This window comes from Aythya ferina (genome assembly GCF_964211825.1).
Source record: "Aythya ferina genome assembly, chromosome: 27".
NCBI lineage: Eukaryota > Metazoa > Chordata > Aves > Anseriformes > Anatidae > Aythya > Aythya ferina.
The window spans coordinates 1,284,931-1,567,749 of record NC_140310.1 but is presented as its reverse complement, the minus strand read 5'-3'; the positions used below and the strand labels follow the sequence as shown (position 1 = coordinate 1,567,749).

General features: G+C 43.8%; 13 protein-coding genes and 1 long non-coding RNA gene across 37 annotated transcripts in view; 8 read left to right on the top strand and 6 right to left on the bottom strand.

Annotated features, from left to right (window-relative positions):
• NCAPH (non-SMC condensin I complex subunit H) overlaps positions 1 to 7,346 on the top strand; it is a 9,471-nt gene extending 2,125 nt beyond the window's left edge. The window contains exons 5-17 of one of the 2 annotated variants that reach the window (XM_084499715.1): positions 479 to 597; positions 887 to 1,076; positions 1,665 to 1,756; positions 1,917 to 2,119; positions 2,578 to 2,726; positions 3,278 to 3,384; positions 3,806 to 3,928; positions 4,249 to 4,356; positions 5,055 to 5,219; positions 5,525 to 5,641; positions 5,887 to 5,966; positions 6,289 to 6,364; positions 6,828 to 7,346. In XM_084499715.1, the coding sequence (XP_084355841.1) occupies positions 479 to 597; positions 887 to 1,076; positions 1,665 to 1,756; positions 1,917 to 2,119; positions 2,578 to 2,726; positions 3,278 to 3,384; positions 3,806 to 3,928; positions 4,249 to 4,356; positions 5,055 to 5,219; positions 5,525 to 5,641; positions 5,887 to 5,966; positions 6,289 to 6,364; positions 6,828 to 6,887 (1,589 nt within the window). In that variant the 3' untranslated portion in view covers positions 6,888 to 7,346. Of the gene's footprint in view, positions 1 to 475; positions 598 to 886; positions 1,077 to 1,664; positions 1,757 to 1,916; positions 2,120 to 2,577; positions 2,727 to 3,277; positions 3,385 to 3,805; positions 3,929 to 4,248; positions 4,357 to 5,054; positions 5,220 to 5,524; positions 5,642 to 5,886; positions 5,967 to 6,288; positions 6,365 to 6,827 lie in introns of both variants that reach the window. The other variant, XM_084499714.1, reaches the window with a different exon arrangement.
• Positions 7,347 to 32,887: 25,541 nt separating this feature from the next.
• On the top strand, positions 32,888 to 39,466 carry PROM2 (prominin 2). The gene is made up of 23 exons (XM_084499711.1): positions 32,888 to 33,422; positions 33,644 to 33,693; positions 33,827 to 34,029; positions 34,150 to 34,270; positions 34,414 to 34,477; positions 34,555 to 34,644; positions 34,749 to 34,948; positions 35,029 to 35,103; positions 35,191 to 35,254; positions 35,365 to 35,524; positions 35,621 to 35,773; positions 36,060 to 36,183; positions 36,708 to 36,799; positions 36,882 to 36,966; positions 37,085 to 37,231; positions 37,354 to 37,425; positions 37,499 to 37,591; positions 37,677 to 37,730; positions 38,107 to 38,187; positions 38,342 to 38,410; positions 38,507 to 38,596; positions 38,787 to 38,893; positions 38,998 to 39,466. Exons 1-23 carry the CDS (start codon positions 32,975 to 32,977, stop codon positions 39,059 to 39,061), a joined length of 2,706 nt encoding a protein of 901 aa, XP_084355837.1. The 5' UTR covers positions 32,888 to 32,974; the 3' UTR covers positions 39,062 to 39,466.
• Positions 39,467 to 52,770: 13,304 nt separating this feature from the next.
• On the top strand, positions 52,771 to 57,877 carry PRNP (prion protein (Kanno blood group)). Of its 2 annotated transcripts, XM_084499413.1 has the most exons (3): positions 52,771 to 52,904; positions 53,816 to 53,895; positions 55,587 to 57,877. In XM_084499413.1, exon 3 carries the CDS (start codon positions 55,589 to 55,591, stop codon positions 56,354 to 56,356), a length of 768 nt encoding a protein of 255 aa, XP_084355539.1. In that variant the 5' UTR covers positions 52,771 to 52,904; positions 53,816 to 53,895; positions 55,587 to 55,588; the 3' UTR covers positions 56,357 to 57,877. The 2 variants fall into 2 exon arrangements, with proteins under 2 accessions (XP_084355539.1, XP_084355540.1); XM_084499414.1 differs by lacking the exon at positions 53,816 to 53,895 and having other exon boundaries at positions 52,780 to 52,904.
• Positions 57,878 to 64,921: 7,044 nt separating this feature from the next.
• Positions 64,922 to 77,946, bottom strand: RASSF2 (Ras association domain family member 2). Of its 4 annotated transcripts, none has more exons than XM_084499191.1 (12): positions 77,887 to 77,946; positions 77,223 to 77,407; positions 74,120 to 74,202; positions 72,976 to 73,051; positions 71,569 to 71,720; positions 70,435 to 70,523; positions 68,704 to 68,858; positions 68,479 to 68,580; positions 68,275 to 68,326; positions 68,067 to 68,188; positions 66,953 to 67,050; positions 64,922 to 66,418 (listed from the first exon to the last, which is right to left on the bottom strand). In XM_084499191.1, exons 3-12 carry the CDS (start codon positions 74,176 to 74,178, stop codon positions 66,349 to 66,351), a joined length of 975 nt encoding a protein of 324 aa, XP_084355317.1. In that variant the 5' UTR covers positions 74,179 to 74,202; positions 77,223 to 77,407; positions 77,887 to 77,946; the 3' UTR covers positions 64,922 to 66,348. The 4 variants fall into 4 exon arrangements, with proteins under 4 accessions (XP_084355317.1, XP_084355315.1, XP_084355318.1 ...); XM_084499189.1 differs by lacking the exon at positions 77,887 to 77,946 and adding an exon at positions 77,504 to 77,854; XM_084499192.1 differs by lacking the exon at positions 77,887 to 77,946 and adding an exon at positions 77,641 to 77,854.
• A 3,353-nt stretch (positions 77,947 to 81,299) lies between these two features.
• On the bottom strand, positions 81,300 to 139,462 carry SLC23A2 (solute carrier family 23 member 2). 3 transcript variants are annotated; one of them, XM_084499312.1, is made up of 17 exons: positions 139,347 to 139,459; positions 130,212 to 130,337; positions 115,374 to 115,648; positions 114,723 to 114,821; positions 108,714 to 108,830; positions 107,226 to 107,383; positions 101,133 to 101,221; positions 99,364 to 99,434; positions 98,029 to 98,210; positions 94,768 to 94,888; positions 93,916 to 94,072; positions 92,209 to 92,356; positions 91,523 to 91,628; positions 88,356 to 88,485; positions 88,073 to 88,210; positions 87,178 to 87,273; positions 81,300 to 86,630 (listed from the first exon to the last, which is right to left on the bottom strand). In XM_084499312.1, exons 3-17 carry the CDS (start codon positions 115,503 to 115,505, stop codon positions 86,398 to 86,400), a joined length of 1,977 nt encoding a protein of 658 aa, XP_084355438.1. In that variant the 5' UTR covers positions 115,506 to 115,648; positions 130,212 to 130,337; positions 139,347 to 139,459; the 3' UTR covers positions 81,300 to 86,397. The 3 variants fall into 3 exon arrangements, with proteins under 3 accessions (XP_084355438.1, XP_084355437.1, XP_084355439.1); XM_084499311.1 differs by lacking the exon at positions 130,212 to 130,337 and having other exon boundaries at positions 139,347 to 139,462; XM_084499313.1 differs by lacking the exons at positions 130,212 to 130,337; positions 139,347 to 139,459 and adding an exon at positions 124,629 to 124,910.
• LOC311424313 lies at positions 139,463 to 144,990 on the top strand. Of its 5 annotated transcripts, none has more exons than XR_014686049.1 (3): positions 139,463 to 139,607; positions 139,914 to 140,099; positions 142,190 to 144,990. It is a non-coding gene; the product is annotated as an uncharacterized lncRNA (long non-coding RNA). The 5 variants fall into 5 exon arrangements; XR_014686050.1 differs by having other exon boundaries at positions 139,470 to 139,607; positions 139,818 to 140,099; XR_014686051.1 differs by having other exon boundaries at positions 139,496 to 139,607; positions 139,830 to 140,099.
• Positions 144,991 to 155,943: 10,953 nt separating this feature from the next.
• TMEM230 (transmembrane protein 230) lies at positions 155,944 to 161,327 on the bottom strand. 4 transcript variants are annotated; one of them, XM_084499315.1, is made up of 4 exons: positions 161,151 to 161,327; positions 158,699 to 158,826; positions 158,148 to 158,270; positions 155,944 to 157,230 (listed from the first exon to the last, which is right to left on the bottom strand). In XM_084499315.1, the coding sequence occupies exons 2-4, from the start codon at positions 158,795 to 158,797 to the stop codon at positions 157,090 to 157,092; spliced, it is 363 nt and encodes a 120-aa protein (XP_084355441.1). In that variant the 5' UTR covers positions 158,798 to 158,826; positions 161,151 to 161,327; the 3' UTR covers positions 155,944 to 157,089. The 4 variants fall into 4 exon arrangements, with proteins under 4 accessions (XP_084355441.1, XP_084355442.1, XP_084355444.1 ...); XM_084499316.1 differs by having other exon boundaries at positions 161,140 to 161,288; XM_084499318.1 differs by having other exon boundaries at positions 161,144 to 161,239.
• Positions 161,328 to 163,868: 2,541 nt separating this feature from the next.
• Positions 163,869 to 166,844, bottom strand: PCNA (proliferating cell nuclear antigen). Its single transcript, XM_084499314.1, has 6 exons — positions 166,435 to 166,844; positions 165,787 to 165,884; positions 165,327 to 165,394; positions 164,966 to 165,160; positions 164,544 to 164,667; positions 163,869 to 164,429 (listed from the first exon to the last, which is right to left on the bottom strand). Exons 1-6 carry the CDS (start codon positions 166,653 to 166,655, stop codon positions 164,347 to 164,349), a joined length of 789 nt encoding a protein of 262 aa, XP_084355440.1. The 5' UTR covers positions 166,656 to 166,844; the 3' UTR covers positions 163,869 to 164,346.
• Positions 166,845 to 167,044: 200 nt separating this feature from the next.
• Positions 167,045 to 187,760, top strand: CDS2 (CDP-diacylglycerol synthase 2). 2 transcript variants are annotated; one of them, XM_084499310.1, is made up of 13 exons: positions 167,045 to 167,190; positions 179,234 to 179,376; positions 180,387 to 180,483; positions 180,666 to 180,763; positions 181,534 to 181,673; positions 182,097 to 182,155; positions 182,915 to 182,997; positions 184,270 to 184,357; positions 184,686 to 184,754; positions 185,488 to 185,640; positions 185,955 to 186,074; positions 186,692 to 186,795; positions 187,448 to 187,760. In XM_084499310.1, the coding sequence occupies exons 1-13, from the start codon at positions 167,128 to 167,130 to the stop codon at positions 187,575 to 187,577; spliced, it is 1,347 nt and encodes a 448-aa protein (XP_084355436.1). In that variant the 5' UTR covers positions 167,045 to 167,127; the 3' UTR covers positions 187,578 to 187,760. The 2 variants fall into 2 exon arrangements, with proteins under 2 accessions (XP_084355436.1, XP_084355435.1); XM_084499309.1 differs by having other exon boundaries at positions 179,228 to 179,376.
• A 7,385-nt stretch (positions 187,761 to 195,145) lies between these two features.
• ARHGAP25 (Rho GTPase activating protein 25) lies at positions 195,146 to 229,464 on the top strand. Of its 2 annotated transcripts, none has more exons than XM_084499174.1 (11): positions 195,146 to 195,636; positions 200,781 to 200,974; positions 202,951 to 203,038; positions 203,429 to 203,548; positions 207,633 to 207,840; positions 210,052 to 210,184; positions 211,144 to 211,217; positions 211,808 to 211,929; positions 212,690 to 212,889; positions 213,944 to 214,536; positions 215,110 to 229,464. In XM_084499174.1, the coding sequence occupies exons 1-11, from the start codon at positions 195,576 to 195,578 to the stop codon at positions 215,318 to 215,320; spliced, it is 2,004 nt and encodes a 667-aa protein (XP_084355300.1). In that variant the 5' UTR covers positions 195,146 to 195,575; the 3' UTR covers positions 215,321 to 229,464. The 2 variants fall into 2 exon arrangements, with proteins under 2 accessions (XP_084355300.1, XP_084355299.1); XM_084499173.1 differs by having other exon boundaries at positions 195,149 to 195,636; positions 212,690 to 212,895.
• A 510-nt stretch (positions 229,465 to 229,974) lies between these two features.
• BMP10 (bone morphogenetic protein 10) lies at positions 229,975 to 235,458 on the bottom strand. Its single transcript, XM_084499175.1, has 2 exons — positions 235,045 to 235,458; positions 229,975 to 230,972 (listed from the first exon to the last, which is right to left on the bottom strand). The coding sequence occupies exons 1-2, from the start codon at positions 235,376 to 235,378 to the stop codon at positions 230,029 to 230,031; spliced, it is 1,278 nt and encodes a 425-aa protein (XP_084355301.1). The 5' UTR covers positions 235,379 to 235,458; the 3' UTR covers positions 229,975 to 230,028.
• Positions 231,031 to 270,688, top strand: LOC311424215 (gastrokine-1-like). Of its 7 annotated transcripts, XM_084499178.1 has the most exons (9): positions 245,413 to 245,699; positions 262,301 to 262,444; positions 264,871 to 265,374; positions 266,169 to 266,323; positions 267,579 to 267,629; positions 268,415 to 268,540; positions 269,310 to 269,420; positions 269,686 to 269,827; positions 270,418 to 270,688. In XM_084499178.1, exons 4-9 carry the CDS (start codon positions 266,312 to 266,314, stop codon positions 270,495 to 270,497), a joined length of 522 nt encoding a protein of 173 aa, XP_084355304.1. In that variant the 5' UTR covers positions 245,413 to 245,699; positions 262,301 to 262,444; positions 264,871 to 265,374; positions 266,169 to 266,311; the 3' UTR covers positions 270,498 to 270,688. The 7 variants fall into 7 exon arrangements, with proteins under 7 accessions (XP_084355306.1, XP_084355302.1, XP_084355308.1 ...); XM_084499180.1 differs by lacking the exons at positions 245,413 to 245,699; positions 262,301 to 262,444 and adding an exon at positions 231,031 to 231,084; XM_084499179.1 differs by lacking the exons at positions 245,413 to 245,699; positions 262,301 to 262,444 and adding an exon at positions 235,756 to 235,895.
• Positions 257,081 to 273,647, bottom strand: GKN2 (gastrokine 2). Its single transcript, XM_084499183.1, has 8 exons — positions 273,577 to 273,647; positions 265,085 to 265,212; positions 260,970 to 261,415; positions 260,318 to 260,371; positions 259,647 to 259,778; positions 258,969 to 259,079; positions 257,898 to 258,054; positions 257,081 to 257,326 (listed from the first exon to the last, which is right to left on the bottom strand). Exons 3-8 carry the CDS (start codon positions 260,979 to 260,981, stop codon positions 257,241 to 257,243), a joined length of 552 nt encoding a protein of 183 aa, XP_084355309.1. The 5' UTR covers positions 260,982 to 261,415; positions 265,085 to 265,212; positions 273,577 to 273,647; the 3' UTR covers positions 257,081 to 257,240.
• Positions 273,648 to 273,689: 42 nt separating this feature from the next.
• Positions 273,690 to 279,885, top strand: GKN1 (gastrokine 1). 2 transcript variants are annotated; one of them, XM_084499556.1, is made up of 7 exons: positions 273,690 to 273,889; positions 274,828 to 274,932; positions 275,547 to 275,600; positions 275,974 to 276,132; positions 276,353 to 276,463; positions 278,432 to 278,603; positions 279,601 to 279,885. In XM_084499556.1, the coding sequence occupies exons 2-7, from the start codon at positions 274,870 to 274,872 to the stop codon at positions 279,714 to 279,716; spliced, it is 675 nt and encodes a 224-aa protein (XP_084355682.1). In that variant the 5' UTR covers positions 273,690 to 273,889; positions 274,828 to 274,869; the 3' UTR covers positions 279,717 to 279,885. The 2 variants fall into 2 exon arrangements, with proteins under 2 accessions (XP_084355682.1, XP_084355681.1); XM_084499555.1 differs by having other exon boundaries at positions 278,432 to 278,621.
• The last annotated feature ends 2,934 nt before the right edge of the window (positions 279,886 to 282,819 follow it).

Genomic DNA, 282,819 nt, shown 5'->3' with positions numbered 1-282,819 from the left:
GTCAGTGTACTTAATGCAGCACCCATGAATTTTGAAGCACTTAGCTTATGTTTTTGAAGCACTGCTCTATATCTGGGACAGTACTGCTAGCTTGATTCTTTTCAAGGGCTGAAAAATACTGAATTTGGATTCTTGAGCAAGGGAGGTTGAGATGAGAACCTGAGTATGATGCTCAGTCCTGTATTTAATGATTTGGCCAGATAAATTTGAAAGCAAACAAGGGGGAGCCTGATCTGAAACATTTGCGCGTGCAGTACCCTAGTCTTTGCTGTCCTTTGCTTCAAAACAGTCATGTGCTGTTAAGACAAAATTTACATGATAAAAAGAATTACAGCATATACAGCCAATGAAACGTTAGTGGTTCATGCTCATTCGATACTTATGTGGGTAACTTTGTACCTGCTGGGCTTCTGTGTGTGTGCATACATTTGGCTATACAAACTGCAAGTTTTCTAACTGTAACTTCCGCTTTTAGAAGAAGACAGTGCAGCTTCTGGTACTGTCAAGAGAGTCCAGGCAAAGAAAAAGCATTCATTCAAAACCATTGAGCAGAACTTGAACAACATCAATGTGACAGATGATAATCGCAGATGTGAGGTGGGTGGAGGTGGAACTGCTGCAGTGGTGGGTGAAAGAAGGAAACATCACTTCACTCTTGTTTTCCTAACTGTGCAGTCCTCTTTTGGGCTGTAATATTCACATGCATGTCTGAATTCTGCTATTATAACAAGATTGTTCTTACTTGCATTTAATCCTCCTGTATGAGGCAGCCGTGAAAAAGATGCATAGGTCATTCTCCCTTTGGTGTTGTACTTAAAAGCCTTCTGTAGAGATGTATGTCTCACCATCTGTATGCTTCATTCTCTACTTCATTCCGTACCTATAGGTTGACACCATGTTTCAGAAAACATCAGCATCTTTTGATGAATGTAGCACAGCTGGCATTTTCCTCACCAGCCTGCGTACCCAAAGTTGCCACAGTAAGCTCCTCTTTGACTCGGAGATCGTGCCTCTCCCATCTTCGGCAACCGTCACTTTGCCAAACTGTGATCCTGTGAAAGTGACAGATTTAAACTGTGAGTGCTGATAACCACTAAGTAGTTGGCCCATCCAGACCTTTTGATCTTTTTCATCTTCCAAGCATGCTCATTCTAGTCTCAGCCAGCTTGCTTGTATTTTGTTTTTTTTTTTTTTGGCTCCCCTGTTGCACCCTTGTTACGATCCTGCTCAAGCTGAGACTGGTTGCTGACTAACTAGGACCCTTGTAGGTTTTAGATCTCTACCTGTACCTCCAGCAGACCTGTCACACAGCACATACATATGGTCTGAGCTTGCACAGCAATTAAGACGAGCATGTTCCAGTTAAGGACCGACCTTTTTAGACTGCTAAAGCAGATACTGCTTTTAGTACCCTGCAGATACTACCAAACCTTACTGCTCTGATAAGATTCCCAGCATTATGCCCGTCTTTCAGTTACGGAAGTAGTTGAACCTACCTTGCTGCTGAAGAAAAAGTCCAAGTGCTTTTGCAGCGAGCCCTGCTCTATATGCAAGAAGAGCTGCCTGTATATGCAACTTTAAGAACAATCTAACACCTAGCATTTGTTTTAGCTACCAATTACTTTACCCTGTGTCTAATATCTCCTTCTTGTTCTTGTCTCTAGTGCTGCTATCACAGTGCATTGAAAAACGCCCCATCTGCTCTTCACTGGCTGGTTTCCAGTTTACACATTGGAATGCTGAATCCCATGATGAGGTATATTAGTTGGCTTGGAGCAGGGTGGGATACTTAAGCTGTATTCTGTGCACACAGTTGTCACCCCAAGGCGATCTCAGAGATACACAGGGCAGGGGGATGTGCAACGGGGTTGTGGGTGTCCTGCAACTTTTCCCCTGAACACGTTCTTATCTTACAGTCAGTGTCAGCCCTGTTGGATAAACTTAAGAAGAGTGATCAAGTGTTCAACATCAATGCAGAGATAGACAGTTATGTAGAAGACGGTATTCTCATGCTGCCAGATGATGACTTCAACACTGATTCACCCAGGAGTAAAGTAGCAGATGAAATTGGGGAATTCACAGAAAACAAGTCCTTCAGGACAGTCCGTGAGAGCAAGGGGTGAGTGATCAATGAAAATCTATAGTTTTGCTTTGATAGCAAGTAACAAGTTAAGACAGCTCGTGTGGGGTTCTTTAGTTTACTGTGCATGCTTTCCATCTGGCTATAGCTTACTTTATGATCAAGTTTCAGGTACATTGAGGAATGTGTGTTTCTGACTCCCAAGGGAACCTTTTTGTGTGGTTGCATTTCCCCAGTGATTGCTTATCTACTCACTCTGCTCCCATTTTCAGCCTGCCCTTTGACAAACCCACCGCTGTTTTTGCAGTAGCCTCACAGACTCCAGACAGTGCAGTACCCACAGTACTGTTTGCTGATTAGAGAGCAAGAATCTTGCACATGTTTTGGCAGAGGGACCAGGAGATGTCTGTACAGACCTGGTCTGGGTATTAAACACATATTTAGGCCTGTTGTGTGTCAAAGGAAGGATTTCACTGAGCAACTTGTGCTCTTTCCAGACTTGATGCTGTTCCTTTTGGAGAGGGAGACATCGGAACCATGTGCTTTCATCTCTCCATGAAGCCAGGGGAATACTCCTACTTCAGTCCCCAAACTCTGTCAATGTGGGCTGGCCCAGACCACTGGCGTTTCAAACCTCACCACAAATGTATGTATTTAGAGGCAGGGGCTCGTATACTAGAAGATCCAGCTACTGCCAGGTCCTATTTATGTTTGGAGATGGGCAGTATGTGATTCATAAAGCCCAGACAGTAAAGATGGGACATGTCTGCATGGCTCTTTTCTAGCCTGATTGGAAGCAGTACTGAGTGCAGACACCAGAAGAGCTTTAAGTCATGTGTGGATACTTTGATGTCTAATGTGTTCTCTATTTGTTGCATTCGTTAATGATGCTCAAAGTTGAGGGGGTGTCTCACTGCAGCAATAGGATGTGATAGTACTAATACAGATCCTGTGTTTTTTTTCCCCACCTTCTGTGTAAAAATAAAAAAAAATAAATATTATTTTCTACTTCTATAAAGAGAATATTGATCCCATTAAAATGTGAAGCAGAGGACACCACTTATTGCTTTCCCTAACAAAGAAAAAAGACCTTGTTTGTAAAAGGACACAGGTGACCTGTCTGTGTGGATCCAATGCTCAAGATGGGATTGAGTTTGTCTTCATTGTCACAAACTACTGTTTCCTTCCTTTCTGCAGCTGGTTCTATCTCTGAACAACAGAATAAGAAGAAGATGGCAAAGAAAGGATTTGAAGTAAACTTTGATGAGGATATTGACTTTGAGACGTATTTCCGTAAGACCAAGGTATGCACTGAGTTTCTGCCTCTGTTCTGTCTTCAGCCATATTTGTGTTTTAGCACTGTCATCTGCAAGTGGCTTGTCTCATTCTCCTTTGAAACTGGCTCTGTATACCCAATATTGTGCATGTTCTTTGGAGAGGGGTCTTCTGATTCCAACACATGTTACAAACAGATTTTCCAACCTTGAAATAAAGAATCAGGATGGATTCTACTTGGCTAATACCTGTAAGTAAGAGACACCCTTCAGGCCCAGTTGTGTGTCCCAGGATGCGGTGCAAAAGTCACTGGATGCACTGACCGGACTGTTGTAGTACTGCTCTTTGGAAACACGTCAGAACTTTTCTCCTTTTGAACAAAGACCTGTGTTCAAAGCACTTATTTGTGCTCTGAGTATTGGATATTGCATGATTTAATGTCTTCCACAGGCTGCTTTAACTCTGAACAAATCCATTCTGGAAAGCCAAAACATGAAGGCCACCACGCTTCCTGCAGACTTCAACTATAATCCTAACAATATTGTCCAGCTGTTTCTCAAACCACTTGTTAAGGTAAGTCTTTGTGGAACTGTTGCCAAGAGGATTTTGCACAAAAACACTCTTGATCTGTTTGAAATGCTCTGGGATGTTCCTCAGGCTGCGAAATGAGGCAGCATGATGCCAGTCAGTGACCTAGCTCTCTTAAGGATACTGAGTGGCCTGTGCTTGGCTGTTTTGCTTTACGAGGGAGTTGGTGGTGAGCTGATACATAAGGAGGAGGAAGAGGCAGCAGACTGGGAAAAGGGGTAGCGATGAATTAACAAGGTGTAGGCATTGCTTTGAGAAATATCTAGAGTTTTTCCTTTCCTGACTCCCCAGTCTCATCTCTGCAGCTCTGCAGGCCGTCTGAGCCAGGCAGCTCATTGGATCATGAAGATGAGATCGACGAGTATGATTACAACAACCCCAATGACACCTCCAATTTCTGCCCTGCAGTGCAGGTAACCCGGACAAGATTTTTCTATTACCAATATTTGACATGTGATAGGAGTAATTTAGGAAGAATCTATGTCCAGCATTGGTTACTAGTGAAATAGAATTGACATCAGATTGTGACAAAGCTGTGGGAGGTTCTCTGTGTACAATTCTATCCCCTCACTCTCACCGGTACACTAACAACATCAACTAAACTGTCTGCCCTTGGAATTTGCCTGACAACTTGCTGCAGAAACTCCATTCTGTGCTTTTTTCCATACACACCTACCCCGAAGGAAGAGTAAATACTATTACTCGCCTCTGCAGTCATCTCTGCACAGTGACACTTGCTCCCAGCTGTTTCAAGCTCCTGCTTAAATACATTTCCTCTAAAGCTTCAATTTTCTGCCAGGCCAATGCAACCTCCTGAGCGTGTTTTGTTACAAATCTCAGCTGGTCCCATGCTGGCAGGAGAGCCCTCATCTCTGTCAACTTTGCTAGTAGATCAGCCTTTTGATATTACATGCTCTAGATCTCCGTTGGGTTTAGCCTTAGTACCAGCTAAAAGGTGTGGGAAGAGGCTGAAGAAGATTCTTCTACAGGAGAAGTGGGCAGGTATTACCACTCTCCTGTAGGCTGTGTGCTCTTGTTATCTCAGTGCAGGGCATCTCTGGCTCCTCAGAGATGTCTTGGCGGCCTCACCGCTGTATCTGCTCTTGATCAGGCTGCAGACAGCGGTGATGACAATGATCCCATTCAATTCATGAGCCAAACAGAGGATTTCAACCTTAATGCTCACCCTGAGGGTCAAGACGAGGAGTTCAATGGAGTTGTTGGTGCTGATATTGCAATGTATGGAGAGCTGAACCTCATTGCTGAGCCCCAGAAGGTAAGGACTTGTGCTGTTGCCCAGATGTGAACTGCTCACTGCCTTGGGTGGTTAGAAATTCTGAGACAGCAGTGTCCCTGGTTCAGGATCTCCTGGGTTTGCTACTGGATACTTTATCCTCAAATGATAGCTCAGGTAAGAGAATAAAAATAAAATAAATTAAAATAAGGGTTTAGTAGTAAGATAGCATTCACTGTTCCCATAGGGGAAAATCATGTTTTAATTGTTCCTGTGTCTGTGACTGAGGGTACTACTGCTGCCTCTGCTCAGGTGTTGTCTGCTAAGCCAGAATGTCTTTTCCTCAGGTCAATAAGATAGCAATTCAGTATGCAAAGACAGCCAAGAAAATGGACATGAAGAGGTTAAAGCAAAACATGTGGGACATCTTACTTGATACAGGAAAAAAACAGCCACTGGCAGAGGTGAGTGCAGGCAGAGCCACGTACTTTAACAGGACCAAGGATCAGAGAATGTACTGCAGGTAACAGTGCTTAGCTCTGTTCTTGGGCAAGTTTAGTGGCAATTCCTTTCTAGTAGTCTTGCTCCCATGGGGTGTTTGTTAAGGATGGACTGTGAGCAGTGACTTGCAGTGGTTGTTCTCTGAGCATGAGGCTGCATTCTGGGGAACAAAATCTGTCTCAGCAGTGTCTGTCTTTTTGCTGAATAGATTGAAGATACGGAGAAAGACCCATCAGTGGTAACAGGCGAGAAGGCCTTCAGCGACATCACAAAGGAACTGCTTCACAGGTAGAGAAGCCCTAACAAAGGTTGGACTGAAGATGAGGCAGTTTTCAGCTGAGCTTGGGCAAACCCTGACCCATGTGTTTGTTACAATCTGCTAACTGAACCCTGATGGGGGAAAATCTTCTCTCGCTCTCTGGGTTTCCCTGAGGAAGCTATAGGTTGTATTTTGCTAGTGGGAGGGAAAAGGTAGAGAAAACCAGAGACGTGGGAGGAAGCTGTCACACATGTAGTTAATCTTTGATGACCTGATGGTTTGCAGACATGCTTTTATCTGTATGGTCTCAGTAGACTGGCCATCCTGATGTCCTCTCTTCTCTTCCTATAGGCTGCCTTCTATAATGGTGAAAAATCTGTCTGTCCCTTTAGCCTTCACCTGCCTCTTGCATTTGGCAAATGAGAAGGTAAGTAAAACATGTGCACAGGAGATGTGGTAGGAGTATTGGGTGAAACAGTAAAAAGCACCAAGAGCTGGGCCATTTTATATTTACATCAGGACCTTAAAACTTAAGCCTGTTTCATGCTTATAGGGAGCATAAATCAGGTTGATATGCTGGGAATGAGAAGCCCATCGTTTAGTGCTTGCAGCATTTCCAGCCTAACTTCTGTCTGTCCTCGTCCTTGGGTCTGGCAGCAGAGGGGGATGAGTGCATTCTTGTTATAAGTGTTGGGGGTGTTTCAGACTGGTAGAACGGCTAATGGGAGGCCTTGGTCTTGTGCACCAACAGCGGAGACAGAAGGGGCTATGGTTGTTCTGAACCTTCCTCGTGTTTTTATTCAGCTGCTTTGGAGCAGTCATCAGGCTGAACCTTCAGACTCGAAGGGAAGAGCCTGGTTTTATTGAACTTAACTTTTTCGTTTTCACAGAATCTCATATTGGAGGGTACAGAGGACTTGTCTGATGTCCTGGTGAAACAAGGTAACTGAGCCTTGTGCAGAGGGGAGCATCAAGACTTACCCACAGGACAGAGTTCTGCTCTCCAGCTGGCCTGTTCTTGCTATGGACTGTCTCATCAGCGGCAGATTTTTTTCCTCCCAGACTTGTTGTTGAGAAATCCCAGCTCAGAAAGACTTAAATCATGGACATAGTCCTACCTAAACACAGAGCCCATATGGATGGACAGTTACAGTTCAGCCTGACATCTTTGATCCATTACCTCTTTCATGGGCCTTGATAGCAGAGTTCTGCAATCTCACTGTGAACCACCAGTACCTGTTAGCAAACGCTACTTTGCGTGTCACTCACTGTCTGCTTGTAATTCACAGCACACTGACTGGTATTCATGTCTCCAATTCTTCCTTAAGTCCTGTTCCTTTGCCTGGTCTTTCCCTGAAGTGATTTATCTTTTATACTGAGCTTAATAATAATAAATTCCTACAGACTTCTTTGATGGACCTTTGAGAGGGGGCAGGAGGAGTCTCTGAAGCAAGAGGAAAAACTAATTAACACACAAGTGTTAGGGAGCAGCAAGAGGCTTCCTAAGGGGAGACGATCACTGGAGTGTCACCAGCCAGAACTGAGTCCTGCAGTACCTCAACGAGGTAAACGTAAGACCTGGAGATGATGGCCAGGTTCAACCAGGAGCTGAGTTCACTAGGCAAGCTCATGGTGTTAAAGCAGGTCTGAGGCCAAGCTAAGAGGTCTAGTCAGGATTGGGTCTAGGTCTGAGGTGATGAGGCAGGGAGACCAGCACTCCTGATGCAGCTCAGGCAGAGGGTGAAGGCTGAGCTTAAATGGGTCTCCTGGGTATAGGTGGAGGCCCTGGGTGAGGTTCGTCAGGGGCCACTGAGGCTTATGAATACCTTCAGGGCCCTGCTAACAGTGTGGGTATGTCAGGTAGTGGAACCTGTTTTCATGGCTTTGGAGGGGGCACTGAGGGACAGAGCTGGCCCTACACAGGCAATTCTGCCCCCAGGAGCTGAGGCTATGCAGACAGCCAGAGAGCCAATACTGGGGGACATGTTGGGTGGCACAGGAATGGCTTGTGGGTACGAGGGAAGTTACTTGGGACTCAGGAGTAGGGTTTTGGGGGTGGTAGGATTTTAAGGGGGTTAGGGGTCAGGGTTAAGGCTATGGTATGGTTGCTATTGTTAGGGTTCTTAGGGTTGGGGCCATTTTCATGGTCAGGGTTAGAGGTGAGGATTAGGATTACAGGGGTTGCAGGGTTAGGGTTAGAAGGCTAGTATTAGGCTTCGGTGTTCGCTTTATGATTTTGGTTAGGGTTATGCAATTAGGTTTAGGGTTTAGAGTTAAGAGTTAGAGATAGGGTTAGGTTTAATGTTTAGGGTTAATAGTTAGGCTAACAGTTTTGGTTAGGGTTAGTAGTTTTGGTTAATCATAGAATCACTTGAGTTGGAAGGGACCTTAAAGATCATCTAACTCCAACCCCCCTCCCATAGGCAAGGATGCCACCCACTAGATCAGGTTAACAGAGGCCCCATCTAGCCTGGCCTTGTACATCTTCAGGGATGGGGCAGCCACAACTTCTCTTGGCTACATGTTACAGTGCCTCACTACCCGTACAATGAATTTCCTCCTAATGACACAGCTGCAGGGATTGCAGGGATTCCTAAAGTCATAGCCAAATACAAGAAAGAGAGGAGGATGTGATGCTTCCGAGAGAAAGGAGCTGGGTTTTGGGTCAAAATCCATCCATTTTTCTACCACAGAGACACCCAAGGGTATAGGACAGCAGCACTTTAGGGAAGCAAGAGATGCTGTGCATTTCTCATCCCCAAGTGCCTTGAAAGAGACCTTGCTTTCTCAGGCCCAGGTGTCCAGCTGCACACCAAGGCCGTCCCTGGCTTCCAGGCGCAGTTGCCAGGCCCAAGGCCGAGCTCCCCTGCAAACCCCCAGCCCAGCAGACCTTGCTCCTGCCGTTGTGGAGCAGCCATTTCACGGGAGCCTTTTCTCCTGGCAGTCAGCTTAGCACCGTAAGCTCTGCCACCGGGACGCCCGAGAGCCGTGGGAGCTCAGCAGAGAGTCACTGTCAGCCTTGGAGCTCACAAAGGTGGGAGGCCACAAGTGCCCTGAGCGTCCAGCTCGCCTTGAGGACTGGTGCTGGCACTCGAGGCGTGGAGGTCGGCATGGTGCAATGGGAGGCGCCACTGTCCTGCTGGTGGGACAAGAGACACTGATGTGCTGCTGCTGCAGGAGGAGACTTGAAGGTGCTGCTGCTTAGAGGTGCTGAGGAGCGGGCAGCCTCCATGCCGGTGGCTGAGCTGAGCATGCTCCTGTTCATTAGCACTCTCCCCTTCCTATCTTTTTCCGAAGGTGGAGAGAGAGAAACGCACAGATCTCTTTCTGTCCCGGTAAGAAATGGAAGAGCCTTGTAGCTACATATTCGCCAGATTCTGCCTGGTGCCCTTGGGACTGGGGATCTGTGTTGATCTGTAATAAAGAGCAATCGTCAGCACAGCAAATCCCCGTGACCTTGCATCTAACAGCATCGTCCAAATCCCTCTTATGATCTCTCAAAGCTGTGGGGTGGCCAAGCTGTGTGTTGGATGGTGAAACTGGGAAATGCTTGGGATGGGGAATGCTGAGTGGGCCGAGAAATCCTTGCTGGGATGGGAAGGCTTCCTTGGGGTGGGAAGCCATTGGGCTAGGAAAGGAGAGAGATGGGAAATGTTCCTTAGGAAGGAAATCCCTGGGAAGCAAAAGCTTTGATAAAGACAGGGATATTGCTTATCAATGACTGTTGTGGGAAAAACTCTCTTAACTGAGAGTTGAGGAAATTCTTTTAATGCCAACTAATTTGTATAAATTTAATTCCTAGTTCAGGTGTTGGGAAGCAAAAGGACAAACATGAAACCACATAGGGGTAACGCTTTTCCTCCTCTTCTGGGCTCAACTTCACTCCAAGCACCTGTTTGACCTGCTGATCTCACTCAGCCCATTCACTGGGGAAATGGGCAGCACAGGAGGAGGCTGTGATGAATATGCAGCAGTTCTTCTCTGCCGATCCTTTCTTGTCGTTTCTACTTTGCTCCAGTGGGGGTCCTCCACAGGCTGCACTCCCTGTCAGGAATATTCAGTTCTTCTGCCACGACTTCTTCTGCCAGCTCTTCTTCTCCACAGGTTTCAAAGAATATGGGCTCCACCATGGAGCATCTACTTCTCCTCCTCCTATGACCTTGATATTCCCTCTGTTGTTCCTCATTCTTTTTGTTCTCTCCATCTCTCTCCATCCAATATTTTCTGGGCATTCTTAGAGGCAGCACACCTTGGCTTATTGTCTGAGTTTGGCTTATGGTGAATCTGTTGCTGTGTCCAGCACAGAGCAGCCCCTGAATTCCTACCAAAACCTTGCCATAAATCTCAATACCCCTGTTAAAAGAGACCCTCCTGTTTGTGGCCCTTCTTTGGACACTCTCTAACGGTTTTATGTCTTTTTCTTATACTGTGGAGCCCCAAACTGCACACAGTACTTAGTACATGGAATAACAACAGAGACTGCCTGTCATTTTCTCTTCTCTGCACAAGCTCTGTTGCTAACACTGTCCAGAAATCACCACTGTCACAGACAGTAGTAGCGTTCCCTCCTCCCACAGTTGGTTCTTCCCCCCCAGACTTAGACACCATCCACAAAAATAAGAATAATAATACTAATAAAATAAAATAAAATAAAATAAAATAAAATAAAATAAAATACAGTCAAAAGCCGTCAGGAAGGCAGTGGTGCAGACTGTGGAGAGCCTGGGTTCAAATCCTTCTTCTGTGAGGCTCTGAACCTATATCCCACCACAATCTCTCTGCTAATGTGTGGCAGGGAGAGGAGGAAGAAAGAACATATCTCCTGCACTTTCCATTTATTGTTGACTGCCAATTCTGTAGAGTTATAAAGCCTCAATCAGTGAGATACAGGGTTCTTCTCACATTGTCTCACTGTGCCCTAAGTGAAGAGCTCTAATTTAATAGATGCTTCACCACAAAATCATGGGTCATCTGCAGTTTTGAACTTTTCTGGGATCAAGTCCCTTCAGATGGTTGAGGAATTTGCTCCGGCACCTATGTAAACTGGTGCTCTACTAAGCTAGTGAGTGAACAAGAGAGAAATCCTCTGCTAGATGACTTGACAAATTGGGTCTGAAAACGGTATTGAGGCAGAATAATCCACGATTTTTGCCTTGGGTACACAGAGAGTTTGGGTGTTGTAGACTTCTTTTATTCTTCATTAATATAAAAATTTTCAAAAATGTGTTTGCTCAACCTTGCTCCCGCTGTGTGCATGGGAGGGAGATAACTGAAAGTGGGGAGCGTTGCTTGGATCCTGCAAGTGGCTGAGGTCCAGTGGGGTTGGAGGCTTTCTTACTCCTTTTGGAAATGCAAAGCAACCCTGCGCCTACCCTGCACTTGCAGAAGGATCGTGACATGTCTTTGTTTTATGCTCTTATGTTATGTTATTTTATGTTCTTATTATGTTATGTTAGGTTAATTCTGTTCTTATTTTATGATCTGTTCTATCCTTATGTTCACAACAGGACTCCTTGCCAACACCGCCTCACAGACACCTGGGCCAAAGAGCAGGGCCTCGAGCGGCTAGCTCACCATGACTGAGCTCATTTCCTTCCCAGTAGCTGCCAGGTGCCGTTTGGGGTCATTTCAGGGCTACAGCATGAGAAGACTTCCTTGGGGTGGGAAGACATTGGGCTAGGAAATGAGAGAGATGGGAAATGTTCTCTAGGTAGGAAATCCTTGGGAAGGAAAAGCCTTGGGATGGGAAGTCTTGAATGGGGTGGGTACCATTCCCTGGGGAAGGAAGTGCTTGGAAAAGTCCTCCGAGAGGGGAATTCTTTGGGACGAGATCTCTTTGGCTGAAGAAACGCTTCGTGTTGATGGGACAGAATTCACCTGGCTTGCTGGGAATGTGCCATCAGGTGAAATGGCAAGGATGGGCACAGCCGCTGAGGCCAAGAAGCCGGTCCTGGGCTGGGTAAGCCTTGGGCTGGGCAAGTGGTGGTGTGGAAGCGTGGTGGGCATGGCAAGTGCTGCGTGGGAGGGCAAGCCTGCTGGGGATGGCCAAGTCTTGCGCTGGGCAGCCTGCTTGGGTCCAAAGCCTGCAGTCCTCCCCAAGATGTCGGCGAGGGGCTGGTGAGCCGTTGGGACGGAACCCCTGTTGCCCGGGTTCCCCAAGCAACCGCCCCACTCTCCAGCCACCATGGCAGGTCCAGCAGCTGGCTCCCGCTCCTCCCGGGGCTGCAGCCCTGCTGGCAAGCCCAGCGCCCCAGAGCTCAGCCCAGCGCCCTTTTTCCCACAGAGGGTTTCCCCAGACGGCTTCCGCGGCTTGCGCAGACGCAAAACTCCCCCTTCGTCGTCCCAGCCGTGCCGCCAACGGTGGCTGCCTGGCTGCTGCCCTCCCTCCCCGGAGTGACGGCGCTGCCCTTGCAGCCCCCGCAGGTACCCACCCTCCCCTCCGCGCTGCCCCAGGCCACCGTCTGGCACGTGGTGCTGGGGGTCCAGGGGCAGGTGCTGCAGCTCCCCGCCGGGGTGCAGCTGCCACCTGGGGGGCACCTCCCAGCCCAGGGGCACCACCTGCAGCTTGGGCAGCTCCCCGCCATGGGGCATAACCTGCAGCTGGTGCAGCTCCCCGCTGTGGGGCAAAACCTGCAGCTGGTGCAGCTCCCTGCTGTGGGGCAAAACCTGCAGCTGGTGCAGCTCCCAAGCATGGGGCACCAGCTGCAGCTGGTGCAGCTACCCACCGTGGGGCAGCTCCCCCATAGCGCTCCTCCCTGTGCCCCCGTCCATCAGTGGGGACAGCCCATGGTGACGGGGACACTGGTGCCCCACCATGCGCTGGGGCTGGGGCCCAGGGCCGTGCTCCATGGGGAGCTCCTGCACCCCGCAGGCACCTGTCTGTTGCAGGCCCCCGCCCAGCGCAACCCCCCGCCACCCCTCGTCCCGGGGCCTCCGCTGCGGGGGCAGGCGCTCCCCACGCCCCGCACCCTGAGCAGCAGCCGGGGGCAGCTGCCGGAGCCCTGCTTGCACGCTGTGGGGCTCAGCGAGGACCAGGGTCCCCCGCTGCCCGGCCCCACTCCCCCCAAGCCTGCCCAGGCTCCAAGGACCGCCAGCACCCAGACGGCGACGCCCGACGGTGAGTTTGGGACCGGCACAGCCAGCTGCTTGTGGACCCACACCCAGGGGCCATGGCAAAGCTGACATTGCCCGTCTTGGGGGATTGTCTTGCTTCGTCCTCAGCGGCGACACTTGCAGAGGTGCCTGAGGAGCCCCTGGAGCTGCTGGAGCTGGGCCCTGATGCCTTCGCCGAGGCCTTTCCAGAGCTGGCAGGGGACAGCCAGCAGCTGCAGCACGTGCAGGACCAGCTCCCGGCCGACCTGGACAGCTCCGGCTTGGAGGAGCTGCTCAGCTGCCTGGATGCCGTGGAGCCCCAGGACGCCTTCCCCGATTTGCCCAGCAGTCCTGCCCTCAGCCGCTTCCTCTCGCAGCTGCCTGACCTCTGCGAGGACATCGAGGAGCTGAGCACGCAGGGACTGGAAGCCACAGGAGCCCTTGGTGAGGTCCCCTCAAGCCCTGGGCTGCACTCCGACAAGGTGCAGGCTGGGCGGGCGCTGCAGCCCCCTGCAGCTGCTGTGCCGCCACTCAGCTCCCCCCTCAGGCCTGCAGCCTGGCCCCAGCTCAGGAGAGCCCTGCCCAAAAGGCCTCCCCAGCAGGAATTCATCCCTGCCCGCAGGATGTGAGAAACACTCCGTAGCCAATAACTTAGGCTCAGGCGAGGATCTCAGTGAAGTAGTAATTTATTCGCGATTGCAATGGCGGGCGCCCCACAAGCAGGAGAGAGCGCATCTACTAGTTCCAAAACACAGTTTATATACCTTTTGATGGCAGGACCCTCCCCTGTTTCCCCACTGAGTGGGTAATCCAGATTCACAATCTATCTGATGCTTCACAAACAATGCATGGCCTTCAGTCGCCGGCCTGTTAAATTTCAAATTTCTTTTGACATTTTTACTGCTTGAAGTGGTAATGTTTCTTCACTTATCTGACTTGACTTGACACTGTGATTTTCACCTAATTGTCCTAAGGAGTCTGATTGTCTGCATTTTACAAGGTCGCCTGCTAAACTTTCTTATCACTGTAAGCATATCTCAGTACCACATTTCCTCCTTCTAAACAATGTAACTCTGCAAAAACAACATTTCTATTCCCACAATTCCCCCCTTTTCTTTTTTTATAAACTGTTGATTTTTGCAAAAACTCTTTTTATTTTTATTTATTTATTTATTTTAAGTGTAATTTGGTAAATATCTTCCTCTTCTTCACTTTCTTTGCTCTCCATTTCCTCTAATATCATTTTATCTGAGTAGGGTGGTGGATCTATGGTCATTTGTTTCAATAATGTGGTTTCAATTAACCGCTGGACAAGTCCCCTTACACAGGGGATAATGCAACAGCCAATAGCTGTCAAAACTCCTGCTACTATAATTGAGGATGTAAATATGGACATTACCATCCCTTTCCATTTACCAAACCAAGATTTCAACCATCCTGTGATGGAAGTGTCTGCTCCCGAATTTTCTGCCAATTCATTGGCAAGAGTGGTAAGCCCTTGCAATGCTCTTGTTACTGTGCCATCCGGGGCAGTATTGTTACGGATAAAAGTACGACGGTTGCCCAGCATCACGCATACACCACCCTTCTCCACGAGCATCATATCTAATGCTATCCTGTTTTCCCAAGCCATTTTGCTGATGGCATCTAGTTGTTCAGCAATTCCTCTCATCGCATCCTTGGTATAATTAATGAATCTCTGCTGATTATAATAGAAATAATTAATCCAATCCACATTTTTATTGATTGTTACCCACCAGAACAGTAACTCAAACCCTGCAGCAATTTAATTTCTGGCTTTATGTTCATCCGGAACTCCTCTAGGTACCCCAATAGAATCTATGTATACTCTATCATCAAATGATACTCCTAAGCCTCCTTTACTTCTTCTGGGTATTTGTGATGTTTCTCTTTCAAATGCCAGGGTGAAGGGTATAGCTGATTGAACAAGTGCACAAGTGCCTTCCCAATTAGATGGCAGGGTGGACCGTAAGATCTTCCCTCCACCATACCACCAGAGATCTGCCCTGGGGATCTCTAGTCTTGAGCAGTTTCCCATCAAGTCCTTGGTAGCACAAGGCAAATTCTCCCAGATGCCAGGTAGCACTCACACCCTGCCGTGAGAGGCAAGCTGTATGGTTACCTATAACTGTAGAGAATGCAGGGGGAACTGTGATATTGTTATCATGCAAGAAACAGCAAAGAGAGACTTACAGGCCTCATTTCCCCAGGCAGTCTTTTCTTGGTACAATGCAATCATACATTGCATCCCTTGGGAGTCTTTGGTCCACCCCCATGGGAAGGGCACTATCTGGGCAATCGGTCATCCCGAGGCACAAGCATAGCAGTAGCTACGGTTGAGACTCTGGACAGTATATTTGACCCATTCTATCCAGGCATTCACATCTCCATACCCTGTTTGAATCTCAAATGTTTGAACTGCCACATTTCAGAGGGCCTCCTGTTTTCTCTCCTGTTTTCTCCTTGAGTTTCTCCCTTTCTCTGATGGCAATAGAGGATTGTTTCCATACAGCTATTCTCAATCTGGCTGTTGGGTCTCTCCCAGTTATTTTTTCTCTCTGCTCAGTTGTCATTGGGCATTTAAATCTCCACAAGCTAACACCTCACAAGCATCAAACGTGACGGCTTGTGGTACATAACCCTCTGTCACAGTCACCCATATTTTGATGGGGTATCCTGTTTTTGCTATTATCTGGTCATGCCTTTCCCAAGTTACCAATTGACCGAGGCCTTCTCTGAGGCCTAGAATCACTAAAAACAAAATTAGTAATCGATTTTTCCCTGTCATTATTTTTAAACCTTAGGTTTCCAAATAATTATTGATACAAAAAAATAAGATGTACACTACTACTATAACAACCCCCCCTTGGGAGCACTGCAATTCGCTATAGGTCTGTCCTTTCTCTCAATCACAAGTCACACTCGTTAGTTACCTGTGAAAATAAAAGGTTAGTTTACAATTGTAAGCTCTTATCCTGCTCAGAGTCCACTATGAGATTTCTCTCTTCAATTTCAACTTCCAGCAAGTCTTTTGTAGGAACAGCTTCCCAGGTACTAGGGTCGACGGATGCCTTCACTCGAGTATAGTGAGTCCAACCTTTTTCCGCAGTTCTTACGGCTGTTTCAGTGGTCAGTAATTGTCCTTCCCATTCAGGCCGGAGTTGACTCTTTCCAGGTCCGAATCAGGACCCGGTTTCCTGGGTGATGGTGGTGAATGGGGAATTCCAAAGGTGGGGTTTGAGCCAACAACCCACAGGTCCTGAGAGATGACAAAGAAGAGGACAACCCCAGAATACAGTTCTTAAGAAAACTCTCTTATTTTGAATTGTGGTATCTCATCCCTTCTGCCCAGATAGGGCAATCTGAACAGCATCTCATATGGTGAAATTCCTATATCCTTTCTTGGTGCTGTTTAAACCTGTAGGAGTAAGCATTTTACCCAAGGAAGTTGGGTTTCTAACACTAGTTTAGTTAATTGCTTCTTTAATGTCTGATTCATTCGCTCCACCTTCCCAGAAGAGGAAGGGTGCCAGGGGCTGTGAAAATCCCACTCAATCTCTAAGGCCTGCTTTAACCCTTTCAGTAAAGCTTACACCCATCTAGTCACGTGGTCAATTAGGACAAACAAGTAACTCAGTAAAGTTTACCTGTATACTTTGGAAAGGTCAAACCCCTGGCTCCCGTCCCCCTCTAGATGGGTTACAGAACACCTTTTTATTTACCTTTTGACATATGGTACATCCTCTACATATGTGCTTCCCTAAAGTGTATATTCCTACACAGACATACTTTCTTAGCACAACATCACACATTGCTTGCACCTCCCAATGACTCTTCTGATGTAAAACAGTTAATATTTGCCTCATTATCACTTTATTCAGCATTTCTCTCCCATCAGGGAGTATCCGTTTTCCTTCAGACTTCATGGCTCCTGATTCCTTAAAAAATCATTCTTTTAAAACTTTTTAGTTCTTTCTTAATTTTCAATAATTCCCTGAACTCTCTCTGGATTTATTCTTCATTTTCCCTCAGACATTAGATGCCTTAAATACCTGACTTCTCTTTCTCCATATTGTAATTTATTATTTATTTGTTTTCAATACTCCCAAGCTCTGCTTTCCCAGAAAGTTGAATAGTTTGTTAGTAGCTTTCTTCACAACTCTTTTCTCCTGTCCTGACAATAGAAAATGATCCACATATTTGTTAACATTAATACCTTCTTGGGAGGTTGGAATTGCTCCAAAATCTTTTTCTTTTAGAACTTACCCAAATAGATAGGTGTCCCTGTAAACCCCTGAGGTAAAATTGTCCACCTATATTGTTGCTTCCGCCCCCATTTCAGGGTCTTTCCAGTCAGAGGTGAATATACGTTTGCTCTCAGGGCCAGAGAGCACTCCATTAATAACACTGTTATTCCAGTCTAACAATTTACTAGTTGAATGCCCAATTTCATCATCAAATCCCTTCCCAACAAATTAGTCCTTGCCTTGGGTACATACAATAATTACCCAGTGATCATTTTATCCCCTAGTCTCAGCTTGGTATCCCCCCCAAAGTGGCACTGTTATCCCAGCCCCTTCTACCCCCATCACTTTTTAGGGTTTCATTAGTTAATTTAATCCCTGATACTTTACAGGTCAGTAATGACCTAGCTGTTCCCCAGTGTATTGGGTTTGATGGCAAGGTTCGGGGGCTGTGAGTAGGGGGGTGGGAAACTGCAGTGGCAGCCCCCGTGAGAAAAACCCAGAAGCCTCCCCGTGGCAGATAAGGGACAATTTCATCTGGCCCCAAAGGGGCCCACTGCTGCCCAGAGCCAAGCCATGAGCAACACAGTCCGTGCCTCTGTGACAGCACATCCACGAAAACAAACAAGCAAAGAAACAAACAAAAACCTGCTGCTCAACAGCAGTTGGGAGAGTGAGAAACCTCCCCGCAGACACCAAAGTCAGTGCAGAAGGAGGGGGAGGAGGCGCTCCAGGCGCTGGAGCCGAAGCCCCCCTGCGGCCGCTGGAGAGGCCCCTGGTGGAGCAGGCTGTTCCCCCCTCCCCGGTGCTTGGGAAACTGAACAAACACCACAGCAAATATGCAAATATACCAAAACTTCTAGACTGTTACTTAGATAATGCCTACATCTCCTTTCCCTGCTCATTCAACTTCAAACAGCTCTGTTAAATACTACATGCCACACCTTTAACACCTTCAGCAACCCTTTTAACACTTTCTTTATCTTTTTCTAGCCTGTACTTTTCTAATACCAGCACCAAAGGCTCAGGGTCCAACTTAATTCCATACCTTTTCCCTCCAAGATACTGAAACAACATATCAATATAGCATATTTCATCCCATTTTCCTTCTTTCCTCCTTCTTCCACTCCAGATATTCCTATTCGAAGTGGCCAGCCTGGCCACACTTAAAACATCTTATGAAAGCCTGTCCCTGCCAGGATTCGGGTCACAACACAGGCAGCCTTCTTTGCCTGCCATTCCTTCATCTCTCTTCCTCTCCTTTCCATCCTGGCCCTGACTCCCCCTGAAGATTTTCTTCATCTTTCTCCAACCCTCTGCCTCACTACCTGCTGCACTGTCAATACCATTAGTTTCGACCTCTCTTTTTTTTTTTTTTTTTTTTTTTTTCCTTCTTATCTCCCCTCCAGACACACCCCTCCAGGGCCTCCCGCAGGAGGGTCCCCCAGTGACTGTTCACTACATTCCCCCCACCTTCTGAAGCATTTTCTGCATATTTTGCCAGGCTTTAATCACACAATGAACTTTCAAGAGCCCTTGGGATACTGGGTCCTCAGGTCTCATCCCCAAGTACTTTCTCATTCTGACACTAAGTCTCTCATATGATTTCTGTGTTGCACACTATTATTATTCCAGCCAGGATTGGCAAGTGGGTATTTCTGCCCTGCCGGTATTACCCCTGGTCCTGGAGGATGAGCTCTTTCCCATTCTTGTATAGCAGCTCTCCTCCTGATCATTCCCATTTCTTTCCCTGTAAACAACATACTTATAGACATAATTCCCTCCCCCAAGAGTATAAATCAGGTCGTAGGAACTGGTCTAATTGTTCAGCTAGGCTGTTGGGGTCCTTGAATAAAGACTTCCTCTCCTTCTTAAAAGTCCTAACCTCTCTGCTGGTAAGGAGGAGGGGGTAGTTCACCTAAGAGGATACACAGTTAGTGTTAGTACTGTTAGTATCAGGGAAGGCAAAATTCTCAACATATCTTCTACCTTGTTCTAATTCTTGCCAGAGCCTAGAGTACGATCCTTCTTTAGGGACAGTGTTAATTACAGTCCCTGTCTCCCTTCCTGGAGTGACTGCTGCTGCCACCAGTTCAATATTAAGATTATAGGGAGCATAACTTGGCTCCTTCTCTGAAAAAGGAATCTTATTGTTTACACATAAATTTAAAGCCTGAATTTTCATCAGACCCGTGTTTTGGCCAAAATACTGCTGTTTCCTTAATTGGTTCTTTTGTCCAGACTGATACACAATATTTAACCTTTTTTTTTTTTTTTTTTTTTTTAATTATTTTTCTTTTACAATCCCTCTAATTTTGGGATTATGTTTCCAATTTCTTATCATTCTTCAGGAAGAACTATTAGTAGGCACTCCCCCAGGGATATCTCCCTGTCCCCTGGAACTCATATTTTTCCATTTTTCCTAACCCTCGCCAGTATGTGCTACAGAATTTTCCCTTCTGCAGTGTACCACACACCAACGTACTGAAAAATGGGGGTGTACCGCAAAGCACTTCCCCGTGCAAGCGTTACCACACACCTATGAGTTTACCAGATTCCCTGGAACTCGTACTTCCCATCTTTCCTAACCCTCGCCAGTATGTGCTACAGAATTTTCCCTTCTGCAGTGTACCACACACCAACGTACTGAAAGATGGGGGTGTACCGCCAAGCACTTCCCCGTGCCAGCGTTACCGCACACCTGAGTTTACCATATTCCCTGGTGTACTTCCAAGCACTTCCCCGTGCAAGGATTACCGTACACCAGATTCCCCTGGTGTAGTGCCAGCACTTCCCCGTGCAAGGGCTTACCATACACCAGATCACCCGACCCCCAAGGCAATACTTAATATTTCTTACCTTGGTCTGTGCACAGAGTTACCGGATCGATTCTTAAAAACCTGGAGTGCCTACCTTCTTCCTTTCCCCACTACTTCACGGATCCTGCCTCTTTAACCAGTCTCGGGCTCTCTGTCAGCTTTCCGCAGAACCGCCACCGTCAATGCACAGGACCGCTGAAATCAGCGGGGCATGCCTTCCTGCTGCTGCGGCGGTGGGGCTCCTCAGTAGGTGACTGGATCCCGGACGAGCCCCCAAATTGTGAGAAACACTCCGTAGCCAATAACTTAGGCTCAGGCGAGGATCTCAGTGAAATAGTAATTTATTCGCGATTGCAATGGTGGGCGCCCCACAAGCAGGAGAGAGCGCATCTACTAGTTCCAAAACACAGTTTATATACCTTTTGATGGCAGGACCCTCCCCTGTTTCCCCACTGAGTGGGTAATCCAGATTCACAATCTATCTGATGCTTCACAAACAATGCATGGCCTTCAGTCGCCGGCCTGTTAAATTTCAAATTTCTTTTGACATTTTTACTGCTTGAAGTGGTAATGTTTCTTCACTTATCTGACTTGACTTGACACTGTGATTTTCACCTAATTGTCCTAAGGAGTCTGATTGTCTGCATTTTACAAGGTCGCCTGCTAAACTTTCTTATCACTGTAAGCATATCTCAGTACCACATTCCCTCCTTCTAAACAATGTAACTCTGCAAAAACAACATTTCTATTCCCACAAGGAGAACCCTGCCCCAGCCTCCCTTGGCTCCCGTCAGGAGGCCCCCCGACCCTGACTGCCTCTCTGCCCGCAGGAGACCCCTGCCCAAGCCTCCCTCGGCTCCCGTCCAGAGCCCCCCCGACCCTGACTTCCTCACTGCCCTCAGGAGAGCCCTGCCCAAGCCTCGCCTGAGTCCCCTCCAGAGCCCCCCCGACCCTGCCCGCAGGAGACCCCTGTCCAAGCCTCTCCCCAAAAGGCCCCCCCAGCAGGAATTCATCCCAGCCCGCAAGAGAACCCTGCCCCAGCCTCCCTTGGCTCCCCTCAAGAGGCCTCAACTTCTCCCAGCCCTCAGGAGAGCCCTGCCCAGTCCCCCTCGCAGTCCCCTCCAGAGCCCCCCGCCTGCTCCTGTGCCCACCGGCACCAAGCGGGGGGCCAAGCGCCCTGCGCCCAGCAGCACCCCCGGGACAGCGCAGAGCTGCCAGCACAGGAGGCCGACAACAGAGAACCCCCCCAGCAAGGAGAGGAAGATGCTGCTGGGCCAGGCTGGCCAAGGCTGCAAGAGACTGTGCCAGGGGAAGATGGGTGGCAGCAGCACGGGGGCTGGCAGCAGCACGGAAGCAGGCAGCAGTGGGCAGCAGCCGGCGATCAACAGCACCATGGCACCCAGCAAGAGAGCACGAAGCCCGGGGGCTGCAGGGGGGCAAGGAGCAGCATCGCCACCTCCCCGCAGAGCGCGGCTGCTGCTGGAGACTCCGAGTGGGGAGCCCTGTGCCGTGCGGCCCCAGGACAGGCTCCGGGCCCAAGCCAGCGGGGCCAAGACGCTGCAGCGCCAGCACGCAAGGACAAAGACCCCCAGCGAGACTCTGCAGCCGCTGGGGGCCAGGGCCAAGGTGCTGGGGCCAGTGCACCAGCCGTCCTGTGTGCAGCCGCAGCCCACCTCCAGCAGCCCCAGCAGCATGCCCAGCGCCCTGCTGACAGTGCCAGGCTCCAGCGCTGTGCCCGCTGCCCCCCAGTCCCCAGCTGGCAGCAAGGAAAAGGAGGTGCCAGCACCACCAGGCAGCACGGCATGAACAGGGGACGCTGCCATAGAGCCGGCGCCCAGAGCACTGGGCCTGCAAGCTGCGGGGGGCCAAGCGCAGCGTCCGGCTCTGCCCACGCAGCCGCGCACGCTGCAGCGTCCGGCGCAGCCCCGCGTGGACTACATGCCCCGCGTGGGGCCCTGGGCGGGCTGCGCCGCGGCGCCCACGCCGCTGGAGGAGCAGGAGGAGTCGGTGCCCATCACGCCGCAGCAGCGTCCCGAGCGGGAGCGCCTGAAGAAGCTGGCCCAGGAGGAGCGGCAGCGGGCGGCCCACCAGATGAAGATGGGCCCCGTGCAATTCTTCGTGCAGCGGCAGAAGGACCACACCATAGCCTACTATTACGGCTACCCGTGACCGACCTCGGGCTTCTCCTCGACGGCCCCGCAGCACCCAGGCAGGCACCTGCTCCAGCTTCAGCCACGCTCCTCAGCCCTTGCCCCTCTCGCTTGCCCTCCCCCCTCTCTCGTGCTGGACCTACGCACTGCTTGTCACTCTCAGGGATGGGCAACAGCGCCAATGGCAAATGCGCGTGCGCCTCACCCAGGAAGGTGGCAATGGCAAGCTGGGGAGATGCTGGCAGCGGCTGGGCTGGGCAAGCTTGCCCATGGCAACTGCTGCCTGGGACACCGAAGGGCTGAGAGCCAAGACTTAGTTCTTCTTTCGGGGCATTGCTCTTCTTTCCTGCCTTCTGGATTAAATTCCTCTCATTAGGTGGTCACTCAGCAAGGCCTCTGCCTGCAGCTCTTCTTGCACTGGCATGCTGAGGGGATAAGAACTGGGAGGATTTTGGGATAGCAAATGATCAGTGGGATGGGAAGTGATGATGGGGGTAGGAATTCATTGGACTGGGAAAAATGGGTTTTCTTTTTATTAAATTTAAATTTTTTAATTTTCATTTAATTTCTTGGTTCTCTTATTTATTTAATTAAATCCACTTTATTGACTGTGTTGTACAGTATGGCATTGTTTTATTAGTATAAAATTAGAAGTATTAGTATTTAACAACATGGGCTCCTCCACCCACAGGGACCTGATGCGTAGCTGTGACGCAGCCTGCAGCCCCTGCAAGCCCTGGGATTTTACCTGCAGCCCCTCCAACAACTCTGATGTTCCCTGCATCGACTTCAACCACTGCGGTGGGACCTGAGGCCCCTCAAAGCCTTGTCACTCGCCCTGCAGCCCCTCGAGCCCCTGGCATGTTCCCTGCAGCCCCTCCAAGCCTGGCACAGGCCCTAAGAGCTGGCTGCAGGGACTACCCCGTTGCTGTCTCAGGCGCCAATACACACAAGGGGAAGGAATGCATGCAGAAGTCATCTCGTTTCGGAAGGGCAGAAAGTCCTCCCAAGAAGGGGAAGGAGCAAGAGGAAGGCGAGGCAGCCTACCCCAAGGTAGGGCCATCCCAGGGCACAGGAGGCTGTTGGAAAGGAGAGCAGAGACAAAAGCAGCAGGAAGCAGGTGATCCCCATCCCTGGGCGAGCTGCCAGCCATGGGACAAGATTGCAGCTGTCCTCCAGGCGAGCACATTGTCAGCTGGCTGCTGCGCTGCTGGGATAGCAGCTGCGGGAGCCTGGCAGCAGAGGGCAGGGAAGCCAAGCAGCTGGGATCCGGATCCTTCTCTGGGGAAGGGGGCACTGAGAAAGCGCTTGCAAACGGGGCACAAGCCCTCAGCCTCTGGAGGCGGCGCCTGTCAGGCGTGAAGGAAAGGGATCCCTTCTGGGAAGATGCTGTGGGCTTGCTGAGGCTCGAAGAACAGATGGTGCTGGCTGCTACCAGCGTGCTGCAGCAGTGGCAAGACAGAGCCGTGGTGGTTTTCCTCGGCTGGGCAGCTGAGCTGCAGCACAAGCGCTCTCTCCCTGCCCCTCCTCCAACGCCAAGGGGAGAAAAGAGGCTGGCAAGGGCTCAAGGGCTGCCAGAAGGACAGGGAGATCACTCCACAAGGAGCGTCACGGGCAAAGCAGGCTCAGCACAGCCTGTTCCAGTCCAGCCCGGGGCCTGCTCCTGCGGGGGCTCTTCACAGGCCGCGGCCTCCTCCAGGCCACAGCCACCTGCTCCACCGGGGGCTCCTCCAGCCACAGGGGGGCTGCAGCGTGGAGATGTGCTCCACGGGGGACCCATGGGCTGCAGGGGGACAGCCTGCTCCACCAGGGGCCTCTCCCTGCACAGGCCGCAGGGGAAGTGCTGCTGTGAGCCTGGAGCACCTCCTGCCTCCTGCTGCACGGACCTTGGGGGCTGCACAGAGCTTTCTCACTCCTCCCTGAGCCAGACGCTGCTGGGCAGCAGCTTTTGTTCCCTTTCTCAGATGGGCTCTCCCCCAGGCGCAAACATCATCCTTTTGCTCTGCGTTCTGGGCAGCAGCGGGTGGGTCCCTCCTGGAAGGAGCCTCCTGGAAGCGGCCCTGAGCTCCCATGGGGCAGCTGCTGCATTCTCCTCACAGAGGACACCCCTGCAGCCCCCCGCTCCCACAGCCTGGCCACGCAAACCCAAGCCAAGACACCGAGCGAGCCTCCCTGATTGCCAGCAGCTGGCTCAGCCTGGGACCCCAGGCCAGTGCCCACAAGACTCTCCTGGGCCTTCCAAAGCAAGCCTGGTGGGGACGGAGCACCCACAAAGAACTGTGGTGATGGGAATTCATTTCAGTGTGAAATGATGGGATGGGAAATTGCTAGGATGGGTGATCATGGTGGTGATAGGAAATCATTAGGCTGGGAAAAAATTGTTTACAGCAATAAAATTTATTTACTGTCTTTTTAATTGATGGTATTATTTTCATTATTTTCTATTCCTTTCTTATTAACCTCTGAGCTAACGTCACATCGGTCCAGAATGATTTAAAAGAGTGTTTCCTATCAGCTTGCTCTGAGATTGATAGTTGCTGGCCACAATGTTGATTTTTTCATTTCTAGTGTTGTTTTTCTGTGTTTTTTAGGTGTTTTTTCTGAATCGCTTTCTTTTTGTTTCTCATCTCTGGGGGCTTGCCTATGTTTGTTGATGGTTTTGCCCATTTGCAGGTAGCTTGTGCTCCTCTTGCAGCTTGTGCTCCTCCTCTTCCACCTCCTCCTCCTCCTCCACCTCCTCCATCTCCTCCTTCCCCTCCACCTCCTCCTCCTCCTCCTCCACCACCTCCTCCTCCTCCTCCACCTCCACCATCTTCCTCCTCCTCATCATCCTCCACCTCCTCTTCCTCCACCTTCTCCTCCTCCTCCTCCACCTCCTCTTCCAACTCCTCCACCACCTCTACCTCCTTCTCCTCCACCTCCTCTTCCAACTCCTCCACCACCTCCACCGCCACCTCCTCCTCCACCACCTCCTCCTCGTTCACCTCCTCCACAACCTCCACATCCACCTCCTCCGCCACCTCCTCCACCTCCACCTCCTCCTCCTCCTCCACCTCCTCGTCCTCCTCCACATCCTCCTCCACCTCCTCCACAACCTCCACCTCCACCTCCACCACTGCCACCTCCTCCGCCACCTCCTCCACCAACTCATGCTCCACCTCCTCCTCATCCTCCACTTTCTCCGCCACCTCCTCCTCCTCCACCACCTCCTCCTCCTCCACTTCCTCAACAACCTCCACCTCCACCTCCTCCACCTCCTCCTCCGCCACCTGCTCCACCTCCACCTCCAACTCCACCTCCACCTCCTCCTTCTCCTCCTCCACCTCCTCGTCCTCCTCCTCCTCCACCTCCTTGTCGTCCTCCTCCTCCACCTCCTCCTCCTCCTCATCCTCCACCTCCTCCAACACCACCTCCTCCAACACCTCCTCCTCCACCTCCTCCTTCTCCTCCTCTACCTCCTTGTCCTCCTCCACCTCCTCCTTCTCCTCCTCCACCTCCTCCTTCTCCTCCTCTACCTCCTCCTCCTCCACCACCTCCTCCACCCGCTCCTCCACCTCCTCCACCACCTCCTCCGCCACCACTTCCACTGCCCCCTTCCCCTCTTACTCCCCCTTTTCCACCTATGCCTCTTCCTCATCCTCCTCCTTTTCTGTTTCCACCTTCTCCCATCTCCCCTCTCCAACACTCTGGCTCCCACTGCCCCCCTTTGGCCCTTTTATAGGGAGGAGCAGCCACACCCCTGATTGATGACAAGCCATTTGCATAAGAGCTAACAATCGCTACCCAGGCAACAAGCAACGCATCACAGAGCGTCATCAAGATGATAGGAGCCGCCAGCTGCTACCTTACAGGGCCACGGTGCCATGGTCCTGTGGGGTGACAAATGGAACTAGAATTAGGAGCGGTGGGCAGCACTCACAACCATAGCCTCCCAGAGAAGCCGCCTTGGCACACCTGGTTCATGGCAACTCCTCCTGACATCTCTGGGCTCACCATCATTGCTACCAGCATGCCTTAGCAAGGAGCACGCAGAGGAAGTTGGCCAGGAAGTTTCTGCCGAGGTGGAGGAGGCTGTGGAGGAGGAATAGTCAGTGGGGCTGGAGAAGGAGAAGGAGGAAGAGGCAGTGGAGGTGGAGGAGGTGTTGGAGGTGCAAGAGGCAGGGAAGGAGGAGAAGGAGGAGGAAAATGAGAAATAGGATTAGCAGGCGGGGGACGAGGAGGATGCGGTAGACAAGGAGGAGGCAGTGAATCAGGAGGAGGCAGTGGACAAGAAAAAGGCCGTGGACGATGAGGAGGAAGTGGTGGAGGAGGACGTGGTGGAGGTATCATAGAATCATTATTGTTGGAGGAGACCTTCACATTTGTCCGGTCTAGTCATCACTGTACTACCAATGTCACCCAATAAACCATGTTCCTAAACACCAGCTCCAACCTTTCCTTCCAACACCCTGGGATGCTGACTCCACCAGCTCCCTGGGAAACCCATCCCAGGGCCTGATGACTCTTTCTGAGAAGAAATCTGAACAAATGTGGTGTCCTACAGCTCTGCTAAAAGGTGTGCCCTGATCCTGGCAGTGCCAGAGATTTACAGCCTGCCAAGTTGTCTGAGAAAACTTTGGATTTGATACCCGATGTGCAAGAAGCCAATCCACACACTAGGTCGAGACAGAGTTTTCTTTCCGAGCCATGTGAGTCTGGGTAAGAGGTGGTTTCCCACAAAGCTAGCACATGGAAAGATTTTCCACACCACAGTTGGTACAATCTTTTATCACTACATTTCCATGCTAGTACAATCCTCTAACTTCTCATGGGTTCCAGAATTAGCCTACCACTGACATGAGAAAATGATTCTGTGCATCCGCAGAGGGGAAGGGCCGGGGTCTCTCACTCTAGGGGTGTGAGTTTTTTGTATTAGAATGAGGGTAGTTCATGGATAGTTCATATTGGAGGGCAACACAGATGGGAAAGGGTCTCCAGGGGTATGCATATGAGGAGCAGCTGAAGTCAGTTCGACTGTTCAGCCTGGAGGAGAGTGAGGGCAGACCTCAGTGAGGTCTACAACTTCCTTGCGAGGGGAGCAGAGAGGCAGGCGCTGATTTCTTCTCATCTTCTCCTCTTTAGCCATGCCTTACTCTCCCCCTTTGCCAAAATACACATTTTTCATCTTTTCTCAAGAAACAAAGAGAACAACAACAAAAAGTAACTGGTTCTAGCATCAGCTACACATTTTCTGCACTCTGGCCTATGCCTTTTGAAGACTATTCAATACTCCTCAGCACCTCCAAGAGGAAGAAAACACCTGTGGATCTGATCCAACCCTGAGAGCGGCCCTGCGGCTGCTCAAAGCCCAGTGATGGGCTCTGCAGCGACTGCAAGCCCAGTGATGGGCCTTGGGGCTATTCCAAAACCTGTGACGGGCCCTACAGCCACTCTAGCCAATATGAAAGGCCCTGTGACCACTCCAGCGTTGTGATGGGACCTACGGACACACCAAGCCCACTGATGAGCCCTGCAGCCACTCCAAGCCCACTGACAGGCCCTGTGGCCACTCCAGCCCCTGTGACGGGCCTTGCAGCTGGGCCCAAGACAGTATCAGTCACCGCTACACACCAGATGAAAGAATGGATGCACAAGTCGTCTCGTTTAGTAAGGGAAGAAAGTCCTACTGAGAAGCGGAAGGAGCAATAGGAAGGCGAGGCAGGCTACCCCAGTGTAGGGCCATCCTAGGGAACAGCAGGCTGACGACCGCCATGTAAAAGCAGCAGGAACCAGGTGATCCCAATGTCTGGGTGAGCTGTGAGACATGGGACAAGATTGCAGCTGTCCTCCAGGTGAGCACATTGCCAGCTGGCTGCTGCCATGCTGCGATAACGGCTCTGGTTGCCTGGAATTCGAGGGCACGGAAGCCAAGCAGCTGGGACCTCTCTCTAGGGAAGGGGGCATTGAGAAAACCATTGGAAACGGGGCATGAGCCCTCAGACTCTGGAGGCGGCTCCTGTCAGGCGTGAAGAAAAGGGATCCCTTCTAGGAAGACGTTGTGGGGTTGCTGAGGCTCAAAGAACAGTAGGTGTCGACTGCTGCCACAGTGCTGCAGCAGCAGCAAGGCAGAGACATGGGGTGGTTCTCCTCAGCTGGGCAGCTGAACTCCATCCAGCACAAGCTCTCTCTCACTCTCCCTCCTCTAACAGACGGGGAGAAAAGATGTTGGAGAGGGCTCAAGGGCTAAGGACAGGGAGATCTCTCCAGAATGATTGTCATGGGCAAAACAGACTCAGCAGAGGGAGATGAATAAAATGTCTTACCTATTACGAGCATGCTAGAGCAGTGAGAAACAAACCCACAGAAAATCAAAGTACAAACACCTTCCCCACATCCACCCTCTTCCACCTCCTCCCCCTCCCCCACCCCCCCGAATATAACAGGGGACCGGGGGACACTGGGGGCTGCGGTCAGTCCATAACACTTTGTCTCTGCTGCTCCTTCACAGTCACTCTCTTCCCCTGCTCCAACGTGGGGTCCCTCCCACGGGATGCAGTCCAGCAAGCCTGTCTTTTGGCACATGGGGACAGCCTGCTCATGCACCTTTAGCATTTCCTTCCTGAAGAAGGTCCAAGAGGGCGCCTTCCCTAGTTGGCTCACTCACCAGCTGTGTCTGGAAGTTATCTTCCACACACTCCACAAACCTCTTAGACTGGACTGTTTTCTGTCTGCTGTATTGTATTTCTAGCAGATATCTGGCGTGATGGAGTGCCCCACAAGAACAAGGGCTAGTGCTCATGAGAATTGTCACATTCAGTTGATTCAGTTGAGATACTGAAAACAAGGAGGTAGTATCTGCCCCATTTGCATAGTGTGGAATTAGCGGCTTTTTTGTGGAGAACACTCCTGTGGCTCTCTGTGTCACCTCTAACACAGGATGCAGAGTTTCAGCTGGGCAAGCACAGTTATTGGTGAAGTCACTGACAGAAATGGTATAGAAGAACTTTGCTATAGTGTTTTTTTTTGGAGTGTTTTCTGAAGTTCTAAAAATTCATCCTCCCAGTAAGTCCGCTATTAACCTGTTATGTTCAATACATAGGCTCGGAGAAAAGGCATTCCCATCTTCAGTTCCATTTGGTGTCACAAAACTGGAACAAATGTTTGAGCGAAAATGCTCACAATAACAGAGAGGCGTTTTATCTACCAGAAAGATGTACAATGCGGCTAAGTCGTTATCCACTCCTTAATGTAAAAAACACTTTATAAGAGGTTATAAAGAGGTATTAAGGGGGAGAAGATTTTTTTAAAGCACCACTATTATGAAATGTTTTCCCTTAACCAGATCCAAAATATGCTCCCTGTTCCAGACAATCTATCATATAAGCAAGTTTTCTTCTAGAGCTAATAAAACCATTTTCAAAATACTCACTCTGCTCCTTTGCATACAGAAAATCATGTCTCGTGTAAAGACAAGAAGACAGCAAAGCAGTTACTTTACAAATAAGTTTGATAGATGCTTACTAGCTGTTAGATTAAAAGATCAGTTTTAGATACCAATAAGCTTGTAAAAACATGAGCATTTAAAGATTTTTTTTAATATAAAGTTTCATTTTGCACAAATGATACTGAATAAAAAGCTCTTTTCATGTAAAAATTCCAGACACTCACTGAAGCAATGGACTCCATACTGAAGTGGGGTCAACATGGCAACAGAAACACATCTTGATGAAGCAGAAAAACAGCTTATTTCTGCCAGCCTCCAGCCTGAGGCCTGCTCCTCTGGGGCCTCCTCCACAGGCCGCAGCCTCCTCCAGGGCAGATCCACGTGTTCCAACATGGGCTCCTCCACCCACAGGGACCTGATGCGTAGCTGTGACGCAGCCTGCAGCCCCTGCAAGCCCTGGGATTTTACCTGCAGCCCCTCCAACAACTCTGATGTTCCCTGCATCGACTTCAACCACTGCGGTGGGACCTGAGGCCCCTCAAAGCCTTGTCACTCGCCCTGCAGCCCCTCGAGCCCCTGGCATGTTCCCTGCAGCCCCTCCAAGCCTGGCACAGGCCCTAAGAGCTGGCTGCGGGGACTACCCCGTTGCTGTCTCAGGCGCCAATACACACAAGGGGAAGGAATGCATGCAGAAGTCATCTCGTTTCGGAAGGGCAGAAAGTCCTCCCAAGAAGGGGAAGGAGCAAGAGGAAGGCGAGGCAGCCTACCCCAAGGTAGGGCCATCCCAGGGCACAGGAGGCTGTTGGAAAGGAGAGCAGAGACAAAAGCAGCAGGAAGCAGGTGATCCCCATCCCTGGGCGAGCTGCCAGCCATGGGACAAGATTGCAGCTGTCCTCCAGGCGAGCACATTGTCAGCTGGCTGCTGCGCTGCTGGGATAGCAGCTGCGGGAGCCTGGCAGCAGAGGGCAGGGAAGCCAAGCAGCTGGGATCCGGATCCTTCTCTGGGGAAGGGGGCACTGAGAAAGCGCTTGCAAACGGGGCACAAGCCCTCAGCCTCTGGAGGCGGCGCCTGTCAGGCGTGAAGGAAAGGGATCCCTTCTGGGAAGATGCTGTGGGCTTGCTGAGGCTCGAAGAACAGATGGTGCTGGCTGCTACCAGCGTGCTGCAGCAGTGGCAAGACAGAGCCGTGGTGGTTTTCCTCGGCTGGGCAGCTGAGCTGCAGCACAAGCGCTCTCTCCCTGCCCCTCCTCCAACGCCAAGGGGAGAAAAGAGGCTGGCAAGGGCTCAAGGGCTGCCAGAAGGACAGGGAGATCACTCCACAAGGAGCGTCACGGGCAAAGCAGGCTCAGCACAGCCTGTTCCAGTCCAGCCCGGGGCCTGCTCCTGCGGGGGCTCTTCACAGGCCGCGGCCTCCTCCAGGCCACAGCCACCTGCTCCACCGGGGGCTCCTCCAGCCACAGGGGGGCTGCAGCGTGGAGATGTGCTCCACGGGGGACCCATGGGCTGCAGGGGGACAGCCTGCTCCACCAGGGGCCTCTCCCTGCACAGGCCGCAGGGGAAGTGCTGCTGTGAGCCTGGAGCACCTCCTGCCTCCTGCTGCACGGACCTTGGGGGCTGCACAGAGCTTTCTCACTCCTCCCTGAGCCAGACGCTGCTGGGCAGCAGCTTTTGTTCCCTTTCTCAGATGGGCTCTCCCCCAGGCGCAAACATCATCCTTTTGCTCTGCGTTCTGGGCAGCAGCGGGTGGGTCCCTCCTGGAAGGAGCCTCCTGGAAGCGGCCCTGAGCTCCCATGGGGCAGCTGCTGCATTCTCCTCACAGAGGACACCCCTGCAGCCCCCCGCTCCCACAGCCTGGCCACGCAAACCCAAGCCAAGACACCGAGCGAGCCTCCCTGATTGCCAGCAGCTGGCTCAGCCTGGGACCCCAGGCCAGTGCCCACAAGACTCTCCTGGGCCTTCCAAAGCAAGCCTGGTGGGGACGGAGCACCCACAAAGAACGGACTCACACAACAGGACTCCTTGCCAACACCGCCTCACAGACACCTGGGCCTTGAGCGGGTAGCTCACCTTGAGCGAGCTCATTTCCTTCCCAGTAGCTGGCATGTGCCATTTCGGGGGCATTTGGGGGCTACAGCGTGCTGCTAAGAGGGATGCTGGAGCTCTTGCAGGGCAGTGCTTCCACTAAGGCAAGGCCTTTTCTGCATCTTCTACTGCCCTGCAAGCGAGGATGCTTGGGGCACACAAGAAGCTGGCAGGGGACACAGCTGCAAGGATTGCAGGGATTCCTAAAGTCATAGCCAAATACAAGAAAGAGAGGAGGACGTGATGCTTCCGAGAGAAAGGAGCTGGGCTTTGGGTCAAAATCCATCCCTTTTTTCCATCCAAGGGCCACTGACACCAGCCCCATCCCTTCCACTCCGGAAGTCACCCCTCTTCAACAATCCTCACTGGGTTTAGGAATTGTTAGCATGGGAAGTGGGAAATATTTGGGATAGTAAATGATTATTGGGTTGTGAAATCTCTGGGATTGGATTTTTTTTTCTTCTTTATTGTCATTTCCCATATCAATTGCTCAGTTTAATATATTATTGAATAATTTTTGTTCACTTTTTAATGTCTGCCTGCAATCATTCATAGAATTAATGCAGTGGTTGCCCTAACACAGTCCACTCCTGCTTCCCATGCCTACCCCATGAATTTGTGTGGGGATGGCCACCATGGAAGGGAGTCAATGTATGGGTAGAGAATTGCCCTGGGTCATGGACACCCATGGGAGACTTAGGGAGTGGCAGGAAGAGTGTTTCCCATGGTACAGGGAAGCGGGGGTGGTTGGGGCTGCTTTGCAGACATACAGACTTATACAGATGCCTTGCATGTAATTGCTCTTCTGACTCCATGCTTTTCTAGTCCTGGGAGTTTTGTCCCAGGACAGGGACTCAGTCAAGCCTGTATGTCCAGGGCAGGATTTTCCAGTCCATTGTGCATCTCATTCCCAGAAGGGCTGTGAGGAGCAGCGCTTGGTGTTCCCCATCTTCTCCAGCAAGGTGCTGCAAGCACCCCTGGCTCAGGAAAAAGCGCCTTTTCTTGGGGGGAACTGCACCACACTGCACATTGCCTCCCAGAGGAAGCAGCCTGCCTTGCTTCCAGCCATCCCTGCCACTGGTGCTCAGCCCATTCTGGCTTGCAGGATGCAGCCCTGGGACTCCTCCAGCCCAGAGTGAGGGGGCTTTGCTGCCCATGGGGATGGTGGGGACTGGGGGGACTCAGTGGTTGTAAAACAGGCCTGGGATGGTTTGGAAAACTGTGTGGCTCATAACCCCACCTCTGCACAGCCCAACCAAGCCCAGATGCCCCAGGGAGCCCTGGGGAGCAGCCGCAGCAGCGTCTGGGCTTGACACAGCAGCCGACCTGTCAGGCAGGTTTCCCAGAGCAGTCAGAGAAGCCGGCCAGGACCAGGCATGCCCCTCCGTGTGCTCACAGGCTGACGGGCCGCCCGGTTCTCTCCTCACCACTGAAGCCATGCAGGCAGCCGGGCTGCTCCTCACTTGGGTGCTGCTGCGCCCGGCCAGCACCCAGCAATGCCACCCCAGCAGCCCTGGCAGCATCCTCCGCTTCACCGACACCCATGCCGAAATCCGGGTACCAGCACTGCACCGGGTGCCCAGCTTACTCGACCCCCTCTACAGCCTAGTCCGACACTACCTGGACCTCATCCAGCAAAACCCTCTGCCCACAGGTGAGTCTCCCAGGGACCCATGACATTACCTCCGTGGGTGCCACCATCCCTTGGAGCCCCTCTGCAATTCCTGTGCTAGTTACCTATGAATGGTCAGTGGGGTCTGAACTGCTTTGTCCCTGCACTGAGTGGCACACTGCCAGGGGAGGGATGGGGGTGCATCTTGTGGGACATGGGAGCTGCCCCCAGGGCATTCACTGGCACCACGGTTTCTTTTACAGAGCTGCTCAGGGCAGCCCTGAATGACCCCAGCTCAGTTCGGACATCACAGGTGAGCGGGGACATGGGGACAGGGAAGCCATGGTGGTGGCACCTGCCCAGGATGGGGAATTCGTGACAGTGAGTGTATGGAGTTCCCCAAAATCTGCATGTGACTATGCTGACTGTGCTCTGCTGTCACACAGGTCGTGCAGTATGAGCTCGGCTATGTCATCTGTGCTGCAGTGTCTCTGCTCTTCACTGTGACTGTTCCAGTGGCTGGGCTGTGCTTCTGCTACTGCCGGAGCCAGCAGCGGTGCGGGGGCCGCCTGCGTGCCCATCGGCGCTCACTGGGTTGCCGGCGCCGCTGCCTCCTCATCTGCCTCTCCATCACCTCCCTCATCATCCTGTGAGTGCCTAAAGCCCTCCACCGCTGTCTCCCCTCACCTCAGGGTGGACTGTGCCTATGGGGACAGGGATGGGGTTGCTCTGTGGGATCTCCCCATCACTGCCTGCTTGTCCCTGGCAGGACCAGTGCCATCTGTGCGTTGGTCACCAACCAGCGGGTGAAGGAGCAGATGGAGCCAGGGCTTGGTGCTGTTCCAGACACACTGCGCACACTGCGGCAGCACATTGCCAATGTCCCCCAGGTGGGTCCCCAAGCAGCTCTGCTATCCTAGGGTGGAGCAGACTGGGAGGTCAGGTGAAGTTGGTGCATTTTTAATAGCAAAGTAACATCTTGGAGAATGTTACTGCCATGTGCCCCCGTACACCAGCTCCTCTCTCTTTGCAGGGTGTGCAGATGGTGGTAGACCAGTTTGAAGTGCCCCGGCAGCAGATAATCTCCGACCTGGCAGGTAAGCATTGTACAGTCTCCCAGTGCACCCCAGCCTGGGCTGGGACAAGCAGCTAATGGTATCATGGTGCCTTGCAGGAGTAAGTCGCAGCGTGGGACTCTCCATCCATGCACAGCTGAAGGCAATGACCTACACAGCACTGGCAGACCTGAAGGACAGGGCAGGAGGTATGGCTGAGCATGGCTCTCCCTTGGGCCACTGTCAAAACGTTGCCAGGGACGGGGGTGGCCAAGTGGAGCAGTAAGAACTAGCCTTGGGCTTTCTCTTTAAGACCTACAGACCTCGCTGCACCATTTACAGATTCTCAACAAGACAGTGCGGGTGCTGACAGCAGCACGGGCTGAGCTGGAGCCAGTGCTGCGTGAACAGCGGCAGCGTGTGGTTGCACTCCTAGACGACCCACGTTGCACCTCCTGCGCCAGCATCCTGGGTAGGGCACAGAGCCTGGAGCTGGGTGCTGACTACAGCAAGGTGAGACGGGGTGCTGGTCCCCCTGCCACCACCCCTCTGGCACCAACAAGGCTCATGGGATGCTTTCTCCTACCCCCTAGGTGCCCTCAGTGGAGAAGGTTTTGAAGACATTGGCTGGTCTGCCCCGAAGTGATTTTGCAGAGATGATTCGGCAGGTGGGGGCAGATGGGGTTGAAGTGGGGTAGCCTGGTGCTCATAGGCAGCCCCATCTGAGCTGCTCCTACCCTCTTTTCTCCTCACAGGGCAACGGTACCTTCAACTCTATCCCAGAGCTGGCTGTGGAGAGGATGGCACAGGTCATTCAGGGTGAGCAAGACCCTCATGCGGATCAGTGTTGCCCTCCATGGGGTAAATCTGGATTTAGGGAGGTGGCATGGGACACACAGACCCCCTTCACCATGGTCTTGGTCCTGCAGAGCTGCGGGAGGAGATGACCAAAGTGTCAGAGAAGGTGCAGAGCATTGCTGATGGCTTTCCCCTCCCTGACTATACCTGGCATGTCAGTGAGGCCCTGCTGAAGGCAGAGAACCGGAGCCAGCCTTTCCTCCGTGAGGTGGAGCGCTTCGAGTGGTACAGGTGACACAAATGGGTTCTGGGGGTGCAGTGGAGGTGGGTGCTGAGCCCCCATGAGCCATATCTAGGACTGCATTGTGAGGCTGCAACTTTCTCCAGGTGGATCATGGGCATGGCACTGTGCTCCATCATCCTCCTCATCACTGCCTGCAACGTGGTGGGGATGGCCCTGGGGACATACGGGCTCTCCAAGCGGGAGGACCCAAGCGACTACGAGTGCCGAGGAGAAGCTGGCGCCAAGTTCCTTATGGTGTAAGCATCCCTCTGGGTCCCAGGGGTCTGTAGCCATCTCATGCTACCCCAAAAAGCAAAAGCAAAGGGACGAACCTGGAGCCACCTGAGCAGAAAGGCTTTTGTAGCCACCGCCTGCGCCAGCGGGTCTGGGAGAAGCTGCTCCTCCCTGGGATCCTGCAGCTCCCGCGCCCAGCCAGCATGCCCAGGCGCAGGAAGGAGCCGCAGGGCTGGGCAGGTTGCCGCAAGCCTGCTCAGGTCTGCAAAGCTGTCAGCAGTGCCTCCGTGCCTCCTCTCCCTCTTTCAGTGGCGTAGGCCTGGGTTTCCTGTTCTCCTGGCTCCTCATCCTCTTGGTTTTTGCCACGTTCCTGGTTGGGGGCAACATCCAGACACTGGTTTGCAGGAATTGGGTCAACCAGGAGATTTATAAGGTGGGTAGCCATGCATCTGTCCATCACTCCATACATGTCTGCTTGGGTACACCAAGATGCCTACAAATGCCTCCTCTCCTTGAACCCTGCTTGGAAAGCCTTATCCTAGACCAGAATATTACGATAAGGATTAGGCCGCTGGATTTGCAACAGCAGCGGGAAATTGGCTTTGTGCTGGTTAATTTGTTTAGAGTGACAATGCTCCCACCTTCGCCCCTATCCCCTGGGTGTTTGGGGACGCTGGGGGTGGATGGGGTGCTCTGAGGTGCTTGTGACTGGTGACATGCTGCTGTGGGGCTGGGAATGGCACCAGGCCTTATACTGCAGTCATGCACAAACAGGCAGGGCCATGCAAAGGGCTCTCCACTGCTTCCCTTCCCAACATCATACAAACACATGCAAGATTAGCTCCAGATGGGATAGGGTACACCAGCATGCACCTGTGAGGGCAGAGCAACCCCAAAATTATGTCTGGGAGTGCCTGTGTCTGACCCTACCCCTCTTTTTCTTACTGTTTTGCCCAGTTCATTGACACCCCTGGGAACCTGCCTCCATCCATGAACCTCACCCGCCAGCTCAACCTCAGGAGAGACTCCAACCTCAGCACCACTTACCGGTAGGTGCTCACAGGATACCACCTCTGCCCCTAATTAGTGTGAGGCTTGTGGTGATGCTGCCACTGTCCCCTCAACTTGCAGGGAGTGCAAGAGTGGTGCAGGTCTGTGGGAGGTGCTGCAGCTTGAGAAGTCCTATAACCTGGATGAGCACCTCAAAACCCCCAAGGTGAGGGCTGGCTTCAACCAGAGCTTCTGGGAAGGGGAATGCAAGAGCTTTATTGAGGCTAATGGGATGGAGGTACCTGGTCCCAAACCTGTGGCATCCCCCTATCTCATGTCCACAGTACACAGCCAACTTTCAAAAACGCCTGGGTGACTTCACAACGCACCTTGGCGATGTGCGGCTCCTGCGCAGTGAGGGCAGGCAGGATCTGGAGACCTTTGCCCGCAGTGGCGTGGATGAGGTAGACTATGGACGCTTCCAGGAGGAGGTGAGGGGATTCTGACAGGGAGATGGTCCCCCCAGTGGTGGGCACGTTGTGGCCAGCCCAACAGGGAGTCACGTTCCAGGGCTGGTTTTCGAGTAGACTATGACTCTATCATCTTCCTCTAGATGAAAATCCCTGTGGTGCAGACCAGCCTCCCTGGCCTTGCAAGGAGCCTGGAGGGGCTGCAGAAAATGCAGGTGAGTGGTGGGTCAGGCAGCAGGGGCTACCTGCATGCCCAGATGGCTGTCCACATCCCACTGTTCCCTGCAGAGGAATGGCACAGTGGCAGGGCGGCTGGCTACTGAAGCTCAAGCATTGTGGCAGATGCAAAACTCCACGGTGCAAACACAGGAGGCTTTGGTGGTGAGTCCATGTCTGACGGGCATCTTGTGTCACTGTGGAGGGGGGAACATGGCTTTTGCAGTTATTTCACCTCCCTGTTCTGCAGGTGAAGCTGGGAGAAAGCATCCGGTTCCTCTCTCAATTGGCACCACACCTCCAGGTACTATTTTCAGCTCCAAAAAATATGCAGTGCCATATGGGTCTTGTTACCCAGCATCCCAGAAGTGATTTATAGGGTGATGGAAGACCAGGAAAGATGTAACCCCAAGAGGACTGGTTTCTTCAGTGACTCAGTTTTGCTGCTGCAAATTAGAACCCCCTTGCAGCACTCAAAGCTGCATCCCTGACAGAGCCATCCCATGTTGTTTAGCCCACTCCCTGACAGGAGTTTTCTCTCTCCCTGCCTACCAACTATCAGACCCAATTTTAAGCCTCACTCTGCACATTCCACTCCCCACACACCTGGGGCACCTGTCCCACTGGACCAGTGATGCTCACTGCTCTAAGGGTGCTCTGTGCTCCATGTGCTTTTCCAGGAGCGGGTGAAGACTACACTGGCCACCACAGCCTCAGTGGAAGCCCAGCTGCCCTTGCAAGCCCAGCAGATCCTCCGGCAGGTGAGCCAGGGCTGGATGAGCCCTCAGGGGGATAAAATTCCCCACAGCCAGAAAAGAAGAGTGGTAAAGAGGCTCTGGAAGAAGGGAATGAGCACCTGGAACCTCCAGCCCTCATTTCCAAGCCTCACCTCCATGCTGCCTTCTCTCTGCCCAGGAGATTGGCTGCTTCACAAGGAAGGAGCTGAGGTACTTTGCACAGTACCTGCACTGGGTTGGGCACACGGTAAGTGCATGCCTTTGCTGTGGAGGTGAGGAAGCGAACTGCATCTCACTGAGTTGGGAGTGATTTTACACTTTGCCTCCTCACTTTTTTTTCCAGCTTAGGGAGGATGTGGCTTCATGCCAGCCACTTGCCACAGCCCTAGACAATGGGCGGGTGATCCTGTGTGACCGCATTGCTGACCCTTGGGTAAGGACCCTGTGGTCATGGTCCCTCTGTGGATGCCCTTACCCAAGGTAGCACATATTCAGTGCAGCTGAAGCTGACAGCAGCCCTGATGCCCCCACATCAGGACCAGCTAACACAAGACTCCCCAGACCCCTCTGGGCCTGCCTCTCCCTGAACAGCCAAGCAGGACCTGTGTGCTCTCTCCTTGCAGAATGCTTTCTGGTTCAGCCTGGGATGCTGCACCTTCTTCCTCATCCCCAACATCATCTTCGCCATAAGGCTCACCAAACATTTCCGCCCCATCCGCAACAGACTCATGTAAACAGTGGGCACAGGGTGGGCAGACTCCCTAAGATGATGCAAGGAGGGGAGTTGTGTGCTCCTCCTCAACCATCTGATTATTTCTCCTTCTCCCTCTACAGCTCTACAGGGTCAGAGGAGACCTGTCCTTTCCACATCCCACGTGTCACAGCACTCAAGCTCTAGGCCAGGCTCTGCCAGGTATGGTGGCAGGCTGAGACCTGGGGCACTTGTTTCAGGAGCTCCTGCCTGTCAAACTCATGTGCAAACATTACAGGGCTTCCTCCACCTCAGTGTCCTTGGGGATCTGAGCATCCTTCCTGGCCATAGGACACTCAAGTGTTGTAGGGTTCCAGGTCCCTCTGACATCTATTTCTCAGTGTCCTTCAGGGTCTGAGAATCCTTCCCAGTCACAGGGCAGTTGTGTCCCTGTGCTGTAGGGATCCAGGACCCTCCAACAACCCTTCCTCAGTGACCTTGGGGTCTGTACATCCTTCTGGGGCACAGGAGCACTTGCATCTGTGCATTGTAGGACCCCGGATCCCTGTGACGTCTCTTCCTCAGTGTCTGAGCATTCATCAGGGACACCCCCAGAGCCTGGTTGATGGAGGGTGCCAGGACGTGCCCCCGCAGATCCTGCTGACCACTGGTGCTCCCGCTGCACATGCAGACCCTGCTGGGATGCACACCCAACTCCCTCCCGCCCTCCTGCAGCAGCACACTGCGATGCTTCTCTGCTCCCAGGATGGACCCAGGAATGGAGCACATTAAACCCTCCCATGCTAAACCCACCACCACCTGCCTTTTTTTTTTTTTTTTTTTGTGATCACCAGTGCTGGGTCTTTGTAGGGAACTGTTTGGGCCTGAGGGATGCAGCCCCTCAGGGGAGCACGCTAGGCCCACAGTCCCCTCTGCCTCCTCAGAGGCTCCCAGGGCTGAGGCTGCCCACAGTGGGGGTGAGGCCATGGCTGTAGGGGCTCCAGATCTGGGGCTGAGGGGAGCTGCGGGTTGGGAAGGCTGAGGAGATGCCGCGGGAGGGCCACGAGGGCCATGAGAGGCCAAGACAGGGGCACTCCATGGCCGTGCCAGGGAGGAGAGGCCCTGGAGTGGTGGCCTCTGGAGCTCCGGGGCTGGGAACGCTCTGCGGCCAAGGGTAGGTGGCAGCTCAAGGACTCTGGGGCAGGGTGTCATCAAGAGGTGGCGAGGCTGGGCCCAGCTACCCACAGGACCCTGGTTCCATCCACCCAGACCCAGGCAGGGGCCTTGGTGGGGCTGTGCTGGAGTCACAGGAACAGAGACCCAGAACCCCTGTGGGCTGGGGCCCTCCAGGCTGGGTCATCAGTGCACTGGAGATACTCACCGGCATTTATGATCATTAATTATCATTGCTTTGCCCTGGCTGGTGTTTCTGGTAGTCCTCGAAGAGGCTGGTGAAAAAAAGCAGCCCTTGTGGTGGTTGCAGGGATTTTAGGAAGCAGGAAACCCCTTTTCCCAAGGCCTGAAAGATGAGACATAAGTAATCCCACCTCTTAAAATTAATTAGATGTAAGTTGTGAGGGGAGCGGGGGGCAAAAAAAAAATCTGGCTGAGTCTTCAATTTTGTGGGTAGGAGACCCTGCCAGAGGTGGGGATCATTTTCAAGCTCCACTAGCTGAAATAGTATGTGTTTCATATGTTTTGTGGTTCGGAAGCTGCTTCCCCACAAGGAAATACAGCCTGGGCCTTTGACTTCCAATTTAGAGCATTTATGGCTTTGTGGTAGGAAATGTCTAAAATTTCTGTAGTATCCTCCATAATCTTTAAAGCACTTTGACCCTACCAGCAAGTGATTATTTACAAAATCTATAAAGGAGTTGACAGATCCATGCCTTCAAAGTGAGTGAGGATTTCCCTACATTTCCTTAACTGAAATACTCTCTACTTGGTAACTGACAGGGAAATACCCCATTTTATGCATTATTAAAGGATTACTGCTACCCAAAGCCAGCAATAATGCATAAAATACCTATGTTATGCATTATTTAGGTTGTTGCTGCCCAAAGCCATCTGGTTCAATGCAGTATTTGCCAACAGAGGTCAGTATTGCAAAGCCTTTTTGCAAAGAAGGGCTTTGGTGAGTGCAAGCCCAAAGAATTTCTTTAGGAACCCAAAGGGATGCCCTCAGCCCACATAAAAACTGTGTGGTGGTGTCACCAGCAAAAATTCTCTTTAAAATTAATCATTTCCAGCTGGCAACCGGTCATGAGTGGTGTTCCCCAGGGGTTGGTGTTGGGGCTCATCCTCTTTAATATCCTTACAGATGATATGGATAAGGGAATTGAGTGCACTCTCAGTAAGTTTGCAGATAACGCCAAATTGGAGTGTACTGTCAATCTGCTGGAGAGTAGGGTGGCCCTGCAGAGGGACCTGGGCAGGATGGGTCAAGGGGCTGAGGCCAACAGCATGAGGTTCAACATGGCTAAGTGCCTACTCTGCTCTAGTGAGGCCGCACCTCGAGTGCCGTGTTCAGCTTTGAGCTCCTCACTACCAGAAGGACATCAAGGCCCTGGAGCATATCCAGAAAAGGGCCACAAAGCTGGTGAAAGGCCTGGAACACAAGTCCTGTGAGGAGCAGCTGAGGGAACTGGGCTTGTTTAGTCTGGAAGAGGAGGCTCAGGGCAGACTTTATTGCTCTCTGCAACTACCTTTTTAGGTAGTTGCAGAGAGCAATATGTGGGAATATGTGGGAATATGTGGGGAGCTGGGGGTCGGCCTCTTCTCGCAGATAACTAGTGATAAGACAAGAAGGGATGGCTTCAAATTGCACCAGGTGAAGTTCAGGTTGAAAAAGAAGAAGAGAAAAAAAAGAAAAATCTCAGAAAGAGCAGTCAGGCATTGGAACTGAAGGTGGTAGAGTCACCATCCCTGGGGGTGTTTAAGGAAAGGTTGGACCTGCTGCTCAGGGACATAGCTTAGTGGGTGATTTTGGTGGTAGGGGGATGGTTGGACCAGATGATCTTGGAAGTATTTTCCAAACTTAATGATTCTGTGATTTTGCCTTCAGAGGAAGGCTGGTGGAGAGGAGAGGCAGTGGTACCACAGTGGGGTACAGAGAAGAGATGTTAGTACCAGGAATTCAATTAGAAAACACATCTATGAACCTTCTGGGTATATTTTAAAGGCTTACCATCATGTAATTCTTACAAAATTATAAAGGAAAGGCATACCTCATGTTTTTAAGCCCCTCTCAACAGGAGTACTACATTTTAAATAAAACTATACTCAGTATATGGTACAGAAGAGCAAAGGGCTTACCTACCTGAAAAGGCAAGTAACTGAAAATATTTCTTGGGCTGATCCATTGATTAAAAAAACATACAGGTGTGCAAACAAAGGAGCCTTTGTTCTCCTTACCAATTTATTTCTTGTAGCTGGACTATAGTAAATGAAGTGCCACACAGATGAGCTATGAATAACAGAGGAGTTCATCTCAAGAGAGATGATTGTTATAAATACGCATGGTCAGAAGTACTGTAGTGCTGTTTCCTGCTTGGTAGATAGACAGATTTAAAACATGACTGGTTGCATCTCTGGGTTAGTAGTAAATAACCAATGAATGATCCAGAAAATTGTTCTAAACCAAATAGGCCAGGGCTTTTCAGTTTTTAGAAAAATAAAAAATAAAAAAAAAATAAAATGAGGACAAGCTGGTTAATGATTCCTCAGCTGAAGAAAGGTCATGAGGTTTATGAATAACTTCTGATTCCTTCCCAAAGGGGCCTCCTACAGTGGTTTAACAACCAATGGGCACCTCCACTCTCATCAACGAGTGGCCTGCTCTCTCACTCCACCTGAAAAAAAAAGGAAAAAGACTTCACAGAACCAAAAGGAGAAAAAATTAGTCTCTAATTCCTATGGCAAAGTGATGTTCGGCCACTTCTTGGGAAGAGGGGCCTCCATACATGTAGCAGTTGCCTGGAAAGACAGACACTTCCATAACAAGAGACACACACACACACACCCCATTCTGCTTTCACTTCCCCAGCTTTTATTGCAGAGCATGGCATTATACAATATGGAGTATCGTTTTGGTGAGTTTAGGTTGGCTGCAACAGTGTTGTCCCCTTGAGCTCTTGCCTAGCCCCAGCCTACTGTCTTTTGGGGGCAAGGGGGAGATGGGGGGGAGGAAAGGGCTCAAGAGACAGCCTTGATTCTGTGTCAGCAGGAGCCAAAATGTTGGTGAGGTATCAACACTGATCTAGCTAGAAGAGCAGAACACAATGCTGTGGTGAAAGTGAACTCCATCCCTGTCAGACCCCATACACTCCCTTCCGTAGGCTGACACACCTTCCCCTTGCTCATTTATTGATAACATAAGGACTAGAAATGACTTATTTCCAGCTCCTGGATGCAGTGTATTTTACAAAAAGTGGTTATCTCCTTCATCAGAGGTGTGGCTTTTTTTTTCCTCTATCTTGTTTTGTATGGGATCTGTGTTCTGTGCATTTAACTAAACCATTAAACCATTTCCCTTCTCATATCTTCTCTCTTGAAATTCAACCCCTGCAGCACCTCACCTGGCACACCTTCCTTGTGCTCTATGACTGACCCTGAGAAATGTCTACAGAAGATCAATAATTCAATGACTAGACAGCAGCAGGAGCTCTGGCGCTAGCCCAGGTGCAGTTCCTCACCAATAGCTATTTTGAGACATAAATCCCTTTTTCTTAGTCCCAGAAATAAGGAACAGTGGGAACTAAGGAAAAAAAAAAATACAGGAAAAGCATTTGCAGTCAATTCTACCACAATCTGCCTATTTTTGGAATTAAAATAACATGAGGTCTTACTATTGTTGTTTCATTTTCCTTTTATTCCTTTCTATTTTTCAAGGAACACCAACCTCTTTTTTCTCCAGAAAAAGGGCTTTTGTCCTTTTACATCTACTTCTCTCATCATCTCCTTTAAATATCTCCAAAAAATAAAACTATAGCATCTCCAGAAGAAACAGCTGCAGCAAAACGTTACTCCAAACTTCATTCTCATCGCAGTCCCCATGATATTCCCATGATATTTGTGCAGTGGATGACCTAATGAATCTTTAGCAGAATAACTCCAGCTCCCACACATGCTGAGCTTGGTGAGAATTCAAGTCCCAGAGGATTTGCTCCAGTTTAATTTATTTTTTACATGACAAAATCCTTGGACTATTGATACCATAAAAATATTTTGAATGGTGCAGATGTTTCTGACCAGAATACAGACAATAAAATACCCTGGGAATTATAAACCATGTTGTATTATTAGCACTGATTATTATTTCCTATTTAATGGTTGCAGATGGGGCTTTGCTTGCAAGACACTGCATTGTGCCAAGCCTGGTGTGAGCAATCTTCCTGGTCCCTTGGCAAAATTTATGTTCTTCCATCCTCCATAAGCCCTGCTAGATACCAACTCCAAGCCCTGACAAGCCTACATGTTTCTATCCTTGTAACCTAATCCACAGTTGTTCTGAACAGATTTAACATAACTTTTATTGTCCCAGCCTTCTCCAAGCAGGCTGCAAGCCACGGCATTTACACTACAGCTGATTGCTGGTGGGAGTTAGCAGGAGATAGAAATAAGGAATTTCTCCTTTAGGAGAGTTGCAGGCTGTGATGTATCAGCTCAGCCACTCATGCTACCACATCTCAGTTGTAGATATATTAACTGGTTGGCAAGACCTAGATGTTGCTATGGTGTGAAGTCTTTGTTGTTGCTTACAGATAATTGCTATCCAGGGAAGAAAACACAATTCTAAATGATTTTTTTCCACACCCCAAGCAAAGTTCAACTTCCTTATCTCCATGCTGGACTAATTGGGAGGTAGCTTTTTTTTTTTTTTCCTTTTAGGAAAGTCATGCCCATAGGATAATCTTGGCTTGATTCTGAAAACAGGAATATTGCGTGTAGTTTTTTGTTTGCTTGTTTTTACTGTATTAAAAAAAAAAAAAAAAAAAAGTGCTGCATCTGCACCCCAGTACACTCACTGTAACAGTGCATCTGAGGAGTGATGTTACAAAACTCAGTTTTTTATAAATAAAAAATTTGCAAATCTCAGCTGCCTTCAAGCTCTGGCTGAAAAACAGCCAGCATCCCTGGGGATAAACCTTTAGGATCATCCCAAATGCTGCTTGTTTATACCAGGTAAGAGAGAGCATGCAGCTTTTAAGCTAACAGCGTAGTTTCTGCAACACTTGCATCTCCAATGCTCAGCACTGAGGTAGCCATGGAGATGGCTATGGGGAGCATCGTGCCCATGACAACTCTGCATGAGCATCTGGAGCATCTTCAGAGTAGCATTCCTCTCCCTAGTCTCTTCCCTGCATTAGACCATGATTACTGGCTTGTTCTTGCTCCCTCGCAGGGGACAGTAAAGCTTTTCTCCAGCAGCAATTCCCCTTCCAAAATAAAAGGTCAAAGAATGAAACATATGGAGCGGATTTGGTACTAATATCTCTGAGTATCTGGTATATAATGTCTCTTTTGTATATAATATCTCCTTGACATATAACAGAATCATAGAACCATTAAGGTTGGAAGAGACCTCCAAGATCATCTGGTCCAACCGTTCCCCTACCACTAATGTCACCCACTAAATCATTTCCCCAAACATCATGTCCAACCTTTCCTTAAACACCCCCAGGAATGGTGACTCCACCACTTCCCTGGGCAACCCGTCCCAATGCCTGACTGGCCTTTCTGAGAAGAAATGTCTCCTCATTTCCAACCAGAACCTCCCCTGGCACAACTTGAGGCCATTCCCTCTAGTCCTATCACTAGTTATCTGCGAGAAGAGGCTGACCTCCAGCTCCCCACATATTCCTTTCAGATAGTTGCAGAGAGCAATAACATCTGCCCTGAGCCTCCTCTTCTCCAGACTAAACAAGCCCAGTTCCCTCAGCTGCTCCTCACAGGACTTGTGTTCCAGGCCCTTCACCAGCTTTGTGGCCCTTCTCTGGTTATGCTCCAGTGCCTTGATGTCCTTCTTGTAGTGAGGGGCCCAAAACTGAACCCAGCACTCGAGGTGTGGCCTCGCCAGAGCAGAGTACAGGGGGACGATCACCTCCCTGGTCCTGCTGGCTACACTATTCCTGATACAAGCCAGGATGCCATTGGCCTTCTTGGCCACCTGGGCACACTGCTAGCTCATGTGCAGGTGAGCACTGATCAACACACCCAGAGCCTTTTCCTCTGCACAGCTTTCCAGCCACTGCCCCAAGCCTGTAGTGCTGCTTGGGGTTGTTGTGGCCAAAGTGCAGGACCTGGCACTTAGCCATGTTGAACCTCATCCCATTGGCCCATTGATCCATCCTGTCCATCAATCAGCCCATCGATCCATCCTGCCCATGTCCCTCTGCCGGGCCTTCCTGTCCTCTGGCAGATCAACACTTCCTCATAATTTGGTGTCATATGCAAACTTATTGAGAGTGCACTCAATTCCCTCATCCATATCATCAGTAAAGATATTAAAGAGGATGGGCCCTAACACTGACCCCTGGGGAACACCACTGGTCACCACTGGTCACCAGCTGGAGTTCACTCCATTCAGCACCACTCCCCAGGCCTGGCCATCCAGACAGTTTTTAACCCAGCAAAGAGTGTACCTGTCCAAGCCATGGGCTTCCAGTTTCTCCAGGAGAATACTATGGGAGACCATATCAAAGGCCTTGCCGAAGTCTAGGGAGACTATGTCAACAGGCTTTCCTTCTTCCACCAGGAAGGTCACCCGGTCATAGCAGGAGATGATATTGGTCAGGCAGGACTTGCCTTTCATGAACCCATGCTGACTGGGCCTGATCCCCAGGTAGTCCCGCATATGCTGCATGATTGCATTCAAGATGACCTGTTCCATCACCTTTCCTGGCACCAAGGTCAGGCTAACAGGCCTGTAGATCCCCAGATCCTACTTACAACCCTTCTCATAGATGGGCATCACATTAGCAAGTCTCCAGTCATCCAGGACCTCTCTGGATGACCACAACCACTGACAGATGATAGCAATCACATCTGTCAGCTCCCTCAGCACCCTCGGGTGGATGCCATCTGGCCCCATGGACTTGTGACAGTCCAGGTGAAGCAGCAGGTCTCTAACTGTTTCCACCTGAACTGTGGGAAGGTTCTTCTGCTCCTCATCCCAGACTTCCAGTTCAGAAGGTTGAGTATGCTGAGGATAAGTGGTCCGGCTAGTAAAGACACACAAAGAAGGCAATAAGAACATCAGCCTTTTCCTTATCCTCTATAGTCATGTTCCCCCTGCACCCAGTAAAGAATGGAGATTCTCTTTGGCCCTTCTCTTGCCATTGATATAATTGATGGCAATCTCACCCTTCTCTTGGGACTGTTCCCCCAGCCCCATCTCATCATGAGCATGACCCACAGCACAAGCCTCACAAAAAGCCTGTCAGCTTCCCAGCTGGAAGATGTGTCAAAATGCATGTAAAGGTGCACGTCATGTGGGAAACTGTTTCAATGTGTTAAAAAACCTAATAGTTGTAAGCCTAAAAAAAATATAATAATTCCCCTGAAGGCTCACATTGCCCAAGCCCAGTTTATCTTTGCTTGTTTCACTGACACCTGGAGGAAAGAGGGCTGAATGCTCAACAGAGGGAATGGTAGAAAACAAGGTGGACATGGCCGTGGAAAATTTTACCTGTGGGAAGAGGGGGAGATTAGGGCAGGAGCATCTGGTTTAAAGAGAATTGCACACACATTTGGTGAGAGAAGTGGGCTTAATTATCTCATCCTTCCCAAGCACTTGAATTAGAAACCGTCACTGGGAGTGAGAGTTTGATTCAGTCTCCTGTGAGTAAACGAATCCTGTGAATAAACAAAGCAGAGCTCTAGAGCAAAATTATGTATAGAAAAAATATGGATTTAAAAAAAAAAAAAAAAAGCTTTACAGTTCTCTTTTTCATTTCACCATCTTCAATCTTGTGTCATAGCAGTCTTTTATTTATTTATTTATTTATTTTTTCTTAATTAAAAACAAAACAGCCTGTGTTTTCTGAAATTCCCATAGGGGAAACTGATTAGTTTTGCCCCTTTCCCAGTTCAAACCAGACCCATTTCAGAGGCAGCGCCAGGGACTGCAGCATCATCGCCGCTCCCATCACCCTTCCCACTGCAGGGACAATGTTCCAATACGTCACAGCTGGGCTTTTGTCAAGCTCCTGCATGCTTTCAGCTCGCAGCTGACATATATCTGGATAGGAACTGGCACTGAAGCAATTTCCTGAAACTGCATCTGAGACTGGCACAGATGATTTATGTAAAAACAATGAAAATGGGAGTGCCTTCACCTGCCAGGGGTGTGCCCTGGATTAATTTTAAGGAGCTGACCTCAGTGCTGCCACACTATGTCATCTGATCATGCTCCCATTTCTGAAAGTCTTCCAAGGGGATTGCAAGTTAAAAATAAATGGGAGAGGTGAAGGAAAGCCTCCTGATGAGTCAGATATTACTAGCCCTGAAAAAAAAAAAAAAAAAGAAAGGTAAAGATATTCAGCTTTTCCTGCACAGGATCCAACAGGTCAGTCCTGTGTTACTTGGGGAAGGTCTGTGAGTAAATTTACTGGAAGCTGGATTAAAGCATCACTGGCTGAGTATTTGTTCCTGCAGCTTTACAGAGCTTTAAAAGAGACCAAATGCCGCCTGCCCTTGTCTTTTCAAACAAACAAGCAAGTTATTGAGAGGCAAGGACATAATGTGCTCTTCTGTTAAAGATTTCGGTTCTTCTACATGCTCATGCTCCCAGACACAGAAGCAAATTGTTCACTCCAAAGGTGCTGACCCTGAGTGTCCCATAGCAGCTTCTCCAGAGGCACAGGACAAGTTATTTTTAAACAAAATATCACACTGAATCTGAATTCAGACAGCAAGCTTCTTCCTTGAAGGATCGTGATTTACTTATCTATGTAGCCTGATTTCTCCATAAATTCATCTAGCTATTGCTCGCAGCACCCAGACTTGATTTTTTTCCTCTTTCAAAGAACTTTTATTACCAATGCTTATTCCAAAATGAAAAAATATTCCCCCCACAAAAAAAAAAAAAAAAAAAAAAAAAAAAGCAGCTATTTAAAAAATAAAAACAGTTACAGCACCTGAGTGATGTCACTAGCCCCAGCAGGGCCACTTCCTGCAAATTCTGGGGGATTGTACTTCTAGCAGATTATGTTTTAAAGCTGCAGTGTATCACTGAGGAGGCATCAGCCTGTAGTCAGGGATGCCCCTATCTGTAAAGAGCTTAGGCATGCCCCTGCTTGGAATAGCAGATGTACACCAACAGAGCTTTTTATACTTCTAATCAGATTGTAGCAAGTGGCTATATATTTATAGCTCTTTTAAGATAGTTGTCTAATAGTAGAGCATGTTCTCCAGAAGAAGCTCACATTCAACTAATTCAGCTAACTTGCTTCCTCAAGGATTGAGCTGTGGCTTGGAAACACAATAAGAAAGCTACCTCACTTATTTGCAAAAAGCAGTAACGTCTTTCAATGCTCACCCAGCTATGTCCTCAATAGAAGCCTCCCATCCACAGCATCACGTCACACCAGTACCTGAGCCCTATCTGCCTGTGGCGTGATTTGAAAGGATGTGCTGCAGAGACCTGCAACCCAAAGGTGATACAAACATGGGGGATGTAATTCCTCCCCCTGCCCCAGAACCATGTCTACAGGCAGCCTCATTTGCTGGGGCAGGCATGAATTGATTTATTCTTTCATTTTCCATTCCAGCTTTTGGCTTTGGAACAGAGCTGCATCTGTTAAAAAATAAAATCCTGGAAACAGCATGAGATGGCACTTGGAAAAATTGCTTTGCTTGCTTTTCCCTTGTGTTTCCTCTCCTGGCACATTTTTTGGGTCGTTTGTGTCCTTGTCTGCCTCCAGGATTAGGAATTGGCTGTGACTACTCCTCCACAGGATCAGAGGTTGTGCACTTGCTGCCTGTGATAGAGTGGAGGTGCATGCATTCAGTGTCCTGCTCACACCAGTTTTGTAAGGAGCATCATGGCTTGCTTCCACCAATGGCAAAGGGCTACAAATTTGTACAGTCTTTTTATCTATTTATTTTTAACAGGAAATCTTACTGCACTCAAGAGTGGAAGAGGAACACCATCCATGAGCTGCACTTTCCCCTCATGCATTTCAATGCAGAATAAATGTGCAAGTAAAGATTTCTATGTATTTCTTTAGAGCCTTGTGGAAAACCTCTTTGTTCTAAAAATGGGCCCAGTGTGGCATTTCTTTTTTGTTGGCAGGGACCTGTTTTTCCTGAGGTCCCCAGGGACTTGAACCCTGGTGGAGCTTTACCCTGTATGTGCAATGAAGCCCTATGCAAAATCCCTTAATAGGTCTTTTTTTTTTTTTTTTTTTTTTTTTTTTTTCTTTAATTGAACAATGGAAAAATAAGTCTGACTGAATGGCATCTGTCCTTTTCTCTTGTACAGTTGCCCCAGTGCTTTCCTTCTCTGCACTGCCATTGCCCCATTTATTCCCCAGGTTGCCTTTCCTCTGCTCTCATTAAGGCAGGAGCCAGATATCACTGAGATATTGCCTTCTTAAGAAAATCCCAAAGTAGAGCATTTTACATAAGAAGTTGTTCAGTGGTGATACCAGAAAATAAACCAATTTACAAATACAAAAATGCATTTCATTAACTCTTCAAGCACATAAAGGGAAGATTGTTTGCACCTATTATTGTTCTTGAAGGGTTTAAAGCATTTGCTATAGAGAGAATGCTTTCCTAGCTGATTCCTAGCAAGGTGATTGATGCTCCATGTTTTGAGCTCCATGACTGATGCGCCAGTGTTCAAGAGGCATTCGAATAATGCTCTTAAGAATATGCTTTAACTTTTGGTTAGCCTTGAAGTGGTCGGGCAGTTGGACTTGATGGTATTTGAAGGTCTCTTACAACTGAACTATACTAAATTTATTCTCTATTCTATTCTATTCTAAAGAGGTTTCCTGATGAAGTGACTGTGCTTGAGCCAGCTCAAGCCCAGATGTGTTCCCAGATCCAGGAAGCAACTGAAGGACAGGGATGGGCTGTGAGACTTGGTGCTCTCATCCCCAGCTCCAAAACCTGTCAGATCAGCCCAAAAATTTAAATCCAGTAAACCTCATGCAAACTATTTTCATGCCTTCCCCTGCATTTACAAGCTGTGGCCTTCCCCAAGCAAGCCAAATTGCCAGAGTGCACTATGTGAACTGAAGTGTTGTGCATGAATTACAAAAAAAAATAATCAATGAGAAGCAATGAAGTAGGGTCACATGGATCCGGGTCCTCTTGCAGCTCTTGCATGGCTCTCATTATTAAAACAAAGTCAGTGCTTTCTATTTGTTACAAGAAAAAACAGCCCATTAATGCTTTCTAGCCTGGCACCAACTCCCTCCTCACTTAACATTGCATTATTGCATCCGCATAAGCTGTGGCTGAGGGTGAAGATGAAGAAGAGCTGACCTCCAGCACAGATCGATACAGCTCTCAGGTTGCTGCCAGTAGAAATTTCACCCCAGGGTTCTTAAAGCAGAGAACACTGAAGAAAGAGTTTGTGTGGCTCTGTTAAAGAGATGTTGCAGGCATGCCGGTTTGGGTGTTTTCAGTATTGCTAACTTCTACAGTAAAATAAAATAAATCAATTGGCTGGTCCTGTTCTAATTGTAGCTGGGATCCAACAGAGTTTCTCTATTTCCCCAAATAAGGTGAGAAGTTCCTCTGAAACAGATTATGGTGGAGAGATTTTGTTTTTTAGAAGTCACTGATGGATTGATCTCAACCGTCCAGTCCCTGGTGCTGTATTTTCTTCACAGATGCTTTGGATTTTAGATAGATAGTCCAATGATGAGTGCTTAAGCCAAACCCAGGGAATCAGGAACCATCTGTGCACCCACAAGAGGAATGAATGTGTCTACATATTACAGGAAAAATATTCAATCAGCCTGTAATAGCTGACCTTAATCCTGACACAGTTATTTATTTTTTTCATATAGAAATGAATATGTATGTCAAGCTCACACAGCCAAACCACTCAGTGCAACCCACTTCCTGCCAGACAGAAGTTATTTTATTTTTTTTTTTCAAATATAATCTGGTCAGATGGATAGAGAAGCACATGGAGCAAGGGGCTGGGAGTCCTCTTTATGGCCAGATGGACTGTGTAATCCAGCGGTGGCAACACCACCAGGGCAGCCATGCAGAAATCCATCTGGGTGCAATTAGCTTCAAGGTGCAATTGCATCTCCTAACCACTGTGCCAGTGTCCCTGGGTGCTAGAGACTCAACCCTTTTACTGTAGCCTAACCTAAAGGATGGGAATGAAGGCCAGGTGAAAAACATGCCTGAGCCATTAGCGCACTATACCATGCATTCCTTTATCCTCCAAACAAAGGGGGCTATATAAGCTTGTCATGAGCATCACATATCATTTTTAATTAGTGTTTGTGATACAGGCATACCTCAAAACACACATCTACAGGAGCTCTGCAACTGCTCTGCTGTTTTACTCAATCAAAACAAGATGAACTCAGAAGACAGACCCATCGTTTCGGCCGTCGGTCTGAGTCTATTTTATTCTCTACCCATCAAGCTGTAGAGTATCTCTCTCTGTATATTTTACAGTGGATGGGTTTTTACAAGCTAATGGATTTGGATAAAAATGGCAACCACTAAAAGCTTCCTTAGCTTCTCATGCTGTGACACCCAGAGCCCTGACACTGAGCTTTCTAACCAGGCCCCAAATCCCAAATACAAACAACTCTTGAATATCACTGAATACAAACAACTCTTGAATAAACCAGCCAAGCGCTGCAATTCTCCAGTTTTGCCTCTTGCATTGCTTGTACACGCCGGGAGAGATAGGGAAGAACCCAAAACGCTGCAATCTCCGAGGGGAAGTAGGATGCAGGCCAGGCTGTGCAGCTTGTGCTCAGCAGCCGGCTCCTCCCTCTCGCTATTTATTCCTTCCCCCGTCTCTGCGGCCGGTGCTGGATCATCCTGAGCCGAGCAGGCGGTGGTGAGTGCCGGGGAAGGGATTCTGGGGGGCACGAAGCCGGGCAGAGGCAGGGGGGCAGCCGGGGCAATGGTCAGCGCTGGGCTCTGCACGATGTTGACGGCTGAATCGCTTTAGGGGATGAGGGCTGCTCTCCCTTTGCTGCCTAAAATAGGCATTTCCAGCTCCGAAGGAGACTGCCAGCCTTAGAAGAGCTCTGCTGCTTGCTGCTACTTGTTTATTCCGATTCCGGGCTGATTCTGGTGGGAAAATGTTGTCGCTCCCCTCCCCTCCCCTCCCCTCCCCCCCCCCCCCCCGCTCGACCCCCAGTGTTTTATTCGCCCGGTGTTGTGGGATCCTGGGGCCCAGTGGTGCAAAATTGTGCTTCCCTGGTGCTGGGGGGGGGGGAGGGCAGAAAAAGGTGGGATTTCTTAAAGATAGGGATGCTATTATCAGGAAGCAGCTGTCATGCCTTACACCTCCCCCAGCCCTGTTTTTGGCGTCCCAGTGCCACCAGCAGTCAGCAATTCCCAGCATTGCAGAGGGGGCTCGGTGTGAAGCACAAACCGAGCGTCTTCCTCTCCACCCCACTGCGCTTCCACTTTGCCCTTCCCCTTCTCCACCTCCTCTCTTTTCTCCTTTACCCCCATCTGTGCCCAGGGCACTGTAGCAAGGCCTGGCCTGTGGTGATTTTGGCAGGGAGTACTGGATTTTCTACCCAGGGCCAAAGCTGCATCTGACAGCCCCCCCACACAGCTGCGCACTCCCACACATGTAATTGCTGTTTGCAGTCGTTCTTTGCAACCTCCATTTTCCCCTTCCATTCTGCCATGCTGGCACCGTGGTTGTAGACACGGGTGCAGACATAAAACCCTGCTTCTACCCCTCCCTGAGTGCCATAAATCACCTGAATTAATCAATCATCTCCATTCAAGGCTTCTCAGATCAGTCACATCATAAATATTATCTCTGAACCAGAGAAAGCAGCTACTGAGACCAGACACCTCACCCCCAGGTAAGTGCATCCACATTCCCTATCTCTTGCAGGGTTTTAATTGTGTTTATTAAGGGAGAAGCTCAGCCACCTGAGGAGCTCAGTAGTTAGCTGTGCAAACGCAACCAAACCCCCCTTCCCCGCCCGGGTTTGTCAGAGCTGAAGCACAATTAGGGGATCAGGTCGGTACTGCCGGGCTGGAATATCGTTTGGGGCTTTCCCAAAACCTGTTTTCATCAAGGCTGTGTCTTAGGGTTATTTTTCCACCCCTTGCAACTTGCTTCAGGAAGTCACATGTCTTAAAACGAGCTGCCAGCTTGCTGCTTTTTCTTTTTTTCCCTATTTTCCAAATCCTTCTTTGAGATCCCAAGGGAGCATTCGCCCATCCAAATTTTTTGATATGTCTTCTGGCTATTTTTAAACTAGCTGATCTCATCTTTGCTCCCAAGTGGGTACTGTGGGACTGGGAAAGCAGCAAACCTGGTGAAAAACAGCTGCCAAGACTGAATTTTCTCCTCATCAAAGGGGTCAGCTCACTGCATCCTCCCTGTTCTGTTATTTAAGACTCTTGCTAATGATCCCAACCAAAATGCTGTTGTTAAAGTTCCCCAATTCAAGATTTCCTAGATTGTCTCAGGCCAGAATTTTCTGTGGGGTAAAAGGGCATTACTACCTGGATAGAGAGAGAGAGAGATTAGTGTCCTTTTTCATGGAGCATAAAACCTTAGCTGATATACAAAAGGAAAGAGTACTGGCTTCAAGAGGAAATTGTTGTGGGTGTTTGCTCTGTTAAAAGCGATATCTCACAAGAGCCATCTGTTATCTGCATTAAACTTGTCTTTAGATTTAGTTGTGACCATTAATGCCTGCAAAAAAAAAAACACACTCAAGATCTAAAATGCAGTTGCTTCTTGCTGCAAGATGAGCCAGAAAGCATGCCCAGCGTGTTGTCCACCCTTTTGTATTACTGGACACTCTTACTGATCATGAGGATTGCAGTAACTTGATGCTCCTTTGTACTGCATGCAGCACCTGAAGGGGTTTTTCGGTTCAGGAGGTGTTTCCCAAAGGCATAGACCTGGTGTTTATGACTCCTTCACTGTTTCACAGGGAGATAACAGCTCATTAAAGTGGCATTTCTTCCTCCCACCAGTTACTGTAAGTGTAAGGGCCTCCTGGCATCCTGTATGCCCCTGGGATGCCAGCAGCAAAATGCTGAGTAAACAGCTTTGCAAACACATTAACCAGAAAGACACCACCAGCTGGTTTTCAGTTAAGGTCTGTTGTGCATAAAGAGGGACTTGGGCAAAACACAGTGAATTTCATTCTTTTGCAGAAAACCTCCAGGGAGGGGCTGAGTGTAACCCTTAAGTCTGGTTAAGCATTTTCCCCAGAATTCTTTTTTTCCACTACTTAGAATTGCTGTTAGCAGCAGAGCTGGCCCTTGTGGCTTATGGGAAGCTGTACAGGAGGTTCCAAGCAAGGGAAGGTAGAGATATAGGGGTTTGCGGGGAGGGAGAGGAGGGTAAACAGGCATTTAAGCTCAAACTGTTCATTCTGTAGCTAGATTAAAGGGGATGATGTGTGTTTTATATGATGCATGATTTGGATGCAAGCAAGCCTAAAGCCTGTCATGCTTACAAATGGTGCAGACAACAGCTGGGGGTCTCTGTGTCCTGCCCCTAACACACTGCTTGTCCTTGTACCTGCAGCCATGGCCAGGCTCCTCGTCACCTGCTGGTTGGTGGCCCTGCTCCTTGGTGCCTGCACTGACGTTGCCCTCTCCAAGAAGGGTAAAGGCAAACCCAGTGGGGGTGGCTGGGGCACTGGGAGCCACCGCCAGCCCAGCTACCCCCGCCAGCCTAGCTACCCCCAGAATCCTGGTTATCCCCACAACCCGGGGTATCCCCACAACCCGGGGTACCCCCATAACCCAGGGTACCCCCACAACCCCGGCTGGGGATACAACCCATCCAGCGGAGGAAACTATCACCACCAAAAGCCATGGAAACCCCCGAAGACCAACTTCAAGCATGTGGCTGGGGCAGCAGCAGCAGGTGCCGTGGTGGGGGGCTTGGGGGGCTACGCCATGGGGCGCGTCATGTCAGGGATGCATTACCACTTCGACAGCCCAGACGAGTACAGGTGGTGGAACGAGAACTCAGCGCGTTATCCCAACCGGGTTTTCTACCGGGATTACACCAGCCCTGTGTCACAGGACGCGTTCGTTGCTGACTGTTTCAACATCACAGTGACTGAGTACAACATTGGCCCCGCTGCCAAGAAGAACGGCTCGGAGGCTGGCCCAGGGGCAAACCAAACAGAGACGGAGATGGAGACCAAGGTGGTGACAAAAGTGATACGTGAGATGTGCGTGCAGCAGTACCGGGAGTACCGCCTGGCCTCGGGCATCCGGCTGCACCCGGCCGATGCTTGGCTCGCCCTCCTCCTCCTGCTTGCTACCCTCTTTGCCATACACTGATAGGGTGTTGCACCCTGGCCATGTAACAGTAAGATGTCTTCATGTCCCTGAGCCCATCCAAGGGGTTTGCCCTGCCCTGTCCTCACTTTTTCCACCTTTGGTGAAGAGCTGTCAAGGCGAGTGGGTACTGATGTCCCCCACTGCCTCCCTACAGGCTCTGACTTGGGCAACCACGAGCAAATTTTGCCCTGTCCTGGTTGTGACAGGACAGCTGCCCAGATGGAGTAAGATGCCCAAAATAGCAGGTCTTCACCACCTCCTCCTCCTCCTCCTCTTTGGGGTCACCCCAAGAGTGATGGGCCCAACAGAGATGGGCTTGCCCAGCCTTCGTCATCCCTGCAAGAGCATTTCTAAAAATCCTCTTTGCTAAGAAGCAGGGTTTTACCTAATCCGCTTAGCAACAACACCACCAAAACACCTTTCCCTGGGACATGCCAGTATTGCAACCCTGAGCATGAATGCTCAGCACTCTTTCATTCTAAGGAGTTTTATGGGTTTTGGGGTGCTCCAAGCTAGACCCTGGGCTGCTGGGTGTAGTTTTAACCCTTTAATCCCCCCAAACCACCCTCACCATGTACATAGGAACATATCAATGCTGCAGCTGGCATGCTGCAAATACCTCTTGCAGCAGCACACCACCCCCAAAAAAAAGTGGGTTTGGAATAGCAAGGCTGAAGTCACAGCTGCTTTCCAAGTCCCACCAGGGCTGGGTTTGGAATATCACCCCACACCACTTTGCTTTCAGCTGAGCCTTGCTGCCTTTTGTAGCCTGCCCAAAGGTGGCAAGTGTGAATGCCTGAATGCCCAAGGAAAGCCCCCAAAAGTAACACCTGCAATGTTACAGCCCGAGAAAATGCTTTTCTCCCAGTGCTATGGGTGTTGAATGCATCTTGCGCAGGTCAGCCTTGAGAACATGGTCATCATTTGCCATCAGCACTGTAACTCAAAGGATGCTAAAATATATCCAAAGGGATTCCCAGAGGGATCAATCACATAGGGAGGGATTTAAATCAGCTAAACTGGACTGATACAGCAAGCAGCATTGATAAAATGAACCCTGAGGAACTGGCGATGCTGGAAAACCACCTTTCACAAATAATTTGTTTGACACACTCATGGTACAGCTGCCATGGCAATGGCAGCTGTAACTATTGCTTCTTGTGCTTTGGTTGATGCTGATTTGTATATAGCCTGTAGCATATGTAAAGTTACACTTGTCAAGCTACTTACACTGCATAGATCTGATATATATCATGTATTTTGGCACTGAACGCCACTGTTGACGATATCAAACCTTTCTAAATGATTTTCGCATCAATGTAAGCTAAGTGGAGATATACATAAACACAGAGCAACAAAATCTTTTGGGATATTCACTGCAAAAGCAGGACATGGAGGTAACACGTACTTTGTGATACGCAACTGTTTTGTACATTTGTAACAGCGCATGCACTGCATTTTACCTTCCAGTACTTTTCTAAGTGTTCGACGTCTGGTGCAAATTAAAACAGGTGAAGCGAAGGTGCAAGTCAGCTTCCTTCGTGCAAATGCCTCCTTGCAGTTTTAGCTCTGGCCATCTTGAGATACCATGCCCCATCCCAGGGCTTTGGTGACATCCTGGTCTCATCACCTGTTTTCCCAATTTTCTTCTCCTTTTCCCTGCTTCTTGCCCACTTTCTCTCTCTGAAGCATTCTGTGGGGGAAGTGCTGCAGATAGAAGCAGCTTTTTTTTGCCCTTTCTGACCCTGCCTCCCATCACGTGGGCATGTTATTCCCCTTTAACACTGAATTTAACCCAGAAGCCACAATCTGAGTTAACCTCTCCTTCCCTGCTTCCACAACTGGCTTCAGTACCATCCAACAAACATTTTCTAATAAAGCCAAAGCAACAGCTGTGGACCAGGATATCTTCTCCCCATTCGAACCTTGTATTCCTCCCTCTGCTTGTCCAATAAAAGAGCTTTCATGTTTGCTGTTTCAGTGGAGATAATCCTGAACAACTTCACATGAAGCCTCAAACCATACTTACTGCTGCCAGAAGTTGGAATCTCCCATAGTTCAAAAAACAGCACAACTTTTGGGCCACTTAGAATGTAGCGAAGCTTAAATATTGCAATTAAATGAACTGAAGGGTTTGGGCACCTCAGCGTGATGGTGCTTTTGTTTGCAGCTTGGACTGGTTTGGTTTGAGCCCATGCAGAATGCTATTAATTGTACTGCAAAAACCCCCTTCCCACAAGGACACTAAAGGATTTGATCTTCAAGCAGTGCTCCAAGTAAACCCCCGAAGTAACTCTTTTTCGTAGCTTTGGTGGGGGAAAAAATATTCAGCACTAAATAGATTATTATTTCTGAGTGCAAGCAGCCTGCTCAGAGAATGAAACCACAAAAAGTCATTAACAGGGATCGAGAGCTCCCATAGGTATCTGGAAAGAGGAAAAGTTTTTTCTTCCTTGAAATTAGCTACTGGGTGTAACCACATTATCTCTGGCTGTCGGTAAGGAGCCCCAAATGGGGAGTGGGATGAAAAAATAGATGGCAGCAGGAAATGAGCAAATTTTCTTATTTGGAGCTAGTTACCAAAATGAGGGGGAATAAATAAAGTCAAGATCTTACACATTGCATCCTTGCTGTTCCAGAACAATGCAAAAAAATAGTGATGAAGAGGAGGATCTGGGGAATAAAAAGCCCCTATGACTTTGCTGGCTCTTCCCTAAGCTTCCCTGGGACTGCTACTCAGCTTTTCTCCTGCACCAATTCAGTGGTGAAAGCAACCCAGCTGGCAGCCAAATCCAGCCTTCAGCAGGTTGGTTATCCTAAATAATTGCAGTTGAATAATTGCAGTTGAATATCTTAGAATCCTCCCAGGTCATTTTATGGGTGCAAAGAGATGCAGCACCCCAAAACACTCCACTTTAGCTGCCCCAGCCCTACTTGTGGCCCTGGGTAGGATTTCTCATTGCTCCAAGTGCAAGGTGCACAGGAGCAGCTCGTCCCCTCTGTCTCCAGACAGATGTTGCAGGATGCTTCCCCAAGGGGAAGTGGAGAAAATGTCTTTGCAGATGGCCAAGGAATGGCCTGCATGGTTGTTCTCTGCACGCTGAGGAAGCATTATTAAACTTTCTTATTAATTAACATATTGCAAGCTGAGAAACAAGAGCAACTTCAAATAGATATAAAATGGTGGCAGTGAAGGCATGGTTCTGTGGGATTGGGCGTAGAGGATCCAGATCCTGTTCCAGCAAAATGCAGCTAAGCTCAGCATTTAAAACAAAATGAAAGAGTGAGAGAAAGAGAGAAAGAGAAAGAGAAAAAGAGTGAGAGAAAGAGAGAAAGAGAAAGAGAGAAAGAGAGAGAGAGAAAGAGAGAGAGAAAGAGAGAGAGAAAGAGAAAGAGGGAGAGGGAGAGGGAGAGGGAGAGGGAGAGGGAGAGGGAGAGGGAGAGGGAGAGGGAGAGGGAGAGGGAGAGGAAGAGGAAGAGGAAGAAGAAGAGGAAGAGGAAGAGGAAGAGGAAGAGGAAGAGGAAGAGAGAGAAAGAAAGAAAGAGAAAGAGAAAGAGAAAGAGAAAGAGAAAGAGAAAGAGAAAGAGAAAGAGAAAGAGAAAGAGAAAGAGAAAGAGAAAGAGAAAGAGAAAGAGAAAGAGAAAGAGAAAGAGAAAGAGAAAGAGAAAGAGAAGGAGAGAAGGAGAGAAGAAGGAAGGAAGGAAGGAAGGAAGGAAGGAAGGAAGGAAGGAAGGAAGGAAGGAAGGAAGGAAGGAAGGAAGGAAGGAAGGAAGGAAGGAAGGAAGGAAGGAAGGAAGGAAGGAAGAGAAAGGAAATAGGGGAAGGGAAGGGAAGGGAAGGGAAGGGAAGGGAAGGGAAGGGAAGGGAAGGGAAGGGAAGGGAAGGGAAGGGAAGGGAAGGGAAGGGAAGGGAAGGGAAGGGAAGGGAAGGGAAGGGAAGGGAAGGGAAGGGAAGGGGAATATATAAAAGAAAGAACACATTTTCAAGATGAGTATACTGATATTGGGGCTAGCAACATCTGCATGGTAAGTTGAGTCATTCCCAAGTTCCACTAAGGGAAGGTGTGACCTCAGCACACAGCAACACAAAATGGTTATTTCCAGACCCCAGAAGCCAGACTTTTTCCTGCACTTCACTCAAAGTACATGAAGTTGCTTCATCCCCAGCAAGGCAGGTGGAAACACTGACTTTGGCAATGCTTGGAGGAGGATCAAAAAAACTATTTCCACCCACTGTGCTCACACAGCACTGAATTAATTGGCTAAATACTGCAAATCCTGCAGTGTTCATGGAGCTTGTCTGCCAAACAAACAGAAAGTGTTTCTGATTTGCAATGCTGATAAAGGAGAAATAAAGTGCAAATGCAAAAGTTTAGGGGTAGTTTTTTTTCTGCTCTCTTTGAAATCTCTTTAGCAAGGTAAAACCCTCACTTGACAAATAAGCATTCCATATGCAAGCTAAACAACACCACACTTTTTTTCTACCAAAAAAAAAAAAAAAGCCCTCTAAAAAGTGTGGTTTTAGTGCAAGTGATATTACAGCTGAACAGTTGGCACAGAGCTGGAGGAGGGATGTGCAGGACATGCATCACTGCCAGACACTCATTGCCAAGCGAACGACAGCTCCATCTCCTGTCAGAGCTGTGCCCCTGCTCCAAACAGCAGCCCTGGAGATGTTTTTGCAATGCTCTTGTTCCCAAATACACCTCCCAAGGCAGCTCTGATGTCTCAGGAGTTGTTATTTCAGAGCAAAATAAATGAAAATGCCCTTACCTCGCCTGCAATTGCTTTCATAAAAAGGTGGTTGGGGAGAGGGGTGGTGCATGTCCCTATGTATTGCATACCCTCTGGAGGGAGAAAGCTAGAACAAGGTGGGACTGCATGAAGCTGTGGAATCTCTGAATTCAGGCTGCAAGTCAGATGGTTGAGTGGAGGCTGTTCATGGTATGGGCCTGCCATCTAGCCTGGGCAGGTTGGGATGCAAAACATGGGTTGGAAGATGTAAATTCAGGCTTATCACTTACTTCACCTAAGCACACTAAAAACAACCAACCAACCCCCAGTGCATTACAGGAACAGCTGTGCTTGTTCACCTAAAAGTTTACCCAGGCTGTGTCTTAAGCCAGAGAAGAGGTGACAAAAAACCATACTCAGCACCATTTAAATGAGAAAACCAGGCTCAGCAATATTTGTCCTTACCTGCAGGAAGATGAGGCTGCCCCATTGATTTTTGGGGGGATCCCCAATAGTTTGCTTGGTTCCTCTTTGCTTGCAGTGGTTGCTCAGCTGCTGCAGCTCAACCAGGTTTTTGGAGAGGTTTAACCACACAAGACATAAAATAGAGACAAAAATGCAGGACCCAGGGAAAAAGGATCCCTCTTTTCCCAGAAGGACATCAGAGAGGATTTGCATCAGTTTCTCTGCTGGAAAGGCCTGGAGGAAAAGCAAACCCAAAACATCCACGAAGGGCAAATCCTGGAGCAGGGAGCCCCTACACCCCAGGGAAGGGACAATCCCACTGCTGCCTATGCTTTGGACAGGGGATGCTAAAGACTGAGACAGATTTGATCATATTGATGCTGGAGAGATGCGACAGGAGTTAGTCCCCAGGCAACGTGATCACCCCGAGTGTCACCCTCTCTGCAATGTCCCTTAGCAGTGCAGGCTTCCCAGGCTGCAGATGGTACTAAATATGATGGATTTGGTTTAAGACTCCCCATGACACAAGCAAATCTGCAGTGCAAGAAGGTATGCCCCAATACTGCAAAATGGAGCAAGAGGCAGTCTCTAGGCCAAACTTTATTGCAAGTCAGAGGGGATCATTTTGGAGCCCCATGTCCCCATCGAGTCCCTGTGCTCTTTTCTGGGGAGGAAGGAGCATCTTTTTGCAAAGCCGTTCAGTGCAAAACCAGATCCCAAGCACCATGTCTGGTGGGGCGGATCCAGTGGTGCCTGCCACCATCCAGGTGCAAGTATTGACACTTCCTTGCAGGGCTTGATTTGATTGTATGCTTGATAGGTTTGCAGGATCCATTTGGCTGCAAGGTGGCCACGAATGTGGTGATGGCTGCTTGGCTCCAGCTGCTCACAGAGGGTCCCGTCATGCCAGTGGGGGAAACCAAGACAGCAGCATCCTCCCATCTCCCCCCAAGCCCCATCCCACCTCCCAGCACAGTCATGCACCAGTAAATCCCCACAGCTTCAGGTCAGTGGGGGTCATCCAGGTGCCCATGCCCCCTCCCCACACTGATGTTCAGAACTGCATCCTGTGACTGACAAAGCAGATGGCATTTGCCAGCAGCAGTGTGGGGACAATGCCACGGCGCTGTTCCCCGGGGGCTCGGCTGGGGGGTCCCCGCTTGGCCCCCATCTCTGGCCAAACCGGGGCATGAAACCCCCCCACCAGCGGAGGCTGCCGGGCAGCCGGGGGGCCGTGGCCAAGACGGGATGGCCGCGGGCGCCCGAGGAGCCCCATGCCATACCCTGCGGCAGCACCAGCCACGATGGCCCCTGCCATCTTAGAGCCACGGCTGGGGGTGCCGCCACCATGGGAGACAGCGCGAAAGCCCCCACGCAGCCCCCCACCACCACCGCCTCCTCCACGCCCCCCAGCTCTTCCTCCAGCTCCACGGCGGCCACTGGCAGCATCACTGAAGAGGGCGAGCAGCAGCACCACCACCCAGCACCAGGCATCGCGGGGCCTCATCCTGCACGACCTGCAGAAGGGTGCAAGGAGTGATGGTGAGCACCGGCATCCTACTTGTGTGCACTGTGCATGCAGCCGTCTAGCTCACACCCAGATCAGGCCACGTGATACATCTTATATTTTCTTACATTGTATTGTGTTATATTATACTACACTACACTAATGTATTTGATTTTGTATTTGATATATTCAATATGTTTCAAGTATTTTATGTAGTTGATATAGTTGACATAGTTGATGTATTTTATGTAGTTGATATAGTCAAAGAACCATAGATTGGTTTGGGTTGGAAAGTGCATTAAAGGTCATCTACTCCAACCGTACCACCATGGGCAGGGACATCAAATATATTTGATATATTTAACATATTTATCACGTTATTTAACCTATTATTTAATCTGTTATTTAACCTATTTACCGTAGGCAGCATATTTAATACATACAAAGTTAGCATGGAGGGTTGGCACTGCTGTTGTGGCACAACCTCCTGCGATGCCAACACGTGATGCAAATGCTCCTGAGTTCCTGAGAGAAGCTGCACCTTCATTTTTGTGACCCAGCAAAAAGCAGCATGGCAGCATGGTGAGGACTCCCCCGTACTCCCCACTGCCCCTCCGGCTGAGCAAACAGGCTGATTGTGCCGAAGCTGCTGAGCCATCACTGAGCCATGTTGACAAAAGCCTTTTGAAAAGGCAGAGCCCCGTGGCTGGGTGCCTTGGCTGAATGAAAGGCGGCAGTGCATCCCTGCGTCAGCATTTCACCCGGTAGAAGGTGCCAGGCGTGACTCCCCCACCCCCAAGCCTGACACATGGGAGGCAGTGCAAACACAGAACTTCCAAAAGAAGGGCTTAATTAGTTAAATTTACCAACTTTGCCACTGTTAAGAGGACCTGCTCCTCCAAAGATCATAATACGAGATTTTTTTTTTTGCTTTAAAGAAAGCCTGGATAGGTACGTCACCATTCCAGATGTTTGCAGCTGCATCACCGCTACTGGAGCAGCGAAGCTGGAAATGCAGCAAACCTGAGCAGCAAAGCCCCACAAAAATTAAGATTACTTTTTCCCTTCCAAATTCCCTCCCCTTTTTCCCTGCAGCATCCACATTCATGGATCAAATCCCAGAGAAAACTCTGGTGCTGAAGTGCCCAGGCAGGGTGCAATGCCTCCCTGGGCTGCTCTTCCCATCCTGACTCGCAGCTCTGGTGCATGCTGCAAACCTGCTGTTTTAACTGCTCCATCCACACTACATCTTATCCTCTTATCCCGCTCTGCCATGCCACATGGCTATGAGCTGCCCTTACCGTGCAGCCGTGCTCGCGCTGGAACTGCCTCTTCCCGTCTGCACACGCGGGGCTAGACTCACACTGGACTTTTTCCAGCTGATAAAACATCGACAACAAGGGCCAACGTCACACGTTTCCCCTCCTGCATGGGGAGGGATAAATTGCACTGAGCTGGCTAACATGAGACAGTGGCTTCCAGCAAGCTCAGCCTCATGGAGGAGAAAAAAAAAAATGCATCTGGTTGAAAAATTCAGTGGGTTTAAAACAAACCCAATCAATGCACAAGTTTCCTTCCAGACATGACTTTTACTTTCTGGAAGAGAAATACCTAGAGGATCAAGCATGCATCTCCATGATGCATGGAGATGAACAGTCTGCTTAAGTGCCGGATAAACCTCACAGCAGCAAATTCTCACAAAAATCCCCTGGTGACTGGGTTGTGAGTCTCCAAGTCTGCAGCACAGGATGCTTCTCCTTAGGAAACACCTTAGCCCTCATGCTGGCAGAGTTTTGCTTTTCTCTCTCATAGCATCTAGGAAAAACCAGCTCACGCAAAAAGCCTATTTCTCAGTAGCGTTTCTATCCACAAAGTGCTTTATTTTGAACAAAACAAGTTCTAACTCATGTGCTTCCACATGGTATTAAGTTGCTACAGACTTTTTTTTCTTGTTAATAAATGAAGCAATGCCACAGTTGTCCTCCAAATACATGAAACGCTTTTGTCACTGGACAATACTTTTTGTATGTTAAAGGTTTAAAAGGTACCATTAAAAAAAGTTACAAAGATATAAAGATATAAAAAACCTAAGGGACAAAATCAGAGTTTTAGTTCACATCGAGGTATAAAATTGATATTGCTGGTATAGCGTTGAAGGAGAGAGGCATTTGCCTTGCAAAACAAACCTCTTTTTGTCTCTCCCCCCTCCTGCCATTCTCACCATCCTCACACACAAGGAGAAACATCCCCCAGACTCAATTTCAACACCAGCAATGCACAAACATGCAAAATCTTGCCAAAAGAATGAGATGAGGAGAGTTCACAGATGATCTGTTCCTGTGCTGCTCCAGTTTCCTTACAGCATCCCTCAGGAGCAGCTCATTACCATGAGTGGCTCCTGCGAGCGGTATTTGGCGTGTTATATCTACCAGAGAGGTTTGACATCAGGTGTGTTGTTTCTTTTTTTAAATCCCACAGTAAAATTAGTGCAAATTAGAAAGAGGGGGAGGGTTAGGCAACGAGATGCAGGTTTAAGGGAGAAACACAGCAGAATTACTCTTTCACTGTAAGTCCAACATTCAATCTCATTTTGCTTTCAATGGCAAAAGCAGAAGAAAGCAATTCTCAGAGGTCCTTTAGGGATGTACAAAAGCTTCCCATCACCTGTGAATTATTGCAATAGAAATGTGCTTTAAAAAAAAAAAAGGTCTGAGAGGAATTATTTGTGCTATTTGGCCTCCTCCAGGCACTGCGCATGTGAACCATGGAAGAGAGCATCGCCAAACAGAGCTGAAGTTATTGCTCTTGAACACTTGCAGCCCCTCTCGTCCCCATATTCAGTGGCTTTGCCCTTCTCCTGAATCTCTTCTTTTTTTTAGCTGGGGTTTACAGGCATTTGAGGTTTCAGATGAAGCCAATTGTGCTGCTTCTGGCCCTGCACCTGGCTCTCCATGTACAGAAAGGAGCAGAAAAAGCATTTGCAGAGAAGGAGCTGTTTGAGGATGCTGCAAAGAAGCTGCCAAGTCCCATGCATGGGACGGGGCTACCCTGAGTGTGCCGGCACCCCATGAGCTTGAATTTTTTGGGTGACATCCAGACATGGCAATAGATGCATTGAAGCTGCCTGAACTGCTCTGCCTGACGCAGAAGGCTGGGTTGGCTCGAAGACGGAGCAGTCCAGGCAGGTAGGTCCACTCCCACAGCAATGAGCACTTAGGGTTCAGTACAGGATGTCCTTCATGCAAACCTCTTGCATTGTAAGCAGGGTACAGTGCTGCAAACTGCTTCACAGCCTTGCTGGCCCTTCAGAGATCTCTTCCAGCCTTTGTTCGATCATCAGCCGGAGGATGGAGTATCTGGAAAGGCAAAGGAAAAAGCAAAGAGAGCAGAGCCTTGCAGAAATGCTCAATGTTTCCAAGCTCCTCACTGTGTCTGCTTGATCAGAGGTCAGAAATTTTGAAGTTAGGATAAATTCATCACTGGAAAGGAGCCCAGAGCATCTCATGGGATGTGCACAGACTGCTGACAAACTCTGACCTAGGGGCTACCATAGGGACAGGCTCCAGTGCAGCATTTTCAGCAGCTGGGCAGGGAAGGGGTTTTGTGCTGGTGGGAGGACTTGTGGCTCCACACCAAGGTTTTTAACAGCAGAAGCAGCAAGATGGGCTCTTAATCCAAATTACTAAGAAAGCCCTGGATAACACAAAAAAGCAATGTCTCATGTATGCATTAGGGATGCCTGCCTTGCAAGGCTGTACAAATGAATCTTCAGCATCTAATTCCTGCAGCTGAGCCCTCCCACCCCCTCCCCTCCCGTGTCCTATAAGCTCAGCATCTTCCCTTGATGTGCCAGCACTCAGCGGTGAGATGCTAAATACGTGCGTGCATACTTGTGCATCAGCTTCTTCACTTCACGATCTTCCTCCTCCTCCAGCTTCTGAATGAAGCTCCTGAGGACAGGCATCTCAAATTTGATGTACTGAGCCACCTACAGAGGAGAGATGTGCAGATAAATGTCCACCTAATTTTTTCAACCAAGACCGGAAGCCTTCACATCCTGGGAGTGTCATGCGCATCGCCCAACAGTTCATTAAGTGCTATTTAAGCCCAAAATCACCTCAGCTGTGCCCTCATTTAGGAACAAAGCCACAGCAGGGGCACGAGCAAGCCAGCAGATGGCACAGCAGAGCTGCTTCCCGTAAGCAGCACTTCCCTCAGCTGGAAAAAAAAAAAAAATCAATTATGCTAAAAGATGTGTAGCAGGCAGATTTGGAAGGGCTGAAAAGTCAGGAGACAGATGGAGGCACAGCAGATGCTGGTGTCCATGCAAAAGGTGGGCAGTTTTGTATCCCCCTGCAGATAGGAGTTACAGTCTCCTGCTCAGCATTTTTTCCTAGATACTTGTGTCCTTTTTTTAAGCACACAGAGAGATTTTGAGCTCTGAATTTAACTGTTTCCAGGGAATTTTTGCCACTTTGAAAATGATGGAGTGCGCTCCATCCTTCTATAATGTCAAGTGATGGAAACACAGGAATTGTGCCAGCCTTGATTGCAACATTTCCCACTGACGTTAATACATCTTCACAATTACAGTGGGGTCCCTTTGCTCTCAGTTGTTCTTTAAGCACAGAACAAGGTTTTCTGCATGAGAAAGCTTTAAAAGTGGCACAAAACATTGCAGATGGGTGGAAGGAACTGGGAGGCTTTCTCCTCCGTCATGCAAATGAATGGTACAGAACAGGGCTATGCTGGCAGGAAGCTCTGCAAAGCTAACAGCATTTTAGAAAGCAGCCCCTTGGTTACCTGCGATGCTTTAGACAACCAGGAGCATGTGTGCTCCTGCACCCAGATACGGGAAGTAAAGGATGCATGCAGAGGGGCTGCGGTTTCTGCAAAGCAACTTTTGCACCCCAGTCCTTTTGGGGATGCTCACCCTGAGTTAACAGAATGTACAACCACCAGGGCCATCCAATAGCAGAAAGCTTGCCACAATGTAAAACTCACATCATAGGTGACTTCCTCCACCTGGTCCTTCTCCATGAGGAATACCTTGGAGACCTGCTCACAGGGGCCCTGCAGGATGCGGGCGATCAGGGGGTAATCAGTGGCCCTCAGCTTCTGCTTTTCTGCAATGAAAAAAGCACCAGTTTACACCACCAAAGCCACCAGCAGGCTTGGTCATCCCAGTGCTGGGCCCTTCCTGCAGCCTCACCTCCGCTGGTGTGGACAATGTACAGCGCGAACTCCTCCGCTGAGTTCTCGATCTGAGCACAGATGTAAAGAAGCATTACATCTTGATTTTTTTCAAGCCAAGAAAATAAACATCATTTTGTTCTTCCATTACATTTTATATCTATGGAAACTAAGCTCCCTGTTACATCTAGTGCAGAGCAGCCCAAGGATCACCCCAACTTGCCTTGAACTTGTTGAGCAGCAGCTTGAGGACCTGTGGGGTCGTCATCGTGCTGTTTATCCGGACATTGGTGATGGAGCCGTATGCCGGTGTGAACACTGATGTCTAAGGGGCACAACATTCATTTCACCCCCATGAGCACCAAAACCCCCATCCTTTTCCCCCAGAACAGCTTCCACCACCCATCCCCACCCCACCCCAGTGCCAGGGGCAGGAGCCAGGGCTCGCCTTGTGGTTGTAGAAGTGCCCGTTGATGGAGAAGCGGTGGCGGCGGATGCGCCGCTGCTCGCTGGGGGTGCGGGCACTGCCCCGGCGACGCACGCCCACATCGCTCCGTGTCCGCAGCAGCTGTGGCGGCTCCTCTGGCTGCAGCCTCGCAGCACCTGGAAAACCCAGGATGGGGTTAAAGGTATGGATGGACAGACGTTTGCCAGTGACAGTAGGGTGGCTGGGGCAGAAATCACTTCTTTGCTCTGCTTTGGTGCAAGCCACAATACCCCAAACACATAAACAAACAACCTTCCCTGATCTCTTGCCCTGGACTTCCATCAGCCCAGACCACTGGTTTACTTTCCCACAAAGGAGGCTGTTAATTCACAATTACTGCATACATCCATGCTGCTACCTGGATAAAACTTCATCTCCTGGGAACTTGAGCACCTTACTCGCTTTTCCATAATTTAACTTTTTTTTTTCTTTTCCCTTAATGAGAGCGGGAAAATGAGGCCAATGCTTCAGATCTCAGCATGAAGACTGGCCTGGGTCCAGATTATTATAAACTCGCCGTTCATCCATTTTTAATGAACCTCTCCAGCTCAAGCTGATGTTTTAATTCAAAGCATGTCTGCACCAAGAAAATCTCTTGTTCCAGATGCATGCCAGTGACTAAGCACTCACAAGGAGCCATGCACACACATTATGCGCTGATTTTGCAGACTTTTGGAGAAAATAAAATAAAGACTTCTTTCTGTGCATTGGCATATGATTCACGTCATATGCCCAGCCAAAATAGTGCCGGGGTTATTTCTATATATCAGTGTGTTGCAGTTATCGCCCACCAATCTGTAACACGTCTCTAGGGCAAAAAAAAAAAACACAAAAGAGTCATGCATGGGAAGATCAAAATGAGGAAGAGGAAGCAGGAGGACAGAGGGCTGAGCAAGGAGTTTCACAGATCTGTGAGCAATGCAAGGGCCCAGTTCCTTCCCGACTGGGAAGGGGATGAACAGCAAAGCCCAAAACCAAAAGGATTATCCAGCTCTTATCAGCCTCCAGGGTGCCTTTCCTTAACAGCATTAAAAAAAAAAAAAAAAAAAAAAAAAAGCAAGGAACGTGCAAAATGTGCAAAATGCCCTGATTGAATGAGAAAAGGTGTAAGGCAGGTTTTTCTGGTGGGAATCCTGGTTTCCCATTCACTGCTGGGCTTGCAAAAAAAAATAGCGAAGCTGGTGCCAGGGTGAGGAATCTGGGTCCCGGTGGGATTAAGGAAGTGCAGGGGCAGGCAGAGGAATAGCCCTAGTACCTAACCTCGGTGCATGCAGCAACGCGATGGGGAGGGAAAAAACTTTGCAGAAATGTTGACTTCCCCATGGTAACAGCACTTCACAACAGCACCTATTATTCCTCTATAAAAGCAGAACTGCCAGGAAGGGGAAGCAGCAACATCCTTTTCCCTACAATCCCAATAGGCCTTTTTCTTTATCCCCCTATTTCTTTCCACACTCCTCTCCAACACGTCCACCATGGACATTTCCCTGAGCAAAGTCTTAGGAAGAGTCACTGCGATTAAATATAAGCACTTAGGAAATGGCTTGAGCTAACTTAGGGAGGCAGGGACACTGATTGCTACCAAAAAAAGAGCCAATTTTATACTTTTACAGATACAACTGGAATGTAAGGAAGCTGGTGCAGAGCATGGCACTGCTCACAGTGGTGCAGCCAAATCCATCTCTGTCTCACCAGTGCTGCTGATGGTGCCCTCCGTGTTCATTGTGGCATCCACATCTGTAACCTGGATGTCCGGCAAGGTGCTGGGCTTCAGCACCAACCTTGGAAAAAAAAAAAAAAAAAAAAAAAAAAAAAAAGGAGGTGCATCATTACCAGGCAGTTGCAAAGGAATTAAAACCATAATAATTTGCCCTCCAAGCCTCATGCTGCTATGTTGTCAGGAGGGAAGGTAAAATACTCCATGAATCCATCCACAACTGGAGAATGCGGTTTTCCCACCAGCTTTGCAGTTTCAACCTGCCCTTCTCATGGCTTTGCCCCTCAGCCAGACCAGAGCATCCCCAAAACTGGGGGCAGTGAGGAGACTGGGTGCACCTAACTACACCAGGCTGATGTTTAGAGCAGGACAGGTCCAGCAGTGCAGTCACCCCCTTCTTACAGATCTGGCACATTGCAAAGCACCTGCTAACCTCCTGCAGGGTCTCTGCACAGTATATTTCCACTAAAAATCCTGGATCCTGCACATTTTTTTTCCATTTGTAGATGTCTAAGTGATGAGTGAAAAGCATGCAGAAAAACCCACAGACATGCTGCTCTTAGTCACTTCTTAAGTGACCATGATGCAGCCCAGGGTCCCACGGGTGTCTGCAGAGCACAGCTCAAAAATCACTGTCCTGGAGAAATTACTTGTGTCCAGATCAAAATTCAGCATTAATCTTGTTTTGTATTACAGTTAAAACTGAGGCTATTTTGGAAGGATCTTCTTGATGGCAAAGGGGTCTTCTTGATTTGCAATAGGGGTCCTTACAGACTGAAACCCAGTTACTTTACTGGGACCTGCCCTCTCTGGGCATTGCATGTTGGAATACAAGGAGTTTTCCTGCATAAAGCAATGACTGAACACAGCCTGCGAAAGACCACCTTGGCCACCACAGTCTGATTGCTGAACACATTGGGCTACGTGGATGAAAAGCAAGTATTAACAGCCCTCAGGTCTCATCTTCATTAGGATAAATGATGTCCTCCTTCATTACAGCCACCCAACTGTTACCGTGTGACCAAATCCTTTCAGAGATGGTAACTGTGATTGCATCCAGGCAATGGCTGCAAAGCACAGCCTGGGGCCACTCCTTTTCCTGCACTCACCCATGCGCTCCCAGGTTGCAGCCCGAGTGCCAGGAGGAGGAGGAGGGTGGCGGGCGGATGCGCTGGTTGTCATCCTGCATCTGCAGGCGGATGGGCCGCCGCAAACCCCACGAGATGTTCAGCAGCCCCTCAACGATGAGCTCACCTTCCTCCTGCACAGAGCAGAGAGATGGGCATCACTCTTGCCACCCATACAAATCCTAAAAGATGCACTGGGGAGGAACAGTGTGAACTGTATGGGAGGTGGGTTATAAAGAGACCAGAGGGTGGTGGTCAGCGGTCCCAGTTGGAGGCCAGTCACCAGCAGTGTACCCCAGGGGTCAGTCGTGGGTCCCACCCTGTTCAACAGCTTCAAGAATGAGCTGCATGACAGGGCAGAATGTGCCCTCAGCAAGTCCACAGCTGGTCCCACAGTGGGAGGAGTGGTTAATGCACCAGGGGGCTGTGCTGCTGCCAAGGGGGACCCACAGAGGCTGGAGAAATGGCCTGAAGGAACCTGCCGAGGTTCACCAAGGGGAAGTGAAACGTCCTGCCCCTGGGGAGGAACAACCAGCCTGGGGAGGAACAACCAGAGACACCAGGGCAAGCTGGGAGCACCCAGCTGGAAAGCAGCGCTGCAGAGAAGGCACTGGGATCCTGGAGGACACCAAGTTCAACACGAGCCAGCAACATGCCCTGACCGCAACAGAAGCTAACAGTGCCCTGGGCTGCAGTAGGCAAAGTGTCACTAGCAGGTCAAGGGAGGTGATCCTGCTCCTCTGCTCAGCTCTGGGGAGGCCACACCTTGAGAACTTTATCCAGTTCTGGGCTCCCCAGTGCAAGAGAGCATGGCCACACTGGAGAGTGTCCAGCGAACCAGCAGCCAAGCTGGTGGAAGGACTGGAGCATCTGTCCTTTGAGAGTCTGTGTCCATCCGTACCCGCAGGAAGGTGTGGAGGGGACAGAGCCAGGCTCCTTCCAGTGGTGCCCAGTGCCAGGCCCAGTTGCTCTGGGCACACACTGAAGCCCAGAAGGCTCCCCCTGAGCATCACGAAGTGCATCCGTGCTGGGAGGATGCCAGAACCCTGGCACAGGTCCCCAGAGAGGTGCCAGAGCCTCCTCCTCTGAGTCTTCGCACCTGGCTGGACGTGGTGCAGGGCTCTGGGTGGCCCTGCTGGAGCCGGGTGGGCCCACATGGACCCAGGGGTCCCTTCCAACCTTAATCATTCTGTGATTCTGTGGGAGAGTAATGGGATTTGGGTCTTCAGTTGCTCTGGTGTACCCATATATAAGCAAGTATCAAGGAATGTTGTTATCACACAGTTCTTGGACCTTGCAAATCCAAATCGAACCAGACATTCTCGTTTCACCATTGAGCCTCTCCTGCCAGAGATACACACCTGCTTGGTGCTGGCCCCAGTTCCTTACCTCCCGGTGCCTCAGCTGCAAATTCTGCCCTTCGTAGTAGATGTTGTATGTCTTCAAGTGCAGTAGCAGCTCATTTCTGCAAGAAAAAGATGAAAGATACCGAGAAAAGGAGGAGAAAAGCAGGTGTGAAGGCCTCATTTGGGGCAAATTTGGGTATTTCACTGCCTCTAGAACTCCTTTATTGGGGATATCTGCTGTGGGTTCAACCACATCCCTCTGGCCACCAGCAACCATGGTTTTGAGGACAAGCTCCCACATAACCATGCCCTTCTCCAGGCTCGCAAAAAGACATAAGAAAACCTCAGTGGAGTCAGTGGAAAACAAAGCAAGGCTGAAAATGTAAAATTTAGGAGATCCTAAGCCTTGGGGTCATGCTGGAGTCACAAGTTGTCACAAGTCCATCAGTTTTGATGTCAGACCCCAATCTCATGTTCAAATTAAAAGTCTGAGCCTGCTCCAGCTGCAGACACATAAAGCTAACAAGATGATAATAATAATAATTAAAAACAAAAACAGGATGTTTAAGTACAGCTGTGTATCACTGGGAAACAGTGACTGATAGCATAAGACAGTCATTAATTTAACTGGCCTGACTGATTGAGTTTAAGGGTGCTCAGTATCGTTGGATCAGTAAAAAGAAGCACAAATCACCAGGATTTGAAGTTATGAGAAAGAAAAAAGAGGGAAATATCACACATATGCTCTATCACCTCATACTTGAAACTTAGGAATTGATTGCTTCTTTACCAAAGCATAGAAGAGCAATGACTGAGCTAGAGCTGATCAAGACTTCTTCAGCACAAAGCATATTTCAGCAGAAATTCTGTTTGAGCAAAACTGAATGGTTTTAGAACAGCTGGACATGTTCCTAAGAAAAAAAAATAAAAATCACTTTAATAAACCTCTCTAGCACTTTTGTTTTAAAAAGAAATTGCTGTTTCCTGCCCCGGAATGTCTTTTTGTTTCCAAATCCAGACTAATCATGTTAAAAAACAGAACGTGAGGCCAACACAGCTGAAACAACCAATTCGAGCCGGGTTGACCACTCTCCCTAAAAGGCAAAACCCCTGGGAATTTTGCAAATAACTGCCCACCTAGCAGCATCACACATATTTTTGCATTACAGCTCCACTGAGCATCTTACTTGGAGATGTATTTGTCTTTTCCACAAGGGACCAGGTATTCGCAGCTGCCGTAATCCATCCTCACGCTCCTCTTTCATGAGAACTGAATGGCAAAGAGACAAAAGCAGCGGTGTCAGCCTGTGTTATTGCACCTCTGATATGCACTCATAGCAAATGGGAAACAGAAATTTGTTTGGATTTGTAAGAGCTCTTAGGCTGTGGTGCAGCAGCTGCAGACATGGGAAAAATTAAATGCTGCTCTTCCACCTAAACTGCTGGGTAGGGCAGCAGGAGGGGAAATCAGATAAGGTGAGAACCATTGTAAACTCACTGAAAATTTAATACTGGCAGAGATACGCTTACTCTAACATTTGCATTTCGAGCAGCCTCCATCCACAGACTGTCACAGCTATACAAGACCTGGGTGGAAATGTTACAAGTGGAATTTGCTGCTTTCCTCCATTTCTTTTTATAATTTTGTTATGGAGCTCTTGACAGGTAGGTCCGGATCCAAAATCAGGCAACATACACAAAGGCTGGCTGACTTTCAAAAGCAGTGTGTCCTTGCTCCTGCATTGGTTTCTCTCTTGTTTTTTAATACAATGTTCATTGACTTTTCTTGCATTCCCTCTAGTGCCAAAATATCCCCCTCTCTCTCATACACTCAGAAACTGTCCCAGCTGTCTGACTGTTAAGTGGCCTGGCCTTTAAAGTGCTGCAGACCATAATCAAATGATTTGGGTGAAACACTCAGGATCACCCATTTGCTTGGAACACTTTGCAAAACCAGCACTTGAGAGAATTTGAAGTGCAGCTTTGGGATGATTTTAGGCCATGAGCAGAGGCTTTCCAGGTCATGCTTTTTCCTGTGTGTTTGTGCAAATCCATGTACAGGTAGTCTCTAATGTCACTGAGGTCTCTACATGCACTCCTCTCCCTTCCCTCATACAGAAAGCAAAAAAAAAGCATTTGATGTACAAACTGCAGTTTCCTCCACTTCCTGCATTGCCCAGCACTTCACAGCCCCTGCACACTCCCAAAGCCCCAGGAAACAAAACCGTTTTACTGCAGAAAAACCACAATGATGTCCAGAGAGATAAATGACTCAACCAAGACCATATTGCAAAACCTGTGTCAGAGGAAGGCACTAAACCCAAAAACATAAGTGCAGCAGCAATCCCTGCTTCGTACCACAGAGCTCTGTATGCTTGCTTATAGCATTTAAACTGTATGCAACAGGAGAAATATTCTGCTTTGTGCTTCAATGCAGAAAAGAGGTTGCAAAAGCAAAGCCCACATTTAAGCTGACAGAAACGTGGGGAAGGGCAGGACGAGCCTCCCTGCAGAAAGCAGAAGAGAAACCCGCCTGCAGAGCTCATGCCTCACAGCGGAAAAGCTGACAAAGCTGTGCACTTCCTGACAAAGCTTCTGAAGAGTTGTGGTGCTGCCCCAAGCTGTTTCAAGGCAAAGCCCAGCTGCAGATGCATGCCCAGAGTGCCTTTTCCCCATCCACACTGTTCACTGGTCTTAGCAGGAATAGGCAAAGAATTTAATAACCCTATGTACATATTAAAAATTATATAGAGAGGGGACTTTGCATCCTGCTTTTGCAGGAATACTGATGAATCCCAGCACCAGCAGAGCATCGGCATGACACCCAAATTTGGGGTTTATGCAGAGCACGGGCAGCTGTGATACATGGGCTGGTGTTGATGTCTTGCTCATGGGTATCCTCTGAAACCAGATGAAGACTGGGTGGAAATTACCACTAAGGAAGGATTCAATTACATGGCTGCTTGCTTGGGTCATGCAAAAGTGTTGCCAAAAATATCAAATTGGCCAAAAACCCCCTTTGCATTGTAGCTGTGTAAGGGGTGGAGCCTGCTCTAACAGGAGGGAGTTTCACTTCTAGTATCATGCTGATAAGAAGGGGTGAAGCCAAACCCATTTTACCCTATTGAGGTAAAATCCAGGCATTCTGAAGCAGAAGGGGAGCCCCAAAAAGCAGGTTTGTGCCCTGAATGCTGGCGCTGAGGAGCTGGGTTTCCTGTTTACCATCTTGCAGCCCAGCCAGCACTACCACCTTCACCTCCATTATCACATCCCCTTCCGAGCAGCCAGAAACAGGGCAGATTCTTCCTTTTTTGGCTCTTGAGAGCATCAGGCTGTGCGTGGAGCAGCATGGCAGCCAACAGAGATCCCCAAACAACGACTGACAGATTTTCTGCTATGGCTTTGGCAAACCTAGCAGCACTGGAAATCACCAGAATTAAATAGCTGGAAGCATGCAAATTGCCCAGCTGGTTACTCAACCTCTGCAGCTTGGCATGGTCAGAATTTCCAGGCATCCCCATGCATCAATTTCCCGTTTTGATGCATTTCCTTCATGTCTGTCACAGGCTGAGATTTCATCACTAGTTTACAGAGCAGCCCGAGGGCTGTATCAATACTTTAAATTAATCAAATCAATGGTCTCTGCTGCTGTGGCAGGAGGACTTAGCACTCTTAGCCTTCAAATATGACCCATCAGTTGCTGTCACCATTGCTTTCAAACCCAAACATGCCCCTCCTCCCCCTAAAAATAACCTTCCTAAGATCATATCCCTGATCCCCACAGCCCCATCTGCTCCACAGCGCAGACCAGGATTGAATGCCTGATTTTGCAGAGTTCCTGGAGAGATGCCCAGCTCAAAGTCACCAAAAAAAAGGGGGGGGGGGGGGGCAGAATTAGAAAAATAATTAATTATTGCATTTTTCAGTGGGAGAGAGATGGTGCAGCCCTGCTCCTGCAACGAAGGGTTGTTTTCTGGGACTGTTTTCTTGACCCCCTCCCATAGCTCACTGCCACGGATGCTCCAGAGTGGGAGAGTGGTTTCAGCATGGCTGAGTCCTCCCCCAGCTGTGTGAGGGATTGTGGGAATATCCCACTCCCTGGGGATGCTTCTCCTGCCCAAACCCTGCCCAGGGCATCATGGGGCGGGTTTCAACCCGCCCAACAGCACATCCATCGATCCCAACACAATCAGAGGCAAAGCAGTATCTGAAGGTGACAATTCCCTTGTAGGCACAGGGAGCCTCTAAGAGAGCCTCACTCCATGCTGGGCAGCGGCTGCATGGTCTCACCCTGTTCTGGCAGATCCCGGCTGTGCTTTGCTTGTGCAGCAGTGATGGTGCAGGGACAGCTCTGGCCCAGGCCCTGTTTTCGAGCTGGGATTTCTTCTGAGTGGTCGTGCTAAGCGTGAAGGTGCAGCAGCTCCATTGTTTTCCAGTGCTGCTATTGTTCGCCAGCACAATTGTTCAGCTCCGTCCTGCGAAGGGAAAGGAGGTGAGCGGTAAGAGGTGGCAGAGATGCCAGTGGGCGATGCTGCCCAGACTGCGGGCGAGCTTCGAGCACGGGGACGAGCCAGGGGATGAGCCAGAGGACGAGCCAGGGGACACCCCGCCCGTGCGCTGCAGGTCAGGCCCCCGAGCAAAGCCAGCAGCCCTCAGCGGCTCCTTGGGGGCCGCAAGGAAGGAGCTGGGGGCGGTCGCAGCCACGGGCCTGTGGTGGAGGCGTCGTGCCCAGGTGCGGGGCCCTGCGGACGCCCGCGGCTCCCTCCCAGCCCGCAAAGAGCAGTGGGCTCCGAAAGAGAGAGCGAAGCCCGGGACGTAGCGGTGCCACCCCCGGGCTGGGGGGAGCCGCCCCGCCGCGGCTGGGGCTGCGGGGCCGCCCTCCGGGGCACCCTCCCCCTGCGCTGGGGACGGGGACGGAGCGGGATGGCGGCCGCCCCGTCCCTCCCGCACTCACCCGGCCCCGCTCCGCGCCGCTCCGCCGCTGCGTGGGGCCGCCCCTCGGCGGGGCCGGGCGGGGCGAGGCGGGGCGAGGGAGGGGGAGGGAGCCGGGGGGCGCCCCGACCCCAGCGCCACGGCCGGAATCCCGCAGGACGCCGCCGTCGAGGGTCGGACTCCGTGCCCGGGCCCCAGGGGCAGCCCGGCTCCGGCAGGGGGGCGGAGGCGGGATGGGGAGCCCCGAGGGCGGCCGGCGGCAGGCTCCCAAAGGAGAGCACAAGTCCCGTGTGTGCAGCGGGACTGCGTTCCCGGAGGATGCCGCATCCCGAGTACCACGCCTGGGTTCCCAGAGGATGCCCCATCCCAAACAGCCAGCTTGGAAACGCTCCCATGATCGGCTCCAGCTCCGTGCGGAACGCCCTGGAGGACCTTTTCCAGGCTTCACCACGCAGCTCAAAGAGGTCGATTCACCCTTAAAATGGCTGTGATACCGTGTCACATCCATGCACGCATCACACTGAGCCCTTCTGTTTCTGGGACAGCGCGGGGCTGTGTGCTGTCAGCACAGCCAGGCCAGCATCCTGTCCACAGCTGTGGGATCTTGCCTGGATCCAAAACCGCCCACAAGATGGGGATTTAAGAGGAAATAAAAAATATAATAATAATAATAATAATAATAAAAATGAGCATGGAAGCAGATGTTGCAGCACAGGGTGGGGGGTTACCTCCAAAACACTGCTCAGCCTCTGTTCCTGGGGTCCCATCCTGCTGTGTGCCACATGCCACTGTGGGAAGGGCTTGGGGAGGCACAGAAGCATTGAGTATTCCAGAAGCGCAGCGGCGCCTTTGTCTGCTCTTGACCTTTCCCTGTGCTTTGTGGCTTCTCTGGGCCTTTTTTCCTTTTTAAGGAATTTGAGTAGAAACAACCCACACTGGGGGAAAAATTAAAAATCCTGAACCAAAGAAATAATCTGAACAGCTGGTTTAGCAAAACCAGCAGCTCTTCACAACTGCAATATTGTAATCTTTTTTTTTTTTTTTTTTTTTGACTTGTATGTAAAATATGAGAAGTTCACGAGGAGCCATCTGGCTAGGGGAAAACACTGACATCGCAAAAGCAGGCAGGAAGGGGGGGGGGGTGTTATTATTTATATTCCAGCAGCATCTTGAAGGGCTGGCAGAGATGAGAGGCCCTTTGTGGCAGGGAGAGCCTGGCCACACTGCACAATGGAGAAGAGCCGCCTGTGCTGTGCAAACCCCCAAAACTGGGGTTTATCTCCAAAGCAACCAGAGCAAAAACAAAAGGGGGAAAAAGCAAGTAGGGTTTTTCTGCAAGTACCTGTGCGGACACAAAGTAGCAGAAGTGGGGGTAAAGACTTATTTTGTAGCACCTGCTTGCCACCCTTAGCATGCATGTGGCCTCCACCATGGGTAGGATGGAGCCCAGATGGAGGCACTCATTCTCATCCCACTCCTCTTTCCACATGGAAGCTGCAGCGTGGAATTAGTTGGCCCAGGAGGGGAGGTGAATTTAAGTGTCTTCATACACAGCTTCCCAAGCCACAAACACAGCAGGTGCTGACAGGAGGCAGACCTCACCCACACAGCAGCTGAGAGAGCAAACCCAAGTGAAAGAAATAGTCCCAAAACTCTGCCCTGCCATGGTCCCTCCAGCTGTGACAAACCCAAGCAAACCCAAACTCTTCCTGCTGCCAGAAATCTCACTGGAAAAGGAGGTTTTGAAGTCTGCCATTAGGTACACTGTGCCCATTTTGCAGGTTAAATCAGCATTTCTGTGTTAAATGGCATGCAGGGTAGATGGCTGATGCCTTTTAAACCTCTGATTTTGAAGGATTTTTTTCCACTCCTATTAAGTGAGGCAGGATAGTGAGGACCTAAGCGTAGGGCATTCACTCCAAAATACTCCCAAATTCAAGTATTTCCCCCTGGACTGAGCAAGCATCCAAATTCACTTCTTTCACACTTACCCCTATTTCAACTTTAAGACCCCCAAGGTAATTGTCAGTAAATACCAAACAATATTATGCACTTGGAATCATGCTAGTTCGGGAGCATCTGCTAGCTGTTACACAGCCTCCAGGAAGCAGATGGAAAAAGATGTGCTTGTCTAAGGGATTCTGATCATACCTAATATGTATTTCTTCACAACGTGGTTGCTGTCTCCATTTCAGAATAAACCAAATGTCTCAGTCATTCTTAAGATACTTCTGAGATGCTGCGCAGCGTAAAGCCCTCCTTTCTGAGCTGCTGCAGCTGATGCTAAATTTTGATTCAGACAAGACACAAGGAAGAAACCCAAGCATTTTCAGAGCTCTGACCCAGTCAAAGGATTAATTGAGATTTAGATCAGTGATTGTCATTGTAGCTTGTAGATACAAATCCAGCCCAGCTCTTGCTTTAGATGACTTTTTACCATTTTTCTTTCCTTCTGTTGCCCACTGGTCTATGCAGTTTTCAGACTGGTGCTGTGAGTTAGGCACGCAAGTAATTACAGGCTTTAATTCCTCTTAAAATCAGTGGTTGTTCAGACACCTTGAAAGCTGACAGATGACTGAAGATGCTGTGTTTGTACTCAGAGAGACATTTCAGCTCCTAATTTGCCATAAGTAGCCACTGAACATCACTGGTAATCCAGCTAACATTAGGGATCTAGTATGATGACCCCAGCTAAAACATCCAAGTTCATTAAATGGGTGGAGATAAGGCAAGGTGATATTCAGCTTATTGTTTTTAAATGTTGCTGAAGAAGTAGAGTGATGCAAAGCGTGTTTGTCTTTAAATTCTGCCTGAGAAGACAGCTCACATCTCCAAATACACTGTCAGTGTGCCTACTACCCCTGCAGACTGTTTTGGCCAAGCAGCAATCCTGACAAGGGGCCCCAAGAGATTTCACTTTGGCTGCAGATTGCTAAAGAAAGGGCAAAAATGTAGACAAACTCCCAACCCTAAGGCTTTACAAAACCAGAGGCTATTTCCCTGCTATTAACACTTTGTTGTTGCTCATATTCGTAACTACAGAGTCACTCAAAGATGCTGCTCAGTGAAACTTCCCAAGTGAACTTGAAGGTTGTGGGATTTATTTTTGTTAGGAATTCGGTTACTAGAAGTTACTTCATGGACACTGCTCAGCCACACATCAGTGCTATGGAATTGCCTTTATATCAAGTTTGTCTGCTCCTTGGCTGCCTAAACTGGTCTAAGACACACACATTGTATATGATGCCTCTTCCACATAAATCAAGAAGATTTAAAGTGTCTTGAGCGGGAAGTGTCAGGCAGATGTCTGTGGGTTGTCTTTTCAGATGGCAGTTGCTATGATGAGATGTGGGTCTTCAGATCACCTGGATTCCCAAAATATTGATTCTCCTTTTAAAGCAATGTTAAAAGCAAGTATAACACCATGCCACCGAGTTGCATCTATGCCCGCATTTATTTATACTGAACAGCTTTAAAAATACAGAATAAAATAGCTTTATCTACTATTATTCACAACATCTGGTCCAAATATTACATTTTTAAATATTTGTTTAATGAAGCAATGTTAGAAAAAATATGAAATTAAAAAACTCCATAAAAGAATTACACATCTCAGAAAAAAAAAAAACCCTCTTGCTGTTTAACAAAAAAGTTTTACAGCCAAAGTCAGTCACAAAATATCATGAAAAAAGAAATATTTATCCCCACTGCCTAAGAACAGTTTGTTACGCCAAAGGTTGTTATAAGGAGACAAAGTACAATAATTTGGACTGGCAGCAAGATGACTTACCTGGAAAGATGTAGTAAATGCCAGATAATACACAAGGCAATTCTAAATCTCTCTCTCATATCAGTATGTATGGATGGCAATGCACAGTCACAATCGAATTAGAACTAGACAGGAATATTTTGTATGTTTCTGAACACAAATCCCCAATACTTAAAAGCAGCCCAGCACTAAGCTGTATAGACTCATGGGCAGAAGCTAAACACTGGCAAACTTGTGGCCTCCTCCAATACTGTAATGACTTACCATAGCTACAGAAACATGAGAGCATGGAGTATCTGTCATCCCATGCCCCAAAAAGGCTCTTGGCCTTGGCAAGAAATACTAAGAAATATGTACCCAGTGGGATGTTTTTGGTTTTTTTTTTTTTGGAAAAAAAAAAGTGACCCACTTACTCCTCCCCCCCCGCCAAAAAAAAAAAAAAAAAAAAAAAGTGGGTTATGGTTTAAGAAGGCCACATAAAAGAAACACTGTTTGCTGTGCTGGTCTGTCACATGCATTTTCTACATTGATACACATATGTTAAGCACAAGTTGGTTTAGATTGTATAAACATCCAATGGCTAACTGAAACCATTAGAAGCTGGCTGTTATTACACCACATGTGCCTGTAGTGCTGCTTATACCACAAATTACACAATTTTCGACACCTTTTGTTAAGAATACATAATTGACTGGTCCAGTCTCACTTGACTGATGCTCCTTGTGGTATAAATAGTACCAAGGATTTCAGTTTGCAAGTGCTAATTCTGCATTGGGAGTATCAAGATCTCAGTAGGGAGATGAACAGTAAAGAAACCCTTCAGTTTTTGGTAGAAACATAAACATGGGTAAATAAAGTATACACAACTACTATAGATTCGTCAATGAAGAAATTCTACCATCACATGACATTGTCATGACAATCATATCACTCCCTCCCAGGAGAACTGTGGTAATTATCCTGAGTGGAAATGTTATTTTTTAATATATGGAAATAAAATACTGCAATATTCATGTACAAACCAAGTTGCCATATTTAAAGTCAGTATTAAAAGGCATAAAGCAAATTCTGGGTTTAAGTTTGAACTTTCTGAGTGAGGCAACTGATTAAGTTCCTCTGCCAACACATTCTAATATGACAACATTAATCATAGCTGAGTTCGCTATGAAACCTAAATTTCTAAAGGTATAATTTGCAAGTATTTGCTTTAGAAAAAGTGTTTAAACATGTTAGCAAGAATTCTTAATTTAACTTAAAAAAATACAATAGAATATCAATTACAAAAGTCCCAAGTTACGTTGTTTTGCATACATTTATACCATCTTAGATATGACAAAATGATATTTCTACCATGAATATTTGCCCTTCCATCTTAAAGTTTGGTTGAAACATCTCATTGCCTCTTAACTCATCTCTGAGGTGTTGTCTTCTGTATGTGGTTTTGCTCAACACAGCAATTTGAAAGGCAGGCAATTACCTATAGAAAAAGTACAGTATTGCATTTACTGACATACTTCTATATCCAGCCACCTTTACACATCAAATCCTAGATGTAAACAGCTAAAACAAAGAATTTAAATGCTTTTCAAAACTGCAAGTTAACCCTCTGCAACACATCTGCCAGCAACAACTGCACAGCAGCTCAGACTGCAAACTTTGCTCTTCCAGGTAAGCATATTTCACAACAGCCACTCTAGGACTCAAATGTAGAAAAGTGTACATGGGAGTAGTACTTAGGGTCTGCAATTGCCTGCCACAACTGTACAAAAATGGGGGCAATTCTGAGCATTTCCATCGCAAAGAAAAGTAACCATTGCATTTGCATCTTCTCTGGGACTGTTTCAGATGCATCAGAAAGAGAAAGGGGAGCTTCTCTTTCCAAGGCGAATTATGTATCAGTTCTGTCCTTTGCTCACCTCAAACCACTGAAGAGATGCGTGCTTTAATATAAATATTTGAGATGCAGCAGATGTATCAGAACACTCCCTGCATGTCCAGGGTACCACCACTAACTTCATCATAACCTTTCCCTATACATTACAGGTGCTTCAGCAGATCTCCACTGCAAAATTGAGGCCCATCTTTAACCATTAATGTTTTTAGTAAGATTGACAGTGTTGTTACACGTGATAACAAATTTGGTTACAAAAATGACTGCTAACTACAACTACTTATTTTAGTGTTACCATGTTAAGTGGCAAGAAAAGCAAAGCATGCCAGCTAAACACTACTGCACTTCTCAGACAGTCAACAGAATCAGTACGGCAAAACCAAAAGTTGAGAAAGAATTAAATCCAAGTTTGACAGAGTAATCTGACTTCACCTATTTGGATAGTCTTTCCTACGCTGCAAGAAAAGGGTGGTATTCTGCCCCACGAAGAAAGAAAAAATCCTTGGAGTCGTTGCCATAACTTAAGTGCCACAAATCGTCTTGGCAATTCTTTCTGACATGCTCAATTCAGGCAATACAGAAAACGTACAGCTTTACTCCAGCCAAAGGTGAGAGAAGATAAAATGCTAGTTCTCATCATCTGACCTCTTCAGTGTGTAAGCATTCATGTTGTCAAAAGAATATTTGGGGGAAAAGATTAGAAAAGCCTCACAACACAGCTGTCTCAGTTCACAGCATCACTGGAACTGAAACACTTCAGTATTTACAAGGTGGCACTGTTCTAAATACCAAAACTTTGCCTCTCTCAACATTTTAAAGATAATCAACTTTGGCATTTTACATGATAATAACCACCATATACGGGTGTCTTTTTTTGTTTGTTTCCATTTTTAGTTTATTTACTTATTCTTAACTCTTCCATCTCTCCCGCACATCTTTGGTTGCACATAAATTTGGGAAATTTGGAAGCTTTGTATTACTAATTAGAGGTTTCTGCACTCAAACTATTTGCAAGTGGATGTGGAAATCTAACACCTCACTACCCAAAGAGCAAAATTTCAAATGATAAAAATGACTTAGTTTCACAGGCAAACTAACCTTTGTCTATGACACAATAACTCTTCCGACCAGCTTTCGAGATAGTCCAACTGACACCGAAACTGCAAACTACTGAAAGTTCCCTAAAGCAGGGACACACACATGCTTTGTTACGGAAAAAGCGGCATAAAATAGTTTCTGGAAACAGCCATGACATGCTGAAAAGGATATCAATGGAATCATTCTGATCCTACACTATTCAGTACTGATCCATTAAGCTCTTTCCTTGCCCTCCCCACCCCAACCCTTCCATGCTTCAATAACCAGTAACATTCACGTGGAAGTAGACTCAGAGAAAACAGAGTTCCTGCGCTCCTGTCCAGTAGTCAAACTTTGATAAATATATTAGTGAATTACAGGATCTACTGTTACGTTTTTCCAGGAATACAAAATGCAAGCACCGTAGAGCATACTGGCCTTGAAATTACATTACACTACATTTCCCTGATGATCTCCACAGCTTAAAAATGCTTTTGGGGCCACATTGAAGTCTAAAACTAACTTGCAATAGTAAGAACATTAAACATGAATAAAACTTTTAATTATGAATGCATGACAAACATGAACACTCACATAACATCAGAACTGAGACTATTCCAGGAAAAAAAAAATCTGAATGGTGTCCTGATTGGACCCAATACCCGTTAAACCACCCAGTGGATGAGGACATCAAATGTAGTGTCTCTGTCATTTAAGTTCACCTCTCTGGAAGTAGCAAGCTTTTGTAGTAATCCCACAAAAGAGGGAAAAAATTAGGCAATGCAACAGAAGCCATTCATAGGCAGCACTGACTCTCAACATCCAAACAAGAAAGTTTTACACAGATCCATACCAGCAAACGCTAGCTGCAATTTGACTATCTGGTTTTCCCCACAGGAAAAGCTGTATGTATACAGATGTTAATTGCTTAGAACCGTTTAACTAATTACTGTTTTTGTTCAGAAAACATCTAGCTGGATACATGCGTTTTGCTATAAGAACAGTTATCAGGTCCCATCTGAAGTTAAGTCTCTTATCTCTACAAAACTCAAGCTACATAAGGCCCTTCAAAGAAAACCTATGCCTGGACACCAGTTAGATAGTTAAAAGCCAGGCAGAAAACATTTAAAAATGCAAACTGACAAGAAGTGAGTGGTATCTTCTAAAGCAACGAGCTAACGAAAGTCGGTCATAATTTTCACATGCAAATGGAAACTTCTGTCCTACAACTGGACATCTAACTGAACTATCAAGTAATTTGAAAAATACTCTTATGATTTGCCAGTATAAATTCAGTCTGGTTTCCAGGGATCAGAAAGTATGGAATGTGCAAATCAGTGGTTAGAAAACAATATTTGTGATTAGACATAATTAGATTTTTTTTCCTCCATAGGAACCAAATTTTATGGCATAACTAACGTTACAAGCAATGAATAAGCCAAACTGGCAGCATCAGTGACTTAAAATCACCACAGAAAGTAAAATTTTCCATAGCACTTAAATACTTCAGGAATCTAAGCCCCATTTTAAATAAACAGATTTGTGTATACAGGTATCTGTAGTTTCTGGAAAAAAAATCAAACAGGAGTATTTGCAAATTTGACTCAGAGACACTAGATCTGGCTACCACCACCCACAACAGGAAAGCTTTTTTTTTTTTTTTTTTAAATCCGTCTCAGCTCTGGTTCCAGAATTTAAACGCAGATATACAAAACATATATTTTAATGCTTCTTAATCAGCAAGAAACTGCAAATACATCTCTTACTACAACTAGATAATATAATTTCAACTAAGGCTATACTGCAGCTTCTGAGTCTTCATCTGAACTCCTGCAGTTGCTGCTTTTCCTGAAGCCTTTCCACGTGTAACCCATGAAGGTAGGGCTGATGGGCAGGAAGCTGAAACACCTGTATTTTTTAATGAAGTTCATGCCAAAGGGCAAATCATATGTTTCCATGCCATCCAGTGACTTGCTTCCTTTACCAACCCCTTTCTTCCATTTCCTTATTCCTCTTTCTTCAGGGCTTCCTAAAAGTAAAATAAATAAATAAATAATAGGTACACATATAGATTTATACATACACAGACACACACACATGTGTAATTGAGGTAAGAGAAGAAAGAAAGCAAGCCTCAAGTCTCAGCAAAGCACTGGAAAAGACCTAGAATCCTCAGAGGTAGAAAAAAGGGAAAAAATATTGGAAATAGCGAGTGTCTGTTTTAGTATATATTTGGAATTTGAGGCAAACTTTTGCTCTCAAATGAATGGAAGCAGGTTTGGATCCTAAAATATTTTTACTGTATTTTCTGAATAATTCTCCTCTGGTTTCTTTTTTTTTTTTTCCCCAGTTATCTTCTATCTTTAAAGAAGATGAAGTCCTTAACTTGAATAAGATTCAAAGCATTATCAAGGAAACTGAAGCACACAGGAACGAAGTGGTCTACGGAAGGTGTTTAAAAATAGAATAAAAGCGGCAATCACTTCCTCATGTCCTGCATTCTTTGAAATGAAGTACTATCATAATTCAGTACAAGAGTCATTATTTCAAGTAAAATTACAAGTTCATATGCTGACCTGGAATGGTATTATCCAAAATAAATGCAACACAGCCACCAACAAACATGGCTGTAGTGAGAAGAACATTTAATACTTGATCAATGCCTGTTATTCCTAGAGGAACAGAAAGGAAAAAAAAATTAGTATTTGAATTTTTAACATATATATGTACATCCTATTCATTTAATGTGGGAGAACTTTAAACTAATATGGTCCACCACAGGGACCCCTTATTTCCAAAAATTCCATGAATTTTCATCTGCTTTTAAAAATGTCATGAAATACTGTTTAAGTTTCAACCACAGACAACTGTATAACTGAAATTATATAGAAAACTTCAAAATAGAAAAGGAAAATTTTCATGATATAATATCATGTGGATTAAAATAACACTGTCATAACCACTATTAAGGAGGTAGTATTAAAAAAAAATCAAAAACAAAACCGCTTCTCCATAGATTCAATAAATCTGCAGATTTGCCAACAGTCTGAATCAAGTTCATTAAAATTCAGGCTCAAAGCATGTCTAGAGAGACAAAGAATGTTCGAAAATGAAAACATTTCCAGTTTTCAAGTTCTAATTTGGTATTTCCCCTTCCTCTTTTGACATTATTTAAAACTCAGATTCACCTTTCCAGTCCTTATTCCAGTCCAGCTGGCAACTGTGTCCTTGCATTGCTCCACAATTTTATCCAAATAAAGCAAGACAACTTGAGACGTATCACACTGAAACAATCAACTCAGCTGTCAAGATCCAAAATAATTTTCCTCTGAATGTACCTGCCTTCTTACCTATAGCTTTTATTGTCTCTGCAATATTTTGTTTTCCTCTTATTTACTTTGTACTTGCATCTACTTTGTATATCAATATTAGGTAAAAATACGCTTCATGTAAATGAACAGAAACACATACCTGTCACCAGTGGATTTTGTTTGAGATAGCTTGGGAGGACAAGCCCAAAGAAAATAGAAAATCCAAGTACAAACAGATTGCGAGAAGAATTTAAATCTATGAACTGGAGGTTTGACAGACCCACAGCTGTAATCATCCCTAAATTAAAAAAAAAAAAATAGTACAAGTCTCAGCTTTTAGACTTTTTCATTGGGGGGGGAGGGGGGAGGTAAGATAAATGCAGCACTAGAGTAAAAAGATATTGCCACAGAATACACAAAGAGGAGCAAAAACCATACGTTACCAAAGAGAGTACAAAAGAGGGCACCAAGCACAGGGTCAGGCAGCGATGCAAAGAGAGCACTGAACTTGCCAACCATCCCAAGCAAGAGCATGAAGGCTGCTCCATATTGTATAACCCTGCGACTTCCAACCTGCACGAGAACAAAAAGGAAAGCACACTGGAAAAAGTTTGTACTTTGTCCAACTTTGTGCCTTGCATCTTATTTTATTATTCCCTTTCAGATTCAAAGCTTCTTTTCAAGCTTCCCCATATATTTTTGCAGTGTTAAAACACAAGCTGCAGACCCTTTGCAAATGTCTTGGAGGACTCAGCTGTAACATGGCTGCAGTCCAGTTCTAACATAAAACTTCGTTTGACTTTGTTTTCATTAACGTTAACAAAACCATCTTTGTCTGCTATAGCCACTATAACCATGAATTGTGGCATGGTCCCATCTACAATAAAAAAAATAAACCAACAATAACTAGGAGTGATTGCAAACGGATCAACTGTAGTGCAAACAACAACAAAATAATACCATGTGTTGCTGCCCTTTTACACAAGAATAATGTATCTCTATCTATAAATCATCTTCCACGTAGTTCACTTGAAGCAGATGTAGCCTTTCTAGATAAATTATCAAGTGATTTTATAATATTCCACCAAGATCAGAACTGAATTTGCTTCATATGCAAATCATGGCCATGCTACCACCGAAAGCAAGTGTCTGCACTTCCTTCCCATTTTAAGCATTCAGACTTCAGGGTAGTAGTTGTCTGGCATTATGTAGTATTAGTAGTTGGTAAACCTGAATGTTCAATATTTTAAATAGTGTTGTATTTGCTTAAGAGGTCCACTAGAAACAACAACAACAATTTTGTTATGCTGATAACGTAGGTACTACTAGCAAAGCTCTTTGTAGGTCTGTCTTTTAGAGATTACTATGCTCCAAAGAAAAGCTGATGTTAATTTGTTAATCATGTGTGACTGAGCTAAATAAGTTATACCAAGAAAAAAAAATATACTAGCCATTTTTAGGGTAAAATTATTCCTCCTATATTTTTCACTGTTTAACTGTTAGATCAGACATGTTCACCTACAAAAAGAAGCTAGACAGTAAATTCTGGCATTTCAGTAGAACAGTGAGTTAGCCTACAACTTTCCCTATTTAAATAAAAACACTCATTTCCTTATGATCAACAATAACCTTGTTCTAAAATTAACTTGCTGTATAAAACAGGCAGATTCTTTAAAAAAAGAAAAATAATGACAGCGACTGGTTTATGCAAATCATCATTCTCTACAAGCAAAATAGATTAAGCTCCAATAAAGTTTTAAAAGCTACTGAAAGCATCTTAGTCAGCATATAGCTCAAAATATTTAATTATTCCAAGGAACTTGTACACATTCTTTAAGTAATTATTTTGGAGTGCATGAATAAGGATATGGTACTTAGTTCCTTACAGATCATCATCAGTATTATGGCATAAGCTGACTATAATTTTGGCCCAACAAATGCATTTTCATCGATTACCCTCTCATCTACTATAATTCACTCACAGACTAGCCCAAAGACTTTGCAGTATTACCATCCAGTAAAAGCCTCATATTTAAATTCTAAAATGTAACCATATACTGATTTGAAGCAAAGTATATGCCTTCTCAAACGTTGCATCAGTATAATGGGATCACTGGGACTATATAGTCTTTTTGCTCATGAACACAGGAGATAGTTTCTCACAAATAAACAGCAGAGTATCAAAGTAGTAAAAATCTGTTTTTATATAAATTGAAGTTGCAAAACTATTAGAGTTTTAGTGACAGATGTTCAACCAGGAAAACAGGACACAGCAATCCAACTGTGCAATCCTGGAAAAGGCTTACTCACTTTTCCATCACACTCTCTGAACAAACCTAACTGTAGTTAACTCTGTTCTCTATAACAGCTGCCAGCTTAACATTAGTTCTTTTGCTTTTTTCAAAGCAAAATACATGCTCATTTCTGTGGACTCTTAATAAAAAAGCACTGTTAATTCATATAAATATGAAGTGAATAACACAGAGAGCAGAACAGAATAAACCTTTAAGGATTTTTCTAGCAAATTTCTTCTAGGAAATTTCCACCAACAACTCAAAGGAAGACTTATACAGACAGCAGATGGTGCTATTACTATTTATATTTTATTCCAAAAGCAAACAAAGCCATCCTTTGTGCAGAAAAAAATGGCTGAAGATAAATTCATCATCTATATTAGATTAAGCAAGGGGGACGAGTTATTTTAAGTGGAGTGCATGCATTTTAGATCTTGTATTCATTAGACAGATTTAGAGCTTACAAACCAAATACACAGCAAGCTGTACATATTTGCAATGTAAATTATCTTACCAATTTTGCCAGTATTTCTTAACACAGTTAAATTAACAATGCCAAGCAAATCTCTCTGCAGTCCAAGGTCTCTCAGTTCAACAGGGCATTCAAGCACACACATGCAGTTTAGTGCGTGAACAAATTTCTCAAGTGCTTAAATATTTTGCTAAATAACATCCCCAAAAATATGCATTCCCCTAAGCATGCTCAGTGGTTTAAAAACCTATCACAGTGGAGACATATTTAGCATACATGTAATTTGAAGTTACTTTTACCAGATCTTCAGTTCTAGTTGTGTCAGTGTCATGTCCTAATACAGTTGTGGGTAAGACCTACAGATCTCAGTTTCCATTTTATTTTGTGTATGAAGTGAGACACTAGAAACAGTCAGTCCTCTAGAGTTGCTAACAGAGTCTAGACATCCAAAAAATATCAATTTCTATACTGTCAATAGTGTTTGTGCCTCAAAAAAAAAACAAAAAACAAAAAACAAAAAACCACACCATTGAGCCTTAGAATACTTACTTGTTTTTCAAAAGGACAGTTTATTTAGTATCATCTGCTTTACGTACATTTTCTAAATGCTATTTACTTTGAACGAACAAGATTTTTGGGGTCCTTATCTAGAATGGATTTCTATTAGACAAGGTCTAGTACAGAAAGTTACATGAATTCAGAGTACTCTATGAATTTTGTCTGCACAAAATACTATTTTGCAGAAGAGGATTATGCTGTGAAATGTGAAAATGGCATAAGCCAACCACCAGAGGAGATAAAATACTCAAGTCACTGACCACTGACATCAAGGTAAAGAACATACCTTTGTGATGCCCAAGACGCCAATGTTAGGGCTGGAAGAAGTGGATCCATTCCCTGTCCCAAATACTCCATCCAAAACACAGGAGAGACCTTCAATAAAAATCCCTCTGTAATTCACAAACAGAAAAAAATGTCAAACTTGTATTAGTGTAGGTTCACTTCAGATGGTGCTTCATGACTGTCGTGCCTATTCAGGCATCTGCACAAGATTTTCTAATTCACATTTCAAGCTCCAATACACCTGGAAAAACACCTTGGGTTCTGTTTAATTTGTCTTAAGATACCCTTGTTCTTAAAAAAAAAAAAAAAAAAAAAAAAAAAAGGAAATTACAAAATAATTGAAGTTAAAATTAGAGCTGTTCTTATTTCTAAAATCATGCTTCAGGTGAATTCAACAAGCTACGCTGATTCCAGAACTGATTTGAGTTCTGTCCTCACTGAAATTGTACTACTAAGTTCCTCAGACTCCAGCAGGAATAGGACTAGTTTTTCAATGTTACATTTGAATCAAGAGTTCAACATGACTGTTGCGTCTTCCATTTCAAATCCTTGGTCCTTATGTTTGACCAAATTTTAACACTTAATCTGAGAGCACATTCCTGTCTTCTCCTGAGGGGGTTAAATAAGTTTTTAAAAAGTAGTGTAAGATACTGAAAAATGTATATATGTGAATTTTTTTTGACGTACCTGTTTATTGCATGAATAGGTGGAGGAGGAGCACATGACAACCTGGCACAGGCATAGTAATCTCCTATTGATTCAATAATGCTAGCAACAACTGCACTAAGCATTCCTATAACTCCAGCAGCTGAAATTGTTGGCAGTCCCCACTGAACTGTGAAGAAAAGAAAACTGAAATCTCTCATGCCACAGAAAGCAATGTAGATATCAAAACATATGGCAATTCTTTAATCCTTAATGGAATCAAAAAATTCCCTTAACAGTAACACAGCCTGGCAAGTTCAATTAGATTAAAGGAGTAAAGGAATAAATGCCTAACTAACTGCTTTGATCATGCTTGGGGGAAAAAAAAATAAAATAAACACAACCAAAACCCTAAACCCTACCAAAAAGATTCCTCATGTGCAGAAGGAAGGAATTTAACTACTGTTTGGAAAAAAAAAAAAAGAAAAAAGCCAACAATAATTCAGATCAGTGAGGCAAATGCGACTTAATTATTGTTGCTCTGAAAACTCAGTCTTTGGTTGCAAGTTTAGTCTACCAAACAAAGACAAGATCCAACAGCCAGCTATGATAACTGCATAAACACCTTCCAATTCCAAATTTTTGTAGAAGGGAAAGTAAGATTAATTTAAGCCTGTAGAAAAGCTTGGCAGGTTTTCCACAGCAATTGCCTTGATGCTTTTTATCTCTTTGAAATAGAAGAGCCTCTCACAACAAAAGGGACTTTAAGTCACACAAACGTGAATGAACAAGGCTTTACAAATAAGAAAGGTCTAATCAGGGTGGAGAGAAGTTTTCTGCCTCTTCTTTCCCAAAACCTTCTATTATACATTTTGCAAGTAATGCTTTAGAAGTGGTTTCTCCTAAGAGCTAATCAGAATCAAAGTATATGGAAAACCACAATGAAGCTCTTCATTAAGATCTAGTGGTATTCATAATTTCTATTCCAGAAGAATGTTATTCTATTATGATGATGTTTATTTCTGAGCAGCACAAATGAGTTGTACAATTCTATCTTATGTCCTAAGAAACAGCCTTTAACAGCTTCACACTTAGAGCAAAAGAATAAAACCAATGAAGATGTCACATAAAGCATTTTGCGCTGTTTTCCAATTCCTTTTTTCCTTTGAAAAGCATTAACTAGTATCCTTTGGCTTTTCCATAAGCCCAATTCTAACAACACTTCTGGAAGCCAGGACGTTTTTGTGCAGTTGCCTAACATTCGTCCTAATTCAAGAACAGGTGTGTTTGGGGACAGGGGAAGCGTATTAAGTTGGAAAAACTCCATACACTACTGATTCCTTTGACAACAAGAATCAATGATTTCAGTAGCTCTCTGCAGGAGTTATAACAATATATCTTTCTTATAGTATAACATTAACAGCAGTTACCCGCAATATCAACACATAGAGATAAGTCAACCATTACATGCAAACCCATGTTACACATAAAGTCACAACCTCATTATTAGGAGTCAAGAGTCACCTAGCTAAACCTTACAAGTTCAGGCTTCAGAGTCTTGGTCTTTCCTGTGTGAGACCTTAAGGTATGACATTAAAGAGCAAAAGAAGGGGAAAAAAACAAGCGTATGTCGCCCTGAATCTAAATATAGTACTGAGAAAAAGATAGCAGGGTTTCTAAGAAGAACACAAATGATACTCATAGGCCAACTATTAGAAGAAAACAGCCCTTAAAAACAGACATACTTACAAGGATAAGGAACTTTGAACCATGGAGCTACCAACAGCACTCCTCGTCGGGCATCTGTGCGAGCATAGAAGCCGTACTTTGAACTGTCAGGGGGAAAGACGTCCGTCACAGTGAAGATGAAACAAAGCAGCCATGACACCAAAATCGCTAAAATAATCTGTGAAAGAATATAAAAAAAGAAGCTGTTTAGAATAAACTATAATTGGCAATATTCACCAATAGCAGTTTCTACACAGACTATTGCGCGCACATCTGAAGTGTGCAATCTTAAGTGATATTTTAAATCTGAACAAGCAGTTAACCCTGTAATAGATCCACTGAGTATCTTTTTCCTCTAATAAAAGTGCTGTTACAAAAGCTTTAGAATTAGAGTAATTATTCTCTCCCATAACAAATGGATAAGTCTCCAAATGGGCACTTACATGAACAAGTGAATTAAGTCTACGTTAACACAGAAATACAAGGAAGTCTTTCACATGGAGAAACAGAGTATTGCTTTCATAAAACTAAAAGATAATGATCTTGCCATTCCTTTTTTTGAAGGGCACCATTTTGGCTTTCACTACATGCACAAGCCTACCTCCTTTTCTATCCCCTTCCTTCCCCTCCCTCATCTTCATCACTCCAGCAGCTCCTCATTAGATACGAATGCCAGAATGTTATCTAGTAAAACTACGAGACTATTTCCTGTTGCAAATAAGCCATTTAGTTAAGTTCCTCACAAGCACATTTAAGCTTTTATCTCAGCTTTGTGATCTACTGTACTATCTAGAAAAATTAAAATCAAGAAAAAAGCCCCAAAACATAAATTGGTTTACTTTTGCCAACTGAAGAACCAGTTCAACTACTTACAGGGAACATCTTAAAAAGCTGCAGCCTATAAGCTGTCCATCCTTTCTTGGATTTGTAAATGGGTAAGGGAAATTTGACGTTTCTGGCATACTGAGAAAACAGCAACACTAGGAAAATAGTCCTGAGGAAAAAAAAGGAGAGTAAGACAAGAGACATGCCATTAGCACCAATATTTTAAAAATCCTTCTCAGCAGAAACCTGATAATCCTTCAGGTTGTTCAGACTCAGAATATAAATGTACATGCTAAATTTAGCATAAGACAAAATATAATGAGAGAGTGTATTTTAAATAAATTATTATTCCACAAAATCTAAAACTACGTCATTTGTATTCTAAAGTACTGCAACAATAGTCAGCAAACAGGTAAAAAAGAACAGGAAAATGAATCAGAAATATTTTCAGAGTTAAGACAACCTTTAGCAAAGAGGTAGGCTACATATCTCTTTTCTTTTTGTCTCAAATTCTGTAACTATGTGCACCCATGTCTGCACCACACACAAAGGCTACTCCTAGGAAATCGGAAGAAACAGGAAAACTGGAAGCCAATCACAGGCCAGAGCAGTTATACAGTCATTTTTGCATAAAACTTAAAAGCACTTGAAAAATGTCTGCCTTGGGAAAATCTGTCTAAAATTCTTAAGAAGCCCTAAGTATGGTGTATGTGCACTTTAACTTTTACATAGCTGATTAACTAGCTGAATGGAGCCCCAAAACCAAAATTCCAGTGAGCTGCAGTTCACCAGTAACCTAGTTTATTACAAGTTTTAGATGCCTTATGTATTATGCACTTCCCCCTTGTCAAAACTGCTAAGATTCTCTGTATGTTAAAAATAATTTAAGTCTACAGCTAAAATCCACTGCAATGCAAAATAAAAACCCAGGACAGGTTGTTTAATTCTGAAACAGTCAAAAAACATTTTCCTGTAAAAAGACTAAAAAAAGAGTCAAAGTGCCTGAACGAGTAAGGCTTTTCTGAAATTTGAGATGATGTTTTCATCGGATTTATTTAAAAAAAAAAAAAAAAAAAAAAAAACCACAAGATTTTATTTTAAGCTTCCCTTCATTTTCTATTCAAGATCAGTTTTAGTATACAAAAAACAAAACAGAGCTTTATTTTCCCTCAGTCTCCAGGAACAAAGAACTCTGCACAAGAAGGGTGTCATTTATAGCCTTTACCCCTGACTAAAGTCAAATGATAAAGACACCTTTTCCTTCACATTCAGGAAACACTTTGGCATCTCTCCAGAAGTCTATTATAGAAAGATGATGGCCTCCACTCCCTAACAGCAGCTATTCCAGAATGTTAGCCCTGAGGACAGGCAGTTACCATGATTTTATTTGAAAGTGGCTTATATGATTTAAAACAGTGAGGAGGATTCATGCAATGCATGGTATGACAGAGGCTAAAGCAGGAGACATATGCAAGAAATAAAAACAACAACTAAAAGTCCTGAACTGTTTCACTGATAACATCAAGATTAATTTCTCAGTTTGCTTGTCTACATAGTAGAAATAATACTGGGTCATTTAAAATACTACCAAAACTTTAAGTACCCAAAGAAACATTTCATTCACCAGATGTACAAGTGTACGAATTCAGGAATACCTGCTGTTTTTACAGAGCATAATGTGTTGTGTTTTATTATTAAATTATTTCAAACCGGCACCTGCAGAACAAGCAAGGTCAGAAAATTCTTCTGGAAACTGAAAACCTTGTCAAATAACACCTGCAGCTAATAGAGGATCATAGCTCTTACACAGATATTATTCTGCCGTGCTAGATAGTGAGTGATACAATCATTTTATCTCATCAGAAAAATTGAGACAATTCAAGTGCCACATCTTGCAGAGATCAAGTTATTTTTTAGTGACTCTATATGGCTATGAGTTATTTCCAATGAGGGCATAATTTTTGAGTGGCAGAAGCCAGAAATACTTTATGGTTGGGTAATATTTAAACTCTGTCCCTAAATTCACTTGTTTTCTCCATCTGCAAAATATCAACTTCCATCACAGGTCTATACGATTGATATAATGTTAGTCCCAACTTGCATGCAATGTGTTTTACAGGAAAACAAGTGTTCCTTTTGGTCAGCTGCTTAACATAAAAGAGTAATTGTCCTGGTTTCAGTTAGGACAGAGTTAATTTTCTTCCTAGTAGCTGGTAGGGTGCTATGTTTAGCATTAGGATGAGAAGAGTGCTGAGAACACGCTGATGTTTTAATTGTTGCAGAGCAGTGCTTACACCAAGCCAAGGACGTTTCAGCTTCTCACTCTGTCCTGCCAACGGGCAGGCTTGGAGTGCAGCAGGAGCTGGGAGGGGACAGACTCAGGACAGCTGACCCAAACTAGCCAAAGGGGTATTCCATAATATATAGGGGTGGCTAGCCGGGGGGGGCAGGACTGCTTGGGGTTAGGCGGGGCATCAGTCAGCGGGTGGTGAGCAATTGCATTGTGCATCACTTGTTTCATACACACTGTTAGTAGTAGTATTATTACCATCATTATTATTATTATTATTATTGTTATTATTATTTTTCTGTCTTAATAAACTGTCTTTATCTCAACTCACAGGCTTCACTTTCCTGTTTCTCAACCTCATCCCAGAGAGGGAGGGGGGAGGGTGAGTGAACAGCAGCGTGGTGTTTAGCTGCCAGCTGGGTTAAAACACAACAGTAATCATGATGCTAACACCCAAAGTAAGAGTCTTAAACAGCCCTTTTAATCATAAGCTGCACTTACAGAATACTTTATATGTTCAAAGTACTGTGCTAACAGATTAGTTAGGTCAGAATCTGATTGGATCAAGACATTCCTTCCACTTCCAGAGCAAGCACAAAGTTGGTTGCTATACATCGGATATTCTAACTGCTTCAGCCAATTTCATACTTCATAAAATGTGGTTTTCATCCTGATTTGGCTGGTTATCAACAGTATTTCACAGGATACTTGTCACTAAATTAACAGACTCAGCAGTCCATGGCTCCCCAACCAGCTAGTTTCACAAAACTCTGTTCTCCAAACCTCACTTTCAGCCTCCTTTCCTTCCTCCTCTCCCAGAGTCACTGTGGTCTTCATTCCCAAATTGCTAGCTGACCCTATTCCTGTACACTGTACTCCTCTCCGTGATGGGAGCACTGCAATGCTACCTTTGGCAGTCAAGCAGACTCCGGTTTTTCATTGGCACTCCAAAATTCCTCCATGACAACTTACCAGATGGGACCCACTGGCCTAAGACAAGAACACCCAGGAGTACTTACAACATTGCGATACCCCAGTGTTTGCCAGCTCTTTCTCCAGCTGCTTGGAAACCAGAGAGGCCAATTAGAGCAACAGTTGGAGTGATGGTCAGAGGTCCAATGTATCGCAAGAGGGCGCCAGGAAGGCCAAGCAAACCAATCACCACTTCTATCAAGGAGGACATGATAATAGCACCTTGGATCTGAACACACAAAAATGGGAAAGAGACAGTTCAGCTGCATCTTGAAAGCAAAACCAAAACATTTCTTTTTCTACTCTGGCTTACAAACTGCAGTTAAAAGAATTCAGTGACACAGAAGAACTCAGCAAATTTTTCGTCATAAAACAGCTCATTAGGTTCAAGTGACTTATTGCTTAAGCATAACACTTATGGTTTTCTTCACAAAACTATTACACAACAGACCAGTGGGCCAGTCTGGTAGTTGTGTGGATAGCACATCACACTGTCAGACAGGAGACCTGGGTTCCAGGCTAACCTTTAAGCTCTCAGATCGAGCCGGCAAGGGTTGGTGGCGCCACGGAGGTGATGCTCCTAGCTCCTAGGGGCAGTGTATGCTGCATTGTTCACAAGTGCTCCTTAGAAGCTGGTATAGAGCAGCGTTGTGGTCTCAGGAGACTGTCAGCCCTCTTGGCTGCAGGGCTCTTGGCAGGATGTAGCTATGGTTTGAACATGGGGAAGAGAGAGGGGTTGTTTTTAATTAAGAAAAAGTTTGCAGCCCAAAGCAACGGGATGGGAGATAAATTCCATGACACACGCCTTAATTTGGACTACACTATCTAGCAGCCTAGTGTGATGCCTGGGCACAACCCTCATTGTGAGCTCTGCGGAGACTGATGAAGTTCAGACTGTGATGCTGCGAATGGAAAAGGAGTTTGGTGTATTTCAGCAAGTATCTTGGGAGAATCAATGTCTCATCAGGATAGTCTCCAATTTAAGACACCTAGTAATGAACACATTGGCTAACTGCATTTTACCTTCCACTGGACAGCCTACTGAACAGAGTAACAGAAGGCAAGTGGTAGTAGCTTATGGTTTGCTGAACTGCTACTGGTGAGCACAAATTGGTGAGTGCTACAAGAACAGTTATTCATCTCACTTGCGCATTTTACTGAGTATCTTTTGGAATGTGGCAACTAACTGATTGTATTTGCTGTTCAGCAACGAACAAGTTGAAAAAATGAAGACTTCCATGAAATGAGTAAAGGGATATATTCAAATGAAATTGCAGTGAAAGAAGAAATTACCAACTTAAAGACAAGAACACACAGATGGTTAAATGAGAAACTTAACTGAAATCGGACAGATCAACAGCTAAAGGCTACTCCCACATTACCTCTCGTATTCTGGGATACCAGATGTGCTCAGTATGAAGCAGGTCTGTTGTTCCATTTGTAACTGTTATATCTTACCAAAAGAAAAGACAAAACACAGGTACTTATTCCTCAGCCACTTTTCCATATTTAATAAAAAATAAATTTCTCCTTAAGCTGTGTCTAACAAATGAGACTTAATTTACACAGAAAAGAAGTTCTGCAGTGCTACAAATCGCATAATATCATGCTTACATTTCCCAAGAGCTAACCACTAATTTTACCCACTGTACCAAAGCGGGTAAAAAAAAAAAAATAACCTCCAGAAATAAAGGTCATATAGATCATTTTTTCCCCACCCCAATAAATGGTGGAATGGAGAAGTACTCAATTGCACACTAGGAATCAAGGAAACATTCCAATGTTTGTTGTTTGCCAATTTAGGTTATTCACTGAATGATGAATTGACCCATACTAACAACCCCATCTGACGCCTTTTGAAAGTTAAAAGGTTCAAGAGCAAAATGCAGCAAAGGCTCTTTCTGAAAAGTTGAAATAGTGGAAAAATTGCTTTTGCAATCAAAGGTTATCAGACAGTTTTTTCTTTCAACAAGTTGCATGTTAGGACATTGGCGTATTTTGTCAAGAAATATCCAACACAGCCATAACATCTGAAGTACACCACAGTATGCCTTTACATCTTGAGCACTGAAACCCACGTGTTCTTTCCCAGTAGCTGAGTACTCCAGTGTGAAAATGTGAATGCTTAAAGCTATGTTTTACACAGGAAAACACTAGAAAAATTGATTAAGTGGTCATGAGTGAATTGAAGACTGTTATAAACACACAAATAACAGAAATATAAATCGCTAGAGAATCTAAAGGACCTCAAACACCCTCGCCTCCCTACCCCTCCCCCCCCCCCGAAGACCTTCAATTAGAATCTGGCAGTCTTGTTTCTATACAGTGCCATCTTGCACTGCCCACAACCTTATTACTGAATAACCACGCCCCATTAAAAAGAAAACATCTAGAGCTGTTTCCACTTCAGTTTTGTAACCTAAATTAAAGAAAAGGCAGCCTACACAACCAGTTTTACTGCACATTTTCATTAGAAATAAATTCACTACCTTTCAGGATGGCAAAGGTAGCAAAGAAAAAGTTAAAAAGAACATCCAAATGTTGCTAAAGCCTGCTCTGCAAAGACTATGAATGAGAAAAAATACTGATCCTGAGGTGATGCTGAGCATTGCTCAGAATTACTACTACTACTCCTCAACTAAAAAGGACTCTTATGGACTCACTACTTCCAAATAGAGGACACAATCATTTATTTAACCCTTCTGCCATTCTCTATATTAACAAAGTAATTATTTTAAGCTACTGCCAGATTTCTTAATATTAAAAGATCTCTCTCTCTTCCTCCTCCCTCTCTCCCCCCCTCTCCCTCAAAGCAAAATTGTAACTGGATGTTAACCCTAACATGAACAGGTTTTCTTATAAGGCCTTCAATTTTCCCTTAAAACTTTCTTACAGTTTTCATCTTCTATCTAACTCCTTTAAATAGATTGGACATAAATATAAAGGCTTAAAACTAGAATTCCACAAGGGCATTTTAAGAATTATTCCAAAGCAAGGAGGCACCAAGTTCAAATGTTGCAAAATTAGATTTATTTATTTTTATTCCCTGCTCATTACTTTCAGTTTCTGTTTGAAAAGGTTCAGCAGTTGCACTATATGTCATCCTACATCATTTGTCACTTAAATGGGAGCAAGCATAAACGACAATTACCTGTATTATTACATTTCCACTTCTCCAGGGAAAGTATTGCTCTAGCAGGCGCTAAGAATGCAAAAGCACTTGCCTGAAACAAGGGTAACCTGGTGGAAAGGGAAAGAGGAGATATTACCCTGTGATACAGTATTGTGTCAGGGTATCAACTGCAGTTAGGTGCTTACTCATCCTCAAAACAATCCTTTATCAGGTAGTTACGAAATATGAGAATTTCTTATTAAAAAAGGACAGACATAGAAATGCTAAGACATCACAAGTGAAATCTTAACATAAGACACTACATGAGTGAAGTTATTAACACGATGCCTATAACAGATAATTACTGGATACTGGCACACAGGTACCAGACATTGACTTGAGTTTTTGACTCGGTATCATAACAAGGATAAGGATGCACGTTCTGATCTAAGTACTAGCCAGACTCCTGAACAAGCAGCTTTTACAGTCCCACAACATTAAAAAAGCTCTTTGACAGAAGTAAGCAGTCTGTATATTCTACCTTTTCTTTGCATAACTTGAAGTATAGTCATTTACAAATTCATCTTTAAGTGTACATGTAAATAACAATTAGGCTGATAAGTGCTGATTAGATGTTCCAGGTGGCTAATAACAATAAATGCAAACGTTGCAAGAATTTCAAGATGACATTCTTAGCATTGGTGTTTATACTTCCCAAAAGGTTCAATATCTGAAGAGCATTCACCAGCACCAATTATGTATTTATTGAATAAACCATAGCATGCATAGCATTACAAATATCCAGATGTTACTTAACTACAAAGAGGATGCACTTTGAACTATTCTGCGAACACCAAGGATTGGATCTCAAACCATAACATGTGAAACAATTGCTCATGCAGCTCTTGTTACTGCACTACATTTATGGCTGTTTTACAGCCATAATCAAGTGCATTGATGCCAGTACAAGTACCAGTAAAGGAAAAGAACTACCTGCAGCAGATTTAGATAAAGATCAGAAAAGGGACAAGAAAGATGAAAAACGTCTGTAGGGGAAAAAGATCATGCTTCTGTTCTGAGTTTTTCTCTGTCGAACATGTTACGGACAACGGCTGTAGAAGTTCACAGGCAAGAAATTAGAACAGCTGAACTACTACTGGAAAGGAGTTTGGGCCATAACCAATCTAAAATGTTGACCCACCTACTGCAAACTTTGAAAGCTACATTAAAAAATTTAAACTCTGTAAAACATATGAGCCACCAAAGCACACCTGACCTGCACACAATTTCCTCTCACATTTCTTCTGGAGAAAAAAAAAAAAAAAGTTCTATCTTTGGGGAAGAAACAGTAGTAGCCACAAGTGAATGATTCACCTCAGTTGACAAGGTTTGTTGGGCAAACTGAGCAAGCTGGTGCCCATGGCAAAATATCCAATACCTCTAATGAACTGTTACTCCTCTATCCCACCTACACAGTACTCTCTCCCTGCATAATGATTTTGTAAATGTACATGCAAGAGCATTCTCCAGGGATGAAGTCAGTTGCACCAAGACAAGTCCAGATTATGAGTTTCCTATGACATAAAATACCCTTCTGAAACCTTGCACAACCTTCACTTGGTGGTATATGTAGCACGCAGATGTTGCTGTGGGCATTCAGAGTCAGAATTCTCCTTCTAAAGATAATAAAACCACACAATCACAGAATCATTTAGGTTGGAAAAGACCTTCAAGATCATCAAGACCAACCATCAATTTGACCTACTGAGTCCCATCACTATACCGTGCTTCTTGATGCCACACTCACACGTTTCTGAAATGCCTCCAGGGATGATGACTCCTCCACTTCCCTGGACAACATGTTCCAAGGCCTAATCACTCTTTCCATTAGGAAACTCTTCCTGACATCCAGTCTAAACTTCCTGCTGGCTCGTGGTCAGCTGGCTGTTGACCAGCACCCCCAAGTCCTTTTCTGCCAGATGAGCCTGCACTGTGTGGGGTTGTTGCGACCCTGGTGCAGCACCCAATGTTTAGCCCTGCCAAAGGCCATACAACTGGACATGGCCCATTGAACCAGCCTATCCAGGTCCCTCTGCAGAGCTTTCCTACTCTCAAGTAGGTCAACATGCCCACCCATCTTGGTGTCAGCTGCAGGCTTACTGAGGGGGCATTGCATCCCCTCATCAAGAGTGTTGATAAAAATGCTGAACAAAGCCGGGCCAAATCCTGAGCCCTTGTGAACACCACTGGTGACTGGCTGCCAACCAGATTGAAATCTATACACTATGACTCTGAGCCCAACAATCCAGACAGATTTTCACCCAGCAAACGGTATACCCAATGCTATGAGCAGCCAGTTTCTCCTGGGAGAAATCTGTGGGGAACAGAGTCAAATGCTTCACTAAAACCCATGGAGACAACTTTGTCCAGGTACACAATTTGTATTAAAGACCTAGGACTGTACACACTTGATGAATCAACTTCCCTACTCATGACCTGAAACAAAACTCAGGAGATCCTCCTGTATCCCACGTACACATAATTTCTTGTTGACAGAATTTAGGTAAAATTTCTGAGTTTAAAAAGATAAAATTGCAAAGTCTTGAGGGATAAAAACATCTAAGAAAAAAAAATGAGGGTTTCCTGCAATGTTTTGAACAAGCTTTTCAGTTAAGTGTTCAGAGAACTTTCCTGGGAACAATGGAATTATGTTGTTTGTTTAAGTGAATGTTCACATGCTCAAGTGAAATACCAACAGCCTGATTTAGACCCTATTTCCTCATCTCACACAGCTTTAACAACTGCCCCTAAAGTCATACCAAGAAATCTTCACTGCATGGTTCCTTCCTTTGGCCTTTGCCAGCCTATTCAGAACCTCAGCTGTTTGGTCAAAAGACACTATTAACTGGGAACATTTGCTGAATTTTAAAATGCAATGGTATTTTTTTTTTTTTTTACTCTACCTGACTCATCTTTGTAGATCTAGACTATACACCTGGATAAAATTACATATTGCACAATAGGGTCCTAGCACGTCTTGCATAGTTATCTATTAAACCATCATAAGAGACAGTTATCCCAAAATATTTACCAAAAGGGCCAGTAAGCTTAAAATGCTGGTGTTGTTTTTAATTCCCTAAACAGAAAATAGCAGTCTCTCTCCTCATCTATCATTTCTTTAAACGTTACTCAAAATCAGCCAACCATAATCAGTATCTTTCCAGAGAGACAGCTGTAGTTTGGAACATGATTTATGAAATAGCTTTCCCATTATTAGCCAGACATTCATTACCAGCTAAGAACTGCCAGCGTGGTATACAAATATCGTGTCTAAATCCTAAAGTTGCTCAATTTTGGCACTAGTCCTTGTGAAGATGGAGCTTTTCATGCAGTAGAAGTCATCTGGAAGCATCTCCGTTATCTTAACATTTCACCCAGACATGGGAATGTTTAGACAATGTAGTGATGGGCACAGCAGTAAACCTAAAATGTTTAGGTATATTAAAGCTGTATTTGATTCTCTCAGTCATGCTAACTGCTCTGAATCCTTGCCAAATCTTTTGGTTTATTACATAAACTAATAAATTGCTTGAATTCCTAAAATTAGTATGGGTACCAAACTGACCACAGCGCCTCCTCATAAATGGAGCTAAATCCATCTTTAAGGACCTTTGAACCATGGAATTTGCCCTTTCAAAACCATACTGGCTTTATTTGCTGAAATACTTTGCAGATGAAGGACTTGCCAATGAATACTTGAAAACTTCATTTAGAGAATGCCACTGCTTTATCTCAGCCCCACCCTTACATAAAACCACAATCACATGTTAGATCATTATAAAATGTTCAGCCACTGAAATTTTCTTCATGAATACAGGTTAACTTATTTTAAGACACAATTACCTCTTCGGTTTATAAATGTCCTTCACAGGGCAAGTGGAAGCCACAGAAAAGGAAAACCATGGAAGGCAGACAAGGAACAGAGCATTTAAAACTCATGGGACCACACCTGTTTTTGCAAGAGCCCCAAATCACTCTATATCAAGTAATGAAGACAGAGCCTAAGATTAGATGGGGTTCAAGGTGGGGGGAAGAGAGAAAAAAAGATGACAAACTTCAGACCTGTGAAGTCTCAGGAAGTATAAAAACTGAGCTTTTTGTTTTTCCTGATAAATTTGAGGCAGAATAAGAAAGCTATTAAAGTCACAGGAAAACCAAACTCCCCTTTGAGTCAATACCCATTCGTAACTCTGCACTTTTCCTAGAAAATTTCAAGATTTTCAACTTCATTTAACACAGGAAGGGAACACTCAAAGATGAACAATAAAAGACCTTATCTCCCAGTTCCTGTCTCGGTCAACAATACCTCAATTTCCTATATAAAACACAAATGGGAGTGTGTGTGTAGGGGAACATTCCCTACTAAAAGGGAGGCTGATCAGGTTCGGAATACCAAAGGGCACAGAGCTCTGCTCCTCTGCCTCCTTTTGGACAAGGTACTTGAGAATGTATGACTACAGCTAAGGCAAGCTACACCCAATAAGCACAGAGAGCCACTCAGGCAGAAAACATGATCTGCCTTGACTAAAGGAAAACACATTAGGAAAAAGAAAATATTCATCTTTCCATCAATTTAAATACTGCTACATTGCCATCAGAATGACATTTCCATAAAGAAAAAAGTGATGTTCTAAATTTAGCAAAATGTAATAAAAATATATAAAACATTATTTTTCAAGAACAAAAAGTATGTTAGCAATGTATCTTTTTAAACCAAAATAGGAACTAATTATATTGAAAAACCTGACATACTTGGAAAGGTTTTGGATGAAAAACTGATTTAAAAATCAAAGTGATCTACCACGGGCTTGTCTTTTGCACCCTACTGGGATAACTTCTCCACCCAAAGATTCTGTTTCTTAAATAAATCGTAAAAGTAGTGGGGGGCATTTGTCCATTTTCTATTCGAATGCAGGATTTCAGCTTCCATTGTTCTTAAAGTGAACTGAATGACCCAAGAATCATTCAAGTAATCATATGAGAACATACTCATAAAGTATGTACTTTTCTGTTTTCACTTATCCTTGGTTTATTCAAGAAAATGCAGAAATCACTTTGCAGGTTTTAGCTATTCCTGGTTCTCACAGGCAGAGTCATCGTAAGTTTCACTTCTCTCTGCAGTGAAGAACAGACTTTTTTTTTTTTTTTTTTTTTAAATTGCTTTATGTTAATAAAGCTTACGACATTCTGTTCTTAACACCACCAGATTTTTACAAGTATTTACTAGTGCCTGTAATGGTCTCTTGAATTCTCCTAGGGACACCAAAGGCAAGGTTGAGGCATCCCCATAAAGTTACATTAACGTACGTGTTTCTTCTCATCTCAAGGAAGGATCATAGCCTGCAACTTGGAACAACTAACAAATAAATGCAAGTTACTTGTTTATTGCAAGGTAATGACCAGAGATAGTTGGTTCAAAGAATAAAAAGTTATCCTCATCCTTTTTCCAGTGTTGATTATTGTATTTTTCAAGTGTCGATTATTGTATTTTTCATTTCTGGAGGAAAAGTTCAACGTTCTTAAATCAGCTTTGGGAATACATTACACAGACCACTTTACTCAAACTACAGTCTAAGATAGCAGAGCTGGATGTTAACACATTTCTTCAACTATGCTTATTTTGTGGCATGACTCCAAACACCATACCCTTTTAATATGGCAAGCACCTTATACAAACAGCCACAATTTGCTGTAGGACTAACCTGAACCTAAATGTTGGCAAAATAGAGCATCATTAAAGTAACTAAGGAAAATAGCAAAATTAATTCCTCTTTACAAAGGTGTACACATTTTTCCTTATCCTCATAGACTTCTCTCCTCTTTTTCTTTCCTGCATTGTTTTTTTTATTTTTTATTTTTTTTTAACCCATGGAATGCTTTCTCTGAATTCAGATCCACTTTTTTTTGTAGCAGCTTTCCAAAAGCTTTAACTAACTGTCCTGTAACTAAATTTTTATCTTGTATTTCACATTTATCCTTTGGAAACAGACTAACTACTTCTTGGATCTCTGACTGAGAAGCATAGTCTTATCATCAGCAGCTCAATAATTAGAAACAAATCCCAAATCTCACCTGCACCCAAAAGTTGTTTGTAACAATGTAGTGATGCCCACACAGAAGAAAATGGTCCCAATCAACTGGCTGGTAGCCCACTGGTCAAATCCAACACACATGGCATCAGCAAGCAAAAAGGGAACTGCTATAGTTCCACTGAAACATGTTAAGTAATGCTGTGAACAAAAGAAATGGTTTGTTAATACCACAGACAATTCTTAAAAAGAGTTTATGAAGGTATTTTCTTTTCTATTGGATGTTTTTGCTTTTTAATTATCCATCAGATCTCTCATTTCCTGGTTCTAAAGCATTTCTACAACTATTTGCCCTCTATGTCAAGCCACCACTTGCCCGTTGCTAATGATCGCTATTTATGTAGAATAAACTAGGTTATTTACATAGCTACATGGCTACTGTTCTTGATGAGGAGGTATCTAGGTAACTGTGCTGAAAACAGCTTTCAATTCAGAAAAGCAGATAAATAACTCCATTCATTTTCAACCATGTGAAAAACTATTAGCTTACAAATTAATTTAGAGCACACAAACTAGCATGTACATAGGCTCCCAAGTACCAGACACTAGGTACTCACTAATTTTTTTGCAATCCAAACATGTTAAGCAAACAAACAGGTGTCACCATATTCACCAATGCAAATAAAAATCCCTACAGTATTGCCTGCCCTTGAGGAAAGACAGAAGTAAAAAGATGCTTGGGAATGTATTTGCTTGGAGATCTCAACATACTTTACAGATATTAACAAATTCTCTGCATTCCTGTGGGATAGATTTTATTGCCATTCAAGAAACAAAGGAGATGAAATGAGCTGTTCTGCTTCACATAACCAAATGGTTGAACTAGTAGTAGGGTCCTGCTCACCACTACAATCCTACTGATTGTAGAATGCATATATACATTCTCACTCCAAGAGGAGGACACTTAGAGGTCCCTTCCAACCCCTACAGTTCTGTGATTCTGTGACACCTGCTTGTTAGCAACTTACAGATTATGACTGCAAGATCACAGAATCACAGAATTTTCTAGGTTGGAAGAGACCTCAAGGTCATCGAGTCCAACCTCCAACCTAACGCTAACAGCCCTCAAACTTCTGGAATTGAAACCACTACAGTATCAGCTTTAATATACAAGATTTCAATGCTAAACAGTTCTCTCTCTCCATCTTTAATTCCAGAGGTGCAAGATGTCAGTTTCTGAAGCTTTGCAGGTAGCATTTGTTCATATATTTTCTACGAACATCTTAGAAGAATAAACATTTAAATGCATCTCACGAATGCATAAGCCAGCAAACAATAATGTAAATCATTATTAACACAGTAATCTTAGTTTCTTCTGAAGTCAATCACACTATCTTAACAGTTTCTTCAAATATGCGAGAGTGTGGGAAGAATAAAATTAACACATACACAAATGCAAGAAACTACACAGAAAGTGCTAAATAAGCTTTAAAATTTTTAGAGGAAAAATAGCAGCTGTTTTGAAACATACCTGTAACCCCAAAAATATGCAGAGATACCATGGAGGAACGTCTTCGATAGTGTAAATCATATCAGTTCTCTGAGCATCTAAACTGCCAGTGCTGTCTAGTGTCTCTGCCAAAGAGCTCTATCAAATTGGGGGTGGTAGAAAGGTGGGGTAGAACACAAAACATAATGGTCAGTTAATGTTACATATGAATAATCTGAATTTGAACTATCAGGCAATTCCAAGACACTCCAAGCCCAGTATAATAGTCACAAGCAACATCTGTACATTCTATCTTCAGAAACCTTACACCTTTGATGATGAGCTTATCTCCAACTGTAGTTACTGAAGTTGTACTGAACAGATTCATTTGTATAAACCATTTCCTGCTTATTTATACTAGCACAACAATAGTTCACTTATGATATAACCAGTCTGGCAGCCAAACAGTGCACAAAATACAGGATTATCACGACAGACTTGTTTATGGGTTTATGGAGGAAAAAAAAAAAAAAAAAAAAAAAAAAAAGGAAGAAGAATTGGAACTAAATAGAAGAATCAACAATGGCTATTTGCAATGTAAAAAAGCTATAAAATAGCTATCCTTGCATAAGACACCTAAATCACAGGCAAGGAAGTTCCTCATTATGGTAAATACTTCCCAGCTTAATTCTGACTCAATTTGAGTCTGGGTTAACCATTTTTTATTCATAAGATCTTTATTTCTTTTTCCTACCCTACATTTAAGTGCACATGAAATACATACTGATCATTTTAACTGAATACATCCATGGCCAATTTGTATTAGTCAAGCTAACTTCCTGCAGACCTACACAAATTTAAGTGATACCACGTTGTGGCTTTCCATGTGCCCTAATTCACAGACAACTAAGAGAACACTGACCAAACATACAAATACATTAAAATCCCTTCATATATCCCATTAGAACAAGATTCAGAGTAAGCATTTCTTCTTCACAACTAAGTGGAATTTTTTAAGTTTAACTCCAGTTTTTGAATTCCTGCAAACAAGAATACAATGCTCCAAAGCCTAAGTACCAACAACAAAAGCAGGAGGATCAGATTTCGTCATTTCAGCTCAACTATCAAAAAAGTACTTTATATAATTAATGTTCTAACCTAATCCATACTTGAACTTAAACTCACGTGAAGTAGCCTTACACAAAGGTTGGGAACTATGCCAGACTTGTGACTTTGCTTCTAATGGTCTTCTTCAAAATCAAAACTCATTTACCGATTATCTAAAATAATTTCATTTATCCACTACAAGGGAAGCCAAACTGATCCACAGTATTTCCCTTTTACTCCCTGTTTCTGATGGGAAAATAAATGCCACTGGGAGCATATGTTAATTCAAATTCAGGGATTATAAATGACTACACTGCTATGTAAAGACTGAGGCTCTACTGTAATCAGTGGAAAGTGAAATATAGAAACACTCATTTCAGAAAACTCTTAAACAGCATTAAGTACTAAGCATTCTGATCACCACAATTAGTTTAAAGGTATAGTCCCTGAACAGATCAACATGGAAAACTGTTTATTTGCCAGCTTTCAGCATCAATATAATTTTTTTCATTGACCGAAACAAACAAACAAACAAAAAAAAGTCTGCCCACCTGACTGGGTTCATTAAAAAAGTGAAAAAAATACAAAAATAATTTAAAGAAAGAACTTGAGTTTTAGAGCTGCATGTCATGCTGGAGGGAGAACACTAAGCAGCTGTAAACTGCACGTCTTGTCTATAACTAGAACTTAGGATAAGTTCTGGCAAAGTTTTCTAACTTTGCCAGACCAATATCCAGTAACCACCATTCCTCTTAGTGCCAATCTCTATTTTTTCCTCATAGGACTGATGAGGTTGCATAAAGTACATCCAATCAAAAATACATTCCCCTTCTTCTTAGGGCAACAGAATGCAGAAGCTATGACTTGTTTTCACCTGGAAGAGCATGTCACATTCAAAAAATTGGCTGCCCAGTCCTCTGAGTTGGAGGACCATGAACTGGGGAGCAGCGACTTTCCATCTGTAGCCACCAAACGTGTAAGGAACCAGCTGTATCAGACAAATGTTCCTAAGTCCAGGGAGCCTGATGGGATTCACCCCAGAGCGCTGAAGGAATCAGCAGATGTTATAGCTGGACCTCTCTCAGCAATTTACTGAAGGTCGTGGGAGTCTTGGGAGGTCCCTGCTGACTGGAAGCTGGCCAACATTATACCCACCTACAAGAAGAGCATGAGAGAAGACCCAGGGAACTACAGGCCTGTTAGTCTAACCTCACTCCCACAAAAAGCTATGGAGAAGATTTTCCTGGGGATATTGAGAGTCAGTTAAAGAGCAAAGCTGTTATCAGACACAGTCAACGCTGGTTCCCCAAGGGAAAGTCCTGTCTTTGAAATTGATCTCCTCCTATGATAAGGTCACCTGCTTGGTGGATGACAGGAAGGTGCCAGATGTAGATTTTGGGGATTTCAGGAAGGCCTTTGATATCCCTCATGGTACCCTTCTGGACAAATTGTCAAACTGTGAGATAAACAGGTTCATGTTACACTGGCTGATGAACTAGCTGAATGGTAGAGCCCAAAGGGCTGTAGTGAATGGGGCTACACCAGGCTGGTGGATGGTCAGCAGCAGTGTTGACCTCCTTGAGGGACAACAGGCCTTGTGGAGGGATCTAGACAGATTGCAGCATTGGGCAATCATCAGTGGCATGAAATTCAACAAAGGAAAATGCCAGGTGCTACATCTGGGATGTTGTAACATTGGACACAGGCACAAGCTGGGAGACAAGTGTCTGGAAAGCAGCTGATTAGAAAGGGATCTGGGAGTGCTGCTTGACAGCAGCCTCAACATGAGCTAGTGTGCCCTAGCAGCCAAGAGGGCGGACTGCATTTTGGGGGTACATCAAACATCATGCCCAGATGGTCAAAAGAAGTGATTCGCCCACTACAGTTAGCTTTGGTGCGGCCTCACCTTCAATATTGCATGTAATTCTGGGCTCCACAATATAGAAAGGATGTTAAGGTCCTTTAAAGTGTCTAGAGGAGGGCAACAAAGCTGGTAAAAGGACTGGAGGGAATGACTTATGAGGAGAGGATGAGGACACATGGGATGTCTGGTCTGAAGAAAAGGCTGAGAGGTGATCTCCTTGCTCTCTGCAGCCTCCTGAGGAGAGGAGCGCAGGGGGAGGTGACAGTCTCTGTTCCCTGCTAACCGATGGTAGGATGCATGTGAACAGCACAGAGCCGCACGGGGCAGTGAGGGGGTGTCAGACTGGGTGTAAGGAAAAACATTCTTTACTGTGACGGTGGGTAAAACACTGGAACAACAGGAACAGGCTTCCTAGAGAGGTGGTTGATGTCCCATGCCAGTCAGCATGCAGTTGGACTCAAGGAACTTTGTAGGTCCACTTCAATTGAATTCTATTTCAAACTTTAAAGCAGAAATGTCATAGCACTGTCCTTCCTAAATGGCAAGGTATTGGCATAGAGAACATCAGGATACTCCTCAATCCTGGATGGATCCTCTTCCAAAAGCCAGAGAAACCCTGCTTCAGAAGAGGAAGCTTTCAACATTAGCTATTATCTGCTAAAGGTTTGTTAAACAGAATGGACATAAAGAGACACCAAGACCAAACAAGAAATCTGAGAGCTAGGGTGAGGTGTGGCTATCCAACTTGTAAGTCACTGGGTAGTCACTGGCCCTGTCATATCCCAAGCATGTGCCTGCTGGTTTCATGTAATGACTGCTTGCTGGTGCTTGCCAAATGTGCCATACCAATATGCTTTAGAGAACTGCCAGTAATAAGCTGCACCTTTTTGAATGAGATACTGATCAGAGACTAATTCTTTTTTTTGTTTGTTTTTAATTGGCCACAGATGGGACAACACAAAAAAAAAAAAAAAAAAAAAAAAAAACAGTAGGTATGCACAGAAAGAGACAAAGGTGGAGCAAAAATGTTGGGCAATAACAGAGAAAAACAAACACCAGCAACCATGCAAGATGAAGACATGAAGACTCTGTTATGAAGTAGTATTGGGAAGGACCAAGAAAAAGCTGATGAACTGCAAGAACAAGAAAAGAGGCCTTTAGAGAAATACCTTAAATAAGAACTGACAATATGTTCAAATTAAGTGAGTTAAGCAACAAGCAACATTCTGTTGTTTACTTTATATTAATTCAGCAATAGTTATTTTTCATGTGGGCTAATAGTTGTTTCTGCTAACAAATATTAAGAAAGTGTAAGCACTGGGTATCCTCCAACAATTAAGTACACTTCAGTTCTCTTTGTCAAAGGATATTTATTCAACGTCTTCCATTTGATTTTTTTGGTGAATAATCTCTTCAGAGGAATGGAAAGAGAAGATTAATAATGCTTCATGCACACACTTATTTTAAGTGGAAAACAGGCAGTTTGGCTAGATTACCAGAAATACTAGCCTCAGATACCATCTTAATACATGAGACTGCTAAATGCTACAGCTCCTCCCCTTCGTTGTCCATTCACTGCAAGCCACAGCAAAGACTTAACCCAAACAGATTTAATTGAATAACAGCTCACTGTCTCTTTAAGGCAAATCATCATCTATCGTGTATGGTCCTGATTCACCAGGATCAAGTGGAAGGGAGAAAAATATACATATGCAATAAACAGGCCATGAAGACATGTTTTCATGTCTAGTGATCAATAATCTTAGTTGCACAATTTCATCCCAACGATTTTTGCTTGAGGCTTTTTCTCTTTACTCGCTAGTCTGAGCATGCTCCAAGTCAGCCATCACAGACATGCACGTCAACAGTTGCCAAAACGTGTCCATTAAAATATCAGCATGATCAAGATGGTAGTAGAGGTGTATTTGAGACAAATTTCTACATACAGATCATCTGTAAGAAAGACAAATCATATCTAATGTACACTCCAGCATTCATAACATTCTTCTAAAATTCTTCTACAAGACATCTACCATAATTACCCTCTTGATGTACATTTTAAATTTGAAATTTGGAAGTGAATTTTGACATCCAAGTTAGAAAACTAACTCCACTACACAAGAACATCCTTGTCCTAGCAGAAGTTACAGCCTCAGAGAAACAAACGTCACGATGCTCTTACCTGGAACAGAGTGTTTGTTTGTTTTTGTTTGTTTTGTGTGTGTGGGGGGGGTTTAATTCTTGTTTCAATTAGGATATTTGAAAAATTTTGTCAAATTGAGGCTTTTCTGGGATAATGCCAAACCACAGAGCCACTTCAATAATAAACATTTCAGAAAAAGTTGCTTTTCATGTTTCCTATAATACTCTTCCTTTACTTCAAAGGAAAGTTCAGGTGATTCACACTATCTCTACTTACAAGGTTGTTATTAAACAGAATTAATGAAAGATAGAGGGAAAAAAAAAAAAGCTGAAAAAAAAATCACAACCAAATTGGGTTCCTTTCAGTTATCGACCAAATGCTCCCAAATAGGAAAGAGAAAGCCATTGCTGTCCTAAGGAAAACATCCGAGGGCCTTTATGAACGACCTGACTCAAAAGTTGTCACAAAATAATAAGCAGTTCCCTACTTGCGAGAAGGTTAGAAAGTTAGGTTTATGAGGCTAGAGCTTAGAAGAGACTGGGAAAGACACCAGTCTCAAAGGTATTCAACACTTCCCAGTTTACTTGACTAAATACAGGAAAAATTAAACTGAAGAACAAGGGAAAATGATCTTAGCAGGGAAATCATGTGAAAGGGCCAATATAAGTCAAGAAATGCAAAAATTGCATATTATGAATTTAGGTGGCAGGTCACAGTGAATAAACTGTTTGTAAGATTTGCTGAGTCATTCACCAACTTCAGCAACAAAAGCTGCAGACCTGATGAGTCATGGGGACAGAACTCCCCCAAACTTGATCTGAACCTGCAAGTCAGCACATTCAGTCAGAAGAAGAACATCACTCCAGTTTTACTTAGCTGGGAGAACAAATAATAGCACCAAGAGTGAGCTCTTGCATAGAAGGATGCAACTACATACCTTTTCTGCTATGCCATTTTCTGTAGTATAGATAGCCATCAACTCTGTGTCTTCTGTATCCTGATCACCACTGGATGTTGCTCCACCATTAATGACAACCTTAAAAACAAAGCAAAGCAAAACAAAAAGGTTCTAAAATAAACATTTTCTCTGCAAGTTCATGTCAGCCATTTTATCCTCCTTGTCCTTAACAGATACCTTTGACATTTTGTTAGAAATGGTAACGTGCATGACAAGCAACCATTTCTCTTACAGCTTCACACAAAGCTCTTTGAAGCCTAGACATAAATGACGTAACTGAAAATCACAGTAAGTTAAACAACTGTAGCTGCTGCCTGCTACTCATACTCAAGGAACACAGCATACTTCTATTAGGGGCTGGTGAATTCTGCAGTATGACCACCAATTGTTCTAATCATGAATCCCACAGGGAATCCCACGTCCTGTAAACACTACTGCTTTGGAGCACACACAGGAAATAGCTATAGAAAACATAACTGGCCATGCGTATATATAAGCAGTAATAAATGGCAAAAGAGGTTTTACTAACAACTGAAGGACATAATGGTTTTGTATGACATTTTAAGAACAAAGCATTGTTCACTGGTTCACACTGAGCTTGAGTACGCAGTTCTTGAATGTGCTACTTACAGGCAGGGTGAAGAAGGTGGGATGTTTAGATTCATCCTCATATTTGCCTTCTGTTGAGCCTCCCGCCTCCACCGACTTTGAAGTGGTATTCTTACCAATTCCCATCGTTTCCAGAATGTCAGGGACTTGCATACAGTACACAAGAGAATGCTTCTGGGTTGACCAGCCAAGCACTAACAGGACAATTCCTTATTTAAACAGCAGCAGCTCAGGGAATCACAAAGTTCCTCAACAATCCAGATGGAAAGGTTGCTTTCTTCAAGTACTGTTAGCACCTAGAATTAAAACGACATTTATTTTTTTCCTTGATTATCCAAGTTACATGTACAAACACATATGCCCTTCAGACTTGCTTCCCCTCTCACAGCCACAACTCATGAGTACTTAGCATTCCTTTTTTTGATTTGATAATGAGCAGCTATCACAGAAAAATAAAGCTGAGAGCATTTAAAATTCTTTCAGGATGGGAATATTGTGATTATTTTCTCATTCTTCTCTTGTGGTCTTCCATTACTAATAGCATACTTAAATGCTGGTTTTGTTTCTATTTCGTTGTTATTTCCACAGAAGTATTTGGGAACAAAGTGAGCCTGTAATTCAGCTCTACTGAGATGCCAAACAGTTTGCTATTGTATATCTGCAAACAATACTCATGCTTCTTCAAAGAATTTAAACTTGTAGACCTAATCATGACTTTGCCTCTGAATATCTAAATCCTTCCTTTTAGAATAACATATTATTAATCACAAAACATCCGGGAAGCTAAGACTAGCAGGCAGTGAAGCACTGCACCTATTTCAGACAGGCAGAAGCAGCCCCTTCTGCTCTACACCTTTACCCCCAAATTATCCCAGTTTCTCGAGGACTTTCAAAGTTATGTGCCTGATAATGCTGAAACAACTGCTTCTGGACAAAACTGCATTTTAATTGGTATTACAAATGTTTTGGCACAGGAACAGTAAAGATCATACATACATCTTAGTGGTTCTCTCTTGTTTTACCAGATGAGTCACCACACAGTATAGTTTTCCCATGTTTGATTCTAAAAGGGACCTGCCAGTCCTTGTCCATCCACACTTTTGCCTTTTCCAAGACAAACAAGCACAAATTAAGAGATTTGAACCTAAACTTCCTGCAGGACAGCATCGAAAAATTCCGCAGTAAACCAAATCTTGCAACTTGTGGTTACCGAGCTTTAAAAATGAAAGTGCAGTTGCAGGCAACTGCAGATGAAACAAGCCAAGCTACAGATGAAAGTACATGACAGAACTTGAAAAATTATCTTCAAAATTATAACAAGTGAAATTTTCTGCAAAAACAGTAATGCATTCAAGCGGCAAAACCCCACTGCACACTGGCATTACTTCAAAGTGACATTTTCAACCTGATTGCAGGAGGTGGAAATACTGCTAACAGACATTCAAAAATCTCAGTTATATATACATAAGAAAGCCAAAAAGTACAGGTTAGTGTTTTTTTGTTCTTAAACCTCCTGTCCAAAACATTGCTCAGAAAAATGCCAGCAGCTCGAATATCTGCTGTAATTGCAATAATAATTAAACTTGAGAAAGACCCGTTTGACAGAGGCGAATTAGGACTGCCTTAAAAATTATAAAGTACTAATATTTTAAAATCTCTTAACAGTTGTTAATTGCCCATTTGCTAGAAAATTCTGGTTACTTGAGGTGAAAGAGATAATCTTTCAAAGTGATGCAACTTTTCAAGACACAAAATATAAATTCATAAGAAATACTCACTGGGCACTGAAATGCCCTTAAAAGGCATTCCTAATTAAAATCAAAATGAAAGTAAAGTACTGCCTTCAAATAAGAGTTTAATTAAGATTTATTTCTTAAAGTAAATAGTAAGATAGCATGGCTAATTTTTTCTCACTTGCACTTAAGACTAAAGGACAGGACAATTTCAAATGCCATCTTGACTTTTTATAAAATGCCTTTCCATTTTTACAATAATCGCATGCTTTTATTCAAAAATGCTTCTACTTCAAAAATGTATATCTCTGGACATGAACAGCACCTGTACATAAGTTTGTTTCTCAGTACACAGATAACCAATGATGCCTCCTCAAATACTGATGGGAATACTAGTCCCCAAACTGTCTGTTGTGTGCAGGTCTGAGAGGTGACACGACCAGATTAGAGAGGAGTTAACCAGCTCAGGAATTAACCAGGAGCTCAACCAGTTAAAGACTGGTGCAGACAGGTGTTTGTTATTTTGAGGGTTTGTTTGCTTTGAGTGTAGAGGCACAAAAAAGCGTGAATAAAAGAAAAGAAAGGAATCTTTTTCTTTCAGCATAGATACATCTTGTTCTCCAAGAAAATCAGTGATGGAGACAGGCTTAATTTACTCTGGCAGCTTTTATCATCTCAGATTTGTAGAGGGAATGGGAACGAATTGCACTTCTGTAACTAATACAGCCATGTCAATAAAGTACTACTGTAAGAGTCAGACCAGGAGGATACCTGCCTTTCAAGAGATCCGGTGTAAGGTATTCCAACACGATAAGCTTCTTAGTTAGTATTAAACAGCATTTCCATTGATGCAAAAGACTACACAATCTTATTTTATTTAGCATTGCAAAACAGTAGGACTGATATCTTCTCCAAGAACATGCAATACTTCCTTGGGTATTGTTCTTGAGAATTACATCAGCAGATCACACAAATAAGCTGTGCCTTGTATTAATTTAGAGCTGAAACACAATAGCTAGAAAGGTACTGTTTGGATGAGGGTTCCCAGATGATGGCAAACAAAGTACTCCAAATTAACACACAAAAATAGCCTTGTCTGCTATTTCCCTGGCAAGAGTGTGCATTTATATACACACAAGTGTGTACACCTACACATGTGCACACAAAAACACTACACATACGTAGGTTGGGGGGCTGTCCAAGGAGAAGGAGGAGAACAAATCTATGAACTATACTGGCTTCTACCCAGCAATTAATCTTGTATTTACTGACAGAAACTACAGATCCTCAGAATACTTTTATTTTGCAATCAGAAGTATCGAGTCAAAATAAGAATCTTTAGGCAGCAGCCATTCAGGTCATCTGAAAGATATCAATCTCCTTTATCACAGCTCTTATCCCACCAGCTGACCACAGCTAAACAAGGTGACTCAGACATTTTATAGCCCTCCATAACAAATCCAACTGATCAGAAGCCAAAAGGTCACATAACAGGAGATAAAACTCGCTTGCCATCAGCCAAGTGCACACGTAACAACAAGTTATCTGTCATCTGGGACCAAACGTGAAGGCTAGAAGTGAAACTTCCACGGGACACTGATTAACATTTATTTTTTTCTATACGCGACTATGTTCAATACTCACACATGATTAACTCAGGAAATCCAGAAGCTGACAGGGGTTTGCATGCTTTAGATACGACTGGTATCTAAACAAACAGCCTACCCAGGGGATAGTCCCGATACAAGTCCACCAGAGGAAAGCCCAGCTGGCTGCCTGGCAGGAACTGGGCAATGGTCACGCTGCATCTTCCACACAATTCTCCCTTCTCCTACACAGATCTTTTTCAAGGTTTGGTTCCAACACTAGCAAGACACAACTACAGGAGTGTCTGGTTGGACACAGTTCAGTAGTCCTTAAGCTCTGTATTTCCGTGACTGCTAATGCTACATTTTTGATTTTACCACAGAAGCTCCTAGTCTGTTTAAAATGAGTTATGGAGCTTTTCAACATTCAGGGAAGGAAAAAGTTTTAAGAACTGTAAGAGATGGAGATATTCAATTAAGACCATAGTTCAACATATTTATCTTCTAGTTATCTTTTTGTTCTTGCAATTCTCCCTGCATGTCATTCTGGAATCACTGCCACAACTAAAAATGTCCATCCACTGAAGAAAACGAAGGTTTTCCAACAGAGAAATCTGCCCACATAGCAAGGCAAGGTGTAAGAGAAGTTCCTACTTCACAAGCTACTGAACTGCATGCATGCTTGTCTAAAAAGACAATTTGAAAATCCATCTCTTACTACATTCAGTAACTTGGACATTACAGCAGATAGACACATACATAAAGAGCTTATTAACACGGAAAGGAAAAATGGACCAAGAACCCCTTAAAAGAAATATGCAGTTATACAAACACATCTTCTCCATTACCTGTATCGCCTTCTTTAAATGCAGTATTACTTGACCTAGTCTTTGGCTGAATCACACTAAACTTGTTCTCTGTTTTTCCTATTCATCTGAGAATACCCACTAATGACTACGAAGTACCAAAAAAATTAAAGTTTGCTTTAATGGCATTGCTCTCTACAGTGTTATGTCTGAGGGTCTTTAACATGCTATATTGTCAATACTGTAATGCTCATCTCCCGGTATTTGCAACAAGCAGAACTAGAGGTTAAGCCTCTGCAAAAAACTCAGCTCGGATCTGAAGTTCCCCCATGTTCCCCCATGATTGTCACAATGACTTACAATGCTGAAAATTACCATTTTTCCAAAGTGTTAGTGTTATGTTTTTCGTTGTTGTTTTTAACCCCAGAAGCTTAAGAGGAAACAAGCTTTATGCATTTACCTTATTTACTAAATTCAAAACAGAAATTTCCTAGAACCATGAGGGTCTTTCCAAATTTCAGCTGGATCTCAAACTTTTAGCAACTGAGCCATGCGCACCACACAGAGATGCTAGCCAAAATATTTTAGATTTCCCATATTGATTCATGTGGCTGCTTTGAGAGGGCAGGAGAAAGCTGACCCAGCACAAAGCACAGCAGATAAATACTAGCAGTAAGCACAAAGTTTGAACACAAAACTCATTTTGTGCTTTGCATGATGGGGCATAAGCATTTTAGAACAGGTACCATGTCCCCTGAAGCCACAGCTGCAGCCAGAAACTGTTGTACAATCGCAAATATTTAACACCCTGGCAAAGCAGCAGAACTGTCTGTAGAGACCATGAGAAATATAGAGATCAAGAGAAACGGGAATTGGTTAGCTTGTATTTGTGGCTTGCTGTACTGCAGTTCCTCAAACAAAATGTTTTACAGGGTGAGGTCTAAGAGACAAGCAAACCAGCTGGTAAAAGAGTTAAAAGGAGCATACTAGCTAGTCTGAAAGGTCAGCACATCCCTCCTACTTCTTCTTAGCATAACACAAGTCACAAACAGACTTACCAAGTTAAGCAGCAACTGTGGTCCTTTTCTCTCAATCTCTATTGTGGGAAATCAGGGACTGACCTACATTTGGTGTCCCTACAATACTGTGCAAGGGAAATATTCGTAAAGGGAGCACAACAGGCGTGGTTATAAAAGTAGCTGGCATTGAAACAGCACATTCTTTCAAGCATACTGATGGAAAAGCTCCCAGGAGCACTAGATGTAGGTACACCACCTGGCAAGCACACGTCTTGCCGCCTGGAGGAAGGAGAAATGTCAGATCCAACCCAGGATCTTTTTGGTTTTTACAGATGATTGAAGAGCCAGGAGAGCTCAGTCTATCACATACAGTAAGGCGATTAGAATCAAATTAAGGTGACAGCTTAATTACAAACTTCAATTTATTATTTATAATTAGCTGTCAGACTCAACTTTCTTCTGCAAGCATACATGATGCTCTGCCAGAAGCTGTCCAACCTTACATCAGCCAAGGTTAGCTTCACCTAAATTTTAAATACATTCAAAACACTTAAGGCAAGTAACCTGAACTTTGGCAGGATTTAAGTTCCACCATCTCCAGTTTCAGGTGTATGGCATCCCTAAAACACACATTGTGTCTAAATACAAATCAAGACATCCTCTTATGTCTGTGATGTCTGTGATTATAATTCTGGCAATAGACACAAGACAGAAATGTGGAGAGGAACCTGCAGCCTGCACCTCCGGATATTTTATTGTTAGAATATACATGGTCTAAACCATTAGACCAAGTAGCTAATACTACTCTACATCACTGAGGACGAGGATGTATTGAAGACAAAGGGTGTGCTGTAGGACAGAGATACCGTTGGTTTGCTGCCAGCTGGCACTCTCCAAGTGACCCCACAGAGGGGAATGGGCAACCATGCAGCTGGGAGCAGCACAAGAGCATCCAGGGTGCTGCAGGTTGCTGTGGAAGACAGCAGGATGCATGCCAAGAGATCAGGGAACTTTTGAAAGAAACTCCTTCACTGAAACACTTTCCCTAATCAGTTTGGTACAGGAGTGCTTCTGTGCTTTCAAGACCGGCAACGCAGACAACCAAGGAACTTATGCAAATTCCAATTAGGCACGCTTACTTTAAGGTTATTGCCACCCCTGGCCAGACACACAACAGAACACAAAAGCAAGGCGATTCCCAGTTAATTATGGAACAGCAGAAGCAGCTTTCTCTGGATTGCTCTTGGCTTTGGTTACACGAATTGCACAAGATTTCTGTACTGAGTTTCTGCCATTGAAGTATCATAATAAGACTTCTCTTCTTGTAATTAGACACACCTGGTCTTCCATGTATTAGATGGGAGCCACAGCGATGGACATTTATACACATCCTCACTTTCACAAGTCTTGAGTTAAGCTATTTTTAACATTGGGAAATCCTCACAGTGAGATTCACCCCTTTATTTTCCAGCCTGCTTGCCACTGCCATCCGCACATGCTGTTCAGCAGCAGAAATACAGTAAGTCTGAAGTATCATTTCTAGAAGTCTTTAAAATGGGGCTGTGCTTTATCAAGGGGATTAAAATTAATGACCAAATTATAAGCAATCAGAAGAGTAGCAACTTTGCATCTCCAAGCTGACCAAAAAGTTGCTTGATGTTCTTCTACAGAGCAAAAAAGTCCTCCCATTTTCAGAGGATTCATCAACAAATATCTCATCACTGCAGCTAATAAAGCCCAGCAATCACTTGATGTTAAGCAATCCAAGTCCTCTCAGCAGACCCACAACCACAGCACCGGCTATCCCAATTTCATTTTGAGATTGGTGCTGCGATACAGCTCCTGCAAGCTCCTTACAGCTCCTTACCCTACAAACCGTTCCAGATATGTAGGTGTGCCCCAAGGGCATTTTTTCAGCCTTACAGGGGATTTTGACCATCTTACAGATGCGGAAAAAGTTGCATAGCATCCGTACTTAATCTTCTGTTGCTACATGTAAAAACTATCTTCCTGGTTTAGTCTTAAGTAGAGATTTCCTCAGGCTCTTTTGAAACAGAGCCTCTTTGGTCTGAAAAGTACTTGTGATTTGTCTCTACCACACTCGTGCCCAGAGCTCCTTCCCATTAAATGAAATGGCACTAAACTGCTGCAATGTCCTTAAACAGCGCAGGTAAGATTTTTCCCCTCTGCTCAAGAGGAGCTACATCCACACTTGTACAAGCATACTTTACATTCCTAACGCAACACATCAACAAAACACTTAATTTCCCTTTACCTGCAGCAGAAGTGGACCAAGCACTGCTAAATATGCCCTGACTTTCTAACATTTAGATTTTAAAAAACAAGATTTGATGGGCACTTTAAGGAGTTTCAGTCCCGAGTTCATTTCTCACTTCAAAGTACGTCTTCAAAGCACCAACGTATTCTTTCTTTGTAGGCACTAATGAATTTTTAAGTAGTTGGTATTTTGACTGCCATCCAGAATAGTATGTCTTAACAACTGACCAACATTATTATAGCATGTCTACACAAAGCCGTGCAGAAAAGTTATGCCCAGCTCAAACCTTCTGTTGATTTAAAGCACATTAGGTAAATCTCATTAACTTCCTATGTGAATGAGCTTGATGAAAGGAGGACTTAAATCCAACTGAATGAGATATTTAACAAAGGAGCTCATAGCTTTCAAAAACTACATGCCTGGTTACTCAAATTATTAAAAAGAGATAAATTGACTATGAATCTAAACAAAAATATCTTAAATACAAATATTTCCAAGAGGTATTGGTCAACATTAAGGTTCAAGTTTGGTCAAAAATATCTGTCAAGCTGTTACTTGCTTATTTTTCACACCACTTTCCTCTCTTTATTGTTCCAATAGGCAACAGTTTTGCCAAAATTCTATGCAGTTATGTGCACTACTTTCCATAGGAGATGCACTCAACATGTGCAATGATCTGCGTCCTAACAAATATCCTAATGAATGAGCAGGAAAGGAGTATCTGGAAGAAACTGTAAGAATACACTTCAAAGACATAAGCAAGATCTGAGAGATAGTTTTACAACTTGACACTATATGACTGATACCAAATGACACCTGCAATGTTCTCTAGATAGCAATGACAACATAAATAAAAATTTAATACCGTATCACTGTCCTTTATGAAACATATTACTACTTCATAGTCTTACCTTCAGCAAAGTACACATCCATCCCTGTTTACAGTAGGCATTAATTTGATTTACAATAGAATACAGTCCTTAGAGTTCCCCTGTGAAGCATTAATAATCTAAGAATTCAGAAACTTCCACATTATTATGAATGTTAATACGCAGTTCATTAAGCTCCTTTACAGCACTTGGAAAGCAACCTGAGAACACACTGGATCTTTTCTCAGCCTTCTTTGTACTTCTACTTGGCACTTCGATGAAAGCTCCTTTTCTCCAAGACCTTCATCACATTAAAACAAAGGTGAAGTTAGAGACTCGTCTAGGAAAAATTCCATTTATTAAGCAAACCTGGGTAATGTGCCAAGTTTTTCTACTCTGACTATGAAACTCCTTTCCAAAGATTCTGCCTTTCTTAAGTCTACTTTTGAAACAGATACTCCTTGCTGGAAGAAAACAATTCAAGTCCAGTAAGCAATATAAAACCAGTAAGTGATTACACAATTTACACAATACACACACACAGATATATAGTTGTTCTGTTAGGCATAACTTGAAATAATTAAGCTTTTCTCTCCCATTTAACGTAACTTATTAATAAAAGATTGGAATTCAAGACACTTTCAAAAACTGACCAAGATGCTGTACATCTAGGGTCAAACATTCTTAAAACCCCTTTTTTAAGCTACATAAACGTCATATAATTTCCTCCCATTTTAAATTAAAAGGAAGACCAAGTTTACAGGCAAACAGAAAAGAGGGTAAATACTTCTGAATCTCTGTTTACAGTGATGCTGATATTTTTAAATGAAAAACTAAGTCTCCAAATCCTGGGTATATTGAAAACTAAGCTATTCAAAACTTGAGTATATCAGATTTAAGTTTCCTTATTTAATAATTCCTACACTATAGCAGCTGAATTCCTGTAATCATTCCCATTAACATTTGGATTTAGAGAAGCACTTACCCCCAGAAACCTGTACTGACTTCTAGAGACTGTCTCGGCCAACTCCTCCACGGTGTTTCTTCCAGTCTGTGCTCAGTGCAACAGTTCAAGTTGCAAGCCACAGCCTGAAAGGATGCAGACATCCTGACGGAGGATTTTTATAATCTGGTTGGGCTCACTACATTGTATAACTGTACTTTGCCCAATAAACATCTCTGCACGTTACACAACGGCTGAAATGCAGGAAGACACCACATGGTCATAAACTGTTACTACATGCCTCTGCCATAGTTACGAAAAGTAAGTGAAGGGACAGTATCTCCAAGTAACAGCAGAGTGCGTACACTTCAAACTGAGCAAGGAGGTTCAAGTGTTTTACATAACCTGCAATGCTACAGACAGAAACCCTGGCCAGGGCCTCTAAATTCAAGCTGCATAAATATTTACATGCCTGATTCCAGCAGCTGTAATCAGAATTGGGATACTTCTCCAACCGTCTCAGTGATGAACAAATTAGCATTACCGTAAACCTCAGTTGTGCAACTTGCATGGAAGTATTTTTCTTAGTTATTAGCCAGTTTTCAAGAGCTCCCAGATCTCAAAGCTCTATTCCATAAAACCAAGTTTAACAAACCACAATCTCACCAAGAACTGAGAGCACACAACGTATTATGTACTGGGCTCCTTCACTTCACTAATGGAAAAAGACACATAAAAGTGATACTCAGGGCCTCGGAACAGAGTGAGATGGAAAGGGAGGCACAACATTACTCTTCTTCTCTCCCCGATCTACCTCTTTCTGCATGAGGATGGCCCTGTGTCAAGGGCACTACCCTTCTGTGCTCACTCTGAACCTTCCCCACTCTCTGAAGTCTCACACATGTACATGCAGAGCACCATTGCTTCTAAAAGGAAACAAACAAACAAACACTTTGTATTTGCTTTGAAGTCCGTATACTGTTTCCTTACCCTAAGAGGAAAGTGATCACGGGGCAACCTCTCCACATACTCCACGTGCATTGCAGCATTAATGAGTCATCATGACTTCTACAGCCGATACCGTAACTAAAGCAAACCAGCAGAAAGCAGCACCCAGCTATGGGACACTGCCTGCGTTCACGTGCAGCCTCCCTGCCACTTCCATATCTCCAAGAGAAGACCTCTGAGGGCAGCATGAGTTCTCTTTACCTGAAACGCACCTTTTGAACCCAAATTTGTGGAGGCAAAAGACAGGCCGATGGCGCCACCTAGCTCCCTTCCAGTAAGCAAAGCAAGCATTACGCAATTTTAGAAGTTCATCACAGACTGCCAGAGCTTACTTAATTGTCAAGACCTGAACGCTGCTACCATCAGCAGATCAGATACCGGCATGTGCTTGTTCTTTCATTAAAGAATGAAAAATTGATTAGGGAACATTTAATTGAAAGCTGACACTTATTACATGCATTATTTTTTATTCATTTTCTAAGAACACATTAAAGAAAGCCAATTATATCCAATGATAATTCTATGCAGTGTGTGTATATATACATACACACATTTTCCAGCATTCCATCTCCACTGCACAGAGACATTGAGAAGTTATCTCCTACCTCTCCTTTTCAATGATTAGATTCTTTCCTTTGCTCTTAATTTCTGATTCCCAATGCTTTCACTGATGTTCACCTAAAGCGCAAAACATATGCAAAATCCAATGAAGAGAAAGCTTACAGACCCTAAGGCAAGCATCACTATATCTTAAGACTATAAATAAAGTGCTGCACCACAGGTGCACTGGCTGCCTATAAGATTGTCCAGGTACAACGCTTTTGAGGGATATGCTGGTAATTATTTTAGGTTCAGGGTATTTGATGTGCTTACAGGTAACTAAAGGACTAAACAGTCAATGGCAAGAAAAAAAAAAATAAGCCATTTGCTTTTTGACTCCAATGTCCAGAATTATTTATTTTAAATAGTTGCAGTTAAAAAAAAACAAACAAACAAACTCAAATGCCACTTGCCCTGAATATCAAAGTTTGAAGCATAACTGATTTTAAAGCATAAATTATTTTAAGTACCCAATTAAACAAGACTTGTATATTTACCTAACAATTAAGACTAATCAGTCCAAAGTCCATCATCAGTTAGTGGAGAATGTCATCATTCAAAAGATTTGTTTCTGGTTACTGATATTTATACTCAATAATTTAGTTCAAACAAACCGCCTACTAATCTAGAGGCCTTCACTCAAAGCTCAGCTTCGATGATCCACAGTGCTGGACAGCTGTAATTGCAGGCTGTTTACTTGAAATTGCTTGCAGTGAATAGGTACTTAATCACTGTTATAGCTGAGATGAATGTTAATTTGACATATAACTCTTACAAGTACCATTTCAAGACAGCAGAACATTTTACAGTGAATCTTCAAACTCTGCAACACTGTAAAAGACAGAAGGAAATAAACTGACAAGAACAGAAACAGGGAACATTATGCCATCTTGCAGCATTCTTAATCTCCTGGTTCATGCTACCTGGAACAGGAAGAATGTGCAAGACCAACTCACTCTCATAGAATCATAGAATCATAGAATATCCTGAGTTGGAAGGGACCCTTAAGGATCATCAAGTCCAACTCTTGACACCGCACAGGTCTACCCAAAAGTTCAGACCATGTGCCTAAGTTCACAGTCCAATCTCTTCTTAAATTCAGACAGGCTCGGTGCAGTGACCACTTTCCTGGGGAGCCTGTTCCAGTGTGCAACCACCCTGTCTGTGAAGAACCCCCTCTCCAGCTGGGTTAAACCCCAGCTGACCCGCTATGCCTGCTGTGGGCGTGCAAGCAGGGGTATCAGAGGTTCATTTTACTTACCACACTCCAAACCCAGTGGGAAGCTTTATGACTGTATTTTATTGATGGAAACAAAATCACAGTAGACAACTTGCATTCTGCTTCTCCAGTGTAGGAAGCAGACCGAAGCACTGCTCCTACATAGCCAGTCATCACTCATATGCCCTACTTAATATTTGAAGCTTAAGCCGAAAGGAGCACTTCTCTTGCTTGAGGATGTTTACTCTGAGGTGGAGTTCACTTCTAATTATTCTCACAAAATCCAATTTTGTGCCTGTTGGTCAGTTATATAGTGCTCAGTTTAAGCGTGAAACAAATACTTCAGAGAGCTATAGTCAAATTACAAATGCATGGTGTTAGACACACATTGGTAATCTAACTGACAATTTACAGGCAACATTCTGAGCCAAAATATTTATTCTGAGGACATCCTCCCCAGTTTTGCTGCACACAGTTTGGCCAAAATTCTCCTTTGAAGTTATCTGTTTCCACTGTATTGATAACAGTCTCCTGTGTACAGGGATGGAGCACAGTGGTGAACTGAAATGACCAAAATTGTAACAATATGACCCAGTGACGACAAACAGCTGGTAACTTAATCATCCCTTTGAACCTTCAGATAGTGCCAGGTAATAACAAGAAAAACAAGCAACATAAAAGGCAAGTCTGATGCAATCACTGAAAACTGTTAAGAAGTTCTGTTCCACAACTTATTTAACCAAAAAAAAAAAAAAAAAAAAAAAGTTTCAGCAGAACAGGTGCCTCACAAATATTCTGCTGTTGGAATATGCCCTTCTCAGCACAACACTGTCAGGAAGAAACATCTCCTCTGCATCAGAAGGATGAATTGAAGGATGCCTCATTTATGATGGCCAAATAATAGTTCAGCTACATTTTTTTTTTTAATTCTTACAGTCTAAGTTTTCTTCCTACCAATGCCATAACAAGTATGTAACCTTTTATGTCAGTGAAGAGATTCGATTTATATTATAGAGTGGACTCCCATGAACATCTAACAGAAGATACTTAACATAATACAGCACATGCAAGACAACAGCATGACGTGTTAGTAAACAGATGTGCTTCCACCCACAATTTTGAACAGCAGAAAGACCGAGGTGTTAAATCTGATTCTCGAGACATTCATAAATCCACTGAAATTCCTTGAAAAAGCATTTACCGGAAGACACACTTGAATATGAAAACATCTACAGTTCTCCTCTGTAATGTTATATTAAAAATACACAGAGACTTACCAAAACTACTTTGAAAGATTGTATTTAATTCAGTGAGTGATGTATAGCCCTGAGTACTACTTACATGTACTCCTTGTACATGACTCAGCTCATCAAAATGCACATCCCTCTTCATCTAACAGAAATGTTACCTAGAAGCAGCCCCATGGTAAGTGAATTCCACTTTTCCAGTTGAAGAACACAATGCTTAGTGCTTTTTTTTTTTCCTTCTTCCTCAACCCTGAATTCAGTTACAAGCTGTATTACAGTGTTTCTTAGAACTTGTCCTGCAATCACTTTTTTCTTTTAATACTTTAAGAAAAACCGAGTGTCTGAGAAGTAAGTCAAGGTAGACCTATGCTACTTAGAAAAAAAAGTGATTACAAGATGGAAATGCCTTTTAAAATACCTACAGTTGATTCCTGTTCAAGAAATAAGAAATCGTTTTCAAGTTAAAACAACAACAAAAGAGCAGTGAGGCCAACACCATATACTCCCAAGGCACAGATCAAACCTCTACAAAAATTAATGGAGAAAGAATGTGCTTTCTGTGACCTGCTATTGTATTCATCATGTCCATAAACTAAGTCAGACAGCTACATCTTTCACAGACCTCCAGGTATGTCTGCAATTAATGGTAGTCCAAGCTCAAATAATTTTTCTTTAAGGACTGACAAAAGTGAAACCAGTTCATTCGTCGATATAGCACCAGAGCAGGTTGCTGACTGCAGCCCTTAGAGCATCACTGCCTTCAAGTATTCCCAGGATGCCCAGCAAAATATTGTCAACGTCATATACCAACAAGCCAGTACACAGACCAAACTCAAGTATGCAGTCACTCAGCCAAGGCAACAACACAGAGCTAACCTACTAAGCCCAGATATCTAATAAGCCCGAAGCTAATAAGCTGCAAACTGGAAGCCTACAATTACACTTCACACCAGCACCTTCAGCCTCCTCGTTTCTCAGAGGTGACGCCACAGGAAGACATCCAAGGTGCCCTCATGGCTTCCAGCCACAGCTAACAAGTAAGAGCCAACAATCAGCCCAATAGCTCCAACCCTTTCAACGCTGCAGATCACAAAATGCAGCAGCTCTGCAAACAGACATATGATGTCTAAACTTGAAACACCTGATGCTGTATCTGCTGAAGTTGCAATTTTGTCATTTGTTGGCATTACCATAGCATTATTTTGCTGTTACCCTCTAGTTAGCACACTCATAGTTCAGCTTATCCATCTTATTTTTTGACTGCACATGGTTTCAAAAATGCAGGCTATACTTCTTCAAAGAAGGAAACAGACTGCTCTGAGTACAGGCTATGCAAAGAACATGGAAAGTTCCATCCTTCAGTTGAAGTTGCTGTTATTTTCATTTCCTAAAGGCTAACCATGTCTATACAAAAAGCATCTCACAGTTCTTAATTCAATACACTTTGCTCAGATGCCCAGAAATCTACCTGCATTAAAGACTGACCAGACAGGTTGAAAACTATAGTTGTGAAATATCTTAAAATCGGGAGAAAAAAGCAGATAGCCATACTGCTGTTCAGTTATTCTGGTTTCTTGTTCATGGTTCAGTAAGCAAATGACAAATGCAGCTTCACTGCACTGCTCAATTGCGCCAGCAGCTGCAGCTCCTCCTCCCACCAATCCTGACCTCCTTCATCTGAAATAAAAAAAAAAAACCACCTTTAATCCTCAAAGCATGGCCACAAGTCAATCTCAAACTTAGCACACTTTTTAATTTTCTTTTTAATTATCCAGTTGGGAGAATTATACCCTCCTTGCTCAGTGACCTTTCATTCCTTCAAGATAATTTCAAGAAATCTTTCCTGGGAATAATCAGCAAAGTTATACCACTTGCATGGAAAATGTTTCTAGGCATCCAAGCAGTGAGAGGAGAGAGGGCATGATTTTTCACGTGCTTTTGAGCAGGCGGCTTTTACCAGGTTACAAAGTACTCTCTGCTCTGTAGAGCAAGTATTTTCTGGCCTCATACAGGCGACTGCTCCAAGTACAACTTTGACACATCTAACCAAACACCTTCCCAGAAGTCAGTCATCACCATGTTGAGATTTAGAGTCCTCAAGCCCCCACCTATGTGGAGACAAACCTAGAACAACAGAATTCCCTTCTGCTGAACTGGCAGAAGACAATGCAGAAGCTGATTGTTTATTGCTGCAGAAATTTTAATACCAATGACTGCTGACCAAATCTTGGTCCCGTGAGCTTTGGTCTCAAATCATAGCTCGGTTTGCCATAGTCAGAGCCACAGGGATAAATCAAGTCGTTACTGCCATTAATGATTTTTAAGTTATGCCAGCACTACTTACTCTCTGCCCACACACTAAACAACTGTATGCAACCCTGCAATTCATTCCCACATCAATTACTGATGTATTAATTTCACAACAAGCCTGGAAGTGTTTATACAGACAGGCTTGTGTTTAACCAGACCTGCTGGTTAACTTCCCGTACTCATCTTTCAGGCAGATTAGGGTGAAAATGCATACGTGCCCAACAGTCCTGACCCACTTCTTTATAAACATGCATTAGTAGATCACTTGTGGCCTGAGAAGTCAACGTGCCATCACCAGTTCAGTCCTCTTACTCCATAGGGACAATCAGCAGAGAGCAGAGATAAGCAGCACCTTTCGAAAGGCAGCTGGCGCCTAACCTGTATGGCATTTAGCACATTAGCATGGAGAAACTCAAGATGAAACTTAGTAAAATTGCTTGAATATTTTTCTCCATATGTAAGCAGTTAATTAAGAATATACTCAGATATATTCAGCGTGTTAAATATCCCTTCAACAAAAATGCATAAGAACAAAACGTGAATTCTTCTCCAACTGAAATGACAGGAATAGCACATTCCATTTTACAATGTACTGATCGCTCAGGAAAAGCACAAAAAATGCAATATTCTGACAGAGTTCACATTTCTTACAGTAGTATTCATGTCAAGTATTATTTATTGAAAGATTTTTTTCAGCAAGACATGCTTTTTATGAAAAGTATTTTGGTAATATTTAATGTAATATTAATATTTTTTGTGCTTTTTGCTGTCAAAATCTCCCCCACACCCTTTTTTTTTTTTTTTTTTTTTTTTTTTAAAGCAAGCGTACTGTGATGTTAATATTGCACCCTACGGGTTTCTTCTTTGGGGGGCTTTTTTTTTTTTTTTCCCCAGATATCTGCATAGCACTACTTTAAAAAAAATCACAAGTATTCACAATTTTTCACAATTATTAATTGGCGTCACTTATAATGCAAGAAGTTTTTGCTGCTACTATTTGGAATAATATAATTTAGTCATACATTTTGCCCTCAAACAAAATTTTCCATTTGAATAATTAAGAGGAGAAAAGACCAATACAGATAGAGTCTCCTTTGAAGATACCCACATGCTGTGCTCTCTCCATAATAAACCTATTACCTGCCGTTCAACAACACATTATCTGTCACAACAGCCTCCAGAACAAAAACACTAATTAGACGTTGATCTTAACACACTCAGTGTACTGTCCTGTAGTCTACGATTCAGCAGGTTTAGGAAGCAAGAACGGTAAACAGAAGTGAGATTTAAAACTGAGCTAACACTAATGGTAAAATCTTTACCAAAACAGAACAGCCAAGAAAAGGCAAGGCCAGATATTCTTTGGTTTTAGGTTCATTTATACTAAAAAAATTAATAGAAGGCTTAATTGATAGTTTTGCTTGATTCAGTTTTGCCTTATTAGGCATCTTCATGAAAAGCATTACATTTTTTTTTGATCCCTCCCAAAGAGGAAGGCTCATTAGCAATGGATGTTTACAAGGCCCCTGGGCTGAAGATTATCAGAGTTCTTCCCCTTCTGCAGAAGGAGCTCTTCAGATCTATGTTTTTATGAGAAGGATCACACAGCATCTCAGAAAGAGCTCAGGTTACCACCCTCTTCTCCCCATACAGATGGGCAATGGAAACCACAGCTTGCTGCAAAGCCCAACCCCAAGTTCATAGACCCTGGTCTGCTTCAAGTGGAGGGGCCAGGCAACACGAGATTATTACTTACACCAAGCCAGATTTTTGCTGATTCCTATGCTCGGAAATTAATACACTGCAAATTGAACGGTTCTCACTCATTTTTCACTTTCTAGCTAGAACAGATAAATAGATATACTATCTTACTACAACAGAAACAGACCACTTGGCTATTAAAAAGAAAAATAATTATCCCACTAAACTATTTTTTTTGCTTTTGTTTTAAAAGGCATCTACAGGCAAGTTAAAATAAACTACATATAACCAACAAGTGTCTAACTGTCTGAATACACCAGAGGACAGTCCTGTAAAATTATACTGAGAACTGTTATGCGCAGCATAAACTCATGGTATGCCACATGTTTTTTTCTGTCAGTCTGAATCCCAATTACTCCTTTAGTTTAAGCATGCACGCAATAAAACACTTAACAGGAAAATGTGCCCTTTAGGCCTTTATCAAAAACTGTTACAATACAACCGACCAAATGCTTCTTGAATTAGAAACATTTACCTCAACTTTCAAAAACATTTCATTTTCAATACAAAAATGAAAAAAATGCTGTAACTTTTGAAACAGCTTGTATTTCAGAATATACCAAAGACAATATTTCTCATCAGCAGCAAAAGAAAGGTTGTGTTTTCTTAGCTCAGGTGTGGCAAGTCTCTGAATAAAGGAAACTCCCCACAAAGCAGGAGTAATACACACAGCAAAAACTGTAGAACTCAAGATTTTTCCTGCCACAAACACTCCACTGAAAGTTAAATCTTATTACAATAAAGCCAAATAAACACCATCAACTCTGGGGCATTTTAGTTTTATTTAGCACACACAGTAAGAGGCTGCTAGCTTTGTGGTGCAGCATTTTATATCCATTCCAAGTTTGTAAACCAAGTGCAAGTCATGACATGGAGTCACATTACCATTTTTCTTAAATAATCTGTACGACCTTGAATACCAGTGAGAATACATAAATAGGCACCTTTTTTTCCACAAGCACAACAAAACAGAGTACTGTATTACATGCTGAAATGCAAGATGATACAGGTAAGTAATAAAAGGAGCAGGGCCAGAAAACAAGCCTGTAAAATCACTATTTTTTGTGCTAGAAAACCACAAGCATCATACAGATGTGCTTCACAGGAGAGTCAAGCAGTCAGATTTGCAGCATTTTCCTCCTACTGTTATTACTGGATCACCAGTGGCTTTCAGAGCACTGAAAGATGGGTAAGTTCTATAACAACACTTTAACCACCTCATCATATAAACACAGCAAAGAGCACACTCAGTAGACTGAGCATTTCAGGTGCCTTTCTCTTAAAGTTTCCAAACTGTCCTTTATTCTCTTAACTTTTATAATCTTACAAGCACATGAATAGCCAGCATAACACTAGAACAGGGCTTATTGCCCCAGGCTGCTGTTTCATGGCCATGCAACAAATAAGAGTAAACCTAATTAAAATGCCTACTTTAGAGCCCAAACTTACTCAAGGCATCTACACACGACGTTAATGCTTAGGAATGCAAGTGCACACAAACTTCCTGAAGTTGCTTTTTTACTTCTCTGCTATGACAGCATTCCTGTCTACAATGCATTCTCAAAATGCTTCAGCCAACTGTTCAAATGGCTGCAATAATTTGATTTAAAAATAAAATCAGACAACAAACATGGGGGACATGCAGCCATTTGAAATCAATCGCATGAGTCATTAGATTTCAAAACAGTCAAATGCAGAGCCATGGTGAGTCAATCTCTCCTTCACCATTTATACTAATTTGAGTCCATTCTTCAAGCAATTTCAATCAAAAGCAAGCATAATAGAAACAATGCTAAATTAACAGTCCCCTTAGTCACAAAGGAATAACAGGCAAACACCAGTTAAATCCACACATTATTATTATATACAAGTATGCACACATACACACACATAAAATGAATTCCAGTATTGCCTTCATACTGCACAGCCTAAAAGTTCAAAAATACTTACAGGTACCATGCTGCTACTTACAGCTCCTCAGACACAATTACAACTGGACTAATCTGCTCCCATCTGCTCCTAAAAATACAACTATCAGACAGAGCTCGTCTTCTCTGGCATTTTGCTGACGCAAGTACAAGACGAAAACATCACTCATTCAGAGTAGAAAGATATACTGGTCTCCATAATACACAAGATAAAAATCAACTGTATCATCATGTTAAGGTGCACGCGACAGTCTTTCCAGTGCAATACATGGCAATTTTCTCACATAATTAATGATGTAGATTTTAGCAGAAGAGAAAACAAACAAAACCAAACAAAAACAACCTCTGGTTGCCTGAATGTGGTAAAAAGAAATTCAAGAAGCTCCCTTTCAACTCAATAGGACAGCTTTTTTCTTCTTTGAAGCGTAAGAGAGAGGAAATTTTTTTTCCCCTCCTGGCCTCCATAACTTCCACTTTACTATTCTTGCCTGAAAACTGAGACACAAGGAGATTCAGACCATTGGATTTGTAATTATAAATCTGTGCAATGTTAGTTTAACACTAACTCAAACCCTGCCATTCCTCCACAAATGATACAATTAAGGAGGGAGATAGGAAGAAATGGTATTTCAATACTCTCTTGCTGCACAAGAGAATATTGGAGACAACCAAACTTGTGTTTTGGGTCATCCTTCCCCAAACCCAGAGTTTTCAAACTCTGTTCAGCCCAATACTGCACTGGGGCCACAGGCCCAGGCTGCACAGAGCGGTGAGAATTTTTTTTTTTTTTTTTTTTTTTTTTTTTTTAAGAAATTCACACCTAGATTCATTTCTAATAGAAGAACATGCAAATAACTGACATTTCCTTCCCAATACCTGAAAATGGCTGACTATCAGGCTTTTCTTTTTACAATAAACATTGTCATAAGACCAATAATAACAAACGGAAATATTTAGTTGCAATATGCTAATAAGAAAATATGCTCCCCAGTACTCACAGAAGTATTATGTGCAGTATCACGAAGTTAGCACAATGTCTTAATGCACCTCACCCCTGGGAATGGCTAGGGAACACGGCAAATAGCTTTCATTTTAAATGATTTATTTTATTCCTGTCTTACACTCCATCATGCTGCACATCTCTTTACTCATCTTGGCTGTCAATATTTTCTTCCTGCAGCTTTTAAGTAAAATAAAACACTGTAACTGCTGTCAGACCATTTCATGACCAGTAAGGCTTCAGAATAAGAGTACTTGATACAAATAAATTTTTCAGCAATGCATAAACTATCATCTTCAACGGAAGGAAAAAAACATTTTGCACAGCCCTTTGCATTTTCTTTTCCTACTATAAGGATAAATGTCTAAGGAAGTGTTTGAAAGTAAGATAAATCCATTGAAGGAATAGCTCCAGAGAATCTTTTTGGTCTTGTGTTTTCTCACCGTTTTTCTTATGTCGTTCACACAAAAATACCAGAATAGCTACAGCAGAATAAATTCTTCCAAAATCACCTTGCATAGGACACTGCAATGAACTGGAATAGCTCACAAGGATGTGCCAGTTTACTTCCCCTGTACACACAAGGATCAGACAAGGTTAACTACAGTTCAGATTAGGTCACTGGAGAAGTTTACCAGCCACTTTGTCAGGAGTCCATACTAAAGATGAGTGAAGTTGCCACCATTTATCTTTGAACAACCTACACAACACCCAAAACCACACTCCACAGCACAGTAAGAGTCCTTTCTATTGAGGAAGTTGACAGTTTTGGCTATATTAGGGAAGAAAGGAGAAAAGAAAAAAAAAAAAAAACATACAGAGAATCTCAAAGAACAAAAACCCCAAGAGTTTTTATTTTAAAACGTTGAAATAGTATCTGCATACAAATGCAGCATCTTCTACAGAGTCTCTGAAACACATACGGGGAAAACACAGTCATATCACTGCCTGTTAGGATTGGTTTCCCTCCTTACCCTCCCACCCCAAACACTGCCAGTACCTTAAACTTCCCCTTGAAGAAAAGCCTCCAGATTAGCGATACCAACAAAGATACAACTTTTATTTCTCTACTGGAATTTAACCCCCTGTTAGCTTCAAAAAGAAAACAAATTCTCATATTATCAGTCTTAAAAATAAATAAAAACCAGACAGTATGGAACAGGTAAAAATTCTCCATGCACATCTGGCTTCAACATAAAAGTAGGCTTCTCTGGGCTAACCCAAAAAAGCTTCTCAGCCTCACTGCCTCAGTGTCCATCTGTCCAGTGGTACCAGCAGCACCACAGGGTCATGGCACAGCTGGCAATACGCAGCCTGTGACAGATGAAGGCTGCTTAAATTGGCACTGTCACCAGAGGAAGCATTCATTAACCTGCAGCTCAAATTATTCTATTTGAAAGATGCTTTTCCTTTAGATTTGTTTCCATACTGAAGATGCAGAACAGACATTCACAGAGACTAATTTCCATCTAGCTCTTTACATCTAACTCAACATGAGTGCCTGATGCCTTGAGAAAACATGCACTGAATTTAAGCCTAGTTAGAAGTAGGGTTTAGAGACAAGTGACACATTGGGATGGATTTTAAACCATACAAATTTGGTCCCTTAAGGAACAGCAGGAACCCAACCTGCCCGAGAGAATTGAAGCCCTTAGCCCCTTCCTTTATCCCCAAGGCTCTGACAAGACATTTTCAACTCCATTGTGCATCTTTCCTGAAGCCAAAGGCTTGTTTAAATCCATGATAAAAATCTCAGGGCTTGTTTAACCTCATTGCCAGCCCAAGGTTGAATTTCTTCCAGTGCAGCTCTAGGTTAATACTGCTCTAATTTCAAGTTATCTGGATCATGACTTAAAGCTAGGAGTAGGGTTGCAAGAGCTCATCAACTACTAATCCAATTGTTCTACATTTCTCAAGGATTATTTTCCAGTTTACTAATCTGAGCTACTTGCTGCAATAATCCTTTACCTATAATGAAATCACCAGGCAGATCAAGGTGCGCAGCCTAAGTCTCACTCTGGCAAAGTGCAGCACATCAGCAGCTAATTGCTCAAGTATTTGTTCTGCTTCTCCGCTAGGTTTTACAGCTTGCATCAAACTCCACGTGCCAGTAAAACCAGTATCCAAACCACCTTATTTTCTAAGCTTAAACTGGGTAATTTAAAGCACGCTTAAGAATGGCAACGCCATGCTGCAATCTCAGAAGAGAGGATATACACGCATATTAAACTCCCCATGAAAACAGCATTTTGTATTTTTATTTTAGCTGGTCAAGTTCAACACCAAGCCTAGTATTATTTACCTGGCACTGAACTCATACTAACAGGTATGAGCAAGCAATAAGATGGTAATAATTATCATATAAGGTCTTTACCTTGTCTTAAATACATCTGGGGATTTCTCTTTCCTGCCAGAATTTTCTATGGGCTCTGATGGAAGCTCTCAGCCAGGATCAGCCCCACGTCATCACTCACCTACAGGGCAGTCTGGGATATGTGAAGAGCAGACCCCAAGCTGTGTTAAGTATCTGTCTTCTGAATCTACAAAATGACAACGATGGCTTCAAAATGAAGGGATGAGAATGAAAGTGTATATGAGTCTCTGCCTACATGTTCATATTTCGAGAAAAAGCAAAACCTGCCAGCGACAGAAATGCATGATGCAGATATTTATGAATTATCAGTTAATTAATGAAACCTAATCAGAGGCTTTCAACAAGCTTTGTTTGGGCATTTTTCTGTATTGCCTACATCACTTGGTTCTACCGAAAACATACCTTAAGACAAAAGAAGACTGCACGACGCTGAACAGGGCTCACAAGTCAAAAGCAACAAATAGAAATACATACTGCCAGGATCCACACAGGGAAAAAATAAAAAGAAAATAAAAAGAAAACCAAACACACACAGCCACACAGCCCCCAAATAAATTAAAAGAATAATAAAAATGAAATTTAAAAAAAAAAAAAAAAAAAAACCTCACAGCATATCACGAGAATGGGATCAGACAAGAAAGAGAGAGCCCACCCCTTCAGGATCAGGGGAGAATTAACCTGCATTTCGTTACCCCGTTTACAAGCCGCCGGCTCTACCACACGTTATGTTTTAAAAAGAAAAAAACATAACACATGCGACGACCGCCGCGGAACGGCGAAGGCAGCCCCGAGCCCCGGCCCTGCGCCCCCCCGGCGGGCAGGTGGCTCCCGCCGCAGGTGCCCACCTCAGGCGCTCGCCGCCCAGGCCGGGCCACCAGGTAGCGGCCCCCGGCCCCGGCCCCGCACTGGGGCTGGAGGCTGGGAACGCCGCCAGGCAGAATCTGGAGGGGCTGAAGGCAGAAAAGGAAGGACGGAGGAGAGGGGGCGCGGATGGCACGGGAGGGGCAGAAGCTGCCAGGCCAAGGTGAACCGCAGCCCGGCAACATGGTGGAGGCTGCCGGGAAGCCCCTCGTCGGCAGGAGGAAAGAGGCGAGCCTCGGCAGGGCGGCGGGAGAGGATGCGAGGGGATGTTACGGCAGCCCTCCGGCAGGCGACCGGGATGGAGGTGACAGCGGCCGGCAGACGACAGCGCTGACCCCGGCGCGGCTGAGGGGAAGGCGCCATGGGGGAGGCGCCCGCGGGGCTGCTTCCCCGGGGCGGCCGGCAGCGCCTCGCCCGCGGGGGCAAGAGGAGGAGGAGGACGACGAGCTCACCTGCCATAGCTGACGCCAATGGCGCTGACGGCTGCAGCGGCGGCTCCGCCGGGCTCCGCTCCGCTCGGTCGGCAGCGGCGAGTGCGGCGGGGCCGGGGCCGCCCCGACAGGCAGAGCACGGGGCGGGCCGGGCCCCGCTCCGCCCCCGACAAGATGGCGCCCGGCGCTGCTTCGCTTTCCTCCCCTGAGGGCCCAGCTGCCGGGGCGGCCCCGGGGCGGCGGGGCAGCGGCCGGCATGAGGGAGCCGGGCCGCGCCATGAGGTGGGCTCCCGACCCCTCAACGAGGCGAGACGGGGCTCGGCTCGGCTCCCCGGGGCGCATCGGTAGGGCGGGGGAGGTGGGGGGGGGGGTCTCTCCCGAGCGCCAAAGAAAATGGCGCTCGCGTGGTGTCGGTGCGGGCTCCAGTCAGCCCTGGCCTTTGGGGTGAGGGGAGGGATTAATTTAAATGAAATAATAATTATAATATTCCAGCTTTTATAACAGGAGAATGAAGAGAAGGCAGCCAAGGGAGTGGAGACCCCCAAAATAAGATGCCTCCGCTACACACACACGCATCTGTCTTTTCAGAATTTTCAGCCTGGGGAGAGATGGGACACATCAGACATGCAGCAGATTGAAACCCAGTGCAGAGAGCTGGGTGTTTAAGGCCCACGCAATACACCTGCTGCTTCAGTACCCCGCATCAGAAGAGATGGATGCTTCCTCTCAGAACCCCTTGGCAAAAATTGAAATTCCTAATTGATTTTGATAACGGTAACTTGCTTTAATGTGGCTTTTGCCCTTTCAAGTATGTGCAGTTCTCAGATGTGTTGAGATCAAACTGACTCACCTATCCTGTTGCCTCTTGCTGTCTTTCTGGGAAGCAACAGCCCAGCCACCGCCTCCGATAATTCCTACTTTTTCTCCTACAACAAAATTATGCTTCAGACGGCAGAGTGCAAATCTACCGTAGGTGTCCTTGAGATAATATTGACTGATGTTGAGCTTTCTCCATAACCAGCCCAATTTGTTATTTGATTAAGGTGGCTCATAGCTGTAACAGAAACCCAAATCGATAGGAAGGCCTCTGCTCCCCAGACCAGTGACACTAATTGTAATCCATTGCATCATTTCACCCAGACCTGCAGTTCTTTGTTGATCTTTCAGGTCTTTGCCTTAATAGTTGCTGTTTGCAGAGTTCAGCTGCTCAGAGTGTTTACTGAGTATTTGCTCACCAGCTGTCTGACCCCTTCCATCCACTGCCCATATAAAGAGGGTTTCATTGGATCCTACTAAAACCTAGGAGCTTATTTTAAGACCATAGATTCTGCAAGGCCTCTGGAGTGTTTGTGCTTCTTATACTTGTGCATCGGTCCTCTCCTTGTTAAGCTTCTAAAAGGCTTTCAAAGGAACCATATGGAAAACTATATTGGACACAGTCTCAATGCACCTTTCCTGCTGTATATGCTCTTGATTATGGATATCGATCCCTTAGCATTACTTAGTGCCTGGCTTTAACCCAAACTTATAACGTATATTTAATATAGCTTTTAAATGTTAATAGCCTTTGTTTGTTAGGGCAGAGGAGCTTGCAGCTGTGATATAAGGGACATTTTAGTAATGCAAGATTGATTGAGATTGCAGCAGTTTCACTCTTGACAGAAGTTTATACTAGAAGATGGATTGTATGTATCCAGTGATTCAGTCTCCCTCTGAGGACTTCTTGTGTTCAGAAATCATTGGCAGAGCCACAGCTCTATAGTTTTTTAATCTGGATTCACAAATAAATGTTCTAATTTTGCCAACCTGGCACCCCTCAGTTGAAGATGGCAGAGTGAAATATAGGTAAACTGGCAAGAGATGAGCAAGTGGCAAGTTCACATACACATACGAGTTAGGCAAATTTAACAGATAAACAGACCTCATGGTCACACTAATTCCAAGGACAAGCAAGGGAAAGATGGTAAAGGTGAATTTAGTGTTCAAAAAAAACAGAGTTTGACACATTTAGACCCCCTGGAACCATGGGTTCAAACCTAGCAAAGCATTTTCAGGCTTTTGTTCCTATGAAATAGACAAATTACGTTCCAGGTGGCTTTGTGTGTTGTCAAATATCAGAAAATAGCCAGTTGGTCAGGGACCCAGAGCCTGCTTTATGTGGTCACACTGTACTGCTGCAGAGGTATAAATTATTTTGCAGGGATTAATAGCATATATAATTTTTTGTTACAAAAATAGTCTTTATAAACAGTCACTTTCTACCTGAATGATTCACAGGACCATAAGAGGTTGGAAGAATCAGAAATACAGGATATGCATATGCCTGTCCTTCATAACAACTGTGGGTTTAGAGGCTATCAAGGAAAATTAGTAACCATTAATCATTTAGTATGCAGACCTTTGACACCTTAAAGAAAAAGCCTTCCCTTTGTAGTTCTCCTTTATGTACTACACCTAATCTAGGAGATTATTTGAAGGGGTGAGAGGTAAGGTCCTCAGAGCTCACTCGGATTTACCTGAACAGGTGAGGTGTTGCTGCATCTAGACAGCTAGTCGCCATAGAATGCTTATGCTTGTTGTCCCAATTCAACCAGTTTAAAATACCTGTCTGTCTAAAATACATCTCCAGAATCCCTCCCTAACTGGCCTAAACCTTGTAAGTACTCCTAAGATGCTGAGTTTCCTCGGCTAAGACTAACAGTCCTGGAATCCCAGTTCTTCCCTCTGTGCTAATCAGTCATTATGCTTGCTTTCATAACGCAGGATAAATATTATAGTATTAATGTAATCACAGTAGTAATGATTAGAGAGTACATGAGCAAATTGTTTTTTTTTTTGTTTTTTTTTTTTGTGGTATTTGCCAGCTTGAATCACTGGAACATCTTGACGACAGCATGCAAGTAGGGACTTGATTTTGTGGTGAGGTTGTGCCCATGTGAAACTGGAAGTCTGCATAAGGAGAAACAGATGTGGGACAGTCGAGCCTGTAGGTTGAGCTGTGTGTCCTTCTCTATAGCCAGAGAACACAATATTACTGCAATAGTCTGAGGTAACCTTTAATGAGTATGTTCCCCAAGCATGCCCATTTTATTTTCTTTGTTTCTTCATGGCTCTGTAAAAATAAAATGGTAAGGACAGGACTACAGGTCAGGGTTTTCTTGATATGCAACACGTGCGTTACTGGCATAAATTTAAATGCTGAAATCTTTTTGGCTGTCATCTCCTCTGTTTACTCAAAATTCCCAGTTTAAACTGAAATGTCACCTCAATTTGGGCATGTGTCATTGATCTGAGTACAGGATCTCCAAAAAGACCAAAGCACAACTTCACATCCAGTTATATCCAGAGATGATTGTTTTGGGTCTGGGATCTGTGGCCCATTTCCAATTCCCTATCTAGTTTTATGCTGTCAAAAAAAAAAAAAAAAGTGATTTGCCTCGATCACCTTAACAATATTCAATGTAGATCCCACAGGAGGAATTCAGGAGTTTTTAACAACCCAGCATGGAACATCTATATCAATAATAGGAATGCCTTTTACTTGATTACACGAAGTAAAAATGAACCCCCTGGTATTTTCATGGCTGCCTAAGAGGAGAAAGGAGAAAGTGGTCTAGGAAAGGTAGTTTGTTACTCACAAGCAGTGATATTTTTGCTTTTTCCTCTGAAATACGGAGTTAGGGGAAGAGAGTACTGAACTGGGCGGACCCTGGGTCTATAAGGTAAAGAAGGGAAGAATGAACAACCCTTCTTGAAAATGCTGTCTACCACCACCTAGCGGAAAATACCACTACACCTTCATATATTTATGGCTGATCTTGTGGACAGTTGTGACTTAATTGCTGTGTGTTTCCCCCATAGTGCTATATGTAATTAGAGTTAGCATAAAATTATTTCTTTTGAGGAAGTATTTTAAAAACTGAACAACATACTTCCTGATCTGCCATCAGAGCTAAATCCTTAGTTTTGTCATCTGCAAAATGGAGACAGTAAGACCCAGGAAGAGTTTTATGAGGTTTAATTAGTGCAGAGTGCTTTTAGGTCTTTTGGTCCAAGGATCGCAGACTACTTTGGTCCAAGTACTCAAATTACTGAGGCTTCAGTCAGTGATCCAAGAGGAAGATGTACTGCTGTGCTTGCTATATAGAAAGATAAATAGCACGAGTTGCAAAGTTGCAGTTGCCAGAATTCACGTAATAAATCAACAGGGGGAGAGAAGAAAAAGCCTGCATAGTTGCAAAATTGTTGGATCCATACTGTTCACATCGAGATGTTTTTGCCTCTGGTAACTTTTGGAGAGAGACCTTCCTTCGCCTTTGTGTATGCAAAATATTTTGTAAATGGAGACCAGATTCTGGCAGCCAGTGGGGTACAAACAACCAAGAAATCCTCCTGTGCTATTTGCAATAGGGCTGATTAGACCATCATGGCCAAATAATATTCATTGAAATGTTGTCACTGAATGTGGGGAAGTGCAATAGGGAACACGCAGTAACACTGACTCAACTGGACAGCTTCAGATGAGAAGCCAGTTTTCCTGATGCTATTACGTCTGGCACCTCAGGGGCTGCACCAAATAGTTAACGTTTAACATGCTGACTCTGGTGTAAGGCCTGTATTTAGCAGAGGATGGAGGAGATAGGTTTAGCTACATCTCAGAGTTCATTCCCAGTCCTCTTTTCACAAGCAACTAGCCAAGGGAGAGTCTTTATATATTGGGAAGAATGGTAGCAGGAGCGGGCCAGGAAAGCAGCATGCATTTATCCTCCCTGTTCTCATGTTTCTGCCAAGTTTTAGCTGCCAATACTGCTGAATTGCTGGAGCCTTATCTCCTGGCCCTGAGATATTGTGGCAACAAAAGAAGGACTGCAAGAAGCCCATGGCTGACAGCTCCTGACATATTTGCTTTGCTGGTGCACATTCACACTGGCGTTTTGCTTGCAGCTACCCATCAGATGAAGTCTATGTCATTTGGAGAGATGGTGCCTAGGCAGGAGACAAGATGAGTTTTGCCATCTTACATCAATTTCTTGAGTGACTGTTGTTCAAATCTGCAGCAGTAAATGGCAGCTTCAGTTGACAAATGTGTATGGGCAGGATCAGGCCAAAAAGTGACTTATTTCCACTTTGTTTCCAAAAGGGTATGGACATGGTGCTCTGTGAAAATCATTTGCAAGTCCATAAGAGGAGTTTTGCAACACAGAACAAAATAGGTTTCATTTGAGGCACTGTAACAGGTTGCCCAGAGAAGTTGTCAATGCCCCATCCCTGGAGGTGTTTGAGGCTAGGTTAGATGAGGCCCTGGGCAACCTGATCTAGTGGGCAGCATCCCTGCCTATGGCAGAGGGTTGGAACTAGATATCTTTGAGGTCCCTTCCAACCCAAGCCATTCTATGATTCATTAAGCCACCTCCACTTTGGGGTTCAAATGAAGGTCCTTTACTTTGCAAAGAACAGAAAGCAGCACTTGTGTGGTTGCTTACTTGTATCTCAGCAGAGAAGTCACAGCAGAGAGAGAATCCCTGTTTTAACTTTTTCATTACCTGAAAATTGCAAACAGTTTTGAAAGAACATCCACAGTGTGTTCAGAGGAAGGATGGTCTTGGGTGTTGTAATTGCTTTTATCCTCTATATGCCCATGACTCATTTAGTTCATCACATGAATGTATGGTTACAAAAACACAGCAATGTCAGAAATGGTAAAAAAATGATTATTGCAAAATCTAGCGAGTAGCAAAACACAACATAAATGACTGTGGTGCTGAGTCAAAGAGGGAAACAGACAGTACCACAACAAGCCCTCTAAAAGCTTCTGAAATTGGAGTCACGCTGGGTAGATACTTTGTGGGAATCGTCACTCACTTGGCTAGAAAAAGAAGAACTCCCTGAGGCAGGAGGGAGAACTGGGCCCAAACCAAAGCACAATGGGCAAACTAAGAGCTGGAAATTTTCTGTGGCAATACTCTTCAGTTCCTTCTTTCCCTGACAGCTGAACTAACACTTGTCACAGGAGTGCAAATGAGGCAGTTATAGCAAACCTGGATGCCACAGGGCTGGACAGGCACACTATTTATATTCCCTGCTGACAGAGCTTTCCCACTGTGCCACTGCACACATGTTAAGGTAGAGTCCATGCCATGAAGGGCTTACGGTCGGTCCTTTTACAAAAATAGCAAAAAAGAAAGACAAGCAACCCCTTTTATGATGAGAACCAAGACTCAGAGAGATGAAAGGATGCAAAGGAAATCCACAGCAGAGCCTGGAACAATGAACTCCAACTTCCCCCCAGCAAATTGCCCTTCCTTTAGTTAACTCCTTCCTGCCTGAAGTCCTACCTCTCCATTACTCTTAAGTAGTGCCAGACTGATACAGTGTCATTGAAGGGGAGATTTTGCAAGTTCTGGGCTGTCCTCCCACTGTTAAATTATTTTCCCTACAGCAGATGTGGGAGAAGGGATGTGCACCCAGCCTATACACCCTCCTATTTCAATGCTTCCCATCCTGTTGTAGGAAGGATGGGGAGCATTGGACCAGGACAGCATCCTGGTGTGCTGACCCTGCTGAAGGGATGTTAAATTCCCTGGAGAGGAGCAGGCTGTCAGCTTCAAACATACAGTGTCTCAGACTGCCGTGGATCTGAGTCAAAGACAGTCAGTCTCCTTTGTTTCATGTGGAGGGTTAAAACACAAGGAGGCTGTTGAACAAGTTGAACTCTGCAGTATCTTCTCAGCAACTTGAAATGTGGTTGCACAACAGAGAAACTTCTACAAATACTTTTTTTTTTTTTAATTATTTGTAGTTGGAGACCATCCGCTGGCCTACTTTTAGACATACATTTGAACTGGCCACATTACAATCCTGCCACTGTTCTTATGCAGAAAAAATACACTTGACCTGCATAACCAAATACAGGGAAAATAAGATACTTGTCTGGAAAAGAACCACCCAAAATAGTGCTGAAGAAGTCATGCTGCTACATGCACTGTTAGTATTGAGAGGCGAGAAAAATGAATATTGAAGGATCTGGTAGAATTCTTCTAATGGTGTTAATGAAAATTAACTGGTAGAAAATGATACGGTGATACTAATTAGTATTTGTATGTTTAAGGACCTGAAAACTTTCACTTTTACACTGAATACACATGTAAGAGTAAGAAATAATCCTTGCTGAGGTGAGACTGAGTAAGGAGTGAGTTGGGCAGGCTAGAAATCTCATGTCCAAATGTCTTACACAGTCTATTATCTAATTGACCCCTCTCCCTAATTGACATTAATTGGTGTCAGCAAAGAATTTGGCCCAGCATTTCATGTCAGCTTTCTGCAAGATTTTCTAAACCCTGACTTCCTTTGCTGAATATAGCTTTTAGCTCATAAGCTGATGCTGTTCTGTGTGTGAAAACTCCCCTGGTAGCTGGCTTTTCGTTGATTGTGCGCCAGAACCAGAGGGACTGTGTGCCAGAGGTCCGTCTGTCGGCTCCACAAGGTGCTGTGTGTAGGGAAGTGCATTTGAAGTGCTTCTACACAAACACATGCAGTATGAGGAGTAAAATGGATGAGCTAGAAGTCTTGGCCCAGTCCCATAGCTAGGACATCATCAGCATAAGTGAAACCTGGTGGGATGAGTCCTGTGGCTGGTGTGCTGCAATAGATGGTTACAGGCTCTTCAGGAGGACAGGCAAGGTGGTGGGGTGGCCATGTATGTGAAGCATGGGCTGGACTGTGTGGAACTTCAGGTTGGGGGTGGCAAAGTTGAGAGCCTCTGGGTAAGGATTAAGGGACGAACAAATAAAGGGGATGTCGTTGTGGGAATCTATTACAGACCACCTGGCCAGGACGACAATGCCGATGAATTATTTGCAGAACTAAGAGATGCCTTGAGATCAACTCCCCTTGTCCTTATGGGAGATTTCAACTTGCCAGACGTCAACTGGGATCACCACATGGCTGACACGAGCAAGTCCAGGAGGTTCATAAAGCACCTAGATGATAACTTCTTGGTGCAGGTGCTAAGGGAACCAACTAGGAAAGGTGCCGTCCTTGATCTGTTGCTGGAAAACAGAGAGGGTCTTGTGGGAGACATGGCAATTGGCGGCTGTCATAGTGACCATGAAGTGATTGAGTTTAGAATTTATGGTGACAGAAGGAAAACTGCCACCAAAACTTCAGCCCTGGATATGGGGAAAGCAGACTTCAGGCTGCTCAGGGAACTAGTCAGCAAGGTCCCCTGGGAAGCTGCTTTTGAAGGCACTGGCGTCCATCAGTGCTGGTTAATCTTAGGAGGCAGTGCCTCCTAAAAGCACAACATCAGGCGATTCCAAAATATCAGAAGGTAGGCAGGCGGGACAGAAGGCCGGCCTGGCTGACCAGGGATCTTCTACTGGAGCTTAGACAGAAAAAGAAAGTGTACAGCTGCTGGAAGGAGGGTCAGGCAATGAGGAAAGAATACAGGGATGCTGTTCATGTTTGTAGGGAGAAAATTCATGGGGCCAAAGCCCAACTAGAGTTGAAGCTGGCCATGTCTGTGAGAGACAATAAAAAAGTTTTTTTTAGGTATGTTAACTGAAAAAGGAGAACCAAAGAAAACACAGGTCCGCTTCTTGACGGGGAAGGTCTCCTCACAGACAATGACATAGGCAAAGCAGAGACATTTAATGCCTTCTTCACCTCTGTCTTCAATGCCGATGATGGGCTTCAGGACCCTGGGTGTCCTGAAAAGGAGGACCATGACGGTGGGAATGACAAACTCCCATCCAACCCTGAACGTGTGTGGGATTTGCTGCTCCACCTGGATCCATACAAGTCCATGGGTCTGGGTGGGATCCATCCCAGGGTGCTTAAAGAGCTGGCTGATGTCATCTCGGGACCTCTCTCAATTATTTTTCAACGATCTTGGGAATCTGGAGACGTCCCAGTAGACTGGAAGCTGGCAAATGTTGTGCCAGTTTTCAAGAAGGGTAAGAAAGAAGACCCTAGCAATTACAGGCCTGTCAGTCTCACGTCAGTGCCTAGTAAAATTATGGAGAAGATGATCCTTGAAGTTATTGAAGCGCACCTGGGGAACAATGCAGTCCTTGGTCCCAGCCAACATGGGTTCATGAGGGGTAGGTCCTGCTTAACAAATTTGATTTCCTTTTATGATAAGATCACACATCTAGTTGACCAAGGGAAACCAGCTGATGTGATCTTTTTGGACTTCAGCAAGGCTTTTGACACGGCTTCCCATAGGATCCTACCAGACAAAATGTCCAGCATACAACTTAACAAAAACATCAGACGATGGGTGAGCAATTGGCTGACGGGCAGGGCTCAAAGGGTTGTGGTAAATGTGGCCACATCTGGCTGGCAGATGGTCACTAGTGGGGTCCCTCAAGGCTCCATTTTAGGACCAGTCCTCTTCAATGTCTTTATAAATGATTTGGATTTAGGACTAGGAGGTGTTTTGAGCAAATTTGCCAACAACACCAAACTTGGAGGAGTTGTGGACTCTGTTGAGGGTGGAAAGGACTTGCAGAGAGATCTGGACAGATTGGAGAGCTGGGCGATCACCAACCACAGGAAGTTTAACAAGAGCAAGTTCAGGGTCCTGCACCTGGGACGGGGCAACCCTGGCTATATGTAAAGACTGGGTAATGAGACGCTGGAGAGCAGCCCTCTGGAGAGGGATCTGGGGGTTGTGGTTGACAGCAAGTTGAACATGAGCCAGCAGTGTGCCCTTGCAGCCAGGAAGGCCAACTGTATCCTGGGGTGCATCAGGCACAGCATTGCTAGTCAGTCGAGAGAGGTGATTGTCCCGCTCTACTCTGTGCTGGTCCGGCCTCACCTTGAGTACTGTGTGCAGTTCTGGGCACCACAGTACAAAAAGGACATTAAACTGTTGGGGAGTGTCCAGAGGAGGGCGATGAAGACAGTGAAGGGCCTAGAGGGGAAAACATATGAGGAGCGGCTGAGGGCACTGGGCCTGTTCAGCCTGGAGAAGAGGAGGCTGAGGGGAGACCTCATCGCTGTCTACAACTTCCTCGCGAGGGGAAGTGGAGAGGCAGGTGACCTATTCTCTGTAAACACCAGTGATAGGACCCGCGGGAATGCTGTTAAGCTGAGGCAGGGGAAGTTTAGGCTGGACATCAGGAAGAGGTTCTTCACTGAGTGGGTGGTTGCACACTGGAACAGGCTCCCCAGGGATGTAGTCACTGCACCGAGCCTGTCTGAATTTAAAAAGCGATTGGGCTGTGCACTTAGGCACATGGTCTAAACTTTTGGGCAAACCTGTGTGGTGCCAGGAGTTGGACTTGATGATCCTTATGGGTCCCTTCCAACTCAGGATATTCTATGATTGGTTTGACCACTTATATTAAAGAAGATGCAACATGATATGACAAATGCAACCAAACATTGGGATGCAGTGCAATGGAAATGCTGCATCCTTTTTGATGGGTCAGCAGGAGAAAGAGAGGAGCTATTTGTCTTTGGTAACAGCACATGGAAAAGCACAGAAGTGAAAGCTGACCATATCTTCAGGGCAGGGAGCGTGATACATTTGTACACACAATTCATGTTCCTTAAACTTCTATCAGCCTCTGTTAGTCAGACTTTGTAATATCCTACACAGAGTAGACCATTATTACTATACGTGTCTTCTGTCTTTCCCTCCTTCAAGAAGCATGTTAAATTGGGGGAAGAAGACCTGACTGCAGATGTGTTAACTTCCCACTATCGCGTCAGCGACTTGAGTGTACCATGCATTTCTCACTGACGAGCAAATAAGGGCTGAAACCTTGCATGACAGGTTAACAGCATGATTTGCAGCAACAGCTTAAATAAATGGTTGCAGGCATGAACAACTAGCAGGCAGCTAATCCTTTAAAGACTTAAGAGCAGCTACTACTGCAGCCCAAGTAAATATTTCAAAATAAAATTAATTAGTGGTGACAGGTGGATTTTATTCTTTGTTTTGCAAACTCAGACTAAAATGTTAATTCCTCCATGGAACTTATGCTTTCAGTGCCAAAAAATTTTGCAGAAATGGAGCCTTCTCAAAGACAATTCATTGCAATTTTTTTCCTTACTGTAATTGTAGCAGGACTGGAAAAGTTATAGATCACCTTCAGAAAGGCAAGCTCCAAGAGATGGAGGACAGCATCGTGGCTTAATATCCAACACAATACAATGTAAAGGAAGGAAATGTTTGCTTCCCAATTCTTGTCACGAGCAAGCTCTGTCCATGGCCACAAAAAAGACCTCTTAATAATTGCCTTACTTCCAATTAAAAGAACTTTCTTAACACCCTCCTATACACAGGTGAAAGAAGGAAGGCAAAGGCCTCAATAGAACATGTACCCAACCAGCACAAAAGAAAGTTTGCCTGAGCCTGGAGAAGAAAAACAGTCCATCTACACCAGCGAAAGCTCAATGAAATTATTTGAAAACAATAATTTCTAATCCACAATTAAGCTTTTTTTCAAATACTTTTTTTTTCTTCTACCTTGACCTTTGGCTCTATCTCAGAACAAAACTCTTGGGAGGGAGGAATCTGTCGTGGCCCACTGAACTGTCTGGACTATTTTTAGTTAAATCCAGCATTCCTAAAAATCTCAAGCTGCTTGTGTATTAAGGAAGGAAGAAGGAAGCCCTGACACACACTGACATTTCACTCGGTGAGCACGGAACATGGCATGCCAGCTGCTTTGCAGCATGCAGACATCACTTGGGCTGAGTGCAGAGCTCTAGGAAAAAGAACAATTTTTGCCCGCAGTTTTCACCAGGAAGAGAAGGGTGAAAACGAGGGAAGAATTACTGTCTTCCCTGAGCTGGAGAAGGCAAACTAAAGGGTTCTGCTAGCAGCTGGAAGGCTGGAGAGATCTGAGGGTTGGACAATTTGCACTTATCTGCTAAACTGATGAGCTGCAGCTCCAGAACACAGCAATGAGAAAATTGCCCAGTGGAAAGGCAGAAGTCAGGGAGGTGCTTTGCAGGTGGTGATCTTGCTGGGCGGAGCAGGACAAAAGAAGGGTAAGGAGAGAGAAATATTAAGGAGCTAACGAGCTGTTTAGGGAAAGACAGAAGATGCAAGGAGTGGTTGTATGAATGGGCTGATGCTTTGGACTTTTAAGGACTAGGCATGAGGGGGAGGAATGTGGAGAAACTCATTTAGACCTTAGCTTAAGTGGAGTATAGCACAAATCTGATTAGAAAGGACAGAACTGTTGTGCCGAGTCATTTCTTCCTACCCTGCAGGTTTTTACATTGTTTTTTACGCTAAGCAAAATTCATATTGCTATAAAAGTAACATCATAGCATGGAGCCTCTCCATGGCAAATGTTGCTGAATTTGGCTAACTGCAGGTGACAGAAAGAAAGCAGACCGCAACTGTAGGGTCTAATCTAACTGTTCCTGTGTGATGGGTACTGGAAGAGCACTAGAGGTGCTGTTGTAGATTGCACTGTTTATTCAAGCAAAACATTCATTTTATGGCTATATTTATAGTGCATTGATTATATGCAGCATGCTCCAAGTCAGTCATCACATTCTCTCTCCCTCATTCTCTGCAGATGTTTCACACAATTTCTACTAAAATATTTTCAGGACTATGATCAGTTACAAACCTGCTGGCCATCCCAGCCCCTTTACAACCACCCCTCTCCACAGACAGTCCTCAGCCCTCAAGGGATGATCATCCAGATGGATGACATCCAGCCAGGCCTCTAGGATCAATTTATAAAAAAAGGACATAAAATCACTGCTGAGAGAAGAGAAACAAGTTTTCTCTTGGGTTGGAAACCCAAGATCCTGCTTGCTACACCATCACAAGATTAGTGATGGGCCTTGCTCTTCTCCTTGTCCCATGAACTTCCATCAGAACTAACACATGGAGAACTTCAGAGAGAAAGATCAACAATGATGCCAAGAAATATATATAGTGCAAGGAAAGTTGTTGCTGAGAGTACTGACAACCCCCTTTCCCAGGATCTTCCCTGTAGAAAGCTCTCACAGGTTAACTGCCATTGAATGTTGGTGGGTAAAGGTTTGCTAGTCATTTAGGTGCTAGGGTCCTTATAGGGGAAGCATGAGACAAGAGGAATTAGCACTCACCTCCTCACAACAGTGAGACATATGATGCCTCGTTACTAGGCTCTTCATATGGACAGATGCAAAATCACTGCACCTGTAAGGAGCACAGCATTGTTGGCTCCACTAACCTTAAAACAAAGATGAACTGGGAGAACAGCATAGTGTGATAAGCCCTTCACAGGTGTGGTTTCACTTGGACTCGAGGCTCACGTGCAGTAATATCTCCAGGCTGGTGAACTGCCACACCACTGCCTTTATCACATCAAGCAACCTACAGAAACACAATTTCTCCCTCTTCTCTCAACCATTTATCAGAACCATTTGCACAAAGCTTTGGTTAATTCTGGCTTTTCCTATTGCTCCTTTCTACTGCTGAGTGTATCTCTATGCCTCCTATTTTTGCCTTGTGATACAAAGAGCCCCTTTTGTGCAGGGCCCGTGCACAGAATGTTTCACCAAAGGAATCAGCCACAACCTTGGAGGTGCAGTGTTGGATCTGATGCTTGCTATAAACTCTCGCTGTCTCCTACTTTAGCCAGTGCATGAGTTGGCAGAGACTGTTACATTGCTTTTAGCAGCATCTTGAGGTCTGAAGCCTCTCCTGGAAGCCCACTGAAGTCCCTCAGCCTGTGTGTGGGCAGCAGGTTGACTCCTTAGCTCTATGCTTGAATGTCACTGCTTGGTACAAGTCTGTTGCCTTACTTTCCTTCTCACTGGGAACTGGCAGTGGGAGGTGTTAGAAAATCAACATTAATTATATATGGCGGTTTTGATCCAGGAGCTGTTGGTGGCCATATCTCTCAGAGGTTGGCATTTGTACCACCAACAGTGAGAAGGAGCCTACTGAAGAGGAGGGGAATGGGTCGCATTCTGTCTCAGAAAGCATATGTCATTAACAATGAGCCACTGCAAAAGAGGATTAGAGAAAGTCATTATGGATTTAGCATGAGTGTTTAGGGCTCAAAGTTAATATCTGCAGCTACCCAGACTGTCTTCAGTGGTACCTTGTTTGTTCCCCTCAATTTATTCACCTAGACATTTCAAACAGCTTGTGTAGTTAAGGGAAGTTTCCTCTGATGTGATTATGCTTTGCAACTTGTATTAGCTGTGCTCACTCCAGACACTTAAGTAAAAATTGTGAGATTGACCTAAAGGGCTTCTTTTCTTTTATAAATAACATGTTTGGCAGAATTTCTTTGGGACTGCTAGTAGCTTGGGCCTTCAGGGGACTCTAGAATCAAACAATCATATAAATACACCACACCACAGCAACAGAAAAACATCACTGAGGATATAAATTCAGGCACTCATAAACTAGAGAAAAGCCTTAAATCTGGGTGCCTGTTCTTGCTAGAGAGCTTCTGTGTATAATAATATCCCATCAAACTATATAAATGCCAACTATTTTTTCTGAGACAGCTGCCTCACCAAGTGCCCAGAATGGATGATGCTCAATAAAGGAAACAGCTACTTCAGTATTACCCCCATTCATCAGTGTTCAACCTCTGCCTTATTTGTCATTCAAGCCCTGCTCTAGAACCAGAAACTTCTTCACAGGTATTTTCCTATTACCCTCATCAGTCAGCTCTCCCCAAACCCACAACAGACAATTTTACAGAAAGGGAACTGAGGAGCACAGCCATTAGCTGTGGGTTTTGTCAGAAGCACTGAGCACACAGGGTGGAGGCAAGGATGCAGCTCCACACTCCGGGAGCTGAGGCAAGCCAGCTGTGCAAATCATCCATGCAGCTCCATGGGGTGGCTGGAGTAGAAGTTAAAACTGTAAAAGATCCTGTTGTAATGTATCAGCACTCAGGGACTAGAACAAGGAATGGGCAATGGCTGCATTTAGAAGGAAAACTGTGATGCCTTTATATAATACTTTAACAAAAGTAAGAGCTGACAGCCCTGATTATCCTCAAACCTACCCAAAGGAGCACCACTGCCATAGAGGTATGGACCATGCTTACCACAGAAACAAATGCTACAGTAAAATTATCCAAATTTTCCAAAATGTAAATTAGTTTATTTTCTAAGGAAAAATGAACACCTGGTATTAGCTACACTACAGCTAGACAATAGAAGATTGGACACAAAAGAAACTTGTACCCTTGAAAGCCACACTTAGAATACAACACGCAAACTCCAAGAATTAAGTAGCCTGGATCTACATTTGAGTAGTCAACACACCTTTTTTTCCCCTGAAATGTCCATTTTGACTTTCCAAATTAGATGCAAAACATCCCTGTAGAGAGGAAATTTTCCCAGTGTCCATTCATCATACAGACAGCCCTGTGAGCACCAGGGTAGGGACTGATCTTATTTATACGTAGTGTTGTCTGAGGGTGTTTTTGCCGTTTCAAAAAATAAATTGTCAACCCTCCAGAAATGTCACTATGTTCCTCACCTGTCCCCTACATTTACTTACCCCTCTCAGTTGCCCCAGGCTTCTCAACTTTCTGCATCCTATCAGCCCTTGAAGGCATCTTCTCCCCCTACTCCTCTTTTTCCATTTCAACTCCCTGTCCCCTTTCCCCAAACCAAACAAACCCACATTCTTATTCCCTAATAGAGGCTGATTCATGGTTTTGCGTCAGCAGCGACTTTCCTGGCCAGACCCAGCTTTAATTGAGGGATTCCAGCTGCTGCCAAGCAGTGTGTGACATCTGGGAAGCTGGGCTGCCACCAGCCCAGGGGCCGGCTGCGTCAGGAACATGAGACGGGTGATGGCCAGGGCCAGTGTGACGCAGCAGAGCAAGAGAGAACACACGTAGTTGTTGCCTTCAGAGATGGAAAGGCAAAAAGGAGATCCTGAATTCTATCAGTTAGACCTCAGAGTGCACCACTGGGGCACACACAAGCCAATTAATCAAGTCAAACAAGGGAATTGTTGTAGGTTAAAAAAAGAAGACCTTGGCTCAGGCTTTGAGTTTACTCTAGAACATTGGAGGAGGAATAGAAAAATGAGGAAGGAAAAAAGACAAAGTGATTTTGCACTTTCAGAGCAAGACTTTTGTCCAAGAAAGTCTTCTGACCATCTCCAAGGACCTGCTCTGTATTTGTCCCTCTCCCTTTCAAATTTTCAGTCCATATGAGCTATGCCTGGCACAATTCTGGAGTATCAGTACCAGACTGCAAGTCATATGTAGACACTACTCCCTGTTACATAAAAGGACCAGATATTTGGACACTGACACCAAGCTATTAGAAGTTTGGGGTCTTTGCACATTCAAATACTGCACAAGAGGTTCAAAAAGTGAAGCCTGGGCTTCTGAAGCAGCACATAATCTTGTCACACCTAGGATACTCTGCATTGCTGCTCCAGAGATTCCGGGTTCCCAGCTCTGCCCAAAACCAAGCCAAGGGTCCTGCAGAGCAGTTGGAGCTGTTTCAAAGCTGCTGGCTCATCAAAGTCTATTGCTGACTGTAGCAACTACATCAGAAACTAGAAGCAGTAAGCAACAGCAGACTCAGCTGAAGTATTAACCTCTCTGCCCAGGACCATTTTTAGCATACACTGAGATCTATGAATGTGAAAAAGATGAGCTTGTAATTTGTACACAGAATATAGTGAAGTTTATTCATGTAAAATACATATACTTGAGGCTTGCATTTCTACATCTTGTCACATACTTATCCTTCAGGACACTTGGTTCACTCCCACTTAAGGAGACAGTGAGTTTTACTTTTGCATCAAGTACAGAGCTACCAATTGGTTTTCCCTGAATAAGCTATTACTGAAGCTAGCAAAACAATACAAACAATTTATTCAGTACAAACTATACAGAGATTCTTTTCACTGGTATAGGGAGTTAGTCACAATGTATCGAGGATAAAATGATCCCAAATATACATACAGATAGCTGGAATTCAGGTGTCTCCAATACCCACACCTGTCAAACCCAAGATTTTTGTATTTAGACACTTGAATGCTGGCCCATACTCCAGTTCTTCTCCCTGTCTCTATTCATCTTAAAGTAAGCAAAATCCCACAACAGTCCATCCTTTTAAAGGATGACAGTCTGATTTTGCCAAGAGTAGCAGTGACATGGGAAACAGCTTGCTTCTGAAGAATGCGTTTGGTGAGTGCATAAGATTGGTCAGTCTAGCAAGGAGTTGTGCAGCAAATGCAGTTTGTATAAATTATTTCATGCAAGTGCATTTTTCCCCCCTTGTACACATATGATTTCCATTACTCAAGACAAGCACAAGACAAGTAAATTGGAAGCCCTTCTGATAGGCAGAGAGCAAAAAAGAAGTTATGTATGGTGCTTGCAACTCAAAAAACAAGCATAGCAAAGATCTCTCAAAAAAATAAAATAAACTCTATGAAGCAGTTAGAAAAACAAATATCTTTACTGCTGAAACTGTCTGGCTCAACTATTTTTGGAAAATTGCTAGAATTGCCTTGCCCAAGAGTAACTTCTTACAAGCAACCAGCATTATGTAACCAAGAGAAAAAATATGATGAACCACATGTTCTTCCCACCTAATGTTGCAATACTTTTGGTTGATTCCATGTTTAACCCCCTTGTTCCCCCAACTGAAAAGCTTGCAGCACTTCAGCACCGAATTTTGAAAACCGGAAGTTGCATCACATGACTGATATACTTCATTTACAATCTTAACAGCTTCCTCCAATATCCAGGGTAACTAGCAGCTCTTAACACTAACCTAATTATAACGTCAGGAACATCATTCAGTCATCAAAATCTGGGATATCGTCATAAGAATAGCCCCGGTAGCCTTTGGAAGCGTAATATGCAATGCGCAGGTGGTAGAAGCCTGGGAGAAATACAAGAATCCCGATGATGAGCACGGGGATAGCACGGTCCGTTCCCTGCGTCAGACAGAAAAGCTGTGTAAGTGCAGTAAGAGATCCATATCAAGGTCTTTTCGTTTACTCAGGCCCTGCCTCACCAAGCAAACTACCACAATTATTCATCCCTAAGGCCTGGCTAGCTGACAAAAATAAAGTCCATCTCAAATCTCTCAGCTTTCTTCAGGCTGAGCTCTAATTCCTCTTCCTGGTCTGGCATCCACTTGATGCTACAGGAAACCTCAACTGAACTTTTTCTTTAGGCTGGAGGGGTGGCTCCTCCTGACACTCATCACATGACAAAATTGCCAACCACAGGCTGAGTCCTGCGTGCTTGGCTAAGCTCTCCTATCTGGGCCTGGACTGCTTCCGATATGGCCAAAATGCTGCTGTTTCAACAACGATAAGCAGCAGCTGCCAACTGTAAAGCAGTTCCATACTGCACTGGGTAAAAGGAGAAGTGTGTCACAGAGAAGCACAATGTCAACTGCAAGCATCAGATCTGCTTTCAATGGATTGTAAAGGCAGAGAGGGGAGAAAAGCAGTGCTGTGTTCTATATAGCAATCAGGTACCCGTTAGAGAAAGTGGGGGATCTGTACTAGAAGTGTGATGATCCCAGGATTTTTTCACCAATACAGCAAGCTGATCACTGCAATGATGTGGCATTAAAATGGAACTGTACCACCTGGTAGGACAGAAATTCATCCCTTCCTTGCAGATCTCCTCTCCAGCTATGGACCCACTCCCAAGTTGCTAACTAGAGATAAAGGACTCTACTGACAGAGGAGCAGGCCTGTTAGCAAATACCAGTGTGGCAGGAAGGGGGATTACTTTCTTGTTTACAGGTCTTTTCCTCTGAATTTCTGCACTGAACATGATAGTTCTGGCAGGCTTTGGGAGGGGCAAACAATACAGAACTTGTAATCAAACCACTTACACCTTTGCTAATGTATCCTGCCAAGAGGAGGGCTCCTATGATAATGAGAAAGGTCCCAATCATGAAGAGCACGACAGCAAGTGCAATTGCCTTGTAGGGAATTTTTGGTGGGCTCTTCTTGAACTGGATGGAAAAGGGAAAAAAAAAAATTAACAGCTTACCCCAGCACAGTTCGCTTCTAACCACGGCATAGATGACAGCAAACGAAATACTGCAGTGGCCCTGATGCATGGCTCTATAACAGCCTCTCTGCAACGAACCCTGCCCATGCAGACACTGCTGTCCAAGCTAGCATTTATACTCATTGCTCTGATTTTCATCTCCCTCCAAAGAAATGAATCTGACGCTACTAAACAATAAATGTTTTTTCCAGTTGTGCTCTGTGAGCTTTCTAGAGGAGACTGGAGTGATGGCTTGTGGATAGGTTTGTACCTTTCTGGTGGACACAAACAAAAAGCAGTCTCACATGCATATGCAAAGCTATAGCAGCCCCCACTAGTAGCTTAAAGACAGAGAAGCAGTACAAAGAGGTTTTATTTGCTACTTTTTACCTGCAGGTCAATATATCCATCATCAGTACTGGAAAGCTTGGAATACTTGACTTTACTACTGGGAATGCCAGCAGACAGATTCATTCTTGATGACATCATTACAATGATGCTTGGGAATCAGCTAGAACCTGGAAAACAAAAATAGCAAAAACAAACAAACAAACAAACAAACAAATGAAACAGAGCTAAGTGGATGATGGAGTCAGATGTGGATTATGTTTCCTAAGAAAAGCACAGGAGTGTTAAGCCCATAGTAACCAAAAAAAATCCTTGTACACTTTCATGAATTAAATCTTTTAAAATAAAATTTTGTATTTAAGTCTAAAATAGAAGGCAAAAAATATAGCTGCAGACAAGTTTGGATTTGTCAATATTTCAAAACAAAAAACCCGACAGAAGTTCCAGAATAATATGCCCTCATAATCAGCCAGGTCTTATTTGCAAGGAGATCACACTTCCAGCAGTAAGATGTCTGACATCCACCTATTTCTAAATAGGGCCGCTATTAAATACACCCAAACCAAAATTAAACAAAGCAACTTTTCAACCAGCCAGATATTTTGCAATAAATCCATTTTGGAAAAAAAAAAAAAAAAAAAAAAAAAAAACACTGGAAAATAGAATGAAATGGAGCTGTCATCCCTAAGACAGTTTGGGTCATGACTCAGCAGGAACATGACAAGGGGATGGGGTGGTTAGCACATGAGGCAACCAAAAAACAGCAGAGAGTTAAAAAGCATAGGTCACTTGCCTATCTAGCTGCAAGGGAGGAAGTATTCAGGGTTGAACTTTATTTAGTTACACAGAGCCATACCCTGCAATTTCACTACACAGTGAAGCCTAACCCTGTGGTTTTGCTGCCAGCAGTGACAGTCCTGGGTTATCAGAACAGGGAGATGGGCAGAGCCAGCTTTCTTCTGTGCCTTGGAGCCTGTCTTCTCATAAACTGAAGCCTGGATCTGGCCTGCCAACACATCCCTGACACACTGCAGAGCCATTTAACAGAGGCTGACAACTCCCAGCTGCTGGTTTCCCCTATACAGGACCTATGCATTAGGCACCTGCTCACCCACAGCCTTGAACCTGTGCTGAATTCCCAAAGAGGCAGAATATACATTTCCTGCACTGCCTTCGATATATATTTTTTTAATTTCTAGGAAAGCTTGAATTAAAAAAATAAAATAAAAAGGCATATATCCCAATTGCTTCTACAGGAAGGGATAAAGATGCGCTTTCCGTAATGGTATTTGACAGCTAAGGTAATAGGAACTCCTCAAAATATTTAGTCTCCATTTGAATGGAAATTCTTTGTCTCACATTAATAACAATTTATCCTTTTTCATCTCTGCTCACATCATGTTGGCACATTCCCTTGCCATCAGGTTTGTTTCTTGTTCAGTAAATTTGACTTCTATAAAACATCCAACATCTTCCGATCTTAAATCCCCCTCAGCTATACCTTTAACTTGAACTTTTTTGCTTTTTTCTGTAAGAAAAACACATTTCTATCCCTATGGGTAGTAGGGGTATCACCCACCCACTGGGTAGTGACACACACCCTCAGCTTCTTTACACATCTTATTTTTACTTTTTTTTTTTCTCCTAAGTTCATTGTGCTAAAATGCCGCCAAAGCCTCCCACATACCCATGGGGTCAAAGTGCAGAAAGGGAAGAAGACAGGAAATCAGCACGCCCAAACCCTGTCAGATGTCCTGACTCTGTTCCTGTTTGCCCCCACATTCCGTGGGACTGTTTACTGCCTGTCACATTATTTACCAGGCCATTCCTAGTGGCTTCCCAGCAATAATTTCCAGTTTACACCTGCGTCAACCATTCTAGCCCTCTGCATTTCCTTGCTAACCAACACGAGGCTATGAAGCACAAAGCGCTGCCTCGGACCTCATGTTTAAGGGCCGCTTTCATGTCCACTGAGCTTCACTCTCCTTGCGCTCAAGAACTGCAGAGGATCAGAAACAAGTTCACTGCTGTGCTCTATAGGCAAACAAATGGGGAGGCATGCTTGCCATCCAAGCCCTCTAATAACGCTGTGCTACCGCCATGCTTCATACGCAGCAGGAACCAGCACTGCCTGGGGCAGGACTTCCAGGGTAAGCCAGGGCTCAAAGGGGAACATGCAAATAAAAGCAATCGTGCCACTTCAGGCCAAAATCCTGTTTTTCCTTCTCACAGCAGTGATACGAATTTCTACCCTCTGCACCTGGGAGTAAGGAAGGAAGGGGGATGTCATTTCCTGCCCCATCTGGGAGCTCAAACCTCAATGCTGGTGTGACAAACCCATCTGATCCCCTCCCGCGGAGGCAAAATGGTTTCTCTGCTGCAGAACAGGAAGTTCACAACATGTCTGACAACGCCCCGAGAACTGCACGCTGTGCCGGGAGCAGCATTAGAGCTTTGGAAGGTTAACCCAAGCCAAGAGGTACCGACAACTCACGCTGCTGGTCAAACCCATCACTCCCGCTGCCGCTTTTCCTCCGCGCTCCAGCCGCAGGCCGACCCAGGAAGTTTATTCAGTGCCTGTCGTTTCCTTCCAGGTTATGGCAGCAGCCGCTCGCTGGCTCAGCTCCACTGAGTTATTTTGAGCCTTGCGCTCAGGACTGGCAGCTGAAATTAGAGCTGCGGGGCAGGTTGGCATGGACGTGCATTGTGGTCACCCTGGTCATGCAAGACCCACTGAGCACCAAGCTGACCTGCGTTTGTGACTTGTTTATGAAGCAGAATGTTCTTATACACATTGCTGCTACATATGCTTTAAAATATTGATTTTCTAAAGGAAGCTCAGGACATAAACTTGTCTGCAGGGAGAGCACACCCCTCCATCACAGCTATGCGTATTTAACAGAAAAAGTATAGCCAGAAAACTATTTTCATAGACTCATAGAATATCCCAAGTTGGAAGGGACCCACAAGGATCACCGAGTCCAACTCCTGGCACCACACAGGTCTACCCCAAAATTCAGACCATATGACTAAGAGCACAGTCCAAACACTTCTTAAACTCTGACAGGCCTGGTGCCGTGGCTATGTACCTGGAGAGCCTGTACAGTGTGCAACAGCCCTCTCAGAGAACCTCTTCCTGATGTCAAACCTGAACCTCCCCTGCCTCAGCCTGACACCATTCCCTCAGGTCCTATCGCTGGTCACTAAAGAGAATACCTATTTTGAACACCTGGAACTGTATTAATACAGATAAATCACAGCTGGGAATGTACTTAATCCAATTGCTCCCCCACCCCCCAAAAAAATAAAATAAAAAAAAGTTGCAGAAATAAGCATGGTTCCAACTCCTGTAAATCAATAAGATATGCACTGAATTTAGTGCATGGAACACCAGATCTGAAGTTTCAAAGACCACCCCCACTTTGTTCTATAAATTAGACTTTCTTGTCATGGAGAAAGGTATAAACTTCAAAGTTTACCTCCTCAAACATGGGGAAGCAGCGTTTTACCACACCTCCCCATTTTTTAATATTTATTTTTAAAGATGGAGCAGCTGTTGTTTCTTCAGTATTTGGGTACAGCAATGGCAAAGTAAATATTCAGCTAATGTAAGGATTTAACCAGAGAGATCATACACAAATCACACACAAGAGCATACATACTGATGCTAAGACATTTCCTACTACAAGAAACTACTCAACTTAGTTGTTACAGCTGCAAAAATAAGCAATTAAACCACATGGTTTATTTTTAGATTTATGGATAAAACAGGAGTTCAGTAATCCCCACTATAGCAGGAAGTTGCACAAAAATGGATATGCTTCACTAGCACAGCTTCAAGCATCAGTAAAACAGAATTCTTCCTATTTCAACGCAATGGATCTTTCATTCTTTACCAAAGTACTTATTTACTTGCTGCACTTGTGGGTACCACAGTGGCAATCCATCTGGGAAGCATTACATTTGAGGTAAAATAGCCTCCTAATTCTGAGGTACCAAATGTTGTTCTCGACAACTCTACTGCTGCTGAGAAGTTTTAGGACAGCTAAGTTAGATCTTGCTTTCAGGAGTGTTCTTAGAGGTATTGAACTCACCAACAACCTCAAAATTCAAGAGAATAAATGGTGTATGCTCTGGAGATATGAGATAGTTCAGAACAAAAAAAGTCATGCAGGGACCTACATGCAGAAGAAAACTGCAATGGAATATTTTCTAAAAAATAATTGCTGCTATCAATGAAGTAAAAAAGGGCAGAGAGCATTAAAAAAATCCTGTTCCCAGGCTTTGAGGAGGTACTAGTTTCAATCATGAAAGCACTTATCATTATGATGCAGCAGATCTGTTTCTGAATCAGTACTGCCACCTTGTGAAGTTCCGCTAAATCAGTTGGATTACCCAAGTTTACAGGCATGCTCAGTATCATTGTAGATGACCAGTGGAAAGTACAGGGCCTCCTAAACCTGAATGCACCCACAGTACTTAAGACCCTGTAAGCACTGCTTGCTACACAGCACTGATCAAGCCAGGATTGCTTTTCATTGTTTCTTCATGAAGAAATAGTCACCGATTCACGATGGGGGGTGTGATTTATGGATAGCTTATAGCACTATAGTAAGTGAAAAACATTAAGTAGCTACCTACCAAAACAGTTTTTGGATCCTGTTTTTCATGATCAAGCCTTTAGTATAAACCTTCTACCTCCACGAATGATGAGTAGAAAAATATAAATAAGAGGAATTGCTTGTGATCTAGGTGATTGCATTACACTTGTCAACAGACATGTGGGGACAGAGCCACCAGAGAAATGGAATGTGCTCAGTCAGACCTGTCCAGGAATGGTTTAACATCAACAAGCTAGTAACAGAGCTAAAACCAGGAAAGGCTCATACAGCTTTCTACACCAAGCAACTTACAGTCACTGTGACACTGGCATGTGTCTACACACCCTCAAGACTTCATTTGGAGTGCAAGTGATAGCTACAGGATTAGTCCCTGCTGGAACAGGTAGCTCTTGCATCTGCAAAGCTAATGCATTTTAAACAAAGGATGTTCTACAAACCTCCTCTGCTTAAGGCAACAGTATTTTTGATGGATTATTCAGACCGTAACTACCTCTTCCACTTCAACACATTTAATCAAGGTATTTGGCCACCCATGCAGTGGTTTATCAGCATAGTTTGACAGAGCATTGATTAATCCATCCACATTTAAATAGTATAAGAACCATGAAATTTATTTCCACTTTCCATGTTTCAGTTAGAGTATCAGCTTCAAAAATAAATGGGTGGAGGGCAAATAAACTTGTGGCGTAATTAAACAGCAATCCTAGTCAACTATAGTTCCACAGCTGAAACTCTAGGAGTCATCTTTATTGAAGTTAAATAATGCACTCCACTCCTCCTCTAACACATAACAGAAGAAGTAAGGTATTTCACCAAGAGACAGCATCTAAGATTACTGGAAGCGTAGGAATAGGCTAGAAAAAAAAAATCCTGTTTCAAATGACACCAGTATAGCAAAATAGCAAGTTGAAAAATATTTACAGAGATATCTACACAACATGCTTAACAGTATTCATTGGATGCTCCAATGTACTGAAACTGCTGGTAATATGGCAGACACCATTTCCTTCTCAAAGTCAGTTGTTCTCTCCAGGAACAACCAGATCTCCACCTCAAGTCCCAGTCCAATTAAGAACCTTCTTGTTGGTCTTCAATCTTTGGAGCCAGATAGTATTTTAAGTGTCCCATATCAGCAATCTTGTACTCCACAACTGGTAAAGAAAAAAATGCAAAAAATTATTCAGAAGAGCCATTCAGTCAAGACTTGTTACAGTTCTAAGGTGGAATTTACAAGGAGATTTTCAATAAGATCTGCATTTACTTACCCAGAGGAACATCTGCAGACATGCTGAGTGTTACTGTAGGTGACAGAGGAGTAGCTTTGGTAAAAAAATTCAAGTACCTCAGAGCAAAGGTCAGTTGGACTGGCTCATTCATCTCTATTGTAACCTAGAACAGCCAGATTGAAAAGTTTGGTAAATGCAAGGTGCAACAAGTACTCTGAAGTTTCTCAAATAATTCAGCACCACAGACCCAGCAACACCTCATGCAAAGGCAGCCAGTGGTATTCCCCATTTTGCTCTGAGAGCTGTTTGCAGGCCCCATGGCTAAGAACCCAAAGCTGGCAGAATTTGTTGACTTGGTTCTATAAATCAGAGAAATATGTGATCCAGTAGCCCACCTTTAGCCTCCAGTCATATTAGTAGAAAACTCAATGCTGAAGACACCACAGTAAGCATTAACTTACAGCTTCTTCTTCTTTGTCCACGTTACTAGTCTGTGACAGCTTGATGTTTCCATTTCCTAGCTCTCCATTAGCTGAAAATTTCACACCATCTTTTGCACAGGAGATGACAACTGCATCACCAATATGGCTGAGATCTCTACAGATGCGTGCAAATTCAGCAGAAGGCATTTTCACTACACAACTATATTCCTGTTCCTGTGAAGAAAAAAAGTGACACAATTAAACTTTTACCAATAAGATTGGTATAGTCAATACACTTAAATTTATGTAGTCTTTAGTAGGGAAGTGTTGTTACAATCTCAAACCGTGTCTGACACGAACATGGAAAAACACGCTAAGAAACAATCATTCAATTACTTACTGGAATTCCAAGCTGCTCCACATCAAGATCCATTAGCTTCATCTCATAATCAGAAACCTTTTCCTGATCTAAAGAAAAAGCATAGTTTGACCAAGTGTTTCAAATAAACTACCAGTCAGGATTTAAGTTCTGCCCCCAACTTTTTACCAAATTAAAAACACCATAAGTGTGACAATAGGATCCACCTTGCTTGAAATCTAAGCAACATGAACTGCCTTTTGTAGGTTGCCAGAGGAAAGCTGCCTGCCAAAATGTGCCTAAGAACATTTTTACGTCGCATAAGGAAGATTCTCTTTCAGATGAAACACTGGTCAAGCAAACCGAGTTCCCATTTCCAGGCCATGTAAGTATCAGGTGACTCCTCCCATTTCTGATCACCCTCACAATCAGCACGTACTGCTTGGTCTATGATTGCCTAAATTATCCCGGTAGCAAATGAGCTCTCCAATACAAGACTCACTTGGTGCTTCAAACACTAGAGCCAATGTATCCGCATTGTCTTCTGCTCTGAGCGTTATGATGTCTTCATTTCCAGCACATTTCAGTATTTTGGACATGCTAGGAAAAAAACAAGCAGACCGCTCACGGGATTGCAAACAGAGAAGAAACACCAAGCCAGCTGCCTACTGCGGAGCGCTAAAGCAAGTTTATCGAGAAGCTGTCAATAACCTCGGGTACAGCGTGGCTGCTCTAGACCCCAGGTGCTGCCCACGGCCGCTGGGCCGTTACAGAGGAGCCCCGACCCCCACGTTGAGGGGCGGGCAGCGTGGGGGGGGGGGGGGGGGAGGCTGCGGGCGCCATGGCGCCAAACTGCCGCACTTTCCCGCCACAGCGCGCCGCGCGCATGGCGCTGCCAGTGACGTCACGGGCCCCGCGCGCGCGCTGCGAAAGACGGCGCGAGAGCTCTGAGGAGAAGGGGAGTGTGGGGGGGGGGGGCTAGGGGGGGGGGCGCACAGCGGGGCTCCGAGCGCCCCGAGCCGCTCCTGAGGGCGCGGGTCCGCCTCGGCCCTCACGAGCCCCTGACGCGCCGCCTCCCCCGAGCCCCAGCGGGCCCCGCTACCCTCAGCGCCGCAGGCCCGGGGCTGCCCCGCGGCGGCCCTGCCGCTACCTGGAGAGGTTGACGCCCATGGCGATGTTGCGGTCGCAGCGGTAGGTGTCGAAGCCCTCGGAGCGCAGCGTGAGCTGCACCAGGGAGACGTGCGAGGAGTCCATGCTCTGCAGGCTGATGCCGCCCGAGCCCAGGTCCCAGCAGGCCTCGGTGATGAGGTCCTTGAGGGCCTCCAGCACCCGCTTGAGCACCGAGCCCTGCACCAGCCGCGCCTCGAACATCCTGGCGGCAGCAGCAGCACCGAGCAGCACCGGCACAACGACGTGAACGGGACGCGCAGCCGCCGACTGCTACCGCCCGCCGAGCCGCCCCTTTATAACCTCCTACGCCCCGCCCTCCTCCGCGCCGCAGCCAATGGTGGGCGGCTCTCCTCTGCCGCCGCGGGGCCCGATCTCGCTCACGTGACAGCCTCCCCGCTCTCCGAGAGACCCCGACGCCACTCATCCCCTTTAGTCCCGCCCCCCGCCCGGAAGAAACCAGTCAGCATGCGGCCTACGCGGCGCCGGGGCGCCAGCCCCACCTCCGCGGCCATCCCGCGCCCTGCTATTGGCTGGCGGCGCGCGGCCCTCGGCCTCCCCCTGGCGACGGCGGCGGGCGGGGGGTGGCGGCGGCGGCGGCAGCAGGAGGAGGAGCAGCAGCAGCAGCAGCAGCAGCAGCAGCAGCAGCAGCAGCAGCAGCAGCAGAAGCAGCAGCATGAGCGAGCTACGGCAGCGCCTCGGCCGGGAGCCCGGCGGGGCGCAGGAGCCTGAGGAGAAGGTGGGGAGCAGGCCGGGGGCGGCGGGCAACGGCGAATCGGCAGCGGGCCGCGGGCCTGAGGTGGGCGGGCAGCGCGGCCTGCGCGCCCCGGGCCGCGGGGGGGGACCCCGGGCTCCGCCTGCAGCCGGCGAGGCCCAGGCTGGGCCGGGGAGGGCTGGTTCGGGGGGCTCTGATTCGGTCCGTGCTGTGCCCTGCCCGGTCCGTGCTGTGCCGTTCCCGAGTGCGTGCCCTGTGCTGCAGCGAGATGCGTGTTCGCAGTAGAACTTCGGTAGTTTGGTGACATTCGCCGGTTGTGCCTTTCCGAAGGACAGCCGTGAGGAGGAAATCCGCCTGTTTTCCTGTAGCATCTCTCCTGTTTAAAACCCAAGCGCAGTCGGATTCATCGAGCTTGGCCATCAGTGAGTCACGGCTTCACCCTTGTCTTCTTTACTCATGTGCCCCCCCGGCGTGTGAGGGAACAAGAGGGATGAGCAGTCAAGCAAAAGAAAGTTTTTCTACGTAAATAATAACTGCACGGTCACAGAGAGCAAAACCAGGAGGGAGAAGCAGTTCTTCACTGCCTTCCTGTTAAATGTGTGTATTTTGGGGCAGCCCAATGCTTGTCCATTTGCCCTTAGTAGCATCGTATTGATGGGTTTCCTCTGCTGATGCATAAAGTACACGATTCAGAGAAGGATGAAATCACATGCAAAATTGCCTTTGCAACTGAAATAATACATTTAATGCTGTTAAGTATTACATTTAATGCTGTTTTGAATGCCAGGTTAACACCTGCCAGACGCTGTGCAGTCAGGTTTGGGTAAGCTTTATTGTTCTGATGTCATTGGGGTGGGAATTCAACAGAAAGCTCGGACAGTATCAAGAACAGGTTGCCTTCATGTGGATCCAAGGTTTCTGCCTTTTTTTGACCGTTACATGAAGTTGTCTGACATCCAGATCTGCTGACCTCCATAAAGACAGAAATAGGACCACTTCTGTTTCATCGTTGTTGTGCATAGAGCAAAACTTGACCTCTAAATATGCATATTTGTCTCAGTTGGAATTTACTTTGCAGTGGAAAATCTTCAGGGACTTTTATGTTCCAGAACTTTTGTGGGAGTTGGAAGATGTCCCTCAGAAGCCTGGAAGTACCAGTGCAGCTTAACTGGTATGCAAACAAACTCCCTCGGCCAAGCTGTGATCTTGCTTTAGCTACTTGTGATGTGTTCCTAAAGAAGGTCAGAGGGCCGCTATTTTGAGTGCAATCTTGTCGTCTTCAGGCAAGTATGCTTTTTTTCATATAATGAGCTTCCTAAAAGGCTCCTCTAATATTACCTTGGAGTTGATGACTTGAAGCACCTTACAAGAGAGAGGGAACATTTATGTCACACTGCTCATCCTAAAGTAGCTAAGATGAATTGCAAAAGAAAAAAAAAAAGAAAAAAGAAAAAAAAAGATGTTTTCAACCAATGAGCAACAGCTCCTCTGAGGTGCTGAGCATGATGTCTCTTACCATTAGCAAGCAGTTACAGGAGGCAGAGAATTTCCCAAAACTGCTAAAATCAAGCATGGTAGGAGGTTACCTGGTAACAGCAATACTGCCATTAGAAAAACTGTACAGCATTGCACTTTGCATGGCAGTATACTTGAGTGGCAGATTTTTCTCTCCTCTCTTGAGATCAAGCTGTTGTGTTTTAGTGCTTGGGAAACGCCTGGCAGAGTCTGGGAATAACATCAGTATAAAACCAACACAGCAAAATTGCTTGCGCTCGTACTGTTTATCAGTGGTCTCAGCCTGCCCAGAGCATTATGTGCCAGTATTTCTGTCAAGAGGGGAGATTCCCATTTCTGCCTTGTCATTCAGTTGGCATTGCCACAAAAAATAATTTAGCAATGTGTGTTGTATTCTACAAAAACTTGTGTCTTCTGAAAAGACCTCTCAGTTTCTTAAAAGAAAGAAATTAAAGAGATATAAACAATAAGGTTGGTTTCAAGATTAGACCCAGAAAGTTGTATTTTGCACTTGTTTTCACTTTGCTCTGTTTGGATAATGAAAGAGGGAGGCTGGTTTCACATTCTGGTCCTCTAACCCTTGTACAGTGTCACAGCTTTGATGTTTTCCTGCCTTTTGGCACACAGCAATACTTAGAGCTGAAACTGTGCTGCTTCAGTTGAGACCATCATGCAAGAACATTTTAGAATCAGGTTTTGTAAAACTGTTGTGCAGCACACAGTCTTTGTTCCAAAGGGAAGAAGGCAACATGTGTTTGATCAGTGAACTCCGTCTGATGTCTCTAGCTAAAAAAACCACCACCACCAACAAAAAAAAACAGGGAAACTTGTATTGATGTTATTTGTTCTTTTAGCCAGAATAACTTAAATGCTGTTAACTGTTGCTGTTCATGTGTAAATAACTGAGCTTAGATGATTGAAACAAGTTCTAGTTTATCATTTCCATATAGATTCCATCCTCTCTTGCTCTTTGTAGACTCTTCCCTTTGCTTGGCAGACTCATTCCTTGTGTAAAACAGGAGGTCACTGCCTTCTGTCCTGTGCTGTGTACATCCCACAAAATCACTTTTTCTCTTCCACTTTCCAAAGAGAATAGGAAAGGTGTAAAAGAAGATTGTTCCACAATGCATGCACAGCTCCTGAACGTTTCTGCTGTTCTAGAATCGTAGAATGGCTTGGGTTGGAAGGGACCTTAAAGATCATCTAGTTCAAACCTCCCTGCCACAGGCATGGACACCTCCCACTAGACCATGGGATGTTGAGATCATTCCTCAGTAGTGGCTTGTGCTTCATTTGACTGGACAGGGAGAACAGAAGGTTTTTCCTTATCTTTTTCCTGATTGTGTGTTTTCCTGATCTGTTAGAATGGTTCCAGAGGAGGGCTATGAGGTTGGTCAGAGGGCTGGAGCACCTCTCCTATGAAGAAAGTCTGGGAGAGCTGGGGCTGTTCAGCCTGCAGAAGAGGAGGCTCTGGAGTGACCTTATTGCAGCTTTTCAATACTCAAAGGGAGCTTATAAAAATCCAGGGGGGTTCTCAGGCATCTGTCCCATGGGAGGGGAGGAGGGCAGAATGGTTGAGAGGCAGGCTTATCTGGGCTGCACATCACACCCTTACGTCACTTGTGGTTTTGTTTACCCACCCCTTTGTCACCAGCAGTCAGTGTATCTCTGGAAAATACCATTCCCTTTCAGAGGGGTGGCAGCTGCAAAAGCAAATGGAAATACTCTGTGCAGCCACGGTGCTGGCAGGCATTTTTGTGCAATGGCCCATGCAGATGAGTTTTTCCACTGGGCAGCGTTTGGCACCTTGTCGCACCCACAGCAGCTTGTCATCCTCATTTCTTATGGGAAAAGAGCTGTCAGTGACTTCAAGGAGTGCTGTTTTGCTGACACGAGGGCTTGAAGAGCAGGCATGTAGTGTGCAAGGGTGAAAGGTTTCGGAAAGGATTTGATAAAGAGGACTTTTTTTTTTTACAGCTCAGTGGACTGGTGACATGACTTTTTATCTGGATACGTTCATATTGTGTTACGAAAAGCAATGGACTCTGGTATCCAAGCCTCGTGATTCTTGTACTTCCAGGCATTTTGCAAGGTTTCCCTAGTGATCCAAAGTGCCTTGAAGATGCTGAGTGAAGCGAATGCTGGATGTTTGAATGCTGGTGCTGACAAGTAACTCTCCCTTAGGTCTGGGAGAGTGAAGGGCTGCCTGGCATGTGCTGGAAAGGATGAAGGAGCTCAGTTTCGGTGTTTGGCTCAGGAGAGGGTGTGTGTGGGATGTAGAGAAATAACAGTGCAGGAGCCATGAAGACTTAAATGGTTTCAACTCCTGTTATTACCCAGGTCACAGGAGAGCTCCTAGTGGTTGGGAGTTTGTGATACAAGATGATGTTCTTGAAAGACCAAAATGAATAAACCACCTCCGTGATGCCTCTCTTCCTTTTCACCCATGGTTAAAAGAGGCAGAACTACAAGCCATTTTTCAGACCCACCCCAAAGTTTTATTTTTTAAATAGCTCTTAAGATTTTAGGCTTGATACTGAGCATCAGTTTGTCTGGCTTCTGCTGAAGCATGAGCCTCATTTATTCTTTGTAGATAGTAACAATCTCAGGTCTGGTGTGAGAATACATTTCAGCCTTCCTTGCTGTTTAATGTTCAGTTTTATGTGTTACTGCCAACAGGAGTGCATTGCTGTCTGTCACTGTTAATTGTGGCAATGAGAAATTGGACTGATTACATTTCTTAGGGAGCTCATTATAACTGGCTGTAAAATTTAATACCTAAGCCAGCTTCTGGCCTGCTGTGGAGCTGATGAAAGAACTACAGGCTGCTTGTAATTTCCTTCAGATGGTGGTTGACTAGACCACTATTTCTTTTTGCAAAATGCACACTGTTCTGAACTACCAACTTCCTTGCACATTTTTGGGGATGCCGGAGAAGTTTAATCCCAAGAAGATTTTGTCATTTGAAGGACTGGATGAGTCCACCTTGAGCTGCAAGGAAGAAAATAGGGTTTCCTTCCTAGTCTGCAAGGAGGTGTGTGCAGCATTTGCGCATGGTAGAGCAAGCATGGAGACTGTCAACGCTGAGGTTAAACCCTGTTATTCAGCCCTTTGGAAAGGACAGGGCTGGTTTGTGTTTCCCATCCTTATTTAATGACTAGATGATTTATTTCTGTCTGGCCTGGAGGGCTACATTTTCTAAGCTCACGTCTCTCTTGTCAGCATCTGAAAAGTTGCCGTTACCTCCAGGCAGATGGCTGACCTGTTTTCTGAAGTGTCTCGCTGGGTCTTAGTGGATCTGGGAGCTTCTTACTGAGTTCCCTCTCGTGCTGCCCCAGTGGTCTACCTTCACTCCCTGCTGTGTCATGGCATCGTATACCATAAAGTCAGTGTGGTACGGGGTGATTGAGGAAGGCTGTGGCACACCTGTGGCTCTCAACAGGTATTCGTGCCGTCTTTGGCCCGCCGTTGCAGTTTGGGGTCAGGACTCTTGCTCAGCACTCAAATGAGCTGCTTCGTATGAGACTCATGTCTGCTTGCACTGCTGAAGCCCTGTGCTTGCAAATGATATGCTGGGGGCGATTCTTGTGAGTGCAAGGATGCTTGGTGCTGAGAAGGGGAGAGCTGTGAGGAGATGTTTGTGTTTCCCTTTCCAGCAGTGCCATGCCGTATCCTTCCCTAAACAGAGGGCCGACTTTACTGTCCATCAGTCACATACCCCATGTTATGTGGCAAGAAAACCATTTGCCTGTTTTTAATGACCAGTGGTGTTCACCAGGGTACACTATGCATGCAGATAAAAGCCTTAGGAAACCAACTTACGTGAAGACGTGATATTTCCAAGAGGATACGTCTTTACTTTCTGAAAGAAAAGAATACTGTCACTTTTCTTTGTATTGGGCAGGACACATCTGCAGAAATTTCAGAGCTGCCCATCAGTAGCTCTGTTGTTTTCACCCAAAATTTGTTAGTATGTGTCCCTGTTGGTGATCTGCTTCACATGAATTTTCTCTGATTTACATTTTCTGGGCTTATAAAGGACCATGAAGATTAATAGATTTTGCTTTAGAACAAGACGTTCAGTAGCCTATAGGTTTATAATGATAGCTGTGTCTTCGGAAATTTGTTGATTTGGGTTTGTGAGAATTACATGTAAACATACTGGGCCAGGTATGCCTCCTTTGATTAGTTCAAATAAAGCCAGCTGGAGTGATTGATGGAGGAATGTGAACAAGAGGGTGGTATCACAGTTGGAGCAGATGGAGGGTTTTTCCAACCTATGATTTTTGTGATTCTTTGATTACCTTACGGTCAGCAAATTAACTAGACTCAGAAGTTTTGTTGTTGTTGTTTTTTGTTTAGTTTGTTTTGCTTTGTTTTGTTTTTGATTAGGACTTGGAAAAACACGTATAACTCCAGAGGAATTGAGGGTCAGAAGCCATCAGCCGTAGCATGATACAAGCTCTCATTTCGGACGACAAAAATAGACTTTTCCTTTACTAACCTTCCGATACAAATAGAGTATGTACTGCTGCAGAGCTGTTTGTGCTCTCTCTTGTTGCTCACAGCTCTTCAAAATAACAACAGATCGAAATGTTTGTGCAGAACCGTGCAGACACAGCTCCAAGGTGGGGTAGCCTCTTTCAGACACGGGCTCCAAAAGGCACTTAGGAGATTTATTTCTTGTTTATGTATGTGTTTTTCTGTTTCTGCAGGGACAACAATGGTTGGTTTGGTAAATGCTGTGATAGCAGAGAGGTGCCAATTAGATCTGGGAGAACCCAGCACCAAAACCTACCTCCAAAACATCTCTGTCAAGTGTTTTAGAGGGGGAGGCAGGTTGCTTTCTCAGCAGCAGGAAATTCTGGGGGAATGACAGAACTGGCAATGCATTTTTGTACTCTTTGTGTACAGTAGCTTCTCTGAAGGACTTGAAGGCTGATGCATTTACCTTCTTGATTTCCTGGAATAAACAGAGCCTGGAGTTTGTGCTAATTTGGGTGCCAGGCAGAGGATTAGCCAAATGAATCACGGGGATGTGCAACTTTGCATGAATCATATTTGCTGACACAGAGATCAGGGTCTTATATCAGGCAGTTCTGCTAAAGGCAAACTATGCAACCCCCTGGTCACATCCTAGCAGCGAGCTGAACTTGCTTGTGATCAAAACAAAGCAGGCAACATCAGGGATATGAGATGACAATAGGTGTTATCTTAGTTATGTCAGCGTCAATGCAAACATTTATGCTTTTTGTGGTGTTATCCACTACTGGTCTCAGTTTATAGGCATGCCCTAATTTCTGTGTGCTTTCAACTGGAGTTTGTTTTGTGGGGTGGTGGAGAAGGAAGTCCCATGTCAACACAGATGAAAACGGACCTTCATCACTGGTTGAGTTTTCAGGAATTGAGCAGGCACTAGCGTGGTGGGATATGTTGATGGAGAGATGTGATAAACTTGAATTTCATTGCCCGAGGATAACTGCACTGAAGTTCAAGGGTGTTCCCCTGGACCTCCCTATGGCATGAGATACTTCGTGCCCACTTGGCTGGGCTTTTCTAGAACCTTGATGGAATCAAGTGTGGGCACTTGTGCATCTTCCTTCTAGTGGTAGTGGTCTCTGAACTTCTCTCCCTTGTTTCACTCTTCTAAGCTTGTAAACAACTAGAAGAGAGTATTTTGTAATTAGGGAGCAAAGGGAAGATGTTTTGCCTTGATGTCACCTTGAGGACAGAGGTCTTTGTGGCATGGCAGCTGTTGGAGATGAGCACTGCTGTATAGGTAAAGCAGCGAGGAAGGGAGAGGGGAAGACAGACGGCTTTTCTGGACATGGGCCATAAAGCCACTTTTGCAGAACATGGAGATTTTTATAACTGAGGCTGCTGGGTTTGTATCCATTAGACTAATCATGTCGGCCTAGAGCCTGCAAACATGCTCAGAGGTGAGAATAGCAGAGGCTTTAATACAGTTGGCCACTGTTGTTCTATGTGTCAATTTTACTGCCTCAAAAAGCAACTTTATTTTTTTCTTTAGCAGTGTATTAGCATTTTCCATCACAGCTTTTTGTTAAAGTCTAGCAGGAAGTCTAAATAAAGCAACGCCTTGCTTCAAGGAAGGTGCACAAATAGTGGAATTTCTTGGACTAATTTAATCCACCAGCATTGAATACTTAACTGTATCTCTGTGTTGGGCAGAATTTTTTTGGCAGGGAGATAGCTTACTTGTTCCTATGACAACTGAGATCATGTCATGGATACTTAGGGGAAAAAAAAGCACTCAGCTTCTGCTGCAAGAAAGCCTTTTTGCAATGTGAGCACAAATTTTGTACTGCTTGCTTACAGGAGTTAAGTTGTTTAAAGAAAGCTGAGACGACTCATTTTTCCATGAATCTGTTTTAAGCATGATAAAATATTTGTTTACAAATTTTGCCGAGACCTACTGATTTCACATGTGTATCAAGCAAGTAGGTATCTGTTCTTTTTCACATCTGCTCTGGTTCCCCAGGCAGGAGAAAAACCTCACAGAGATCTGTAGGCTTTATTCTTTCTTCTCATTGTTATTTGTGTAGAAGTCAACTAATTAAGGTAAAATATACATTGCTGTATCTTGATTGTATTCCTGCATTACTTATTCTCCTGATTCTTAAAACAGCTTTCAATATTTGAGCTGACAAATTGAAGGAATGATGGGTTTGCTGAACAAGCAGATTACACAAAAAAAATTGCCCTTAAATTAAAAACTCCATATTGCTAACAAAGCCAGTAAAAGCTACTGCATCTGATAGTGTTTTAGTAGACTTAATGTGTACTCTTTATAGGAAATGGGAAAAATAAAGTCAGATTCCAAGGTAGTTGGACAGAAAGCTTGTTTTATTCTTACTAATGGGCTTTAATTGTTCCCCAGCTCTGCACCATGCACACAAATTTCTAACATCTCATTACACATTTGTTCTCTGTGTGCTCTGCCCTCTTTCAGACTGGGAGGAGAGAGACAGAGCATGTTTCACCTGCTGAGCTAACAGGAAAAAATGATGAGGGCAGGACGTGGGAAGAGAATACAGATTAAATACAGCTGGAGACAGCTACGTCTTGGTGCAGTAGCACCAGTGGGAAGTGGTGGGGTTGCTGAAAGGTGATGGGGCTGCGATTTTATTTGTCTGAGCAGCGTCTGGTTGAATGAGACCTAGGTTCAAGATTGCAGTGTTTAGGTGTGAGTGTTGTGCTGCCTCCAAGTCACAAGAGGCTCAAAGGTATTCAGATGTATGTGAGGAGTAACCTGTAGCTAAATGGCTTTGATTTTAGGAAGAATCTTAAAAACAACAATAAAAAGGCACAAAAGATGTCTGTTGCAGGGTCCAAGAACGTTGTAAGGCCCAATAGCTGGGAAAGGTGACAAATTGTGACTTCTAGGTTGACCTGCATCATGCCCAGGCTTTAACAAGTTACTTAGCACCTTGCTCAGCTGCTTAAATTGATGGTTGGTAAGCTGATGGTTGCAATTTGCATAAAAGGTATGGAAATAGTGTCAATTACTGAGCGCTCTCCATGGCCTATATCTGGCACAATGTCCTATATAGTCTCATCACCCCATTTCAGGGAGAGAGCTAAGTAGGGAGGAAAGCTGATTTCTGAAACTGATCAGTTGTTTTCAAAATTAAGACATTAAAATGTATATTAGCCATTAGTTTGACTGGTGATTTCTTCCATCAGAGGAAATGTTTCTTTCCAACTCCCTTCAGGCTTAAATTGAGCTAGTAAGACATGCACCAGGAATGAGTCCAGCATGTAACGTTGCACCTTAACAACGTCTTTTTATCTTGACAAAACTCTTGATTCCTTACTTTGGAAACTCTGGAAATAAAGTGGCAATGTTTGTTGGGGCTTCACATATTGTGTATTTGTTGCACAGCCTCTCCAATTCCCACTGCTGGGAGTGAAGTGGGGAACAGTGGGATGCATGCATTCTTGGACTGATTCCATGAGGCTTTGCTCCTGCTCTTAGGGACCAAATAATTTCATGTCACAAGGTATGGTTTAGCATTGCACTGTAATTCAGTGGATCAGGTAATTGATTATATATTTTATGTCCCTTTAGCTTCAACATCAGTGTCTGTACAAGAAACCATTGGCTGGGCTGTGGCAGAGATCTGCTCTGCCCATCCCAGCAGCTGTTAGGTTGCAACATCAAATTCCTCTGTCGCTTGAGCGACATGTGCAGATGCTTTTATCCTTCCTTTTCTTGGCCAGGAGTGGAAGAGAGGAAAACATCAGTGCTCTTTCCCTTCCTTTTGGTCTCTGAGCACTTTGTGAAACTTCTGATCGTATGGGCTACAAGCAAGGAATAATTTGCCTGCTTTGCACTTAGCCCTGCAATGGTAGTGCTTTGGGAATAAAATGCAGGGAGGCTGGCTTGGACCTGTTATTGCATGACCAATGAGACTGGGACTTGCACAAGATGATGGATACTTGGACTGCATTAAAATTCTACTTCAGATTTTTGGTTTGAGAGTAACCACCATCATTTGTACGGGCTAAGTACCTAAGCAATTCCTTACTCACTTGACTGGAATCAGCTACATTAATTTTTCTGTTTGTAAAATGTGAAACAAGAAGCAAAGATTCCTTTTCTTAAAGGTAACTTACAAGACCAGAGGGAGGAACTAAGCTTGGTCAGGCAGGATGTGAAGCTCTTCTCTGTTATTCAGGTTGCTTGCAGGGGAATTCTTTAGAGAATTCTTTTCTTAGGGAAAGCGTAGAGAAAGCATTGCAATGTGAGACACAGTCAGTGTCTCACATTTAAATACAGTGCACTGTTCTCCCCAAACCTGCTTAAGAACAGTAGTGCCTCTCACCTGTGCTGTGTTGGCTGTGTTGTAGGCTGTGATACTCATGGTCTTTGGGGAGCTTTTATTATTTCCAGTCTTCACTTGCTGCCATTTGCAGCTCCCTTATGGATTTGATCTTTTCAGTGTTCCCAGCTAAACTGCACTCTCTGGAAGTGCATCTCTCTGGAAGTCTGTGGGACCAGGGGATTTTACAGGTCAATCACAGCTGAAATAAAGCCAAGCTATATTTCTTCACCAACTCTCCAAACCCTTGCAAGTGCCAGCAGAGGAGTTTGTTTTAGCTCTCCTCTTCATCCCCAGTTAATGAGAATGGACAGAAGCAAGCAGAGGGCCAGGCAGGGAAGAGGCAGTGCAGGGTGTGACTGGTGCGGTGCTGGCGCTTCACTTGCCCCCAGAAGCAATCCCTGTCACGTTTTTAGCTGTCTCCATCTGATAGCAGCTGGCTGTCCTTGTCTGCTTTAGGAACCAGGCCCACAGCTATCGATACGTTACAGATGGGGCCTTTTCTTTTCCCGCCTTAAAGAAGAGAGCTGCTACTCGAGTCTTACTGCTCAAGGGAACCACAAATACCCCTCGATGTGGTTGCAGCAAGCCAGTCCCAGGGGATGCTTGTTTTGGTGGGGTCCCCCCTTTCTGAGCATGGGGAAGCCTGGAGGTGGCCCAAAGGGACGAAGTCACTTTGTTTGCAGTGCTCCCAGCACTTTTCAGCTTGGCTTCCTTGTGGCTTTTCCTGCAAACACTGTTTTTTTCAGTGAGTTTTAAAATAGCCCATGCTCTGAGGCCTGGGCTCTGCCTGCCTGATGCAAAAGTGCTCCCCTGGGATTGACGTTTTCCTTCCTTGCTTCAAGTACTGTCTAGGAGCAGGATGATGTTCTGCTGCTGAAATAAGGGGCAAAGCATGCACGTTTGGATCTGTCCTCTATTCCTGAGCTGGACTGGAGGAGAAAGCCCTGAGGAGAGGGCATGGGACTGCCTGGGAGCCAGGAGGTCATTCGTAATCCTTTTTCCACCACCGGCCTCTAGCACAGCCTTCAGTAGTCTCCAGCCTCACCCTTATTTATTTACCTCTAAATACAGGACTTTGCTCTGAGCTAGGTGCTGGAGCAATAATACCAGGGGCAGGGAAAGCACATGCTATTTCTTTCCGCTACAGGTCTCTTCTTTGGCCAGAAAGGATGGTGGGGCCTGAGCGATAAGCCATGTTCTTCCTCTTGAGCTTTTTGAGGATGGGCTCAGTGTTATTTTTAGTGCTCACATATTAAGTTTGCACTTGAAAAGTCTGGAAGCCTTGAGCCTGTCTACTTGGAGGCCTTTCTTTCTGTCTAATTCGGGCGATGCTGGATACTTGGAGATCTGCCTGGGGCTTGAGAGACCTTGTAAAAATTCCTGCTAACAAGCTTGTGTCTCTTAAGCACTTGCTGCACTTGGAGATACTTCTTAACAACTGTGAGGCATCTTTAACAGTTCTGGGGAAACAGATCCTATAGCTGCTGCTGAGGGTTCTAGAGAGTAAAAGCTGTTGTCCAAATCACCTAAAACACTTGATGTTGTTTCTCATGGGTATAACCTCGTGAATGTTTTCTTGCCCTCTTTCTCTCGTGTATGCAGAAGCAGACTGGCAGTAAGTATAGCATCCTGTGGGCTGGTCTGAGTTTCTTCACTGTCGTCATTGTACCTTGTTAAGCTCTTTATCTCTCTTTAAGTTGCAGGAGTCAGAGTCTGAGAACAAGCTGGATGGAGAGACAGCATCAGACAGTGAGAGCAAGTCTGAATTTGGAGGATCACCCCCTGTGCCAACATCGGATGACACTCCAGAGGTTCTGAACAGAGCTCTCTCCAACCTGTCCTCAAGGTAGCCCTCACTGAGCATTCTTGCCCTCTGCTGCCAGGGCTCCTGCATCTTCACTGTGGCTTTTCTAGCCCTGGTAGCATGGTGATGGCTGATGGAACCTGAATAAGCAGCTCCCAGTAGTGCTGCGCTCTCCTTCCCAGACATGCAAACAGGAAGGTGTCCCTGAGGCCACAGGAAGCAGAAGGTGATGGTGACGTTAGCGGGGAGAGCAGAGTGCAGCACTCAGGGCTGCTGTATGTGGGAGAGGACCGGGGCAGAGGAGTGCTGTGGGAGGGCAGCCTTGTTGTGCGCTTAGTCTTGAAAGGTGAAAGGAGGCCTCAGTGGGGCAGAAGACGTGTTCAGCTTTAATAGCACTTTCAGTACTCAACCGTGGTGGTTTTTAACTGCTGGTGTGACCCACTTCTGTAGGAATGCATGAGAAAAATGTGCTGATAAGGACAAGATCTGAGAACAAACTGTGAATGGCTTCTGCATGCTACTTTGGGGCAAAAACCCTTATTCATATCACAGGAGAAGGCACTTCTCTCAGATGTCCTCTGTGGCTGGGAGAGACTCAAGGCAGGATTTCTTAGAGAGTAGCAAGGCACGACACATCAGGACCCATGTCTCCTCTCGAAAAGAAGTGCAGGGAGAGGTAGTGATTCCTATTTTATTTGAACTAATCATGCAGCTTGTCCAAGGTGTGGGAAACCTGTGGTAGAACAGGGACTAACACTTCTTCCATCCCATTTCAGTGCCCGTGGAGAGGCTCTGTTCCAGACTAATGTTTTCTGTATTAATGACATTCATAGCAGGGAAGATTGAACTGAACTGTAGCCTTGCAGCTGCTGCAGCAGGGCCTTGGTCAGTGAATCAAGGTCTCCCTTTGCTGCTTTTTGGCAGCATCAAAAAGAAATTTGGGGTTTCCAGGGCTCAGTTTCCTGCTTACGATGTGCAGAGAACAGTGGTGCTGTCCTGCTTCCTTGCTTTGTTTTGTCTTTCTCTAACTTCTTTCCTTCTCTGTGGCCTAGATGGAAGAATTGGTGGGTAAGAGGCATCCTCACTCTGGCAATGATCACCTTCTTCTTCATCATCATCTACTTGGGACCCATGGTCTTAATGATGATAGTAAGTGCTCCAGAGAGATGCCCTTATGCTCACAGCAATAGGGGAGAAGGTTGCTGGGACCACTGATGGGGTTGGCAGCTCAGAGACTTTTGTTTTGATATTGTATTTTCATTTTTAATGTCCTTGCAGAAGGAGGTATTTAACAAATGTGTGTTATAGCTTGCCACTCTCTCTTTGTGCAGGTGATGTGTGTCCAGATCAAATGTTTCCATGAGATTATCACTATTGGATATAATGTGTATCACTCATACGACCTGCCCTGGTTCAGGACGCTCAGCTGGTGAGTAGGGTGACTACTCCCCTCCCCATGCTTGTGTGCAGCAATAATGCTTCACCTCACTGCAGAGAGGCAGCAAGGGGTTCATCTGGCTACCTCCAAACCAGAGACCATGGGATTGCTGTGTGTTGACCAGTGTCATGTGTTAGCGGCTCTTGTAAGAAAAAGCCTCGCTAAATCCTGATATATCAGCTACCTTGAAAGAGCCCATACTGATAAAGTTTGTCCCATTGTTTATGAAGTGTGGGCTTTAGAATCCCATGATCTGTGCAAGGGACAGTATTGACAGCCGTCACCACTAAGAGACAGATAGTTACTTGGGTGGGTGGAAGTTTGTAAGTGGTTGTGAAGCAGGGGCGAACACTGGGACACAGCTGGGCTGAGCAACTGTCTGCCAGAGAAGAGAAGTCTGGGGAGAGGGCAGGAGCAGCGCTTTTAGGATATATGGGCTGTTTTCTTTTAGGGTGCTTGAGCTCACTCACAGAGGCCTGTTGAGGAGTGCCACCTAAAGGCAGACAGTCCTTGTGCATCAGAAGGCCAAAACCAAACCCAGATAGTATAATCCATTGCAAAGTGGGGCTGAGTGATGTAGCCACTAGTTGAAATGAAGGTGATGTTTCTAAACTGGAGGAACTAAAGATCTGGCTGTCACTTTCAGGATGTCTGTTTGCAGGGTATCAGAACAATACAAAGACCTTAGGAATCAGCCACTTTCTGTGTTTCTCCAGGAGCTTTTTAGAGTTCCTGCTAATGAGCATCTGCATTCTCCACAGGTACTTCTTGCTCTGCGTTAACTACTTTTTCTATGGTGAGACTGTGACAGATTATTTCTTCACCCTGGTTCAGAGGGAGGAGCCCCTGCGAATTCTCAGCAAATACCACCGCTTCATTTCTTTTGCCCTGTACTTAACAGGTAAAGGCCATGTTATCTGGTGGTTAAAATTGTCTGGACTGGGAGGAAGAAATCTGCTTGAACTACCCTTGTCTCGTATAGTATCCAATGCAGTATCTATATCAAATTATCTCTGCTCTTCATTGACGTTGTAAATTGGCTGCGTGGTGACAAATCTCTTGCATGAGGCTCTGTAGAAGGATACTGCCTAAACTGTATGGGACAGTTAGGCTTGATGTTTACTTGTCTAAGAATAATTTGAAGGCAACAATATTTTGTGACTTCCAGATAATAGTGCTTTATTAAAAAAAAAACAAACCAAACTAACCAAACAAAAAAAACTAAGGAGCTGTGCACTATGCTCTCTTAAGAGGAAAAAAAAAAAGTGTTTCTTACTTTTGAAGAAACATCCCCCTCATTCACTTTTCTTCTGTCTCTCACCAGGTTTCTGCATGTTTGTCTTGAGCCTGGTGAAGAAACATTATCGCCTCCAATTCTATATGGTAAGATTAAATACAGGGACTGGCTGCCCCCATTTGGAGGCAAAAGAATCAATAACATAGGCTGCTTGAAAATGTTATATAGATAAATATGTTCCACTACATGCTTCTGTGCTGGCTGTGCATTGTAACACTGCCTTGAAGAAGAGTTACTGTGAGCAAACTGTTTAGGGAGATGTCCTGACTGAATTTCCTTGTAGTCATGCATTCTTTTCTCTCTGCGCTGGTGGATGCTCTTAAGAAACTTTCTGCAAGCTGACATGACTGCACAAGGCTATATGACTCTTGTACTGAGGGTAGGTTGCCATGAGGGTGTATTGGCTATGTTTCCCTTTTCTCAAACATCAGTAAGATGTAGCTCATATTTAATCAACATGGTTAGTTTTGCTTTTCAGTATAATCAGCACACAGGGATACAGCTTGGATATCCATTGGCCTTTTGTTCTTCTCAATTAGTCAGAAGGCTGAGTGAGATGTATGAGAGAGGGGTGGGCTAAAGAACACTTGGTCTGGCAGAAGCCTGCCCAGTGAAGGTCAGCTCTGGGCTTGAACTGAAGAACATGCCTGTAAATTACTAGGGATAACTGTTCTCTGCTCATCATGCCTCTTCATGTTTGTTATGGTGAAGGTGCATGCTAGAAATGCACATGTGCATGAGCCATTCTCTGTCCGAGAGATAGCTAACAGCATCAGATTTATGCCAGTGACGTGTGTGAGCAGGGTCTTTAGGCAGGCTGGACTGCATGCTGTCTTCTCTTCCAGTTTGGATGGACCCATGTGACGTTGCTAATTGTTGTTACCCAGTCGCACCTCATCATTCACAACCTGTTTGAAGGAATGATATGGTGAGTTGCCATGTATTCTGAGTTGCTTTGATTTCTGCAGCCTTATATAGGTTATCTTAGAATCATAGGATGGTTTGGGTTGCACAGAACCCTTAGAGATGATCTTTTCCAACCCCCTGCTGTGGGCAGGGGCTTCTTTCACTAGATCAGGTTGCGCAAAGCTCTGTCCAAACCAACTTCGAGCACTTCCAATGATGAGGAATCCACACATTCTCTGGGTAACCTGTTCCAGTGACTCACCACCCTCATTGTAAAAATATTCCTTCATGATATCCAATCTAAATCTGTCCCTTTTCAGTTTAAAAGTGTTGGCCCTTGTTGTTTCACTGCAGACCATGATAAAAAGTCTTTCCACATCTTTCTTATATAAGCGCCTTTATATACTGAAAGGCCACCATAAGGTCTTCCTGGAGTCTTCTTACCATGTTCTGAATTAAAACTTTTTTTTTTTTTTTTTTTTAAACAAGTGGCTAAAGAGAGAAAGTCCTTCCTATCAGGGACTAACCTGTTCAGAATAAAAAAGCAAAAGGTTGAATGATGCCTCAGCAACTTAGGACTTGCTTTGTGCTATTTGTCAGTATAGAGAGCAGTAGAGAGGCATCTGAATATTGCTCCAGGATGCAGGGACATTTCATGCAGTGCTAGGCCTTTGTAGATACCTCCTCTGTCCACCCATGTCTAGCAAATGAACAGGATTCTGCTCAGCACTTGATTTGGGGTAGAGCTGCCAGCATAACGTTAAAAGCGGTGCTGTGAAAGAAAGGAAATTGCAGTGTGGCACCTTCACCCGCTTACTACAGTTGCAATACGGAGGGGAAGCCCTTTTCGTGGTGGGGCTGTCAGGCTCCATCTTCTCCAAACCAGCAATGCCAGGAACTAATTTTAACTGCTTTAAGATTGCATGTTTCCGTGTGCACCTCAGCTGTCCCAGAGTGCTTTGTGAGCAGCCTGCTTCCAGTGAAAATGCAGCCCCTCTGGGAGGAAAGGAGGTGGCTATCTAACAGCATGTCGTGTGACAGAAGAAGATATGCTTAATTAAAACAGGCCATTCTGGGTGCACAACGTGCTCTTTAGTCCAGAACACTGGAGTAACCCCCCAGATTGCTCTGAGGGCTTTTCTAGAGTCATTTTCTACCATGTGAGATTGCATTGGATAGGGAGGTGTTGATATGATGGCCCTGCAAAACATCTTTCAAAACAACTACCCATTTAATTAAGTTGGAATTGTCTGATTTTGGTACTTGCCAACAGTTTGATTCTTTGCCCATCTAGGTTCATTGTCCCAATTTCCTGTGTGATCTGCAATGACATCATGGCATACATGTTTGGGTTCTTCTTTGGCCGCACCCCGCTCATCAAGGTTTGTAATTCTATATTGGACAAAAGATGGCATTTTGGTTTCTTTAGGTCTTAGTCCTGTGTTCTGATCTCCATTGGTGTGACTTATTATGGGTCTGAAGCAAGTCTCCAAATCAGACTTGGTGCATGCCTCAGTCTTTGAGGTTGTGAAGTGGAATGAACCATTTCAGTCCAAGATGTTAGTGTCAGGTTCTGACCAAACTCTGGTTGTTGGCACCAATTTATATTTACCTCAGCAATTCACAAGCAAGGAAGGACTGCACAGGTGTGTGGCAGTGACCATAAATGCACAGTTTGTAATTATCCCCTTCTTTCTCTCCCTCCGGCAGCTCTCCCCAAAGAAGACCTGGGAGGGTTTTATTGGAGGTTTTTTTGCCACTGTTTTGTTTGGATTGCTGGTAAGTAGCAATCATGGCGCTTATTTTTTTGGTCTTTTCCCTATGTAAGTTGACATGGTTTTGGCTAAAAAATGCACCCAAGCTTTAAGCTCTTCTGGCTCTTCTCAGAAACTGTTTTCCTTACTGGCCAGGATTTGAACTGGTGGATGTTTGTGTTATGTGCTGTATGCAGATTCTGCAGATGGAGCAGGGTATTGGAGGAAGTTTTTAGTCCCTGTTAGACCCTGTGACATTTTCAGTAGAATAATTGCGCTTAAAACATTCTCCCTTGTCTCTTGAAAGGGAGAGACTGTAATATTTCCACAGATGCTGTACATGGGTAGCCAAAACTTCTGGGGCTGCTGTTGGATGAATTCTGTGCATCATTTCAAAGGCTGTGTAGGGAAATCAGTGTTCTTTGAGTATTCTTACCAGTTTCTGTGATAATCTGCGTGTCTAGTTGTGTCCGTCCACTCATCCAAATAGTGCAGCCTATCTCAGCCTGTTTGTCCAGGGCTCTGATCACTGCTTGCTGAACACATGCACTTACTAAACAACAATCTTCACTCTGCCTTTAGCCAATTGCTGCTTGTCAGGAAAGTAATCTTCTTAATGAAGCTGGGAGTGTGGCTCCCTCCTCACTCTTTGAGTGGCCTTTTCCCTTCGTTGCACCTCTGCGTCATTGCTCAGGAAAATATTAATAAATATTAATCTTGCTTTCTCTTACTGCACCTTTTTTTCTCTCTCCTTCAAGCTGTCCTATGTGATGTCTGGGTACCGGTGCTTCACCTGTCCCGTGGAGTTCAACAATGACACCAACAGCTTTACAGTGGACTGTGAGCCATCAGAGCTGTTCCAGTTACAGGAGTACAACATCCCCTTGGTGCTGCAGTCCGTGGTGGGCTGGGTAGGACTCTGTCTTCTGATTGAGGTCTTATTTATTGGGATAGGAACATCAGGAAAATAGACCAGGGCTTTATTTTGCTGGTATTCAAAGGAACGTGACAAGGGATGATGGTACATCCAGAAGAAGGGTGAATTCACTGATGACCTATGTGGGTTTAAGACCCAAAGCAATTGTCCCAAGTCTGGTGGGACATGAACCCATTTGAAAACTAGCTGTTCTAAAGCCTGGTTAGGACAGAAAGAAGGGCAGGAAGTGAGCAGTACTGTTCTTGATGGAAATCCTTCTCTGATGTGTTTTTTTTTTTTTTCCTGCAGAAGACAGTCCGGATGTATCCATTCCAAATCCACAGTATTGCACTGTCTACTTTCGCCTCCCTTATTGGGCCATTTGGAGGCTTCTTTGCTAGTGGATTTAAGAGGGCCTTCAAAATTAAGGTGAGGACTCCCAGGTTCTGCAAGGTCATTTACATTTTTAAAGTTAAAAAGCGGTTGCTGCCACTCTAAGCAGTCTGTGCTCCAAGGAGTGAGTGGCAGGTTGGGAACTTTGGGAAGGAAGAGAATGTCACAAATGAGTTGGGGGGGGACATGATACAATTCATTTTAACTGTTTGGGTGTGGGGAGAGAGCTGAAAATTTCAGCTGTGATATTCTAAACACTGCTTTGGTGCAGAACTTGATGTAGAGGAACAAAAACCCAGTCAGGATATTTTGCGATCTGAGCCTTCCCTTGATGCCTTGCAGTCTGGTTTTCATATAAACAGTCTTTGTGCAGCTAAGATGACTTGAAAGGCGGGACAGAGTTGCGAGAGATAAACATTAGCCTTCCTTGACCTTTGAGTGGTAGATGAGTTAAGGCTTTATGTCCCTCAGGCGCTGGTGGCCTTCATAAAGGAGAAACTTTTAAAAACCAAGGAGAGGTCAAGCAGAATTTCTAACTTTTGTCTTCTGGGAGAAATTAGAGCAAGGATGTGAGTGTAGTGCCTGGATGTTTGTAATCAAGTACAGTTAACGAGCATTTGAAACTTCAGTGTAATCCTTTCTGTTTTGTTTAGGATTTCGCCAACACAATCCCAGGGCATGGAGGTATCATGGATCGCTTTGACTGTCAGTACCTGATGGCTACCTTTGTTAATGTGTACATCGCAAGCTTTATCAGGTATCAGTTGTTTCCCAGTGAAGTTTGGGGGCTCTGTCAAGTTCAAATGACATACGGGCTTGCAATACAAGACTGTTGGTATCCCCATGAGATTAACATTCAGAAATACAAGACAGAGGGGGACTCGGGGGTTGAACAAGGGAAGCATGTCTCAGAAGGATCATGCAGAGTTGGGAACACAACCTGTTTTCCTAAGGTCTGTTATTTCAGTCCTCTCCTCCATGTCCCTTCTGCATACCTGTGAATCTTGAACAAGGTTTCCCCTGAACTGATCAAGCAGAAAAATCTTAATTCTGTTGTGGTGTGCAAATGTTCTGTAACCAAACACAGAAGAAAGCCTATAGATGCACAGAGATGTACTGGAGGAGCTGAGGAGCTGAATTTATGTGGCTGCTTGGCTTTTTGCATCTGTTAATAGGGGAAAAATCCACAGCCCTCTTGAAACAGATTTGATTTGTTTGGTTACGGTTCAGCATCATATGCCTTTTGAATCCATTTCCACATTTCTGAAATAGCTCCCTGGGTAGAACCACTGAAGTAATGGGCAACATATTATTTCAAGCCTGTTTTTTTGATGAAATTGCATTTGGGTTCCCAGAGCATTGAGACTTAGCAGTACAACTCACTGGTAACGATTGGTTTTGTGTTTCAGAGGTCCTAACCCCAGCAAACTGATCCAGCAGTTCTTAACCTTGCGGCCAGACCAGCAGCTCCACATCTTCAACACACTAAAAGCACACCTTGTTGACAAGGGTATGTTAGGTAGTTTGGAGGATGCATAGACAGCCACGTGATTGGAATGGGACTGAAAACGGACAAGCCTCCTCAAGGAAATTCCTGGCTTGCCTGATTTAAGACAATAACAAGGCCTCATTTCACTGTAACTTTTCTTCCTTTCTTGGTAAATGTTTGCATTTGTGTTTGTTATTTTTTTATATAATATATTTATATAGCTTTGGTTCAAATGAGCAAATCTGAGTTTGTAGCTGGAAAGGAATTAAGACTTGGAAGGAGTTGGGTGAAGTAAGAGGGTACAACTGTCCTCATGGTCTGTTCTTAAACTTTGATGCATGTGGGCAGAAAGTTCAATTTCCTGTGGATGCAGGGAATACACAAAACATTTCCCGTACAATTGCCTCTGTGCATGGAAGTCAGCAGGGAAGGTGAAGTTGTGCAGCTTCCCTGGCTTTTGTGCCAGGTTGCATTCATAATGGCAGCTCTGGAGACCATCATTTTGCCTGGCGGTAACTGTGACCGCAATGTTCATTTTCCCAGAAATCCACATACCCGCCTGTGTGCAGACTCCTTGGAGTCTCTGCATGGCAAGCACAAGGCTCAGTTAATTGGAAGAGAACTTTGTACTAATCCAGCTATGTTTCCTCTGCCCAGCCAGGCATGTGTATCTATTTTCACTTGCTGTTTCTGCAGGTGCCTCCCACATTCTCCTCTTATGGCTGGTGTTTTGACAAAGAAGATCTTTTTTAACCTATTAAATTGGAAATAAACCAGGGACAAGGAATTAAGTAGCTGATAGTTGCTCATAGGAATGTGGGAGGTTCAGATTGCTTCAAAACTGAATTGAGTAAATAGGTTTTAGAGAACATTGAAGTTTCATTGAGTAAATCCTGCCAAGTAAGAACAAGCTTTTAAATAACCTGGTTCCTTTTTCCTCTGTTAAATAACCTTTAAGAAACATTGAACCACACTTTTTTTTTTTTCATTTCTTGATGTTTGGAAATCCCACACTTGGATATTTTACCTGATTTGGAGAGCAGTTTCCAACTTGGTGTTGTTTCTGAAGTTTGCAGGTTGGGGCTCCAGCACCCTGCTGGTGCTGTCAGCTGGGTATTTCATTTTTCTTTCAGGGATCATGTCTATCACCCGTTCGTTACTTGAGTTCTGGATGTTGTGCTGCTGAGTTTTATCACGGTCTGTGTTGCATTTCAGTCTGGGTTCATTCACCTGCAGGCTTCTGTCCTGCTTTGCTTACTAAATCTTGTCAAAAATAGGTTGCACTTAATAGTTAGAGGTTTTATCTAAGTACCTAAGTACTTTCCTTTATTTTGTCATACTTTTATATTATTTAAAAATGAGAGCCCTAGAGATTGTAAAACTATTTTTTTTTTTTGTGATCAGATCGTGAAAATATCTTCAGTTTATACTAGACCTTATGCAATGTTCCCGTGTACAAGGTGAATCTGATTTTACTTCTTTCCATAGTTTGTGCACAAGAGAGAGAAACTTTACCTTATTTTAACCTGGGGAACGAGTGACAGGGAAAGATAATACAGAAGTACATTGCTGTTATCAAACAGTTGCTGATATAAACCTTATACACCAACACCACCCCACATATGGAGACATGTACATGCTGCAAACTATCTAAGCATCGATGGAAAATAAAAAACCTGAAAATATTTCATGGTTCATACTCTGTATTCTGATTCTGCTGTTGCTTTCATTTACCCTAAAAGAGTGGACAGGAGAGCACGTGTGCATGTGTAACTACATGAATAGATACCAACACCTCTCTTACATTTCTATACAACTCTTTATGTGTCATAAGTTCTGCTTCATCTCCCTAAACAGGAGTTGTGGGGCGGAAGTGTGTGCCCATTGCACTGCAAATACAGGTATTGATCAAGAGCATGCATTGTGGAGAAGAAGGAACTGTTTCCACAAAGTATTTTCAGCATGGTGCTGAAGAGAGAGGCTTCTGAGAGAGGCCAGAACCACTAAGATGGAGCCAATTCAGGATTGTATTTGGTTAACACCAACTGTGTAGAGGCTTTCCTAAACTAGTTATGGAGCCTGATTTTTTCCAGCTAGAATCAGGAAGGGATTTATTTTGTGTTGACTTAGAGGATATTGGTCCAAGCTCGCTGGAGGGGAGAATTAAGGTGTTTCCATCTTGCTTCACCCCAGAGAAAATGTTTGGACTGCATTTTACAATGGTTTGTCCGAGTCTAACTAGGCAAAGGGAGGACACTTGAAGGAGTACCTGAACTGGGAATAGATGTGGAAGTGACCAGGTTTTGTGTAGACCCTGAAAAGCAGCTTTCCCTGTGGTCAGACAAGCTGGTGCTTTTCTGGATTCTCCCTGCCTTATGTCAACATCTGCCAAAATCCCTTGTACTGCCCTGTTGGTTCCTAAGTCAGTCATCAGAAGAAGCTACAGTGTTGATAAATATTACAAAAGTGTAATGCTCTTTATAACAATGCATTTTTCACGTGGGTCTCTAGCCTCCTGCTCATCTTGCTTTGAACCTTTTGGACTTCTTTAGTTGTAATTAGTGGGGCAAAAGCCCGAAACCTTTGTGCATGCGTTTGATGTGAGTAGCATTGGGGTCGTTTTTAACGGTGCAATACTGGATGTAGACACTGGAGGGCAAAGCAGCTGCATTAATGGCTCCATAGTTCTGAGAGAGAAGCTGCAGCAGTGTGGGTGGTTTCCTGCGCAGCTCTATTCTATTAATATTACTTCCTCCCCAGCAGTGCAGTGGACAGCTGGTCTTCCAAACCTGTTTTGATGCTGAAGGCTAAAGATACGTGGAAAGGGTTTGGCATCCTACACTAAAATTTAGTAAACTGAATGGGAACAGTGCATCCGTTTGGGAAATGGAGGAAGAAGGGAGGGAGATGAGGGATGATAAGATCATCTGCAAGCTGTATAGCTGGTCTTGCTGAAAAATACTGGTGAGCACCATGGCATGTCCTCTGTCATGCTGAGACTATGGCTGGTAAACCCATTTGACTTCTGCACCACTTCTGAGAGTGTATATAGTAGCACTGGTCAGCTCTTAGTGACAGCATGCTGCCTGGGAGAGTGTTTGGTGGGTTTTCCCCGTCACCCCAGCCTGGGATTGGCTTTAGTTTGCTGTAAATATTTCAAGTTATATCTAGAAAGTTAGAGGAAATGAAAAACTACTGTTACTGGCTCTGGCTGTTCCTAAAGGAGGTATTAGCTGTGATGCCAAATGTGTGTACAGGGATGTGCAGCAAGACATATTGCAGCTCTTTGCATTGCATTATGCCTGGCAGGACCGTGGCCATGCTGCAGCTCTTGCAAGAATGTAGTTTTGGAGGGAAGCTGATGTAGCTAGTGCGCCTGCAGAGGCCACGCAGGCACCAGGGGTGTCTAACTAAAGCAGTGCAGGGATGTTCATGTAAAGTTTCTCCAGCTGCAGGGCTTGAGCTTGGCATTGCACAGTAGTTTTGATCACAGGGGACTCCACAGCTGGAAGTGTTCATCATGCTTTTGCTCAGCAAGAAGGAAATAACTGGGAAAGTAAACCAGTGGGGGATACTGCATTGACTGGTGTGGGTGCTTGGGTCAGGAGAAAGAGAAAAGTGGGTTTTGTCTGATGTCAAGCCTACGAAGGTAGAAGTGCTGCCTTGGGAGGGGACAGGTGGTTTGAAAACCACCTCCTCACAATCAGTCACTGCTTTTCCAGTTGGAGCAGACAGAGATGGATGTGAGTGTATTTAATAAGCAAAGAGCTGACACATGGTGGAAAGGTGCTTTTGCATTGTGTAACAAGCTAGCTGTCCCAGTGAGGTAACTAAACGTTCGTGGTGTTTGCTGGTGGGCGAAGGTCATTTAGTGAAACGGGCTGGATGCTGGTCTGCTCACAGCTTGAGTGTGTAGTTGAGCACTTGGCTTGCTCTGATGGGAATTTGCTTCTTTGAGTTTGTTTGTAGCCCAGATTTGTTTATAGATCAGTTGCATCATCAGGCTGGGGCCTGCAGTGCTCACTGAAACATTAAAACCTAGTTGCTGGGTATGGTGTCATGTCCTATACCCATCACTGCGTTATTCAGATATTCTTTGTGGTGATGGGCTCAGGAGTCTGCTGACGCTGATCTGAGGGGGCAGCCCATGCGGCTCGTGAAGCCAAAAATCCCACAGCATCAGTCAACACTTAGCACCAGATTGGGAAATGCCAGTATTTTTAAGGCATCTCCTGTTCCTCATGCATGCAGCATGTCCCCCTGAGAACGACTGGTGGGATCCAGGCATGCGTCCAGGCTTTGGTCTCTTCCTTCCCCACCTCCTCTGACTGGCTTGGTTCTATAGGAGGAGGGCAAAGCTGTGTGGAAACCATCACTGTGGCTCATCCAGACCTTCCTGGGGACAGGCAAGTACTGCAGAAAGCATTGCGTGACAGTTCCTGTGGTTCCTGACCTCTGTAATCAGCCCCTGAGCTGCATTTTGTACTACTGTAATTTTTGCGTGCTCCTGTTCCCCAGACCTGATGTGTTTCTACCATCTGCTTCTTTCTCTGTGCATTGTTCTTTTGAGTAATGTTTTAGCTACACATGTAGAATTGCCTATCTTTGACCGAATGTCCGAATGTGATATATTGTATATTTTAAAGTATTTACCCTATTTATATACCATATGTTACTGTTAAATAAATATAAGTTCCACTATCTGTAGTGGAGTTTTATTCAGTGCTGTTGGCAAGATGTTGGGGAGATTCTGGAAACCTCCTTTCCATGCTCTGCAAAAGCAGCTCAGCCTGTTTTGAACAATAATCTTTGTATTCCTTCATTTGTTGTGCCATAGTTTGCCTTCCTCGGGAACCTTCCCAAGAGCAGACCTGGTGGCTGCAAACATGTGCATGGAGGCTGTATATGGATGGAGCACGCAGGTAGCGACCGTCTGTGTCCTGCACGAGGGACAAGTGGCTGGGTTTCCAGCGTGGTTTGGAGTGGAATCAGCAATTAGATCACACAGACCTGCCCTGCAAATCAGCTCATTTTGCCCTCAGGTTTTTGCTGGGAATATGAAAACCTGTTGTAAATCTGGTTAGCATAAATTACTGCTTCATTTCAGCCATTTTTCCTGGCTTGCTTGGGTTAGGAGGACAGAATCCTTCTGTTTACCCAGCAAAATGTATTATTTTTAGCTCTCGTGTTATTTTGACTGTTTGACTTATCAACTAAGCTAAACCAAGCAATCAGCAGACTTCTGTTTGCTTCCTGTCACGCTGTCTGGGTATTTTGAGACAAGTTAATCCTCCAAGAAAACCAAAATATATCTTCCCTTACAGCAAACTTGCAAAATTGACTCTAAGGACCCAAATCTTGTGCTGCAATACATCTTCCCTGGAGAAATTGGCTGGTTAAAAAGAAAATTGCTGAGCAGCACCATGCAATATTCAGCAGCCCTCTGAAACAACTACACGTTGTTACTGAGAGGTCTTGAAAGATGCCTCAGTATCAAGTCTTTTGGAAAACAGACTAAGAAATCATTCTCTTCTTGCATATTACCAAAATGCAACTGAATAGATAGCTGTGTAATTCAAGACGTCACCTCTAATCCCCTGTGTGCATGTAGTGGCTAGATAGGGAATGGAGAGCTATATTAAAACATGTTTTCTTGACCTCTGCAGCAGTTTTGCCTTATTCTTCTGCCACTGAATGAGTTTTCTTGCTGCAACGTGGGTTTTCCTGGGCTGGCTGGCAGGGCAGAGCGCATGCCCACACTTTGCCGTGAGTCAGCCATGTCATCTGACAGCCTCTGTGGCCAGCGTCATCGCTGCCTGCGTTTCAGCTGCTCAGCTGAAGATCCCCTTTGTTTCTCCTCATCCTATGCCAATTTCATTGAATCAAGCATCCAAAAGAGCAAAATCCCGGCATCAGTCCTGGTGCTAGCACTGTGCTCTATACCCACCAGGGCAGAAAGCCTCAAACTGAGGCTGCCTTTGCCACGAGCAGGTCTGTTACAGCCATGGAACCCTCCATCCAGATGTGTTTTCCAGGAGATCCTGATAGAAGAAGAATGTAAAACAAAATAACAACGGAGGTTGAGATTTGCCCTAAGTTCTCCAGGAGCATTCATCCCAGGAATAGGCTGCCTGATGTGGTTTCTAAAGAAAAAACAAGTCCTGTAGATGTGCATTCATTCTCAAACCCAGAGGCATAGTCCTGGTACATGATGGGACCAAGTGGGTAGCAGCTGGGATGGCTCTGTGGGTGCTGGAGTGCTGTGGGGTGCTGCAGGGGGCTGAGCTGCTGCCGTGTAGGCACATGGCATTGGTCTGAGTTGTACAGTTTGGGACTAAAACACTTGCTGTTTACTTTCTGGAGGAGAGGAAGGTGCAGCATGACATCCTGTTCACACGGGCAGGTGGGGAAAGGCGGCTAGGTGTGAGCTGCTGCTGGGTTTTTGTAAAAAAAAAAAAAAAAAAAAAAAAAATTGAAATGAGAAAAAAAAAAAAAAAAAGATCTAATGCATGACTCCCTAAATTGTTTCCTGCTGATACTATGAAGAGGAGGAAAAATTATCCTAAATTCAGGGCCATCTGCTCAAAGTACGGCAGAAACAGGGTTAATGGAGGCAGCTTGATCCGAAGCAGACTATCAGGGTTAATCTAGTTCAGGCTCGGCATGTGCTGAGCTTCTCATTGTGATAGCGCTGCTTTCTTTGCTTTCAGCAGTGGAAGACGTGAGCTGGGGCTCGCTGAGCTGGATCTGGCTGCCACTCACAGCTGCAAATTCATCTCTTCAGCTGCAATTAACCCAAACTAGCCAAATCTGGCTGTGAAATCGGGCAGTGGGTGCTGGCTCCAGCTCCTTCCTTGAGAGGCACAGCCTGAATTTACACTACGGCAGTAACAAAATAAACGCTGCCATTGCAAGGAGTTTGGTGCATCCTGGGCGTGACGGCAGGGCTGCGACTCAGAACAGGAACCGGTGGCTGCATCCTCTTTCACCCTTGGCTCCCCAGGCCACCGTTTCTGCTTCTACTTGGAGCAACTTCCCTTTCTGCAGGGCCCAGGCTTTCCCCACGGGGGGGGTTGGGAGATGGAGGCTGGAGCCCCCTTAGCCTTTGGGGCATATTGCCCTGTCCTGCAGCCACCGTAGATGTTTTTTTGCTCCATTTGAGTGTTGGTGAATGCAACAGCCCTTCCTTGTGTTTGTCCATCTATCTCACTCACATTGCATTGCAGACGGCTTTGCGGACGTGCAGCTGTTTGTCTCCTGGAAATGCAGCTTTAAATGGCATGACACAGGATGCAATATGCCTGCTGCTGTGAGTGTGGTCTGTGTCCACGTCCCCTGACTCTCGTTGGGCAGCTGAGCTGCACTTCTGCTTGTACCCACAGCCTTTCCTCCAACAGCAGCCCCATTTCACCCCGTTTTGACTGTGCCACTGTTGCAAAAACCCTAAACCACTTTTGGGGACCATTCAACAAGCAAAAAGATACCCATGTCTCCTGGACTCCGCACTCGTGGATGTGTTTGGACATTCGGGGATGATGTCCTGTAGTGTTTGGCCATGGCAGCTTCACTTTTCTGCCGAGCAAAACATTTCCTGAAACCCCACACTGGACCATGCCCTTCAGCAAGTGCTTTTCTAGTGCGCCCACAGTGCCGAGGACACCCACTTCCTCAAATGCAATGAGCAGTGTGCCGAGAGCGGCCCCAGCCTTTTGGTGCAGGCTGGGGCCACATTGCTGCATCCCCACGCAAAGCGGGGGAGCAAAAAGGGGAGCAAAAAAGGCGCTGTTGCCTCCGTGGTGTTGGGGAAGCAAGACAAGAGCTTTACAGGAGAGCAGAGCAGGAAAGGACTTTTATGGGGTTGCTCGCAGCCGCTCACAGATGAGGGAGGAGGAAGTACGTTGGCAAATCAACCCTCGCCGAGCTTTTGCTCTTGTGGGGGGAATCGCACCCTGGGCGCAAGATCCCTGTGGGGCTACCCAAGCTCCACTTCAGCCCATCTCCTAAGTGTGCCCCTTTGAAAAACAAAAATAAGCTCTTTCTGATCCAAAATGTCCCTCAAGCTGCCGCGGAACTGGGATTTCAACCTGAAAATGGATGCTGCGAAAATAGGTACTGTGACTGCTTCTTTATGTCCTTCAGTTCCTGCTTCAGCCTTTCAGAGCTGGGATCCGCAGGGTGCCCATGGCTGAGCCCAGCAGTGATTTCAGCTGTGGCCCACACCCCAAAACCTTTTGGGCCTTGGTGGGGGGACCTGGCCCAGGCTACTGCTTTCGAGACAGCAGATGGTTTGCAAATAATTTGTAAGAAATTATTTGCAAAGCTACCACAGGGATGCTGCATGAGTGTGGCTGGGGCTCTGGGGACTGGAGCAGTGGGGTGACCCAGTGGGGTTGGGGACAGAGCGACAGTGTTGCAAATCCAAACTCCAGGTTTTGAGAGGATTTAAACCACAGGGTCTCATTTTGCTGAGCAAAGCTTGGAGGAGGTGGAGCGCAGACAGAGGTGTAGGCTGGAGGAAGCAATCTTGCTCTTGCTCAGGTTTCTTCGCCCACCCCAACGTCACTGGTTTCCTCTCACCAGCAGTGAAGAGCCTTCTGACGCCCGCGCTAGGCTGTGTGCCATGGGGTGGCTTTGCTGCCTGGTATCCTGACCCTGCCCATGTTTTACATGGTTCCTGTCCACTGTGGGATCCATCTCCAGCATGACAACTACTTAGATGCATCCTTGGGAAGGAGTGAGGGGTCCCTACAACAGACTCTGTGGCCAAAATATCACCTGCTTTGTGTCAAGCAGCCAGGGAGGGGTTTGGGGGGCAAGGATACAGCATCCAAGGAAGGGGTGCATGAGCCCAGCCCTCTGCATGCACCAAAGCAAAGGTCCCTGGTGGTGCTGGCACCGGTTCCAAAACCAGAGTCAAGGCAAGTGTTGGTGGGGGGATTTCTCCTGACCACGGAGGGATTTAAGTGAGCAGGTCTCTGCAGTGCTGAGCTCTTCCTCCCTGCACCTCACATCGGCTTGTGGTATTGTCCTTGCAAAGGCAGTTGGATCTTTTATCCAGAGCCACTTTATCTGGGGCTGCCCAGCCATTGCTTTGCAGAAAGCTCCAGATGAAGCAGTGCTGGTCCCAGTGGCTGCTGCTGTGGCCAAGCTCGGTGATGTGCAGGATGGGGCCCCATGAGGTGTGGCTGGACAAAATGGTGCCATTATGTGCACTTGTTGGCTTGCAGAACAGTGGTAGGGAACCCCCTCCCCCCCTATGTCCTCCCCTACCTCCCCCCAGACATCACAGATGCATCCTAGATTTCTGCATTGCCCATTCTTAGGTCAATTGGCTTTTTTTTTTTTCTTTCTTTTTTTTTTCTTTTTTTTTTTTTCTTTTTCCTGAGGATCATTGTGTAAATTCAATTGGTATCTCAAAAAATAAAGGGTCAGGGGATGCTGAGCCTGCTGGCTGCCCACAAGGAGATAGGGCAGAGATGTCACACAGGCGTGAACCCATGTTGTTATCAGGAATTGCTTTTCACTAGAAAATTCACTTGCAATGATATCTTTTTTGTAGCGTGCAGCATGCCCCTAGGCTGTGATGTGTGTGTGTGTGTGCAGGGATCTGAGCTGCAGGTGCCGCTCTTTGCAGCAACTCTTATCATGCTTCAGAGTGTCTAGCCCATGGGACCAGCCACTGCTGTCTGCAGGGACGTGACTCACTTGTGGAAAATAATCTCATATTAGTCACCATCGGTTTTGCTGGATCATCCCAGGTTCTGGTACTTCCCTCTACATGTCCCTAGCCATGGCCACGGCACAAGAGGTTTTTGAGAACCCAGAGACAGCTTGCTGGCTCCTGCGTGCTTCCTCATGTAGAGACAAACACAAAGCTATTTATTTCCATGAAACAGAAAACTACATTTGCAGCTGTCATTGCAAAACCTATTGGAGAACATTCGCTGTTTTTTATTGCACATACCCAACATCCTTCAAGAGGGATGGCAGGGAGGTTGTGTGCATGAGAAAAGGATTTGGAGCAGGGACTGGTGGCTGTGTGGGCACTGCAGTAGCACCCGATGCAATTTGTCACACTTCAGCAGGGCTCCTCCTTTCTGGGAGCAGCCAGCAGGATGCAGGCACCCCACTGTGGCCAGTCCCCAGAGCTGGAGGAGGAGCAAGGATGTTTTGGAGGAAATACTCAACTACAGAGGGAGTTACCGCAGGAAATGCTTCAGGGGGAACCTTGTTTGCTTTTAGGGGCTCTTTGCTGCCCTGCAAACACAGCAGGGATGCGCGGGTGAAGGGCTGCACCCAAGAGAGATTGCAAGACAACCTGGGGGAAGCCAGGGAAAAAGCCTCACCTCAGTCCTGCACGAAATTTTCAGTACATGAGCTGGGTATTGCACTGGCCACAGAAGGTAGAAACTTGGAAAAGTGGTTAGGGAGGCAGCCACAGCCTCGGTAGCTCTGGTTTTGTGAACACAGAAAACTTTCCACCAGGCAAAAAATAGCATCACTGTCTGCAAAGGCAAGATCCCCGCAGCAGCTCCCACTGTATGCCTCTGTGGGAGCCCTGAAGTGGGGATGGCTGCTAGGGAGGGAACACACGACAGGTACGAAAGATCCTGCAAACTGCTGATTTGGCCTTAAGTTAGCCCAAAGTACAGGGAGAGCTGTCTCATGCAGAGGGAAAAAACATTGGTGTGTATCGTGCACAAATGTGCGTGTGATCACAGCTAAGCCATATGTGGTTACACCTTGAATATAGCATTTTGGGAGTTCTGATGCTAAAGTAAAGGGGACCGAAATGTACCACACCTTTCTTCGTGCAGCAGGGAAAACATGGGAATGGCTGCAAACAGGGAGAACAAACTGTATTTCCAGCAAGGACTGGGCAATTTAAGCTCAGGACTGAAAGCAGGAGGAATGTCTGTGTAGCAGTGCTGGCTAGGCCACTCCCTTTACATGATGCAGAGCCCTGATGCAGTGGTGATGGGCCAAGGGGGAGGACAATATCACTGATAAAAGGTAATAAAATGTTGCATTTTTTTTGTAAAAGACACAGTTTCTCCTTGCAAGCCCTGGGCCACTGGAATATTGAAGCTGCTGGGCTGATCTCTTAGTGAAAGATGAACACAGAGCTGGTGGATGGAGACATCCTGATTGGGATAATGGCACCAATCCTGACACTACTGCATCCTGGATTCCCACTCCATTGGGTGCAAGCACGGACCCCACCAGCTGCTTTGCAACATCTTTGGGGTTAAGCCTCAGTGGTGCTTGGTATAGAGACTTCATTCTGCTGACGTTGGTGCTTATTAAACATAGCATCAGCATCTGTTTCACTGAAGGGAAACTGAGGTGCTGTGATCAGACAGGAAACGGAAAGCAAAATTCTGTGAGGTGCTCTGAGTGCCATCAGCTCATGAGAGCACTGCCTTCTGCAGATTGGGGTTGATGTGGAGCTGTCTCACTCAGGATTCTTGCCAGAGTGATGGGCTGTGTTTTTTGCAGAGCAAAGAGCAAAGCGCTTGTGAGAGGCAGGCACATGTCAGCCTGCACTCCAGCCCTGTGGACCATTCCCCTGTGGAACTAGCATCAGCTACACAACATGAAAGAATAGGACTTAGGAGGAGGAGTGATGCTGCTTGTAAGCAGTTTGGCAAGAATTGAGTTCATATTTATGAGATTCGGGTAATGCAGATGTTTTGGCAAAGAGCAAAGAAGCTGCCTGCAGCTGGAGGAGCAGTGTGGAGGAGCTGTTTGGTTGCTGCGGCAGGGCAGTTCCCAGGAGCAGGATTTTTCAGGGCAACAGGCTGCCAAATCCCTTTCAAAGGTCCTTGCTCACAACCACATCCTCTGCAGGGGGTATCTCATGTCAGCATAAAATGAGATATAAGCAGCATCCTTACCATGCTTTGAAGGATGATTTTTGGATTCACCATCATTTTTTAGAAAAGGATTTGCAATGCTCTGGTGGTTTCAGTGGGCAAATGAGCTCAGAGTGTCCTACCCATGCTGGGCTCCAAACGATAAAGGAAAAATGCAGTGGGGCTTCTTGCTCTGGGCGATTTGGAAGGGGAATCTAGGAATGGTCCCAAACTGCAGCACCTCTGAAGCAACTGCTAACTGTGCAGTGATAAATGCAAAATATTTTGCAGGTCCATGCTGCCCATGGGTATCTGTGTAGATGCAAGATGCAGCACTGGTCCCAAGCATCACAAGGCCATAATTTTTAATTTTTCACTTTTTTAAGCTTATCATTTGGACAAGGTCAACAAATTCCCAACACTCACAGCTAATGGAGCTTTTGCAGCTCTCTGCTCCACCAGCTGACTCGGGGAAAAGTGGACACTGGGGGTCAGAGCTATGGGGCAGCTGTGGCTTGCCCCTGCAGTGCTGCACAACACCACCTTTGCAGCCTCGTCTCCTCTGTCCAAATCCTGCACTGCAGGACTTGGCCACATGTCATTGTTTCTAGCAAGGTGGATATCTGGAAATCACCATGTGCAGCGACTAGCAAAATTGAATTCCCCTGCAGTCACAAATTAGTTTTACCCCACACCCATAAATGCTCACCCTACCCAGCTAGGTTGGCACTGGTGTCCTGCAGTGCCTGGTCCAGAGGCAAAAAACAAAACATCCCTTCTGGAAATGATTCCTCCCAAGGCATTTACTATCACAGAAGCATTTGGAGATGCCACAAGGCCACATGCTGGTCCTTGGTGCAGATCAGTGTTACCAATGGGAAGCATCTATGCAATGGGAGACCAGAGACACCTCTCTGCCCTGCTGGTAAATCCATACCAACAATTCTCTCCTCCTTGACACTTTCCAATATCCTTGCAGGAGGTCAGCCCCTTCGGCAACATTAGGCAATGCTCTTCCAATGCAAAACTCTATTTTCCAAACAGTTTTTGTAATGTTTTTTAAACATGGCTGGGTCATTTTGCTATTGCTGCTGCAGGCTGTTTGGGGTGGGGATAAAACAAACAAAAAAAACCAACACACACTCCCATTAAAAAAAAAAAAAACAACTAATGATTTTCTTCTCGCTTGCAAGGCAATTACTCCCACGCAGGAAAAAGGAAGCATACACTGACAGATACTGCAGCCACTTCCTTTAAAACTCGATAGCCAGTTTGCTTGGTGCAGGCAGAGGGGCAGAGAGCCGCTCTCGTCATCGCAGCTTAGTCGGCCCTGTGGACGGGTCTGGGGTGGCTGGGCCCCCTGCATCCTCACCAGCCCGTCCCTCTCTCCCCTGGCAGCCCGCTCCAAGAGTGTGATGAGTGGTGAGGCAGCAGGCGCCCGGCCAGGCTCCCCCAACCCGCTGGAGCGGCCCCTGAAGATCGGCTGGCTGAAAAAGCAGCGCTCCATTGTCAAGAACTGGCAGCAGCGGTACTTCGTGCTCAAGGGCCAGCAGCTCTACTACTACAAGGACGAGGATGATGTCAAGCCGCAGGTAGGATGAAGGCCGCCAGCTTCGCAGGTCCTCGGCCTGTTGCTTTCCACTGCCTTGCTGGGGGGAAATGGTTGGGAATAGGTCTGGAGTAGGGTTTTTAAGAGGTTTTATGCCTTGGGGTGGTAACAGAGATGAGATGTCCCAACAAGGTTCTTTGTCCATGCACTTAAATCCACACAATGCTTGCAGACCCTGCTAGGGCTGGGCCTGCACAAACCACTGCTCAGGGAAGGAAGGTGTGGGAGCACTCTGGCTGGGAAGACATCAGCTTCTTGTCCCAATTTATATGGATCACTTCTCAGGTTTTCAACCATTTTCTCCACACTGCGACTTTATTTATTTATTTATTTGAATTTCCACCACCTTTTCCATGTTTTGAGAGTTTTCAGGGAAAGACCCTCCCCTTTGCCGGAAAAGCCATTCTCTGTAGAAGTTGTTACTGATAGCAAAAATAATCCCAAGCTGACAAAAGCTCGCAGGGGGGAGGCAGTCCTCAGATCCTGGGTGTGAAAGCACGAGGCTGAGGCAGTGGGGCACATATCCTATTTCTGTCTCTGTCCTCTTTTGGGGGTGATGGGGAGGAACTGTTTCCCTGGCTGTAAATGGGGTTGTAGAAACAGAAAGCTCTGCAGTGAAGCTTATTGCTATTCATGGCACTTTTGGCAGCCCTTGCCACCGTCCTGGCTCATTTCATGCCCTGCTGGCCCCACCAACAATTTAGCTCAATGCAGCTGCAGTTCAGGCTGTTGGAGTGCTGACACCCAGATCCCCACTGCCCGTGGAGCTCAGTGGCTTTCAGGAGGCAGAAATTACTGAGAAACCCCATTTCTGTGGCGTGGCCCTGCTTCCGGCCAGGAGGCCTCGATGCTGACTCATGCGCCCACTGTCCCCATGTCATCGGCTGCTCCCCACCCATCTCCGCCCCCGGGGACCGAGCCACCCAGCTCGGACAGGTCAATCTGGGGAAGGACAGACCACGAGAAATGGTTGTTTTCTGCCTTTTTATTTATTCCCCCCCCCCCCCCCCCCCCCACCTTTTTTTCTCCTTTTTCTTCTTTTCCTGCACTTCACTCCTGTCCTGTAAACTTTTTGGTTTGGATTTTGGTTTTAAGTGACACTATGTTAAATGAACAGTTTTCCTGCTCCAGTGCAGTGGGAAGACAATGCTCTGGTTTATTGCCATGTTCCTTCTCCTTTGCATTTTCCTCCTCTAATTACAACAGGGGTTTAAAAACACAAGAGGGGGAGGAAAAAAGAAAGAGGGACAGAAACAGTTTTCTCATTCTGAGGATCACTTCATCAGAAAAAAATGGCATTTAAGAATTAGTGTTTGAAGTCCTTTTTAGCACCTCTCTTATGAAGAAAGACTGAGAGAGCTGGGAATGTTCAGCCTGAAGAAGAGAAGGCTCCAAGAAGACCCCGTTGTGGCCTATCCATATTTAAACGGGTCTTTTAAAAAGGATGGAGAACAACTATTTGCTTGGGCAGATAATAATATGACAAGGGGGATTGGCCTTAAACTAAATGAGGGGAAATTTAGATTAGACTTTAGGAGGAAATTCTTCACTCAGATGGTGGTGAGGCACTAGCACAGGTTGCCCAGAGAGGTTGTGGATGCCCCATCCTTGGAGGTGTTCAAGACCAGGCTGGATGAGGCCCTCAGCAACCTGATCTAATGGGTGGTGTCCCTGCCCAAGGCAGGGGCTTGGAACTAGATGATCTTTGAGTTCACTTCCAACCCAAGCTGTTCTATAATTCTATGATTCTATGGTATTTAGGTGATCTATCTATCTATCTATCTATCTATCTATCTATCTATCTATCTATATTTGCAAAGAGAAAAATTGCAATGAGAAGCTGAGCTTCTGCAATCTGTTTCAAAGGAGGACTTTGATGCTCAGGGCTGACACAAAGTAGTGTCAGCCTCACAGAGATGGACCATGGGTATTTTCAGCTCCTGCTCTGCTTGATCCTAGGGCTGCCTGTCTCTCCAGGGAAGCACCATAAAGGAGGTGGCTGGCAACTCAGAGGATGGAGGGAAATTTATCTTCGAAATCATCCCAGGTGAGGATGCTTCACTCAACTTTGTTACCTGCTTTTGGGATGGACTGTTCACCCAAAATTGCTTGGGCAAGTCATTTTGCCTGCCTTTTTACTCCAACTTCTTTTCAATGCCTCCCCAGCATTGCATATGAAAGCTGATGTTGTCCTTTCAATTTTTACATGTCAGGATGTCCCATGCTGAGAAGCCTTCCCAGCCATAACATTAAGCATTTTCTATTCCCTTCTTGCAAAGCTTCAGCGAGGGTGAAACATAAGAGCACTGCTTCTTTTCACAGCCAAATAGACATTACTGGGGAAACTGGAAGCTAGAAACATTTAGCAAAGAAAACACCAAGTTGTCTTTTTTCTGTCCAATCCTCACTATATATTGCCTATAAATGCTTTTTTCAGGGATCTCTGGAGATCTGAACCGGGCAGGGCAGGACACCTGTGTGCTCATGGCTACTTCCCAGTCCGAGATGGAGGAGTGGGTTAAATCCATCCGACGGGTGCAGGGCTCAGCATCAGGAGGTAAAGGGGAATGGGAACAGCCCTCTGAGGGATGTTTTTTTAGTGTCTCATGCTCCGTGTTGCTTCTGTGCAAGAATTTCAAAGCTGGTCTCATAAATCCATGAAAACGGAAAGTGGAGCAGCAACTGTAACTTGTAATGCCTTGGAGGCCTTCCTCGAGGCTGGACCTCATGGTGTTGGGACTGCTGCAAACACAGGCAGAGTTAAGCAAATGGCAGTCAAGAGTGAATGAAGATTTCCAGTCTCCTTTCAACCTCTTTGGGGAACTTCCTCATTGACCTATTGACTTCAGAAAGTTTCATTCCTGAGGACAGCTCCTATTCAATGTGTCAGGGAAAGGCACTGAAAAAGAATCTCATCTTTCGTTTTCCTTCTCTGCTTTTCCCCCAGCTTTTCTCATTCTGCTTAGCCCTCCTTCCCCACTTTTCTCTTCAAACTCTGCCTCAGACATGATTGACCACTCCATGTGCTGGCAAGGCTTGTGCTAATGGGATCCTTGCTTCCAAACCCTTGCACACTTGTTTGTGCCACTACTGGGTTGTGGTCATGGAGGGATAAAACATGAACTGATTGGAGAGGAGCACAGCTTCAATTTGCCACTGTGGGCGATCCCCGCAAAGGAAGCAGCTAAGCTTGCTCCAGCCACTTTCCCTATACAGATGAACTACTCCGACTTCCTATAAGGATGAATTATCCAGACTTTTCCTATGGATGATAAGCAACATCCACCAGAAAAAGCAGGGCTGAGAGCCCCATTAGCACTTTCACAAAAGAGATGGTTGTCCTGAACCTCTCCTCCTCTCTGTGTTTCACCTTTAAAATCATAGAATGGCTTGAGTTGGAAGGGAACTGAAGGATCATTTAGTTCCAACCCCCCTGCCTTGGGCAGGGACACCACCCACTAGATCAGGTTGCTCAGGACCTCATCTAACCTGGTCTCAAACACCTCCAAGGATGGGGCATCCACAACCTCTCTGGGCAACCTGTGCCAGTGCCTCACCACCATGTGAGTGAAGAATTTCCTTCTAACCTCTAATCTGAATCTCCCCTCTTTTAGTTTAAATCCCTTCCCCTTTCTCCTAACATTATCTACCCAAGTAAAGAGTCTTCTCCATCTTTTTTATAAGACCACTTTAAATATTGAAGGGCTGTGATGAGGTCACCCCAGAGATTTCTCTCCTCCAGATCGAACACCCCCAGCTCTCTCAGCCTTTCTTCATAGGAGAGGTGCTCCAGCCCCTTGATCATGTTTGTAGCCCTTCTCTGGACCTGCTCTAACAACTTGACATCCTTCTTGTTCTGGGGGCTTTAGACCTGGACACAGTACTCCAAGTGGGGCCTCACAAGGTCAGAGCAGAGGGGGACAATCACCTCCTTTGACCTGCTGGCCATTCCTCTTTTAACACGGTCCAGGATACATTTGGCCTTCTGGGCACACGCTGCTGACTCATGTTGAGCTTTTTATCCATCGGAACCCCCAAGTCATTCTCTGCAGGGCTGCTCTGAATAAATTCTTCTCCCCTCAATAAGTTCTCCCAGTCTATGCTCATGTCCGGGATTGCCCCTGCCCAGGTGCAGCACCCTACATTTAGACTTGTTGAACCTCCTTAGGTCCTTTTGGATGGCATCCCTTCCTTCTACAGTATCAACTGCACCACTCAGCTAGATGTCATCTGCAAATTTGCAGAGGGTGCACTTGATCCCACTGCCTATGTCTTTGGTAAAGATATTAAACAGTACTGGTCCCAGGACAGATGCCTGAGGTACACCACTTGTCACCAGCCTCCACTTGGACATAGAACCATTGACCACCACTCTCTGGGCGTGACCTTCAAGCCAACTCCTTATTCACTGAATGGTCCACCTATTAAATCCACTTCTCTCCAGTTTGGAGACCAGAATGTCAAAGGCCTGTGTCAAAGGCCTTGCAGGAGTCCAGGTAGATGACATCGGTCGGTTTTTCTTCATCAACTGATGCAGTCCTTTCATCATAGAAAGCCACCAGATAGGTCAGGCATGATTTGCCCTTGGTGAAGCTATGCTGACTGTCCTGGATCACCTCTATGTCTTGCATGTGGCTTGACGTATCTTTCAGGAGGATCTTTTCCATGATCTTACCAGGCACAGAGGTGAGGCTCACTGGTCTGTAGTTCTCTGGGTCCTCTTTTCTACACTTTTTAAAAATGGGAATGATGTTTCCCTTTTTCCAGTCACCTGGGACTTCATCTGACTGCCAGGAATTTTCAGATATGATGGAGAGAGGCTTGGCAACTACATCAGGCAATTCCTTCAGGACCCTGGGATGCAATGATTTACATCATTTTGATAATGGTTGTGTCCTGTGCTGAAGCTGTGTAAGACGAGCAACAAGAAGCTCTGACCTCCTGTAGCTCCCACTTGAATAGAAGTTTGGATGCTGTTTTCATTTGTAGTCCAAATGTTTTCTGCCTCTAAACTGAAGTGTGCTGTGCCTCAGGGAAGACAGCTTTACTCTTCTGAAATTAGGATGGCCTGAGCCAGAAATGTTCAGGATGTTGCCCCCCCTGGCTTTAATATTTCATACCAACTCCACATCTGATCCTTGCTTAAACTTTGGAGGCTGACGCGTCTTCTAGCCTGTTAAAGTGATCTTATATGATGGAAAATGTGAATTTACAGTAGTACAGAGAGCACTGAGGATAGCAGAGAAGTCAGGCTCTACAGAGCTGCACTTCATGTTGATACAGAGATGCACAGACACCAAAAGTTCATGCTGTAGGTTTTTGGCTTCAATGCAAGCCAATACAATGTGTGCTTTTAAAACAACGCCCTGCACAGCAGAGGTTTTGGCAGGAGCTCACCTGGAAGCCACTCTGCGTGAGCCAGCCAGTTGTGAGCTTGCTGCACACAATCATGTCAAGCAGCTGCAAAGTGTGAAGCAGCATCAAAAACAGCTCCAAAATCTTGGGTCCAGGAGCAGTTCTGCAGGGCTGGCCACCACCCTGCAATGACAGCCACCTTCTGGGTGGGCATCATGTGGATACGGGGAGGTTTCCTGAATCCAGCCACTCTGCCAGCTTGAAGTTAAATGAGCAATTCAGAATCAGCTACCACAACAGAGGGCAAAACAAACAAACAAACAAACAAATTTAAAAAGCCATATGCTTTTATTGTACACAATTGACAAATTTATATACATTATTTAAAATCTTAAGCAAGTCTCATATAAATGAAAAACCCCCACTACTGGGCAGGTGCAGACAAGCTTTGTGGTTCCAGATGAGGGTGTTTACTTGAATTTTCCTGGTCTGGAAGATCCACCAGGATTATTTCAGCCTTCAGAGCATGAGGTGAACACACCACAGGCACTGCCATGGCAAAAATATGGTAGAGGACCATAGGACCCTTTGCCATTACCTCAGAGCCAGTTTGAGTTGGGATTCCTGTGCTGTTACCATGCCCCAGGCTCTGAGGAGGAAGAGCTGGGATGCAGGATGCTGCCTTCCCACCTTTAAGCTCTTTTGCTGCGAGTTTGGGAGGAAAAAGCCCTTGCTCCGAAGAAAAGGTACCACCCGCTGAAAACACTGCTTTTCTTTGCACTGGGGAGTTCTGAGAGGGTGAGGAGAGAGGGGAGGGGGAAGGAAAGCAGTGAAATCAGTAGGACTTCTAGCCCCACATCTCTGCCAGACTCCTCTTCTTAATTCCTAGTGGTTTCCTGGGCTTTGTACATCCTTCAGGTTTGCACAATGTGCTCGCTTTCCCTCCATCACCAGCCTTTTTGCTGTTCCTGCCTCTCTGTCAGCACCCTGCTTTGAGGAAGGCAAGTGGCATGGTGTAAAATAAGAAAAAAAATTTTAAAAAGCAATGGTCATGGCTTGCTTTTAATCATTTTGAGAATGTAATTATTTGGAGGAGGTTTCATTTTGCTATTATTTCTTTGAAAGAATTTCTGTTCCCTTCTGTCAGCTTGTACTACTTCTGCAGCTCTTCACTGTTAGAAAGAAAGGCAGGTGCTGCTGTCGCCTCTGCACCTGATGCATGGCAGTGAGTAACTCACCTTTAGCAAAGCTGTTGACCTCCTTTAACTCCAACGTCCTTTTCCTAGCGGTGTTTGGCCAACGCTTGGCAGAGACCATGGCCTATGAGCAGAAATTTGGGCAGCACCAGGTGCCCATCCTGGTGGAGAAGTGTGCTGAGTTTATCCGGGAGCACGGCGTGAGTGAGGAGGGCATCTTCCGCCTCCCTGGCCAGGACAACCTCGTGAAACAGCTCAGGGACGCCTTTGACGCTGGGGAAAGGCCATCATTTGACCGGTAATGCTGGATTCTTCCTCTCCTACTCAGCTAGGTCTAATGCACCCCAGTATCTGGGAAACAGCAGCCTAACCCCTTTGCAAGAGCCCAGCAATGCCCTGGTGGAAATTTGGACCCTCCAGAGGGGCTCAGCACAGACAGAGGGTTCAGCGGACACCTCAAAAAGCAGGACTGTGATAAGAGATTTACAGAAATCTTTGAGGAGGAGTTTAGGGACACTCAGTCCCCCCACAGTAGCATTCCCAGGACCAGCCAGGAAAGGAGACAAAGGGAAGAGCCTACATAGCCCAGGACAGCGGTTTGAAAGGAGAGCAAGAGAACAATTGTTCAGGGAAGACCCTATAGCTCACAGGAGAAGTCATTTCTTTCCCTGCCAACCAACTGGCACATTTTTCTCCCATTGCCTTTCCCTGTGACACCATGCAGAGGTGAGAGGGAGATTTTGGCTGTTGTGAAGGCTGATCCCTCCCGATTCCCTTCCTCTACATGGCTAAGAAGAAAGAACAAACCCCCTAAAGCCAAGAGAGCTGCCCATCACTGCCTGTATGTCTCAGGGAGGCTCTGACGAGAGGTGTTTGTTGCTATCATACTCTATGCAAAGAAGAAGGGGAAAAAGAAGAAAAAAAAGCCACCCACAAACAGCCAGCCCTGGTGCACCTCTTCATAAAGCTGTCCCTTGATTGCTCACTGACCTGCTGCACCTGCACTGTGTCATTGTCTCTAAGGATGTTTCCCTCCTCCAAGCCAGACCCTACCATGTGCTTTTGTCCATGGTTGTAGGAGGTATTGCCCTGTGTTCCCCATTCACCCATGTGGTTGCTGCAGGGCTTTGATCCCCACTTTATGCTGGTGACAGCAGGGAGCCCATCTCTGGGTCAGCTGGCAAAGACCAGGGCACCCAACAACAGGCACCCCCCTCCTTTTTTGTGAGGAGTTTGCCTAAGCAGAGGACAGGGGCCATATCTCTGTGCACCTGTCCCCAGTCACAAAACTTTTTCTGTTTTTACCCTTGTTTATGCAGCTCTGTTAGGAAAAAAACACAGCACTTTTACCCATATAATCTGTGTGCCGTGCAAGGCAGAGCCATATCTGCTTTGCAAGTGTAACCAACCCAGCCCTTGTTTTTGCAGCTGAATATTTCTTGTTTTCTGTGTGCCTGAGTCCTGTTGCAACCTGTACGGGGGTCATAGGAAGGTGAAGCTTTTATTTTTTTTTGCAGAACCGTGTTTTGCAGCAGGGCATGGCAAGGGAGGTTGGCACTTCTCCCAGCACCATACCATGTTAACCCTGTGCTGCAGGGCTTGGGATGAACATCACTTTGGTATGACAGTGTGATCACAACCCCTGTGCACTTCAAACAAAATGTTTCTGTAGTAGTGAGGTGGGAGTTAGGAAGGCCAACAAAAGGGTTTCCATCAATGTGACTGCTGCAAGATGCTAGCTTTGCAGCCAGTTTGGGTTTGCAGAGGCACATTTACATGCACAAGCATGGCTCAGCTGCGTGGGGAGAGTTAGAAAACTCCTGGTGCAGCTCAGACATCAAGGATGCCTAAGGCTATATATATGTAGGCCCTACAAAAATACAGCTCTGAAAAAATTATGCCATGAGTATGTGGGTTTGTTAAAAAATCATAGGATTTAAAAAACCTAAAGCAATCCTAAAAATAAATGACCTGGGGGATTTTTGCTAGAAGTTTGTAACAGTTTAGCAACTTCAAGGTAGGTCAAATTAGAGGCTTACAATCTTGACAGTGTCCTTTTGACATAATGTAAACTACATGGTATGCAAAGCTGCAAACATCTGGCCCAGCAGAACATCTTCAGTAATTGCTGTCAATCTTACAAACCCCAGGCAAGCTTCGCCAGCTCCGTGCAGAGCAGGGAGTGCCTGCCAAGCATGTGAACACCAGACGGTGTTTGCATGCAAACCCTCGTGAGTCAAACACAGGCTGGGAAGGCTCAGCCTGGGTATGAGCACTGGGGACCTGCAGCAGAGAAAATCTCCACCAAGCATTTATTTTCCTGCCAAATGGGGACATTCCCCAGCTTGGGGTGCCCTGTGAGTCTCCCCCAGCTTGCTTTGGCTTCCCTATTTACAGTTCTCTGCCTCCTGCATCTATATACAGAGCTTAAATACAGTCCCCTGCTCCTGGGGCAGTGTAGGGTTTTTTCACTGTCTGGGTCTGATTTTGATGTGTGTGGCTCTCACAGGGACACCGATGTGCACACCGTGGCCTCCCTGCTCAAGCTCTACCTGCGGGAGCTCCCCGAGCCAGTTGTGCCCTGGATACAGTATGAAGATTTCCTGCTGTGTGGCCAGGCACTGGATGTGGATGAGAGAAAGGTACAGAGCTGCATTGGTTTCTTTCCTACTGGCCTTAAAATGAGCTGCAATTGTGAGCTGGAGTTGCAGAGTGCATATTTAGCTGTCCATTATTAGCTGTGTAATTACCGAGCTTGGAAACCTGAAAAAAAAAATTTGAAAAGGAAAAAATCTCCCCATGCCAGTGGAATTTCCCAACTTGGAAACATGGGTTTATCAATTTTAAAACTCAAATTTCAAAAACAGATCTGAGAGCTACTCCACAGCATTTTTCATCTGCCCCTCGCAGCAAACAGCAAGTGTGAAAGCCAACAGAGAAAGGAAATGGTACCTCCTGCAGCTGCTGTTGGCCTGAGCTGAGAGTGGAGGTGGCAGAGGGCTACAGGCAAGAGCAAAGACAGAAGTGGGGGTCTGGGAGAGGACTGCAGGGGTGAGAAGCAGGTGGGAACTGTCTCTTCCTAACATTGTGTTTTGGTGGAAAACAAGCCACACCTGCTGTGAGAAGGTGCTCAGGAATCCTGTGCACAGGAAAATAAGATGGATACCATCCCCAGTCAGTTGAGGTCTGTGAGCTGCCATGTTCAGCCCTGTATTTCAAGGGTAAATGTCTCTTGTAGTTTGTTTCAGTTTAGGATATTTGGAGTTAAACATATCCTATATGTTCCTATACAAGAAATGGGAGGCCATTAGGTGTTTTCCCAGGTGCTCAGCACTCACTGTTGGGCTGGAGGGGACCTGTGCCAGGTCCCCTTCACTGCCAGGCAGCAGCAGTGGGATGCCTTTTCCTGCTGAACAGTGTACAAATGCGTCAATGTGTCTGTGCTGGGTCACTTAAAGAAATGTCATTGCCACGATTTCACTTCCAAGGCAAGCAATTGCCAGGTGAGACCGTACAGGGATGGCTGGAGCAACAAAGAGCCTCTCTTAAATCCTTGTACACCTGTGAATCTTTACAGAGCTATTCCTTAACTTGCATTTAGGGTCATCAGGAACTTCTGGAGCAACTGTCCCTCCTTCCCAGAGACAACTACAATCTCCTCAGCTATATCTGCAGGTCAGTCCTTTGCATAAGGTATAAAGAGCTCAGATTTGGTGTTGGTGAGAAGAAATATCATCCCAAATTGAGGCTGAGACCTCAAGTGAGACCTCTTCCAAACTGTGCTTTGGTTCCCTCCTGACTTTTGTTAAGGGAGAGTTTCAGCCATGGGGATAAAAACCTCAATGATGTCTGAGCAAAAATGCATAGCCTGTAAACCTCAGACTTACTTATGTACCCCTGAGAATAAAAATCAGCTGTAGTTGTTTTTAGACAAAGCCTTGCATAATGAAATAGTCAGGTTTCACCCAGCCTGGCCCCGGGTGAGGTGTGATTTCTCTCTTATTATTAAATATTAGACTTTTTCCCCCCTCTACTGTTTGCATTTTTTAGGGGTGTGCATATCATCACATGGTGGTTTTCCTACTGGCACCAATTAGACCCAGCTCCAGCATGCAGCTGTAGATCACTTATGTGCTTCTGTCCTGTCCTTGGGATTTAGAGGAAGAGGACAGATTAATTCAGGATTTTATCCCAGTGGATGTCTAAGACTTTTTTGCAGAGTCTTTCTTTTCTGACTGGAAATGTTTGCCCTTGGATTCTGGCAGATTTCTACATGAAATACAGTTAAACTCTAGTGTCAACAAGATGAGTGTGGATAACCTGGCAACAGTGATTGGAGTGAACCTCATCAGACCCAAGATAGAGGATCCTGCAACTATTATGAGAGGTAACAGGGACTCCTGGAATAATTGGCACAGAAGCACCTGATATGTTGAAGCACTCGGTTGCATCTGCAAACTTAAAATTAAAAAAAAATCTAAGGTATATCCCTGGTTATAAGCCAGACGTGCCTGAGTACAGTAAGTACTACAAGGTAGTGTAAAGCTAAGGACTAGTTAGGCTGTAAATGTGTTTGTGGAGTCAAAAACCCTTTTGCACTTTTAGTCGCACTATTTTCCCCATAGATTTCAAACAATTCAGGAATTTGCTGAAGTCTCCTTTCTTTTGCTTAGAGCAGAGAGGTGTGAAATTCTTAGAGAAACAAAGGAAGCTCAAATAAACTACTGCTTGGTTTAGCCAAACTCTCATCCTGTGGGCATGGACTGATGTAGCCAAACTAAGAGAATTATTCTGAGGCCAAAGACTGCTCTGATTTACAGGCACGGTGGTAATGATACTGTACATCACATGCAAATTGTCCAGACATTCATATACGTGTTGGTATAACTGATGCTCTTAGTTTGCTTCTTGAGCCAAAGCAACACAATTTGTATTTTGTTACAGCTGAGCAGACTCTCAGCTGTTTTGGTGTGACATAAAATTCCCTCCTTTTATTTGGTTTTATGATCATGGTCCTTGTGTTCACCTGCATTTCTATGTGCATATTCATTCTGGACACTAGAAAGACTGACCACGAAACACAGCTGTGGGTGGCAAAAAGCCTGTAACACTGGGTTTTCTCCTAATGTGTCCCTGACTTCTTCCAGGCACACTGCAGATCCAGAAAGTGATGACTGTGATGATCAGTGACCATGCAGACCTCTTTCCCCCATCCAAGGATGTGCTGCCCTCCCCACCGACCCAACAAAATGACAAGAAAGCTCCCATCCCGCGCAGCTCTGTGGGCTGGGATGCTGCAGAGGACATCATTGTGCCCAGGGCAGACAGCTTGATCCAAAGGCAAACGGTAAAGGTAGAATTTTGGAGAATAAAACATGAATGCAATGAATGGCTGACTGATGATTATGGGATCTAATGGGTCAGCAACCCACTAAGAGTGCTTGCTATAAATAGGGTAAAGAACTGTAACTGTCATCCCTGGTAATACAAGTTCTTTCCTGGAAAACAAGTTCATTCCTGTGGAAAACTTACTGTTCTGGAAAGAATGATTTTTTTAGCTAACATCTTTTAGCTAAAGGAAGAATAGATGAAACCTTTTCTGTTCATGCTGATAAAGTGAAAACTTTGATGGTTAAAGGCTTTTATCAGAAAGAAATAATCTCTGCAGAAAGCTCTTCATAATGGAAAACATGGTGCAACTCAGAATAATAGTATCAATGAATTGTGGAATCACAGAATCACAGACCGGTTTTGTTTGGAATGTACCTTAAAGCTGATCTAGTTCCAAACCCCCTGGTGTGGGCAGGGACACTAGACCAGGTTGCCTGAAGCCTGGCCTTGAGCACCTCCAAGGATGGGGTATCCACAGCTTCTCTGGGTAACCTGTTCTGGTGCCTCACTGGCCTCTCAGTGATGAATTTCTTCCTTATGTAATCTAAATCTTTCTTCATTTTTTAGTTTAAACCATTACCCCTTCTTCCATCACTACACTTCCTTGGCAAAGAGTTCTTCCTCAGCTTTCCTATAAGCCCTCTTTATGTACCGGAAGGCTGCTATTAGGTCTCCCCGGAGCCTTCTCTTCTCTGGGATGAACAACCCCAAATCCCTCAGGCTCTCTTCATACGAGAGGTACTCTGGCCCTCTGGTCATCCTTGTGGCCCTCCTCTGTATCCATTCCAACAGGTACACGTCTCTTTTGTACTGGATGAAATACAGGAAGAGAGCAGAGTAGAGAGGGAGAATCACTTCCCTCCACTTGCTGATAAAAGTAAATATTTATGGAAAACTTGTGGCCATTCTTGTTGGCATGTTAAAACATCATTTGTGAATATTGTGGTCTCAGCAGTCACTGCCCACAAAACAGGATGAGGCTGTCCTAATGCCACTGCTCTATTTTTCAGAGAGACAACCTGAATGCCAGCAGTGCTCCCAGACTGGCTGTCAGCTCAAGTGCACCCAGTGAAGATGATGGCATGCAACCCTCCAAAGATACACTAGGAATATGGAAAGCACAATCAAGGAAAAGAACTCAAACTTTACCTAACAGGAAATCTTTCCTGACAGCTGCTTCTCCGGGGGAGAAAGGCAACAATGACAAAAATGACATATTTGCGAGTGACTTTTGGAAAGGCTCCCCAGGGAGCAGCATGCGCTCTGTAACCTCTGAAGGCCATAAGAGAACATTATCCCATGATCTTTTCAAGCTGCTTGATCTTCACCGGGCTTCAACTTACGACAATGTGCCTACTTCTCCAGCAGAAAGTGGAGAAGGCAGCAGCTCCAGCCCCATCCCTGCGAGCAGCAGCTCTGATAAGGAATTCCAACCCTGCCCTAGTCCCAGCCACCAGTCAAAGGAGCCGTCCAGTCCTGCCAGAAGCCCTGCTGAGGTCTCCCAGCTTGATCCAGAAAGCAAGGAGTTTCTGCAAAACACGATCCTGAAGCTGGAGAAAGAAATGGAGGCACAAAAAAATGACTATGAGGAACAAATTAAAAGGTAATGTGCTGCAGTGTGCTGCCTTGGGGGGAGTATGAAGTCTTCAGCTGATATTATTACAGCAGCAGTGTTGCACAGGATTATTTACCCATACAGTATATAATAGCAATGACTAATGGTAAAATACGGTCTTAAAGTATAGTATCTAAAATTCAATGCTCATGTGCTGTACTTTCATGACAGAGTTGTTAATGTTAGTATGTTATTGCAATGCTGATACTCCATAGTTCTTTTTATACCACTGTCTGTAATATTTCTGCAATATTTACATCATTATAATTATTGTAGTACAATATTGTGCCATTTTACTATCTAGAATTAGTAACAGTAGTATTACAGCATCAGATAGTTGAATACATCATTGCTACTATAGCCTCGCATATTGTTAGCATATTATTATATCTCACATGATTTATTGCATTGTCTGATGTAGCCATTGCTTGTCAAGTGGTCAGATCACCTCTGTCTCGCTTTATTGCTTACTGGCATGGAGGTCAGACTCCCTGAGAGCCAAATGATGAATTCCCAGTGCTCTTCTGATCCAATCCTTTCATACTCTGTTTCTCTTTTCAGCCTCGAGAAGGAAAACTATGAAGTCTGGGCCAAGGTGGTGAGGCTGAACCAGGACATTGAGAGGGAAAAGAAGAAGTCTGAGGAACTGGAGCTGAAGCTCATGAACTTGGAGCGTTCACGGGAGGACTTGGAGAAGAAAAACAAGGTGCTTGAGGAGGAGATAAAAAACATTGCTAAATCCAGGAGCAAAAATGATGCCAAAAACAACTAGGTGAAGACACTCAGCTGGGCACAAACATAAAATGCAGCTGTATGAATCCAAAGAAATTGCCAAGCAGGATCAGAACCAGGGACTTGTATTGTCCAATGTCCTGCTACTGACCTTGGGTTGGTGTAGAGGATGGAGCCCAGAAGTTAGAGCATACTTTAGGCTCTGAAACAGGAAATTTCAAAAATATCGTTTAGCTTTTTTTGTGTGTTTTTTCAACTCCTCTTTTGGCTGCTCAACTTACCTGCAGAACTGGCCAACACCTCTTGCTGCTCAATCAAAATATCTTGGATGCAGGTTAAGGATACATGATGGCTTTATAAAAAACACAAAACCAAACAAACAAAAACCATCAAGAGTCCTTATTGCCAGCCAGCTGGCTCTTTGTTGGAGACACCAACAGTGCTTCTGAGTGGAACAAAGCACCCATAAATCCTGGATTTGGGCAGATGGAAAAGCCCCAAGGTCTAGGGTGGCACAGCTTGTCTCAGTGTCCCTGGATGCTGTGCTGCAAATGCTGTCAGCAAAGAAAACGAAACATTTGCATTAATACATGCACTCGATTATTGCTCTTATAGAGCAAGAGATGCCTAGCCAGCCTATCAGGTCCACCAAGAAGTCTCATACTGCATCACTTGATGTGCTCTGCCATTGATATCAAGGCTCCGGGTGTAAAATCACAAAAATTGCAAAAACCTCATTAGTTAAATGGTTGTTCAGTTATTTTAAGTCACTGGTCCTTATGGTCATTTGTATATAGATCCAGCACAGCTGCTGTCGAGACTTTGGTGAGCAGTTTCACACATCTATACACAGAGTTCTTTGTGCAGCAAGAGTCTACCAGCAACTTTACTCGGTACAGAAAATGGATCTTCTGCCATTTCCCTGGCAGTTTTCACACAAAAATAGATCTCGATTTATTTCCTGCCTCTGTTTTCATTTTTCATTATTTCATCATTGTAGAATAGAATTCCAATGGCCACCTCAGTGGAAACCTGGGTTTGCAGCACAGCAGTGATACTGGATCTCTCTCCATCACTTGCTGTTGTCAGCATACGAACTAATTGAACCCACAGGTCTCATGGTGCAGGTTTGGCAAACTGTAAACCTGTTGCTTTGGCTGCTTGTTTTTCCACTCTCTGCAAGGACTACAATGCTGCTGAAGCTTTGGTGTAGGAAAGAAAATAACAGGACTCTGAAACCCTTCACTTATTTATGTTCAGAAGGGTGACCCACAATACACAGCCTTAGCCCAGCCATCATGGGAACAGAAAGGGGATCTGCAAGAGTTTTGAACCGAGACTTCTAGGACCAAATACATGCTTCTGTGCCAAGCACAGTGGGAGTTAATGCAACAACATTGGATTACTGTTACTGAGGACTTGACATGAAATTTCTGCTCAAGGCAGGATGCAGACCTGCTTGGCAGAGCCTGCATGAGAAAAAAGGACTGGAGAGTGAAATGGATGCAGAGAAAACTATGTGAAAAGAGGTAGATGGGAGTGGGAAAATGTTAATAGAGAATAAAAGTCAATATTGGGTATACTGCACTTGCTGCTGTCAGCCTTGCTGTGGGGGAGTTGTGTAGACTAAATCAAGCCCAGTTCCTTAGGCTTAAGCTTAGACTCAGTTGTCTGCTTTGAATCCACCCTTGCTCAGCCATGGATGAAAAGTACAGTTAAAGGAAAGGTTTGTGGAAGTTGAGCTGCATTTAGGAGTGTGAACTATAACAAGCTCATTTCAGCAATAAACTCTGGGTAGTTTTCCTTTCCTTAGGATCCCCAGAGACTACACAGCTCCTAACTTCCCTGCCTTCAAACCATTTCACCAGGTAATTATTTTTTTTTTCTGGAATCCAACTTGGGATGACTGCAAAATCACAGTGCCTTCCTCCAAATGGAGGGGTTCCTGGTGCAAACTGACCCACAGTCAAGGTCATCTGCTCTTGCAATGATCAAACCTTATAAAAAAGTTTCAGATCTGAAACTTGACAATTGGAGATCTCAGCAAGGATCACAGTAGCCCTTTGCATTGGTCAAGTGGGGCTGGTGCCCAGAGCCTTTTGGAGGGATGGGCTTCATGAAGAAGACCCCAGGGAGGACAATGCAACCTCCACAAGGCTTAATCACCTTTAAAGCTGAGCTATCCAAGCCTCACTATCATATTGCCCATTGCTTGCATGCCCTGCATGCTATGGCATCCCAAGACAACACATTTCTTGCATCTGCAAGAACTGCATTTCACGCAGTTTCTTTCCGGCATCTCTACTACCATAGGCACTGCAAGTCACAGTCCCCCCATGCACCTATGGGACCCATGTCTGACACTCAGATTAAGAGGTTTCCAAAATGCCCATGAGATATATTTCACTTTCCTTCATTTCAGAGTAACTTGCTCCCATTCATAGTTGTTTTCTATGTGATTTTAGATGACCTTGAGAGTTCTGCTTCAGTGTTTAAGTAATTTTTTACTTTTATAGGGATCTTGTTAGTAATCTGGCCATGAGGCTCAGAAGCCATTTAGAGAGACACTTCTCTATCGGGTCTAGGAGAAGCGTCAGGAGCATCTGGGCTGGAAATGCCACACGCTCCTTTCTGTGAAGATCAAAAGTGTGAAGAGGCAAATAATTCCTTCATGGCTCACAGTAGACCATAATGACGTGAAAAGGCTTGGCTGCGGCTCAGAAGTCTCTGCGATTAGGACAAGTGCACGTTAATTTAGTATAAACTGCACATTCCTCCACTTCCGCTGCAGATAGGCAAAATAACCTTTATCAAACCACATCTGTTTCTGAAGAGCAGAGTAACTTCTTTGAAGATATTCTGCCCATTAAAAATTGAAGTGTTTATAGTGGCCATATTTAAAAGATAGACTTTCCAATGAGGTCAGGTGGTCTGGAAATTCCCAAGTGCATAGGGGAAGAAAGCAGCCTCTGGGAAGCAACATGGGCATCTTATGAGCTGGTTATGTGAGATAAGGACTTATTTTTATTAAAAAAAAAAAAAAAAAAAAAAAAAAAAAAGTAGGCTTTACCAGTAGAAGGAGATAGCAATGTGTTTAGAAAAGCACAGACCTGCCCATGTGGACAGACCTGTGGAAATTTTGCAGCCTCAATGGCACATCCATTCTGCTCAGCCACACAAAACCCAGAGCCACACCTTAACACTGGCAATACCCAAATACTGCTCTGGATTTCATGCATTTCCAGAGCTTCTGTTGGGGACACCAGAACATGAGATCTCCAAAAACTGACTGATGCAAGGCCTAGATTTGCCTCCTCCTTTTCTTTTTGCAGGCTAGCCCTGAAACCTTTTAGGGAAGGAGTAGCAGAGAATGGCTCTTCTGTTCCCAAAGCAGGGGTTGCTGCTCCTCTGTGCTGCAAAGGACATTAAAACACTCACAGAGGGTCGCTTAGGGGATGCTTTTTACCTCAGCAGGATTTAAGCATTGATTCTGGAAGTGTGAAACTGGTACTGTCATGTAAAAATACATAGATACATACATATACATATATATATATGTATATATATACTATAAAAGGATAAGGATAAAGAATAAATCCAGTAGAAATATCTATTTCAGTCCTGTCCTGAGCATCATAGATTTGGAAAGTTGCTTCACCAAAAAGGCTTTTTTTCTTTTTTTTTTTTTTTTTTTTTTTTTTGCCCCTTTAGTCCTTGCATGGCACAGCCATAGGTCACAAGAACATCCCCTTCAAGGAGATGGGAGAGCATTAAGGATAACCACAAAACACCTATGGAGTTTTCCTTTCCCTTTACATGTGAAAAGTATTTACAGATTAGAGCAGATCTGAATGCATCTCGAGCTGCTAAACCATGCATTATGGAGTGGAATCATGTCTTATAGGACATAATTTTAGTCCTGCCCTCATTGTCTAGGATTCTTTGCCTTAGAGCAAAAATCTATTTTACCCTTCTTAGGTATTTATCGTATGCATTTAGTAATTCACTTCATTGTATCCAGGCATTTGGTAGGCGTGAGGCAAGAAAGTAAAATTATCCTTCCCACACTCTTTTCTTTGGATCCCAAGCCAGTCACACTTGTGCTGACTTATCCCCTCATACTTTATCAAAATCACATTTTTGGCATGATAGTAACTTTCTTTTTTTAGCTTGGCTACTGCAGAAAACCGCAAGTTTGTAGTGGGAGGAGAGGTGGACGTGTGGGAAAAGTGTCCAGCCATTATTCAGGGTGTCTTACACAAACGGATGAAAAACAGCAAGAACATGTTGTTCTCCCCAGGAATGAGAGAGCAACATACATCCTTCCCATAAATGGGAGCTGAATGATACCCCTAAAGCAGGCTGCGTTTTAGAATAAAAGACTGTCTAATTGAAACTTCTTATAAAAATAGCTCTTCAGAAAAGTGGGGAGAACGAAAGTCCACAGGCCTTCAGCCAAGCCCTGGAAGCAGTCGCACCACCTCTCTTTCTCTGTGTTTTCCTGCCACCTTGCTGCAGCACAGGGGTGCTACGGAGCAAGACTGTCCTGGCCTGGAGGAACAGCAGCCTCCAAGAGGCTTTGTCACATCCTGACAAAGTGAAGGCCAAAAGGGGGGCAGAAGGAAACAGCCAGGGAAGAGATGGAGTGCTCCTTTGGAAAGTCCTCATCTATTCTAGCATGAAAATCCTGCAAGTTTGGGTATTCCTACTTATGCAAGCAGATCAGTGCCCCAAGTGCTCACATGATGAATACTGCAGAGAAGCTCCAGCTGGGACAGTTTCTTCCACTGTGTGCATGCTCTCCACCAGGATTCATTTACCATTCTGGTTGTTGTCCTATACAAGATTTTTATCCATAGGTAATTCCCATGAACAGAAGTGCTTAGCAGCTGATTGGGAACTTGATGTCTAAAGAAATATAGCTTATAATTTCAGCTGAATACACTGTCCAGGTAACAGCCTGAATGATGTGGGTTTGGGTGCTAGGCTCTGGAGCAGAGCAGAGAGGACTGCCACTTGCGAGGTACCAGGGCGTGCTCAACCTCAGGCACACAGCCTACCAAGCTGAAAGACCCAACAAGCAGAGAGCTCAGTGAGAAGGAAACATTCTGCTTACTCCTTGAGTCCGCTATGAATGGAGGATTCAAAAAAGCCATTTTTCATGCATGGCCCTGTCTGAAAAGTCCTGCTGTACCCCATGTGCAGCCAGCTCTGGTGAGCCCCGTCAGCGGCCGCTGGTGCAGCTTCTGAAAATTTGCTTTATCACGTGTAAAAACACAATGTGATATTTTGGCCTTCTTAACACAACACACTGATAACAGGAACTGGGAACAGGGGAACATTCTTTTAATCTCATCAGCTGGCCGGGATGCTGTTTGCCACGTCCAGGGAGCTATTTCCAAATGAGTGTATTTATAAACCAGCTAGTGAGGTGAGGGGCAGGGTTTGACCTCTTGTTAATGAAATAAAGATAAGCATCAGCTTGGCATCTGCTTTCTGACCATGTGAGAAGTTAATTTTTCCTTTCCATAGCAGCGTTGTCCTGTTTCATTCCTCACCTCCATGATAAGGGTAGGCACAGGCTGCCATCCAGCCTGAGGCTCCCCATGATCTCTGCATGCTCTAGATGAGGTCTGCACTTGATCCCAAGGTCCAGTGCAGGTTTTGAGACTGTTCCATGACACCTTTACCCTGCCTGTCCCTTCCCAGAGCTCAGGAGATAGATTTTTCTACCACTGCCAAGAGTTTCCTTTGCACGAATCCACCTTATTGAAGCTGCTAAAAATCTGGTGCTCATTTTAAGTGCTAAACTCTGTGGAAATGTGAATCCAAAAGGAATGAGGAAATCAACCAAGCATCCCTAGGACAGTTGTTCCCACAAGAACACAGGCCACACTGAGGAGAGAAAGTTCAAACGCGCACTGGAAACCTGTTTTCATACCCTAAGAAAGGAGGTTTCCATAGGGGGAGTGGGAGCATCCTGATCCCTTGCTGCCTTCCTCCTATCTGATGTAAATAAAGCTGTGTAAACAAGTCTGAAATGGGGTTAAATCACATCTAGAGATTGCAGAAGACCTGGAATATGGGCTTAGAAAAGCATGAGCACCATAGGACTGGATCTTTCCTCTAGCTGGCAGTGATAGAGAATTGGATTATGGTCAAGGATAGCACAAGAATTTATGGAAAAGCACCAAGAGATTAAATTGCTGCCATCCACTCTGATCTGCTTCTACTTACTCAAATTAAAGTTACTCAAATTATAAATTTCACTAACAATGGCAAGCAGAATCACAGCAGACTCTTTATTCCATTTTATTAGGCTGCTCAGAAACCACATACAGGAACTCTGGCTGGGACAAAGCTCTCTGGCATCTTATCACAACATGGGGCTATAACATGGTGGAAATCTATACTGTCTTTATGGAACACTGGTGTAGGGCTAAAACAATGAGATTGCTTTTTGCTTGACCTTCCATGTATCCTAGCTCCATATCCATTTAGCTTCAACATGGGCAAGCAAGGAGACCATTGCCATGAAGGTGACAAGGCAAAGGAATTTGCAGCAGAGTGCTCAGTGATCACCATTTGAGCCAAAATAATGAGGTCTTCTGCCTTGATGAAAGTAGAGCCATTGAGGCAATGGATTTTTTTTCTCCAAAACTCAACACAAATGTCATTATTTGAAAGCTTCTGAAAATGTTTGTAGACAACATATGAAGCAGAGTCATACAAAGACTTGGGAGTCTTGAAGCCCAATCTATTCTATAAATATTTTGGTCGGTAACTATATTCCTGATCTTGCCAGATAACCCTTCCTTCTATTAACTTTATACTAAAGATTTTAGGCCAGAAGAGTTTACAACATTGGTGTCTGTGGTGAAGACACTGATTTATTCCCTGAGACTCAAATGATGCAAAAGCGGGATGTTTACAAGCAGAGGATGGAAGTGCAACTCAGATGTCCACAGAGGTCCTGCTGCTTGCCAGTGGCTGCCCAGTCCCCCAGTGGATGCTGCATTCCCACGTGTTTGCTGACTGCAGTGTGCAGCAGGGTCCGGCTTGGCTGACAACTCTAGCTTAAACGTCACTCTTTCCTCATGCAGAAAGCACAGGGGTTAATGCATCTCCAAAATGCTCACTGAGGCCCTCATCTAAATTGTTTTCCTGTCCCGGAACTCATTAGCATTGCATGCAGCACCCTGAGCCATGTCAGAAGGGAACCTGTGGCAGGCCCCATCAGGAAGGACAAGTCCTGCGAAGCGCCCTCTGCTGTTAGCTCACTGCTCAGGGCGCATTGCTTATCTCCATTGCAATTAGGGAGGAGAGAGGAAGTGCAAGATACGCAATCAATATTATTGGGCTAAATCTGGTGTAATTCATTGGTTGGCAGAGGAATGCAAAAATTAACGATGTGAGCTAGAGAAATCCCAAGGGAGAAGGAGTGAGTTCAGATAGGAAAGCAAAAGTGGTTAACTTTATTCACCGCTATCCCTGCAAGAATGACTTCAAAACTGGTGCAAAACTACAAGTGAAATTCTGGATAGCAGCTTACGTGTGAGCGATGCCATACTACTTTGTGCCTACGCCAGCAGCAAACAACTGATGTAAGCCAAAATCAAATCTGCTCAACAGCTGGGTCAGCCCATTAGTCTTCTAAATGTGTTTGTCTCAGCTTTCCACAGATCCCTACTCTCATTTTAACCCATGGGGGAATTCAGATTGGAATTTCTTAGTGAACAGTTATGCCAGCTACAAATAATTGTAGAAATGCTAGAAAGGGGTAGCATTTTATTTTATTTTTTTCCTACAATAATATACTTGCTCTGCTTACAGTTCAGATGGCTTATGCTTCAGGCTGTAGGGCTCTCTGTATCAGTATCTCAAGCTAGACATGTAAAATCTGGCAATGGTAGAAATGAATGAAGCACATTCAGTATTATAGGATAATTGGTTTCGCTTTCACACTCTCCCAAATCTTTGTATTTCAACTTTGCCTGATTAGCCAGTGGTGACAGCTCAGGAAATGGATTCCACCAAATCTCACAACAACTGATCTAAAATGCTCTAATCTCTGGAAAGATAAGGAGTTGCTACAGCAAAGCCAACATAAACCTGAGAGCTACAGAAGGTTGAGTTGTTGTTTAGCCTCTGTTGCTAGTTAGCTACTGTACTTGATTTCAAAGACCACCCTGTATTTAAACCTTCTCACTTAACTCAACACATATCTTTTCAACACCATCTGAGGCTTGGCACCCTGGATAGCATCAGCCACACAAAGATGAAGGACATTGTTTGGGGAGCTCAGCACTGCAGTGAGCATCCCCTCATCCTAAAGTCGCTGCAGATACATCAGACAGCAGCTCCTGTGAAATGTATTTATTGCTAATATTGAATTAATAGTACTGCAGCTGCTCATTTAAAATAAAATACCATGTATTGTTTTCATTGGCCATATCTTGGGCTGTCATAGAAAATGTAATATTTGGAGCTAGGGAAAAAAGCACCTCCCACTTCTTTTCAGGGAACATTGCTCTATGTCACGGAAATCCATTCCTCTCATATCATTTCCTTTATTGCAACCATGTTGATTACTTTTATCCCCCATATTTCCTTTGTTTACTTTAAGAAATGCAATCAAAGGTCCGGCAAAACCCTTGAAATGCTGAGCAGGAGGTTGATCAATTTGCCTTGTAAACAGAATCACATTGGGCACATATCCAACAGCGTAAAACAAGCAGACAAACTTCCTATTTCAAACGTAAGCTCATTTGGCGTGCGCTGTATGTGATTTATCACCCACTGGATAAATTACTGTGTATATGTTAGCAACCATCTTTTATATTTTCTGGCATTGTTCGCTCCAAAAAGTAGTTCAGTTTGCTGGAGTAATGCAGCTGTATCCTAAAGAATTTTGTCCACAATGCTGTGTAGTGAGATGGGGTTGGATGTAGAAAATTTCACTGCTAATTTCTTGCTGAAATTCTGCCTTTATTGATGTGAAGTGATGCCTTAAGAAGCAGTAGTGAGTTGGCATTTACTAGCATGTATCTAAAAGCAAATGCGCTCAATTCCTACAGATCTTAGCAAGACCTCAGCATGGAGAGCTGAGTCACCTTCCACTATTCATCTTCTTGACAGAGATATCAAAAGTTGGACTTTTTCCTCCATTTTATCTGGGAAAAGTAGCAGTAATTTTAATGGCTGCTCCTTCTACTGTTTTGATTGCCTTTGTGTTCCTTCAGAATGTCTGCTCCTGTGCACGAGCTGCAGATGCTGCATGCTGCAAGTCCTGGTCACCAGGGAACAGCTTGCAGAGATTCAGCCTGAGAAAAAGCATATATCTGAGTGAAAGTGGTTGCAGAGTGATAGAGAGCCATGAGAAAGAGCAAGGCAGGGGAGTGAAGGAGAGTAAGGCAAGAAGCCCAGCTGCCAGATTTGTGCCCAAAATGTGCCCAATGGTTCACAGGTCATTCAAATGTTCTGAGATCATTTGAAAGCATGCCCTTGTATTGGGGTGTGTAAATGAGATAACTCTGATAAACCTATCTGATCTTTGAAAATTTCTGGCTCTATGGTTCTTGGAAAAAGATTTTTATTTTTTTTCTCATGTGTGTTTCGATTTCAGTGGGCTTGCAGTGCAAGATGTACCTTTTTCTACTTATTGAGAAGATGCCTTTAAGGGAGCTCATTTGCACAGCAGCGAGTTTTAAAGTCTGTGTTCATTACCAAATGTCTGGGGGTGTTAGGCCATAAGTTCAGGTTCTCTTTGGGTTAGGGCTGTGCCGACTACATGAGTGACCACACATGGGTGTTTTGCACTGCTTCTAAATCAGTTTACTAACAGGTGGACACAAGCCTGCCTCACTTTGGCTGAAGGAGGTTCAAGCTGGACACACTTGGGATGTCTTTCATCTATCTTCATTTAGGCTTCTGAACTCTAGAAATCAAAGCATGTGTGTGTGGCCCCTTTACCTCCACGTAAGAGAAAGGGGTTTCACCCTGCACTGCCTCTCCTCCTCCAGCATTGTTGCCTGAAAGGGCTCAGGTGGTTTCTGTGTCATGACAAGGCTTAGCCTCAAATATTCCCCTTCTCACACCCAGGTAAATCACACCTTGTTACCCTGTTTTGGTCAATACAAGAGAAAAAAAAAACAACACATTTCTACCTTAGACTTAGAAGAAGGAATCAAGGGTAAGGCATTGGTCATGATTTGTGGCTGGTTTCTGCTTTCTGCAACAATGGAACCTCCCTAACAGCTCTTCACTACTGATATCGCCTGTGCTAGAAATACACAGCTCTGGCCAAAATGCCTGGGCCGAGCACTAATATTCAACAATAATATGTTCCATATAATAAACTTCTTCTTCCAAGGGGTGTTGATAAGAATTTCCATTTTTAGTTGAGGGCAAATGAGCCATTCATCCTTTATTGGTTGTTGTTTCAATTGAAGAAGAAGCAGAAGCTTTTTTTTTTTTTTTTTTTTTTTTTTTTACTTTTCCTGTAAATAGTGCATTAATGAAGACAGATGGGTCAGCAGTATAAACAAAACCTCTATCTCCAGCTAGTTTTGTTCTGGCTTTTTTTCCCGGTATAGTAAGCAAACCACCACCACCCTGGTTCCCATCCTATTAACAGTGTTTGCACTCCAAATGTTGAACTGGGTTATAAGGAAGTTTAAATTAACCCTGGGCTGTAGTTTCTCAAATGCATGAAACAGATGTTCAAAGGCCAGGAAATCCTTCTTTCTGTCTCTTTTTAAAATCAAGTAATGGATTTTGCTGGGGTTTGGCTCAGTGTTTTAGATAGAAAATACTTTGCTAAACCTCTTCCATTGTGCTGTAGGTAAGCCAGACACAAAACTGCCCATGGCTGTTAAAAACTTTATTTTATTTTATTTTATTTTATTTTATTTTATTTTATTTTATTTTATTTTATTTTATTTTATTTTATTTTATTTATTTATTTATTTATTTATTTTGGTATTTCTAGGCTTCTGGAGCTTCTGGTTTGCTTTGGTCTCTGAGCACTTTAAGAAGTGCAGTGCAGTATCTGGAGCTTGGGAGAAGAAGATAGATGTGGGTTTTGGCTGCAGTTTTGGATGATGGTTGTTTTGGGAGATGATTTTTCCTAAGTGACCTCATTTCCTCATTTTTGGGGAGGCTGATCCTCATGCTTTTAGCTCCAAAGCTGTACATGATACCCTTTTTTTTTTTTTTTTTTCCCCTACTGAGACTTATATTTTGGCACTTGCAAATGGGAGCAGCAAAGATTTGAAGCTGTTTGAAAGCCTGCAACTATAGAGGTTTTCTCTTCACAGACCAGAGTGTGTTAAGGTTTATTTGCAATCTTAATTTTGGAGTTTGGTACATTTGCTCTACACATCCTAAAGGAGAAGGTAAGGGCCTTAGAAGCAGAATAAAACCCCCCTTGCAAGGGGGACAAGGCTGGTGTATGTGCCAGGGAAGGTGATGAGCAGTGTTGTGGTGGCCTGTGCCAGCATAAGCCACAGCCAGGCTGCTGCTTCTGCAAGCAGCACTGTGGGGAGAAGTGATGCCCTGCTTCCCTGCCAGAACATCATGGGGCTCTGACCCTTCTGCTCAGGCTCTGCCAGCTGTACCAAACAGCCCATCTGCCCAAAGCAAGGGGTCTGGCAGGGCCAGGACAGAAAAATCTGTGCTGAACTGCCAAGAAAGCTGGGAATTGGTATCTTCCATCACCCAGGCAGGGCACAGCAGTCATAGTGAGCCTAGGCTCCAGGAACTGTAGCCAAGGAAGTGATAATGCAAGAAAGTTTTGAGAAGAAATTTACTTGAGGAAGGTTTAGTCCGTGTGCAGAGAGCTAAGAGATATGGATCATTTAAGGGAACCTCAGATTTCCAAGCGCTTCTTGAAATCTGGCATTGCTGCTGCGTTTGCACAGGAGACACAGATGTCATGATTTCTTCAAAGGCCCAGAAATGAGTGAGATGTCTTAAAGTTTGTGCTCTCCTGGAGGCATCATGTGTGTTGATTTAAGAGTAGGAACCCAAGACCAAACTCTAATCGCAATATAGTTGCAACTGAAGGATTCAAGAGATGTTTGGTTTTCTCCTGAAATAGCACAATAGGATATTCTTGTTTTACTGCTCATGCTTTACTGCATTTCTTCACAAAGTCTGGCTAAAATCCCCTTTGATCATTGCTTCATTATAAAGAAAAGTTACTAATACTAAAAAGCTGGCTGACACCTAATACTAAATAGGTACATTAGATATTTCTGCATTCATACGTGCAGGTTTCCTTACTGATAAAACTACACGCCTACCCATATTTGCACTATACCATAATACTCTGCATCCCATCTACTCTGTTACAAAACATCTGTGACAATAAAAGTGTGTGAAAGCAGCCACTCTGATTTGCTATGTGGTCACAGGGAAATTTAGAGTGATTGTGGGTGATTAGAGTGGGTTACTTATTATTTTTAAGGCCTACATCCTCTTACATGCTTCTCAGAAATGTTAAAGGACAGCAGTACAAAAGCACGCTGGCCAGATCACTGCCACAGGAACAGTTGCAGAAAAGAGATGATAAAAGCAAATGTCGGATTATCTCCCTAATGCTGGATTATCACTCCTAACAAGGCGAATGGTTTGTCTTGGCAAATGGCTTCATAGGAATTGTGGATAGTTTTAAAAGGTTCTGTGTGGTGACACTTAGCCGTTGGCTGCAGCAGTTCATGTCAGCAGAGCAAAATATCACACCTCTTATGAATTCTTTTAACATACCATTGACTACAGACTAAGATTGCATGGTAGCTCAGGGGAAAGGTCTGTGAGCAGTGTCAGCCACTTGCAGGATGAGATCCTGAGCAGGTGTAATATAGCCTCGTGGCACAGCTCACTATCTGGAACCATGCAGCACAAGAGTGGAGTCTGCATAACTCTACAATAAACTACATAGCTGACCACTTAAAGCAATGACACCACTGCAAGAGTTGTTATACACTGAACAACACCATACATGCTCCAGAATGCTGTTTAAATTATTGCGGTGAACACTTCTGTAAGCAAGAGAGATAACTGTGGCATACAGTATTTAGAGATATCTAAGGCAGAAAAAAATCAGCAACTGCAATCTCTGTGCAGCACAACTCAATAAAGAGATTCCATGCACAATAGTATCGGCACAAGGTTTTTATCCAAGTGGGATTACATACAAGCACAAAAATAAAACATTCTGTATTCTACATTATATTACAAAGGCAGGCAGTCAATAAATAGGTCAATAAATTATGGAAAGCACAGAAGAGTATGTGTGAAAACAGGTATGTGTGAAAACCAGAAAATTGTTTTTAGTTGGTGCATGATAATGTCTTTTGTGTTCATTCCCATGAAGTGTTATAGTGATTCTTTCAAAGGCCTTTATCACCTCCAGTGAAGATAACTTTCCCTTAAAAGTGTAAAACAGATGCAGGGACAGTACAGTAGGCTCTGGTACAGGCTAAAAGAGTCAGCGTCACTTACACTTTCCCAAGAATCTGACAAATTTGCAGCTTAGTATAAATAAAGTGACGGGTCTATTGTTTCTCAGCTCCGACACCTTCTTATCAACAGGATTTGTTGCAGAAGACTGGAGGAAACATGGCATGTGACTCCATCATATATAGTCTGGGGGGGGGGAGGAAGGGGCAATACCTTTATGAACTGACGAATTCAGCACATACATAAAGGAAATATTCTCTCTATCTAGCTGGTGCAAAGGGGTTTCCTTTTCTGTCTAGCTTTGTGCAGACTCAGTTCAATGCTACCTGGCCATTTTAATTGAATTAAATCGATGTTTTGTATGTAGCTTACTGGACTGGGTGGGGGGACTATTTTCGTAACTGGTATAAACTGGTACAATTTCAAGGATTCAAGAGATTTACTGCTCTTATTTCTGCCACCAAAAGCTCTGACCCTTGAGGGACAGCACATGGCTAAAGGAACTAAGCCAGTGCTGCTTTACACAGGGTGCTTTTGTAATAAACATGCACAGGGGGAGTTTCTTGCCATTGCATTTCAGAGCACTGTAGACACCTGGCATTGCTCCTGGGCTCATTGCTTTAGTAAGAAAGATGGGAAAAGGAATGGTTCCCTTTTGCTCCAAATGCCAAATCATCCCTGCCTTGATCTTTTACTTTTAACTGAGACAGGGAAAGATTACAGAAAGGATTAAGAAAAAAAGAAAAAAGTCTAAAGTCTTGTTCCTTAGTGATTTAGGAGCATGTGTTTTATCAGGTAAGATCTATACAGATAAATTTTCAAAGAAAAATCTGGTAATATAAAGATCCTTATAAAGATTTTACGCACAAATAAAAATTTAGGAGTGTATTATCCATGATTTTAGCAGCTCTGGAAAACTCTATAGATGCCAATCAATATTTACAAAGTACAAAAATATGCCTTTATTCCTGTGAATTTGAATGTGCCCCTTCTGGTGTGAAGAGCCTACCCAAACAACCCAGTGATCTGCACTGTGCTCTGATATGAAGAGAGACTTGGCCATAATTTGGGCAGCAAAGAACAGCAAGAAGCAAGCAATGGAACAAAATATACATTTCCTACAGTCATATGACTTGCCAATTCCCCATGACAGGAAACATACAATTATCTGTACATGCCTCATTAAATAACCTTATTAAATAAGAAATCTGAAATGTACAAATTTACAGACTGAATCATTAAATACTTCCCCTGTGCACTCCCCTATGCATGTGTTCCCTGCTACTATCTGCAGCCACACTCTGATACCACCATGCCTTCATATTTGAACTTGTAGGTGACAACCCCTGCATCTAGGTAGAGAATAGAGATAGGATCAAGTTTGGTGGGCACGCAGCAGGCCTTGGAGGCTTTCTGGGGATTCTTTAAGTGAACTAAAGTCTGGACAATGGCATGTTTTGTTGGTGTGACATGCTCTGTCAAGGGGTAGGCGCATACTCCATGGCACTCATAAGCTTCATATCCCGCTGGAGCGATGATCCAGGAATCCCAGCCAATCTCCTTGAAATCTATGTAGAGTGGAGTCTTTTTGCAGTAGTTGCCTTTTGCGTTCCTCCGGATTCGGGCAGTAGAGTCATATATGATGTTGGAACGCATCTGGAGCAGTGCCTCCTCACCAGGGTGGCCATGGAAATTACCAACCTCCAGGTTCTCCAAGTCCAGGAGCTGCTCGTGATCTATCATTTCGTTCAACTCTTGCTTCTCCTCTTTTTTGTCATTACTTTGGTCATCAGAGAACACAATCAACAGGGGCACATGCTTAGCCTCAGAGTTTATGTCAATATCAAGTTTCCCCTCTCCATTCTGCTCCTCCCCTTCCCTGCTCTCAATATGAACTTCCAGTCGGTGTGTGGTCAGCCCTGCCCTTCGCCAGCGCCTGATGGCTTCAGTGACCTCAAAGCTCTCCCACTCACTGCTTGTGCCATAGATCTGTCTGGATGCCAGTGCCACTATCTTTCTTTCTTCTCCTACCCCCATACGGCCGTTTTCCAGCACTTCAAAAATTGTGACCTTTCGGTCGAGCCCATCATAGAGCATTTGGTCCCGTTCTACTAAGGTGTAGAGCCTCAGCTCTGCCATGGTGATTTCTTCATGGTGAGGGATGGACACATTGAATAGAAGGGGGTATTTCCGAACTCCTGTAATACCAATTGGGTGGGAAGACGGATCTGGAAATGACAAAGATCATGCATTTTAGAAGGGTCAATACATCCAGTAACACATGCACTGAAGTTCATCTGACAGATTTTGCCTTGCTGGGTTTCACTGAAATAATTTCAGGTGAGTGTTTTTTCATCATTTCCCAAAACTGTACTTGGAAAAAAGGCCAACTTCATTCTACAAGTCTAAAGACAGAGAGATTGCAGATATGATAAAGACCATAAACCTGGATTTAAAGATTTTTTTTCTGCTACCATGTCTCCCAGGGACTTCCTTGTCACCTGGAAAGAATACATGTTAAAAATGTGTTGCTTAATACTGAAATGATACCAATTCTAGGTTGTTGTGGTACTTGCTTAACAAATGAGGAAAAACAGCCAGTGTAAGAGAAGAAGGGAAGAAGGATATGGCACTGGAGTGAACATGAGACAGATAGCTGCATATGCAAGAACAGCAGGCTGTATCTTGGTCTGCTTAAAGTTTCCATGCTGGCAACTATTCCCTTCCACTGAAACATCCCTCACCAATGGAGAGAGACAATCACAAAGGGGGGAAAAGTCTCTTGGGAAACTGTAAAGGCTCCTGGTTAGGAAGAACAGGCAGCAAACACCCAAAGTGAGCTGCCAATCAACAGAAATCCTGCTACAGACTCAATGGGTTTCAAGTGAGCAAAGTCAAACAGCTGTACTGAGTCAGGCACTTTTGGCAGCTTTAGTTAATAACACATATAAGAAGAACATAATATCTGCTTGTCATTCAGACTGTCTGTCCTATCTGTGTTGTTTATTTATACATAGGCAATATGCATTTCTTCATGCAATGCCCGAATCTTAGCTAACGACTATGTATTTGTTGCTGAATTACTGTGCTGTCTACTTGTAACTCAGAAGACAGATTAGGACATAGACTCTATGCGTAACATTTCTGCAGAGGCAAACTGATTGTGATCTACTACTATCTTCATGTCTGATTTCTCCAGTTTTGATGTTTGTAGAAAAGGGACACTGATGAATCTGCAAGTATTGGCCATGCTCCATCAGTGCAATTAAGCAAGCAGTTAACTTAAGCACATGAGCTGTCCTATTGACATGAAGAAAGTTTTGAGGCACCTGCCTTTTTCTTCTTTCTTTCTTTTTCTTTCTTTCTTTCTTTCTTTCTTTCTTTCTTTCTTTCTTTCTTTCTTTCTTTCTTTCTTTCTTTCTTTCTTTCTTTCTTTCTTTTTCTTTCTTTCTTTCTTTCTTTCTTTCTTTCTTTCTTTCTTTCTTTCTTTCTTTCTCTCTTTCTCTCTTTCTCTCTTTCTCTCTTTCTCTCTTTCTCTCTTTCTTTCTTTCTTTCTTTCTTTCTCTCTCTCTCTCTCTCTTTCTCTCTTTCTCTCTTTCTCTCTTTCTCTCTTTCTCTCTCTCTCTCTTTCTCTCTTTCTCTCTCTCTCTCTTTCTCTCTCTTTCTCTCTTTCTCTCTTTCTCTCTTTCTTTCTCTCTTTCTCTCTTTCTCTCTTTCTCTCTCTCTCTCTCTCTCTCTCTCTCTCTCTCTCTCTCTCTCTCTCTCTTATTTCCATCCATTCATTAAAAAAAAAAGAAAAAAAAAGAGGTGCCATTCTGATTGCATCTCTCTACCTGTTTATTGATATGCTGGGAGCTGATACACTCTGCACTGCACCAGGGTAGGAACACATTACACAGGGTAGGAGAGCTGAAGGTAATGCTATTCAAGCACAGGAATGCTTAGCTTTAATCTCTATACTGGAAGAAATGGAGTAATTGTCGGGATTTCCTTGACCTTGGAATACTAAAGCAAAAAGTCATTACAGATGACAACAGGGTGGAGAAATGCCGCCTGACTATACAGAAAATGAGCATGAGCAAGTCGCTAGGATGGAGGGAAAGGCTACCCCACATGTAAGAACATGGGTAAGCACTAGCAGGGCAAGAAAAGTGTTCATGTGTAAGTCAGGATGTGACTTTGCACTTTAACTAAAAAGCCCATGGGATGAAATACCTTATTGTTACCAATAGTAGGATCAGGAAGAGTGATCTGGAGTCCATAGGAAAAGAAAAATTTTCCTTAAAATTTCCCTCAAGTTTTAAGAACAGATAGAATATTACAGCCCCATTTGCAGTGGAGACATTATGCATGCGTTAAAACAAAGAACTACTTCCAGCCATGCAATATGTTATAATATCTTTATAACAATAACAAATTTAATATAGGAATCAATGAATAGTAATGAAAATACCATTACTGCCAGTTTTCAGTAAGCAGGTGAACAAAAAATTCCATGGGATAATCCATTTCTATTGTCTTGACCACTACAAGTAATTTGTTTCTCTATCAAAAAAAAGTTATTTTGACATGAAAGAATGGTTCCCAGTTTCACAGACTTTCAAGATAGAAAAAAAAAATACATGCGCATTAATTGCATCACTACTTTAATTCACGTGCTTATGAATCTGTTTTAACATCAGAAGCCTCACTTTGCATCTTGCTGTTTTGGATCATAAGAGGTGAGAGAAAAAATGAAATGACAGACAGTTACACTAACTTTACCCTATTTGATACAGAACTTTTGCAAGGATGAAAAAGGCGTTGAACATGATGCTTACAGAAAGGCACAAAACTGTGAACCACTACCTGTATTACTCGAGAAAAGGTCAGTCTGTACAGTTTTCAGTGCTGTGAATCAGAAAGAATTTTGGTCTTGCCACGGGAATAATTTCAGATTTATATCACAAAACCACATTGTATTTTATTGTTCAGCATAGTTTACTTGCCAAATTTTATCACATTTATTTCTTCTGAATAATGCAAAATGAGAAAAGAACAATAGGCATTCCAGCATATGTCTGCATTTATGCTGATGCAAAGCGACAGGCACAGCTCTTGCAAGGAATAAATGTTCACCAGTGGGTGTAACTGGTGTGCCATTAATCCTTCAATAAATTCCTCCACAATGGAGAAAAGAATACATAAAGAAGATTTAAACCACAATGCAGTGCCTCTACGAACCATAAACATGTTGCCAATAAGGAGTGTTTGGGCCTGGCAGAACGATAGAACAGTGTAGAACAGAGCTGATTTTCTCCTCGCATCTGTGTTGCCAAACTGAAATAACTTGTGCACCGCCTCTCCTTATACTTCACTATTTTTAAATTGCAAATATTAGAAACAAACAAACAAACAAACAAACAAAAACCCAACTATATTACCTGATATACTTCATTAATTACACTGGTGAAGTAGGAGAGAAATCCCATGGCAGTTTGAATAGTTGCATATATCTCTAAGTAGTTAAAAATAATTAAAACACTTGTGCTTTAAGCCAAATGGAATAACTGGTATTTGGAAATAGTTAGCTGAAAAACATTTTTACCTGTTAAACCTGTAATGATGCAAATAGCTATTGACAAGTTACTGAATGTCAGCACTGAAACGTTATCTTGACCTTGCTGAACTGAGGGGAGATGCTGAAGCAGAAACATTTATTTATTTATTTATTAATAGACAATATCCTGCTTCCCTAAAGTAAAACTTAAGCGTTATCCGAAATTCTGCTTCATGTATGTTTTCTGAACTATGCTCAGATGTCAAAGGAAGAAATCATGATGAATCCTGTGAAGATCAATCAGGGGAGGATATTAACAGAAAGCCGTATTTGGTTAAGCTCTCAATATGAAAATACTGCACATTTGAACAGTGTGTAAAACAATTTCTTGCCTTAATTTCAAATATTAATGAAGGTATCCGGTTGAAAATCAGGCAGATAATTGCAAAAGATGGGTGTCATTCTAGGGATAATGAAAATGTACCCAAATTATGGTTAGTGCTATAGAAACACTAAAGGAACATCTTCTTCCCCCAAACCTTACAATCTCAAAAGCAAAGGACAAGGGATCTACCTTGCAGCAAGTAGTATCTGGCTTACATTGGTACATACAGTATTAGTTGTCTATTTCCGATGGTGGCCTCACTGAATGTCAATTTTTCCCCTTAGTGCAGTTCCTGCTCAATGCCTGGTAAATACATTTCATGTTGACTACAAGGGTGCTTATTTCTATTTGTTTCCTCTAGAGATGCACGTCTTACCTTCGTTTTTGAAGCTCCTAATAATATTTGCGGATGGCATAGATGTCCTATCAGTGGCAAACTTGTTGTACAGCTCTAGCATGTACTCTGGTGGGTCCACCTTGGCTGTTTCATGCAGGGGAATGTCAGAGAGGTTCAATGTCTTCAGGAACTCATTCTTCATATTCTGAAGCAGCGTGTTGAAATCAACACCATCCTGCTCGGAGAGGATCTCATCAAAAAGAGGCACGTCTTCCTCCAGGGAAGAGTGCTCCAAGCTCAGGATGGGACTGCAAGCAGCAAGGTGAACCAAAAGACAGAGAACAGCCCACAGCTGGAGGACTACAGAATCCATGACTTTGGCTTCGGTCTAGTCTCCAACCACACTCAACAAGCTCTAGCTCTCGTGTGGGCTAAGTGGCGGTTTTATCCCCTGGGTTATACGCCACATGTGTCACAGGGAGATGACAAGTTTGGAAGCTCTTGTCTTGAAACTTGTGATCCGTCCTCTCTCTCCCCCTTCCCCCTCCCCAAAACCAGGTCTCAGTAATTGGATATGGCTTGCTCTCTTCTATGGTCGCCTTGCCTCTCTTATCTCATGTAGTGTAAGCTGTTCACCAGATTTGTTGCTATCTTGCAATCCCCTTTCCCTTAATGAGCGTTTTGTAAACATTTGCACTAGGACACTAAGAGATAGGACAAGTTTCTCCTCGGAGAGGAGCTGCCCTTACTTTCTGCCTCCTGGTAGCTGACTTCCTTTGGCGCGCATGAACAATTTCAATCCACACAGATTTCAAGCTAACGTTAATTCTACAGAGCCTCTACTGAAACCTATGAATTTTGCACCAAGGGCAAAGAATAGCTCCTTTAAGGTAACAAATCTAGCTTTTTAAAAACTAATATAAAAATAAGTTTTAAAATTTCAGTTCTAAAGGAACTTCTCTGGGAAAAGGTCCATTCTTCTGTGCGTTTGCAGCACAGGAGGGGAGCTGCTGGTACTACAGCAACTCTGGGGTCACAAGGCCCTGAATGCAGAGAAGCATGTGAGCTCAAGATATTTAGGTGAGGAGGGTTTCTCATATTGCATCTATAAAGCTGTGCTTTGCAAGGGCTTCACTGGGAAAAGCACTTTGAAGACAGTGAATATGAGTCAGGGAAGATCAGAGTATGGCCTGTAAAACTGAGCCCTCTTTTTTTATGCAGGCACCATATTGCATGCATAAGGCACTGTGTTGTTTAATGATAAAGGACTTTTATTTTATTTCATATTTTATTTTATTTTATTTTATTTTATTTTATTTTATTTTATTTATTTCCAGTGCTTATTTTTGCTATAAAACACTCTTTCCTGATCTGAACATTACCATTGGTTGAATAATAGTGCTCAGTGCCATGTGCCATATAAATGCTCAGAAACAGAGAAAGTAAAGAAAATCTGTTCTTCCTTTCACATCTTACATATTTGATTTGGGAGGTTATAGGTTACAGTTACCTTTTATTTAGTCACGACACTGTCCAAAAACTATTGAAAATGCACAAAGGCCAACAGACTAGTGACTTAATTATTCACCTTTGCATGACTTCAAATAGCTCAGAGGTACAATGTGGGGTATCTGGAAAAGTTTTTGCCAAAAAGGTGTGCTAAAGTTTTTTAGTGGCTAATGTGCAAATTTCAACAAAATGTGAGCATCATACATATAAAGAATATGTATGATTTCTTGAGCAAGTTGTTATATAAAATCGACCACTTAAATCACTTCATTGTTCAGACTTTTTCAAGGTGGTCTTGTTTTGGCTACAGGGCCTGAGCTCAGTTCTTATCTAGTAGACATCTTCAAGGTGAAGAGACATTTCTTCTCATTACCACTGCAAAGTTTTGCTGCCAATAAGAGCTTTACCAAAGAGTAAACCTAAGCTGATTTGTTGATTTTTCTGGACTCTGCTTTTCCATTCTGGTTAAGCATGTCCAGTGATTTGCTACCCCATCTCTGCAACTTTCTTCCTTCTTCAATAGCCCAAATCTATCACTGGCAGAAATGGCCACAACTCCAGCTGACTTACTTAGAATGGTACTCAAGCCATGCTTATTTAAAGTAATACTCTCTTTTTTTTTTTTTTTTTCTCATAAATATCAATATCATTGTCAAAGTCATGTATGGTATTGATGTCAGGTACATCTGCTAGACCTTTTAACCTTGCTTTATTCAACTTTTCTCCTTCTAGGCATGTGAAACTTGATAGTAAAACCAAAACACATTATCAATGTCCCTGTTACTGCTTAGCTGCATTGGAAGTTTATATTTGAGCTTAGGAAGATTAATTTAGAGCCCAGTGTGGATTTCATGGTTATATGTACAACCTTATCGATAAATCCTCTTCAGTCCTATCAAAGACTTTCTCTGAATATTGTGGCTTTCTAGAGATAAGCACAGAAAAACTTAGGGAAATTTTGGAGCTGAGTTGATGTCAGTTACGTTAATTAACTTAAAAAGAAAAGCACAGCCTTCTTGCTTGTGATTCATCACCTGACTATGCTGAGCTAAAGTCCATACGGCTGTAGGAAGGGAGATTAACAATGAAAACTGTGAGAAAAGAGTCAGGGAATACAGCCCTAACTTTTCTTCAGTACCGTAACTGGCTACTGTAAAAGGAGATCTCTGAGATGGCTTGTCATAGGCAGGTGAACAGGTAGTACATTTGCTATGAAAGCAATAGTACCTAGAAAAGTGGTTTCAAAAGGTGCTTTTTATACGTAAATATTAATTTCAGAAATGCACTGACTTCGTATATATAAAAGTATATATTTTTCCATGAAGGGTGTAAGCATTTTGTAGTAGCTCCTGCTTGGTGGAAGGCAACAGGTGCTGAATCTTCTTAGCACTTCACAGCATACGGCCTTATCCTTAGTGCTTGCTCATATCTGGTTTTCCTTCTCAGACAAGCATGAATAACAGCTTGAATGCATAGGCAACAGCAAGCAGAGATATGCCTTTCAGAGCTTGTAGGCATTGGGATCTACAGCATTATAGGGCTCAATTTGGAGGGTTTTGAGTTTTCTGTGAGCTTTAGAGCTAAAGGTTGAATTACGCTGGTGATTCTGAGGAGTGAGCATTAGGCATGCATTAAGTCAAAGTCTCCTTTCTGTTATTCTGTTAATTGAACAATTCTACAGCCAGATGAGTTTTTCTATGTTCACTCCACCTTCCTACAGTTTAAAACAGCCTGCTGTACAGCTTTGATTTGCTGGGTGACAAAAATGAACGTTACTGTAACTGCTCTGGCAGTGACATAAGCAGAGCTGACACTGCCTTGGAGCAGAGGCTGGGCAACTGACTTCTCTAAGCCTTACTAAGTCCAGACATTTTCTGTGAATCTGTAAGTTCACACCCTGTAGATATAAATATGTAAGTAAAATGTATTGTGCACACAGTGATCTGACATAAATTCCTTAACCCACAAATATGTCATCTTGGTTCAGTGGCTCATGAGAAGCGTTATCACTGCTCAGACATTCCAGCTGTCTTTGCATTTCCACTCTTGTTTTGATAACTCCTTGAACAATAGCATACTGAAAGGCAATGCAGCCTGCTGTGTTATATACAAGTCAGCTTTCACTGAGTTTCTTAGCTTATTCAATTTAGACCCTGTTGGGGATCTGCCAAATGAGGAGAACCCATAGAGTACATCTGATAGAAGAGCAGCTTCCTGTTTCCCTAGGTTTTAGGCTGATTAATTTAACATGATTTTTTTTTTTTTTTTCTCCCAGTTGAAATACTTAACAGAATGGCTTTATTTCATGTCACTGAAATTAAGAGGTTTGGTCTTTTTTTTCACATGTACAATTTACTTGTACAATAAGCATCCTGAAAAGGAAACTACCCTCAAGAAATCTATACTAAACAGATTAACTGAGGTAGATGGAGAGAGAGAACATTAATAGGTATTACTGTATAATTGTTTTAAAATTTTGCAGCATAACTGATGACCCCATTTCAGAAAGGTTTCTTGGCCTTCATTCCTAGGAAATTTGGGTTCTTTTCCCCAGAGAATTTGAAGTAGTACATGGGAAAATGTAGCTAATGGAAACCTTAGCCTTTGCACTGCACTCGACAGAATCAGGGAACAATATTCAGTGCAACTATGGCATCGTTTAATTTATGTCTCGCCCTTCCTGTTCGAGCTGGCTGCTGGTGAAGCTGTAGATTGGACACTCTCCATTCTCATGCCATGAGGCCTGGAGGAGATCAACAGAGAGAGGGCCATTCACGCTCACAGTGCTAAACAGCTCAGGCAAGAACGTGAGCACGGTTGACACAGTGGTAGCCAAGGCTATGCAGCAACTCCTGGGAACAGCTCAGCTGTCGAAAGGGTCAGTCCTGAAGATTGTAGGTCTCCAAAATAGACTCTAATCTCAGGCACCATGCAGCTTCCTCCAAGCTGATGCCTCTATGGCTTCTTCTGTCAAGAGGCAGCAGAAGAGCAGGGGTTTGAACAGGAATGTGTGAAGCAAGCTCAGCGCTGAAAGCCTAGAAAGTGAAGCAGAGCTTTACGAAGTGCCAAGGTTGACGATACACGGTGACTGAAATGGTGTGATGCTCCTCTGAGTAAGAGGAAGTTGGGAAAAAAGAATGTGAAGTGTTTTTTAAGCATCCTTACCCTTCCTTAGTCTGATTTTCAGCATGGAGAAAAACCTGCTCTCACTAACACACTCAGAAAGTGTTGGGATGTGGAACTTTTTCCAAGAGAAAGTGTTTAATGTTTGCTTACGTGTCCTGGGCTTTTGTGACTTAAATGGTTCCTCAGTGAATAAACAGAAAGCTTGCCAGTTAGTTACAAGAAGTCACATGTAATTTTTCCACGTGTAAACTCAGTCAACTGGATTTTGGTTCAGTAATGCATAACTTAACAAATTTTCATAAGATTTGCAATCCAATTTTATTTGATGTTAAGTTTTTTTGAACATGAATAAATCTGTTTTGTTTGTTTGGTTGTTTTGTTTTGTTTTGTTTTGTTTCTATTTTTACTCCTTCTCCCTGATTCTTTTTTTGAATAGATTCTATTGAAAAGACCACTCAGAAAACATATAAAAGAAAACCCAAAGAGATTAAGTTTTCAGTAGAGGAAAGGAATGTAATTGATTGTGGTATAAATATAGGAGCATTGCTGAAAACCAAATATTCCTTAAGGATTACTCTTCAGTTACTTTGTTTGTTTGGTAGTATGTGAAGAGAGATACTTGAAGAAAAAATACCTGATTAAATAAATCATCTATTGGATAGGGGAAGGATATTGCCTGCTGTGCTTATAAATGAATATAAATATCACAGGTAAAATTTGGGCTGTAATATGGTGGTAAGAGCTTTTTATTTCAGATTTCACAAGGGAAGACTTTGCAACCAGTATGGCATTTTAGGGACTTTTCTTACAGATCTTTAAACTGTAATTTCAAATCCCCATATTGAGGGCTGTAGACACGGGAAAACAAAGAAATATTGGACATTTCCAGTATCCTATGACCTTGAGCAGCTTTACAGTTTTCATTTAAGCTTCAAGTTTATTTGTCATGGAACATTTCCATTTTTGCATGTATAATACATAAGAAAAAATAAATCTGTCATGCAAGAATATATACTTTATATAAATAAGAAAGGAGAGGATAACAAAATGGATGTATCCTTGTTTCATAGAAGAAAATTTTTCAAACAACTTTGAGTCATCAATCATGCCTCCATTTCTGGAATTCAAAATGCAATGCCCTGCTTTGCCACAAGAAAATACCCCCTGGTCCTCCCCAACTTGCTCTTGCAAGATTTGCATTATAGCACAAGGGGAATTTTGTTTCTGTGCTAGAACCTTTGAGAAAAAAATAAGCCTGAAAGTCTTTTCTAAATGACAAAGAGGGTTCTCATTCTCAAACACATGACTTCTTTTGCCCATTAAGTAATACAGCATTAATAAAGGAGAAAGGATGTGTTTTAATGGAAACAAACAAACAAACAAACAAACAAACAAAAAACAACATTGCCTTTGGTGATGTTAATCACCCCTTAAAAACACAGATAAATCTAAAAAAAGCCCACATATTTTTCACTGCATGATGTTAAGAGGTATAACGTATCTCTATCAGAACACTTCGATCAATTGTCAACATTCAGACTGAATCAACATTAAGACATCCTGTTTGGAAATTTTCAAAATTCCTGCTGAGCACATCTTCAATCTATAAATGCAGGGGTTTTGGTTCAAAGCTGCTCTCTAATCAGGATATCACTGACATATATGCCATTTTAGGGAAGTAGGAGAGTGATGCAAGCTAATATACTCTAGCAAGCAACCCAGCATATGATTTGAAATTTTCCAAAATACAGACACAAAATTATTACGAATATGGCCCACAATTGTCTCTGTCAGGAGATAGCTGTGGCACGAGGCAATTGTTGGATGTGATATGGTAGATAAAGAAGAGTGTGACACTGACAGTGTGATGAGCTTGCAATGGAATAACTAAAATTAGTTTCCATTCCTGCATCTGCCTGAGTCCTTGTTCCTGTATGCCTCAGTTCATGGCTGCTCTGGATTTTCTTTCCATAAATGGGCTGTTCCCCAGTAGCTCCCTGTTCTGATTTCAGATGGCACTGGAAATTGGAAATATATTATTTAAAGAAAGAGTGGGATGAGAGAGGTGTAGCAATGTGTTAAAACCAGAGTGATGGAGAAAAAGAAACGAAAACAGAGAGAAGAAGGAAAGACATGTGCAGCCACAACAGAAGGGAACTATTTAGGCTGTGTAACACAATCTACTTGTGACCTGTTGGAGACAATATTGAAATGCACATCAATAGCTCTATAAGGGAAGTCAGTGGCATTTCATCTTCATTAGCTATTTCCATGCAAGTAAAAAGGCTGGGGGACACACTAACAAGTAGAACATACAGACAAACTGCATGACTGCTGTCAATTCCATTTTTTTGTTCTGTTTTTCCTGCTGAGGTGGCAAAACTCCAGGCACTAGGAAGGGAGTCCATCACTGTGCATTTGCACTAGTGCAATCTGGTCTTAGTGGCAGGTCATTGGCCATGCGGCGGTACAGATAAATACTGATAAGCAGAGATTTTTCAAGCTGGCACAAAGCCTGAGTAACTGAAACAGAAAGAAGAGGACTGGAAATAGCTGGACATTGCCTTCTTGTCAGTGTCCTGTCAGTTGTATGTAGCAAATTCACTGCAAGCATGTGGCTTCATTTTTACTGTGAATCCCAGCTCCCCGTGTGCTTAATTCCTTGAGCACTATTTGGATAAGCTACCATTTTCCAGTGTGATTGGATTTTCTTTATATGTAATTGGAAATTTGTGCTAGCATGCAGGCATGCACATAGCTTAGTCTTGTGTAGTGAGAGAATGATAAACAGAAAATTATTAGATCCTTACATGAGAAAGACAATGCAGCCCCTTGCTTTTGCATCTGCTTCTGTACATTTCAGCATTTAATCTTTTTTCCTGCCAAGCTTTAAAACACATCAACACAGGTGATCAAAATGTTTCCACGAGCATAAGTATTTCCAGGAACACTAAGATAAACACTTGCTCATATCATTTATGAGATGGGGGACACCTCAAGAAATCTATTGATTTGTCTCCCCTCCCATTATCTGGATATACACAGATGGAGGCTCTAAATACTACAAAAAGGTCATTTAAAATTTAGTACCTTTAAAGGTCACACAGTTTGTTTAGGCCAACAATTCAAATCCAGTGGGACACAGTTGAAACGAAATCAATATCTAAGATCTTCATAAAGAACCTGATTGTATTGTAATGCTAATGAACAGCAGAGTAGGCACACTCTTTAATACTAAAAGTTTTGACTCTGCTGGTTTCTTATCATACTTGCTTCACAGCACAGCTTAATAGAAAAAGGTCAAGAGAAAGTTTTAATTTTACATTGTTGAAATTCCTTCTCTCACAATCCAGTTATTTTGTGAAGCTTTGGATTCATGCGGGTGTTAAACTTTGGGCAACCCTTTGAGCAGCTTCAGTGACACTGACAAAAGCAAGACTCCTAAACAAAACTTTACAGAAATCTCCCAAGTTGTTCCCCTTTGTCAGCTATGTCCAAGTGGACTGTTTGAGGAATAACATTCTTCTCCTTAATGACAACTCCATTTAAATACTTCCAAAGCCCTAAAAGGACAAAGCTCCTGGGAACAATGACTAAATATATCCTGTCCCTGGTTTCTGGAATTATAGATTTTTAATCTTGAACAATGGATTTGAAGAAAACAGGTTCTGTTCACCAGAAATTATTTTGATTAATAACTCAAAATTACTTAATCAACAACTAAGCAGAGATGGAATATTTTTGTGTAGTTTGTTGATATCTCAGTGCGAGATGGTAATTACAAAGCCAACAGCTTGTATTCACCTTAACAAAACATGAGAAAAAATGAGACAAAGTTCTGTTTGTCTTATGTTAGAGTTGGGATCAAAAAGGAAAGTTAAGTTTTATGTGACAGTAGAAGAGACTGTCAGTAACAAAAACAAACAAGCAAACAAACAAACAAATAAAAATTGTCTAAATCCATCCTTAAAAATTGGAAGAATTAAAATTAACATTTCAGTTTCTGTAATCTGATGATTTGAATTACAACGGATAAATTAGGATGGTCAGCAGCCTTTCTCAGTTATGTTTGTCATGCAACTGAATATCAAAATCTCTTTTCCACTTTTTTAAAAGAAAAGAAAAACAGAAAAATAAAGACAAGACAAGAAAAGACAAGAAAAGACAAGAAAAGACAAGAAAAGACAAGACAAGACAAGACAAGACAAGACAAGACAAGAAAAGAAAAGAAAAGAAAAGAAAAGAAAAGAAAAGAAAAGAAAAGAAAAGAAAAGAAGAGAAACGAAAAGAAGAGAAAAGAAAAGAAGAGAAAAGAAAAGAAGAGAAAAGAAGAGAAAAGAAAAAAGAAAAGAAAAGAAAAGAAAAGAAAAGAAAAGAAAAGAAAAGAAAAGAAAAGAAAAGAAAAGAAAAGAAAAGAAAAGAAAAGAAAAGAGAAAAGAAAAGAAAAGAAAAGAAAAGAAAAGAAAAGAAAAGAAAAGAAAAGAAAAGAAAAGAAAAGAAAAGAAAAGAAAAGAAAAGAAAAGAAAAGAAAAGAAAAGAAAAGAAAAGAAAAGAAAAGAAAAGAAAAGAAAAGAAAAGAAAAGAAAAGAAAAGAAAAGGATCACAGAATCACAGAATTTCTAGGTTGGAAGAGACTTCAAGATCATCGAGTCCAACCTCTGACCTAACGCTAACAATTCCCACTAAACCATATCCCTAAGCTCTACATCTAAACATCTTTTAAAGACTTCCAGGGATGGTGACTCCACCACTTCCCTGGGCAGCCTGTTCCAATGCCTAACAACCCTTTCGGTAAAGAAGTTCTTCCTAACATCTAACCTAAAACTCCCCTGGCACAACTTTAGCCCATTCCCCCTCGTCCTGTCACCAGGCACGTGGGAGAACAGGCCAACCCCCACCTCACTACAGCCTCCTTTAAGGTACCTGTAGAGAGCAATAAGGTTGCCCCTGAGCCTCTTGGTGTCATCTGCGAACTTACTGAGGGTGCACTCGATGCCCTTGTCCAGATCATCGATGAAGATATTAAAGAGGACCGGCCCCAGCACCGAGCCCTGGGGGACGCCACTAGTGACTGGCCTCCAACTGGACTTGGCTCCATTCACCACAACTCTTTGGGCCCGGCTATCCAGCCAGTTTCTAACCCAACGAAGCGTGTGCCAGTCAAAGCCAAGAGGAGCCAGTTTCTTGAGGAGAATGCTGTGGGAAAGTGTCAAAAGCCTTGCTGAAGTCAAGGTAGACCACATCCACAGCCTTTCCCTCATCCACCCAGCGCGTCACTTTGTCATAGAAGGAGATCAGGTTCGTCAAGCAGGATCTGCCTTTCATAAACCCATGCTGACTGGGCCTGATCGCCTGCTTGCCCTGCAAGTGCTGCGTGATGACTCTCAGGAGGATCTGCTCCATGAGCTTCCCTGGTACTGAGGTCAAACTGACAGGCCTGTAGTTTCCCGGGTCTGCCCTCCAGTTTAAATATGGAACGCTTCATGAATAGAAAAGAAAAGAAAAGAAAAGAAAAGAAAAGAAAAGAAAAGAAAAGAAAAGAAAAGAAAAGAAAAGAAAAGAAAAGAAAAGAAAAGAAAAGAAAAGAAGAGAAGAGAAGAGAAGAGAAGAGAAGAGAAGAGAAGAGAAGAGAAGAGAAGAGAAGAGAAGAGAAGAGAAGAGAAGAGAAGAGAAGAGAAGAGAAGAGAAGAGAAGAGAAGAGAAGAGAAGAGAAGAGAAGAGAAGAGAAGAGAAGAGAAGAGAAGAGAAGAGAAGAGAAGAGAAGAGAAGAGAAGAGAAGAGAAGAGAAGAGAAGAGAAGAGAAGAGAAGAGAAGAGAAGAGAAGAGAAGAGAAGAGAAGAGAAGAGAAGAGAAGAGAAGAGAAGAGAAGAGAAGAGAAGAGAAGAGAAAAGAAAACTATGTAGAAGCACTTTTTATTTTCACTTCAAACACAGCAAAAATTCCAAATATGAGCTTGTCCTCCTAGACTCTGTGGTGTTTTGCCTTCTGTATGGGCTGGTTATCAGCAAATGAATGAAAAAAAATGTTTTAAATACTTATATTTAGTGCAGAAGAAAAAGGTAATGATTACATTCCTTATGGGGAAACCTTCCAGAATGTTTAAACTCATGGCTTTTTGTTGCCAAAACTACCAAAGAAAGGCTGGGAAAAACTGTTTTGGAGACATTCCTTCTTTTGCAAAAGTCCAAAAAATTAAGAGCAAAATATTATTAAAAATTAGTTTTTGACATACAGTCTACTTTTCTGAAGGGAAAGAACTTATGTATAGCCCAGGTTTTGCTTATCTGCTTATAGCATAGGTTTTGCTTATAGCATAGGTTTTGCTTATCTGCTATTGATTTTAGTTTGGCTTCTGCAACTTTATTGTTTAGGATGCTCAGAATACATACATATATGTTAGCATTAGTTAGAAATTTGATCAAATGCTGCTAATAGCTCAGTTCACAACTGCTGATTTTCCTCACCTGAAAAAAATCTTACAAGACCAACAAAAAAAAGTGAAAGACTAATTCTTCTCCAATTTAAAGGGCATATTAAAAATGTGACTTTATCTTGACAACTTAAAACAAAACCAAAACAAAACACAATGGGTGGTGAAAATCAGAGCCCCTAGGCAACTGCTATAAGCAATTATAGCCAGGATGCTTTCCTTATTGATACATAAATAGTTTTCTGATTAGCAGTCCCATCAGTTTGAGTCTGTTCTAGTGGCAGTGTGTGCATAAAAAGACACCTCTCCCTCTCAGGTACTAATTAAACTGTATTAACAGTTGTGATGCTCGGGATCATGAAAATACATTTTATTTGGGGAATTTTTAATGATTCTTCCACTTTTTAGAGTTTTGTACTGACAATTCTATCCTTCTTGTTGTGTTATCTCCTTCACTGCTGTTTAACATCTATGAGTTGTGCATAAACACTCTTCTGTCTGAACGATCCCACACTTCTGGCGTTTCCTCACTTTTGATTCACGAGACCCCCACATTTAGGTTTGCAGCTTGTAGGAGTTTGTAATGTGCTTTAAATCATGCTGCACATCTCCCAGTTTTTCTCAGAGCGGCTTGGCAGATAGGAGTGTCTTGTGAAGCGCGGATGGCAGCTTATCTTATTGAGAGCATGGAACAAGCCCCTCACAGTCCCTGGTGTTAAAGGGCTCTACTTATCTGGAATGAGTGGCAGAGTGCCCTGGCTCAGCTCTCAGTATATTGCACCCAGGGACATTGCTTAATGTGATGCTGTCAAACACCTCCTGGTGTGCTCAGGGCAAATTTCTGATTCACAGAGCTTCTTTAAGTGAAAACAGCCCCTGCTTCCTATCACAAGGGATGGAAAGGGTTAGTGACTACCACTGTTGGGTCAAGCCTTAAAGTCCTTACGTCTCAAGTTAAGCATATTTTTAAATGCCTTCCAATTGCTGTTTGACCATCTGTACAATGGTGAGAGCAGAAGAAAGGGGAAACTCCACAGCAGCTGGCATGGTGGCAATCACAGCATGTATGTGATGGGTAGATATGTTGTGTCCTACCCAGGAACTGTTGGGCTGGATTTACAGCCTGCAAACAAATAAAGGCCTTAGCTGCCTTTATAGTCTGGGCTGTCCTGGAAGCCATCAAAACCATAACAGCCTCCTCAGAAAAACTTATTGCACTTCTTTACCCCTCTACCCTCCATTATATTCCCTCATCAGCTCTCATCCTATTACCAGCAATTGCAGGATAATTTTTAAAGGGTACTTTCCCCAGTCAGAGCATGGCCACAAATGGGTCTATATGATACATCAATTTTTCTATCCATCAAGAAATAGTTGGATAAATTACAGGACCCAACTCAGTTTTACCTTACTCTCTTTATACACACCCTCAGAAAACTAAATAAAGTGGGAACTTTCAAGTCACATGAGTCTGTCTATCTCTTACTGAGCTGCAAAAAAGAGCAAAGGAAAAAAAATGCAGAATAGGAAGAGAGATGCTAAAAACAGTACATGGTATGGCCATGATGAGCACCAGAACAGCAGGACCTGCCTGCAAGGAATAGAGACCTGGATACAGAACGCCAGCCAGCCTGCCTGCCGACTTTCTCCCCTGGCTACCTCTCCAGCAAAGCAAAGCAAAGCAGAGAAAAAAAAAAAAAACAACCAACCAACCAAACAAACAAACAAAAACAAGCAAGAGTGAAGAATTCTTCTGTGGAATATTTATGCTTGAGGGAGGAGCATAGCCAAGCAGGAAGAGCAGAGGCAGATGGCAGGATGAGGTTTGTTAGATTTCACCTGGTGACAACAGGGGTGAGAAGACAAGAAGGAGATAAGGGGGATACAGGAGTTTTGGGGCTTCCCCCCCTTACCTGGGCTCATGGTTAGTGTGTCATTGGCATTTGTCAGATTTATCTTACATCCTTTGCTGTATCCCTGTTCAGAAACAGAAAAAGATTTCACTTAATTGTGTGAATCTTTGCTACTTACATTTCTGGAATGTTTTGAAGTCCAATTAGTAAACCTTCTACAAACGTAATGCTTTATTAGATAAAGGGATACGTGTATATATATTGTAAAGAGAAGAAATGACAAATATTATGAGAAAGAGAAAAATTAATTTAGTCAAAAAATGGGGCATAATTACACATGAAAACAAAAATCACAGTGGTTTGGAAATCTGAAAGAAAGAATTCTAATCTCCTGCAATCTGACCCAGCATTTTCTTCCTGAGGAACATGTCTCAGGTTGACAGGGATTCATTTTATTTTATTCTTGTCTTATGGTTTGCACTTAATCAGTGTTTTCACTAGCACAGCAAGAACAAGCTCTCACCTAGTAACAATCCTAGACTCAGATCGTAATAAAAAAAAAAAAAAAAAAATTAGCTGTTGAGATTACTGTAACAATTTGCCATCTAGTGGCCAATCAAAATCACACCCAGTTTTATGGGCCATCAGAACTGGATTATGTGCCTTGAAATATCTGGCGTGGCTCATGACATTCTCTTATACAAAACAAGTAATTTTGCAAAGCCCTGCTCACCTATGGACAATAACTTAAGACTTGAGTACTTAAGATAAGGTACCTTGATTCAAATTGAGCACTTCATTTCAGTTTACTGGTATGCTATTTTCTTTTTGCATGTAGATCCTGCCATGTTGTTCACTGTTCAACTGCAGCTATTTGCTCCTGAGTGGTTAGAGACACACTCATGAGGCAAGTTCTTTATTTCTAAAACTAAGGGATGATTTTTTTTTCCCATCGCTATACATTGTTAGTATAAAAACAGTGGGAAGACTTAGCAAAATGAGGACAATCAGACAGCACATTTTTTGTTTCAAATAGTGGGCTGGATTCACCAGCCCAACTTCAATTTTATCTTCAAGAGAATTCTGTCCTATAAATGAAAGTTTGCTCATGTATGCAGCCATCTCTCTTTGTTACTTGATGCAAACTGGAAGACTTTTTCTCATTTATTAGACAAGTTATCTGTTTAAGAGCTCCAGCCACATGGCCTGGCCCCAGAAGACAAAGGCAGGGACTGGAAGAATGATGAACTGTCCAGTGTAGGAGAAGATCAGATTCCAGACCATCTAAGGAACTTGAAGTCACACAAGTCCATGGGACCAGATGAGATACATCTGCAGGTCCTGAAGGAAGTGGCAGATGGAGTTGCTAAGCCTCTCTCCATCATATTTGAGAAGTCATGGTAATCCCATGAAGTTTCCACAGACTGGAAGACAGGAAACATAACTCCCATTTTAAAAAAGAGAAAAAAGGAAGACCAGGGGAACTACAGGCCAGTCAGTCTCACCTTTGTGCCTGGCAAGATCATGGAGCAGATCCTCCTGGATACTCGGCTAAGGCACATGGAAAATAAGGAGGTGATTGGTGACAGCCAGCATAGCTTCACTAAGGGCACATCGTGCCGGACAAATCTGGTGGTCTTCTGTGATGGGGTTACAGCATTGGTAGACAGAGGAAGAACAACTGCCATCATCTACCTGGACTTGTGCAAAGCATTTGTCACTGCCCCCCATGATATCCTTGTCTCTAAATTGGAAAGGCATGGATTCAATGGATGGACCACTTGGTGGGAGGGTCATTGGCTGGAGGGTCACACTCCAAGAGTTGTGGTCGACTGTTCAATGTCCAGGCGGAGATCAGTAATGAGTGGTGTTCCTCAGGGGTCAGTACTGAGGGGGACCAATGTTGTTTAACATCTTTGTAAGTGATGTGGACAGTGAAATTAAGTGCACCCTCAGCAACTGTGCCGATGACACCAAGCTGGGTGGTGCGGTCGACACGCTGGAGGGAAAGGATGTCATCCAGAGGGACCTGGACAGGCCTCAAGGTGGGCCTGTGTGAATCTCATGAGGTCCAACAAGGCCAAGTGCAAGGTCCTGCATCTGGGTCTGGACATTCCCAATCACAAGCACAGGCTAGGTGGAGAGTTGAAAGCAGCCTTGATGAGAAGGACTTGGTTGTGTTGGTCAATGAGCTTGACATGAGCCAGCAGTGTGTGCTGGCAGCCCAGAAAGCCAGCCATATCCTGGGCTGCATCAAAGGAAGCATGGCCAGCGGGTCGAGGGAAGTGATTCTTCCTATCTGCTGTGCTCTCGTGAGACTCCACTTGGAGCACTGCATTCAGCTCTGGGGCCTCCAACACAAAGATATGGATGCATTAGAACGAGTCCAGAGGAGGGCTACAAAGATGAGGGATTGGACCACCTCTCCTACAAAGAGAGGTTGAAGGAGTTGGGGTTGTTCAGTCTGGAGAGGAGAAGGCTCCAGGGAGACCTTATAGTGGCCTTCCAGTACCTAAAGAGGGACCTACAGTAAAGCTGGGGAGGGACTTTCTGTCATGGAATGTAAGACAAAGGGTAATATCTTTAAACTAAATGAGAGTAAGCTTAGAATAGATATAAGGACAAAATTATTTACTCTGAGAGTGGTAAGGCACTGGAACAGGTTGCCCAGAAAAATTGTGGATGCCCTATCCCTGGAGGTGCTCAAGGCCAGGTTGGATGGGGCTTTGAGCAACCTGATCTAGTGGGAGGTGTCCCTGCCCATGGCAGGGGGGTTGGAACTAGATGATCTTTAAGGTCCCTTACAACCCAAACCATACTATGATTCTATCATATACAAAAACCTGCCACGCCTAATTTAAGCAGTCTATTTCATGTAAATGATATTGCTTACCAGGGTAAGAGTTTCTGGGTCAATCTCTGATTTTAAAATGATTGTAACTGACAAAACTGTCACAACTTAACCTTGATAAACAGTCTTGCACACTGGGAAATACCCAGAGGTGACAGTGGGGAAGTTCTCAGTGGAATGGCTTCAGTGGTGAAAAGATCTTAATATGCAGGTGTCTAGATAAACTGGTGTCTTTGGCAGTGAGGGACCGTAGATGCTTCCTGCCCACTGATATGTATAAAGGATAAAGAAAGGTTAATTGCAGCAGACTTGGAGATGTGACTGGAATGTGTGCTAATTCTGCCATCCCAAAATACTTGACATATTTTAGCTGGCTGTCAGAGTGCATCCAATGATACCATTGCTGGGATTCCAGGCACGCCTTTAAATACTTTTTTTTTTTTTTTTAAATGAAAGCAAATAATCAACATTATTCTGATATCCTATCCTAGGATAAATACTGTTTTAACACATAAAAGCTGCCCATGTATACATATAATCGCACAATCAGGCACACCCAGACACACTCCCAATGTGCTCTCTTCTACATTAAATATTTTTATAGAAGAAGACTATCTGAAAAGCTAGCTAAACTTCCAGGACACATATTACTTGGATGGAAAGAAACTCTTGGAAAGACCTGGTAACCTTCAACATAGTAAGAGTCACATCCTGATACTCTTCTAGACTCCTTCCACCCATATCTCTATAGCATCTAAGCTTATGCACTGGATCCATTCCTCATTTCTGTGATAGATCTGAGTTCCAGTCCTAGTGGGATCACCACAGCACTGCACATTCCCTGATGCAGATAAACCAAATGCCTGTGCTATTTTCAAGGTGTTAATCTTGCGCTTAAGGCTAATAAGCCTCATGCATGATCCTCTCTGCATGTCAACCTTTGGCAGTTGTCATTAGGATAAACACTCTCCTTTGACTGTGAGCATAACTGTCTCTCCCATTGTTTCTGGGAATGGTCGCTGGCTGCTGGCTGCTTAGGAAGTGGCGGCAGTATTCTGTGGGTTCCTCACATGGAAATCAGTAGGCATTTTCTATCCATTCCCATGGGAGATCTCAGGAATCCAAATATTAAAAGATCCTTATCCATAAAGCTGATGAATAGCTTATAGAGGAACCATAAAGCTATGAATACCTAATGAGCTCTGTGATAGCAGGTGTTTCATATTATGTAGAACATATGCTTAAGTTCATACAATCATAAAATCATAGAATATCCTGAGTTGGAAAAGACCCACAAGAATCATCAAGTCCAACTCCTGACTCCACACAGGACTACCTAAAAATCAAGTCATATGCCTGAATGCATTGTCCACAGATGTCTTCAAAACCAGCAGGATTGGTGCTGTGACCACTTTCCTGGGCTCAACCAACCTCTCAGTGAAGAACCTTTTCCTAATATGCAACCTGAACTTCCCCTTTCACAGCTCCATGCTGTTCCCTTGGGTCCTGTTGCTGTCACCAGGGCGCAGAGGTCAGCACGTGCACTTCTGCTCCCCTTGAGAAGAAGCTGCAGCCCACCATGAGGCCTCCCCTGGGCCTCCTCTTCTCTATGCTGATTAATCCAAATGATCTCAGCCTCTCATTGTACTTCTTGCCCTCTAGACCCTTCACCATCTTCATAGCCCTCCTTTGGACACTCTTAACAGCTTTATAAATTTTTTATACTGTGGTGCCCAAAACTGCACACAGTGCTCAAGGTGAGGCCTCACCAGCACAGAGCAGAGTGGAACGGCCACTTCCCTTGAGCTGGGCTGCTCTCCAGCCTCTCGTCCCCCAGTCTATATGCATATACAGGGTTGCCCCGTCCCAGGTGCAGAATCCAGCACTTGCTCTTGTTAAACTTCTTGCAGTTAGTGATTGCCCAGCCCTCCAATTTGTCAAGATCTCTCTGCAAGGCCACTCTGCCCTTAAGGGAGTCAGCAGCTCCTCCTAATTTAGTATCAGCTGCAAACTTACTTAGCTTGCATTCCAGTCCTGCATCCAGATCATGTATAAAACATTGAAGAGAACTGGCCCCAAAATGGAGCCCTGGGGAACCCCATTAGGGACTGGCTGCCAGCATGGTGTAACCTCATTTGTAACCTTTGAGCCTGATCTGTTGGCCAATTGTTCACCCATTGTAGTATGTATTTTTATTCTTTTATCCAGAGAGATACTTTGAAAAACGGTATTGGAAGCTTTGCTGAAATCCAGAAAGATTACACCAACTGGCTTCCCTTGGTCAACTAGATGGGTAATCTTACCATAAAAAGAAATTTAGTTAGATAAACAGGACTTTCCTCTTGTGAACCTGTATTGACTGTGACCAATAGCTATTGTCTTGCAGATGTTTTTCAATATCTCCCAGAATAATATTCTCCATAATTTTATCAGGCACTGAAGTGAGACTGACTTCTTTCTTGCTCTTCTTGAGAATTGGAACAGTTTTTGCCAGTTTCCAGTTGGCTGGGACCTCTCCAGATTCCTAAGACTGTTGAAAAATAATTATGAGACATCTTCCAATGACATAAGTTAAGTATTAAGTTATAAGTAAAATGAAAGCTAATTTTTTCCTTCAGATCATGAAAATTCAGTCCAAAATCTTTGCTGCCAGGCTGTGGATTTAAAGATTGAAAACATTTTCAGACTACAGTTGTTTAGTTGTTTAAGGAAACCAAGGGACTGTATCTCCAGTGACACTTTACCTATTGTTGCTGCCTTTTAAATCCTTGGTCTTTCCCTGTAGTCCATCAATAAAATCCATCACTTTGCAAAACAGTTAAAAATAGGTTAATTGTCGTATAAAATGGCTACATGAAACACAAGGCAAATTGTTGCATAGTGAGCAGGAAATAGCACTGGCCAACTACTGTATCAAATAGATAAAATATCAAAATTCTTTTTCATGTGTAGGTCCTTTTCTTTGCTTTTGTTCAGAGCTGTGTTTACATTTCTGTTTGTCCTGTAGTTACAGTTACCAAAATCTGAATTAATTTCTTCTTTCATCTTTCTTTCTGGGGGTGCCGATATGTTTGGGTTCAAGGTCTAAAATTCAAAGCTATAACATGCAATGCACCTGCTCATGTGAAAACAGACCAACCTCTGAGAAACTTGGGTAAGGGGAAAGTGGACATATGAGCAACATGGTGTATGATTCTCCCTGCACTTTCTTTTCTCTCTGTTGTGAGGTACACTACGAAAGGTGCATCAACAAATTTGCCCCCAGGGTGCTCCATCCAGAACATTTTTCTCTAAGCTGTGCAGTTTGACAGTAGAGGTGCTGTGAGAGTTCATGGATGAATGAAGCATTATTCATAAAACAACAAACACAGTAGCCTAAATGCAAATATGTTGCCAAGAGGCCTGATGGATACAATAAGACTGTGAACTAAAAGAAAAAAAAAAAAAAAGAAAAAAAAAAGTTGTGGATAATAAGGTATTGGACCTTGTTTTAGAGTTCTTTGTAGAACCATTTACTCTAGTACCAACTGCAAATATACTGAGGAGTTGAAATACACGCTAAAAACATTTCAGTAAGCTTCTAGGTGTATATGCAATATTTTCTAAACAAAAAATACAAGATCTCAAATATGTATTTAATTTAAATGAAAAAGACAGTAAAACGCGAGAGTCTTCTAAGCCTTAAGTGAAGACTGAACTGCTGCATTCAGTTCCTGCCTTGGTCACAGACAACTTCCATAGAATCATAGTATAGAATCATAGAGTTATTTAGGTTGGAAAAGACCTCTAAGATCATAAAGTCCATGATAGAATTAAAACTGTACAGGGTAGATTGTGCTTCAGTTTCCCATCAGTAATATCAAGGCAGCAATTCATCCCTTATTTTGCCCATTTAGAAAAGTCTTCAGAATCTCTAAGCAACTACAGAAGAGGAGGACAGGACTTTTCACATGAGTATTGCTCATTATCCTTGGGTCAACAGAAGATTTTAGCACTGCATTTTCATAACTGTGCATAACCACCATGTTGTTTTAATTAGACTTCATTACATGTCTCAGAAAACTCTTCCATTAATATGTAAGAGTATAGTACACATTGGGTTGCTTTAAAGTAAACAGTTTTGATTATCCTATTAGCAAGAGGATAAGAGTCTTAAAAAAACATTACTACACTTCAAAACAGTAAAGTTTCAGATACATTTATACTGCAGTTAGAAAATAATTGCATTGACTAATTATTTTAAATAACTTAATAATAGAATTATTTGTAATTTATAATTTTTATATATATTTATAGAATGTATGGAATTAAATAATCAGAGAATTAAATAATAATAATAGAATAATAAGATGTAGCTTTGTACATCAAGTCTGCCTTCTGAAATCTCAATCAGTTTGTTCCTTTGGGATCTACTTCAGTCTCATATCTTTAAACTTTCACTGGGTAGTTGATGTCAGGTCAGCATCCCTAGAGAAAAAAATACACAGATATATAAAGCCTGAGATAGTTAAGGTAGTTATTTTCTAGATTTTGCATAACTCATTGGACTCTGAAGGGATTGTCATGACTTCCATACCCTGTAACAGAAGAATACACAAAGAAGGGGTTGGAGCATGATGGCTATCGCTTGGAAACTAGATTAGAGCTTCCAAGTTAGTTTTTGAAGGTCTTAGTTTTTGAAGAATAGTCTCTCTGAATACTGCAACCACAAGAAAAGCTTTGAAGGTCATAACCCATGTGAGTACTCTTCCAAGCAGTGCTGTTAAAGAGTGCTTTGAGGTGTTTTGCATTCACCATGCATTAGCCTAGAACATCACTCAGAGGGTAGTGAGTTCTATGCACTAGCCTAGTTATTCACTCAGAGGGTGATGAGGCATTGGAACAGGTTGCCCAGAGAGGTTGTGGATACCCCATTCCTGGAGGTGTTAAAGACCAGCTTAGATGAAGCCCTGAGCAACCTGATATAGTGGGTAGCATCCCTGCCTATGACAGGGTGGGTGTCACTAGATTATCTTTGAGGTCCCTTCCAACCCGAGACGTTCTGTGATTCTATGATTACAACTACAAGTCCTAGTTCTACTTCTCATACTTCTCAGACTTCATTTCAAAATATGGCTAAACAGACTATCCTGTACCTGGCACACACACAAAAATACTCTTGGATTTAATTGACTAAGTCTGACTCTCAAGAAACATTCTGCGGATCACCAAGAACCTGCAGACTGTTGTGATTTGCCCAGAAGAACAGTACTACCATACGATGATAAAACGCTCTTTTAAAAAATAGCAGATGGTTTAACTAGGAGACCGATTTGAAAATAACAAATTGCAGACCTGGGCCCAAAAGGAATACCTTGCTCTTTGGCAACTATTAAAGTCTCCAATAAACTGCAAAAAAATCAGTATTCTTCCAAGCACTGATGTGCAAATACAGCCATTCACCGAGATCCTTCAGAAAAGCACACAGTTAGCATCAATTCTGCCTCATTTTGTATTTTAATCCTGAGATATAAATTGCTCTCAACAGGTGAACTTTTTCTCCAACATATGAGGGGAACTCAGCACGTGGCCACAGCTCTGTCTTACACACTGACATTGTGTGAAAGGATAATTGTATTCCAGGTTACAAACTTTTTTAGGACTGAGAGAGTCTCTTCTATCTAGGCTTGAAAAATGCCTATAACAAAGGGTTCTCTGTCTATTGCATCTATTCAAATTGATACAGATTTTCATTGGCCTCACAGAACTCAAGCTTCTTTGCAAATACTAGTGTAAATCTGTAAGGAATCTAAAAGGCATTGCAAAACAATGGCTTGCTATCCAAAATCTGAAATCCAATTAAATAATGTTGAACATAAATTTCTAGAAGTGAACTTTCTCAAAGTGTCAGGTTTAAGATATGGGGCTTTGTTTCAGATGCATCCCTAAAAATAATGTTTACATCAAATCTGCTTAAAGATATTCTGAAGTGCTCCACTGACATTCGGTAAGATATACTTGCTCCCTCTCTGTATCTGTCTGTTCATCCATTTGCTTCCTCTGTCCCTCCCTTCTTCTCTCTAGTAATCATATGTGAAGTGACTCTGCCTGAAGGGCATGGGTGCTGATGCAAAAGGGAGGTTCTCCACCAAAACCATGTTCTTTTACTCTTTCTTCTTTGGCATGAAGCATATACCAATACCTATCTCATGTTGCAGCCTAAGTATACAAATGCACCAAAGTGAAACATCTTTTCTGGAGGAAAATTTCAAGAAAGGCCTAGATTGTTTCTGTTTTGCTTTTGAATGAAGAAAAAAAGACAAAGCATTTGAATTACCACATTATCTTTATTTGTAGAGCATACATTTTTTTGTCTTCAAAGCTTAGGACAGGTAAGATGAGTATGTCTTTTTCCAGTTTAAGAATGTTTTCTATCACAAAAGCACACAGATAAATGAGACATTTCCATAAAGCAGAACTGTAAAAATCAGGATTTTTGGAGTTTTTCACAGATGTTAATGCCCAGAATGGTTGGAATTCCTGCGCTGGCACAGCTATGATAATTCAGTAGTGCTAAAAATGAAACAACAACAAAAAAAGATATTTTCAGTGACAAGATCCCTGTATCCAGAAAGGAAGAGTCAAATACACAAATTCATTCTCAGTTATGGCCCTGCTCAATGTTCCTGTTGGTCTCAGTTGATACTATATAAAACTTTTATTGTGTAACTCAAAAGGAAGAAACACCTATATGGCTTTAAATCACCTCTGTGCTCGTTTCCCATCACCTGCATAGAGCAGGTAGCATGCTGTCAAAACAGAATATTTGTGGGACCATTGTACCATTGGGGTGTAAGATGGGTACAACTGCTACACAGTGGTTTCCTCTGTGACACTAGGCAAACCACTCTGGAACAGCTGTTTCAGGTATTTAGATGCTTAATGATGAAAAATGGTGCTTTACTGGAATTTCCAAAGCATCCAAGAGCCTTACTCTTTCAAACTTTCTTAGAGGTTTACTCTTCTTCCCTAAAACAGGGCAATATGTTCCTGCCTCACAAATGTGCCACATGGATTTAGGTTTAAGATAGAAAGGTGCTTATACATTGTATTGGAAGCATAATGTTCTGTTCTTGCTACTTACGTTGTTCACTCTTCACAAGCTTGTAGAGAGGCAGACCCTTGCAGAGTTGTTCAATGGGTTTACCATAGAGAAACCAATCCCTCATATTTCCAAACAGGGAATTGCCAGATTGAAACTGTACCCACACATTTTTTGGAGAATACACTTTCTTCATAGTCTAAAGAGAAAATATTAGACACCATCAGTAATGTAGCTTTGGTTTCTTGCTACTATGATGCCATGCTACTATGGCATCCATCAAGAAAAATGCCATGATCTAAAATCACTTCCCTTTGCCGCATACAAAACATTAGCTAAAGAATCTATATGTTTTTTAATACCTTTTTTTTTTTTTTTTAATCTATTCAGAAACAAAGTATACTAGATATTAATTCTATCAACACAGTGAAACTGAGTTGAAGTTATAGTTAATAAATTGCTAATTGACTGCAATATAATCAAGTATTTTTCACACACATTAATCTTCCCACTCCATAAAGGCACTCTGAAAAGCAAAATGAGAAGTTTTGCTATAAATGTACTATTGTTAGTCTGTCATAAGATGAACCAGAACTCAAGTTCATCTCCAGGCAATGCTTCCAGTCACCTTCATGAAACCTTTACCTGAGTAGGAAAATCACAGTTTGGTGATAGTAAACTAATTTCTAAATTTTGTTCTGCAAAGAATAAAATAATAATAAAAAAAATCAAATGATATAATGATGTCAAGGACAAAATATTAGCATACCAATAAAAAAAAAATAAACCTTGTGTGATCTCACATTGAAACCTCCTCAAATTTGTCAAAATATGCCACTTCCTCAGGCATGGGATCTTACAGTTCTAGCTATAATGATAATCTACTATATGCAAGGTGGGTCATGACTGTTTATTATTTTAAAAAGATGTTCTATATGATATTTCCTCGAAGTTCTATCTTGTTAGATCTGTTTCATCATTGCTAACGTAGTAAGAGATATTCCTAAGAACAACAACTGTTCTTGAAGGCAGAATGGAGGGATCCCATCATACCATATAACTTGTACACAGTAGTCTTTTTTGTATACAGAATAGGTTTCTCTACAAAATCACCTTTTTCTCAAAAGCCAGGCGTCCAATTTCTTGCAGCTCTGGGATGGAAGCCTCAGATATTTTCAAAATAAAGCAAGCATTTCGTGAAAACAGCCTTGTTGCAACATATCCCTGTGATTAAAAAAAATAATAATAAAATAAAATAATAAGATAAGAAAAGTAATTCATTAAAAATAGTTACCACTGGTGTTTGGTGATTCTCCCTAGCTTTTAGGGCAATCTAGAAGAAATATGAAGTGGCTACACTGACTGTCATGGTGGAATGACTCCTCATTTCCTCATTTACATTGTCACCTTTGGGGAACGGAAGCAGCCTGCTAACATTTATATCTGTCCATAAGACTTGAACGATCTTTTCCCATGGACTTCTGCTGTACTTACTAACTTTCTGTACATGAGTGTATACAGCCAGCTCTTCACTCCCTTGCATTGAGGTCAATGATATTCTTCTCACTTTTGTGAATGACTACCATGTGTTTTACTACAATTCTCTTTAAAAAATCATCTTCATATGTGTGAAAGAGAGATTGCGTAAGAGGAGTAGAAGTGATGGGAGTCTTCAGTGAAACAGTGTTTCAGGACAACTCATGGTGGGAATGCACTAAAATAAATTCTCTGTGTTTATTAACTTCCTTAAAGAGATTTTTAGAATCTAGTCAGATTCTTAGATTTACTTACATGACTGTAGTCAAAAATAGTATCAGAGGAGTACAAGCCAGAACGGACATGGACGTCAGCAAGGTTCTTCTCATTGCTGATAGTCATAGTTGCCGTGACATAATCACTGTTAGGTTCGTTCAGGACAAAAGTCTTTGGTAAAAAAACACAAAACCATTGTTCATCTGGTTTTCACTTTTAAAGACACAATATAAACATTTTCTCTCAAATGGACAATCATGATTGTTTTATATACATGTTAAATCCATTAACAACTCTCTAGCAATCTCAAGACGCCCTTGTGGTGGAGACTAATTATGAGAGATTTTGAGTCAGAGTGAGTCGGGAAGGGACAGGACCATACTGCAGGCTTTTGAAAACAGCATGTGACATACCAGTCATTATACATGGCAGCAGCAATGACTCAGAGAAGACTAAAAGAGTCTTCAAATTTTATCTTGAGCTAAGGGGACATATGCTCCACAAATTTCTTGTCACTGCGCAGGTGCACAGAACTGCCTCTTTGGCTCATATGATTGTCACCTTTGGTAAAAGCTAATTTTCTCTGTGCTTGGTAATAAGCATCATTTTAGCTTCTTCTGTTCTTTTCTTCCTATTATATTCCTCCTTGCCCAGGAATTTAAAACATTTTAAACAAATACATGCAATAGAAGGCTTGTCAGTCTACTTACTTGCAATGCAGAAGTTTGAATCCAAAAGACTCCCAGCAAAATGAAAATTGCAGCCTGTAAAAGGAATGAGCATTCTCACTCAGAAGAAACAACATGCAGTGTCATACACAAATGGACAGAGTTAGACAAAAAACACTTTTTTCATGATGTGAGGGAAACATATTTTCAGTTTGAAAAATTACCCAATCCACATGTGTATTAGTTTAAAGCAATTACAGTTCTTCACTATAAAATTCTTGCTATCAGGCTTTCTTTTGCCTGTAATGGTAAAAATGCAGAACAACCATGACATTTTATGCTTCTTTCAAAAGTCACGCCCTTTGATAACATTACTTCTTTTTTGTCTCAAAAGTGGGAATTATTATATCATAACTAAATCTCCTGAAATCAAGTTCTGCATTCTTCACTCAAATAATGTTTCCACTGACTTCAAGGAGCTTACTGCACACACAAGAAACACAGGTTTCCTACTGAACAACCAGAAAAAAAAAAAAAAGAAAGAAAAAAAAAGAAAAAGAAAAAGAAACCACACTAACACAGAGGTCATATTAGCCCCAGTACTGTACTGCTAATTTGAGCATCTTCCTTTCTATACTTCTATTTTAAAAGGAACTTTTAATAATATAAATACAATAGAAATGTATATACTCACAAATCCGTTCATTTTTCCTTCAGATTAAAAGCAAAAGCCTGCAGAAGGTAAGAATGCAGGAAAACTCCAGAGACCTTCAACTTTTATATCTTGCAGTAGGTGTGGGAAATACTTGACAGAACTGTTCTTCGTGATTAGAACAAGTCCATATCTACATGTCATGTACTTCATATCTGAAATTTTGGTCTGGCATAGATAACCAGATCTTGATATGTTAAAAGCAGTCGATACATCAGCTTTTGTGAGATTAATCACTCTCCAAATGGCTATTGTTTACTGGTTTAAACTTTACAGGAGTTTCCACTTCTTCTAGTTCCATTTTTTAATATTTAACAGGATATTGTCTAGAGTTAAATGGCATCAGGAACTCTGCTATTCATTCATACAATATGCATTTTGTCTTCTTAAATACAATCCCTAACAGCCTGATAGTCTGTAGACAAAGCCTGGAAAAAAAAAACAATCACATACATTATGCCGGATTATGTGCCAACTACTAAATAGACCACCTTTTCAGACATTTCTTCTATCTAGCATATGCATGATCTTTTCTAAGAAGTACTGCTCGTTTTTGAACAGTTGCTATGATACATATCACATGCATTGAAATTAGTGACGAAGTTAGGAATAACAATTGTGCTTCACAGGCAGAATCTAGTTAACTGCTAGCCTAGGAGGGAGTAACATGAAACTTCAGAAGATGTGTGGTTCACACAAGGTCACAAAACAACAGAAACAAAATGGAGATTCCTCCTTTAAAGTTACAACTGTTTTCTATATTTTATGTCAAATGTCAATGACCACATGATATTGCCATGAGGTATTCTCTCGTGAATTGGACCTTGCCTGGACTCCTCATCTCATCTGTGACTCCACATCAGCTAGAGCAGATAACCTTGATGAATCACAAACTACTTTTTACTAAAATGTCATAACTAGGGTCTATTCCTTCCAATAAAATGAGAATTCAGCCTAGAAGCCAACAAATTTCTGTAATCTGTCAGAGAATCACAGAATGGTTGAGTTGGCAGGGAACTCTGGGTACATCTAGTCCAGCCACTGCTCAAGCAGGGCCATGCAGAGCAGGTTGTCCAAGACCATGTCGAGACAGTTTTTGCACATCTCCAAGTAGACTCCACAACCTTTCTAGGCAACCTGTTCCTCTGCTCCATTACCCACACACTACAGAAGTGCCTCCTGTGCTCCAGTTTATGTCCTTTTGTCCTGGCACTGGGCACCACTAGCAGGATCTTGTCTCTGTCTTCTTTGCACCCCTCCTTCAGGTATTTATATATTTTGATGAGATGACCATTTAGCCTTCTCTTTTCTAGGCTACAGTCCCGGCTCTCTCAGCCTTTCCTCATAGGAGAGGTATATTGGTCCCTTCATCATTTTTGTGGCCCTACATTGCACTCTTTCCAGGATGTCCAGGTCTCTCTTGTACTGGGGGCCCAGGACTGGACGCAGTACTACAGGTATGGCCTCACCAGGGCTGAGTAGGGGGAAGGACCACACCTTTTAACTTGTTGGCCTGTTGGCCACACTTTACCTAATGGAGCCAGGAATACTCAGCCTTCTTAGGGGCAAGGGCATGCTGCTGGCTCATGTTGAACTTGATTTCCATCAGGACCCCCAGGTCCTTTTTAGCAGTGATGCTTTCCAGCTGGGCGCTCCCTGCGTGTCCTGGTGCCTGTGGTTGTTCCTCCCCAGAGGCAGTATGTTGCACTTCCCCTTGGTCAACTTTGTGAGGTTCTTGTGAGGCCATTTCTCCAGCCTGTCCAGGTCCCTCTGGATGGCAGCATGACCCTCTGATGAATCCAACACTCCTCCCAGTTTTGTGTCATCTGTGAACTTACTAAGGATGCACTATACCCCATCATCCAGATAATTAGTGATGATTTTAAACATTCATCAGTCATCAGAAATAAAAAATAAATAAAAAGAAAAGAAGAAAAAAAAAGAATGAGGTTGTACAGAAATTATCTCTGCAAACATGTCTCAGTATAAAAAGGAAATTGCATACATTTGCTTTATAACACACAACTCTATGTGGAAAATTTTATCTCAAGTGTGACAAAGCTGTGCTGCTAAGCAATATATCAGAACATATATATAAATAGATATGAAATTGTGACAAGCATGGTTAGATTAGATTAAATTAGATTAGATTGATGTTATCCTGTTGAAAGCTGGCCCTGCCCCTTCTCAAATGATTCTTTGTTTGTAGGATTGCAACCTTTCACAGAAGGGTTCAGGCACAAGCTAAAATTAAAAGCTTTAAAACTTCTACTTTATATTCATTTAGAATGTCAATTAGTCAAATAAGCCCAAAGATAAAAGATTAGTTTCTAAAAAGCATTTTACTAATTAACCTTATTGCAAGAGAGAAAATAGTTCTAGTTGTCTCATGTCTGTAACTCAGGAAAAGCCTCGATATACCTCCAATAGCAAAGACCTGCTTTTTAGAGACTTTTCCCCACACTGAAATTCATATGTCTCTCAGTAATATAAATGAAATTATCATGCATTCATTTGGAATAAAAAATATCCATGACCATGCCACAGTCCTCTAAGTGTCCTTATATATTAAGTAACTGAATTAATGAGCTGCATAAGAAGAGCTATAAATTGCTCTAATTTTCACGTACACAACCATCACTTTTGCCTGTCCTCAGTCAGAGCAAGGTTTGGGTTAGGAAGTAGCCCTCCTCCATGACACCCAAATTTCACAATGATACCCACTCTCTCAAGGCAGTCTTATTCCTTTGGACACTTTTGATCTAAGTGAAGACTCTCAAAGTTCTCCCCTCATAAAGTGACTTACACTTGCATACTGTTCATATCAGTACAGAGAAGCTTGGAGGAAATGGAAACTTAGTAACGTTCAGAACAAGCAATATATTGTTACAACACAGCAACGCATATTGTCAAAGGAAACTTAATTTCTCTGGTATTTTCATAAAGCCATGTATTTTCAAATGCATTCTAATTTAAACCAGTAAAACATGATTAAGTTACAGAATTACTCTTAATCTATGCAAGCAAAAAATCTGACCCATTATTTGGCACCATCATCCACTAAAAAACATTTAAACAAAAGACCCTTGGAAACTGTATGAAAAGAATACTTCTATAATTACAGTTCATGTCTGATTACCAAACCGGAATTTCAACATAAAAGGGAGATGGATTTAATCAAGGTAATGTGGGAATAATACTATCAAAACAAGCCCTCTTGGTGACTAATTTTTTTTTCATGTGCTTTTGATAAATATTTGCTTTATCAGGGAGTGAGCAGGTAGTGGGAGAAAAGTAAAGAATGAAGCAACACCTCAAAAAGCAACAAAATTCTGTATGCTTATGTTTGCATTCAGCTGGGCATGTCACACACTGGATCAAGATGGGGTGACAGAGTCTAGAAAAATCTATGTGCATGAACAGGTCAAGCAGAATTTGTTGCATTCAGTAATTAAAAAACAAACTTCTAGAATCTAGTAAAAATGCACTCTCTCTGCCCCTTTTCCTGGCTTCTAAAATTGTAGGTAGTTTTGTAATCTATTCTACATGTCAAATGCTCTAGCTATGTATGTTTCCCATACAACTACTTAAGTAATCAAAAGTTAATGGAAGATTTGGAGATTCACGCTTCCAAATGTGACACATTATTATAATGGCCAAATTGGCTGTGGCTGTTAGAACAAATGGACCAAACTGTTTTCCAGCTCATTACTAACAATACCACAGGGACTACCATTATAGAGTTTGGTTTCTCACTGCCTTTCTCAAGAACCAGTTGATTAATTAAATTTCCAGAGACCTGGAGAGGATTTTGTGACATTCATAACAAACTTTCTTGTGTATTTGGATCTTTGAGGCTAACGACATACCTTTCTCCATACAGCATCCACAAACCAGACTGATTAGAAGAAAGAAATTGTTTTGCTTAGTAATTTAATACTTCCATTCACCATATTCTACACCTGGTGCAAATGGCAAAGTGGTAACAAAATGAAGAAGGAAAACATTTCTTCCACTCACCTGCAGTGCTGTAGTCCAAGCAAGACAGTGGGATGAATTGGGGCCCTTTACTGGTATAAATGAGAATTGGACCTCACCTTCTTAGTTAAAGTGATATTCCCTGGCCTTGTCAATAACAGTTGCAGCAAAGATCTTCAGCAATTGACAGCAGTGGAGAATTTCGTTCGGAGATACGAGTTTGTGAGAGAGTCTCCATCATGTCATTCTGGAAATGAAAAGGAAATGTAAGGGTGCAAACCCATCCTGAAATACTGTAAATTGCAGGATTGATACACAGAGAAGATGATAGAGCTACTACTAAATAAGAACTGCTTTTTGAGTACTTAAATCAGTACCTCTTAAAGTGCTTCTTCTGTAACAAGCACAGGTAAGAAACAAATCCAAATTACCTAAGGTTATGTATGTACCTCTGTATATTATACAACAATGGAAACCATTCTTGGGCAACAATACATCTAAATGGGTTAATTAAAATATTAAATATTTGCAAGGTTTCTGCAGCAAACAGGGCAAATAAACTCTTTCTGGTGCATGACTGTACATAATTATGAAATTCAGATGAACTTTAAAAAATATACTTTCTAAATAATAATTAATATAAAATGTCCATTGTTACTGCTTCTCCCTTACTTATTTTCTTCTAATCTCTAGTTTATGGCCCCTTTCTAGAATTAGTCTTTAAAGGCTAATTACAGATTAAATTACAGATTAAATCTGTAATCACATAGTACTTTTGTGAAGAGGTTCTGTGAAAATACAGAGACCAGGCCTCAAGACTGGAAAACAGATCCTAAAAGACAGGACAGTGCAGAAAAGATTCAGAAAGGAAAGAAAACAAAAGGACTCAATAATTTCTATTACATAGATCAAACCTCATCATTTCAGGGGACATGAATTAAAATATTTTAGACCAATAGAGGTGGTAATCTTGCTATTTTAAAAATGTTATAAACTATGAATTAAAAAATTAGGCCGAGTTCTTTGTTACACAGGCACAAAATTTCACTATGAATTTTATTAGGTATCCATTTTCTGGTCCTGAATTTTTTTCGTTTTTGAAGTCATTATTAAATGCTTTGAACTTGCCATTACAAGTTTTCTTTCATCTTCCTGTATGTAATGAATTCAATTAGGCTAATATCAAGCCTACCCTTATCACAGCACTTCCACAGGAAACCCGTCATAATTCTGTGAACAAAGGGCACTTGCCAAGAAGGTAAACCCATTTTACTTTGGGATATTACTGTATAAGAAGTAAGAGTACACATCAATTACCAGCAGAAACTGCCTTGCCTACCATCAAAATGAAGTTCACTGTAAGTACATATATCACTTTCTCATAAAACTACTACTGCAGAGTTTTTAAACTATTTTGAGTCTTTCTTGGCAACTATTGAACTATCACTGATTTATGTAGGGTTTACAGAATAAAAAAGGCCAATTGGATTGCGACTTCATGGGTGAAATTTCAGTTTTGGCAGTGATTTCACTCCATAAGCTTACTCAAACATGAGAGAGGAAAGTGCTCTGTTACAAGGGTGAGAGGCATATATAAAATCTAGAAAAGGCAATATTTTCTCATTCATAACTCTTAGATGCAATTCAATAGTCTTACCAAGTTGTATGAAGTTATGGCACACCTGCCTGTTGAGAGCATAAAGAGAGGAAGCATGAGTTTTGAGACACTCCAAGTGCATGAGCACGAAGCATAGAGGTATTTACAGCAGTCTGAAACTGTTGCAGGAGATATTCCAAAACATTACTGCTTAATACTGAGTCACACTTGGATATCACCAGTAAAAAAATTCTCCTTTGAAGTCTATGAAATTTGTGACCAATTCAGTTATTGGAGGGATTGTCTCCAAGAGAACAATTGTTCACAAAAATTATTATTACAAAAGAGTTTACTATTAAATCTTACATAAAAATATACTGGCAGTAGTTTTGACCCTAGAGAAATCTGAGCAACAACAAGCATGTGAGTCACTGAAACTATAGTTTTACAAAGGGGTAGCAATGTGTAGTATTACTTTTTTTTTTTTTTTTTTTTTTTTTTTTTTTTTTTTTTTTTACAGAGAAGATTGTGCCTACCCTTACATTATTAGCTCTGTACTTAGAGGCACAAGATTTATGGTATGTTCCAAGGACAGAGCTGTACTTCACAATAGATGTGCACGTATGCTGCATGGATTTGCTCCATGTCTGAAACTAAAATGCTCAGAGTGAAAAGTTCATTTTTACAATGAAATACTTCAGTCCATCTTTTTCCAAGGAGTGTACTGAACTGGGGCTAGACATTTTAAAAATCACTAAGTTTAAATTATATTTTTACCTGCACAGCATATACTGCTAAGAGTAAGAGTAATATATATATGAATTGATTACCTGACTTATGGTCATTTTAACAAAAAAATTCTTCTGCATATTTATATACTGACCAGATTCAGAATAGAGCTGATCATGTACATAAAGTTAAACAGGAAGGCAAACTTATTTGAGACACCAAATAACTTGATGCAAGATGAGCAGTTGCAATGTTAAAATGTTGTGAATTCCAATTATTCCTTTCAGATTGTGATTGCTTTTCTTGGAGTTCTCCTGGCTCCAGTTCCTGCCTATAAGGTAAGTATAGTGCTAGATGCAATTATACACTACTGTCATAAGAACCAGTGGTCTTTAATTGTAACATCTGTAAAATATAATTCTGAAAACGAAGCTGTATACAAAATCTGACACTTAGCTTGAAACTGCATTTTTTATACTAAAGAAAATATATAAGTGGTGATATATCAGGCAAAAAATGTCAGTTTCTAGATATGAAATCAGCAACAAATTCTGTCTTGAGATTAGCATAAATACTGTAAAGTATTTATGAAAGTAATTGTGTGGGGAGAGACCAATGGTAGCATGAAGTATCTGATCACAAAATACAATGAAATACTATAAATTATTCTCTGCCTGCAAATTCCTCCTGGGAAAAGAACAGTAAGGACAATTCATACCTTCTTAGACATTTTTCTTCCAAGTTGAACTCTGAATATTCATTTTCATTTTTAATTTTAAAGAAAACCATCCAGTGTTTAAAAGTAAATGTAAACTTTTCCACCTGGTCTAGTAGGCATTCTGTACAGGGTGGCAGGGAGGAAGGAATGGAGCAGTAATGTTATTAAAGCTTGTCTGTCTTCACAAGGTAGATGCCATCAGATATATATGAAAAACAAGGCTTGATAAAGCCTGAATGTAAAGTTTGACACAAAAGTACTGATGGCTTCCCAGCCTCCCCCCTGAGGCTGGAATTTATCTCCCTTTTACTCTGGTCTCCAAGAGCAATTATTTTCCAAAGCATGGTTTCACACAGAATCTCCAAACCTAAATCTTTACCTTCTTTAATCTTGTTCAAAAATCAGAACAGTGAGGAAAACATTAAAAGGTACCATGGTGAATATTCACACTCTCCTTTGGATGACACTGTAGTCGACACCGGCTCAAATAAGCACTCTGAGATCTGGAAAACTGTCTGGGACGCCAAGACTGTAAGTGGCTGCCACCATGGCTCAAACAGCTTTTTCTCTTCTTCTGTGAAGATTATGGTGAAATTTGGCACTGGGTAGAAACTGGTGTTACTTGATCTTCTCTTCTTGATTAAAATGTAAGATATGTAATAACAGCCAGAGAAAATCCGAGAAGACAATCAACCGAGTAATCAAGTTGTACAACTTGATTCCATGAATTCATAAAGATCATACAAAGCTGCTTTTTCTCAAGCAGCTGAGAAACCTGAGTTAGTACTTAGATTAGCACTGGAAAAGAATCAAATGTTTTTCAAAAACACCTAAGCTTCGACTGTGAGATTTTAGAAGAGATGCTTTAAAAATGCTCTCACTTAACCATTTTATAAATTCTGTTGCACTGTATGTTGCACTGATTTTCAACAGTGAATTCCTTCACCTGGCCTAAGCAGGATCATACACATAGCATTAGTGGTGAAGGCAATTTATTTTACCTTTTATCAAAGCCCATTGTTAGTCTCCATGACACATTTACCTAAACAATATATTTGAAAAACATTATTTTCCTTCCTATGATTATTTGTATGTTCCCTTCCTATGATTATGTGTATGTTGTAAAGCCTTTTATTTCTTCTTTTTGTTTGTTTACTTAGTTCAGTGCTTCTCTCTAGCAATCCACTTCTCTTTCACTGTATATTTCACTGTATATATACTGTATATATATATATACTGCAACAAGATAGAAGTTTTTGTTACTGTTTTTTTTTTTTTGTTTGTTTGTTTGTTTTAATAGGGCTACATTGCAACCAAGGTATTTTCAAAAAAGACCTGCATCATTAGTAAAGCTGACACAGGAGTCTTGCCTGTTAATAGACGATTTTCTGCATCACCTCACGGAGACGAGGTAGGCTGGTGAATGAAAGTGCTGAGAAAGCTAATTAACTGCCTGTGAAAAGCATTTGTTCTATACCCACAAAAGGGAGAAAAAGATCATAAACTGGAGTTTCTCAGCAGGACTGAGTCACTCTAGAAGTTTAGTCTCTAGTTTTCTTAAAAGCTGCATTGCACTTGAATAATCTCTTCTCCATTATGAAAGTGTGGATTTGATACATTTTTATTTTTTTTTATTCCTAAATGATGTATTCTGGGTTTGCTTATTTAACACTTAGGAGTCCAGACCTCAGCACCTTCCACCCAGAGAGAATCGATACATTATCTCAAAAAATAGACTCCATAACTTGCGCCCATATGGACAACGCATTCAAAATCTGTGCCAAGGAACTCCCTCTTACTTTGCTTACCCAACCCCTGGTAAGTATACTAGTGTTTTGTATACCGAAATAAACACTAATAAGATTACAAATAAGGATTAAATAAAGGTTTAAGTGAAAACGAATAAGCTAATTATTGAAATCCTGCGTTCTTCTGTTAGTTTTTATAAATCAGTGAGTGTGTAGTCAAGGGAAGAAAACCAGGTCTGCCACTCTCCTGCATACAAATGGATGATCATGCTACTTCAAGAAGGCTCTAGCTGTGGAAGAGAGTCTGATTTTTTTCAGGCAACTTCATGCATATATGTATACTACATGCATATATATACACTGAATGCATATACATGTATATGTATATACTTCATGAATATGTAATATACTGATGCTCTAGGTACAGGCCACAGTACAATTTTGAGACTCAAAATCCAATTTGCAGATTAGACTTTTGTCTAGGAAGATTGCACTAACAATTGCTTGTACTATACATTCAGAAAAAGCACTTAGATTGTTAATTTGAGATTTTGGTAAATTTGACATTTTCTGGGGGAAGAACACGATGTTAGAAAAAAATCGCCTATGTTGTTCTATTTTCTCACTCCAAATCTAATCAGCCTTTTTCTTTACTTTTAGGCTCAAACTTTTTAAGGCAAGACGTCCCATGTTTGAAAACTCACATGAAAAAAGTGACATTTTTTTACTGTGGTTTATAGATCTTTTCCTGGTTAAATTTGGAAGAAGAAATTAGAGCTGTGTACCCATGAAGATACTTTTTCTTTCTTTCTTTCTTTCTTTCTTTCTTTTTTTTTTTTTTCCTTCTTTCCATGGTAATCTTATCTTGATCATATTTTCAATCATTTATCTGCCTTCTTTTCTGCTCTCTGTGAAGCTTAGTGTCTCTCAGTAAAATTCATCATTAACCTACACTGGTCTGTGCTGTGTTTTTACTGATCCTTTTAAAAAGTAGAAGTAACCCCAAAGAAAAGTTCCTAAACTACCATTCCTGAAAAATCCCATTTTTGGCTTTTAAATCAGATCCTGTAGTATTTCCCAATTAGATTTCACATTACCATAAGGAATTTTTCAGCATTTCTAAAAGCAAATTGTGTTACCTACTGCATAACTATATTTGGAAGAATTAAATACAGTGGTATGAAAACAAGCATATTTCTGAGTTATTTTAATCTATCTTAATTCTACAATACTACATTCTACAGTGTTTTATAAGGAAAAAATTATAAGCATTGCAGTGAATTATAGCCAATTGAAAATAGTCACACTATTGCTCTGATAAGCACAGAAATCAAGCTTTCAATAACAGTATTATTGTGCGTTGCTGAAATGCAGTCTGTAATTGAATAGAGGTGTTATTTAACAATGTTTCACAAATATTTAACACAGGAAATAAAAGAACGTACCCTAACCAAATAAAAGCACAGTTGGAAATTTTAGAATAGAATTGTCATTAGGCCAAAATTAAGGCAGAATGGCTGGGACTCATTTATAATGCTGGTCTGAAAGGATGAATTCAGTAACAAGGGTTGGCTGGACGATATCAGATCTTCACCTTTCTTCCTTGCTCAGATGCCCTTTCCCCGGACTTTGAGACAAGTTAACATGTGAGACACCTTATCATTCATGAAAATCAAGGGTTACTTTACAGAATCACAGAAGCACAGAATGTCTGAGGTTGGAAGGGACCTCTGAAGATCAACTAGTCCAGCCTCTTGCTGAGCAGGATCACCTAGAGGACATTGCACAGGATGGCATCCAGGCAGGTTTTGAATGTCTCCAGAGAAGGAGACTCCATAACCTCTCTGGGCAACATGTCCCAGTGCTCTGTCACCCTCCTAGTAAAGAAGTGCCCCCTCATACTCAGCCGGAACCTCCTGTGCTTCAGTTTGTGCCTCTCATCCTCTCACTAAGCACAACTGAAAAGAGACCAACTGGTTCTATTCTCTTGACATCCTCCCCTCAGTTATTTATATACATTGATGAGGTCTCCCCTCAGTCTTCTCTTTTCCAGGTTAAACATGCCCACTTCTCTCAGCCTGTCCTCGTATGACAGGTGCCCCAGTCCTCTAATCATTTTAGTAGCCCTCCTCTGGACTCACTCCAGCAGCTCCATGTCCCTCTTGTACTGGGGAGCCCAGAACTGGACACAGTATTCTCCAGCAGGTCACTTCCCTAGCCTGTACTGATGCTTGGGGTTATTCCTTCTTGCGTGCAGGACCCTGCACTTGCCTTAGCTGAACTTGGCCCAACCCTCCAGTTTGTTGAGGTCCCTCTGAATGGCAGCACAGCCCCTCTTGGGGAATCAGCCCCTCCTCTGGGTCAAGGATGCAGCAGCCTGTCCAGTTCAAATGTTTGTTAGCTCTTTACTAGTTAACTGAAATTAAAACCAAATCTTGACTGCCTGCACCCAAAAATATTTTAGCACCTCCAAAGAAAGTAACCATATGGCTGCAGTATTTAAACAAAGCTTCTGTCTGACTTGCCTGGTGCTTTTGGAGAGAATTCCTTACTCATTTCCAGCTTTATCCTGCATTTTCCCTGAGATAAAGCAGGCACAGCACTCATACTTATCTGATAGCTTGTCACTGGGAAATATCTCTCCAGGGACCTTCTAGCCCCTGAAGACTATGAGCCAGCCCCTGTGGCAGATGATGATTCTGAGTCCCATGAGGCAGCAGAGGTCAGAGTGGACATGCAGAGAACAGCAACCATACGAGGTCCTTGCTCAAGCCAGAGCCTCAATAGCCTTCTCCCTCCATAAAAGAAAAATTGCCTCCAGTTTACATGCACAAAACATTGGGAGCAAGGTCCAGCTTCTGGATATGCTAATTTAACTTCATGCACATAGTTTCCAGTTATTATATTATTACACATTGCAATGCCTTTGTCCAAGGAAACTGGCCTGAGAAACTTCAGTTAACGCTGTGTACTACAGTATCATTTCACAAACTTTGTAGATGAAAGAGAACTGTTACTGAAGCAATTAAATTTTTTTTTTCCAGACCTTAGGAATTTAATTTCAGTATTACATTCTGACATGTTTCTTGCTCTAATTAGGATGTCATTACATTTCACAATGTACATTAGTCAAGTTTAAATTGATCCATGTTTAAACTGTGAGTGCCAAAATAATAATAATAATAATAATAACAACAACAACAACAACAACACATTAAAAGGTCTGTGTAAATACAGAGATATATAGCTACTATTAACAGTGCAGAAAATTGGAGTTGCTTGCAAGAAGAAATCCTGCCTAAGAAGGAACAGGCCTGAACTTTATTGGCAAACACACTTTCCATGATAAACAGTTTAGATTCTTTAAGGGCAAGCCATCAGTATGCCACATCAGCATTATAAAGCAGAGGGTTTTAGCTTGTAGCTCTATTTTCCCCTTATGCCACAGCAGGCAGAGTATGAAGATTCAATTGAATTTACATTAAAAAAAAAAAAAAACACCTGAAAAAATGTATTGACAGAAAAAAAATCAAAATCGTGATCTGAGTTTAATTAAAAGGCCATAAAATAATCTAATAAATGAACTTCAATAAAATTCAAGGTACCAAGAAAACCTGATGTGTGAGAGCTTTATTATTACAAAAAGAAAAAAAAAAAAAAAAAAGATAATATTCACAACTGACACCCTCAACAAAGCAGCATAATAACACCAGGCTTCAGGGAAAACCAAACCAAACCAAATCAAACCAAACCAAACAACAAAACCTCCACAAACACAAAAAAATATGGGATCCAAGCATGTGCCTGGGCTACTCCCACCTCAGGCTGCTGAAGTGCGTGAGCTGCTGCCCTTGCTGCTAACTCAGGAGGTTTTTTTCTGCCATTTTTCGTGGTCCTTAATCCCATCCCTGTCATGCACCCACTCGCCCCTCAGAGCCCCGCCCCCCACACGCACGCACCCCAGGAACCACTTCAGGACAGCTCTTCTGCCCTCTGCCTCCCTTTTCTGCATCTTGACAAATACAACCTTTTTCATTCCTCCAGCAGAGGTTTCATTCCTGTCAAGCAGCGTGAGAAGGCAGTTTCCTTCACACTGCTTGTGAGGATCTTTCCCTCCCCATTGGCGCCACAGGCAAGTAACAAGTAGTGTGGTCTGCCCTCACAGTCCCCAGAGAAACCTACATTTTCTGCCCAAATCCATACAAGCACAGTTGCTTGTACAGAATCAAGAATGTAACCACTATTTTGCAAAATAGTATGCATCAAAAATCTCCCCTAAGATTTGCAGTCTTGACTCAGTTAAACCAGAATTTGATCTAATATTGCACTTGTATCACAGGTTAGAAGTGATGGAGAGAGAGAAAAATCCCTTATTTTTTTGAAAGATGTGCTGAATTGGGGTTGGAAAATAATATTGGAATCTTTACAGTGGTTCTCTATTATAGACTCAGAATGCACTGATTGCATCCAAATCTAACAGAGCAAGTTGAGACCAAAAACAATTATTCAAAAACCATCCTAAGTGAATCATCCATTCATACAAGAAACGTTTACTTCACCACAGAAGATAAGCTGGGGGAAAGTGAAAAAAGTTATTGCTGCTACCTAGAATAACAAAGAGACACCTGTAGACTCATACGTTGCTGAAATGTCCTATTTATCATGAAACAATTTTCAGTGGCAATGTTGCATTTGAGCCATATATTTTGGTGAACCCTGTGATTATTTGGTAAAGTACAGTATGTTTTAGATGGTGCAAAGCCTCCAACTTATTTGTATTTTGTCTAATGTAAAGTTGTTTTTTTTTTTTTTCAAACCTTAGGTTATCTCTGGTCCCCAGTTTGATGTAGATTTTCAAAATTATATAGCAAATATGTCAGAAAGTTATCATAAAACACATTTCCTTTTTCACTGCAAATGGATTCTTATCTGATAATTTTGTCAGACTGGCAGGCCAGAATTTGCAGAAGCACAACCCCTATATTTATGAAATAGTTATAGCAGGAAATAATGTCCAATGACATACAAACTTGGATACAAATTACTAGATAATTTTATTTCAATACTTAGTCATTCCACGCCTAATTTTGAGGACTAGCGTATATAAGGTGGATGGTTCACCTCAGTCATTCCATCTGCACTTGCATCAGCTCTGCAGTCAAAATGAAATTCACTGTGAGTATACATGCTATTTTCTTATAGACTAAAACTCTGATTTATAGCTATTGCCTTTATACCTCTTAAATGCCTGTGTCTATTTATACCAGAAAGTAACTCTCTGGGGAAATTTCACTCCTCAAGAAGTTGCAATTTAGACCATATTAACCTGAATAGATGAAGGGATAAGGATTTTTATAAAGGTTTAGTTATGCGCTATTCAACCTATGCTAACCTTAGTGTGGCGTCCATTTTTGTCTATGGCCTTTTTGCAAATCTGGAGCAACACACTATGGATTGAACCATTTTCTTGTGATGCCTATGCAGAGGAAATTTAAACTCTCTCTCCTCACTCTTGTAAAATATCTGTATATTATTATGTAGATCTCTGTAGCAACTTCAGATTCAGCTCTTAAAAATGTAGACTACTAACATGTACTTACTTTACGTTATTCTGGGGTAAAGCAAGAATAACCCACTTTAGGTGACTATTGTAAATTCAGTAAGAAAGCAAAAAATATTCAAGGAGTACACTTCTACATCATTTTAAGAAAAAACCACTAAGATTCTAATGACAAGATCCATCAGCCAGACCTGCAGCTACATTTTTATGTTTTCAATGTTATTTTCAGATTGTGGCTACAGTCCTTCTTGGACTCTTGCTGACTCCAGCTTTTGCTCAATACGTGAGTATAGTTTTACGTACTACTGAGCATACTACTGAGTATAATTTTATATTGGTGCTCTGTTTCTACATTCCCTGCTTCTTGAACATCCCCCTGCCTTTAGGGGAAAGGAATCTAAGATTTTTTTCACGCATAAAACTCTGAAACCACAGATGACAGTTGTAAAATACAGAAATTATTCACTGAATCTATTAAAAGATTCTTAGAGCTGTTAAAGAATGCCTTACTCTTCTGTCATTTTGACAATATGGTGGTTGCTAAAGGCATGACTTATGGGCCAGCATTTGTTATATTATAGCACTGCTTTTCTAAAGCTTGGAGGAGATAACTGACTACCACTTGAAAGTCTAAAAATGTTAATTTTGTCTTCTAGTTTCAGAATGTGAAATCAGTCAAGAGACAACCCATCTACAGGAGAATCAATGTTGGCACTGGCTACCAAATTCTGACCATCGATAGTGAGACCCTTGTGGCAGTTATTGAGGACAAAACAACCACTGAATCATGGAAAACTGTTTTGAACTATGATACAGTAAGTGGCAAAGAGCATGCTTTTTCAGAGGATTTATGAGGAGACTAGTTCCTACAAAGCTGACTGAAATAGACTGCTTGTTTCTTTATTCTTAACATTTTGAGTCCAAGTTTTGGGGTTAAAACTTTATATGTTCATTACTTTGATTTTTAATACAGACTTTATTTTGGTCTCTGTTACTGAAAAACTGAATTTCTAAGTCTCAACCTTTTTTATACAGGGCTATATTGCAAGCAAAGTAGTGGCAGAGAATGTCTGCTACATTTCTAGAATGGACAGAGTCGTGATGCCTGCTCTTTCTTCAATTGCTGTACTTGCTGAAGAGAATAAGGTAAGATAAAAACGGGGCAGTAACTTGTAAACTTGAACAGTAACAAAAACTAAACTCTAAGTACGGGATATTAAAGAGCTATTTTCAACAGCTTTTAAAACAATATTTTCTTAAAAGCAATCTACATTCATCATGAAATTGTACCAATTTCAATTACATTGTATATTAACATAATCTGAAAGCTTTGAAAAATTAAAATATCTTGTTCTAGATACTTGCAAGGGAGGTTTTACTGTTTTTGTTACATAGCACTTAAAATAATTTTATAATGATCTAAAGGATTATGTACTTTAGATTATCTACATTTTAATACTGTGTTATATTTTAAAAAATTAGTTTCTTAGCACAATACTCTTCATAATCTGACATTCGTTGTATAAGAAAAAAAATTCTAAACTCTAATTTCTAAAAATACATTTTTTAGGAAGCTCTAGTTTGGGAACAGCAACTAGTCCAATAACAACAACAACAAAAAATTTAGCTAAAATGTCAAGCCCTTTTAAAACTTTTTCAAAAGAACTAATGTCCATACTAGCATAAATCCAGCCCACAAAATTAATGCAACATTTTCAAAAATTTCAGCATATTAACCTTTTGTAGACATAGACTCCTCCTAAAGTCTGAGAACTAAATTCTTATAAAAATCCAGGCTTTAAAGGGACAGAAGTGTTTGATGGGGAAGAAAAATGTAGTTATATAAGTTCAGATTTGAGCAAAACCTTTCACGTCTAAATGTAGTTCCAAGCTTGCTTTTACTAAGATGTATATCTGTGCTCTCTGAAGCTCTCCCAACTCACTGCTTACCAGCAAGAAGGAAGTGTATTTGAGTGGGCTTTCAGGAACCTTTTGATAAAATTCCACAGTAATTTTGAAAGTACAGAACAGTCTCAATTATCCTTGCTAAGTGTCTCTTAACTGTGGAGTTTATCAAACTGTTTCTTAAGAGTATGTTTTCTCTTTCTTGAGTAGACTAGGTTGTTGGAAGTGGCATGGTGATGTCTTTTTCCAAAAGAAAAAGAGTAGGTGCATTCTACCCTTCTACCCTTCCCCTAGTCCACATTTTCTCCAAAAAAGTCTGGGTTCTGTAGTATGCTAAGAAACAATTTATTTTAGGAAGCTTTCAGTGACATTATTTTTGGATGGCAAGTTACAAAGATGGTTAATTCTGAGTCACTTGAACAAAAAATTGCACTTTCCATTTTGGAATATTGATTTGTGTGTGCTGTTGTTTGAATCTCTGTTTTCCTTTGAGGTATAAGAGGGCATCTCCTCATATTCAGTTCAACCTCCATATTAATGGTATGATCCAGAACAGGAGTTCTGTGGCTATAGCTGAATAATGAATACAAACTAGCAGGAAGCCTAGGTCATAAGAGAAAATACAGGCATACAGAAACACTGTCTAGAGGACAAAGTAGGAAAATATATTTGAAATTCATTGGAAACAAAGCACCCTGGAACAGTTCAGAGAAACTATCCCATTAAAATATTCAGCAGAGTTCCCAAAGAGGTCATAAAAACAGCTTGTGAATTATTTTAATGTAAATACATCTGCCAACTGTTGCTACTGCCCTCCTTGGTTCCAGTTTTAGATAACTGAATAGATTTCTCTTTCCACTCTTCAAGTATCTCTATGGTAAGAGGTTAGTAACTGACTGAGAAAATACTTTGGGGGGAAATCTGTGTTAAAATACTGTCTGCACTTCTCTTTTTCTATGCAGCTACTTAGTGAAGTTTTCCATTCTCTTTAGCCTGCTTCCACCTTTACTCCCTTAGAAAGATCTGTTCTAGGAATTGTCTTCAGCACTTACTAATGGTCTCATATTTTCACATCAGTTTAGAAGACTGCACTAAGCAGAGTTTTGGTAGAACATCAAGCATTCACTCATCATTCCAGAAATAAGAATATGCATAACATTTAATGGATCAATGCACTGATCTTGTTGAATGATCTTATTTGATGTTTAGAGCGTGAAAGGCGAAAGAGTGGTTTCAAGGGATGTCAGATACGTCATCTCAAACAGACGTATCCGTGACCTCAGTTCCTATGGATCAGAGATCTACAGTCTGTGCAGAGGACTCACAACTTACATGGCTTATGAAGCCCAGCAGTCTGATCTGGTTAATCTGGGTAACCTGGGTAATCTGGGTAATCAGGGTAAGTGTGATCATACAAGTTTCATGTGTAACTAAGCAAGTGATTTTGTTTCCTTCAGAAATACACAAATACTGCTGTTACAACTAGAGACAGGCACAAATTAGGAGTTGCAGGAAGGGCTCAGTATCTCTGCAGTCCAGGATTAGAACAATATTGAGTTACAAACTCCAATAAAATACTCTAATCCAAACTCTCACTACTCCTTTTACTAAGGTTTAAGGAAGCTTAAGTTTTGGTTTAGAATTTTGCACGTTGAACTTATCTGTAATGCCAAGGTAAAGCAGCAGCACAGTCTCAAGTACTACTATCCTTCAGTTCAGAGATTGCTGAGAGGTTATTGAGGAATCCCACCATTCAAGTCAAGCACTTATGTTTCCCAGTATTAAGCCAAGCTGCTTCATTCCCTGTAGGTTTTTCAGAGGTAGAGTGATTACAATGTAGGAGTTTAGTGGCCTCAACTTTATAGGCTTGTTTGATAATGTCAAAGCCTGACAGGACCTATTAGGTAGCACTAACATAACTGTACAATACACAGTAATATATACTAACAGTATAGAGTATAATAGTGCCCCTTAGTACTAGAAAATGTACAGAATATTAAATAGCATATCTTTGTGATCCTTTTTATGAGTTAAAGGTCCAATTGTATTTGGTAACTACAAAAGAATCTTTCACTCAGAAGTCAGTCCTGCAGCATCAGCAAAGTACTATGAGCCTTATAGCAACCTGACTGTTCGTAAACACTATCATGTGAGATATGCTCCAAAGATCACGCATTGGATGTTGCATTCTGACATAGCAGTATTTACACTTAGCGCTGCTCACCTGGCTTTGATAATTGCTTTGGTATTTGAAATGGCCCGATTTGAATAAGAATGCAAGTGCAATGTCCCAGGTATTAAGGGCTGCCAATCAATGAACAGATCATTTAAAAACATCTTGGGTATTAACTCATCATACTTTCTTTTCTTTTTTTTAGGATCCCAGGTTTGGTACAATCCAAACTCTTGCTACAGACTTGATCTCCTGAATCTTTTGGGCATTGACTACTGTCAGGCTCAGACTCAGGTTCAGGCTCAGGCTCAGAACCTTTGAGCATCGTACCTTTCTTGAACCTAGTAAGAATGCTCGGTAGCTGAACAAAGCCATCCCTGATGATGTTCTTCCCTGACATTACATCTCTCAAGAGTTTTGTTCTTCATGATTCAGATGTTGAAACAGATCAATCGGTGATAGTATCTTTCAAATAAACACCTTTAGCATGGATGAACTGTGGCTAATTTCTCATTACTACACTCTTTACTCTTTAAGATCTATGAAAGCGTTCAGAAAACAAACTAAAAAAAAAAAAAAATCCCCAGATTCACCTTCTACTGCCTCCTACCCCCACACAGCTCAGGGGAACATGGAATGGGGGTTGTGGTCAATTTATAATGGCTCATCTCTGCCACTCCTTCATTGTCACACTCTTCCCCTGCTCTAGCATGGGGTCTGTCACATGGGATACCATCCTTCCTGCACTGGTCTACCATGAGCTTCCCGCAGACTGCAGTTCTTCAAGAACCGCTCCAGTGTGGCTCCATACTAGAGGATGCAGGCCTTCAGGAACACGCTGCTCCAGCATGTGTTCCCCATTGGCAGCAGCTCCCACCAGACCTCCTGCTCCACTGTGAGTGCCTCTCCACAGGCTACAGTTCCAGCCCAGATTCTTCTGCGTGGGGTCTCCACAGGCAGCAGTGTGGTAATCTGCACTGACATACTACACCATGGGCTGCAGGGGGACAGCTTCCTCCTCCAGGATCCTCTCCAAAGGCTGCAGGGGAGCTTCTGCTCTGGCACCAACACCACCTCCTGCCCTCCTTCTGCATGGACCTTGCAGGGTTGTTTCTCTATATCTTCTCATTCCTCTCTCACAGCTGCTGTTGCACAGAAGTTTTTTCCTTTCTTAAATACGCTCTCACAGAAGCACATTCGAGGTCATTCATTGGCTGAGCTTCGATTAGCAGTATGGTCCTTTTGGGGCCAGCGGGAACTAGTTCTTCTCTGACATGGGATATCTTCTGGACTCTTCTCACAGAGGCCATGCCTGAAGCCCCACTTCCACCCCAAAACCTTGCCACATAAGCCCAGTACAACAGCTTCCACTAGACCAGGTTGTTCAAGGTCCCATCCAACCTGATGATCAACACTTCCAGGGATGGAGCATCCACAACTTCCCTGGGCAACCTGTTTTGGTGTCTCAGCACTCTCATAGTAAGGAATTTCTTCCTAATATTTAATCTAAATCTACCCTCTCTTAGTTTAAAACCCTTAAGCTTTGTCCTATTACTGAACATTTTGGTAAAAAGTCTCTACCCATCTTTCTTGTAGGCCCCCTTCAAGTATTGGAAGATTGCAATAAGGTCTCCCTGAAGACTCAACAAACTTTCTGAGGGTGCACTCAATCCCACTGTTCATGTCACCAATTAAGATATTATGCTACATTGGTCCCGATACAGACTGCTGAGAGACAATACTTGTCACTGATTTCCAACTGGACATTAAGCAGTTGACCATAAATCTTTGTATGCACCCATCTAGACAATTCCTTCCCAACTACCCACCCAGTAGTCCATCCATCAAATCCATATCCCTCCAATTTAGAGACAAGGATGTTGTGTGGGAATGCATCAAAGGCTTTGCACAAGTCAGGGTAGCTGTTCTTCCCTTGTCCACCAATGCTGTCACTGTCATAGAAGGCCAACACATTAAGTCAGGTGTGATTTACCCTTTCTGAAGCCATGTTGGCTGTCTTCAGTCACCTTTTCATCTTCCATATGCCTTAACATGGTTTCCAGGAGGATCTGCTCTGTTAACTTAATGGGCACAGAAGTGAGGATGACCAGTCTGTAGTTCCTTGTATCCTTCTTTTTACCCTTTTTAAAAAAGGGTGTTATGTTTCCCATTTTTGCTGTCAATGGAGACTTTACCTGACAACTGCAGCTTTTCAAACATGATGGATAGTGGCTTAGCTACTCAATCTTCCCCTTTCTTCAGGACCCTGGGATGCATCTCATCGGGTCCCTTAGACTGTTCATATTCAAGTTTCTCAGGTCTCAAACCTGATCTCCTACTTGGGGTGGGATTCATTCCCCCAGTCCCTTCCTTGAAGTTTTATGACTTGGGAGGTATGGAAAGAGCAATTGCCAGTGAAGACTGAGGCAAAATATTGAGTTTCTCAGCCTTATTGTCAGTTGTAGCCAGGTCCCCTATCTCACTCATCAGAGGTACACAAATTCCTTTATCTTTCTTTGCTGTTTTATGTACCTGTAGAAACTCTTCTTGTTATTCTCTGTATTCCTTGCCAAGTTCAGCTCCAGCTGTGCCTTGGCTTTCCTGATCCCATCCCTACACTCCCAGGCCATATTTCTATAATCTTCCCAGGATGCATGCTCCTGCCTCCACTGTCTATGCATCTCATTTTTGTATTTTAGTTTGGTTAAGAGGTCCTGACTCAGGGATGCTGATCTCCTGACTTCCTTACCCAACTTCTTGCATGTTGGAATTGAGAGCTCCTGTTCCCTAAGAAAAGTGCATTTAAATATCTCTCAGCTCTCTTCTGCTCCTTTATGCTTGATGACAGTTTCCCAGCAGGTCCCATCCATTAGACCCTTAAAGAGATGAAAGATTGTCTTCCTGAAGCTTTGGGCCTTGACCATGCTTTTGCCCTGCCTATATCTCTCAAGATTATAAATTCTAGTAGACCTGCAGCTGTTACCCAGACTACCTCCAATCTTGACCTCTCTAATAAGCCCTTCTTCATTGGTCAGCAACAGGTCCAGTAACACATCTCCATTGGTTGTTTTTTTTTTTTTTTTTTTTTTTTTTTTTTTTTTTTATCATCTGCACTAGGAAATTATCCTCAAGGCACTCCAGAAGAGTGCTTGCAGTTTGCCATGCCACTTTTCCAGCAAATGTCAGGGTAGTTGAAGTCCTCTATCAGAATCAGTGCCTGCAAACATGTTGATTCCTGTAGTTGAAGAAAGAACTCTTCATCAGCACCCTTTCCGTGGATCAGGCAATCTGTGGTAAACACCAAACAAGAAGTTCCCTTTTCTGGCTTGATCTCTAATTTTTCATCTGTAAGCGCTTGAACTGTGCATTGCACAGAGCTGTGACCGAAAAACAACAACCCCATTTTTTGTGTAGAGGGCAACTT

What these genes read in the sequence shown, in the direction of transcription:
- SLC23A2 (XM_084499311.1), bottom strand. Translation starts at nt 115,505, where the DNA reads ATGCAAGTCCCTGACATTCTGGAAACGATGGGAATTGGTAAGAATACC. An exon ending in GCATATTTTTGGGGTTACAG is followed by an intron (nt 107,384 to 108,713) that starts GTATGTTTCAAA and finishes TTTTGTTCACAG; the next exon opens with CATTACTTAACATGTTTCAG. An exon ending in GCGTCTTGGGCATCACAAAG is followed by an intron (nt 88,486 to 91,522) that starts GTATGTTCTTTA and finishes GTTCTCGTGCAG; the next exon opens with GTTGGAAGTCGCAGGGTTAT.
- PROM2 (XM_084499711.1), top strand. Translation starts at nt 32,975, where the DNA reads ATGGTTTGGAAAACTGTGTGGCTCATAACCCCACCTCTGCACAGCCCA. An exon ending in TCAACCAGGAGATTTATAAG is followed by an intron (nt 36,184 to 36,707) that starts GTGGGTAGCCAT and finishes TGTTTTGCCCAG; the next exon opens with TTCATTGACACCCCTGGGAA. An exon ending in CCCAGCAGATCCTCCGGCAG is followed by an intron (nt 38,188 to 38,341) that starts GTGAGCCAGGGC and finishes CTCTCTGCCCAG; the next exon opens with GAGATTGGCTGCTTCACAAG.
- GKN1 (XM_084499555.1), top strand. Translation starts at nt 274,870, where the DNA reads ATGGTTCACCTCAGTCATTCCATCTGCACTTGCATCAGCTCTGCAGTC. An exon ending in CTCCAGCTTTTGCTCAATAC is followed by an intron (nt 275,601 to 275,973) that starts GTGAGTATAGTT and finishes TTTGTCTTCTAG; the next exon opens with TTTCAGAATGTGAAATCAGT. An exon ending in GGGTAATCTGGGTAATCAGG is followed by an intron (nt 278,622 to 279,600) that starts GTAAGTGTGATC and finishes TCTTTTTTTTAG; the next exon opens with GATCCCAGGTTTGGTACAAT.
- PRNP (XM_084499413.1), top strand. Translation starts at nt 55,589, where the DNA reads ATGGCCAGGCTCCTCGTCACCTGCTGGTTGGTGGCCCTGCTCCTTGGT.
- PCNA (XM_084499314.1), bottom strand. Translation starts at nt 166,655, where the DNA reads ATGTTCGAGGCGCGGCTGGTGCAGGGCTCGGTGCTCAAGCGGGTGCTG. An exon ending in TCTAGTGTTTGAAGCACCAA is followed by an intron (nt 165,395 to 165,786) that starts GTGAGTCTTGTA and finishes CTTTTTCTTTAG; the next exon opens with ATCAGGAAAAGGTTTCTGAT. An exon ending in GTCTGCAGATGTTCCTCTGG is followed by an intron (nt 164,430 to 164,543) that starts GTAAGTAAATGC and finishes TTTCTTTACCAG; the next exon opens with TTGTGGAGTACAAGATTGCT.
- ARHGAP25 (XM_084499173.1), top strand. Translation starts at nt 195,576, where the DNA reads ATGTCCCTCAAGCTGCCGCGGAACTGGGATTTCAACCTGAAAATGGAT. An exon ending in GCAGGGCTCAGCATCAGGAG is followed by an intron (nt 203,549 to 207,632) that starts GTAAAGGGGAAT and finishes TCCTTTTCCTAG; the next exon opens with CGGTGTTTGGCCAACGCTTG. An exon ending in CTCCTCAGCTATATCTGCAG is followed by an intron (nt 211,218 to 211,807) that starts GTCAGTCCTTTG and finishes GGATTCTGGCAG; the next exon opens with ATTTCTACATGAAATACAGT.
- BMP10 (XM_084499175.1), bottom strand. Translation starts at nt 235,378, where the DNA reads ATGGATTCTGTAGTCCTCCAGCTGTGGGCTGTTCTCTGTCTTTTGGTT. An exon ending in TAGGAGCTTCAAAAACGAAG is followed by an intron (nt 230,973 to 235,044) that starts GTAAGACGTGCA and finishes TGTCATTTCCAG; the next exon opens with ATCCGTCTTCCCACCCAATT.
- LOC311424215 (XM_084499176.1), top strand. Translation starts at nt 235,791, where the DNA reads ATGAACAATTTCAATCCACACAGATTTCAAGCTAACGTTAATTCTACA. An exon ending in CAAAGAATAGCTCCTTTAAG is followed by an intron (nt 235,896 to 267,578) that starts GTAACAAATCTA and finishes TATTCCTTTCAG; the next exon opens with ATTGTGATTGCTTTTCTTGG. An exon ending in CTCCAGTTCCTGCCTATAAG is followed by an intron (nt 267,630 to 268,414) that starts GTAAGTATAGTG and finishes TTCAAAAATCAG; the next exon opens with AACAGTGAGGAAAACATTAA.
- RASSF2 (XM_084499191.1), bottom strand. Translation starts at nt 74,178, where the DNA reads ATGGATTACGGCAGCTGCGAATACCTGGTCCCTTGTGGAAAAGACAAA. An exon ending in GGGCACCATCAGCAGCACTG is followed by an intron (nt 68,859 to 70,434) that starts GTGAGACAGAGA and finishes TGGGTTTTCCAG; the next exon opens with GTGCTGCGAGGCTGCAGCCA. An exon ending in CATTGTCCACACCAGCGGAG is followed by an intron (nt 68,189 to 68,274) that starts GTGAGGCTGCAG and finishes TTTTCATTGCAG; the next exon opens with AAAAGCAGAAGCTGAGGGCC.
- GKN2 (XM_084499183.1), bottom strand. An exon ending in CTATTTTTGACTACAGTCAT is followed by an intron (nt 259,080 to 259,646) that starts GTAAGTAAATCT and finishes TTTTAATCACAG; the next exon opens with GGATATGTTGCAACAAGGCT. An exon ending in GCTTGTGAAGAGTGAACAAC is followed by an intron (nt 257,327 to 257,897) that starts GTAAGTAGCAAG and finishes TTTCATTTTTAG; the next exon opens with CACTACTGAATTATCATAGC.
- CDS2 (XM_084499309.1), top strand. Translation starts at nt 167,128, where the DNA reads ATGAGCGAGCTACGGCAGCGCCTCGGCCGGGAGCCCGGCGGGGCGCAG. An exon ending in ATCGCCTCCAATTCTATATG is followed by an intron (nt 182,156 to 182,914) that starts GTAAGATTAAAT and finishes CTTCTCTTCCAG; the next exon opens with TTTGGATGGACCCATGTGAC. An exon ending in TACATCGCAAGCTTTATCAG is followed by an intron (nt 186,796 to 187,447) that starts GTATCAGTTGTT and finishes TTTGTGTTTCAG; the next exon opens with AGGTCCTAACCCCAGCAAAC.
- TMEM230 (XM_084499315.1), bottom strand. Translation starts at nt 158,797, where the DNA reads ATGATGTCATCAAGAATGAATCTGTCTGCTGGCATTCCCAGTAGTAAA. An exon ending in ATGGATATATTGACCTGCAG is followed by an intron (nt 158,271 to 158,698) that starts GTAAAAAGTAGC and finishes TTTTCCATCCAG; the next exon opens with TTCAAGAAGAGCCCACCAAA. An exon ending in CAGGATACATTAGCAAAGGT is followed by an intron (nt 157,231 to 158,147) that starts GTAAGTGGTTTG and finishes TGTCTGACGCAG; the next exon opens with GGAACGGACCGTGCTATCCC.